Source organism: Armigeres subalbatus, chromosome 2 (genome assembly GCF_024139115.2).
Source record: "Armigeres subalbatus isolate Guangzhou_Male chromosome 2, GZ_Asu_2, whole genome shotgun sequence".
Classification (NCBI taxonomy): domain Eukaryota; kingdom Metazoa; phylum Arthropoda; class Insecta; order Diptera; family Culicidae; genus Armigeres; species Armigeres subalbatus.
Genome location: NC_085140.1, coordinates 347558333 through 347845396, shown reverse-complemented (window position 1 = coordinate 347845396; position 287064 = coordinate 347558333). Strand labels below are relative to the sequence as shown.

The 287064-nt window shown below is 40.0% G+C and overlaps 2 protein-coding genes and 1 pseudogene across 2 annotated transcripts in view; 2 read left to right on the top strand and 1 right to left on the bottom strand.

Annotated features, from left to right (window-relative positions):
- LOC134212902 (solute carrier organic anion transporter family member 4A1) overlaps window positions 1–39700 on the top strand; it is a 312371-nt gene extending 272671 nt beyond the window's left edge. The window contains exons 5-8 of the mRNA XM_062691220.1: window positions 15704–15806; window positions 34809–35176; window positions 38109–38865; window positions 38927–39700. Of these exons, the coding sequence (XP_062547204.1) occupies window positions 15704–15806; window positions 34809–35176; window positions 38109–38865; window positions 38927–39098 (1400 nt within the window). The 3' untranslated portion in view covers window positions 39099–39700. The remainder of the gene's footprint in view (window positions 1–15703; window positions 15807–34808; window positions 35177–38108; window positions 38866–38926) is intronic.
- Window positions 39701–51193: 11493 nt separating this feature from the next.
- On the top strand, window positions 51194–274308 carry LOC134212901 (solute carrier organic anion transporter family member 4C1). Its single transcript, XM_062691209.1, has 16 exons — window positions 51194–51690; window positions 61249–62042; window positions 118733–118800; window positions 222411–222748; window positions 236062–236570; window positions 236635–236830; window positions 236896–237056; window positions 237156–237263; window positions 247907–248007; window positions 248154–248397; window positions 253114–253659; window positions 253731–253953; window positions 254025–254213; window positions 254280–254428; window positions 254490–254643; window positions 269972–274308. The coding sequence occupies exons 4-16, from the start codon at window positions 222669–222671 to the stop codon at window positions 271110–271112; spliced, it is 3801 nt and encodes a 1266-aa protein (XP_062547193.1). The 5' UTR covers window positions 51194–51690; window positions 61249–62042; window positions 118733–118800; window positions 222411–222668; the 3' UTR covers window positions 271113–274308.
- LOC134210027 (uncharacterized) lies at window positions 168100–168840 on the bottom strand (annotated as a pseudogene).
- Window positions 274309–287064: the final 12756 nt, after the last annotated feature.

Genomic DNA, 287064 nt, shown 5'->3' with positions numbered 1-287064 from the left:
GTTATGAGCATTCGATAAAACCGCATTTATCGCGGCGTCAAACGCTTATAATATAAGTAGCTGGAATCAGCTAAATCTAGTTTCTAAGTCCATATTTCCCGAAAATATCGAGTGTAAATATATATCATACTTTTGGACGACGGCTTTGCATAGTTAAGCACGACTAACCGGTTGAAAAAGCTAAGCTAAGCATCATAGATCGACAATAACCTTTTTCCATGAGACATATAAAATAAAACCCTTTTCACTGTAAACACTGATAAAAATTATGCATTCTGAAATGTTGTTTACATTCCATAAACTGTGCTCTATTGTACTTCTACACATGCTGGAGGTAAAGTGAAACCAACCCAAATATCCTCGATGAAAAATTCTTATGAACCTCGTCAAATCACCGTGTACTAAAAGGAGCAATTCAAACAATAACAAACTGCTAGCACCTTTCCTGTACACCCAAACAAAGCGACAATCTCTCTAATCCACGTTTTCCCAGTCACCAAGCCAAATAAGTCCGTTTTAGCACCCTCATCATCTTGTTTTATCGCCTGTTCTTTTATTAGTTCCATGCTTTTTCCCACACCCTTTGGATCCAGATATTTCCTTCCGTGGAATTCATTGACTCACCTAAATAAAGAGTGACATCTTCTTGGAGACGTTCTCGTCGATAGGTGACTCGAGGGTGTACAGAGGCGATGCGCCGGCACCCAACAGTAGCTGGGCGGTGAAGAAAACCAAACATTCCAGGAGAGATTTTCCGTGCCGTCCGGTGCCAAGGACAAGTTGACAGCATGCAGCTCTGAAACAGATAGTGTTGGAAAATGTGAGGAAAAGTTGAGTAAAATGTGGGAAAAGATTTGGTGGGAAAGAGATCGAATAAAAAGGAAGACCTAATTAAATAAAAATAGAAAAAGTCGTTGATGAATCCAGAACAGTAAGGTACTCATTCGCGATTCGCACCGTTTATAGGTTTTAATCTTTATTAGAGATTTGTTCCCAAGGCTGGCTCGTCTCTGATCCTAGGTTAATAATAACCGTCATGCAACCGTTAAAATGGCTCATTCAGTGTGGCGAAATGAAATGCAACTCAATGTTATCTAACTCAGCGTACGTTGACAAACACATACTATTTTGTACGCTGAATGAATTATTATCAATCAACATGAAGGAATCCAAAAACAAAACTTTTACGTCACGTCCCACAAAGCTCATCTTCCTTACAGTCTAATATGCCGAAAACATATTTCATTCCATTTCTCTTCTGCATATTATGAACTTTGGCGATCAGATACAATGTTCCAACCGATTTGACAGCACTTAATCTTATTAATTAGCAGCAACCAATAAATTTGGCGACGACAAGCCAAATACGTACTCCTACCAAACGAGAAGCGGCGGCGGCGGCACTGCTATCGTGACCAAAGAATCTCCCTCGACGAGGCAAACATTCTGCTCCGAGTTGTGCCCGTAGTCCGACCAGAAAGTGTGGCAGCGCAAACACAAGCGCACGAGACCATCACCACAACGCCCCATCCGATCCAGCGTGTTTAGAGGCACCGAGCGTCCGCCGAAGTACGAGCATCGGTACCAGGCACAAAATGAGGCGATGTCATTCCACTGGCCACTAGGCCGGTCTGCGTTGATCTTAGTCCGAATCGTTGCTCGATCGTTGTGATGACCACGTTGATGAAACCGTTCACCACCAGGCCTGAAAGGAGGAGTAATAGATAGTGATATCAATTAATAAATGAATCTAATACATATTACAAGTAAATATTATATATATCAGGTTTACAGGAAATTCCCGTAAACAAACATTTAAACCAGATCAAAAGTCTTGTACTAACAGGCCATCGTTTTAATAAAGCACCAATTACCAATTTAAAAGATATATCACGTCTTCGAGCAAGACCGCACAAACTGAATACTTGACACTTCATTCATTGACAACAGATTGGACATCTTCACGCTTTACGAAAAGTTTTTGACGTAGCATTACGTCCTTCGGAAGATAGATGGGTCATTCCAAAGTTCTAGATTTGGGACCGTCACGAAAAGAGGTCAGGAAGTACGAGCCAAAATTCAGCGTTGTACAACGGATTTCGAGATTTTGGTATGAGTCGACAAGTAAACTCTAAGATTCTTTACAACTATTGTGAACAATTGATCATAGATTTAACTATTGTTAATTTGCCAGCCAATGTTTAAATTGCATTTAACAGTAAATTGCCTACATTTCGCTATTAGCAGGGAATCTATTCGAGCAACGCTCATCAATATACTCTTTGTCATCAACAAAGTGTGTTACTGACAAACGCAATAGCGACAAACCTTTATCAGAACCGAAAACAATATGACAAGAATCATTTGCCTTGCATGCTCTGATATTTCCGAAAATACGTTGCTAATTTAGTAATCATTGTTCGATTCTCGAATATTTTACAAAAGCAGAAACTATGATATCAAAAACCGAAATTTCTACTAGAAATAATGCAATATAACGGATGAAAAGTTAGCAACAAGATTGTCTTCTTTTTGTTGCTGACAAAATTTTCGGATTATTATCTCCAACAAAAACAAAGCTTTGTCGTTGGTTCTCTTTTGTCGCTTGTTTCTCAGGCGCATTCCAAACTAATTGATTCCCTGGCTATTAGCCATCCGGCATGAAGAGCATAAAATGTTGATGATGATCAAATTTTGCATCCACCATCGCACTATACGTAATTCTACGATCAGTTTGCGGTCGTATATTTGATACAACAAAGTTGAACCGAAAGGCATTATGATTGCTCAGAAAAAGAACTTTTGATAGAAGGCCCGAGACCCATAATGTTATATACCGATCAACTCAGCGAACTGAGGTGATGTCTGTATGCATGTATGTGTGTATGTGTACAAATTTTGTAGACACACTTTTGGAACATAGATTATCCGATTTACTCGCAACAAGTTGGTATCTGACGAGAATGCGGTCCCATTGTTTGTATTGAAAATTGGCTTAATCGACATTGCATTTTGGAATTATTGAAAATCATTGTTTTTCCTCAAGGTCCCCCGGATTTTTTTCAAAACTGAAAAAAAACCTGATTAGTCCACCTATCAGTGTTGGTGCCTTTCTCGTGCAAAACAATATTAAAAAATGTGAATGAGTCTTTTTAAGCGTGTTTTGAGCATTTTTAATCTGGGTTTTTCCTACTGGGGTAAGAGATGAACCCACACTCCAAGCATCGCACTTGCATTCGTCGCCAGTGTCTCCTTAATCCGCACCAAAACGAAGCTCACATTCTCGATGATTTTTTCCACAATAAATTAAAAAAAACATTATGGAAATTCCGAAGAATTTTCTGGGAAAATATCAAACACTCATGAAAAGTCTATGAAATTCTCATCTGGCTTCCCCATAGTTTCCAGTTACATTCCCCAGAAGGCTCTCGGCCACCACTGACATCCGTTCCAGCAACACACGAGGAAACGAGCTTCATCACAGCAGCAGCTGTGCAGGCTAGTGTGCAAACGATGGCACTCCACCCTCCACCGAGGGTTAGTGGAGTCCATGACGAATCACTAGCCTCGAGCTCGGTGATTAGTTGGCTTCTCAGGTCGATGGACGGTGATATCAGAGGAAGCGAGGAAGCGACCACGCACCTTCCTCGTGGAACTCGACAGCACGCAACAGAGATGTTCCAGTGATCCGCTGGTCTTGCGACCATGCCGATTGGAGCAGCTTCCACCCTCAGTCATCGAGGTCCCACCGTGCGCTTAAAAGGACCAAAAAACGCATAGCATCGGACACCACAGATCTCACCATGACATGCACCGAGTACCAGGTGGCAGAAACAACTGCAGCCAAACCATTGGGAGGCCACGGTAAGTCGGGACGTAGTTCCTCGACGATGTTTCCAGCGAGCAGTCGTCAACCATACTGGCAAGAGAGTCAACTGTTTCTCAGGAAAGAGATGCGCGAGGGAAGGAGACTGACCTCATTGTGGATGCGCTGGCGGAACATTTCGGGAGACAAGGGACAAGGAGAAAACTCCAACCAGCCCTTCTCGCTGGTGGAATCAATTCGCGATGAATAAGAGAAGGAGAAAGTCAGCCGTTCTGCAGCCAGGCTATCCTGCTGAAGAACCTGCCCCAAGCGGAAAAAGTCGCCCTCCAGAAGCGATTAATAAGTGAGTTGAATGGCATTTCCGCCAGAATAGAAACCCAGTTTGGTCGTCTCGATCCCCAAAAGCCAGTGCCGCCAACGAAAAGAAGGATACCAACCCGCCTTGGCCAAGTTGGAGAAAAGTAATGGAGCGTCTAGTCAACAGGAGATTAACGGAGCCTGAAAACACCGACCGATTGGACAACCGATACGTGTTCCGGCCAGCCATGAGCAAATACCTTGCCTCCCTCAAATACCTGATGAATCCAAGACAGCGGCTAATACGCCAAAATTATATCATTAGACATCTCCAGAGCGTACAACCGTACTAGATTCCATTGAGCCTGAAGAAACTGGCGCTTCAGGCGATTCTGGAAACATCCTCCGATTAAATAAAACTTCCTGCTTGACCACTCCAACCGGGTCAAACTCGGGAACATGCATCCAAGTTCTTGCAGGAAAAACTGCGTAATCACGGTCACACTTTTTCTGATCGCCACGGAAGAAGTTTTTGCCGACCTCTCGAAGGACATCCATGGAACCACCATTCCCGCCAATAAACCGTGAAACTCTAGGCGTAATGGTGGATCGCCACCTTACACCGTTGTGGGACGTAATTTACGAAGGTCTGCCAAGGTTATTGCTCCCACCAGGAATCAAGCTAGCAGGTTAAACCGACGACGTAACGATGACCGTAGTATGAAGTTCGAAACGTCGCCCATCTTATCAGATGGAGTCTGAGCCCAAATGTTAAGAAAGCTTGACCCAAATATATGTTCAGTTAGTAGAAATAAATTCCTGTCTAATAAAGTGTATATTGTATGTTAAAATGTTATGCAATGGACGCTTATGAATATATTGTGTTGAATGTAAGAAGTTGCATGGATAAACCGACAAAGTAGTCCACCGAATTCCGAATAAAATAAATCGCCGTTCACCTCAGCTACCAGGATGCGTCACCCACCCACCATAAACAGTCCACATCGGGAGGTAGGACCAGCGCCCAAACACTGGGAGAATTTTCGACTGAGCTAAGCTTCAACAGTCTTGTCAGAACCAATGCAAGCGTCCATCAAGGGTGATTACAAAATCTCGAGAATGTTCTCCAGCAAGTTCGATTCCATAATTATGAAAGGAGGTCCAGTCGGGGTGTCTGCATGGAACAACTGGAGCAATCTGTCCGAAATCTTATGACTACCCATAGGCTGATGTCACTGAGATTCTTCAACGCATACCGCACCGTAGCAATGCCGTGTTCGAACGAAGTACATCAGGGTGTTCTGTCTTTTTTTATCGGCTTTTGTTGCGGGAGGAAAGGGATAGCTCTTGCCAGATTTTTTGTAGCAGTTAGTAAACTCCAAGGTTTGGTGCTTATTAATATTTATAAAGAACTTACAATTGTCATTTATGAGCATATTAGATGTGCTCCCTTTTCTACTCTATACGTTTGTGCACAGTGTAAGTAACCTAATTTATAAATTGTAGGTTAGAATTAATTTGACAATGAATTCAATTAGTAGCTACTAACTTTATGTATATTGGAGATTAAGTTTTATGGATATAGTACTGGGTATAACATATATCAACTTGAATATGAATATTTCCTCAGAATCGACTAGTTCACTTATTGAGGCTACACAGAAAAAAATAATGAAAATTAAACAGCACGTAAAGCTTGATATGCGGACATTTACACTTTTTCTCGCTGAAATGGTCCTGTTCCTAACAAGATTGTGTATAACTTGCACGCAATATAGACGATACACGTCAAATATAGTATACATTTAGGCTATATCTAGTCTGGAATTACGCTGATAATGGCGTTCCATCTATGTGCATGATTTTTAGCGTAAATTTAAATGAATTTTTCTATCTGTGCACAGAAAAAAATAATGAAAACTAATCAGAGCGTAAAAAATACAGACGCGGAAAATTAAACTATTCTTAGCTTTAGCTTAGCTTAGCTTAGACTGACTGTACATATCAATGGTTGCTACTCCGTGATTGATCAGAACTGGTGCAAATTGCACTACGATCCAAGTAAATAGTGGTTGGGATTTACCAACTAGTCTCGAAGTGCACGTTTCAGCAGCTCGCAAATATTGATCAATAACGGCGCCGGCCAAGTCCTTAGAGTCAGTTGGGAAAGGGAGGGAATGTGAGTGTGTGGTAATTGTTGCTACTAGAGACCGAGAATACCTCTGCATCTCCACATTTACCACGGGAAGGAAGTAGTGTTAGTTGGGTGGGGTAATCAGTAACATAGATCGGGATTCACCATGGAAAGTGATGTGACCTATGAAACTTCTACACAGCAGTATTAGCATTTCCTTAATTGTTCAATTGTTCATTCTTCGCGAGAATAAACAATCAATCGCTCAAAGTGAGCGATTGTTCATTTGAATTTCGGATTAGGCGCCCGCGTTATCATTTCATTAACGTAAGAAAAGTAAAAAAGAAACGGAATTGAAAATAATTGATAGTAATCGGAAAGCTAATGTTATTCAGCAACCCTTATTTTATCTCTATTTGACGTTAAGTAGAATGTAAATTTACGTTCATTTTACATGTCGTTTATTTTGCATTACTTTTCGCGCGCGCGTGTGTGTCACTTGCCTTGACCAGTATACCGTTATCAGGATCTCACTGGTATTAATCCTGATGTGCCGGTTGGCACTCGTGTTGGGCTTGTGCGCTTTGAGGCGGCACACGGTCGCTTCCCAGTCTACATAAAATCGCACATGGTGCAATACAAAGATGCTAAATTGGAGACGATAGACATACATGTTGTGTGGAAAAGTACCTCTATCGCCTGCACTTCAGCATCCTACACGACACCATATACGTTCATGTGTTGACTGCGTTTGATAGGGCCTGCTTATGGACACATGCAGCTTTTTGTAGAGGTTTATCAGAGCCCACTGTCAAACCCCACCACATCCTAGGCAGGCCCCCTAACTCGCAGTGGCCATGGGGAGGGGTCGTCAAGCCCTTGGACATAGTCCCTGCTGCTATTTTTAGCATACATAAATCTTTTCCATTAATTTCACCCTAAATGTATGCAATTTGTATAGCATTATGTCACTTAATCGAATAAAGAGTGGCATTATGCAATACAAATTGCATACATCCAAGCAAAAATATCGTTTAAAATTACGCTCTTTTTGGCATTCCCTTTATATGCATTACTTTCGTGTAAATTTCAACAACTTTTTCTATCTGTGTAGTTTTAGTGCAGCTTCCCTAGGCCGGCATGCCTCATTTGACCACGGGGAGTTTGATTTGCTTGTACACAGCAAGCATATTTTTATTAAACAAATCATATTTTCATTTTCACCAAGCATTAGGAGGGAACAAATTTTAATATCTTCTTCTGTCGCCACCTCCCTCGAAATTTTGTTGCCAAATTTATTTATTTGAGAGGGATTTCAAAATTCTACCAGAAAAATAATAAAATTTTGAATTTTTTTTTTTTATTGTCTTTATTAATGAGGTTTTCGGCCCTTGACCGGTTCACCTCATAAAATTTTGAACTTTCATGAAAAAAAATCTTTAAGAAAACTGATATTTTTTTCGATTTAATCAATTTATGCCTTTATTTTTTACCAGCCGACCCGGCAGACCTTGTCCTGCATAGTAGGCGAAAATGCGCGTTCTGAATAACCCATGCAAAATGCCCATATGAATCTTAATTTTAGTTTTTCACGATTGACTCAACCTTACTCGTGATTTTTGCATGAGCAAATATCATATAAACCCGTAGGAAAGGATAACAAACATATCTGTGAAGGAATGTAGAAAATCCATCCAGCCGTTTTCTAGTTATGCGGATACGAACACAGACCATTTCATTTTTATTTATATAGATTTCCCATCCCCTCTATTATCGAAAGGTCAGCGGGACAAAAGGAAAAATGATTATTTGCTACGGCATTATTTATAGTAGTTTTAACAGGATAAAACATTTTCCACTGATAGAGCTTTTCCACTGTTTTATCAACCTGCTGCCTGAAAGTAAGCTTGCTGTCTAGGGCCAAGCCAAGTCGGTTGAGATACACAGCAAAAAATAATGAAATTTACATGACGTGTAAATAAGAAATGATTTAAAAATAAATTGATTGAATCAGAAATTTGATTGAAAATTAGGTTGATTTTCTAACTTCTGTAATAATAAAGTGATTGAAACAAAAATTCGATTGAAAATTGAGTGAATTTTAATGCACATAATTAGAGCATCGAAAAACATGTAACTTTACATTTCATTACACTCAATTTTACAGCACAATGTTTTTTTCCACCAAGTACTTTAAAAATAAATGGCATTCGTTGAATTTTAAATCAATATTGCTTTAATTTTCAATCAACGTGTAAATTTACAGCACCACGTGACAAAACACAAATGGCGGATGCTCAAGCCCGCTCCAGTTTTTTTCACTCTGTGAGTTGGTGGTATTTTAGTTTGCTCCGACATGATTAAGTGTAAGTTTAGTGCATCTGGTTTTAAATACATGGAAAAGCTGATCTGCCATTCGTAAGTTTATGAATGTGCGATTCCGGAGTGAGGATTACGGTGCAAATCATGTGAATCCTTTAAAAAACATCTGCGTCCTTGGCACGTCGATGTGAAAAAAAGCGAAATAATAACTAATTATTGTATGATGCTAGCACACGATCTGAAAGTAGGAACTCGGGAACCCCCAGGAAATCGCTTTGACTGATTTGGAATGTGTCTTCTTCTTCTTCTTCTTCATTGGCATTACATCCCCCACTGGTACATTGCCGCCTCGCAGCTTAGTGTTCAATTAGCACTTCCACAGTTATTAACTGCGAGGTTTCTAAGCCAAGTTACCATTTCTGCATTCGTATATCATGAGGCTAACACGATGATACTTTTATGCCCAAGGAAGTCGAGACAATTTCCAATCCGAAAATTGTCTAGACCGGCACCGGGAATCGAACCCAGCCACCCTCAGCATGGTCTTGCTTTGCAGCCGCGAATCTTACCGCACGGCTATGGAGGGAATGTGTATGGAATGGAATGGAAGTTGCGTATAGCATTGACGCTTTTGATACCACGTTTGGATCTACTGGAATGTTCCGTTCATTGTATTATTATTTCTGCTTTGTCAGACTTTGAAATAGAAGGCATTAAGATATGTATTTTTTAATGAAACAAATAAATGAATTTACAAAACTCGACTTTACACTATTTTATTTAAATAACATACTGTCACAATGCTTTATAGTTACCATTCAATTGCTTTGGAATCTGATTGCATTACGGTATTTTTTCAGTTGTTTCCTAACCCAGGAATATTTTCATCTCTAAAGATTGCAGACTTTAACTCCTTCTTCGAATATTGTCCAATATCGTACATTTGAGTCCAATATACAAAAAATACAAAATATAAAAAAAAAACCTGAACGAATTGTAGAATTACACCATCGTTTAAAATTAAACGATCGTGTAAAATTAAACGCTTAAAGATATTCAATAAAAACTTCATGTCATGTAATTTTGCACGACTACTTTTTCAATTCGTTTCAATTTAATACCCGACTCATTTTTGCGTTTATTTTCATGCTCCAAATATGTGCATGAAAATAAACGTAAATTTACATAAAAATTAATACTGTGTAGATTTTACAATCCTCAGTCGGAACAACCGCGTTGATACTGATCGTCCAGCTGGTGAACTGCTCTGTCAGGACATCCAGACCTCGTTGAAGTTTCGCCACGAGCACTCTGGTCGATGGTAGGTTATTTAGCATAAAGTCGTTTGGCATAACGCCACTTGTCATAATGCCGATTGGCATAAAGGTCGTTTGACATAATGGTCATTTGGCAGGATAATTGTGTAGTCATCGATATCGGAACTAATACAAAATATGTTTAATTCTTTATAGTTAGGTTCTTTTCTGTCTTTTGAACAGTATCACTGTTCGGAGGTATATTGGTAGTACCATTGAAATTTGTATTCAATCTGCTCCTTCAACTTATCATCTTTTTGTTTCTTGGTCAGAAACAAGCAGGGTTTCTAGTTTTCATTTTAATGAGACCAAAGCAATCGTTCTTCGAAACAAGGGAGATTCTTTCTTCATTGTGTATGGTGAGGAACATCTTTCATCATCATTCCCGACGTCGGGGGTTGTTCACCAGTTCCGGTGAAGAAAACTTCCGCACTGATGATGCCCCGACTACCGGTGGCTATCGCAGGGGACGCTTTTGCGCATTGCGCCGACTTCGTCTTCGGGTTGCAGAGGTGGTCCAACAGTTCCGGTGGTGGATGACGTCCGCACTGGCGGTGCCCTACATACCAGAAGTACTTCCTTATTCTTTCTTCTTTCTTCAGCAGGTTGGCGGTTCGAGTGCCGAGGTTGGTCTGACGATTCCCGTTGGCAGAAGACTTCCGGTTCGCTGGCGCCCCGACGACCCGAGACCAAACACTACTCACTGTGCTGGATTTCCCTTCAAACCGATGCTTACTTGTTGGTCCCTTCTCCATCGACGCTGCAGCTCTGACAATATTTGCGTCACGACTGTGCTTACCACTTTCCACGTACCTTCATCGCGACGCATTCGCTCTGCGGTGTTGTCCGCCCTTATTGCAGGCATTCTTCTACGTGCCTCCGCAAACCTCGGGCATTCGAATATCACGTGCTCTGGAGTCTCCTCTACGTTGATACACGCCGGGCAGAATGGCGATGACGCATGGCCACACCGGTGCAAATATTGGCGGAAACAGCCGTGTCCGGACAGAAACTGTGTAAGGTAAAAGTTCACCTCACCATGCTCCCTGTTCACCCACGTCGACACTTCTTCTTCTTCTTCTTCTTCTTCTTATTGGCATTACATCCCTACACTGGGACAGAGCCGCCTCGCAGCTTAGAGTTCATTAAGCACTTTCACAGTTATTAACTGCGAGGTTTCTTAGCCAGTTTACCATTTTCGCATTAGTATATCATGAGGCTAACACGATGATACTTTTATGCCCAGGGAAGTCGATACAATTTCCAATGCGAAAATTGCATAGACCGGCACCGGGAATCGAACCCAGCCACCCTCAGCATGGTCTTGCTTTGTAACCGCGCGTCTTACCGCACGGCTAAGGAGGGCCGATGGGTCCACCTTCCATTATTCGCATTGTCCCACTCCTGCCTCAAATTTCTGGTATCTCTCCGTTGGTAGCACTCGAGAGTTCAGTGCGTGATCTCTCATGTTTCGGACAGCAGAACGATCGCGCGGTCGGCCGAATTATTGTGTTCTGCATTGCGCGGCCGGTAATAAAATTAATCAGTTCAGTGCGTGATCTCTCATGTTTCGGACAGCAGAACGATCGCGCGGTGGGCCGAATTATTGTGTTCTGCATTGCGCAGCCGGTAATAAAATTAATCAGTTCAGTGCGTGATCTCTCATGTTTCGGACAGCAGAACGATCGCGCGGTCGGCCGAATTATTGTGTTCTGCACTGCGCGACCGGTAATAAAATTAATCAGTTCAGTGCGTGATCTTTCCGGATGATCATTTCCGGACAGCAGAACGATCGCGCGGTCGGCCGAATTATTCTGTTCTGCATTGCGCGGCCGGTAATAAAATTAATCAGTTCAGTGCGTGTTCTATCATGTTTCGGACAGCAGAACGATCGCGCGGTCGGCCGAATTATTGTGTTCTGCATTGCGCGGCCGGTAATAAAATTAATCAGTTCAGTGCGTGACTTCTCTTGTTTCGAGGCAGGCTTGGTAGTCATATGACTACTGCTTCTGCCTCATACGCAGGAGATCGTGGGTTCAATCCCAGGTCCTTTCCATTCTCCTACTTTGTATCCTTCTCTTTATTTCTCATGTTCTAGCAATCGCTAGAACTGGAAATGGACTTCCATACCGTTTCCATTACTATTCCTATACCTTCAACTTGAGTGTTCTAACAGTAATCTGCTAGAATTGGAAATGAACTATAGAGCTCGTTTCCTACATCCAATTAGAAATTCCATCAGTTACCTTCTCCTATCTATCACATTGGCAGCTCGTTAACCAAGACGGACCTCTGCCTCTCCAACCTAACCCAGAAATTCCAAAAAAATCCGCATGAACTCGTGGCAAGTGCAGAGGTATATTCGGCTTGCAGTGGGCGAGTGATTGCATCATCATTTCCTCCCCCTTCCCTACATTGACTTGCATTCTGACGTGGCAGGCGCCAGTAACAAATAACCTAACAAATGAGATCACCAGTACTTGTACATTGAAGATGTGTGCTAGTCCCAAGCAAACATCTGTTGGTTCCCTGTGCAAGAACAGCTGATCTGGTCATAATGGAGTAGCAACTACGAGCAGTCAATCAAGCTCAAGCTCAAGCTCTCTCCGTTGGTAGCACTCGATATCCTCTGCTAAGGTTATGCAGATTGGAATTATACCTGCGATAACGCAAACTGCCTCCGATGAAATAGTCCGGTACACACTCGCGACACGGATGGCCATTAGACGAAACACGCTATTCAACTTCCAACGAAGTCGTTTTCATCTTGGACGCCCTCTCTGCATCTTCAATGACTGACCTAATTGCATCCACAGTCGATTTGCCTTTACGGAATCCGAGCTGTTTTTCCGATAAGCCAGTCTCACCCTCCGTGAACTGTGTAAGCCTCGGCGGTTTCTGTGGTATCGGAAGTAGCACCGGTTTCTGGATCTTCCACGTAACCGGAAAATTACAATCTACTAAACATTTCTGTAGCACCATCCTGAACAGGTGCGGAAACGCCAAAATCGCGGATTTTAGAGCCACATTTGGAGCTTTCTTCATCTTCAAACCTTTCGCCACTGATAATAAGCTCGTCATTGGAGACTTGCATACCTGCAGCGGTTGCTCGGTCTTCATCTTCGTACGGCGTACATGGCCACGTTGTAGAACCATGCTGCGGGAAAAGGCCGTCCACGATGATCTTCAGCTTGTCCGGACACATTTCGGCTGGCATCGCTGGACCCCTGATCTTCTTTGTTACGACTCGATAAGCGGACCAATAATCAGCGTCAGCTTCTCGGCATAACTCCTTGAAGCAGTTAGACTTGCTGATTTGGATCGCCTGTTTGAAAGCCGCTCTAACTTCACTAAACTATCTTTCGCTCCTATCTGACCATTTCAGACCTTGCCCTCAGCTCAGAGACAGGCAGCGCGAAGATTGACAAGATTTTCGTTCCACCAGTAACATGGCAGCCGGCTGTTCGTTGGCTCTAATTTCCTTGGCATCGTCGCATCGCAAGCCCTCGCTATCTTTTCCGTCAGCTGGTCTGCGTCAAGGTTTGTAGCGTCGCTGTCCGCTCGAAGTGCTTTGATAAAAAGATCCTTCTCGAAGTCCTTCGTCTTCATCTTCGCCAACTACACCTCATCCCCCGTCGTACCGTTGGCGTTCGTGTTCCAACACTATATCGGATCGCCTAGTGATCGCTATGAGTATATTCTTCACAAACTCTCCAGTTCATGTTCCTCGCCATCGACGGACTGCAGAACGTGCCATCGACTATGGACTCCCTGCCATCTCTGCGGAATGTACTTATGGTACCTTCGTTGCCCAGTCTTACTTCCAGCTTAGCCAGCGCCTCCAGCAAACTGTAACCTCTGGCGTTAGTCAGTCTGCTTCCCCAATCCGCTGCCCAAGCATTGAAATCGCCTCCGATGATCACCGGTATTCGGCCGATCAGATTCTCCGTGAGTGAGTCCAGCATCCGGTTATACTGCTCCAAAGTCCACTTTGGGGGTGCGTAACAGCTACACGCAAAGATCCCGTTGATTTTGGCGATTACGAAACCCTCGCTTGAACTGTCTGCCATTTCTTGGATAGGGAATCTGCCCATCACTTGAATGGCCGGAATCCCCGTAGCATCCGCCACCCAGTTGTCGTTGTCAGAAGGGATCCGGTATGGCTTAGCAATAATTGCCACGTCGCACATTGCTTCTGTTGTCGACTGCCACAACAGCTGCTGATTTAACTGGGTGATCTCCATTAATCTCGACCAGCCATCGCCTTCGCATTCTTGTAGGCAGGGCATTGGAAGCCACCCGTCATTTGGTCATTTGCTGCTAATACATCTATTTTTGATCCAGTTTTTTTTCAATTGTAAGTTTTATGCAAAAATTAAATACGTTTTAAGATGAAAATACTACATATTGATCATTTTGTTTAATAAAGAATTCACCACGGACGCTCTTCTATTAAGAGTTTGATGGAAAACAGGCAATTTGTAAAATTGCTGCTTTTGGAAAAAAAAAAATAAATCATGCTTCGGGGCCAAACATCGTTTTTTTTTTCTATCTTTACCAAGCTGTTGTCAGAGTGCTTTCTTCTGTACTTTATCAAATTTCAAGCAAATATTATCATTGTCTGTTCGTCAAAGACTATTTACATCAGATTTCAATCATAATCAAATTTCCACTCACATCAATTGGCAGTAAAGCATGTAAACCGGAATCGATTCCATTTCGTGTACTCCAGCCACACTTCGAGTTCAATTTTAGGGATCACATCACATTACATCGCAGAGAGCAACCTGTGCCTTTCACCCCATGACTGGTGAGGAGCTCCGCGGTATGCCAGTTTCTTCACAACAGCAGCCACAACCTTCTTTTCCACCGAAGTTGATAGCGTAAACGAAAACAATATAAAAATATTTCCATCATAATTTCATTCATCGCCCTTTTTTATTATCTTCCCCGAGTCTATTAGATAAAGGGAAAAATACACTGCCGGATGGCGGTAGTACGTCTTGCTTACCGGAAGTTATCTTTTCTCCCAATAACATTGCCTCTCAAAGGGTACCATCCCACCTCGACTCACGGGAAGTAGGTGAAGTGCGTTTTGGCTTTGTTTGCCCACCACGGACAATCGGGAAGAAGCATTGAATCGTGTTGCAGAAATTTCCGGAGGGCGCAGATGGCTTACGTACGTACAGTACGGTGGACTCAGTTAGAGACTAGGAGATGAAGTGTGATCGATGGGAATGGAGAACAGTAGCAATTTTCCAATTGAGTCCTATTGATTACGGCGTCTACAGGAGGGATAGGGTAATTCGATTCCGATGGGCTAATTCAATTTATTGCACAATAAGTGGTTTTGATTCAGCCTTCTTTCTGGGAGGTTGCACCTAGTTGGTAAAATCGTTGAACCGTTTTACATTACTCAAGTAAAATCTTGCTGATAGCAGTATTGAGAAATAGTTGCACAAATAAGTTATATACTGAGTTAAAGAAACCGAAATAATTGATTTGTAAACGGCTGACATTATTGATTGAGAATACCAGATGCTGAGACGCCCCCACCCCAAATATGTAAGCTATAGCACCTCGAAGGCCTTACGTTGTTTCCACAGGACTGAACAGAATTTAAATTTATGTGTTGAACAACAAGCACTCTATATTTTTTAGTGGATACTCTACCATCGACATATCAAGATTAGTTGCCATATCCCTTCCATCTGCTCTTTGTAGCATACATGTGTTACCCTTACCTCACCTATGACATACTGTAGTCTGTGATTTTAATAAAGTAAAATTTTGCATTTTCATCCACAGGCATCTACTACACGATGGCCGTCGTTGGTCCAGCTGCCGGATACGTTATTGGCGGCCAGCTACTCCTTTTCTACACCGACATGTTCGTAGTGGATTCCTCAACGTAAGTACCATCATCATCTGCGCTTTTCGGAATGCTTGCTTGCTCGCTCGCTTGCTAAAAAGACATTGAATTATTCAAAACCACATTGCAATCCATCTCGTCCCCTTTCTTCCCACCACGTGTGCCAGCCACCGAAAACCGACACTGACTGATCTGTTTATAAACCATTTTCCGCATTGTTGACATTCGTTCACACCTCTCTATTGCCTTTCGACTGAAGCAACGCACCATAACATTGCAAGTATATGATGTTTCGGGCTTGCTATATTTGCATTCTCAGACGCACGAGGAAACACACGGCTCATCTAATATTAATAAATTCAAATTGCGTGAAAATATCTTCAGGATGTAACCATTAATCGAGTGTGACGACAACAACGATGATGTGAGCTACCTTTCTTCTCGGGGATTCCGGGTGATGCCTTCTAGGGGCAATTTGAAGCGAAATTGTTCGTAGAGGTAGCTTTACAACAATAATATGGCGGAGGTGCACGGGGCAACGTGGGAGGATCGCACACTAAATCGCAGTGGTGGATAACGACGTACTTTGCCTGCGGTAACATTGGCAGCATAATATGGAAAATGATTCAATAAGGGTTTCCCTCGCTTCGTTTGTTGCTATTTTATGCCACCATCCTCACGTCTGCGTTACTGAGGGCAGAGATGCTGGTAAATACGATGAGTAATAGCAACAGTGTGAAGAAGAATATTGCTTGCTAGATGACTAACGAAAGGCTTTCGTCTTGGCTTCTGCAAGTAACTTGCTTCCATGACCGTGAGACAATCTCGGCAAGGATCTATTGTTGGAGTAACAACAACTCATACTGTAGAGGAATTTAAATGCAAAGGAGCAACGTGTATCAGATATTTCGTAACGACAAAAAATTCCAATTGAATAACACATGGTGATATGCTATATTTTGAAAAGATTTGTGAGGAATAAGATTAGGAGAGCAGTTATTACAGTGACTCGATGTTTTAGGATTAATGCGCTCGTTAGTAGCTGTACAACTACCTCATAAGCTCTAAAGTATAAAATATCTTTTCTCCATTAATAATTTGAATTTAAAATTTATTCTTGGAATTATGGAAATTAAATCGTATGCGGACAACACTTCCATCAAAATTAATTTTGTTTTCACTTGGATACAATTTATGTACATTATTTTGTTTCAATTTTATGTACATATATTGTTAGATTATAGATGGTGTGTAGTGGCAGAATGTACACGATGTACTCGGTTTTGTTTGGGGTAGTTTTTGCCAAGGTTTCGGATCACCTATTACTGATGCAAGACGATCACTCGTGATGCTAAGAGGGCCTTTTGGGAACAATTGCACAGAATCAACCCGTCTGAAACGTCCGCCCAACACTAGATCTGTTTTCCTAGAAATTCAGGGTAGGCCTTAGCGTAGTTTCATGGTCGCTAGGGAAATGTTTAGTATCGGTAGTTGACCTTGAGAACTACTTTCAGAATAAAATTTCCATTGTGAAGCCAATGCTTATCAACTTCATCGTGGCCCTGACCCTGGACTTTCCCATATCAATCATTTCTTTATCACGGGAAAGCTCACGCTGACTTAGGCTGTGAACCATTCCACCGATTCGTTTAACTTTTAGTTAAAATTTGACACTTCGATGGTTATTTTCCCGTCGTGGTTAAAATTTTTCTCCGAAGCCGACCCATTTGAGTTTTGACAGATTGATAGTTATTCGGAACGAAATGGATTTGGCGCCAATTTTCTCGCGAACAAAGTAGTGCTGTCTAATGAGCAGCTCGAAGTAGCGCGAAGTTGTTCCCGTCCCGCTCGTTCTTTTTTGTCACCAAATGGGCATGAGCAGGACAGGGAGAAACTTCGAGCTACTTCGAGCTCTCATTGGACAGCACTAGTTTAACTATTGAACTGTCAAATCTAACCATGCTCCGGAGCAGGGTTATTTTTAACCACGGCGAAATAACCATCGAACTGTCAAATTTTAACTAAAAGTTAAACGAATCGGTGGAATGGTTCACAGCCTTAGCATGCCTAGAGCTCACGCGAGCTAACGGTAAATCGACAGCAACTGCATCGGCGTGCCGCCGTTTAGAATTTTTCACTCCGCTGATCTATGATTTTTCACGCAGATTAAAATTCAAAGAAGTCTGCAGTCCCGATAGATATCCCCATCTGAAGGGGGTCCCGTACACTCTAACTTTCACCTACTCAGTGACTGAGTAAAATTGTATTGCCATCTCTTTTCTTCCCACGGAAATTTTACTCAGTTTCCGTCAAAAGCAGGATTACTCATAGTTTTGAGTTGTCCTGCTTTTGACGGAAATTGAGTAAAATTTCTGTGGGATAGAAAGAGAGGGCAATACAATTTTACTCAGTCACTGAGTATGTGAAATAACCCGTCTTTAACGTAGTTGGCTACACGTTCGCCTTATAAGCGGACGATCATGGGTTCGATTCCCAGCCCCTCCACCAAGCCCTTGTCAGTCGCCTGAGGTGCAGCCCAAACGGTGGCGTTTTGGGGTGCGTGTCTTACCGACGTACCCGGATAAACGGCAACCGAACAATGCAATGAGCAATTGGATACACGATACGAACAAAATGACACAATGGACTCACGATGAGATGGACCCGGCAATGATAACAATAACGAATGTCTAAAAATAGATTCAGTGTGGATTCTGTACAGCAGAATACCACAGTAGATCACGGCACAGTAGTGGTTAAGAAACACAGAGTGCCTACCAAATAAAGAAATGAATAAAAAAAAGACCACGGCATTTTTAACTAAACTGAAAAAAAAAATGACATTTTCGGCAAAACGGCAGTTTCAGCCTAAAGGCCTGCTAGGGCAAACAACTTTGTTGGCCAAATTACGAGCTCGGCCGAATGTCTCTTTCGGCTGTGTTTTGCTTTCGGGCAAATATGTTTTCGGTCAAACTGTTTTCGACCCAACAACCGTTTCGGGCAAACGTTCAATTCCACCAAATGGAATTCGGCTGACCGTGTTATTAGGCCAAGTGGCATTCGAACAAATGGCTTTTCGCAGAATGACTTTCGACCAAACGACAGGAAGGGCAGTTTGGCCGAAAAGCGTTTAGCCGAATTAATCATTAGACCCTTCTTCTTCTTCTTCTTCTTCATCTTCTTCTTTTTCAATGACTCTACATTCCAACTGGAATTGGATATGCTTTTCAACTTGGCATTTTCTCAGCTATCAATTGAAAGCTTTTCTTCGCTCGTCATTGCATGAGTTGAGTATGTACATATCTGGTGTGGCAATTACAATGGATATTCTATGCCCAGGAAGTCGAGAATGTTTCCAACCCCGAAACAATCTAGACCAGAACTAGAATCAAACTTGCCATCTCCGGATTGACAATCCTACGCCTTTGCTCGCACGACTACTGGAGACCTCAATCCATTAGGCCCATTATTAGACCCAAAATCATTAGATCCATCTGACCGAAAATACCGTTTGCCGAAAAGGTCATTTAGTCGAAATGGCCATCTAGCTGGAAGGCTATTTGGTCATATGATCCAGTCGGCCAAATGGCCCTTTCTGTCAAACGACCATTACGACCGAACGGCATTTTCGGCCAAACGACCTGTTTTTTCGGCTTTTCCGACCGATTGTCGCTTTGGCCAAATGAAATTTTTGATCAAACCGTTCTTCATTTATGACCGTTTTGCCTAAAATTTCTTTCCGTCGAATGATTGTCGGCCAAAGGACCCTTTCCCATTTTTGAGTAATTTTCCGTAAAATTTCAAATTTTCAAAATTCAAAATTCCGAAAAACCAAACCGCTTTCCGTAAAAATTGAAAAGGTTTTGTTTTTTTTCATTGTCTTTATTAATGAGGCTTTTCAGTCTTTCTCATTTCGTGGAAATTTTGAAGAGTTTTACATACAAACAGAATAAACTTGTACGATTGAAACAACTATTTCGTTTGTTGCATTGTTTCAAAACTGATTCACTGCATTTTTTCAAACAAACTCCAAAATTTAGTACTCAAACGATAATAAACACAGAATTATCATTCAAACATGAATCTTCACTAATATCAGCTAATTGTCAACTGTCCCGTTATATCATCTTTTTGCTTCAAATCAAGATACGATTTTCAAACGATTCTTAATCGATGGCGAGTTTTTATCACTTGATGTGTGTGATAAAGCTCGGTAGTCTAATGGCTACCACTTCTGCCTTATGAGCAGGAGGTCGTGGTTTCAATTCCGGGCTCGTCTCTTTCCTACTTTGTATTTCTACCTTAGTTCTTTCTGTGTTTCACGTTCTACCAAAACGATTCCTACTGTTATATCCTTCCACACTAACAAATCCAAAACCTCCCTTGGCACCTATGAGAGGTCGTAGAGTTCTCTGCATCTTTCTTAAGTAGGTGTCCAACTAACCATCCTTCCCTTTCCTCAGCATTCGCAAGGACGTGGCCAGGACAGATCTCGACTATTGGAGAGTGCATTGCTTCCATCTAAGAGATATAGTGATTAGTCCCAAATCAATATCTGTGGTAACGGATGAAAGTGATGCTACTCTCATACAATAGTCCAGGCTTGTACCACCTACGAATTTGTGCGAAATGCTCAATGCTAATGCTAATGGTGTGTGTGTGTCATCCTCTACCCCTTACCCAGCCGAGGGTGTTGGTCAAGTAGTACTAAGAAAAATTTGATCAGATCTGATGCTTCGTAATGGTGCCCTTTTTTGTGAACACTAGTGCTGTAAAAAGGAATTACTGCTGAAGCAAGAGTGGTGTCTTCAGTTAGTGTTTGGGATGGGGATACACTACTGTAATCAATAGCTTTCATGTTATTCTGTTCATTGCGCTATTCAAATTAATTCATGAAAAAAATGTTGCTTAGGTCTTTTTGAAAAGTTAAGCGAACCTTTATTCGTAATAACTACTCAAGGAATAGAAGGTCAAGAAGAGTCATCGTTGTCAACTAGAGCTTGAACCGGATACTTGGGACTCCCACAATATCCGCGGCAATAGCAGCAAACGATGTCCTGTACGTATTTAGTTATTGGTTCAGATCAAATATGTATGAGGCATCTACAAACAAACGTAACTCTTCTTAGTAGGGAAAATATTGTCTTAATTTTACAGAAAATACTAAATAATGCCATCTATAATAAAAATTACGACATTTTTTGTCAGCTTTTTTTGACGCTAGCGTTAAAATCATGCACCTGCAAACATATTCAACAATTTCATCAGAACAAGGAATAATCAGCAATCTGTACACTAATCGAATAAAATCAAATATCAAAGAGCAATTGAGCATTGGCGTATCTTTTGGTATATTCGCGCAGCACAGATGCATTCTAAACCATACTTCAAACACGTGAACGATGTTCAGACAAGAAGTGTTAGGGGAAGATCCCCCAGCGCCGGACACCTCCCAATACCGGACACTTCTGAAAACAGCTCTTGCAGAGATCCCTGCATCACCTTATGTAATACAAAAGAAAGCTATTGAAAAGTCCATAACCTGCATGGAATATCAGATCCTCATGTTGTAAACTTTGTACAAAATTTGAAATTGAGCAAAAATGTCAAAAATTTTCATGTTCCGCCTTATTTTAGAAGGTTTGAATCAACAATATTAAAACCAATGAAATGCATTCTGATTATGTCGAGATGGTCAATATTAGTCATATTTCAAATAGCGATGATGATTTGTTAGATATATAATGTATCTATATCACCCGGGTCCGGACAGTGAGTTTTTTCATGTGATCAAATAGCCATTCTTTGCACCTGTTTTGCTAAACTTACTTCAATTCAATTGTTTCTTCTTGCTGATGTATCAGAAAGCCACAGAAATAAACAGAAACAAAAATTGAAGATGTCATTGAATTGGAGGGAATTTTGAGTAGGATGTAAGAAATAGAACTGGAGAGTCAAATAAGCTCTATTAACGCGTGTTAATATCTACAACTTGAAGCAGGTGAAAAATATTACTATTCTAAATGATGTCTTTACTTATGTAATAGGAAGTTGGTCATATTTTAACATGATGCAAAAGTGTCCGGTACTCGGGGACACTTTTTCGAACCGTGAAAATTTTCACCAAAATTTCGCATCAAAATACATCGTCCAAAAACGTGTTCAAATGAACAAATATAGTTTGTATGAATCATTAATGATCATATTTTGTGTATATACCGCCGGAAATAAGTATAAAGACAAGCTTGAACTTGAACTTTCGCTTGAACTTTCAGCTTGAACTTTCGATCTGTGAGCGAATTGTATACATCTCTATTGATTTTGACCTCCGGATCTGGAAATAATTATAAAGACACCACTTTTTTATATGGGGCCCCATACAACGGAACTGTCTTTATAATTATTTCCAACAGAAACGCGTACAAGCAGAATATATGCATAATTGTTACTATCATGGAATCAAAATTTAAGTCATTTTAGGCCTGCTTGCAAAAAATCTGCCCAATCGAATCGCTGAAAATCGAGATATTAACCTCCCAACATGGCCATTTTGTATGGAAACCGAGCTTGTCTTTATACTTATTTCCACCAGTGTATTGTGTACAAGTAAACATAACCCGTATAATTAGAGAGTTTTTCGTTAAATGGCTTATGTGTCCGGCACTGGGGGATCTCCCCCTTCACCTGTTTATTTGTGTGAAATAAATAAAAAAAATATAGGTAAAGGAAACAACTGGAACTTGCTCACCAGATTTCAAATTCATGTGTCCTTTTTAAGCTTACGCCAACAACGACAAGAAAAACGATTCTTCCACCGATTTCCAGCATACTAGGTACTACTGTTAAGGGTGTTGGCTATCTTGTGCTTCTCGCTTGGCTTCTCGTCGTTTATCGGAAATAAGGGTGCATTGTTGGATGCGTATTTCATCACAGCATTTGGAAGTAAATCTCCGAAATGATCGCGGTTGCAAATTTCCTCTCGTATAGCATCGCCCGATTCAATGGTGGCACAATAAATTAGTTTCATTTCTCCGTATCTGCCAGCTGCTGGTTAACTCCATCCGTCGTCTGGTGTATTTCTCCAGCTTCCGTCGTCAGCGGTCGACATTATTACATTGCCGAAGGATCCTTCTACTGCTTCGATGTATTTTCCAGCAAGCACTAACAATCGAATGATAAAGACAGCGTTTTGCTTGGGAATTGTAATTCATCAAGCTGACAGCGAGAAAAAAATGGGACGAAAACCTGAACGTCCGTTTTTACGCACGGCACACTACGTTTCTGGCGAGTTTTTATCACTTGATAGTTTAAAAGTAAGATCGCGGGTGAGTTTTGATAGTTGATTCAAAAGTATGTTTTGATCATCCTCCATTTTTTGAAAATTTGATTTTTCCCATCCCTGTCATGAGGAACGTTGCAGTACGGTTTCCACCAAAATTAGGAGGATTAATAGAACAGTAAATATCCTCGTTCAAGCATACGGAAGCGAAAAAGTCTAAATTTGGATCACTCTAATGGATAGGGTAAGACGGTATAATGCGCCCCACCTGGCCAAAACGCCCCCCTTTGATTTCTAGAAAACTATAACTAACTAAGGGTCAAATTCAGTTGGTACCTATAAATATTTGTAAATCCATCATCCTATGTGAATATGGGAATATTTTTGTATTACATAATGAAAATATTTGCAAAATACAAAAAGTCACAGTTTTGATGTAACTTTTAATGTTTGTTTGCTGAACATTCTGGAGCGACTCTGGCATACTGTCCGCAAAACTTGCACTGGAACACTCAGTTGGGCAACAAAATTACTTTTCTCAGTGGTTAATATGATATAAAATTGCTTCCATCTTCAAAAATGTAACGATTTTCGAAAACATGTTTCACTGGCCAAAACGCCCCAGTGTAGGCAGGACGATATGCCCTTACCAACTGGACACAAGCGCAGCGAGCCTGCAGCAGTTGCTTCCAAATTGTATGGAAAATATTGAAATGTAATTCATACCTGCTTGAATGGACCTATGTTGTTTTTTTAATGTTAAGCGCGTAAGGATTTGTAGCCTTTTTATTATGGGATTGATAAAATACTAATGAAGGGCTATTAAATGACTTTGGTTGAGGTGGGGCGTATTGCCCAGGCACTTTTTAAAATTCATTTTTTCACGACTTTTAAAAAAAGCTTTATAACGTGTTATCTGTAATATTTTTATAGGACTACTTACGGGCAATGCATTTGCGACTTCCTGGACTATCAAATAACACAAAGTTTGCATAAATTGCGTTGAAAAGTAAAAAGTTATCAAGGAGTTGCCTTAGGGGGGGCATATTATACCGTCTTACCCTAATTCGGACATATGTAGGCAGTATGCTTTCTGGATACAGGACAGACATTCAGAGCCGTAGCGTGGACTCCCAGCGCCCTTGGCGAAACCGTTATTAGGCGCCCCTTACTTTCTTGGCATGTTCAAAACAAAAAGCATGATAAGAGCTGGGATACTTTTAAAATAAATTGGTCTGGGTCCCTTCTCATTGCTCTATCCCGGGAAATGAGAAAGCGGATCCTTTGAATAAAATGGGCACTTTTACGATGAGGTTTACGACCAGAAAATAGCTTTCGATGAATTTTTCTATTAGTTCGTCAGGAAAACCTTGAACTAGCAGCCTCAGGAATCTTGAAACAAAGTCAACAGAAATGAAAAAAAGGGTAGTTGGGTAGTTGTCTGTATTTAATTCGCATGTAGATGTCGAAGCGTTCATGGTTCACAAAATTGAATAAGGGACGAGACTTCATTCGAACCATGTGCACATCTTTTCAGGATATTGTTTACGTCGTGTGGGCGTGCAAGGAACATCGTGGCCCCAGATCTGCGCTAAAGGAATATCTCCGGGTCCGAAGAAAACAACCGAAGCCTCCTAACAAACCTTGAAAGCGAGTGAAGCGCTTATTCAGCTAAAAATAGTCTTGGAAAAATCAGCTAATTCAACTTAAATTGTTAGTTGGGATTAGCAAAGTATTGGTGGGTCTTGATCTCTATTACATGTCCCTTGATAACCAATTTTTGAGTTTCTGGTGTAAGAATGTAATCATAGCCCGCCCATCCTCTTTTCTGCCATTCCCCATCACGAATATCTTCCTCTTGTTTCCCCGTTTAATGTCTGTCGTTTCCCTTTCATATGTCTTCCTCTCGGTATTGTCTCCCAAGAAAATGTTTGTTCGTTCCATTACAGAAGTGAAACATCGTCAAGAATGGCAACTATGTGAACATCCGCATCGTTATTACTTAAGCACCCTAAATTTTCTTCCTTTCCTACTGTATTATTGTATTCCATAACCAAATCGCGAGTCTTTCAGTTCCCCAAAACTAACATTAGTACATAAGAATCGTGAAAAATTGAAATTAAAACATGATTTTAGCTTCGTAACGCTTAACGGTAAATGACCCTTCCAAAAAACGAAAGTTATTTTTTTTAAAATAATTTCTGTTTCGCTTGGTGGATTTAATAAATATTTGCTTAATGAATTCCTTAAGTCTTTAAGTAAACTTTACTTGTTCTTTCACTATCATACAAGTGTCTCACGGTGTCTTTGTCCGAAGGGGCTTATTTAAAAAAAATCAGTAACTCTAAAACACCCACTACACAAAAGTAGTGGTTTTCCCCTTTCAGGTATGTGCATTTTTAAAATGTTCTATCGGGGGTCATTTTTCCATACATTGTTTGGGGGGTTAAATCGGCTATCATTTGAGAAAAATGAGAAATGAGAGCATTGAGCAATGAGCAATGAGAAAACAGAACTGTGCAATAAAAATCCTATTCGACTAAATGCTGATGTCATATTAGAAATTTGGAGACAGTACTCGTCGATAGAAAATCCTTATACACGCGATGGCATATGAGCAAGTCAAACCACCTTTCTTTTGCCAGTGGAGATATATCAGCTTCCACACTGACATTTTTCCCTCCCCTTCATACGGGAGCTTGGCAGAAGGAAGGTCGTGTGATATGTGCCATCACAAATATTGCCATCCGCTCGCTTTCAAATCGACTTTCTATAAAATCATTCTTCATGCCTGCCGTATCCTAACGGAACTATCAATTCTATACTTTCGCCTCTAATTCTATCATGAACATGTACGTCCAAGTTTGGAAGATGATATTAGCATTTCCATATCATTATCATTTGAGATTTCTATGGAGTTTGCACCAAAAATAGTGAAAAAAAAAAATAAAAATTGTTCTAGATCCCCCGATAGAACATTTTAGTTTACCCTCGATATGAAAAAGGAGAGTATATACTTTCACGTGGTGCGTGTCTCAGAGATACTGATTTTTGAAAAATGATATTTCCCCATAGAGGCACCGTGGTCTGGTATAAAGGAATCGAAAATGTCACTAGATAAAATGCGATCGTTATGGTCCGTTTTGAACCTCAAATAGTTTGCCTGCATAAAATGAGAGAATTGGTCTTAAATTCAAAAAAAACTTCCTTCCTACTCACTACTTCCAAGTATCTATTATTCGAAAACGGATTAGATTTCTTAGCCACGAACGAAAATTATACGCGGTTTTTTACAGTCTACTCTGTGTTTCGTCTTTGGCGTATTGAAGTCGTCATCTAGGGCTTCTTCTCCAGAAACTTGTTCCATACTTCTTTTCAATTGTATTTCCTGTTCAATTCAAGTGGTAACCAAACGCGTTAAAAAAACTTGATGAGATATTTCATCATTTCCCACAGTTCTGGATTTCGGCGCCCCCCTAAAGCCTGGCGCCCTTGGCGGGGGCTAACCTGGCCAACCACACGCTACGGCGCTGCAGACATTTATTTCTCACCTTTGAAAGGCCTTCAGCGTAATGTGCACAATGAGGTCCAATCACTAAATTAATGTTTAGCCGGAGCTGGAGCGACTCTGCCTGCTGTTGGACAAGAGGCTTACGAAGAACTTCATAGCTATGTTTTCGTCTACGAATATGTTTTCGGACGACATAATCTTGGTCGCTTTACGGCGGCTTTTAGAGGCCATATTTACAAAGGTTGGCACCAGCCTTGAGACCAGCTCTGCGAACCTGCCATCAAGATTGTAATACCCTTTGTTTTACCTAGGGAACGCAAAGCTCGGGTTTGGAGGATTATCGGCAGCTAACCCCAAAACTGCTGGTCTAGATCCAACGACAGTTTTAAGGCTGGATGCTCATGACCTCTTTTCGGATTCCGAGTTGCAGGGTGTTCGGACTCAGGGTGGCTTCGTTGGTGTCGGCCGGATTCCAAAAGGTGCACCGACTGCGAAGAAAACGGCTTGTATGAACTCACGTCCTGGTGCTCGTCGTAACTAACGGCCTTTATGTTGCTGAGCTGGCAGCAGTTAACTTCCCTTTGGGATTATTACCGATTAGCGCGTAGACCATTATTTCATCTTCTCGGATAGTCTTAGTTCTATTGAGGCACTCTGGTCGATGAAACCAGCTAAGCACTGATCTTGCTTAGTAATAAACATAAGAGAGTAGATGCGTGTTTTGATCGAAAGATCATTCAAGATTCCAATTCCGTTTGGGTCCAATCTCACTGCTCAATTTATGGCAATGCGAAGAGGGAACTTTAGCCCGTCAGAGTATTCTTCAAAGCTGGCAAAGGAATTGGACACAACGAACTTGGACGATCGCTATTTTCCATAATTCCTAAAGTTTCTGGATTAGCGTGGTACAGAGGTGGGGACTTAAGTCGAAGATTCATTCGCGTAATGTCAAGGCTGATGTCCAATTACTATTCACTAAACGCACTCACCAGCACCTCCCTGCTTAAAACCAACAATTGGTTTCTCATTTTTGATCTGGACCTCGGTGGATCTCGTCACCCATTCGGCTCCTCTATCATTAGACTTCAGTGGAAACAGTGGAATCAAAAACAGCAAACAGCTGCCATAAACAGACAGCAACGCGGTTTGGGGCCTTCCTTACCCGTGCGGTAAGATGCGCGGCTACAAAGCAAGACCATGCTGAAGGTGGCTGGGTTCGATTCCCGGTACGGTCTAGGAAATTTTGGGAATTTTCTTGCTTTCCCTGGGCATAAAAGTATCATCGTGTTAGCCTCATGATATACGAATGCAAAAATGGTAACTTGGCTTAGAAACTATTTAGCTAATAACTATGAAAGTGCTTAATGAACACTACACGGAAACAAATGCATACCCACAGGCATGAATAATAAATCATGAAATCATGAATCAGGTCAGTTCATGAAACCATGATTATAATTCATGATTTCAGGAACATTATTCATGGTACTAGGCAATCCTCATCAGTCGACAGTATGCATAACCGGTTATACTACGAAAACTCTATTCCCAAGAAGTAAGAACGGCGAAGAGGTAGCACGCCGGACTCTCGCTCAGTGTACTCGAGTTCAAATCCCCTGTTAAACTTTTTTTTTATTTTGTCGATCTTAACAACCAAATTGTAACGCATTGGTTGCGTTACGCGAAAATAAATCATGAAATCATGATTTATATTCATGGTGTATTTTCATAGCATAAAAACACGAAGGATTCATGGAATCATGAATTATTTTCTCATTTCTGGGAACGGATTTTTACCCGTGTAACCTGCGAGGCGGCAATGTTCCAGCGGGGGATGTAATGCCAATAAGCGAAGTACGGGTTTCAACGCTCTCGACGCATCTACCTCAATTATGAGCACATAATCGATGGCTCCCTATTAATGTTTTGGGGTGGTTCGCCGCGAGACCGAACAAACCGATCCTGATTAATAGCCAGCGCGGTTATGACACTCCATGTGGATGTCTCCAAATGTAAGCTATTTACGCCGGAGTATTGCCCTCCGCAGGGCTACGAAATAATGAGACGACATCTAGACAGAAGCGTCCAATATAGCTCTGGTCATAACTCACAAGTTCCAATACTAACGCTTTCACGGGTTTGTCGATGACAATTGGCCGCCATTTAAGGGGGAACAAAGATTGGCATCAAACCACTACATTAATTCGGATTTTTTTGTATGAGTGTTTGTGGAATGTCTCGGTGTTGCACTACCACAATCACAATTATTCGAAGGACGGAAAGAGACAGACGACAAACCGCCGGTGGTAAATCATTCAGAAAGCTCTTTTCATCGCCCAATTTCTCCTGAGCCTTAAGGGTTGAATGAGGTCTGCCTAGAATGTGGTGGGGTTTGATAGTGGGCTCTGTTGAACTTTTAAAATGCTATTTACCGCACGGAAACAAATGCATACTCATGGACATAAAAAGGCATTTTTTTTTGCTTGTCATTTAATGTGACGTTTATTTTAATCATGTTTTTGCTTCCCCAGAAACTAAAACTAATTGGTCGACCAATGCGGAAAATCTCCGATATGCGTGAACCAATGTAAAATAAATAGAAATAACTAGAAGAGTTTCTGCGCTCGATGACCCCAGTTTCATCAATAGAGTGTTTTGTATTTTGTGACGTTTTTCGAAAATTTGCTTTTCAGCTAAAAGTTTGTGAGAAGGTTTTGTATCCAATGGCCACTGACAGAAGAAAAATGGATACCTTTGGATTAAGAGGAGATAAAAAGATAGGAGCTCGCACGTCCGATGGGATAATTGACGACGTAATCTCGTGTTAGTGAATGTGGTCTGGTCGGAATGTGCAATAGGCCTCCAGGTGGTTGGTGATGTCATAGTTTCGGTAAAAAGTGGCTGCTCAATTCCCGCTTTTCCGTACTTATTTACAGTTCCAGCAATTTGGTGAGACCAATCCGATATTCTGCATTTAAAGCTTTTTATTCTAACTATATAGGGGGAAGGACAGCTTTGGCAGGTTTTGTTCTGTTGTTGGCAGGGGGTTTTTGTCGACCAAATTTTATGAAACTTGGCCAAAATATTCTTTGATATGCAAAGAATGTTTAGGCCAAATTTGAGCCTAGTCAGTCATAAAAAACCCCCCTGCCAGTGGTGGAGCGGAGCCTGCCGGGGCCGTCATTCCCCCTAGCTCTAAAATTGTTTTCTCATATATGTGGATGCCACTCATACATTTTCCTTCATATTGTTATGATAATCAACGTTTAGATAAAGTGTTGTGCTCAATATTTGTTTTGCCCCTTTCGTGTTTTGTATCTATTATAAATGTTGGTATTATATTCTTTTTTTTCATAAAGTCCAACCGTGTCGTTTTTTATGTGGTTTGTTTTCTGTTGTTTCTGGTCAGTAAATAGATTAATAAATCATTCAGTTAACAACATGGAAGGATCCACATAAAAATTTAGTATAAAACAGGTGGTATTTAAAGAGTTATAAACATTGTGGAATATAGATCAAGAAATTTATATAATACAAATGCATAAGAAGAGACCCTCGTGTATGCAAGTATTCCATATACACTGAAAATTTACATTTCGTATGGTGTTGATCATATAGCCCCGAACGAAATTTTCTACTCAGTAAAGGTAGATAACTGTTTGACAAGACGTAATTTACTTTTAGTTTGCCAATGAGAACCCATGACGATCGGGGATCATGCGTTTTGACATTCGTACCATACAATATCAAGCAGTGTTTGTGCAGTTTGTCTGGTCGAGGCTCTGTCAAATAGCACCAGGCTATTTGATTGAGTTATTGATCACAAATCGCATCGGATATCCCTCAACTTAATAGCCGACGATATCCTACAACAAATGTACTATAAATTTGTATGAAATGATTTTCTTTTTTCTTTTGCAAAGTCAGTCAAAAAGCCACTTGGTGCTATTTGACAGAACCCTGACCATATATTCCTCTAACGTAACGCACATTTATTAATCGCATTAAATAAATAATGAAAGCATCTGCGCTTTAGTCGAAATACAAATAAACAATCGCTCACTTTGAGCGATTTATTGTTTATCCTCGCAATGGATGAACAATTAAACACTTATTCAAAAAGATCAGATGCGGAAATGCCATTACTGTTATATACAAAAACATCCGTACTAACTAGTAAAATAAAAGTTGCATAGGTCACATCGCTTTCCATGGTGAATCCCGATCTATGTTTCTGATTACCCCTCCCAACTAATGAACTTCCTATTCGTGGTTATTGTGGAGATGCAGAGGTATTCTCGGTCTCTAGTAGCAACAATAACCACACACTAACATTCCCTTCCTTTCCCAGCTGACTGTAAGGACTTGGCCGGCGCCGCTATTGATTAACATTTGGGAGCTGCTGAAACGTGCACTTCGAGAATAGATGGTAAATCCCAATCACTATTCACTTGGATCGAAGTGCAATTTGCACCAGTTCTGATCAATCACGGAGTAGCAACCATTGATATGTACAGTCAGTCTAAGCTAAGCTAAGCTAAGCTAAGCTAAGCTAAGCTAAGCGATGACCCCAGTTTTATCAATATTGGATTGTTTTAAGGAAAGTTTTGCGGCAAGTAGGGTAAAACGTCCTATCGTTGTGGTATGTCCTAATATTGCGGTAGTGTTAAAATAGTCCATTCTGGATATAATAGGATTAAAAACAAATGTGGATACGCTAAAACTCATCGAATTAACGACTAGAACGACTTTTGTTTGACAAAATTCCGTTCAAAATAATGAAAAATCAACATTTTCATTAAAAATTTGAATCTTTTGAGCCTATTATTGTAGAAAGTGCAAGGTCCTATTGTTGTGGTATCGATTTCCATAAGAATTACATGCAATACCGCAACAATAGGACTGACCTTGAAAAATGTCGCAACGATAGGCAACTGCGTCCTATTATTGCGGTAGTTTGTTTTTATTGTGATAAAAATAAAACAACATAAGTTAAGCACAATTGACGTAATATTTACAAAACTATAGTTAACGAGCAACCTATTCGACTACTGCAATGTGAAAAAAGACTAACAGGTAATTTTTAAAGAATTTTTGAAATCATTTTTGTTTTGACACGGTGCTTAACCCCTCCATAATAGGTCGTTTTACCCTACTGATTAGAACTTTGACTGAATTTTGCCTATTGCCTAAGTAACAATACCTGTCCCGACAGTAGTTTTTGTTCTCCAAAGTTTGGCCAACAGTCCTCACTCAGCCCCAGTCTCAGGATTCCGAGCTCGATGCGCCAATCCACACTGGCGAATTGTGCCAGCTTAGGGGCCGTACACATATTACGTAAGCACTTATGGGGGGAGAGGGGGTCTATCAATTACTTACGCTCCATATAAATAAATTAATGCTTGACGACTGTGGGTATATAACGGAACGTGTAGTTTTCCGGCTGTAGCTGTCTTGTAACGCAGCAAAAACAAGTTTACTTCTGCATCCGACGGTTTTGGTAATTTATTTTACCTTTATTTTACCAATCCTTGAAAAAGGTAAAAAAATACCGAAACCGTCGGATGCAGAAGTAAATTTGTTTTTCTGCGTTACAAGACTGCTATAGCCGGAAAACTACACGTTCCATATAAATAAAAAATCATTTGTATGAAAACAACCCTAGTAGCACACATGTTCCATATAGGTTACTGCAACTCATATGTTCCCTGAATTAGTCACAATCAAGTTGCTGCAATCATTTTTGTCTGACTTGTGTTGCTCGGGAATTTTACATGGGGGGAGGGGGGTCGAAAAATCCAGAAAAATTGCTTACGTAATAAGTGTACGACCCCTTACCTAGCTGAGCTAACGCTAAAACATTCCATGTTCCAATTCGTGTCATGCTTTTCACCGGGATGGGGCTACCATCTTAGATATAGCTTCCACACGGGTATAAATCCGTTCCACGAAATGAGAAAATGATTCATGATTTCGTGAATCCATCGTGTTTTCATGTTGCGAAAATACACCATGAATATAACTCATGATTTATTGATTTATTTTCAAGTAACGTATCCAATGCGCTACGATTTTGTTGTTGGGACTGTAAAATTAAAAAAAAGTTCAACACAGGGCTCGAACTCGAGTCCACTGGGTGAGAGTCCGGCGTGCTAATTCTCAGTCGTTCGTGCTTCTTGTGAACGAAGTGTTCGAAGTATGTATAATTGGTTATGCATTTTGTCGACTGATGGTTTTGCACAGTACCATGAATAATATTCCTGGAATCATGAATTATAATCATTTTGCAATTTCTTGATTTTATGTTCATGACCATCTTTTAACATACCAGAACATCTTCGATACCCGTGGACCTATTCGAGATCTACATTAAGGACAGAAAACTAGAAGAGTTTCTGCGTCCGATGATACGGTTTTTTTTTAAATCAAAATCGGATTGTTTAATGCAAAGCTCTGCTGATTAGAATTTTGACTGATTTTTGCCTATCTCAACGTTTTTGTCCAACCTCTGTATATTCCGGTATTCGAGGGAACAACGCTCCCGGCATTGATTCGTTTCCTGTTTAGCGCCCATAGGCATAAGCAGCGCCCACAATAATCCAATCTTATGCGCCGAGCGATGCTGCCGAGTAGACTGGCCCAGGAAACAAAAAGTTGTGTAATTCCACGGGGCACCCCCCAGGATTGTGTCTTTGGGTGAGAAAATCAATCTCTGTAAATTTCAGCTCAATCGCTTGTTCCATAAGCTGGCGCATTTGATTTGAAGTTTGTATGGGGATTTCAGCCAAAATGTATAGGAAAATACACCTCCGTCACTCATTCGATCTGAAAATTGGTTCTGATTGCTCGATTGACCTCAGAATGGCAAAAACGGCAGTTGGTATGCTACAGAACAATTTCACAGAACATTGTATGATGATTAAATGAACTTTTATATAGGTTTTGGCTGATGCGATTCGATCAAAAAATCCAAAAATACACAAATCAGCTCCTAATAAATCTGCCGAAAACTATATAAAAGTTCATTTAATCATCATGCAATGTTCTGTGAAATTGTTCTGTAGCATACCAACTGCCGTTTTTGCAATTCTGAGGTCAATCGAGCAATCCGAACCAATTTCCAGATCGAATGAGTGACGGAGGTGTATTTTTCTATACATTTTGGCTGAAATCCCCATACAAACTTCAATTCAAATGCGCCAGCTTATGCAACAAGCGATTGAGCTGAAATTTTCAGAGATTGATTTTCTCACCCAAAGACACAATTCTGGCGGGTGCCCCGTGGAATTCGATAACATTTTTTTCTCCCCATACTAATCTGGGCCAGTCTACTGCCGAGTTACAGGACAAGCAGAATTTTCAAAGTGTACTGACATCAAGATCCACATGGGTGCTCTCAAAACAAAGATTGGCTCCAACAATACGGGCTATGAGCGTGTCATGGGACGTCATGGTCTTGGAGAAAGCACATTGCATAATATCACTCATACTTGGGTAGCTGTTCAATTTTCTTTGCCATTATGAAGCAAAATAAGAATATTTTTAGCAAATTGATTTATTCTCAACATGGCTCTGTATCGTGGTCCGTTCTTGTGTTTTCAGTGAGGTGTAGGCACTCGTATGTATCGTTTACTATCCTTTTACACTTATTTTATAGTCCACTATTTATGACGCATGATGATCCTCTATTCAACTTCTGGCCGAACAGTGTAAAGGCGCAGTTTTTTTTACGATGCCAAAGCAAAAGCGAACATTTTCAAATCAGTAATCCGTTTGTAATCCTGTATGGGAAAGTGGATTTCGATGAATGGGCTTCATTGTGGGGCGCACTCGTTTGGCCTGTGTGGTGTGCTCAATACGGTAGGTCAGCATCAACCTCCAGAGAATCCGCGGTGTGAATTGGTCAATTGTCGTTCGGACGGATTTCGGTTGCAAGCAAATACCACCAGAAGTATGATTATACAGTTTTTACGCCACTACGAAATAAAAAAGCTGTGGAATCCTCGCAATGTTCAATCCAGACTGAGCTCAACGAAACAAACAAACAACTCGCTAGGAATTCCATCAAAACAGCTTTTGTCCTCGAAGGTAGTTGGGGTCGTTGCTACTAGTGACGCAGTGATTCTGTATCCACAACCCTTAAATTGCCATTTACAAGGATTCATCCCGTCTACATACACAATGCTTGCACACCTGTTCAACTATTCCATTTATTAACTGTTCGTTCTTGCTCGTTCTTTTTTTTTTCCAGGCTGGGACTGACGCCGCACAGCAAGGTATGGGTCGGTGCCTGGTGGATAGGATTCGTTTTTATGGCTGCCTTCTGTTTGGTGCTAGCGATACCGATACTGGCCTACCCCCGTGCCCTGCCCGGGTCGGAAAAGTTGGAAAAAGTTTCCGAAGCGCACCGGGGTGACACCGACAAGCAGAAGCAGCCATTTACCAAAATCAAGGAAATCCCCAAAGCGCTGGCGGCGCTACTCAAGAATCCAACGTTCTTCTTTCTGAACCTGGCCGGCGCTTCGGAGGGGCTGGTCATATCGGGCTTTGCGGTGTTTCTGCCGAAGCTAATCGAGAACCAATTTAGTGTGACCGCCGTGTGGTCGGCGTTGCTGATGGGTGAGTAGAAAGTATAAATAAATAAATATGAGTATTTAATTTTTCTCCTTTCTTGAGGTACAGATTTCATTGAAAGTATTTTTATAGCTTGACCCTATTATAATTATGTTACTATCGGTTACTGATTTCGATAGTGCAATAGTTCAATATTCGACAGAAGATTGTGAAAAGTTTATCACTATTGAATTTCATCTAGCAGGTTCATATCAGGCAAGTAGTATAATCATAATTTGACAACAATTTGCAAAAGGATGATGTCAAATACTACAAGTGCTGGAAAAATCAAGTTTTGCAACGAGTTGTACATACTATTTTTTGCGAGAATGAAAAAAATGGTCTCTATATGATTAATCGGGAGATCCACATAAGGCTGAACAAGGAAGGGTCAAAAATTAAAAATCATACATAAGGCTGAAATAACAAAAGGCTCGAAAGGCTGAAAATCCGTAAGAAACAGATTTGAATGGAAAAAAATAACATTTGACGTAAATGGAGGCACAAAGGGAAATAAACCGAACTCTTCATGCCACTTCTAGCTTTCTTTTCTTTTTTTCCCATCTTCCATCTTCCTTCTTTGTTTACCCTTATTTATTCTTTTTTCTTTTTTCTTCTTTATTCCTACTTCCTTTTTCTTTCTTCTTTCTTCCATCTCGCTTCTTTCGTCTTCTTCTTACCTATCTTCTTCTTTTTTCCTTCTTCTTTCTTTGTTCATTCTTCTTCCCTCTTCATTTTTTATTTCTCTTTCTTTCTTGTTTTTAATTAATCTTTCTTCTTCCTTGTTTCTTCTATTGCTTCTTTGTACCTTCTCTCATCTTCCTTCCCCCTTTTTAAGCTTTATTTATGTGTTTTTTAATCTACAGATTAAGTTCATTGCCGCTCTTCTTTATTTTACCTTCTTCCTTCTTCTTTCTTCCTTCTATCTTCTTCTTCTTTCTCTTACATCTTATTTCTTTCTTCTTACTCCTTTTTCCTTCTTTCCACCTTCTTCTTTCTTCATTCCTTCATCCTTCTAACTTCTTCTCTCTTTCTTTTTCCTTCTTCCTTTTTATTTGTTCCATGTTCCTTCATAGGTCTTTCTTCTTCCCTCTTTCTTCCTGTTTTTTCTTCCTTCATCCTTTTTCTTTCTTCTTTTTTCCTTCTTCCTTGTTCGTACTTTCTTTTTTCTTTTTCCTTCTTCCATCTTCCAACTACCGTCTTCATTTTTCTTTGTTACTTCTTCCTTCTTTCTTCCGATTTCGTTTCGATTTCCGCCCCGGCAGTGGCGTAGCCAGAAAATTGCTTCCGGGGAGGGGGGGGTTTTCGGAACATTTTATTTTCGAAAAAAAAATCTTCTGGAAATTTTGTCTCTAGGGGGGGGGGGGTGGTTATGTCCAAATCCACCTCCGTGGCTACACCACTGCGCCCCGGTAAGAAGACAACTTTTCGTAAAGCGAAAAGTTCTCCACTGGGTGTTGTGTGAATGTCATGTCCGTTATCTCTGTGCGACCTCTGGTCGAAGACGGTGATTCTGTCTTTTTGTTTTTTCTTCCTAATTACTTTTTCCAACTTCTTTTCTTCCTTCTTCCATCTTACTTCTTTCTTTCTTCCCTGTTCCTCCTTCCTTTTTCTAGCTTACTTATTCTTTCCTTCAACTTTTTTCGTCCGTTTTTCTTTCTTCCTTTTTGTACCATTCTTCTTTCTTTCTAATTTCTGCCTACTTCTAACTTTTTCCTTCTTCCTTATTTCTCCTTCCCTTTTCCTTCTTCCCTGTTTTCATCCTTCTTCTTCCATATTCCTTCTTCATTTTTCCTCCTTCGTCCGTCTTTCTTCTCCATTCTTTCTTCCAGCTATTTCTATCTTCCTTTTTTCTACTTTATTCTTTTTTTTATTCCTCAATCTTATTTTTTATTTTTTTATTAGTTCTTTATGTTTTAGCCTTTTCAGATCAGCCTTATGCATATTTAGCCTTAAGTGTTTCAGTCTTCCGTAGAACACCCGATAAATCTGGATCAAAATGGTCTAGTCTGATCTACTTCTCATCATCGGTTTTGTCAACAAATCAAATGATTGCAGAAAACGATATATTTTCTTGTAATCAAGCTGCATTACACAGTTCCACAACCTATGGGCTAATTTAGCCAAATGTACTCATGTAACTGATGTTACATTGATGGTTTTCCATTATACCAGCCTAATGAGTGTTATTTTATGAATTTTATGCAACATTTTTGAGTACTATAATGGACATTAGGGCCCTCCTTAGCCGTGCGATAAGACGCGCGGCTACAAAGCAAGACCATGCTGAGGGTGGCTGGGTTCGATTCCCGGTGCCGGTCTAGGCAATTTTCGGATTGGCAATTGTCTCGACTTCTCTGGGCATAAAAGTATCATCGTGCTAGCCTCATGATATACGAATGCAAAAATGGTAACCTGGCTTAGAAACCTCGCAGTTAATAACTGTGGAAGTGCATAATGAACACTAAGCTGCGAGGCGGCTCTGTCGCAGCGTGGAGATGCAATGTCAATAAGAAGAAGAAGAAGAAGAAAAATAATGGACATTAAAGCACTCATTTCTGTAATACAATCAAAATCAGGTATGATGAATCCAAGTCTCGTCTCCTACGACTCGACCCCACCTATCAGTTTTGCAGATAAAGCTGTGCAAAGTGTAATGAACGATTCAGTAATGGGGACGCATGATCGTTTATCACTTTTCAGAACATACCATAGAGAACAACATAGTACCTAATCAATGCTTTGATTCTTGATGATGAACATTTTCGAACAAGCTCGAACGCCAATTAGTTCAATTTGATAATTAAGATTGTATCTTATTATATGGATTGTAGTGAAAGTCGATTGTATCGATAAAGAATTCTGTATTATTTTTAGAAAATTATTGTATCTACAGAAAATATCTTCTAATGAATTCTTACTCAATTTTATTTTTCAGGTATCATAACGGTCCCCGCCGGTGGAGGAGGAACCTTTCTTGGCGGATACCTTGTCAAAAAACTGAATCTGTCCTGCTCGGGAATCATTCGGTTTTGCCTGTTTGCCACCGTGTTTGCTGCCCTCTTCACCGTCTGCTTCTTCCTTTCTTGCCCGAATCTCACCTTTGCCGGTGTGACCGCTTCGTATTTTCCGCGGGACAATCTTCTCACACCGAATGCCCGCTCAACGGAATTGGTTTCTCTACCGAGAACACTCGTTAACGCATGCAACAGCAAGTGCACCTGTAGCAAAATGAACTACGAACCCATATGCGGTGCCGACGGAGTCATGTACTATTCCCCTTGCTATGCGGGATGTTCCGAAGAGACGAACCTGGAGAACGCCAAAGTGTATAAAGATTGTACGTGTATCAACGCCACATTCGGCTCCAATGAACCGTACCGAAATCACGAAGCGGTGAACACCATGTGCGAATCGGAATGCAACCACCTGTGGATTTTCGTGGTGCTGTGCTTCCTGGTGATGTTCTTCACTTTCCTGGCAACGATGCCGGCCCTCTCAGCCACGCTGCGCTGCGTTCACGATGACCAACGTTCTTTTGCATTGGGAATTCAATGGATAAAAGTGCGAATATTGGGTACCATTCCAGCGCCGATGATATTCGGGCGACTAATTGACGAAACATGCATCTTGTGGCAGGAATCGTGCGATGACCATGGGGCTTGCCTGGTGTACGATAATGCTTTCATGAGCAAGTGAGTTAATTATTGGTTATAATTCCTAACATTTTGCCTAACATTCATTTTACTTTCCTAGGTACATGTTACTACTTGCACTGATAGGAAAGGCTTGTTCTATTCTGTTCTTCTTTGGTGCTTGGTTCTACTATATCCCACCGAAGGCGATGGCGAACGGTGAAGAGGACTTCAGCAGTGACAAGAAGCAACAGGTTAACGGAGATGCTGCGCACCACGTGGAAAAATACTGAACGACAGAAATGAACCGACGTTATTTGCTCTTGCCTCCCCTCATGACCAACAGGAGGGGAGGTAATAATAAAGACTATTAGCCAAAAAGATGAAAAGATGAAAACCCAGCTCAGATACCAATCATTCCAAACATACACTAGCCATTGTAGGGAAACAACGATTTCTTGAAAGCATTTTACAATTTTATACCGAACAAACGCCAAACTATAACGAACAAGTCATTTTAGAATGTGTAAAGCATGTTAGAGCGAACAGTAAGTATTACAACAGCTAGATTTTAGGTGAGCTTTATGGAATTTTTGTTGACATTATTGTTTTTTGCTTGTAAATTTCTGCCGTGTTATTTAACATAGACTGAGAGCTCTAATTAGTTTATAATGCGTCACTCAAAAAACTTAAGACTCAATTTAGTGTGGTAATAAATGTGTTGTGTACTGTAGAAATATTTTCTTTTATTTAAGTTTTATTGGTCATAAACACATTCTGGTTTAAACAGGTATTACTAAACTATGAATCTTCATTAAAAATACTATGTATGTGTACTCATGATAATAAAATTGGAACAATAAATTCGATGTCAGTAGAGTTACCAGTGATTGTACATTATAAGACATTTTTTTCTGATGTATAGAAAGAAAGAAAATTGGGAAACCTCGTCCGGTCCAGGATGTTTTCGGGTGGGAAACATTCTTGACTCCATTGGCATAGTGTATCTATTGTACTTGCTGCGCAGGATACATACTCCAGCATTGGCGGGCATAGAAAGCAATCAGTTTATAACTGTGGAAATGGTAATAGAACAATAAGTTGAAAAGCAGGCCAAGTTTCATTTGGAATCTTCCACCTGATCGATCCAGCTTGCCCGCTGCGCACCTCGCCTTCTTGTGCCCGTCGGATCGTTGTCGAGAACCATTTTCACCGGGTTACTGTCCGACATTCTGGCTGCGTGCCCGGCCCACAGCAGCCTTCCAATTTTCGCGGTGTGAACTGGACGGACTTATTGAAAATTGTACCACTCGTGTTAATCCTTGCTCTTCGTATTACCCCTTCCAAAGCGATGATGAATAGCAGACACGAAAAACCATCACCTTGCCATAACCCTCTGCGCATTTCAAAGGGACTCGAGGCTGCCCCTGCAAATCGAACTACGCACACCACCTGATCCATCGTCGCTTTGATCAACCGTGTCAGTTTATCCGGAAATCCGTGTTTGTGCATTAGCTGCCATAGCTGGTCCCGATCGATTGTATCCTATGCGGCTTTGAAGTTGATGAATAGATGATGTATTGGCACGTTGTATTTGCGGCATTTCTGCAGTACTTGGCAAATGGCGAACACCTGGTCCGTGGCTCGCCCATAAAACCCGCCTGGTACGGCCCCACGAGCTCTCTTGCAATTGGTGCTAGTCGACGGCATAAAATTTGGGAGTGTACATTGTGGGCGGCGTTCAGCAATGTGATTGCGCGGTAGTTGCTACAATCAAGCTTATCTCCCTTTTTTATAAATGGGATACACGACACCTTCCATCCATGAGTTTTGACTGTTCCGCGTCCGTTTGTATCGTGCCTCGTTCGCACTCGTGCAGCAATCTCGCCCATGGTGCATTCTTCTCCTCTACTAACTGCTCACATTCGCCGTCATACCAGTCGTTTCTCTGATCCGGGTTGCGGTGCTACCAATGGCGGATCGAATATCTCTCCAGCCATCTTCAAGAGACACTGCGCTCTTCCGTTAGGAGTGCCACTTCCAGCTGCTGCTCGTAGTCTTAGGCTAGTCTACCGTGTTGCAGCCGCCCAATGTTTAGCCGCGGCGGACGACTCCGAATCCGGTCGGATTCAATATTCGCACTGCGGTAAGTGCGTGCGGACGTTCGTGATGTCGGAGAAGAATTTACAGTCGATTAAAACATGGTTGATTTGGTTTTCCGTTTCTTGATTAGGTGATTTCCATGTGGCCTTGTGGATATTCTTGCCGGGAAAGAAAGTGCTTCTGACTACTATTCTGCGAGAAACTGCAAAGTTTATGAATCGTTGGCCGTTGTCGTTCGGTGCGGTATGCAGATTATCTGGTCCGATGATCGGTCTATACTTTTTCTTCCTTCCTACCTGAGTGTTCATGTCGCCGATGACGATTTTGACGTGTGGGAAGTGCACGTTGATAATTGAAGAATCGGCCTTATTCTCAGCTTGCACATCCTTGGGTTGATTGGCTGCCACCCATCTTGCTCAGCAGTATGATTTCGGTTCCCAGCTCGTTGGTGGTGCCACAGCTTTGGTAGAAGTTAGCCGATCAGTGCCCACTTTTCCACACTTTCTGTCCTGTCCAGCAGATTTCCTGCAGCGCTACGACGAAGAAGTTGCGGGGATGTAATTCATCTTAGATTATCCTGTCGCAACCTGCGCCTAGCGACTTTCAGTTCCATGTTTCAAGCTTCCAATCGTGATCCTTTATTCGTCGCCTAGATCGTTGCCGATTGTATCGAGTCGTATTATCTTCTATGTCGTTCGTAATGGTTGTTTTAAAAGGCGGCTTATTGGGCCTGCGCAAACCTCCTGTCTCGTCGGAGGGCCGTCGTGTCAGGGCTGTTTAGCGTCCCACCTAACACCAGGAATTGGGCTTGTGCGCTTTAAACGGCACACGATCGAAGAGAAGTTTAACAGAGCCCACTTTCAAACCCCACCACATCCAAGGCAGGAACCATACTTAACTCGCAGATGGCCTGGGGAGGGATCGTCAAGCCCTTGGACATAGTCCCTGCTGCCCATGAAAATATTCAACAACTTTAAATCCATCCCCATCAAGCACTATCTCTGCATTAGCACTAAATAGTCATCTACCTTTACCTACCACCATGTACTTTGTCATGGTAGAGTTAATGGTTAAGCCTATACTCGCCGTATCCCTCCTCAGTGGGACAAAAGCCTCCACTACTGCTCTGCGATAGATTCCAATGAGGTCGATGTCGTCCGCAAATCCCAGGAGCATATGCGACCGTGCACCGTGAACAATAATTTCGAAAGTGTATCATCTTGCTTCAGTCCGTCAAAGGCCACAAAGGTTGACACTTCGTCTGCAATCCGAATACTTGATCTCGAACCATCTAGCGTTGCACGTATCAGTCTAATCAGTTTAGCCGGAAAACCATGAAAGCCGGACATTATCTGCCACAGCTTACTTCTTTTCACTGAATCGTACGCTACTTTGAAATCAATGATCAAATGGTGAGCCTGAAAGTTGTACTTCCGGAAATGATCAAGGATCATCCGCAGGCTAAACATGCCCTTTCTTATAGATTGGGCATATGAGACCATCCAACCAGCCGGCAGGCAGTTCTTCATCCTCCCATATTTTGTGGATGATATGGTGATCTCGTCCTTCCCAGCAGTTTTACTGTTTTTCAGTTCGTTTAGAGCTTTCTTACCTCGTCTAGCGTTGGTGGTTCTACAGCTTGACCGTCGCCGAAGTGCTCCTTCCACCTGGCTGCTACCAAAGTCTTGTCTGTCGGCAAATTCCCCTCTCGGTCATTGCACATGGCGGGCACTGGCGCAGTCTTATGCCACGCGCCATTGAAAGTTGCGCAAAACCTCCGCATATCGTTACTACCCATGTTCTCCTGCATTTCAGCTAACAAACTCTCTTCGTGTTGCCTTTTTTCTGCGTTGGATTCGTTTCTCTTCTGCCCGTGTTACACTGCACCGCTCTCTGTTGGAACGGGTGCGACAGCATTCGACTCCTAGCAGCATTTTTTTTGTCCGTCGCTCGCGGGCGCTTCTCATCAAACCAACCATTTTGTTGGCGTTGCTGTGCAATGCATAACACTTCCTGGCCTGTAGCAGTCACAACTTCGTGGATATTTTTCCACAATCTGTTCTTTTGTTTCATAAATTCGTGATGCTGGAAAGATTTTGGCAACCAGATTTTTGGCAACTACAAGGTAGTGATCCGAGTCATTGTTCGGGCCTCTGAAGAAACTTACATCTATACTGCTCATGATCGCATATTTGTACCATTTGCATTTTGGTTGATTTTGTAAAACGTTCGTCGATCCTCACCACATACTCCATCATTTCCAGCTTACCACAAATAAGCAAGATAGTAAAGCCTCTTTTACTGCTGTGGGATTAGATCAGGCATTGCAAACCGGATCATCATCAAACGCTCAAGTGATAATATCTTTCCAGAGTGCTCTTTGATTAGAGATAATATCTTTGCAGAAGCAAAGATAATATCTTGTGCTCAGATGATATTGCAATGCCTGGATTCTTCTTCTTCTTCTTCTTCTTATTGGCATTACATCCCCACACTGGGACAGAGCCGCCTCGCAGCTTAGTGTTCATTAAGCATTACCACAGTTATTAACTGCGAGGTTTCTAAGCCGGGTTACCATTTTTGCATTCGTATATCATGAGGCTAACACGATGATACTTTTATGCCCACTGCCCAGGGAAGTCGAGCCCAGCCACCCTCAGCATGGTCTTGCTTTGTAGCCGCGCGTCTTACCACATGGCTAAGGAGGGCCCTGGATTAGATGCAGTAAATTAAGCTTCCTGAACGATTCACAGGCCTTGTACAAAAGGAACAAAAATGCAAGTGTTACAAATATGCGATCATGGGCAGTATATCATCCGTGAAATGCCGTCCGTCGATCAGCACGTGGTCTTTCTGTGAGTGTCTCCAATCTGATGTTGCCAGGTGTGTTTGCGGGTATTTTTTCATGCAAATTTGGTACTGCTGATTGACATCCCTCTAGCAGCAGCAAAGGTCACAAGTCGCAGACCATTATCGTTAGTAGCGGAATGAAGACATTCCGTACCAACGACAGGGCGGAAGATACTTTCTCTTATGATCTGCACGTTTGTTCTCCCGATGACAATCTTTACATTGTGTGTTGGGCACTCTCACACTTATAGAACTCATCCTTCACACCATCTGGCTTATCGTTCGTTGGGGCATAGATGCTGATCAGGTTACAGTTGAAGAATTTGCCCTTCATTCTCAACACGCAAATGCTGTTGCTTATCGGCTACCACCGAATAACACGCTTCATCTGCTTTCCGATCACCATGAAGCCAACTCTGCGTTCTGCTCAGTCACCGCCGCTATAGTAGAGTGGTACTGGAATGAAGTGTTAACTAATGGGTCCACCGCTCAGAATTCACTTTCTTCAGTTCTGGGCCACCGTATTTCCTGGATTGCTGCCAAACTCACGCTGACCTTCTGCAGCTCACGAGCCAGGAGCCCAACACGTGCGGGTTCACTGCTGTAAAACATTACGGTTCCAGATGTATTTTGGTGGCAAGAGGAGCGGACAACAACTAAATTAACACAAACCACGCACAATGAGTATCAAACTGAATGTTTTTATAATACATATGTTTTCGGGTACGAGTGGTCCAAGCTGCGAACATTAGTAAAGGTTTAAGAAAAACGATATTTACAGATTTTTGCTCTAAATCAACTATGATCCTTTATAGCCGGTTACAGATGTTGTTGGGAAAAAGAAATATCGATCCAAAATAAAACCAATCAACTTGACATATTGATGAGGAAATTTGGTTAGCTACCCTAGATTACCCTACCTTAGATCTTACGTCTTTCTAGTCAGATTGTTATTAATTTGTTTAATTTATAATTAACTAATCAAATTCCACTATTTCTCAAAACGCAATTCTTGATTTCAGCGCCTTCTAAAGACTGTCATCGTTGGCGGGGGCAAACTCGTCTAACCACAGGCTACGGAATCACTATTGTCAATGTAATGGGAAAGCGTTTGTTTTGAGTGATTAGGAGCTGCATATATAACAGATATATTTAACTGTAGGCTACGAGTTACGACCTTTAATTTGGAATATGTGTTTGATCTCATTGGTGTATAAAGGGCTGGATATTATTAAGCTTTTACAACACGGCAGACTACGGTGGGCTGGACACGTTGTTCGTATGCCGGAAGAACGTCAAGCGAAGATAATATTTAGTAGAGAACCCGGAAGAGGCCGCAGGCTTCGTGGAAGGCCGCGTACACGATGGCTTTTTGCAGTTGAAGAGGACCTGAGGGCGCTCAATGTTCAGGGCGACTGGAAGCGATTGGCCCAGGATCGAGTCCAGTGGAGAAGGATACTCCATTCGGCGTAGGTTCATCGAAGAGCTGTAGCCCATCAAGTATCAAGTAAGTTTGATCTCATTATACGCCGAGTGTAGAGAGTTGTAAGAATCAGTCATGTCGTTATCGTCATGCTACTAGGATGTGAGCAATTAATTCAACTTCTTTCTCGTGCTCTTTTTGGATCGGCCTCGCAGACGATTTTCGGTCATTATTCCAATAATTGATTCATACACCATGTTTCTCGAAGGTTTCTTTAGAATACCTTTCGATTCCTACCATAATGTAATCCAATCACCTCGAGAGAAACTGCCAGTGTATTTTGCGCTGGCTTTTTCTAAGGATTTGCTCGGAATATATTTACTAAAACAAGCCTAAAAGCTACTGCATTGTTAAGTTGATGAAAGAAAAGGTATTCATCAAGATGTCAAACTTAAGTACTGTGGGACCAAATGCAGTGCTAGAAGTGGTTCCTCGAATGAGCTGTACAATTATAACTAAATTAATCTTTGCTTTGATACAACTGCCTATTTTTTTGCGCTTGTGAAGTACTAGAATGGACAATTTACATAATCATGGTTAAAACCACATTGCTCTGCGAAAAAGAACCTGTGCAACTAATACTTCATCTTAGTTGCTAAAGCGACTTGAATCATCCATGGAACGTTTAAAAAATGATTTATTCTGAAAAATCACTTTTATACTTTATTCTGAATCATTTATTTTATATTCAGGTTTGCAGTAAAAAAAGGCTAAAGTTTCCTTTCCGATTCAGTATATCAGTATTAAGTTGAACGATAGGAATAAACTCGTTGGTTTTAGTGTACGGAGTTTCTTATTATTTTAAACAAGAATTCTGTTCCATTAGGTTTTCTGAAATCGTTGATTATTCTTCCAGAACTTCCGGTAAAGACTCTGTTGATTCAATCCGAGAAAAAAGAACGACTCGAATTCACTCGCTTTATAATAAATTCGCGGGTTTGGGTTGACTCACAAAATTTTGGGAAGTTAGAAGAGCCAGAGCTGGAAGTCCTAACTTAGTTGTTGGCCTGTTCATCATTTGCGTATTGAGTTTAGTTTCACTCGTGTCGGTTAATTTTTCTGATCTCGATCGCCAATTTCGTTGCATTTCCATTCCATTCAAGCACACTGGGGAGTAATATGCATCGAATGCTTTATTCAAATCGATCGAATCTCTCGATAATTTGTACTGTGGGGTTAGTCGTTCTACCTTCCGTCGCTGATTTCCCTCGTAGAATGGTCAATTTCTTCTTGTGCAGTCTTCTCTTCCTGTCCGCTTCACAGGAATAAGTCGAAAGAGTCTGGGTTCTCCTTTGCCAGCTTGAGGTGCAGGTTGTAGCACTCCAAGTTCAACCTCTCTAGCTTGGTTTAGTGCCCCTTGATTGACAACTTTAACAAATCCGATTCCGCCCTCTTACTGATAGATTTCGGGATGTGAGCTCCCATCTTAATCCTATGGCTAACAGGAGTCAGCCTCTCAGTTAAACGTTCGACACAGCAGTTTACGGAGGAACAATTAGCACACCTCAACAAGGGGTTAGGGTATGCGACAACTCAGAAAGCGGACCTAGAACAGATAATCGTGGATACTGAGACAGCGATTTCACGAAATGTTGATCAGCGGGACCAGAATAGTGTGAGAAACATCGTAGCAGACGCCATCAAAGCAGGACTGCATGGGACATCGAACAAAGACGAGAGGAGGATATTAAAGTAGTTGAAGGAGAAACCAGTTTACTACATGAAGTCGGACAAAGGAAACGCAGTGATGATGATGGACACAGAGGACTACGATGAACAGATCACGACAAAAATCAACGGAGGACCATACAGGCATTTGAGAGTGGACCCACTACCTGGACTAATCAGACTTACGGATAAAACGATAAAGGAATGCAAGACGATTATCGGAGAAGCCCGGGTCAAAATGACGAACCCTGTGTCACCAAGGATCAAAGGACTACCAAAGATACATAAATCAGGTACAGAGATGCGAGAAATAGTTTCATCAGTATGCCGAAGCCGTTTCCCAACAGATCAGTTGTAAACACCCAGTAGTTCACCAAGAGGATATTGGAATCAGGAAACATCGGAGAAGAGGACATCATGGTATCATTCAACGTAGCAGCATTGTTCCCAAGCGTTCCAGTGAAGGACGCTCTGAACCTTTTGGAGGATTGACTACTAGTACAAAAGACGGATACAGCATGGCGAGGAAAAGTAAAGATGTATCTCAAGTTTGCAAGATTATGAACGAATAAGAACTACTTTACATTCCATGGTAGCTTCTACAAACAAACAAAGGGTGCACCGATGGGAAATCCGCTATCACCGAGGCGAATTATTCGTGGCGAATTTGGAGGACAACCTAGAGGAACAAGGAGTACTACCCGAGAAATGGTGGAGATACGTGGACGACATTTTCAGCATTATCAACCGGAAAGCTCTACCCAGGATTTTGGAAGCAATAAACAACGTACCGGAAGCCCGCCAACACCATGAGAGTCATCCCATACACATCGAATCATTCGTATCAGCATAAAATGGTAGCTTTTCATCACATGATCCACAGGATGCAGACGATCCCCCTGAGCGAAGAAGGAAAAACGAAGGAACTACAACACATCATGGAAACAGCGAAGATCAACGGATACAAGGAAAGAACAATACAAGCAATCATCAACAAGAAGCAGTGGAACCTACGGAAAAACGAACTGACACCACTGACACCGATCGATGAACAGCTGAAGAGGGTATCGGTTCCCTATGATCAACACATCACCCACCAGCTACGCCATCGACTGAGGAAATTCGGCATCGATTTAGTATTTTCCAGCAGAAGCAATCAACTGAAGACACTGTTGGGCTCCACAAAGGATAGAGTAGAAATGTTAAATAAGGCAGGGGTTTATCAAATTAATTGTTCACATTGTGATAAAGTATATGTAGGTCAAACAAAAAGATCGTTAGATGTAAGGTTCAAAGAATATATTGCAGAAGTAAGTAAGGCTAAGAGGGATACTGGAAAAAGGGATTAAATTATGAGTTTAGGTCTAAAGTAGCTGAACATGTATATCAGGAAAATCATTTGATTACGACATCAAACATAAAAAATTTAAGAAATGTCTCTTCTCCGTGGAAACTTGATGTTGCTGAGAGCTTGGAAATCTACCGAAAGGTACAAACGCGGTTGTTGAATAAAGATCAAGGAAATGGTAGCTCCTGGCTCTTAAAGTTTATACCTAAGCATTAAGCGCAACAAGCGAGTAGAAGTAAGCACCGTAGTAAATTGTACCTAGATAAGTACCTAGATAAATTATTATGCCTACGCATAGTATAAATAGTGTAAGCTGCGATCATTTTCTTCAGGTCGAGTCAAGTACGAGACACTGAGGACGACCTTACTGTTGAGGTCGAAATACGTATCTGTCAAGGTACAATTAAGTGGTGGAATTAAATGGAATAGTACAAACTCGTCTTATGACAAGTGAAATTTTCAGAGTCAATTTTTCATTTTTCGTATAACGAGTTGGATAAATATTTTAGAGTGTAACATTCATCAGTATACCCTTTTATAGAATAAGGTTGGTTGTAGAAAAATACTAAACTACAAATATTTCACTCTTCAGGTATACGAGCGAAAACACGGAAGAACAAAATATTACTCAATTATAAATATTCAACTTTGAAAATTTACTTTAAACCACATTTAAACATGCATTGAAGTTTATATTATTGATCAACATCAAAAACTTTTCGAAATCTGATCAATTGAAAATTACAAAAAAAAAAAATCAAATAATAAAGGCGGTCTTGGGCATTAGAGGGTTAATTTACATTTTCCAGAACGATACGGAGCTTGACAATATGCGGCACGCGATCCGACCTGCTGCCGCCGGAGAGTCGCATCGATCTTGCGAGCTAGGATAACTTTGTATAGGATTTGGCGAAAGCACACAGCATCATAATACCTCGCCAGTTATCGCACACAGTCCGGCCACTAATTTTGAAGACAGTTGGGTCGATTAGTAGCTAATCAGTCGTGTCTTTCATAGGCATCGTAGCATTCATCTTCGCTATGCTTAAGCGTCGGGCGATATCGTAGAAGAGGCAAATGTCCTCGGTTACTGCGGCTCTCTCTCCTTCGTCGGCTATAGAGTCCGCCCACCCCCGCTCAATGCCCCCCCCCCCGTCGACATGAGCGTATCACTTCCTTCTCCAGAGCTGAGTATCGTTGACAGGCTAAGACTCTCCCTGGTGTTGTTTATCCCGGCCTGAGCTTTTCTTCCCTCCTCTATTTTCCTCCAGGTCTCATCGGTGATCCATTGTTATCTCTGGATGCGCAGTTCACCCAGATTTTTTTATTGGTGGTGATGGAGGACTTCTTGATCGCGGTATATTGGTCTTTAACGCTGCCACATTCCGGAATATGTAACTCTCTCCTCCTGTCGACGAATCCGCGCAATGCGCAGGCGTATTTCACTGATGAGGAGGTGATTATCAGACGCGATATCGACACTACGACAATGGTGAAGATTTTTATTTACTGCAGGTCAATTTGAATTTATGTAAACCCGGCACGGGAGACCCATGCAACCGTGTGAAACGATCGATAGGGGAAGAGCGATCTCCGATTATTTATTTCCGCAAGGCACAACAGAAGTTCCATTTTCTTTACATTGTGGGCAATACCAGCGTAAAGAAAACTACTCTACTTGTCGGCTGCATACTGTCGTAGAATTAGGCAGCGGAATTATTTTTAGACCGTTACTTGCCCTATCTATTTGCACAGACTCCATATCACTCATTAGCTAATAGTTTACACAACTAGAAGTGCTCGATGATTAGTTAAGTGTGAGTAAAAGGGAGTAGAACAATTCTTGCAATTAGTGAGTGGAAATGCACAACGTCATTTCAATATTTCTTATTTGTTTAAATTGCGATGCAGAATATAAAAAAGGGCAATATTGATGATCACAAAAAATGTGGTCATTATTAAGTCAACCACGTTCCTAAAGAAAATAAATAATTTATTTTTTATTATCTGGGAGCTGACGACTGAAGTTTTGCTATTAAGATTGATTTTTTTCGGCGATAGCAGTCTTAATAAGTAGCAAATACTTTGTTGCTCCGAAACGTCGCGTCGGAGCTATCGCCGAAAAAAATCAATTTTATTTTTTTATCTATTCAATATCTTTATATCTAAAAGCTGCAAAAATATTTTTTAGAATTTAAAAAAAATCTAAAAACATCTGAATAAAGTTTAAGTTCTCTGAGTTGAACACTCTCCAACTTAGCCGATTTTCGAAGGCCAATAACTGTTAGCTGCTTATAGATAATAAAAACATGTTACTGACATCGGTGAGTAAGAGAAGACAGTCATATGTTTTAAAAGATTTCATATTATTTTTAAAACGATCGATTCGAATCACTTTTCGCTAGTAGTCGCAAGATGACAGGCTTTATGTTCTAAAACATCTCCCTGCTGTAATATGCTTCTTTTTTATGCTACATTACCACCCACCGTGCATGTCAGCTTTTTGTGACGCAAGGCGATCGCCATTGCACGCACACCCCTTTGCAAGGATTATGCTCTCGGCTTCATTCTCTCATACAAAACAAAACAGCTGACTTGGGAGAGAGAGAACACCCACTGATGCTGCTGTAGCAAGTGAAGGCATAAACCCGTTCTTTCGCCCGTCTGCCTTCATACTTTCCACCTTTCCGCTCCCCAACATATTCAAGTTTATGTTGTTGATGCTCTCTCCCTCTCGGCGGCGGTCGGGTGCTCGCGTTCTCGCGCAGCACAACACATAACATATTGAATGATGTTGTTTTCAATCCCCATCCCATCTGCGATGGGACGACAGTGCACCGCAGTGTTGGTGAACTCGACCAGATGGACGAAGACGACGATGTCGTCGTCGAAAAAAGCAGCCATGATCGTCATTCGTTGTTCGACTGACTGTCAGTAGTTAGTGAGAGCAGTTCGAAGAAAGTGGAAAAAAATATCGCGGCTTTAGTTGAGCGCAAGTGAGCCTCCTTCATGGAGTGCGGTTCGATAACATTACAAGCTGTGGAGACGATTGATTGTGATTTTTTTCATCCCTGCTAGAAGAGAATTAGAATTCGATTAGATTGTGAATTCAATAACCCAGTGGATTGAATAAGGCGTCTGTCTTATTTAAATTAGATCGAATAGTGAAATTTCCCTCTTCAATGATGGCAAAAGTTAGGAAAAAGTCAGCAAGGTGTTACGAAAGTGCGTGAAAGATGGAAACTGCATGATGAAAAAGGGAAGTTGTGAAGTGAATATCCAAATATCAATGGTAGGAAAATTGAAGTTGTTCCAGTTATGAGTTGGTGTTATTTCTTCGCCTAGTTATCACTATCAATGCCTCAGTGCAATTTGACTTGTCCTTAGACGATACAAGAAGCAAACCCCAAAAAAACGACAGCGCAGCGGATAGGTAAGAGTCGGTGGAAAATCAGTGTGTGTGGGGGGAAGGCATTTTCTTTGTGTTGTCACCCGTCTTCGTTGCAGGATCTATAGCAATATGCTTGATGTGAGTGGGATTGGTCGGTTTGGTCGGAAGGTAGTGGAAAGAACAAGGCGCACATAGCACTTGTATCGAGTTTTTGTTTCCGGATATGATGTTCTTATAACAATGTTATTGATCGTATATGAAGGATAGTGCGCGGCTGCCATCGGTCGTAAACTGTCTACATATTGGGAATATTGGGTGCTACAAACAGGCTGGCAAAGCTTATGAAATATTTACGATGGTAAAATTGCGAGGCGTAAGATGTTCTAAACGAATGTATTTTTTAGAATTTGCAGCTTGGCCGATAACGTCGTAGATGAAAATTCGACTTCCAGCTTCGAAGTTTCAGTTTTTTCTAAACCTTATGTGCCCGATTCTTATGGGTTCATAACGTTACCACACTCTTTTCAACACAGATGATCATTTTAGAAGCCATCTTCCAAGTTATGTTATTAGTAATATATTATCTGGAAATAGTTGAGTAGATGGGAGCAACATGCCACAGTCAAGCAAATGCTCAAATCCCAACGATTTCCATAGACAATGTCATCCAAAAATCTTTTCATCAGAATACACTCCGATACAAGACAGCAATTTTATGTTAGAAGTTATAAGCTAATTCAGAATAAGTCCAACGAACTGTATTTCACGATAAAAGAGTAACTTGATGATAAAGTTCATAATGAGGGGGGCTAAAAGTAGTAGGATATAAGTGACATATTGGTCTAATTAAAGTAAAGTATTATAAAAAACGCTTAATAGCTTTGCGGCAATAAGTTGCTATCAGTTGTATGTTATTCATAATAAAACGATTAAGTTTTTTTTACGATTTATTCAGCTTTACTCGTGATTTTCACATGAGGAAATATCATATAAGCCCATCGGATTTTTTTCTTTATTAGAGAGATTTGCAGCCATAGGCTGGCTCGTCTTTTTGTCGGAAACTATAACGAACATATCTGCTGTAGGAATGGTGAATATCCATAGGGGAAGGTGGGTAGACTTGATTCCCCGGGAGACTTGATCACCTTTATCGAGAACTAAAGTAGTTTTGTTCTAGCGTATTTTTTTAGTATATATCCTCTAGACAAATGACCTTTATGTGGTGAGTTATTTTTTGGATTGACAACTTTATTTATTCTGCAGGGCGGTTTGTATGTTTTGACCTTCCTAAAGATTTTTTTATTGGCCACGACCAAATGCTTTCGTTTTTTCACAGCACAAAGCCATAAATGTGCTTAATGATTTGAACTGGTGGAAATGTCAACATTCCATCAAAGTTTGAGGATATTTGGATTTGAAGTTATAACCTCAATATGGGAACATTTGATCCCCCATTATTCACCCATACAAAAATTTGGCGAAAAAATTCAAAAAAATATAAATCTGTTCTCAGGCTTCTGATTTTTTGTAGATTTGACAGATTTGATGAAGGGTTGGCAGGAAACATTATGTATTGCGTAGATATCATAGAAGAGGGATCTAGTCTCCACAAATTTAAAAAATTGCATGTGCTGTCGAATTCGATAACAAAAATCGTTCATGTAAACGCACAGCAATTCGTAAATTCCGCGTAAGGAAAAAATATTTAAAAAAATCTGAAGGCACCTTTCTAATTGTATCAAAACAGCTTAAAGTTCTTGGAGAGGGATCAATTTCCCCGATTATCTTAAAAGTTGATTTTTGACAGCACTCCAGAAAATCGATTGTGTATCAATAACAACAATCATTTAAGGACTGTCATACATCAGTAAAGTTAAATACTATATTTCTTAGAGAGTCTGTGTGGAAATCGCGCATGTTTATTTATTTTTGGCTGTGATACATCGGAAATCAGAAAAGGGGATCAAGTCTACCCAGTCTCCCCTACAGCCGTTTTCGATTTATGCGGATACGAACACAGATCATTTCATTTTTATATATACAGATAATGTGCATGTTATTTTTTTAGGTTTCCAGGTTAACTTTGTCTTGATTAAAATGTAGGAATATATACTGAATTTCTATTGCACGACATCAAGTACGGGTTTTTTAGTACTATTCGACGACTGAAAACTTTCTTCACTAAATATTACTTCACAGCGTTCATAATATCCAAGGGATAATTGTTATTTGTTACATTTGTACGACCCAAATCATATTCTTCACAGACAATGGAATTCAAATCTCTAAAGGTTGACCGAATTGTTTAGTTATTGTTAGTTAATTAAAAATATTAACTGCAGTAGATTAAGTGTGTATTTGTTCTTTAATCCTTCCGGTTTGCTTTTCAAGCGACTGTTTTGCTGCGAATAATATAGCCAGACAAGTAGATTTTTTATGTATTGCGGATCAATTCTGAGAAATGTTTTTGATTGTTGAACTAAAAAGTAGGCTTGGGAATTACAACAACAAAAAACAAAAATAAATCGCCATCCGGCAAATACCGAGTGTTTGTGTTTTCAGCATTCAGCTTGAACAACGGGATACAAATCATAAGGTTTGTTTTTTAAGGTGCGTATTTAACTATTTACAGTGGTAGTTTTGTTCTTTGTCTGGTTTAATTTACATACTTAGTCAACGCATAGCTGTGCAGATTTTGATTTCTTGATTGACATTTGATTTATTACTTTATCAAACTTTTTATGGCTTTCAATGCGTAAAAGTAGAACACCTGAGAAATAGAGGCTATAATCTACAAGCATCAATGACAAACAGTTTATTTATTTTTCAAATTTTATACCCAAAATTTGTATGGAAATTGAGCGTATAGGAAAAAGATAGATTGAGCTGTAACAGATAACTGTTACAGTTCAAGTGTCCTTCACACAAGCTCGAAGCCCCCATGCCGAATATCGAATAGGTAGGGGCAAACAGTTTGCTATCAGAGTAGCATAATTGAGACCAGTGATCCCCAGCATGCTTACTATCGAGAGCCGCATTGCAATTTTGTACTGTTGAAACGGGCCGCAGTATATTTTCAATATTTGTTTTTTTTATCTCAAGCAGAATTTTAAAGCATAGTACAAAATTTTGAGTATAAATAAAATTTCAACAACATTCCTGTGAATCATTAAGTGATTTTTTTTTCAAATGACAAACTTGTAAGGACACTTAATTATGCTGGTTTTATCTCTGTAGCTAACTATGAGTCGATATTAATGTTTCTGCTCTTTTAGACTTGACAAGAAAACATTTTTTCTTTGCAACGCCATCTTTTCGGTTCTGTTGACAGAAAGTATAAGTTGTCGCGGAAATAACGACAGCATATTTCAAATGTGTTTTTGATGCCAGGTGAACATGCCAGCAGTGTTGAATAGAAATCGAGTATATCTGCATTCTGAACCTTGCATTCATGTTTTTCTATCAATTGAATTTTCTGAAAACTTTTCTTCATCAATATCTGAGCTTATAGGTTCCCCCAAACACACGCGATGCGACAGTCGTGACGCAATTCTATCGCTTGGCGACTGCGATCCTGTGTTGGTATGGAAGCATAAATGGAACATCGCCTGCAGCGACTCAATGATAGAATCGCGGCGCCTAGTTGTCGCTGTCGCAGCGATAGAATCGCTCAGGTCAGGGGGAGCCATGAAAAAACCTTGATTTCGTTCAATATTTTCCGTAGCGTAAAATACGTTCACATGATAGTTGATAGTCAACGGGTTTTTCCTGGAGTTAAAAATCTAGCAATTTTTAAATTTCGCCGAGCCCTAACTTGTTTTTAGGAATAAAACGAAACAGTGTATGGCAACATTATTCTTACATTAGGCTCGTTCAAATCTGCGAAAAAGCAAACATTCGCTATTTTCATAGCCCGGGACAATAACATCGAAGTATGTTTGGTCTACATAATATTTACGAAGTGATGATTTTCATTAATCATGATAACACGATTCAAGCTTTATATATGGTGCTTCAACAACATAGAGCTTGTTGACGTCTAATTTTTGTTTTGGTTCAAGCGCATATGAAGAATACGATTTGTTTTCATCGGGAAACCTTTTCCGTTTATATGCTCGAAGAGAAAGATGATTAGACGTCAGCAAGCTCATTAATGGTGTAAACTTACAGAATCCTCAAATGCAACGACAAAATGGGCACAATGAAAAGCTTCGACTTTTTTGTCATGTAATGCTCAACAATGGACCACATGTAGTGTGTTCTCTAAAATACTTCGCGGGCCGATCTGGTTACAGAAACTCATATCTGATTGAATTGAGTCGTACTTAGATCACAGTAACACGTTTTATGACAAGTGTGTTGCTTTGAGTAGCTGGACTTTTGTTTTCTAAGAATTTGACTTTTAAATTTTAGTGTGAGCAGAGCGTGGAGGCGCATGGTACAAAGGACGGCTTAGACAAAGGACGGAAGGAGAGATGTGCCGCGCAGCTCCACGAACATTTTTCGGGGTTCGTTTTTCTGTTTTCTCTGCGAGTAGTATGTAGGCAAGAAAATAGCAAAACAACATTTAATGTTTGCGAGTATTGTGCATTGCCTACTTCTCGTTTTGTGAGTAAGGTTCACAGATTTCCACAACTGCCCTTCTCCTGTTTACAATCCTGGTACCCATGTACGATATACCGACGTCCTCTTCCAAGTTCTCTGCTAAACATCACTTTTGCTGGTCTTGCTTCCGGCATACATGTCCAGCCCACTGTAATCTGCCGTTTTCCATCAGCCTGCCGATGTCTTCATTTTTGTGCACTTGGCACGACTAGTGATTTATGCGTCTGCGCCATTCACCGTTTTCTACCACGCCGCCAAGAATTGAACGCTCAAACATTCCGAGAGTTCGATAGTCTGTATCTTTTAACGTCCATGCTTCATGGCCGTACGACTGGAGAAATCAACGATGTGTACAGAGCTAGTTTTGTCCATGTATGACTTTAGCTGGCTACGCAAACCGTAGAAAGACCTACTTGCTGCCGCAACACGTCTTTTCACCTCGCGGCTAACGCCATTATCACATGTAACGAGAGTTCCAAGATATATGAATTTGTCGACAACCGATCGCATCCCATCCATTCCCACCTCGGGACCAACACCGTTTGGACTGCCACGTTTTCTGCCAGCCATCAGGTACTTAGTTTTAATCAGGCATTGAAAAAAATCAGATCATGAATAAAAATCGGCTAAATTCATGCCAACTAGATGCTCTACTGCGGCCTAATCGCTGATGCTTTCTAGGTCGTTGAAATTTGGCGTTCGTTGATTCAATGTTTAAAGATCTTCATCGCTCACCAATGGGAGACAACTGAGCGAGGCAAATCACTTGGTAACCTAACAATGAGTGTTGTTACCACACGCTGTTAGAAAAATCTTTTCAGACATTAGAAAAATTAAGTCCGCTATGAGAATGGAATTGATACTTTCTCTCCTCCATCCCAGCAACTTGAAAGCAGCATGAGCATGAGCATGATTGACCGCCCACGGTTGCTACTCCGTTATTGCCAGGTCAGCTGTAATTACACAGAGAACCAACAGATGAAGTTTGGGACTAACAACATCTTCAATGTGTAAGAACTAGTGACCCAAAAATAAGCAATACCAGCGCTGGCCGTGTCCGAATGCAGGTCAATTAAGGAATGGGTAGAAAAATGTTGACATGATACTCGCTTTGATAGAAGCCGACGAGTCATCTGCACTTCCACGAGAAATCACTGGGATGTTGGATATATGGGATAGGTATTGTGGCAGGGTTCGTTTTGGTAAACGGTATGCCGTGTATAGCGTATAGTTTGCTCAATTTAAAACATAATCGAATGAACAATATTTGCAGCATATCATAAATATGACACAAGTATTAAAACGGCCAGGCCCACCGTGCAGTCTTGCCGTACCAACCGTTTCACATTCATCCCAGCAACTTGAAAGCAGAGTGAATAAACAGAACACTTCTAGACCAACATTTGAAAAGGGCGTAACAGCCAAAATTTAGTCCTTATGATTCCTCGGCTACATATGTAGCTATACATGTAGACAAAGAATCAGAAGGAATAATTTTTGGCTGTTACGCCCTTTTCAAATGTTGGTCTAGACTTGATGTGTTTTGGTTTTATTCTAGTAGAGCAAGCGTAACACAAATGCTCCAGTCGTAGCTTCCCTGGATACCATACCAAGTTTGGCTTGGCGAACTCTGTTGCTCGTTGTTTACGCAGCAACGATCGCTGATAATCGTTGTTTGGTACCCATCTGAGTAAGGCTGTTCATTCACTGGCATAGGATGCTATGATTGAATTAGATCAATGCTCATCCGCTTCACTCACGCTTTCAATGCCTGATTTTGACAGAGTTTATGATTAGTCCTCTTCTTTCAGTTTCCCGTTTAAAAGGCACGAAAACCTCTTCCGCTGCTCCTCGATCTATATCATTTATGTCGTTGTTTTCCGCAAAACCAAGGACCAGAGGCTTGTTGATAATGGTTCCGTTTGTTTACACACCAGATCTTCGAAATGCACTTGCCTGAGCTATGTTGAAAAGCGGATTAGAGAGCGCACCGCCCTTATTTAATCCATCTAACATCACCATCTAACGAATTAACCTAATATTTTTTGCTGGAAAGCCATTTTCAGCAAGTTGTATTCTCGGAATTTATGAAGGATTTGTCGTAGAGTTAACATCTGGTCCGTTGTTGATCGTCCTTTTCGAAAAACGCTTTGATATTCACCAAACAATTTCAATCACTTGGTGGATTTTTTCGGTTTTTTCGGTCACTCCCAGCTTTAAGAAGCTCGGCCGGGATTCCGTCACAGCGGCCTTGTCGGTCTTTAGCTCTCGAGCAGCTGCACTTCACTTTACTTCGTCTATCGGTGGCTCCCCAATCGTGAATCTGTTTAAGCCCGCTCTGCTTGATTGTCCATCCAAATAACTCAAAATGCTCCTTCCACCTAGCAGCCATTGATCAGGACTGGCGAAAAATTGTAATGTTTTTCAATACGGTGGAAAATAGTGTTGTGGATATGAAGTTTAATAACTCTTTGCAATGAGGAACCATTGTCAGTTTTAGGAATCTCGTGCCCACCCTGGCGCAAAACACGATTTTAATTTTCTTGCACTTGTGAGGGTGTCGCTCAAAATAGGTCTCATTTTCCTATCGGCTAATTTTTTTTATCCTAATTTATGTTTGTTTTAGCACGCGTTTTAGATTTCAAACCACCTCTTAAGCAATACTTTGAGGCCAATAAAGTCGCCAACATGTATTTCAATTTTTATTGCTATTGCTATTACCACAAGACCATTTCTACGATAAGCTGCTTCTCTCTATCCTCGGATGTACCACGCGGCTGACAAATTCCCACTGCATCTGTTCCGCCCTTCATGTCCACTTTGTTTTGTTTATGGAATAAAAACGAAAACATCTTTGCATAGTAGGTAGCTGTTCGATATTCTTACAACATGCTCTTTACTATAGATAGTAGAATCTATAGATGAGCGAAAGCATGGCTGAATCGATTTTTTTGCCCGTGCACACGCGCATATGACGTCACAGCCCTTAACGTTTCCATTGAAATCGTGACGTCATGCTCGTTTATCTTCGCTCATCTATATATTCCACTATCTATACTCTTTACCAATTTTATGGATAACTCAGCCATCTGTATGGTAGCTTTTAAGGCAAAGCTGATCAAAACGAACTAAATCTACCTTGCCTTAGTCCCCAGTAGAATTCAAATACTCTGAAAAATTATTCACCTAAAACCGCAAACAGTTTTGCACATTTGCTTAAATTAGTCTTGTGATTTGTACCAGGAAAGCAGTCATCGTTCCACTACTCACCAATCATTGTTGTGGCACTAATTTCCCGTTATTTTTATGGGGAATGTTTTTGAAGCTTGTAACCGTCTTACACCAGAGCATTATTTCTTATAAGGCACAACTTTGTCGTCAGTGAATGAATGAATTTGGTACACAAACTTAACTTAGTTGATCCTTGTTCCAAAAATTAGCTCGGACTGCTGTCTAAGCTAAGTCAAAAAAAGTGGTCCATTGATTTGAAACACGCGCATATATCAATCACTTTGATGAACAGAGTTCCATACTCTTGATTCGTTATCATGGGTGAATAATAAATCCTAAGGCAATCATCTGTTTGGAGTAGGATTATAATGGCTAAATAAGCTGTATACTCGCCGAACAGTAAGAACCCGATAAGGAAACTAGTACAGGTTTCACTGATGTGGGTGTTATCACATTGTATTGTAGGAGGAACTCAGCTTTGAAAGGAATTAATAGATGCACATTTCTGAACAGTAACGTCTAGAACTCCATTGTGTTCTGATTGGTTTTACTTATTGAACGGTAACGGTAAAGATATTAAAAAGAGAAAATAATTATGAGAAAAGTTTCATGTATTTAAATACCTTTAGCTGTCTGAATAAGTAATTGTTATTATTGTACAAAGGCCAAAGTTCAGATGCTTTGAAAAAAAAAATGTTATAGGTTCCTAAATAGTTAACAATACTATGAGTAATTTGTAATAATATCTAATGTAGACATATTCAATAATCTCTGAATAGTCATAGTATTTAACCACTAACATTGACTGTTCGAAATTTGAGACACAATTGTATTTCATGGGATTACTTCCATGGTCTGGTCAGCGTTCGTGGAACGGATTTATTCCGACGCTTTATATTACGACCACAGGATCGTGCGGTTGGTGTTGGTGGCCTTTGCAATCCAATCCGATCCATGATCCCATTGCAGTGGTGTGAATTTCGGAGCGGTAGCAACATTAACAATCCATAATAAATGAGAAAGGTATCTGGAACTATGGTCCTAATACTAAGAAATAGTAATACCTAACAAGGCTGCATTAATAACAAAGAGACGCAGTGTCAAAATTGGAACAGCGTGTTTGCTGTCAAATCGATTGTTCCAATCGAGCACAAGGTTCTTAATGGTAGGAGTATTGCGTCACTTGTATATTGCAGGCACTTTAGTATTGCCTAATTCAATCTTTCTTCTGAAATAAAATGTTAACAATTTTCATTAATGGAAATTTGGCACTGAAAAAAAAACTAGCAAATTTTATATTGATTTTGATTTTTTTAAAGCAATTTTTGAATGAAAGTTTAATTTGCCGAATTACCTTTGTCATAGATTCCTTGATTTGAATCTTTTATTCTAACTTTTAGTTTTCTTTGAATTCAAATATATTTCAAATATATGTTCCACTACTTTTCGAGTGAATTACTAAAAAATAAATATTGTGATAGATATGATAGAACAATTCATCGCATTGTTGCATTTTTGTTTTGTTTTTTGAGAAACCGTGAAACTTTTAATATTGATACCGGTCCAATTTGCCTTTGCTGGCGGTATCAATGGAAATTTTATCACTATATTATTTAACGATTATATTTTTTCACGAGCATACCTACACAATCTTAAAACAATGTATTAAATAGTATTATTATCCCCAGACGGTGTATTTCGGTTCAGCTGTTTTTTGACTTGTCTTGTTTTTCTGCTTCTCTCTGTTCGATTTTTATTTCACAGAATAATAGCTGACGACGCGACGACGTTGCGGTGCTGCAATATAGCTTCTGATTCTCGTTTGAGCAACGCTCCACCACAAGTACGGCTCACTATAGTGTGGACCAGTCAGTGCGACGAAACCAAACCCCAGTGCAGCCACAATCTAAGCGTGTCTACCCTACTAGCAGCCGTGGACTGTTTCGACGATCGTGGCAAGCAAGATCGTGGTGGTGCAGCAGTGTGGTTAATGCACCGCGTGCGTTCGTAATAATCTCACGCGGCATTTAGCGGCGATCGCTGTGGCCGAGCTCGAACAAATGGCTTGGAAGTGCGGTCTCTCGATCGATTCGTGATAGAAAAGTAAGTTGTTGGATGCTGGAGATTGTATGCCCGACGTGCGGCGGTGTGAGGCAAGAAGAAACGAAATAACGAAATATCGCAACGTCTTGGAGCTTTTGACTTTGATTTGTCGCTTATTCGACAATCTTGCAAAGTGCCCCAATAGTTTCGGAATAGGTCGTGGATAATGTGTTGAAAGAAGAATAAAATATGAAAATGGAAGCAAAATAAGTGAAACAACAAAGTGCTGGTGATTGGGAGCATAGTTTCGATAAAGTTTTTCTCGCTGCGGGAGAATAAGTGAGTTGGAAGGGTGCACTAAAGGCGAAAGAAGAGAAAAACTTCTGTGAAAGATTGTGCAAGCTTGATTTTTTAATTAGTGCTCTGATTGAATGAATGTATAGTGTGAGGAGGAAGGAAACGGACCATTACTTGAAGAAACTACTCAGCTGGGTCCGCTAAAGGCGAATTGAAAGGTAAGATAGAGTTTACTATAGGATCTTAATAGCTTATATGTAGTCCATTTTATGGTTTGTTGAATGTTAGGAATTAATTTAAAAAAATTGGAAACGTATAGCCATTTCAATTATATTCAAAAAGAATAAGAGAAACTCTATTGTTGTATAAATGTCGGTTACTTTTAACTTATGACCAAAACATAACATTTTGTTTATATAGGAACAAACACTAATTATCTTCTCGATTTCCACCTGAGATTATTCCGAGTTTTCAAAGGAAATTCTTCCATATTCCACAGGGACACTATAACGAATTGCGCCTGAGAGTTCTTTTTAATTCTTTCTGGATATTATTTCAATTTTTACGGAAAATTCTTTTAAATTTTCACGGAATATTCATCTGAATTCTCGCGATATATTCTTCCAAACGTCGAGACATATTCTTTAAATCTTTTTTTCTAGAAATTGGAAATTTTAATCGAATTCCATCGGGAATTCATCGAAGTTTTCATGGAAAATTCTATGCACGGGAAATTCATTCGAATTTCCACGGGAAATTCATTCAAATTTCCACGGGAAATTCATTCAAATTTCCACGGGAAATTCATTCGAACTTCCACGGGAAATTCATAAAAATTTCCACGGAAAATTTATTCGAATTTCCACGGGAAATTCATTCGAATTTCTACGGGAAATTCATTCGAATTTCCACGGGAAATTCATTCGAATTTCCACGGAAAATTCATTCGAATTTCCACGGGAAATTTATTCGAATTTCCACGGGAAATTCATTCGAATTTCCACGGGAAATTCATTCGAATTTCCACGGGAAATTCATTCGAATTTCCACGGGAAATTCATTATTATTATGATTATCAATTGATTACAGTTCGACTGGGGTGTTTATTGAAATATTTTGGCTTTTTCAGTCTGATATATTCAAACGGGTTTATATTTGCATTGCCCGACGTTTCGGCCCGTTTATTGGGTCTTTTTCAAGGGAAAAGCTGTCTGCCGTTCTTCGTACACTTAACAACTATAAACATATATGCTAGGAAAATACCAGAAGCTCCAATCCTAGCATATATGTTTATAGTTGTTAAGTGTACGAAGAACGGCAGACAGCTTTTCCCTTGAAAAAGACCCAATAAATGGGCCGAAACGTCGAGCAATGCAAATATAAACCCGTTTGAATATATCAGACTGAAAAAGCCAAAATATTTCATTATTTCATTTCATTTCTTTAGTTAACATCTAAACAGATAACACTGAATCAACAATTTGACGCCACAATGCACGGTTCGAGGCCGCATCTCTCCATCCTCGGATACGCCCCACGCTCGCCAAGTCGTTCTGCACCTGGTCTGCCCATCTCGCTCGCTGCGCTCCACGCCGTCTCGTACCTGCCGGATCGGAAGCGAACACCATCTTTGCAGGGTTGCTGTCCGGCATTCTTGCAACATGTCCTGCATATCGTACCCTTCCGGCTTTAGCTACCTTCTGGATACTGGGTTCGCCGTAGAGTTGGGCGAGCTCGTGGTTCATTCTTCGTATTCATTCTTCTTCATGCGCCTTCGTATTTCACGACTAACGTTGTTGTCAGCCGTTAGCAAGGATCCGAGGTAGACGAATTCCTCGACCACCTCGAAGCTATCCCCGTCTATCGTAACACTGCTTCCCAGGCGGGCCCTGTCACGCTCGGTTCCGCCCACAAGCATGTACTTTGTTTTTGACGCATTCACCACCAGTCCAACTTTTGTTGCTTCACGTTTCAGGCGGGTGTACAGTTCTGCCACCTTTGCAAATGTTCGGCCGACAATGTCCATGTCATCCGCGAAGCAAATAAATTGACTGGATCTGTTGAAAATCGTACCCCGGCTTTTACACCCGGCTCTCCGCATGACACCTTCTAGCGCAATGTTGAACAATAGGCACAAAAGTCCATCACCTTGTCTTAGTCCCCGGCGCGATTCGAACGAACTGGAGTGTTCGCCCGAGATCTTCGCTACAGTTTGCACACCATCCACCGTTGCTTTGACCAGTCTGGTAAGCTTCCCAGGAAGCTGTTCTCGTCCATAATTTTCCATAGCTCTACGCGGTCTATACTGTCGTATGCCGCCTTGAAATCAACGAACAGATGGTGCGTTGGGACCTGGTATTCACGGCATTTTTGAAGGATTTGCCGTACAGTAAAGATCTGGTCCGTTGTCGAGCGGCCGTCAATGAAGCCGGCTTGATAACTTCCCACGAACTCGTTCACTAATGGTGACAGACGACGGAAGATGATCTGGGATATCACTTTGTAGGCGGCATTAAGGATGGTGATCGCTCGAAAGTTCTCACACTCCAGTTTGTCGCCTTTCTTGTACATGGGGCATATAACCCCTTCCTTCCACTCCTCCGGTAGCTGTTCGGTTTCCCAGATTCTGACTATCAGTATGTGCAGGCAAGTGGCCAGCTTTTCCGGGCCCATCTTGATGAGCTCAGCTCCGATACCATCCTTACCAGCTGCTTTATTGGTCTTCAGCTGTTGAATGGCATCCTTAACTTCCCTCAAGGTGGGGGCTGGTTGGCTTCCATCGTCCGCTGAACTGACGTAGTCATCTCCTCCGCTGCCTTGACTTTCACTGCCTGTATTCTCAGCGCCATTCAGATGTTCCTCGTAGTGCTGCTTCCACCTTTCGATCACCACACGTTCGTCCGTCGAGATGCTCCCATCCTTATCCCGGCACATTTCGGCTCGCGGCACGAAGCCTTTGCGGGATGCGTTGAGCTTCTGATAGAACTTGCGTGTATCTTGAGAACGGCACAGCTGTTCCATCTCCTCGCACTCCGCTTCTTCCAGGCGGCGTTTCTTCTCCTGAAAAAGGCGGGTCTGCTGTCTCCGCTTCCGTCTATAGCGTTCCACGTTCTGCCGGGTACCTAGCTGCAGCGCGACCGCCCGCGCTGCGTCCTTCTCCTGCAGAATCTGTCTGCACTCTTCGTCGAACCAATCGTTCCGTCGACTTCGACCCATATACCCGACGTTGTTCTCCGCTGCGTCATTAATGGCTGCTTTAACTGTACTCCAGCAGTCCTCAAGAGGGGCCCCATCGAGCTCACCCTCTTCCGGCAACGCTGCCTCGAGATGCTGCGCGTATGCAGTGGCGACATCAGGTTTCTTCAGTCGCTCTAGGTCGTACCGCGGCGGTCGTCGGTACCGAACATTGTTGATGACGGATAGTTTTGGGCGCAGTTTAACCATCACCAGATAGTGGTCCGAGTCGATGTTAGCGCCACGATATGTCCTGACGTCGATAATGTCGGAGAAGTGCCGTCCATCAATCAGAACGTGGTCGATTTGTGATTCTGTCTGCAGTGGTGATCTCCAGGTGTACCGATACGGGAGGCTGTGCTGGAAGTAGGTGCTACGAATGGCCATATTCTTGGAGGCGGCGAAATCAATTAGTCGTAGGCCGTTTTCGTTCGTCAGCCGGTGAGCGCTGAACTTTCCAATAGTCGGTCTAAACTCCTCCTCTTGGCCAACCTGAGTGTTCAAATCTCCTATGATGATTTTGACGTCGTGGCTTGGGCAGCTGACGTACTCACGTTCCAGCTGCGCGTAGAATGCGTCCTTATCATCATCACTTCCAGAGTGGGCTATGGACGTTGATTATGCTGAAGTTGAAGAACCGGCCTTTGATCCTCAACCTGCACATTCTTTCATTGATCGGCCACCACCCGATCACGCGCCTTTGCATATCGCCCATCACTATGAAAGCTGTTCCCAGCTCGTGTGTGTTGCCGCAGCTCTGGTAGATGGTATGATTACCTCTAAACGTTCGCACCATTGATCCCTTCCAACAAACCTCCTGCAGCGCTACGATGCCGAATCCACGGTCCTTGAGCACATCGGCGAGTATGCGTGTGAGAGATTTGCAGTTCCACGAACCGAGTTTCCAATCGCTAGTCCGTTTTCGTCGCAGTGGTCTTCGCCGATGGTTCCGGTCCGTACTCTCTTGTTGATTGTTCGTTGCTTATGATTTTTAAAGGCTGGCTTGCAGGGCTGACACCAAACCCCCTAAATTTCCGGAGGACCATTCCTCCTTATTTCCGGTGGACCATGGTGCACAGTTTCACTTTAGAGTCCCTCGCTGGCACTCGGACGATGATCAGCCGCCCCTAACATGGAGAACAGACGCTGTTGTGAGCCGATCCTGACATGGAGAACAGACGCTCAATAAGATTTGCACCTCCGAAGAGGAGTAAACCCCTGTCAGCATACGACCATAGTTCCCACCGGGGTTGGTTACCCGATCTTCCCTAAGGTTGCTCGTATCCCGGCCAGCACCGCGGGAGGTAGGGATAGGAGTTGCTGGGTAAGAGGCTAAGGACCGCGAGATGGGGTCTATTTTATTCCTTCAGGTACGCGAAGTACCAATGGTACGCTTTACCCAGCATTTGCCGTGCCAAATTTCCACTGGAAATTCATTCGAATTTCCACGGGAAATTCATTCGAATTTCCACGGGAAATTCATTCGAATTTCCACGGGAAATTCATTCGAATTTCCACGGGAAATTCATTTCATTATGATTATCTTTATTAATGAGGTTTTCGGCCCTGGACCGGTTCGCCTCGTGGGAAATTCATTCGAATTTCAACGAGAAATTCATTCGAATTTCAACGAGAAATTCATTTGAATTTCAACGAGAAATTCATTCGAATTTCAACGAGAAATTCATTCGAATTTCCACGGGAAATTCATTCGAATTTCCACGGGAAATTCATTCGAATTTCCACGGGAAATTTATTCGAATTTCCACGGGAAATTTATTCGAATTTCCACGGAAAATTCATTCGAATTTCCACGAGAAATTCATTCCAATTTTTAAGGGAAAATCATTCCAATTTTTACGGGAATTCATTCGAATTTCCACGAGAAATTCCTTCAATTTCCACGGGAAATTCATTCAATTTCCACGGGAAATTCATTCAATTTCCACGGAAATTCATTCAATTTCCACGGGAAATTCATTCGAATTTCCACGGAAATTCATTCGAATTTCCACGGAAATTCATTCGAATTTCCACGGGAAATTCATTCAATTTCCACGGAAATTCATTCGAATTTCCACGGAAATTCATTCAATTTCCACGGAAATTCATTCAATTTCACGGAAATTCATTCGAATTTCCACAGGAAATTCATTCGAATTTCCACGGAAATTCATTCAATTTCCACGGAAATTCATCTCAATTTCACAGGAAATTCATTCCAATTTCCACGGAAATTCATTCAATTTCCACGGAAATTCATTCGAATTTCCACAGGAAATTCATTCAATTTCCACGGAAATTCATTCAATTTCACAGGAAATTCATTCCAATTTCCACAGGAAATTCATTCCAATTTCCACAAGAAATTCATTCGAATTTCCACAGGAAATTCATTCAATTTCCACGGGAAATTCATTCAATTTCCACAGGAAATTCATTCGAATTTGCACGGAAAATTTATTTGAATTTTCACGGGAAATTCATTCTAGTTTCCACAGGAAATTAATTCAAGTCTACACGAGAAATTCATTCGAATTTCCACGGGAAGTTCATTCGAATTTCCACTGGAAATTCATTCGAATTTCCACAGGAAATTCATTCGAATTTCCACAGGAAATTCATTCGAATTTCCACCGGAAATTCATTCGAATTTCCACGGGATATTCATTCGAATTTCCACGTGAAATTCATTCCAATTTCCACGGGAAATTCATTTCCAATTTCCACGGGAAATTCATTCGAATTTCACAGGAAATTCATTCGAATTTCAACAGGACGTTCATTCAAATTTCCACGACAAATTCAATTGAATTTCCACGGGTAATTCATTCAAATTTCCACGGGAAATTCATTCGACTTTCCACAAGGAATTCATTCGATTTTCTCGAGAAACTCATTCGACTTTCCACATAAATTTCATTCGACTTTCCACGGGATCATTCGAATTTCCAGGGGAAATTCATTCGAATTTCCACGGGAATTTCATTTCAATTTCCACGGGAAATTCATTTCAATTTCCACGGAAATTTCATTTCAAATTCCACAGGAAATTCATTCCAATTTCCACATGAAATTTATTCCAATTTCTACAGGAAATTCATTACAATTTCCACGGGAAACTCATTTCGAATTCTTCACGGAAATTCATTCGAATTTCCACAGGAAATTCATTCAAATTTTCACGGAAAGTTCATTCCATTTTCCATAAAAAATTCATCCGAATTTCCACGGGAAATTCATTCAAATTTCCACGGGAAATTCATTCGAATTTCCACGGGAAATTCATTCAATTTCCACGGGAAATTCATTCAATTTCACGGAAATTCATTCAATTTCCACGGAAATTCATTCCAATTTCACAGGAAAATTCATTCCAATTTCACACGGAAATTCATTCAATTCCACAGGAAATTCATTCCAATTTCCACAGGAAATTCATTCAATTTCCACGGAAATTCATTCAATTTCCACGGAAATTCATTCGAATTTCCACGGGAAATTCATTCAATTTCCACGGAAATTCATTCGAATTTCACAGGAAATTCATTTCAATTTCCACGAGAAATTCATTCGAATTTCCACAGGAAATTCATTAGATTTTTCACGGGAAATTCATTCGAATTTCCACGGGAAATTCATTTGATTTTCCACGGGAAATTCATTTGATTTTCCACGGAAAATTAATTCGAATTTCGATGGAAAATTCATTCAATTTTCCACAGAAATTCATTCGAATTTCCACGGAAATTCATCTGAATTTCCACGGAAATTCATTTCGAATTTCCACGAAATTCATTCGAATTTCCACAGGAAATTCATTCCAATTTCCACGGAAATTCATTCGAATTTCCACAGGAAATTCATTCGAATTTCACGGAATTTCAAATTCAATTCAGAAATTCATTCGAAATTCATTTAATTCACGGAAATTCATTCGAATTTCACGGAAATTTCATTCAGGAAATTCATTCAATTTCACGGAAATTCATTCAATTTCACGGAAATTCATTCGAATTTCCACGGAAATTCATTCGAATTTCCACAGGAAATTCATTCGAATTTCCACGGAAATTCATTCGAATTTCCACGGAAATTCATTCGAATTTCCACGGAAATTCATTTGAATTTCACGGAAATTCATTTCAATTCACGAAATTCATTTGAATTTCCACGGGAAATTCATTCGAATTTCCACGGGTAATTCATTCGAATTTCCACGGGAAATTCACTCGAATTTCCACGGGAAATTCACTCGAATTTCCACGGGAAATTCATTCGAATTTCCACGGGAAATTCATTCGAATTTCCACGGGAAATTCATTCGAATTTCCACGGGAAATTCGTTCGAATTTCCACGGGAAATTCATTCGAATTTCCACGGGAAATTCATTCGAATTTCCACGGGAAATTCATTCGAATGTTCAAGGGCAATTCATCCGAATATTCAAGGGCAGTTCATCCGAATTTCCAAGGGAAATTCATCCGAATTTCCAAGGGAAATTCATCCGAATTTCCAAGGGAAATTCATCCGAATTTCCAAGGGAAATTCATCCGAATTTCCAAGGGAAATTCATCCGAATTTCCAAGGGAAATTCATCCGAATTTCCAAGGGAAATTCATCCGAATTTCAAGGGAAATTCATCTGAATTTCCAAGGAAAATTCACCGGAATTTTCCAAGGAAATTCTTGGAATTTCCAAGAAATTCACTGAATTTCAAGGAAATTCATCCGATTTCTAAGGAAATTCATCCGAATTTCCAAGGAAATTCATCCGAATTTCCAAGGAAATTCATCCGATTTTCCAAGGAAATTCATCCGAATTTCCAAGGAAATTCATCCGATTCAAGGAAATTCATCCGATTTCCAAGGAAATTCATCCGAATTTCCAAGGAAATTCATCCGATTTCAAGGAAATTCATCCAATTCAAGGAAATTCATCCGACTTCCAAGGGAAATTCATCCGAATTTCCAAGGAAATTCATCCGATTTCCAAGGAAATTCATCCGCATTTCCAAGGAAATTCATCCGATTTCCAAGGAAATTCATCCGATTTCAGGAAATTCATCCGATTTCAAGGGAAATTCATCCGATTTCCAAGGAAATTCATCCGATTTCCAAGGGAAATTCATCCGATTTCCAAGGAAATTCATCCGATTTCCAAGGAAATTCATCCGATTTCAAGGGAAATTCATCCGAATTTCCAAGGGAATTCATCCGAATTCAAGGGAATTCATCCGAATTTCGAGGAAATTCATCCGAATTTCCAAGGGAAATTCATCCGAATTTCCAAGGGAAATTCATCCGAATTTCCAAGGGAAATTCATCCGAATTTCCAAGGGAAATTCATCCGAATTTCCAAGGGAAATTCATCCGAATTTCCAAGAGAAATTCATCCGAACTTCCAATGGAAATTTATCCGAAGGGATATTCATCCGAATTACCAAGGGTAATTCATCCGAATTTCCAAGGGAAATTCATCCGAATTTTCATGGGAAATTCATCCGAATTTCCAAAGGAAATTCATCCGAATTTCCAAGGGAAATTCATCCGAATTTCCAAGGGAAATTCATCCGAATTTCCAAGGGAAATTCAGCCGAATTTCCAAGGGAAATTCATCCGAATTTCCAAGGGAAATCCATCTAAATTGCCAAGGGAAATTCATCCGAAAATCCAAGGGAAATTCATCCGAATTTCCAAGGAAAATTCATCCGAATTTCCAAGGGAAATTCATCCGAACTTCCAAGGGAAATTCATCTAAATTGCCAAGGGAAATTCATCCGAAAATCCAAGGGAAATTCATCCGAATTTCCAAGGGAAATTCATCCGAATTTCCAAGGGAAATTCATCCGAATTTCCAAGGGAAATTCATCTCAAATTCTAAGAAAAATTCATCCATTTCCAATGCATTCAGATGAATTTTCCTTGGAATTTCCTAGTTCTATGGGAAGCTCATTCGATTTTTCTGGAAATTCATTTGAATTTTCTTGGAAACTTCATTCGTATTTCCACGGGAAAAATACATGCGAATTTCTACGGAAAATCAAATCGATTTACTACAGGCTATTCCAATTCCTCCAGAAATTCATTCAAATTTTCCCGAGAAATTCATTCTAATTTGTATGGAGAATTCATCCGAATTTCCACAGGAAATCAATCCGAATTCTCACGAAAAATTCATCTGAATTTCCAAGGGTTATTCATCCGAAATTTCTTGGGTTATTTACCCAAATGTCCATGAGAAATTCATAGGATTTTTCACGGGAAAATCATTCGAACTTCCACGAGAAATTTATTCAAATTTCCACGGGATTTTTTTTTCAGATTTTCACAAAGTCCACAGAATTTCATCAAAATTTCTCGGAAAATTTATCCCATTTTTAAGGTAAACTACTCCAAATTTGAATGGATTTTTTTTTCAAATTCTTCCTAAATTCCACGTTATTTTTCCGCATTTCCATGTTAACTTGTTCCGATTTTCTTTGGAATTTAAGTGCAATGATTAATACAGTTTTCAATGGATATTTTTTAGAATTTTCCAGAGAAATTCATCAAACATTTTATGGGAAATTGTTTTTAATTTTCATAGGACAATTTCTACGGATTTTTTTTATAATATCGGCAAAATTTCCTTTCTAATTTGCATTGCAAATTTTTCCGTATCTCGACGAGAAATTCTTTTGAATTTCAACGAAAAATTGGAAAGCTTGATAAAATAAATAAGACGAAATCGTAGCATAGATTTGGCCTCATAGTTGGATAACTACTGCAAGTGATCTATCAAGCTCAAGTTCAAGCCATACTGGACTCATTGCAAGCTTATTTTTCAGTGTTTATTTGCCTTAAAATCTTGCATATGAAGGCAAATGAAGAAAAACAAGCCCATCGAGTATTTGTTCCTTTAATGGCTACGATGCCTGCTCATAACTCAAAAACAAAAGTCTAATGCTCTCAGTGGGAACCAGCTTGTTTACCCACTGGAAAGTCTCTTCTCGGTTTATTCAATTAGAATAAAGGACAAATTCAAGATGACGACGTCACCCGAAAGAACCTTGCCCTAAACTCTGTGCTAAGGCAAGGACATGAGCTTTACTCTTTCTTTGTTCTTGAGTGCATGTGGCTCGTGAAATGCACCGAACAGTGAGTATATGTAAATGTATAGCAACAGAGCGATTCCACGCGAGAAAGCAGCTGAGACTTTTCTTCTGAGCTAGAAACGAACGACCAAAACACATCGTAAAAGGGGACACATTTTATGTAGCGTCGCTTATGGGGCTCTCGGTTTTGCGTTGTTGCTTTTGGTGGTGTTACATAACCAACCGACCGACAGACCGACCGACCAACATCAGAAAGCTCCATTTCAAAACAGCGAGACCCGACGGACGAATGAATGGCACACAAAAAGCAAATAGTGAACGGATAAAATGCGCAAAACAAAAGAAAAGATTTTGTGCTCAATGTAATGACGATCAAAAAGGGGGTCCCAAGTACACGCGCAATAACTCGAGGTGAAACTCGTTCGCGTCCGTGCTCAATTTCACCTTCTTCTCGTACCTATTTTGCTATGCAGGCAGCAGCGGCGAGCAGCTTAGGGAGATTTATTGTCGCCCAACGAATCGCGGGTGGAATGGTCTTTGGTTGGTATGAACATCACAAAATCATCTCGAATGCCACTTTATTTACTTCAAAGACAAATCGATTATGAAAATATTGCCGTTTTTGCGGATTAGAATGTGTTTTTGAACTTTGGTTTGTTCATATTTCCTGACTAGACAGGGGTCCATGCCCCATTGTTTTAGATTCTAATGAGTTTTGATTCACTATGATTGAAATTTAATGAAAGTACATTGGCTTCAGCTACAGCTTAGAATAACATTGAAAATGTTCGAGATGTGATTACTTCACTTTAAAATGTTGAAGAAGTATTATATAGTTGAACAAACTTTAGACAGCTTAATTTTTTGCATGAACACATTGATTGCAAATCAAAGCTTCAATTAGGTATGTCGGCTAAGTAAATTTATAAACGTACATTACTGTTGCGTTGTGCATTTTAAACGATGATAGAAACATTAGTAGGAAAAGTACAAAAACTTTAAATTATTTTTTCATTTTCACTTTCCCCTTGGAAAAAAGCTCTATCCCATCCTTAACACTAAGCTCTGATGATAAATTGCACACACGTTACCCTTCGAAAATGACTATCGTCGTTATCTTCGAACCTTCATTAGATGGCAGTTTGTGTTTGAGAAGAAAGTGCGACGCTATAATGATAACTGCCCTTGGTAGCTTCCTGCTTATTTTTCAAGCCATATCAAGAATGTAGTCGCGTACGAGCGAGTAGAAGGAGATAAGCGGAGCAAACAAGGTTTGATGTAAATAATCGTTTAAGGGAAAACGGAATTGTTTGTTTTTGGTCCATCCAAAGTGTCGACACAGTGTGGTCGAATACAAAGTCAGAGAATTCTGCTTGCAGTGCTGTTGATTTATGGTATGAACGTGTATCATTCACGGTAAAATTTTGATTATGGTGCAGTCAAATATTGTACCCTCAAACAATGAAATTTTCCGCAGAACAACATACCGATGCTGACATTTTTCTTATCATATTCAGATGTTCATTCCATTTCATTTTAAAGTATAAGACATCATTTTCTCAGACTGAGAGTCTTAGTTCGAGATGTATTGTATATTGACTTCATTTTCTAATGGCAAATATATAGGAGTAAATAAAAGTCCGTTCAATTAAACAGATCTTTAGATTACATAACTTTAGTGGAAGTGCCTATTTCACACAAAGTCAAATTGAGAGTGCAAAGCCGACGTATAATTTGGTCAGGATTGTTTGGCACCATTCTTGGATCCGAGTGATGAATCATTGCCAATCTACCAGACATTTTTTTCAGCATTCCATTTTACCTTGCGGCATTCGTTGTGCTAACCTGCCAACAACAACCCAAATGCAGGCCAAGCTCAATATTCGTTCACACGCACCTTTCACTAACTTCAACAATCGGTGGTGGTCACCCGATTCTGTGCTCTAGTTGCTTGAGACTCTGGTGAGCTCGTTATGCGCAGCTAGCCATCCGTCGAGCCAGCACTTAGTGTCTCACGATCAGACGATGGCTCGAGCTTTTGTTGCTGTTGCTCACTGAATAGGCGAAATTCAATTCAATTGAATGGGTTACAAAACTAGTGCTCCTCATCATCATCATCGTCGTCGCCGTCGTCTTGGTGGCTGATTATGTGCAACTATCTGCTTTTCTTTACATTTTTCATGAGCTCTTTTGGCGGTGGTGATTTCGCCACTCTATGACGTCACTGAAATAGCAACCAGCCAGCAAGATTTGGCCCCTCGTGAAGAAATATCATCAAATTGTCGAAAGGCGGAAATTGTAATTGTAACTTCGCAAATTCATCGAGCGTAAGATTGCTCAAACTGCTAACTACTACTTTCTGAGTTTTTCTGGTACCCCAAGAGGTCCATATCGACTTTCGGTTGGTTCGCAAATAATGGCATGATTTGGGTCATTTAGTAACGTATGTAGCGTTTTAATAGCTTCGTAGCCTCTGAATTGGGAACTGTGCGAATAAGTTTCCAGGAAATTGTTTATCAGCACCTTCTCGTCATTACAACCCTTATACGGTGGAGTTAGTATCCTACTGGGAGCCAGCAATTTGCTCGTGCTTAAGTAGTTTGTTTACATATTCCAGATAGTGGATATTTATTGTGTCCCTTAATCTCCCAACAGCAGCCGCAGTGCACACGCTCTCTCATCATCCTCGTCATTATTAGACAGTGTATGTGTGCGGACTATAAACAAATGATACAGTGTTGTTGACTTAATGGGAGCAAATTGCTCGGTGGCGTAGGACCGGTACAAAATAGATAAATTTGCAACATACTCCGATGCCGGATCTGCTACCGTCGTCATCTTAGTCGCATAATAGTCAGACCAGGTCTGTAATGAGCCCATCCTACCGGCGCGCATAGGCTCTTGTTCGGTATGGTCTCAAATTATAGATGTTGTTGCCTGAAGTAGTTAGAGACACCCGACTACTGGTAAAGCAAAACGGACGAGTGAAATGTAGGTCTCTAGGCAGCGCTAGTATGATATTCGTCGGTTGTTGGTTCACGAACAATGCTCACACCAGCAGCAACGTCCGCGACGACGTCTGTGGCAACAGCTGTTACAACATATTTATTATTATCGCATGCAAGCAAACACAATATGTTTTGGCGCAGTTGTTTTTCGGCTCCTTGTTCCACTGGGAAAATTAGATAGTCTACTAAAGTCGTTATTTATTTGAATATTTAATCTTTCCGATCATAGACACAATGTGTAATAGCATGCCAATGGATAATCACCATTTGCAATATATTAAACGCTCGTGAATATTTCAGATTTTTTTTGCTTGTTTGTCAAATTGAAAATTTTATCATTGCTTGATTGTTTTGATGTTTACTCAGATGCCAGGTGGTGCAATATTTATGAAATATAATTCTTTCCGGGATAGCTATCTATGATATATTAATTAAATTAAGATTCAGTTTTCATAGTATTGAAGTTTTCAATATTTCTATGTTTTAAATGGCTTCTTCAAAGTAAGTCCGCATTAGGGTGGTCTAACCGGTAGTACCGAAACCGGTAATACCGGTATTACCGGCCAATTTTGAGTACCGAAAATACCGGTATTAAAGACGAAAAATACCGGTATTTTCGGTATTTAAAATTTTGCTGTCAATATGAAAAATCTTGAATAGTTTTCACCTACATTCACGCATATCAGCTTAAGACTCATAGTGCAACAAACACAACAAATGCGCACAGCATAAATAAATTTATGCACAAATAAGCACCATTAACGACCTTACACCTTACATCAAAAATCGATCAACAACGTCATTAATCATACGTGTTGCTTAATTCTCTTAGCCATCTGTCTAATTGTCAATCACTTTATTCTTCAATGAACATTGTTTACATCGCCCAGAACTTTCCTGTAATATATGAAATTATGAAGAAGATACGTGCCGTAGTAATTCTTTTCCGGAGATCACCTGTGATAAATAATTTGCTGTAAATCGTCTGAATTCGGTAAAGAATATTAAATATAAATTAATTTTTAATTATAATAAATTTTATTGATGGCTGATACCAAGCTTCGTTGGAATAGAATGTTATCCATGCTCAAACGGTTCTATGAGTTAAAGGGATCTGTTCAAAAAACTCTAAGCGATTTGAAGCTACAATCCAAATTCAACTTCAGTGAATATGATTTTTTGGCGATAGGTGGAATAAATCAAGCCCTCGAACCTGTTCAAGCTGCTGTCGTACTACTCTGACGTGTGCAGTTTTGCTCAGCTATATGAAATCGACGAGGCCCTCTATTTTATGTTGGAGAAATTATCAAATCAAGCCACAGAAATTGCCGCCAACTTATTCGATGCTCTCAAAGAACGAATCCAAGAGCAACGATCAAAATATGCCGATCTTTTTGCTTTTTTGAATAATCCTGCAGTGAAGCAATTGATTAGAAACGATTTTGACATTTTCTTAAAGATATCCAGACGAGATCTTGAAACGTCTAATCATTACAGATGCGATCGTTGAAGAGACTGCAGCTCGTGAAGATACTGCAGCAGAGCAAAATACTTGCGTTGCCGGTGGAAACTACGTTGACATTAGGATTCTTGCAAGCGATCCGTAAAGAATTCTTCTAAAATTAATCGGGAGGGATTAAGCGCATGTACTTGACACTGATCTTCGACGCTCTTGGCATCATTCGTCCAACTTCCGTTGAACCAGAGAGAGCATTTTCAGTAGCTCGCAACATTTCCAACAAAATCCGAGGCAGATTGGGAGATGCATCACTCATCTCATCACATTAGGTGATTATGTCCACGTGAGTTTCACTTTGCCCACTTCAGCAAGCAATGATTTTAACATTTAAAGTTTATCAATAAATATTGTTTAAAACACAAAATTCCAAATCAACAGTTTTTTTTTCATATTTCTGAAATTTTCATAAATACCGGTATTTTACCGGTATTACCGGTATTGACTCCACCAAATACCGAATACCGGTATTTGTCAAAAATGGCCAATACCGACCACCCTAGTCCGCATAAAATGATTATTATTACCAAATCACTGTTAGATAAAGCAAACAATTTTAGGTACTTTGTGACAATATTTTTGTATCGTTTTTGCGCAGAAAAAGCCATTTGGCTGTCATGGAGATACCACTGGAAACGTCGTTTGGTCAAACTGGTCCTTTTGTCGAAAAAAGTCGTTTCCTAACTGATTAGATTAGATAAGGCAGATTAGAAAATCTACGAAGAAACGCTCGGAAATTGTTCAACCGAGCAAAACAAACAAAAGATTGGTCAAATTACAGAAAGGCTTTGACTGAATATAATAGAGAAATAAGAAAGTCAAAACGGCTTAACTGGAGACATATATGTGAAAACATAGAAAGCACTTCTGAAACGGCTAGACTTCAAAAAGTTCTCTCAAAAGATCACAGTAATGGACTTGGAACTTTGAAAATAAAAAATGATTCTTATACTACTACATCAGAAGAGACTCTTAAGATTATGATGCAAACTCATTTTCCAGGATCACTTCCTGTTGGTAATCGAACACAAAATAATAACTGTGAATAATCTTCACTTACCTACTTTACGCATAACAACCTTCCTAGATTACAATGCTCGAATGATGGAATGGAAACGTCCAATAAAGAGACGAAACATATGGCAATTTTGAAATTTACTAGCTCCAAAATTGAATGGGCAATAGATTCTTTTGAACCTTTCAAATCTCCTGGATTGGATGGCGTTTTTCCAGCACTTATACAAAAGAGTAAAATTTTATTAGTACCAATTCTTGAAAATCTTTAGAAATATAGCTTTTTACTAAGTTACATTCCTCACGCGTGGAGGCAAGTTTTCACCGGATTACTGTCCGACATTCTGGCTACGTGCCCGGCCCACCGCAGTCGTCCGATTTTCGCGGTGTGAACGATGGATGGTTCTCCCAACAGCTGATGCAACTCGTGGTTCATTCGCCTCCTCCACATACCGTCCGCCATCTGCACCCCACCATAGATGGTACGCAACACTTTCCTTTCAAAAACTCCCAGTGCGCGTTGGTCCTCCACGAGCATCGTCCAGGTCTCGTGCCCGTAGAGAACTACCGGTCTTATAAGCGTTTTGTAGATAGTCAGTTTGGTACTGCGGCGAACTCTATTCGATCGGAGCGTCTTACGGAGTCCAAAGTACGTACGATTTCCAGCCACTATGCGTCTCCGAATTTCTCCGCTGGTATCGTTATCGGCGGTCACGTGGTGGGTGGCTTACATTGACGTCTCTTGAGCCTCTTCCTATCATGTACTTCGTCTTCGACGTATTGATGACTAGTCCAATCCGTTTAGCTTCGCTTTTCAGTCTGATGTAGGCTTCCTCCATATCCTCTCAAAGTTACGTGCCATGATATCAATGTCGTCGGCGAAACCAAATAACTGGACGGACTTCGTAAAAATCGTACCACTCGTGTCAATCTCTGCCCTTCGTATTACTCCCTCCAAAGCGATGTTGAATAGCAAACACGAAAGACCATCACCTTGCCGTAACCCTCTACGCGTTTCGAAGGGACTCGAGAATGCCCCTGAAACTCGAACTACGCACATCACCCGATCCATCGTCGCCTTGATCAACCGTATCAGTTTATCCGGAAATCCGTTTTCACGCATTAGCTGCCATAGCTGGTCCCGATCGATTGTATCATATGCGGCTTTGAAGTCGATAAATAGATGATGTGTGGGCACGTTGTATTCGCGGCATTTCTGCAATACCTGACGTATGGCGAATACCTGGTCTGTGGTAGAGCGTTCACCCATAAATCCCGCCTGGTACTGCCCCACGAACTCTCTTGCAATTGGTGTTAGTCGGCGGCATAAAATTTGGGAGAGTACCTTGTAGGCGGCGTTCACACTGCGGTAAGTGCGTACGTTCGTGATGTCGGAGAAGAATTTACCGTCGATTAGAACGTGGTCGATTTGGTTTTCCGTTACTTGATTAGGTGATTTCCATGTGGCCTTGTGGATATTCTTGCTGGGGAAGAAAGTGCTTCGGACTACCATTCCGCGGAGGCTGCAAAGTTTATGCATCGTTGGCCGTTATCGTTTGATACGGTATGCAGACTATCCGGTCCGATGACCGGTCTATACATTTCCTCCCTTCCTACCTGAGCGTTCATGTCACCGATGACGATTTTGACGTCCCGCAGTGGGCATCCATCGTATGTCTGCTCCAGCTGCGCATAGAACGCTTCTTTCTCGTCGTCGGATCTCCCTTCGTGTGGGCAGTGCACGTTGATGATGCTATAGTTGAAGAAACGGCCTTTTATCCTCAGCGTTGGCGCATCTTTCCCAGCACTATGAAGCCGGTTCCCAGCTCGTTGGTGGTGCCACAGCTTTGGTAGAAGGTAGCCGCTCGATGCCCGCTTTTACACACTTTCTTTCCTATCCAGCAGATTTCATGCAGCGCTACGACATCGAAGTTGCGGGGATGTAGTTCATCGTAGATTATCCTGTCGCAACCTGCGAAGCCTGGCGACTTGCAGTTCCATGTTCCAAGCTTCCAATCGTGAGCCTTTATTCGTCGCCTAGGTGGTTGCCGTTGGTATCGAGTCGTATTATCTTCTATGTCGTTCGTAATAGTTGTTTTAAAGGCGGCTTATTGGGCCTGCGCAAACCTCCTGTCTCGTCGGAGGGCCGTCGTGTCAGGGCTGTTTAGCGTCCCACCTAACACCAGGACTTGGGCTTGTGCGCTTTGAGCGGCACACGGTCGCTTTGGCGGAGCCTACTTGCGGATTCATGCAGCTTTTTATAGAGTTTTAACAGGGCCCATTGTCAAACCCCACCACATCCTAGGCAGGCGCCACAACTCGCAGATGGCCTGGGGAGGGATCGTCAAGCCCTTGGACATAGTCCATGCTGCCTACGCAATGCGGTCGGGTCTGTGCTTGACGACCGACTGGCAAATAGCTTACACAACCTCACTTGATCAGTACAGTTGCTGATGAAGAATGTGTATAGCTGCCAGACATTCTAAATACTCACTCTCCTCTAATGTGGACGTGTACGATACACATGTGGAAGTATTGGCTTGGGAAATGGATTGCGAGTGATTTGACTATGCGTCCAATTTGGGAGTCTCGAGCTCGTTCAGTAGCCGCTAGGTTGAGAAGGCCGACGGAGGTCCTTCGTTGCTTAGTTGGTTAAAGCACCAGTCTAGCGTACTGTAGGGTTATGGATTCGAGTCCCATCTAAGGGAAAGTGGTTACCTCAATACATTTTCCAAATCTATATCATCTACGTAACGTACATATTCACATATGAGTTTTCATAACTGTGTAAAATAAGTTGAAATGCATCATGCACAGGCGTAGTCCCACGTCGAAAAATCTACCGAGCCTTTTGATGCGACGAGCTGCGACCCTAAACCAAAAATAAAGTGAATAAAAAAAACAACTATGAGCATTGGAGTAGCCTTTTATGCGGCGTGTTGTTGGTTGATTATGGCTTTCAAACTTAAAAAAGCTTTTGGTAGTATTAATTGGAAAAAATCAGGCGGAATTTGAAAAGTTTTGGAAACTTATGTTGATCGAAAAATTCATTAATTCAGGCATTGAAAAAAATCAGATCATGAGTAAAAATCAGCTAAATTCGTGCCAACTTGATGTTCTCCTGCGGTCTAATCGCTGATGCTTTCTAGATCGTTGAAATTTGGCTTTCGTTGATTCAATGTTTAAAGATCTTCATCGCTCACCAATGGAAGACAACTGAGCGAGGCAAATCACTTGGTAACCTAACAATGAGTGTTGTTACCACACGCTGTTAGAAAAATCTTTTCAGACTTTAGGAAAATTAAGTCCGCTATGAGAATGGAACTCGGTTACGCTGCATGGGAGGCTTCGATACTTTCTCTCCTCCATCCCAGCAACTTGAAAACAGAGTGAATGAAGCAGAACACTTGATGTGTTTTGGTTTTATTCTAGTAGAGCAAGCGTTATACAAATGCTCCAGTCGTAGCTTCCCTGGATACCATACCAAGTTTGGCTTGGCGAACCCTGTTGCTCGTTGTTTACGCAGCAACGATCGCTCATTATCGTTGTTTGGTATCCATCTGAGCAAGGCTGTTCACTCACTGGCATTGGATGCTATGATTGAATCAGATCAATGCTCGTCCGCTTCACTCACGCTTTCAATGCCTGGTTACGACCGACAGTATTTTTTTTTTTATAATTATCGAATTGTTTCTCGATCTTTAGAATTCGCTTATATTCAAAAAAAAAAATTATTTCAGTCATATTTTTGCAGCGATGGCCTTGACCTTTTGATTGTACACATTCTTATGGAAATCTGTTGTGGCTGCGCGAAACAGCTATTCACTACATTTGATAGCGTAACGAAATGCGGTCATGTTTTGAGAGATGATAACTCGTTCTTATAAATAAATTGCAACATTTTTTTACGTTTTGACCTTGGCACTGATGTTTTGTGACCCAGACCTAACCTCATTCCTGTGGGGTACGAGTAAATTACATTCGGCGTGTTTTTGAAGGTATACCCCTAGTATGTAAGCAGATGAATTAACATGGATTCATTTACCCGTTCAATGATTGCCTTATGCACGATTCATCGACGGTTGTCGATCAGCGCATAGCAAGCCATGACTCTTCCTCTTTCTAAAACTGACGGTGGCACGCGACGGACGTATACAGCGACGGCTACAGAAGATTTCGGATCCTGCTGGCATCGGCGGATTCCACATTTGGCGATCCTGGCCAGGATTCATTGGCAATTCGTTAAAAAAGGAAAATGCCAATGAAAAACAATATTGGCTGCAGATTGGTAAGTTAAAAATTAATGGGTGCAGCATTCGAAAAAAAAAAGAATTTTCGTATTTTTCGAAATGTGAGTTTTTTTTTATGGAGTGACACAGTGCGGGACGCCTGTGAGTATGTCTGCATTGAGGCGGGACGCTCATTGTAAAGATAATTTTGAAACCAAACGGGATGTTTGGTAGGGACACAGTGCGGGACGCCTGTGAGTATGACTGCATTGAGACGGGACGCTCATTGTGAAGAGAAGATTAACAAACGGGATGTTTGGTAGGAACACAGTGCGGGATGCCTGTGAGCATTTCTGAATTGAGGCGGGACGCTCATTGTGAAAAGAAAAAAAGAAACCAAACGGGATGTTTGGTAGAAACATTTACTTACAACAATGGAATGTCTGTGAGTATTCTTGCAATGAGACGGGTAGTTCTTGCAATCCCGGAAGGGGACTAGCCTAGACCCCAAGCTGGTGGTCTGACCAACGGCAGCTTTCGGGGTGGGCGCAGAAGGCCTCTTTTCTCCAGGGTCGCAGGACGTGTGAGCGTGGGGAATTTTTGAATGGTGGTTATCCTACCTAAAACACGGTACTTTACCTTATAAATTTATTGCGCTATGAAGGCGAGCGAGGGTGTTCACTGTTGGTCGGTGGAGACGTCGTTTAACACACCGAAAGCATCGCATTAGCTGCGCTGGTTATCGACAGGAAGATGGACTTGACGGTTACGGACACTGCAAGTTCGAAGACGCTCTTGGTTTTTCTTGACGAGTATGGCAGGACCGTAGGTTCGGAACAACCCATTTGGGTTTGGTTTGGGTGATGGAGGTAGTAGCTCACACGAGGTAGCAGGATGACGATGATAAGATGGCGGTCGGGTCACCTCAGTTGGCGGGAACCGGTAACGACGTCGCTCGATAAAGCGTCGGGCAGGAGCGAGTAGATTTCGATGCACTCTAGGTAGTAGGTTGGGCACGGAGATGCTTGAACAAAATTTCACCTGCCGGAACTTGGATCTGATAACAGAACGCCGACAACGGTCGGGTTTCGGGTAAAAACGTGCCGGTGCCCAAGGGAGGTTGGGCGCGTAGATATTTCCACTTACTTTCATCGGCTGGAAACTGAGGACGCCAAACGTTCGTTGGTTTGGGAAAGGCGCGTAGATCCCGGAGTTTTCCAATTTGGAGATAAGGTACGTTATTGTGGTTGCAAAATTCCACTCACTCGCGATGACTTCCAATTCTTGGTTTCTTAGCGCGACGTTCGTACCAAATAATGTATGTGGTTGGTAGCAACCGATTTTGTCCCAAGCAAGATTGGGAAACTTGCAAACTTTTTTGCTGCAAAACTTTCGGGTTAATCACTTCCAAACTGGTTGTGTGTCTTCTACCGAATTATCGTCGTTTTTGCCCTTCTTTTGGCTTTCTCAAAATCTCCTATAGCCAGGATAACCCAGTGTGGGTTAACGGCGAACATTTCTGCATCGCCGTGATAGCTTACATTTGGTAGCCAAATCCAGCTGCCAACTACAGTGCAGAGATACACCGTTGATGTATCGCACACCGGTTTGAAATGGCGGTTGCTAAATTTACAATAGTCTCCCTACATTAACACACTAGTCGTGCATTGAGTAAATGTTACCATTCGGTAACAATGGGAAAGTTTGTGTGAGAGAAAAAGAAAAACTAAATTCGACATCCAGTAGGAACTTGTATACCACACTGTAGGACGTCTGGGAAGAATTTCTGAAATAAAAAGGGATCCTACTGGGGTCGTGGGATCAAAGCCCACCGAAGGGGCGGTTACTCTCCAATACCTTTTCCGAACTCATGTTTTCCGAACACATGTTGTACATATGCATAATCGAGTTTCAGACATAGTAACTAATTAAGTGGTTTGAGAAGGAGAGATCTGACGTGACGTTCAGTAGAAATATTAAGTGTGACTGTACGTTCGTCAAACAGTTGAGAAGAAAAGAAATTAAACGATTCAACAAATAAGAATGGACATTAGAGTGGGGCGCAGTTGTATGGAAAAACGCAAACTTCGTCCGATCAAGTGAAATCAAGGTTTTCCTGAACCGTTTTGGGACCCCAATCAACTGTGTAAAATATGGGCTCGATTGGTTTGCAACCTCGCATGCCGCATCGCGTTTTAAATTTACATGGATATTAGTATGGGAAAACGTACTTTTTTACATGTTTGCTCTTAGCGGCTTCAATTTATCATCAATCACGTGACTCAATACGATAGCATATAGTCTGGAAGGTGTGGAAAGACTTTGCCGAAGAAGGTACGTAGCTGGAAGGTCTACAAAAACTGTTATTACGTTTCGAAAATTGATTGTTTAAACTATATGCAAGAAATCAATGTTTCTATCAGCACTACCGGACAACCTATGGTCATCGAAGAGCAAAACCCATCTTGCATCTTGTCGAATTTTTTTCTTAGTGAAATAATTCCGGATAGCTCCCAATTAGCTCTAAAGCCCTATAAGATCAATTATTTTGAAATAAGACTCAGTTAAATTATTGGTCTACGTAGTATGGCAGTGCTGGCAGAATAAACGATTTTTTGCATATGGTTTGAACACTCAAGGTACGAAGCGTTATAACTTTTTTCGTGGACGTTCCAGCAACGTGCCTTCTTCAGCAAAGTTTTTTGGCATCCTTTGGTTTATACTTTAACGCAATGTGCCACTTGGTTTACCATGACCTGAAACCTCTAGTAGTAGAAATGCAAAAATATACGTTCTCCCATACTAATTTCCATACAAACTTCAAACGCGATGCGGAAAGCGAGGAAGCAACCAATCGGTCCCAAATTCTGCACAGTTGTTCAGGACCCAGAATGGCTTCGAAAAACCATTGATTTGAAAAAATGACCATGACGCCCCACTCTAATGGACATATACCAACACTGTATAAACAAGTAAAGTACCCTTTGCGATAAGACGAGATGTATTCAGAGAGAGGTGTAAGAGATTGAATCTTCACCATGAGACCAAGTTTCGAATCCTGTATGAAGTTATGCTCATTCTGGATTATTTACATGCACAAATGGAAGGTTACAAGTGCGTGAACATGCTACCGCTGATGGTTGATAAGATTAAACCGCAGACAAACAAATGTAACCCTCGTGGAATTTTCATCGTACACTGATTTACGGACTAATTCAAGTAATCATTAGTTGGTCAAGATATCACTTGTGGCACGCGTATCTGTATTGCTCGATTTTGGCGTTTGTCACTGCCGATATCTGGCTCATGATTTGTCCAAGCTAGTGAAAACAACGGGTATCGTTAGTGTTTGTACGACGATGAATTCGATAAGTGAATGTTATGTTTTATATCTGGGATTGAACTATGCGTTTGTATTTCAAATAAAATGGCCATGATAAATTTATATCGAATGATGAATGTGGCGCGAAGATCAAAAAATCGATAGTTTTGGAATTATTTGATCGCAATTTACATTTTAAAATGCTTCAGCCAACATGAGGTGTTTTACATGACATTAAATCTGCTGAATATTGAGGAGGCGATTACTGAACTTCTGTAATTGATGCAAGTGAGGACTAAATACGATGAGTCCTTAGGCTATAGCTTGGTTTGGTATATCAAACTACGTAATTCAATACGCAATCTTTTTGTTCTGACTTTTTCTCTGGAGAAGAAGGGGAATGTGGGGTACGAGTAAATTACATTCGGCGTGTATTTGAAGGTATACCCCTAGTATGTAAGCAGATGAATTAACATGGATTCATTTACCCGTTCAATGATTGCCTTATGCACGATTCATCGACGGTTGTCGATCAGCGCATAGCAAGCCATGACTCTTCCTCTTTCTAAAACTGACGGTGGCACGCGACGGACGTATACAGCGACGGCTACAGAAGATTTCGGATCCTGCTGGCATCGGCGGATTCCACAATTCCGTCAAATCTTGAATGATGAGACTTGATTCTTGACGAGTTTCTTTACTGGTCGCTTGGCTGCGAAATCGGCATCTCACTGTGAAGTATTTATCACTTGGCTATAAACTGTGATGATTGAAGTCAAGTATTCTTCTTCTCCTTCTTCATTGCTATTACATCCCCCACTGGGACATTACCGCCTCCCAGCTTAGTGTTTATTAGGCGCTTTCGCAGTTATTAACTGCGAGGTTTCTTAACCAAGCTACCATTTTTGTATTTGTATATCATGAGGCTAACACGATGATACTTTTATGCTCAGGGAAGTCGAGAAAATTTTCAACCCAAAAATTTCCATAGACCAGCACCGGGAATCGAACCCTGACACCATCAGCATGGTCTTGCTTTGTAGGCGCGTATCTTACCGCAATGCTAAGGAGGGCCTTACATCAAGTATTACGTATTTGTAAATCATCAGGATAACATAAAACATACTATGTGAGGATAGCACAGATGAGATAACGGAAGTTAAGAACTTTTCCTGCCCAAAAAATCTAGACTTGTTGCGCGGATGTGACATATGCATATTACGGGGACAGGGTATAATAAGCTGGTGCCGTGGGGGACCGAAATCCACCCATTTCGTGAGATATCAATAAATAAAAGGGTGTTTATGGAAATTAATTTATATATCATTTCTAGACCAACATTTGAAAAGGGCATAACAGCCAAAATTTATTCCCTCTGATTCTTTGTCTACATATGAATAGGAAACTCAGCAAAGATGGGACAGATATGCGATTCACGGCAGTATAGCTATATATGTGGAAGAAGAATCAGAAGGAATAAATTTTGGCTGTTACGCCCTTTTCAAATGTTGGTCTAGATTTATCTCATCCTAATCTTATACCTGACAGTAAGATGTCTGGCCATTGTAATGAAAAGTAGGCTCTGAAATTAAAATAGCACAAGTAAAAAAACAAATCGCCACCAGCAAATGCAAAGTTTCCAAGTGCCATTTGTTCACGTGTTCGACATAATTTTATCGAAAATAACTGTGTTTAAATTGCAAATCGCAAATAATAGAGTATGATTAGAAAAATAAAAATCAAAGGGATCGCTTCTTAAGGTGCGTATTGACCTATTTACAATGATGCTTAGGATGCAATGACGGATTACGCTCCTATGATTCGAAATTTGTCCACGGTGGATTTTGTTCTTAATTTTATCATATTTTTCATTGTTTGCAATACAAAACGTGGAGCCATTGAAAAATAGACGCCCTAGCGCACATGTATCAATGACAAACATTTCATTTGCATTCGTATTTTCTTGAGACATTTTCATATACTGAAGTGTTTAGGTGTACGGATTTCGATGCACCAGTTATGAGCGCGATGTTTTTCGTTTTTTTGCATCAATTGAAAACATCTTAAATCCTTAGTTTTAATTTTTTTTTCGTTTAATGGACTTTATCAAAATGTCGCTGATTGGGTTTGGTAAGCAGCAAACGCGCTATCACGCTAGAATGATACTCAGATGTGGCTAGTTGATTGCATCACTCCCTTTTCCCAAACCGAAAATTAGAGCTTATTGTTACGCCACATGCAACAACCTTGATCTCTTCGTCCCCAAACGTAGCACTTGCTGCGCTAAGTGGTCCCCCGTTGGCCATTTCCTTCAATTGTTCACTATTTTGACACTGTCCGTTTACAAACGCGTCTGTATGAAGATGTACCAAATGTCCAAAGTGATAGGCAGTAGGTCAACGTTTACTCTTCAACTGTCGATACACCCGACATACTTTTACAGTGACAACAAAATGCGTAAAATTTTTACGTTATGTCATTGTCGCGTCGCCGAAAAAGTTATGCTCATTGCCGAGTTGAAATTCAATTTGTGCGAAACGCAGTGCGATGTTGGAATTGATGTTCAATGCTCCATGTATATCATTTTTATATTTTAAAATTGAAAAATTATTACGTTTGGTATCAACTACTGTTTGCTGACTGTTGTTTTCAACAGAATCATAATTCAACATAACCCTTAAATGTCTAGAAATAGATTTATTTCGAACATTTTTTTTATGTTTTAGAAATCAGGCAATAACTTTTATTCCACATGACATTGCTACCATTTTACATATTCGAATTACAAACAGGCTGCAGGTCTATTTCAAGCAGATTTTCGGGCATGAAACTGCATTCGCTAACGACCGATAGGCAGTCCGAAATAGCGCGGTAGTGTTGATTTTGAGGTATTGTTGAACTGCGTTAGGAAAAAGGTGACCAGCTGACCTACATTGCCGCCTCTTGTATGTTGGATCACCATCGCCCATATGCAGCTCGCTGCGCCACATATGGGTGGGTGGGTTGGTCAGTAGCAACAACTATGGCAATGGATTGGTCTATTTTGTTTAATCGCTTCACTTGCAAAGCATTGCTGTCCATGACCATATGCAGTCCATCGTAAATCCCTTACAGTGTGTGGCACTGCTTACTCGACTGACTGAGGCTGTTTATTGTTGTACGCCATTTACGCACAAACAAATAAACATATCAAACCAGAAGCAAATGGAGGAACTGGATTAGATGCGTTCGAGGTTTCTTCACTAGCTGGCTAAAACAACGCGTTGCAACGACTCGAGATTATGGCATACCTAATGGCTAATAAAATTAACATAAATCTCGATCACGTGCTGATGGTCAAACAAGTCTAACCACTTGTTTAACTTTGCTCGCTCGGTAGTTATCATTGACTTTCCGTGAAGCAGCTACCCACTTGCCGTCCATCGGACTCTCATATGTATGCTCAAGGCGTCGATTAGGACCATCCGATTCATGCCAATCGGGTGCTGGCCGACTAGGACTATCAAGTTAAGGACTATCGAATGGCAACCATCTAACCGAAATGCTCTTATATCAACGCATAAATATTACACGCCGGCACTCCCCACGCGCGGTAATGGACTAAGGGAATTCAGGTGGCCATAAACTATGAAGACTATAAACAACATTCAATACTTAATTGTTTTCAGATTCTCAGATAAGTACAAGATATATTAGGGGAAGTGCACCGGTTTTGGCCACTTTAGTGCCCAATTTGGCCAACCCTGAAAATAATTTATCCAAAATAATCGATCAGTTAAAAGCAGCGTAGAAGCGTGAGAGATATATCTTTTGTTGGAACTAATAAAACCCTCGTGAATTGCTTCATTTTTGGAGTTATTCGCAAAATTGGCCAAATTAGAAACATGGCCAAAACCGGTACAGTTCCCCTACTCTAAAATGTGATATTACTCTACAATTCCTTCGGATAATGTCGGAATTGCCGTGGGAAATTCTTGTGATTTTTTGCGGGGATTTCTTCAGAATTGCCTCGGAAAATTCTTCAAAATTTCACCGGAATTTTTTGTTTTTTTTTTTGAAATTTCAACAGGAACATTTTTTTGGGAAAGTTCTTCAAGATTTTAAGCGGACAATTCTTTGGAACTGCCCTGAGAGATTTGGAACATGGAAACATTTTTAAATTATTTTGATTATTTAAATTATTTGTCAAGGAATATTTAAAAACATAGGGATCCAACAAGGAATAATATTTTTTCAATATTTTCTTAGTTGATAATTAATTCAAATTTCGTTTTAAACTATGAGGTCAAGTTCGTACATTTAAAAAAAAAACTTGCTGACCTAATTGCTTTTTTTCATTCAATACTAGAGAAAAAATTACAATTAAAAACTACCAACAAAACTATAGTTAATTCTCCCTTAATGGATGTTGAGGGGATCATTGAGGCAGGTACACATAAGGTTCAAATAAACCGAGCAGATGCCAACTCTACTGTTTACTCTAAAATTTATTATTAAAATTTCGAAATCAAACTTTCTGTTGATTAATGCACTTTTTCCAATATTCTTTCATATTTGACCATAGGTTCCAATAAAAGTACCTCACTGTACAACAGCCGCCGATCAAAACGCAACAAAAACCACCCGAATGAATGTTAGACAAAATTGGTCTAATCAAATGAAAACACCAGCAAATGTTCCTCCATAGTTTACACACTCGTACCGACCTCATCAATTCGGTGTATTTGTTCGGCATGTTCTCCAGCATAGTTATATCCTCGAGCCGAGCCCTGTTTGAGCAATTGTTCGTTCAAACTGATATTTATTTACTCGGTGGACGTAAATTTTTGATCCACTTATTAGGGCCTGTCGGTATTCATTCGGTGGCAGCTGCTGGTAAATTATGGAAAGGATTAGCTGCTTGCTGGTTCGAAAAAGGTCACGGGGAGCAATATATAATTCATCATACGCAGTGTAGTGCGTATGAATGTAAATGTTGTATGAACTTGCCCACGCATTTGATTCAATGAAATTGTATGCTCGTTGCCGCCATTCAACTTCCAGCTCCAACGAGCACGGATGGCGCCCTTATCAACTGATCTCTGTTCACAGATTGGCTTCTGTGTGTGCAGCTTTATTGGGCCGCAATAGTGTCATTGTCAGGGGAGGAGAGTGTTTTTGAAATGAAAGTGTAATCTGTTTTCCGCGTTAACTGGGAAAAAAGTTTTCGTCTAGTTATGACTTTAACCTTGTCGAGGCGGACGTTATTTTATATGTTCTCGGGTTAAGTTGCAAATTTGTACTAATGGGATTTTTTAGTATTATCGGCCATTATTCCAATTATTGATGTTATTCTCGTATCATCACTGTTACGGGGAAATAATAGATGAATTCGTATCTTACAAATAAGTAACCGACAGGCAAAAGCTTTGACTTGTCTTAGCACATGCACAGACAGTATTGAAAAACATCCTGGAAATATCGATTATATTTCCTAGCATTTTCTTGTCAGCATTATTATTTGCGGCATTTCATAAATATGAGACAAATATTAAAACGGCCAGGCCCACCGTGCAGACTTGAATTGGGAGATAATTCATAACTCACCGGCAATCTGACAGGCGAAAGTTAGACTAAAATCAAAATGGTGATTCATTGATGCAAAATGTCTTTTTGAATCATATAGAAATAATAATCTTTCCAGTGAAACCGCTTATGGCTGTTTTCTTAGTCATTAAGAATAAACAAAATTAAGAAAGCAGTCAGGTTGATAATCATAATTTTACCTCCCAAATGATGTCGTGCTCGAAGTACGTACTTTACCGTAACTAACTACCCAACAATCGTCATATAATTCACCACAGCTGGGGCGTCGCGTCGCCCCAACTGTGATGAGCCCATTGTGCACGTGGTAATTATGCGTAACAGCACAGTCCCATCAGCACCGACGCTGCCGCTCCGCCACTTGGGACTATCAGCCTAATCTCTCCAGCATGTAGAAATAAGAGAGCTCGTGTTGCGAGATGCGAGATTGTTGGTTGGATGAACATGAACTTGTGAAACTCATCCAGCAGCTGTCCCGCGCTCAGTACTTCCTTTGAAGGGGTGCTTGACCTTTCCCACTTGGTCGGGTCGGGCTCGTTCAGAATCGACCCGTTCACCAGCGTGGTTTAGCAACACCACCGGGAGGGATGCAGGGAAATGGAAAGTACAGTGCGGAAATATGTCTAAGCAACGTGAAGATAAACGACTTTTCCGGGCTTGTGTCATCTCTGCCCAAAAGACGACTTGCAAATTCTATTTTCAGGCAGATGGAATGATTCATTCTTCTCGTCGTAACGGTTGAAGAGAACGGGCTCCGCGTCCCGCTAAGTGGTTTTGGAGGAGTTGTGGAGGGGGTCAGGCCATTGTTGTCACGCAGAATAAGAATCTTATTCAATTTTGTGGGCTTCGTTTCGTTGTCATTGATGGGTTATGACGACCTTCATCAGTGTCATTACCGGACCCGCATTGTTTAGAGGAAGAATAAAAGAAGGAACCACAAACGTAAATCTTGTTTCTTACACTCCTTTCCAGCTTTCATTAATTTGCATGGTCATAAAACGGAGAGGAGTATTAAAGAATAAGTGATTACATGATTAGTCAAATCATATTCAAATTACATCATCTCTCATTTAATTGAGATGAAATTGACCTTCCTTTCAAATCATCCAAGCGAGTTGAACAACCTTTATTTGGATATTTTGGTTCAAAATTCAAATCAAATCAATTCAATACAAGATGGTATGCAGCAACTGGAAAGTATCGAAAAAATGACATGCGTTGACAATATTCTAATCCGTTTTATTTATCATTTAAATACTCTGTCACGTCAACACAAAACTTTTGATGTTCTCCGGCTTCTCACTGGCGGCCATAACCGGAACAATCTGATTATACTGGGTGATTGCGGAACGGTCGGCAATTTATTTTAGTTCAGTTACCATGTGGTCAGAATTAGCAGAATCTCTCATCCTTCGTTCAACAGATGTTCTTTTGAGTCCGATGAATGATTTTATGAAATAAGACTGATGGCAAGTGCAACGCGCCACTGAACGGAAGTGAATTAGGTACGTCCGACGGAATTTAAAAAGAAATCGGTAGGTTTGTGTACAAGACACGTCCGCCCGACGTAAACTACGAAAAACCTTTTGGTGCGATGATAATTGTAGCGTCTTGTTAATATTAGGTTGTTAAACTCTACAGGCTCTACAGTCGGCAAGCGAATAAGTTCTGTACTTTGAAGAAAATTCGGCTTGGATTAACTTTGATGTATGAAATCCTGTTACACCCAACCAGTGCATGGCAGATTTTAAAACAGTTCTGTATAAGAACCTTACAGAAACTATATAAGAATTTGGCATTTACAATTTTGGCAGATTTAAATACTGTATACGATGGCAAGATTGACAGATTTAAATACTGTATAATTGTTGTATTGAAATCTTACAGAATTGTATTATTTTAATACAATAAATATTTGTATAGAATGCTTACAGAATTGTATATGCCAAGATTGTATACAATAATTGTCAGATTTGTTTTTTGGGTGTACCAATTAATTATTTTCAATAGGCCAACTTATTTTCAATAATACACATTTCTAATCACTAATAGCAACAAAACCAAAGTCAGTCTATTGTGAGCAAATTTCACTGTTTGACGCAATCTTTTTCAATTCTTGTCAACCACTTGCCGACGGACGCCGTTCGGACTGATACTGATGCTTTCAAATTTCAGTCTCAGAGTCTTGCAAGAAAATTTCACTTGTTGCGATGAATTTGCCACAGTCACATTGCAGCCCTTTTACTTTCTTCTGAATACAATAGTGGTCCTGACAAGAACCGATTCATTTTCAATAATGTGCTTCTTTATTATTATCAGCAACCACTCAATAGTTTGAATCTTGCGATAAAAAATTGTCTTGAGAGCTGCTTCTTCCTGCAGATGGAACCGATATCGTACGCCGTCGACCGACCTCCTTGAAATCGGCTCTTTTCATGCAAAAAGAAAATGAAGCGGTGGGTCTTTTGCCCCGCCTTAACAGTGAATGTGAAAACGCATAGTCAAAGTTTGTACTAAAGGGGCGGGGCTTATGGTGTTCCTTCATTTGGTACAAGAAAACTGCTATTTCGCGCACACGTGTCATTTGTACGAAATTTCACGGAGAGCGGTTCTACTCTAGTGGCGTCTTCATCGGTTTGGTTGGTGTCGGTGAAAAGTAAAAATTTCTTGCAAGATTCTGATTTGAATTGACGAGTGCAGTTCATAAAGACTAGTTCGACCGAGCGACATTTTGGCCTTATGTCCATTTTGGCTAAACGACGTTTTCGGCAAGATGGGTTTGGGCCATAGTATAAATTCGGCCAAACACCTCCGCCCAAAAGTAATTCGGCAGAAAGCCATTCGTTCGATTGCCACTTAGCCGAATAACACGTTAAGCCAAGAGACATCTAGCTGAATTTCATTTGGCTAAATAATACATTTCGGCACCCACCAACATTTCGAAAGGGCGAAAATGCGTTTGTAAACAAGAGCTGATGGGTCAATTTGAGCACACTGATGGGAGCAACAAAACCTTTTATTTCATTAAATGGCGCTGGAATGCGTGGGTGAGCACAAATTGGCAGACCAGCGACGTGCCGATTTGTCCGAAACGATTATTAAATCATTTGGCCAAAAATCCAGTTTAGTTGAATTGGTCTTTTGGCAGAAAGAGCCATTTGACCCGAAAATGTTTTTAGCGTAATTAGCGCAAGATTGGATGCGTTCGAAATAGGAAGCCAAAATTGTTTTGGAGATGTGTGTATTAGAGTGGGGCGCAGTTGTATGGAAAAACGCAAACTTCGTCCGATCATGTGAGATCAAGGCTTTGCTGAATCGTTTTGGGACCCCAATCAACTGTGCAAAATATGGGCTCGATTGGTTGCAACCTCGCATGCCGCATCGCGTTTTAAATTTACATGGAGATTAGTATGGGAAAACGTACTTTTTTACATTTTTGCTCTTAGCGGTTTCAATTTATCATCAATCACGTGACTCAATACGTTAGCATCTAGTCTGGAAGATGCCGAAAGACTTTGCCGAAGAAGGTACGTAGCTGGAAGGTCTACAAAAAATGTTATTACGTTTCGAAAATTGATTGTGTAAACCATATGCAAGAAATCAATGTTTCTGCCAGCACTACCGGACGACCTATAGATATCGAAAGGCAAAACCCATCTTTCTTCTTGTCGGATTTTTTTCTTTGTGAAATGATTCCGGATAGCTCACATTAGCTCTAAAGCCCTATAAGATCAATTATTTTGAAATAACACTCAGTTAAATTATTGGTCTACGTAGTACGGCAGTGTTGGCAGAATAAACGATTTTTTGCATATGGTTTGAACACTCAATGTTCTAAGCGTTATAACTTTTTTCGTGGACGTTCCACCAACGTGCCTTCTTCAGCAAAGTTTTTCGGCATCCTTTGGGTTATACTTTAACGCCATGTGCCACTTGGTTTACGATGAACTGAAGCCTCTAGTAGTAGAAATGCAAAAATATACGTTCTCCCATACTAATTTCCATACAAACTTCAAAGGCGATGCGGAAAGCGAGGAAGCAACCAATTAGTCTCAAATTCTGCACAGTTGTTCAGGACCCAGAATGGCTTCGAAAAACCATTGATTTGAAAAAATGACCATGACGCCCCACTCTAGTGGGTATGTGCATTGTGCGGTCGGAGAGTAAATAAATTAGTGTGAGATTGAACGCGTTCTTCGACAGTTCGCCACCAGGCGTGCATAGTGTAACTTTTTTCTCATCGAGGGCAGGGATAGTCATTGATTAGTATTTGGAAGATCGTGTATTAGTGTTACACGTCGCTTCGGTCAAATTACCACCTGGCATACATGGTTTGATTTTTTCCTCGTCGAAGGACAGTGAAGTCAATTGATTTGTGTTTGGAGGATCGTGCGTTAGTGTATCGCGTCGTTTCGGTCGTTCATAGCACGATCCCTCACAGTTTGCATATGCCACTGGGCATGCATAGTGTGGAGTACGCGTTTGATCGTGTTCATGTTCGGTTCTTAGACACTGCATACGATCCGGTATTCTTGTGCTTTGTGCGGTCAAAAAGTAAATCAATTGGTGCGCGTTTGATCGTGTTCCTCCACGGTATGCAGGGAGTTAGTTCGTTCTGCTTTGTGCGGACGAATAATAGTTTGTTAAAATCATTGTGTAAACAAACTGGCACTGTCGCATCACTTATCAGAGTGAATCCAGATTCAACGATGCCTTCCTACTAACTGATAATCCTTCCTGTGATTCTTGTGGAGACTCAGAGGTAAACACGGTCTTCAAATAGCAAAAATCACCTACTAATATTCCTTCCCTCTTCCTAAAAGACTACATGGACGTGGCCGGCGCCATTATTGATCATTTTAAATTAGAGCCACTGAAACTTGCAAACTGAGAAAACTTGAACAATCCCGGTCAATAATTCAGTTGATTCTTTGTGCAATTTCACTGATTCTGGTCAATCACGGAGTAGAAACCCTAGATATAGGTAGTCAGTCAAAACTAAAGATAAGCTAAGCTAGCAAAGGGTTGGGCCGAACGACATTTTCAGCCAAAAAGATTCAGGCAAGATAGTCCTTCTACATTCAAATTTTTTATTATAATGAGAAATTCTTTGGATTTCCACGGACTTTTCCAAACTTGCTGTGGACTTCTGCAATTCTGTAAACTTCTTCAAATTTGAATCGACGTGAAAAATTATAGATCAGCGAAGTGGCAAAATTTGAACGGCGGCGCGCCGAAGCAACAATGTCGGCGGCAGCGTACCAAAAACCGTCGGCGGTGGCGGCGTGGCGCAGCGGTGCACACCTCTCTTTGACCGTGCAAAGGACGCGAGTGATGTGCCGTAGGCGGCGTATTATCTCAGGTGCAAGAAAGGTCCGAGAGAGTCCTAAGCACTTTTTACCAGAAGCTAAATTCGGCTTAGCAAAACTACACTGTCACCGAAAAGGAGGTATTAGCGGCGCTCCTGGTAATTGACAAATTCCGAGGTTATATTCAAGATCGCACGCGCTAATCACTGACGCGTAGGTACTGCAATATATGCGCAACAATGAGTAGCGTTCCACTTCGAGACTCAGCCACTGGAGTCTTGATTTACAACATCTGGACATGACAACAGTGCATCGGATCTCATTCGTCGAGCGTATAATAAAAGTTTAAAAAGGACCCAGAGCAATATTCGAAAAGATATGATGTCTTAGAACCTAACCATGGTTGATTTTTCAACGGATTTTCATTTTTTTCACCAACCGATTAAAAATCTTCTCAAAAGACACCATCCACAAAATCTATAGATTTTCAAGAATCAATTATGCATATGTCCATTCTTTGTCAGGATAGTCAGTTTTGCTGCACCCAGAGGAATGGCTACACGCAAAAAAAAGCGTTCATGAATTCGTGAACTAACGAGTTCACGGTGTATTTTTTCGGGAACAACAGTCACGGATTCGGGAATACAGTCACGTTTTCTGGAACGTTCTGGAAAGCGTGACTGGTGTTCCCGAATCCATGAGTTAAATCACGGTGTATTTTTGCTGGTTCACGAATTCGGGAACGATTTTTTGGCGTGCATCTGTTGAATTTGTTGGATCTATTCTGCACACAAGAATTATCGGAAGCACATCTGGAGACACCAATATGGCAATAATCATTTCATATTTTCAGCATTTCTCAGATAGCATTGCTGTGTGGACCTTCCGAGACCCAAATATCGACTGTGTCTGGTAGTATGTAAGATTCACGCAAAGCTGTCCAGCATCACAGGTTCTAAGTGTGAGATAATTATGCGTCTGTACATGCAGCGATGTCTGGTCAAGGCCTTGCGGGGCAATTCGATCCAAACCTGGACAAAGGACACCCAATTGGAGAAAATTTATGTCATAGAGGTGATGGGTACTACACCGCGGAAAGGCTAGTATGATGTGAAGTGCCACAAAGCGATGGAAAAAAATCAGACCAGGAGCCGCATGCTCGTAGCGGCTCCAATCCAATACAGAGAACGATACAAAGAACTATTTGAGGTTATGGCTCCCAGTCTTCTTATGCTCAAAAACGAATTTTTCGTTTTTATCCGACGTTTCGGTTACATATATTGTGCCTTAATCAAGGAGTTAACTAAGTCTTGTTTACACTTGTTCTTAGCAGGCTTGTCATAAACTCCTCGCAGAGTAGAAAATGAGCAAGAGCAAGAGTTTTTCTGAGGAGCAGAAGTAATCATCAAAACTCACAACATTGTGCATCATTAAACTCGAGCTTGTGCATCGCAAAACAAGAGCGAGTCTATCCTCACTCACATGTGTTTTTATTTTGCTTTTCCTCAATTTTGTTTTGTACCTTTGCTTTTTTACGCTTCCACTCAATTGTGAGGATGCGAAGGCAGCATTTTGCTGATGATGATTTTATTTGACTCTAGCGAGTGTGAGGAGTTTTGTCAAGCCTGTTTCTTAGCATAGAACGTTGCTAAGAATTAATGTAAACAATAAAACGGGACTTAGTTAACTCCTTGATAAAGGTACAATATATGTAACCGAAACGTCGGATAAAAACGTAGAACCCGTTTTTGAGCATAAGAAGACTGAAAGCCATAACATCAAATAGCTCCTCTAGAAGGATACAAAGAACTATGGGCAGCTGAGAAAAAACTCCCCAGTGTAAGAATCTGGGGGATGACGAAAAAGTGCTCATGGAAGCAGAGGAAAGCTTTACTACGAACGACGCGTGAAAGTTCTATAAAATGATCCACAACATGCGCAAGAAAAGCGCACAAGCGCCAGTTATAATCAATGACAGTTCCGGAAATCTGTTGTCTGACTGTGTAGGGGTGACTGCTAAGTGGGAGGAGCACTCTGAGTTCTCGTTGAACGGACAATTGCACTAACGGAATTAGGATTGAGGATAATGGACAAGTAGTGGAGCCACCTACGCTAGACGAGAGATAAAGAACGGTGAGACCGTTGGGAAGGATGGAATTCCTGTCGGATCCTTGAAAAGTTGGGAGTGACTGGCTAAGCGAAAAAATCCAACAATTAATTAAATCGATCTGGGAGGGAGAAGAAATGCTTTTGAGCTGTACTAACAGTGGGGTTTGAGTAAAATACCTTCAGCGTGTTAATCGGCGAGCAGCAAGCCATGACTTTGCCTCTTGTCAGATCTCCGTGGTGTGCACACGCATCCACGAAGTAACGCTGCCATATCATTTCGTTCCGGCCATTTGGGGTCGCACACTAACTATCCAGGTATAACACTCCGACATAGAGGCTAAAAGGTTTACCTAATACCGAATTCTAAGGCAGGCTGTGGCGGTCAGCGGATACATATGTCGATGAATTTATGAACTGCTTTATTGACTAACTCTGTGATTAAGTTTTTATAAATTCGGAATTTTGGAATTGCGGTAAGACGCGCGGCTACAAAGCAAGGCCATGCTGAGGGTGGCTGGGTTCGATTCCCGGTGCCGATCTAGACAATTTTCGGATTGGAAATTGTCTCGACTTCCCTGGGCATAAAAGTATCATCGTGTTAGCCTCATGATATACAAATGCACAAATGGTAACGTGGCTTAGAAACCTCGCAGTTAATAACTGTGGAAGTGCTTAATGAACACTAAGCTGCGAGGTGGCAATGTCCCAGTGGGGGATGTAATGCCAATGAAGAAGAAATTCGGAAAATACAATTTGAGGACCCATTCTCTGTTTGTGGAATTTAAGGCAGCGTGCAGTGCAGATAATGCTAGAACTATCTGATGAGACATCCAATTTGATTGCGACATTAGATGGATTGAAGCAGGGCGAAGTGCTATCTAATTTGCCATTAAACATAGCTCTGGACGGTGCAATTCGAAGATCTCATGTTCAAAGAAACCATCGTTAACAAGTCTAACACGCTTCGTGATTTTGCGGAGGGCATCGACCAATGATGGTGTAGATCACAGAGCAGTGGAGGCCTTTTAAATGGGAGACTGAAGAATAGGGCTGATCATAAGCTCTGTCAGATCCAAGCATCTGGTAACTGGCGAAGAACGGGGTAGTTCAAACGGTGTTGGTCCTGATGTTGAAATGGATGGGATGTGGTTTGAATTTTCCGACGAATTCATATACCTTGGAGCACTTGTTACATGTGATAATGATGTTAGCCAATAGGTAAAAGATGTGTTGCTGCTGCAAGTAACATATTATACAGTTTGCGTAGTCAGTTCAAGGGTCGCAACATGCAGACACGGAAAAACTAGCTCTGTACACGTCTTTGCCTATACGGCCATGATACGGCATGGACGTTGTGAGAAAAAGACTATGGAATTCTGGGACTACTTCTCGTGGAAAACTGTAAGGATTTCTGAAGAAGTTCTAAAGAAGTTTCTAAATAATCCCATTAAAAATACTATCTTTCTTAGCAAAATCAATAGATTTTTTTTGAAAAAAAAAAAAAAATGGTTTTGATATCCTGAAAAACTCCTGAAAAACTGAAAAACCTGAAGAACTTCAGAAAAGTGTCCCGCAGAAATTCTGAATATATTCTCTTTGAAATTCATTATAATTTCCCAGTCTATTCCAGATGCTAATTTTTTTAAGACTCGTGCTTTTGAACTACTGAATTAATTTCGAATTACGAAGACGAGCCAGCCTAGGGCTGGCAGTCTCCCTAATAAGGACAATAAAAAATCGAATTTGTATCCAGGCTAACTGTTTTTATTGTTCTCTAATCTCTATAAAGATCTCCGTCGGAGTAAAAAATATCCAAAAAAGCAATATTATTATTAAAAAGAAGCATACGTTAAAAGTAAACTCGTATGCATCCGTTCAACCAAGTTGCAGAATTTAGTCGCTTGCCATACTGGTTTTACGATCACAACTGCTAAATTAATGTTACTGTCTGTGCGAAACTAGTTTTAAACTGGATCGGGCCAAAGAACTGTCGAGCCGGGTTTCTTTTCTTTGGTCGATTCGGATCCAGTCGGACTTTTCATTCAATTTGCACAAGTCGAGATTAATTAATTCGATTTTGTTTTATTGAGAGACAATCTGAGTTCATCAGTATATTTCGATGCTATAAAATTTGCATTTTACTTTTCGGTCCTGAAATTATTATACTAACATATTACTATGAAGTGCTGTTTGTTTTACTATTATAGGGCACTGCACGGAAAAATCTCTTTCTCTTTCGTTCTTCATACACTTTTACATTTAGTGGCCTTGTTGTTTTCTAATTTCTTTATACCGAGAAAGAGACAAAGTAGTCCGTGCAGTTAATAGTGCTCGAGATGAGCTCGGTGTGGTCCAATGACTACTGCCTCTAAGAAATGACTGACCAGGAGGTCATGGGTTTAATTCTGGGCTCGTCAAAAATGTTGCTAGGCCACATCGCATTCCATGTTGAATTTCGAACAATTACCCCACAGCTGTAGAAAAAACGTAACACGAAGTCCACCGTATAACTTTTTTTTTAATTTCAGCCTCTGTAATGAGTCATTGACTACTAAAAGATATAATCCATCCTTAATAGGGTTGGAGCGGAATGTCAACGCAAAAATCATACGATTCGATAGTAATTATATTATAATTATATATGATTATAATTATATCTATAATAATATGTAGGTACCCCGTATGTTTAGGAAAAAGAACAATGATAACGACAATCTTTGTTGGATTTGAGTTAGTCCTATTTACTCATTCTCGAACAATCTGTTTACAAAAAAAAAGTTGAAAAGTTAAAGAGTAAAGACTGTTCTCTCTTCGTTCCACAATGAACATATAGGACTAACTCAAATCCAACTTGATGACAATAAGAAAGATCCAATAAGTCTATCGAAAATACACTAGTTGCATCGTATTTGTGTTCACCGCACTAATGAGAAGGACCCGCTGAAATTGTGAATGTTTCGCCAGTTGAACTATAAATTTGCTCAGAAATTGCTCTGTTGTATTAAAAAACGGACTCCAAACAGCTGCTCGTTCTTTGCGAGAAGAAAGCTCGCGAACCGGTTTTCAATCTTGGGTAGGAACGGTGACCGGTGAGTCAGTCAAGTTTTGCGTTTATCGCAAACTGGTTTCTGCCTGAGAAAGCTCCATACTGCTTCGTTGCCTTGGCGAATGCATCGTATTTGAGCATTTTCGCTGAACCAGGATACGGATGAATCGAGTTTTATGGACCGGCGAATAGGTGGCTATCGAACAGAATAGCTAACTCGCATTGCGTTTTGGTTCACATTTAGGATATCAAATGGTTTTGTACCGTTGCGGGTCTGAATTTTACCGAAGGTTTGTGCTAAAGTAGATTTCAAGTTATCAAAAACATGTTTATTTGCTAATGGACCAAATCGCCTTGATGGGTGGTGATCGCTCAATGGCATATTTCACCACCTTTTGGAATAATCAATAATATTTGGCGAAAAGCTCGTCGATGATCAAGATGAATAAGATATTCTTTTCATGGACGACATTGACATTAACCTACAGTTATGACGCAAGCAAATTTTCTGTTTTATGGTGGGTAAAAAATCATGATGGAGCCACGCATTTTATTGGCTTTGCCTCCAAAATGCAAATGATTTCAAGATAAATGTTTTGTGTTTATAGACATTTCAACCTGTGAGCTTTTTCTAGCTTTTGCAGAATAATATCAGTGCGATTTGTACGAAACAACATTAAATTTAGGAGATTTTGGTGTGTATGTTGTTCTCCTTGTAGAGTCCTCTCAATTCGGGGGCGCCTCCACCCTCCCTATTATATGAAGTGCGAGAGGTGGGCGTTTCGTTAAATTAAAACATTTTGGCGCTGACGTCAAAAGTCATAAATAATCTAGAAGGTAGCACCATTTCAGTACTTGCCCACAATGGCACATTAAATCGAGTTTTAATGATCACAGTCACAGTCACAATAATTGACATCACTTCAGTAGTGGGTATTCAAAACGGTGTTGAACTTGTGAACTTGACATTTGCATGTCGTCGGTTGTGTGAATACCTTCATTTGGCAACGGCTGGCACACTGTTCGTTGGTTCCGCATCTAGCGACGGGGATACAGACAGCACTCCATAGTCAGCAGTGCGGTTTTATGTTATTTTATGCTATGTTCTTTTGATTACAGGTGTCGTCGGGGTAAGTATCAGGAATATGGATAGCCCAATTCTCTGATGTCAGAATATTGCCTCCAGACACGCAGTTATGCGTGTTTACAGCTTGAGCCCAAACAAGCGAACTTAACATTCGCGAATATTTTATTGCGCACTGATTCATCGGTCTTTGTTGGTTGATTAAAATATTTGTTAGTTGGTCAAGCAAACACCTCGAACGTGGGTATTGGTTTTGTTTTATTTTGACTTTTGCTCATTACTAAGTCTCCCAGACTAGGACTATTGCGATTTGCCCAACACAGGAAAGAGGCGAATGATTATAACCTAATATGAATCTGTTTGTCTGTGACTTATATTTCCTCTTTAATAACATCTGCTTTTTCACTCCGATAACGTATATCTTGGCAACCTTCTTCACGCATTTGGAAACAATCTAAAATAAATAATTATTGCTCGATTCATTGAAAAGCAAGTTACATATTTTATTCACATCATTTGCCCAACGAATGGTTACAACGAATGGTAAATTCTGCAGGTTGCCTTGAAATCTATGCGTGAGGAATATTTTTCACAAACTAGTCGCGTTGTCATTCATCTATCATGCTCTTTTTCTTCAAGGTGTCATAGTTGTTGAACAACATTTTCTGTCCGCGAAGCTTTTCACGATCTACTCTGAGCTTATCGCGAGCCGGTAGCCTTTCATTGGCCAACTGCAATTCCACGGCTTTTGTTGTTTTTCTTTGCTCTTTTGTCACATAACTTTGCTTCCCCTTCACGTGGTTGAAACCGAGTTCTAAACAATATATTATAATAATACGAATCTGGTACGATACATATTCCGGAACGTCATGATGGACCACTCTTATATGAAAAAAATTAAAAATCATTTTTTCGAGACCTATACCACGATAAAATCATTCGCGGTTTTCGGGGTACACTTCGCAATAATGTAAAGATTGTAAATGTCACTAATAAGCGGGATTGAATGACTACAGCGCCACCTAGAGAGAAAAAAGTGGAAAGTATGCATTTTCCCATAAATTTAGTCGATTTTCCCCATATAAACTTCACGCTCGTTGAGCATCCACTTAGACTTGACGGAGCTGGCTAAAATTTTCACAGTAGCTTCTGGGATTTTATTTTCAAGGGGTATACGCCTCGAAAAAATGATTTTGATTTTTTTCATATAAGCGTGGTCCACCCTAGTGTGCATGGTATGATTGTGATAAAAGGATTGTAAGGGTCTGTCTCATTTGGAGAATAAAACTTAAAAGTGACAGTTCAAAAATTAAAAAATCACCCGTTCATAAAAATGGCTGGTGCTACCCTGCAATTCCAATAAGACATCGATGAAAAATGATTCGATATGTGTCCAAAGTAATCTTGCTCTGCGAGCAGGGTTATTCGATAATTATTGAAACGTCACTTTTAAGTTTAATTTCAGTTTAATTCTTCAAATGAGACAGACCCTAAGTCACGAATATTTTGCTTTAAATATATTATTTCTGAAAAATGGATGATCGTGTAAACGGATAGATAAGAGGATAGCAGATTTTCTATCAATGTAATGCCAATGAAGAGAAGAGAAGAGAATGCAAATATTGTATACTAGCTGTATGCACCCGGCCTTGCCCGGAGTTGCCAGCTTGAATCCGAAAGTTGAATTTGGAGTTTGATTCCGTTTAAACGAGTTAGCCAATGGGTTATTGCTTTTTGTTATTGATACTTATTCGATGAGAAAAGTAAAAGATTGATCAAAAGAAAATAAATTCTTTTTATATTCTAGGAAATGATAAAATGTCACTTTAAAAAAAGTTACGTTATTTAAAAAGAAATGTTATTTTCGGTAAAATTTCATATTCGGAGAAATGTCTTATTTAGGGAAATGGCTTTTTCAAGAAGATGTCATTTTCGGAGAAATTTCGTTTTTCTAAATGTCATTCTTTAGGGAACTTTTCAATTTGGGGAATTTGGTTTCCAGGCAATTGTAATATCTCAAAGAATCTTATAAGAACTAAAGAATGTGGAATTCAAATTGCATAACACTCTCAACCCAACTGTAATCGTCTTGACAGAGGATACGTATTCAAAATTTTATTGAAATCGACCTATGCATATTTCTCATATGACTGTCCCACCTATTCTTTAATAATCTTTTTAGGACAGAGAATATGTATTTCATATTTTGTTTACATCGGTGAGGAATAGCTGGTTTTGATTACTTAGGGTGACATCCTTCTGGTCGCTTTAACGGGCAGAATAACAAAATCTACTGCAGAAAAATCTATGTGTGACATCATATTGAAAACTATTTCTGCTTTCGAAGAAAGCAAATTGAAACTGGGATCAAAATAAGTAATCAAAAAATATGATAACGATTTATGATTTCAATTTAATGTCGATATCAAAATATGTTTTCTAATTGCCCTCATTATGACGTCAGGCTTTGCTCGGTTTGTGAGCACTTTTTGGTGCAAGATTGAAAATTGTTACTTGTCACAGTCCTATGCCGCGGTCACAGTCTTATGCCGCGGTACTCCCGAATGGGTGTGCCGACAGCGTATCGGCGAGAAGCTTTGGTGATGCTTTTCCGTGTTGTCCAAGCACTTGACGTAATGGCTTACAATAATGTGAAAGGGCTAAACGCACTTTAACAACCTCACTTGTTCTTGATATAATGTTTTTAAGATGGTTTTGTTGTAATTCGAATTTTCTTATAATTTTGTAGTTACATAATTCAAGGTTTGAAGCCAAAAATTATCAATTTTTCAGCCCAAATTGATATTTATCAAGGCTTTCATATAACTAGAGATATAACTTATATAGAGATTCATAGTAATTATGATCTTTAGGATATAAATCTTTGGATATACATCGATATAAAGTTTGAAAATATAATGAGAGCATATAGGAAACATATTTTGATTACAACATCACATTGAAATCATAATTTGTATTCAAATATGAATCATTATGATTCATTACATATTTTGATTTCATTTTGCCGTAGATTTCTAAATTGCATGATATAACATTAATCTGTGAACTTATTTTGTTATCGGAAACCTATATCAAAATTAATTTTCGATTTACTCTCATAGATTGCAGGAATAATTTTCGATTTGATGTCAAAGTAAGATTTTTCTTCTATACGTTTTGTTATTTTAACCGTTAAAACGATCAGAAAGATATTAAGTAATCATAATCGGCGATTTCATAACATCAAAATAAGTTTTCGATTTGTTCTCAGGCTTTGTTCGGGTATCGCCCCATATGATAAATAAATACTGAAACGTCATTAATCGGTGTTTACGGATACTTATGTCAAAGACAGGTCATCATAAAAGGTGTTTCATCTACAAATCAACAGAATTCAAAGGAGTTTCACTATTCTACAAGAATTCCCACCATCTTGCCCCACTTTCCCCTACTTGAGAGGCTTGGTTGTAGGTTTGTCTGATGCTGATTCATCGATACTCGACCACATGGATCACTTGGTTGATACTTGTGGTTAGCCAGCGATGTACACACATTTGTTGCAGGTTTGGTTCGCTCGGAGGAGTATTCAAGAGAAGGTGTGAAGACTTTTCTTTCTCAATCCTTTTTTCGAGTGAATCATGCAGGAATAAAATTTATTTTTGTATGGAAGAGCGTGCGTCGAACCCACTCTTCATCACACAAATCCGCACGTGTAAAGAGTTGCAAATGTTGTGAGCGCCTAACCATAAACCTTTTTCATACACAACAGAAAATCACACGCAACCTTTTTCTTAATCTATCATGTTACTCCCGGCTTGCACTACAAGCACCTGTGAACGCTTTCGCTTTAATCAATACCCTCCTTCTTTACTGGTAAGACACTACACATTTTGAGAGCAAGCGTGTGAAATGACGAGAAAATCATTTTGGTTATCGCTGTTTCCGAGTTTTTACGGGATTTGATTTTATTTCATAAGGATTATTGATACGAAACCTTCAGACTAGTACACGATATTTAGACTTGTCAATTGTAAATAAAAATGCCACAGATAAACATGAACCAGAAAAAGTTATGTAATGAAGTTTTTACCACTATACAGTGTTGCCAAAACATGCACAATCTCAGAATAATCATCGTCTGTTTAGGTTGCACCTCGGACAAACAGCATTTTTCGATTTTTTTTTTATAAATTTGTAAGAAAATCAGGAGCAAATATATAAACAAGATTTTACACCCAATGTTATCAAAGCTGTGAAGGTTTTGCGGAAACAAAAAATATATAGGTTTTAGGTCAGACGGGAAGGATCTATTAGTGCGCGATGGATCGTGTTCCGATGGGACTTAATTAGTGTGCAATTGATCGTGTTTTGAATGGGACGTAGAACTTTCGGGTGATCCGGGTGTTTAGTTCTGCTTTGTGTGCTCGGGAAGTAAATCAATTAGCGCGTGATTGATCGTGTTCCAATCGAACGTGAAACTTTTGTGATCCAGGTGTTCAACATTGTTTTGTATAGAGAGGTGTGCGCCGCAGCGCCACGTCGTCGCCACCGACAGTTTTTGGCACGCCGCCAATTCCAACCCGAAAATTTCCTGGACCTGATCGGGAATCGAACCCAGCCACTTTCTGCATGCTTATGGCCCTGACTCGTAAATTACTTAAATAACTCTTCAGGAAATGCCTCCAAGAATTCTTTCGCAAAGTTCACCCATCGAAAATTCCTTCAGGTATTCCTTCGAAAATTCCTTCAGGAAATGAAATAGGAAATTCCTTCAAAGAGGGCATTCTAAGAATTGCTTAACTATTTTTCCATAGAACTTTTTTTTCCTTCGGAACTTCCTCCAGATTTTCATACAGAAGTACCTTTAGGGTCTCCATTCTTTTGGAATTTTTTTTTTCGAAAATTCGATCGATTTAAATTAGGTAATTTCTTCAGGGGAACTTAAGTAAACTTCTTAAAGAATTGTTCCGGAAATTTGGTTGGGACTTTTTTCTGGAATTCTTTCAAACTTCATACGGATATTCCTTTAGAAAATCATTTGACGATTCCTTTGTAAATTCTTTTACGAGTTCCTTTAGCACATTCCTCGGAAATGATTTAAGGAATTCCTTTAGAAATTCGTTCGGAAATACAGTTGATGAAAAAGTATAAAACTGTTAATGTCGCTCCAGTTCATGTGACCAACATCCATTATGCTCAAACATAGTAGCCAAAAAACCGATACTATAAGTGTCAAACCGATGTTGTTGATGCAACCAATCATACACTACAACATGATAGACAACATATTATGCCAAGTTAAGCCACTAGCGTTTCAGTGCTTATGCTCTACTGGAAATACATCTGGAAAATGCTTCGGTTTTCTTTGAAATCCTTGTGGATTTTTTAGGAATTCATTTGGAAATTTATATACGAAAACTTTAGAAAACACCTTAAGTGCAATTTGACAGCCTGTTTATAATGATTGTTATTCTTTTACGTGAGTCGCGTCGCGTCCCATCGCTCGTCGCGTTTACTCTGGCTTGCCCCTAAGAAATTGTTGTGGATATTCCTAGAGGAGATTATTTTCGGTATTTGTTTTGACAATTCCTCCAGTAACTTCTCCGAATGTTATGTCGGTAATTTCTAGAGAGTTTCTCTTATTTAAACATTTATTTGAACATTCGGAAATTCTTTTAAAATTTCCATAGTAATTGATTTTGAAATTCCTTCGGGAATCTATTCATAATTTTATTTTGGAATCCTTCTGAGGAAATGTTTGAAATTACCTTTAAAGAATTCCTTCGAGAATTAATTTTGAAATTCCTTTCTTCGAGGAAATCCTTTGGAAAATCCATTAGGAATTCAATAGGAAATTCTTTTAGCGAAAATCTTTCACAATTTCCTTTAGATTTTATTTTGAAAATCTCGGCGGGAATTCTTTAAAGAATCCTTTCGGAAATTTCTCCTGAACTAGCTTTAGAAATTCCTCCAGAAATTCATTCGTGGACTCATCTTGGAAATTCCCACAGGAATAATTTAGAAAATTACGCTAATAATTCTCTCAAGGCACGCCTTGAGTGATTCCTTTGGAAAACCATCCGAAAATTCCTTTGAAAATTGATCCAGAAATATCTCCGAAAGTTCTTCCATAAACTGCCTTAAAATCCTTAATTATTTTGTATTTTTTAATACATTCCTGAAGAATTTCCGAGGGAATTCTCAAAAGAGTTTACAAGCAAAACCTAATTGATTTCCCGAATAAATTCTTAGCTTTCTTTAGTATTGCTTCGGGAATTATCCAGGAATTTCTTTGAAGCTGGACAAACTTTTTTTTCATATATCGGAACAACGATTCATACGTGTTCAATTATTAAATTGTTTGATATTCCCTGTCCATGGATGATGGAATCGACGGTGGTTCCTCAAGTATCTCGGTATAACATGAATTAATGGAGTTAAACTAAATTCACTCTCAATAAATTTTGTTCTTTGTATTGCGTTCGCATTATTTAATATTTTTTAGATCCATAACAATTTTCCAATTACATGCATATTTTTATATTGTGAAACATACATACAATTGTTGACTAATTAACAATTCCTTACTACCTAAACAAAATCGTTTGAAACTTGATGCTCCACGCTTCTAATATGCGCATTGAACACTGGCACATCCTTTATCGTCAGCAGACTATGCGTAAGATTGGAGGAGCCGGCAGGGCCCAGTACGAGTCTTTACTAACCTTATACACAAATAAGAAAGACTTCGGAAGCTAACGATCATCCGCTGTAGCTCTTAGGAGTAGTAATAGTTGTCTTAATGGTTAATATATTTTTCGTAGTAATAGCAGTAGCTGTAGTAGTATTACCAGTAACTTGTAGCAAAAACTAAGTAGATTCGCTGCCTTTATTAGCGTAATGATCTCAGGCCGATTTACTTTTTGTAGAGTGTATTATCGTTGAGATTTTTAAATTCATTCTACAAACGCTTTAAAACTAATAAAAAATTTAAACCCTAGGTAACTTGAAACAGCATTGTTTATATTTATATTATCATTGAATTATTTATTAGGCCAAAAATGTGTTTATGTATTGTGTTGTGTATGAAAAGCAAAGTTGGACTTTTAGTTCCGAAGGCAAGGTACAGCGTAGGTAACCCTTCAGAGATTGGTATAATACCAATGGTATTAGATAGGAAGAATGGAAATCTAGTGATTTGCAAATATTATAGACTTAAACTGAATAACGTGAGGTACAGAAAATGACTGAGACAGATAGGTGATGGGTGAATTGAACAGGGTGAGATGAAGTGACATCGTGTGAAACGTTTGATTTATTGGGAAATGAACTTTTCAAACTTACTAACACTTGTATCCCCTGGCTTTGCTACAATAGGTTGAACTCATATGGCTCGACGACACAATTCTCAAAATTGCTTTTTTATATTATGATACGTTCTCCAACAACAGATTATATTGAAAAAATACTGACTATTTAACTCATATAACTTTAGCATCGAACGTTACTTAGAACTCAGATATTAGGATGACTTAACGAAATACACAATTATTCAAAACCTTTTTTCTATGGGTGAAATATGAAGACAACTTTTAAGCGAATATATCTTATTACCATAACAAAAATTGCAGAATTTCGCTGATTTGATTACAATCTGAAAAATTTCATTACATTTTTATTCAAGATTGGTTACTTGGAGGTGACAATATTACCACCCGTTGTCAACATAGACTGCTTTTAGGTATCTAATGTCATATCCAAGAAACCCTATGTTCTACTTCACGTTAAACTAATTCACTTTCGTTGTAACTATTTATTGATCCGGATTAACAATTGATAGAAAGACTGTAAAATTACTACGAAATATAAATTATAAACAATAACAGAAATTTTGACAATATGCTACTACGCGATACTCAATACAAACAGTGTTCACCGCATGAAGATAAACTAATTGTGCTAAATATTGGTACCTACTAGTAACGGTAACACTTATGTTAAGGTCTAGACTTGTGTTTCGCCATTTAAATAATGTTAGTATAATCAATAACATAACATCTAATTATATCCCTATTTCAAGAAGTATTACTTGGAGGTGGCAACGGTATCACCCGTTGTCAACATAGACTGCCTTTAGGTACTGATTGACGGCTCCAAGAAACTATAAACTAAACTTTACATTTAAATTCTGCTCAAATTTTACATTTCAAATCGCCAGCTAACCTTCGTTGTGTGTTTAAAACGTTTTAAATTAGAACTTCCATTATTTGCTTGACAGACTGACGGGAAAACGACAATGGAAAAGGGTAAAAGGGAAATCTACACTACAACAGAAATTTTGAGATTTTGCTAGCTTTCACAATACTAAAACAAATAGTGTTCAAGTGGTCAACATAGACTAGTTCTTCTAAGCATTGGCCCTAGTAGAAGCAAAACTTCTGATCGGGTCCAATCTTGACAATTTAAGCTACCAGGTAGCTCCAGCTGGACACCCAAAAAAAAAAAATATTAAATTGTTTGATATTTTTTCATGTTTGAAATTTTCCTGATTGTGTCAAAAATTCTCTAATAATTCCAGCATTTTTCCTGTGACCATTCTGGAAAATCTCGAAGAACTATCCATGGAAATTTTCAAAAAACCTGGTGCCATTTAGAATGAATTTCCTATACTATACTCCAAACAACTTCCATTGAAATCCATTTTTTTTTCTCATTTCGAAAAATATCCCGCGGAAAATTTCTGGTGTAAACTCCAGCGAGGTTCCCGTAAACACTCCTCAGAGTCTTCCGCGAATATTCCGAAAAATGTTCAGTGTAAATTTGACAAAATATTTTGTTAAGTAATCTGGAGTACTCAACAGAAACTTTCCGAGAATTTTCCAAACAATTTCGTGTACAAAATTTGGAACAATTTCTCATGAAAATTCTGATAAGTTTCCAATGTCAATTTCGAATAATATTCCACTGAAGTTCCAAATAATTTTCCTTGGAAATTGCAAAGACCTGCAAAGTAGTTCCTGTGGAAAATTCGAAAATAATTTCCATTTAATGAATATTTTGGAAACAAATTTCTGGAAAAGATGCTCCCGTTGATGTCTGAAAAATATCCCGAAAAAATAAAAATAAAATCTACCAGAACGTCATAAAAAAAATGACCAAGCCGATTCACACCGCCACCGCCGACCAAAATTCTGACAAACGCCGCCGCCGCAGATTTTCGGACCGGCGCACACCTCTAGTTTTGTACGGTCGCAAGGTACATCAAATAGTGAGCGATTGATCGTGTTTCGTATCGGATGCAGATCTATTGCGGGATTCGGGTGTTTATCTCTGTTCGTGCGGCTGAACATTAAATTAATTAGTGCGGAATGACCATGCTTCGTATTGGAATTAGATCTTTCGCGAAACCCGAGAATTTAGTTTTTTTAGTTAGTGACTGAACTTGTTTTGGCTAGCATGCAAAACGGTCGCGGATAACGGATAATGAAAAAATATTTTGTTCTGATTTGTGCGGCCCGGAAAGTAAATCAATTAGTGCGCGTTTTCAATTCGCATTTAATGTAATCCTCTCCGATAGTTCGCATCACATACCAAAGTAAATCGATCTCTAGTAGTAACGAGAATAACTAACAATCCTTCCTTCCCTACATGGCCGTATGTACATGGCCGCCATCGTTATTGAATGATAATACGTGAGCTTCCGAAACATGTACATTAAGAACAGAACGCTAATCACAAGCCCCATTCACATGGTTTTGTGTACAATCTCGCGAATTCTACTCAATTACGGAGTAGCAACTACTAATTATACGGTCATAATGCTCATGCACACCAATTCTTAATATACACAAAATAAAATTCTTGTAATTTGTCGTAAGGCAAGTAAGTGCTATTCCATTTAATTATACCACTTTGTCATCTCCACAGATATGTATTTCGACCTCAACAGTAAGGCCGCCTAAAAATAAATACAAAATACCTTCCCCACTTCCTCTATTCATAAGTCATGCCTTATAGTTCGTTTTCTAAGCAATACCCCTTTCCCCGGACAATTTTCCATGATCCTCGCACTCCCTTTATGATTGTGTACTCTGGGAAGAGATTATGTAGATCACATTCAATTGTTGTTTTTTTTTAACAATACGTTGCAATGCGTTGTTTGAATTCCAACATCGAAATAAACATCGCATAGTACACATTTTTATCACTGCCTCTCTAACTAGTTAGTCTTGGAAATGAGTCAAACTCTGACTGAATGATTAGTCAGATCTTTGGACTACAGTGACATGTGTCTTCGAAGTGCTGCCTGTCCTCCCTGTGGTCTCCTTAAGGTGAGACGCATACTTTCACTGTGCGCTGCCGATTTTAGATAAATAGAAAATAGTACAAGAATACCAATTTATTTATCAAAAGACATCAACCCTCTAAGCTCGCCGGTACAACAAGCTTTGGATCATCACGACGGCCTGAACTCGTAAATACATAAGGAAAATAAGCTAGCTCTGAGCCCGTAACACGGTAGATCACTTTGCGTAGTGTGTTGCGGTGTAAGATCTACCAAACAGAGCCCTAGCTTAATCCATTTTTCTAGCTAGGGCAATAAGTTGTGGTAATTAAGGATTCATCGTATTTAGTCCCCGCTACCAACAGCAGTCTCAGAAATAAAACATAATTAATGTTACCTTGCAGACATTTGAAAGACTCTAATTCCTCTTGTTTGAGGCTAAAATGTATGCAACGGAAACAACTTTTCAAGCAATTAGTTAAAAAAAACCTCGGTACCCGGTCCTAGGATGAACTGACTGCTGGAAAAATCGAGTTAGGGGTGTAAATACGTACTAACTCTTCATGAACTGGTGAAAAATGGTAGTGAGAGGAACACACGGAAGTTCTTATTACTGAACAAATACTCTTGCTTGAAATGGTCTTGTAGACAGATCAAAATCCCGGGTTTTAAGAGTTTCACTGGTGATATTCTAGAAGCAAGACAATGATGTGGCTAGGGCTCCGATGCATGGCCAAAAACAGTATTACTGTTCTGTTTTCTCAAGAAAGGATTGATTTCCTATTGATAAGGGGCGCGCCTTCAATGGGATTGCTCTCTATGAAGGGTCTAAATAGTGGGACCTTGTCATGGTGGTCTTGAGAAAACAAAACAACAACTGTATCGAAACCGATACTGCATTGCTTCTCAATAGCACTGGAGTAATTCGACATGCACTTAAACACTAAGGATACGGGTAACGCTACAATAGATCTAATAATTGGTCGCAGTGGCACACCCGAACAGGAAAAAAAAGCTAGCTCTGAAGAAACAGTGGATTCAAATATCCATAAGATGTTGGTCCCACCATTCTCCAAAACTTCATGAGTGGAAAGATTCGGACTCTCGGTTATAGATATCTAATAAAGCAATGTATGAAGTATGAACCTATCCATAAGTTTGTTGTTTATTATCTGAAAATTTAAAGAAAAAATGTCCTAAAATAATATTTTTCGACCATTGTCGTGTGTCCCACCGTTTTATAGAGACTCATAAAAAGGGTAGAGTTTATATTTATGACCGAAATGCCTAAACTGATAAAACCAATGATTACTGCTGAGATATTAGCGTATAACGGCTTTCGCTGCGATCAATACAAGTCTGAATAACAAGCTAGTACTAATCCATTTAATTACTCCAAAATAGTGCAAGTAGAAAACGGCTTGCTTAAAATTCGAATGCGATGAGTTTTATTTCAAACATTAGTGCAAGAGGTATCACAAGTTTTGCATTTTAGTATAAACTCGAAGTATCACTACTGATGCTTATGAGAATCTGTAGATGAAAACGACAGTTTTTTTTTTAATTTACCTTTTTGCTGGATAGTAATGGAAAATTATGTAATTCATATCTGTTATGGTAATCAGATCGTTTTTGTTTTTTGCAAATCTGATTAAATTGTTATTATATCTAATTAATTTATTATCTTAAAGATAAATCGTCTAGCTCAAACCTTTGTGGGGGTATGTGGCGGGACCATCATCATCAATTGATCAACAAATGATTTGCGTTGACACGCATTCGTTCCTGCTGCCAATAACCAATTTGTACAATCGTCATAATGAAGCGTTCATTTACATAGTATCGTACAAAAAAAGTTCAAATACTAAAAACAAGCAAATGGTCAAACAACTGCCCACGTTTTCCGGCAGGCTTCATTCCAAACGTTGAGAATGCGATTCGGTTGTATTGTTTAAAATTGTTTCGTGAATTTTCAAAATGATCAAAGTAATCATTACAGGAAAATAGAATAATATAAATGATAAATATAACTGAGGGGGTACGTCTACGTCGCTTACACCCCTTCGCTTCTGAAGCTCTCAACTTATTATAATTTTTACATACAACATGCAAATTAACTGAGTGCGAGCGCGTGTCGATTCACCGTGACTCCGTTTCCTGAGTCTTGAAAACGATTATTTAACTTGGCAATCGTCGATGTTTGTTTTGATGTTCTCGGGTGTTAAGTTTTTTGTTGATTTGTTGTGAGAAGGAGAAATCATGTCAAAATTAACTTTTGCGGTGGACAATGTACAGTAATATACACATTAGAAGAAAAATGGATTCCTCTATTGAATTACCATCGGAATAGAGCGATGAAGCGTTGCCTTATTCTAATAATACTTTCAGGGAGTAGAACTAAATATTCATACAAATAAGTGGATTAGCCCATAACCATGAGTGCTTGAAATACCGATCTCCCTTTTAGGGAGATCGGTATTTCAAGCACTCATGGTTATGGGCTAATCCACTTATGCGTCCCAGATAAAAAAAATACGCACATCATCCATCAACAACTTTTTTCTTCATGAAGAACCAAGAGAGGATGGATCTATACATACCCTCGGAAACTGTTTTGATGGTTTCTAATAATTTTTTTTTGTTTTTTTTTTATTGCTTTGAATGGCTGCGGAAAATATTCTCGGCGACATAGAAAAAGGTATCTAAGAGGAAGCAAGCGTTGAAAATTGTTCTTTTTCTAAGACTAGTTTACATGAGTTACATTTGTACCTCATAGGGTGAGATAACTTGTTAATAATCATGCTCCTCCATAATTTTACTTCGTTCTACGAGCATATGTAAACGAGTAGTTGATCAGTAAGAGCCTTCCATAATAGTCAATTTCCATTTTTTTTAAATTTTTGTTTTCATATCAAAGCTCTGAAATTAATATTAATAGATTGGCAAAAATAAAAAAAATGCAGGAAGCTATAACCTTTAAAATGTCCCACCATAAACTTCTTTTTTAAAATGTCAAATAAGCATGTCACAATCAAGTTAAAGCAAAATATTCACTGATCTTCCATTATTTGACTCGCGCGATAAGACTTAATCTGGGAGCGATTAGAATCATGGTTCGGTGGAACATACCCCCTGATTAGTGCGTTTTGCCACTTTCTCCTGCTCGTCGATATCAAATCTCAGATGGAATGATTCGCCACTCGAAAAAAACCTATTCAATGACTCATGTATGAACTAAGTAAATAATACCTTCTACATCTCTTTTTCGTTTTCCTTTTTTCATCTTGTGTATGAAAGGTTGAACGAAACAGGTCAATGTACTTTTTCCGGTTGCCGAAAAAAATGTGCAAAGATGATTGCGTGAATGTGCGAACCTCTGCTGTACGATGAGATCACAAAACGGAACCCGCAGTGGGATGTCATGCCGATGATATCCATTAGGAAGAAGTATAGGAATATGAATGGATGATGGAGCGGGAAAACAACTTTTCTTTTCCATCGATGATGGATTCAATGGCTATATTAAAACGAAACTTTCCGTAGCATACAATTCACCAATGTAAAATTTCCTTAGTCATGAAATAATATAAATATACTCTTTAACAAAAAATAAATGGAAAATCTGCATGCAGAAACTTGGCGCAAATATCACTCTTTCAAGGTATCGCAGTACACTGGTAGGGGAACAGACGGCTTTGGCAGGTTTTGTTCTATTATTGGCAGGGGGGTTTTTGTCGACCGAATTTTATGAAATTTGGCCACAATATTCTTTGATATGCAAAGAATGTTTGGGCCAAATTTGAGCATAATCCGTCATAAAAAACCCCCCTGCCAATAATAGAACAAAACCTGCCAAAGCCGTCATTACCCCTACCTAATTAAAGATTTTTTCTACGAAAAATTATTTAAGCTCTTTTAGTCGAATGTCTTCAACTGTCAAACACGACCTCAACTGTGAGGCCATCTTCAGTGTCTCGTACTTGACTCGACTTCAAGTCCAAGACCTTTCTAACAAAAACGTATCTGTAAAGATAACAAAACGTAGTGGAATTAAATGGAAAGTACTAAACTCGTCTTAGACAGGTGATTTTTTTATCGCATATCTCCAATAAGCGACGTAAAAATAAATGGCTGATACACTCAAGAGATGAGAAAAAAATCCGATGGTAACATTTTCAGATCATAGACCCAGGTTTGTTTTTCAGATGACTCCCACACGCCTGGATCCTATCAACACGTGCGCCGGGTGCTATACGGCTTTGCTTTCTATCCGAGAAAATGCCAATGGCGCCAACTGGGATCGAACCTAGACCTACAGCGAAAAAAGGCAAGATCGCTTAGCTCTCAAAACGAAAAGAAAAAAAATAGAAAATTGTCGTATATTTTATCAAGGAATATTTATTTATAAGATATCACTTAAAAGCTTTGTTTTATTTTGTAATTCCTGAAATCGACTGAATAACAGAATCTTTTTTCTCGTCAGTTAAGCATTTTCCATTTTATGCTTGAGTTATCCGAAGACATTTCTATTAAAGTAGGGTTTTCATAGTCCAAGTTTGACTATTGGTGGTGCCTATCCGTCATGGCTCTAAGCTAAACGAAAACCAAGAAAACCCATAATCGAATTGATACGAATCCTTTTGATGTGGGCCGGATTGGAGGTACACGTGTACCCTTTTTCTCGCTATCATCAACATTCTCATCATCATCGTCTTCATCGCTATCAACCTTTCTAACGAATTACTTGGAAGCCGGTCAAGTTCACCGCAATTATTCGAACGAAAGCAGACGAAGCAGCTCCTAATTAGCTTCCTTAAAATACTGCGGTTCCTAAGAATATGGCAGATTTCGCCTAAATAAATACGCTCGCCGCCAGCCAGCTCACAATACAGATTGAACATTGCTGCGAAAGGAAAACTTTTAATTTGATTAAAGTTGTAAATCATGGAAACGCACATTACGTTACTCGGATCATGGCCACCCCACGGCCATGGTGGGAAATCGGAACGGAAAAACCTACCCCCAGATTGCTGGTGCTGGTGGAAACGCATTAACGACCGTTTGGCTCCCTCGGGTGCCATTTATGACACGTCCGCCGCCGACCTGTGCTTTGGTTCGAAGCGAGGTTTGTTTGGAAGAAATTTACTCCTCGGTGTGGTGCATCTTTTATGGTTCATTGTTCATCGGCAGCCGCTCCGCCCCGTGGAAAAGAGGTTAAGTCGCTGCTTTCCTACTCACAGCAAAATTGACTTGTATGGCTGTTGGTTGCAGGACAGAGGGGGTTTAATGAAAATACAATCGGCTATTCTTGGGTGCTGCCCTCTGCTACAGCAGCACGCTGGAGAAGTTTTGCTACCAGGTTAGGTTGGTTACTTCATGTTTAAGATATATTACGAGCTCGTGAGCGAATGATTATAATTTTAATTAAGATTTCTTGATCCCTTGACACGAGAACTCCTGGTTTGGCGACCATGAAATTTGTTGGATGCAGGGAGCTTATTAAAGAAAATTTAATTCACTTCAGTGGGTAGATTCTTCTTATTTCAAGCGGTTGTTCATAGCTTTTTACAATGTAATAAGTGTGGCCTTTCAAATAGCCATTCTAACCGAGCAATAATCACGTCTCGGATCCATTTCCGTCTCAATCGATCGTATTTTCTTTCGTTCTACTATCGACCTTTCGCCACATTGCATAAATGTTTATTATTTGGATTACAAACGGATGCCCCAGCTGGTGGTGGCAGTGGGCAACACAGCAGCTCGGAAAAGCCAGATTGGCGACGACAGAGCCTGTGGTTTGATTAGAGTTTACAAACACTGGACTCGATGTAAACGGACATACAACACCGGGCCAGGAACGTGCCCAGCAAGTGCTAATTGCATCTCTCAGTAGGACATCGTCAAATTGGTTTGATACCGTCGTTGTCAATGTCGATGATCAGATGGTGATTGATCTTTTGAATCTCTATTTCATTCATCAGGGTTCGGATTGTTTTTCATCCATTTCAGATAGTGTTTACGCAAATAAGTTTAAAAATAGCTAACGCTTTGCTTACTTTTTCTCAATTCTAGGTGTTTTGGAATCGATTGATGGGAGTCACGCGAACACAGCCAAACCATCGTTCGCAACACATTTGAAGGTAAGGTCGTCCATTGGGCACGGATAAAAACTTTCCTTTCCATTAGACTGTCTAATTAATAGGTTTGGAATGAATTGAAATCGACATGAATTGGTTCGTTGTTTATTCTCTATAGGCATCTAGCAGGAGTAGCACCTAGTGCCATTTTCGACACACGAAATCCTACGCTCCCTCGCGTTGTAGTGGTTAGGCCAGTTAGCTTAAGATAACGACTGAGAAGGTGGATTTTTACACAGTTTAATGTTATTTCAATCCAGTTAGTCAAAATTAAATGATGCAAAACAAGTTTGACAAATATGATTCAATGATATTTTTTTGGATGTTGGAAAGATAACAAATCATTAGTCGAAGTTTTGTTTTTAAATGTAAAAATATCAATTCAGGCTTTGGGTACTGTTTAAGAGTATGCGATATGACACTTTTTCATGTAAACGATTTTTTAACTTCAAACAAAACGATACTTTTTTCAACTGACAACACAACTAATGTGTGTTGTCTATGTTCAAACATTTATGCTTTGTCGTATGAAGGTCATATTAATTTGATTTCATGACTTTATTGAATCGATATGACGAAATACTCAACTGTGCATCAGTCAAGCAGTTGCTGAGACGATGACGGCGATTGGTTGTGGTGGGCTGGGTCAACCATTAGTTACCGACGGATATGGAAGCTAGAAGGTTGGTCGCGTTGGGTATGTAGGCTGGAGTGACTATCGTCCATCGTCATCGAAGGCAGGCACATCGGCCGAAGTCAAGTACCTGTCCAAGTCCAATATTGCTCCCTCACGGAATGAAATGGAGTCAAGTTGACGACGTCGTTGGTGCAATTCGATCCAAGCCAAGCCGTACGTTCCATCGAGCGTTAGTAGCGGTGACTGAGTGCGGCTGGGCGGTTCTCTTACGAGATGGTAAAACGACACTACTGGGTTGGTTGGAAGGTCCTTGAAATCACTAGACAGACCATGACTTATTCTTCGAGGCAGTGTTGTTTATGCTTGATTTGGAGAGGTTAGTGTTTCAAAGTTCATCTCCAATAGATTTAGTATAGAAAGTCTATAACTGCTGACAGTTTGATACAGACAAACTCTGTGAGGAGATTTCATTCAATGTTCTGGTTTTTAATTTTTATGCAACTCAAATAGTTTCGATTGATTTAAATTCAAATGTACTCACGATCTCAACATTACAGCCTTGCATACCAATCAAATTTTCTACACAGTTGCAACTCATAGCTGCATAGCTTCAAAAACCTGGTTCCGAATTGCGTGAGTTTAGTCAACCGAATTCCGTGACTTTTGGTCCCATTTGCGAGGAGGGCGGCGCCACTTAGACTGCAACACCTGGTCGTTCCCCACCCCATGCCTAAGAGCTACTTCCAAAGCATTAAGTTCGGCTCGATGGTTTCTGCAGTGTGTAGTGCAATAGTTGGAAACCGCACACGACATCTTTGTTCTCATGCTGGCTACTTAGCAGCAACCCTCCAGCTTGATAGCCGTGCTATGGCGATGTGGAAGGAACGGTTTCTAAGTGCCGCCCCTTCCTTCTTTATGACTCATGAAAGGCAAGCTTTTACGCCAAGTTTTATTTATGCAGTGCTAAATTACTTTTACTTCCTTCACCTTATTGGCATGGCGGCGGCGGCGGGCGTGCACAGCTGGGTCTCCACATACCTACTTGACACCAACACCGTGGACTTGAACTGCAGTTCAGCCGTTGGATATGTGGACTTTTTTTGCTCTTTATTTCATGCAATTCATATTCTGAGTGATGAATCATGAGATGAGATTTTTTTTTTGTTCCGTGTTGCTTCCAGAGTAAAAATTTAAAAGCATATACTTTATGTTTATTATAGTACTGGTGATTCACAACATAATGTAAAATTATCATTTAATACCTTTATTTCTTTACATTTTGATACCTGAAGTATTTAACAGCCAAAAAATTCATTTTTTTAGCCGAACTCCTTTAATCGAGCAAATATTATTTGCAAGTAATTATGTGCAACGTATAGGGGAAGGTGCGTAGACATGATCCCCGGGGAGACTTGATCACCCCCTGTTTTATCGAGAACTAAAGTAGTTTTGTTCTAGCGTATTTTTTAGTATAGATCCTCTAGGCAAATGACCTTTATGTGGTGAGTTATTTTTTGGATTGACAACCTTATTTATTCTGCAGTTTGTATGTTTTGACCTTCCTAAATATGTTTTTATTGGCCATGCAAAATTTCAGTGACAACACAACGGTTAATTTCAGGACCGATACAAGTAATTTAAATGCAGTGTATACAGGTTTTCTGCACTCAATCGGCGTCGGATAAAGACAGCGAAGCATCGTCTCGCTCGATGCATCATTTCGCTGCTCTTTTCTCATCTGTCCCATTCTAATGTTTTTGGCATCTCTTTTTCTGTTTCGTACCTCCATCTTCAAACTGTTATCTATGTGCGCAGGTGAAAGCTGTGTAAGTTTGTGCTCCGTTTTTAAGTTGTACCAATTAAATGTAAAACGAATTAAGTCACTATAATCCGAATTCTAATGTAATTACAGTGTAATGTTGTTAGCCGTCCAATTAATGTTTCAACCACACTTGACCTGAAAATAACTGTTCAGTGTAGTAAAATGTTGGTACTGTTCAACTTAGTTAGTGACTAAATATGTGGAATTTTGTAGTTTGCCCTGAGGATGAATGAATAAACATTCGAAACGTCGGCTTTGACTAAAACGGTTGTTTTATTAGTAACCCGTGGACCGATATAACGCCATAAAACCCAAAAAATCACAAACAACGGTCGTAAATTCATCAATCGCAAAATTTGATTAACTTTTCATAACAATGACCAAATGCTTTCGTTTTTTTTTCACAGCACAAAGCCATAAATGTGCTTAATGATTTGTACTGATGAAAATGTCAACATTCCATCAAAGTTTTAGGATATTTGGATTTGAAGTTATTTCCTCAATATGGGGACATTTGATTCCCCATTAGTCACCCATACAAAAATTTGGAGAAAAATTCAAAAAAATATAAATCTGTTCTCAGGCTTCTAATTTTTTGTAGATTTGACAGATTTGATAAAGGGTTGGCAGGAAAAAATATTTATTGCGTAGATATCATAGAAAGGGGATCAAGTCTCCCCAAATTTTAAAATTGCATGTGCTGTCGAATTCAATAGCAAAAATCTTTCATGTATACGCACAGTAATTTAAAAGTTGCGCGTATTTTGAAGGAAAAAATATTTAAAAAATCTGAGGGCACCTTCTAATTGTATCATAGCAAGTTCTTGGAGAGGGCTGTCATACATCAGTAAAGTTAAAAACTATATTTCTTAGAGAGTCTGTGTGAAAATCGCGTATGTTTATTTATTTTTGGCTGTGATACATCGGAAATCAGAAAAGGGGATCAAGTCTACCCAGTCTCCCCTACGCTTTACCGATGACTGAACTGCTGCTTACGCTGTTAAGTGAATATCCCTATTATGACTGTCATATGTGATCTCTTGGGTAAATGTGACAAAACATCTTGATAGTTAATTAGAGTTTTTGAACCAGTTTTGCTTATTCCACCAAGTCAGCTGATGGAACTAAACATTTAGATGTGTATTATAGACTTAACTAAGCTTCTTTTTGTCTTCTAAATGGTCGGGGTTCAGCCAAATCACACCAAGCGCCAACGAAAAATTTCCGATTTTTCTGCTCAAACTTTCATTTATCATATTTAATTCATCGCAAATCGTATCGGATATCCCTCAACCCCATAACTGAGGATATTCTACTGCAAATGTATGCTTAAGGTCACTCCTGACAGAATCCAAGTTCCAAAGTGCTCGCGTTTTCGGGGGCACACCACTCGATACGGAGGCGGCGGACAACTGTCATTTTTGTTGATTCAGCTTTGCTGCGTCGCAGCATGCGTGAAAAAATAAAAATGACAGTTCTGCGTTGCTTCCGTATCGAGTGGTGTGCCCCCGAAAACGCGAGCACTTTGAAACTTGGATTCTGTCAGGAGTGACCTTAAATTGATGTGAAACTATTTCTGTTGTCCTTGCACGAACAAAATATCACAAGTCAGTCAAAAAGCTGCTTCGTGAGGTTTGGCTGAACCCCGACCAAATATTAAAATGAGTTTACATTTCCTTTGAGGCAATATAATTCACGAACGGATGGACCGGTTGGCAAGATTTACTCACTGATCGATTCGTTTCGAGTTTGTCCATACCCATGGTTGATTGATTTAACGAGGAAAGTAAGTAAATTATAAAAAATACAACGGTTTCATGAGTTCTGAAGAAAACCGTCAAGCTGGATCTAGAGTGCGACGCTGCAATCAACTAAATGGTTGACAGATCGAAAATAAAATCCAAGGGAGGTCGGGAAGGTTCGCATAGTATTTCATTCATTTATTTAGTCAAGTGAATCAACAATTTGACGCTACAATCAGGGTTGTAAATTTTCGGCAGCACTGGATGAAGGTGATGTTTTTTTATATCATGTTTTTATTTTCTTCCTGCTTTGAAATCAACCTCACATTCCCGGAGAGGCAGAAAAGTAAACAGCAGAACTCACATCACCCACTGCGCCGCGAAGTTGAAATTTACCACAGCAAAATGTACACACTCACCCAGCAAATTGAAAAAACTCACCACGCGTTGCGAACTGAGCAGCCTGTCAGAGCGACTTGTGAGTGGCTGAATGCAAATATACTCTATTACCTGGTCTGCCCACCTTGCTCGTTGTGCTCCACGCCGTCTCCTACATGCCGGTTCGGAAGCGATCACCATCTTCGCAGGGTTGCTGTCCGGCATTCTTGCAACATGTCCTGCCCATCGTACCCTTCCGGGTTTAGCTACCTTCTGGATACTGGGTTCGCCGTAGAGTTGGGCGAGCTCGTGGTTCATTCTTCGCCGCCATACACCGTCTTTTTGCACGCCGCCAAAGATGGTCCTAAGTACCCATCTCTAGAATACTCCGAGTGCTTACAAATCCTCCGCCAGCATTGACCATGTTTCATGTCCGTAGAGGACTACCGGTCTTATAAGCGTCTTGTACATGACACCGCAGTTTCTTCTGGAGCCCGTAGTAGGCCCGACTTCCACAGATGATGCGCCTTCGTATTTCACGACTAACATTGTTATCAGCCATTAGCAAGGATCCGAGGTAGACGAATTCCTCGACCACCTCGAAGGTATCCCCGTCTATCGTAACACTGCTTCCCAGGCGATTCCGCCCACAAGCATGTACTTTGTCTTCGATGCATTCACCACCAGTCCAACTTTTGTTGCTTCACGTTTCAGGCGGGTGTATAGTTCTGCCACCTTTGCAAATGTTCGGCCAACAATGTCCATGTCATCCGCGAAACAAATAAATTGACTGGATTTGTTGAAAATCGTACCCCGGCTGTTACACCTGGTTCTCCGGCTGTTAAACCTGAACGACAGGCACGAAAGTCCATCACCTTGTTTCAGTCCCCGGCGCGATTCGAACGAACTGGAGTGTTCGCCCGAAATCTTCACACAGTTTTGCACACCATCCACCGTTGCTTTGATCAGTCTGGTAAGCATCCCAGGGAAGCTGTTCTCGTCCATAATTTTCCATAGCTCTACTCGGTCTATACTGTCGTATGCCGCCTTGAAATCAATGAACAGATGGTGCGTTGGAACCTGGTATTCACGGCATGTTTGAAGGATTTGCCGTACAGTAAAGATCTGGTCCGTTGTCGAGCGGCCGTCAACAAGGCTGGCTTGATAACTTCCCACGAACTCGTTCACTAATCGTGACAGACGACGGAAGATGATCTGGGATATCACTTTGTAGGCGGCATTAAGGATGATGATCTCTCGAAAGTTCTCATACTCCAGCTTGTCGCCTTTCTTGTAGATGGGGCATATAACCCTTTCCTTCCACTCCTCCGGTAGCTGTTTAGTTTCCCAGATGCGCTCAGCTCCGATACCATCCTGATGAGCTCAGCTCCTTTATTGGTCTTTAGCTGTTGGATCGCATACTTAATTTCCCTTAACTAAAGGTGGGAGCTGGTTGGCTTCCATCGTCCACTGAACTGACGTGGTCATCTCCTCCACTGCCTTGACTTTCACTGCCTGTACTCTCAGTGCCATTCAAATGTTCATCGTAGTGCTGCTTCCACCTTTCGATCACCACACGTTCGTCCATCAAGATGCTCCCATCCTTATCCCTGCACATTTCGGCTCGCGGCGCGAAGCCTTTGCGGGATGCGTTGAGCTTCTGATAGAACGTGTTTCTTGAGAACGGCACAGCTGTTCCATCTCCTCGCACTCCGCTTCTTCCAGGCGACGTTTCTTCTCCTGAAAAAGGCGGGTCTGCTGTCTCCGCTTCCGTCTATAACGTTCCACGTTCTGCCGGGTTCCTTGCTGCAGCGCAACCGCCCGCGCTGCGTCCTTCTCCTCCAGAATCTGTCTGCACTCCTCGTCGAACCAATCGTTCCGTTAACTTCGTCCCATATACCCGACGTTGTTCTCCGCAGCGTCGTTAATGGCTGCTTTGACTGTATTCCAGCAGTCCTCAAGAGGGGCCCCATCGAGCTCACCCTCTTCCAGCAACGCTGCCTCGAGATGCTGCGTGTATGAAGTGGCGACATCAGGTTGCTTCAGTCGCTCTAGGTCGTACCGCGGCGGTCGTCGATACCGAACATTGTTGATGAAGGATAGTTTTGGGCGCAGTTTATCCATCACCAGATAGTGGTCAGAGTCGATGTTAGCGCCACGATATGTCCTGACGTCGATAATGTCGGAGAAGTGCCGTCCATCAATCAGAACGTGGTCGATTTGCGATTCTGTCTGCAGTGGTGATCTTCAGGTGTACCGATACGGGAGGCTGTGTTGGAAGTAGGTGCTGTGAATGGCAATATTCTTGGAGGCGGCGAAATCAATAAGTCGTAGGCCGTTTTCGTTCGTTAGCTGGTGCGAGCGCTGAACTTCCCAACAGTCGGTCTAAACTCCTCCTCTTGGCCAACCTGAGCGTTCAAATCTCCTATGATGATTTTGACGTCGTGGTTTGGGCAGCTTTCGTACTCACGTTCCAGCTGCGCGTAGAATGCGTCTTTATCATCATCAGTGCTTCCGGAGTGTGGGCTATGGATGGACGTTGAATATGCTGAAGTTGAAAAACCGGCCTTTGATCCTCAACCTGCACATTCTTTCATTGATCGGCCACCACCCGATCACGTGCCTTTGCATATCGCCCATCACTATGAAAGCTGTTCCCAGCTCGTGCGTGTTGCCCCAGCTTTGGTTCTTCTTCTTCTTCTTCTTATTGGCATTACATCCCCACACTGGGACAGAGCCGCCTCGCAGCTTAGTGTTCGCTAAGCACTTCCACAGTTATTAACTGCGAGGTTTCTAAGCCAGGTTACCATTTTTGCATTCGTATATCATGAGGCTAGCACGATGATACTTTTATGCCCAGGGAAGTCGAGACAATTTCCAATCGAAGGAAGTCGGGAAGTCGAGAAAATTGCCTAGACTGGCACCGGGAATCGAACCCAGCCACCCTCAGCATGGTCTTGCTTTGTAGCCGCGCGTCTTACCGCACGGGCTAAGGAGGGCCTTCTTCTGGTAGATGGTATGATTACTAAGGGTATGCGATAACACACTTTTTCCTAACGAAACGAAACGAAACGAAATTTAAAATGTCTATGTTGATTCGGATCGAAACGAAACGAAATAAAGATTTCTTTCGAGACTTCGAAACGATACGAAATCAAGGTTCATTTAATTCGAAATTTTTCGAAACGAAACGAAATTTTAATTTTTTTTTCCGCGGAATTTTTATTAAATTGGTTTTATATTATGTAGGGGGAATGACGGCTTTGGCAGATTTTGTTCTATTATTGTCAGGGGGTTTTTATGACTGATTATGCTCAAATTTGGCCTAAACCTTCTTTGCATATCAAAAATGTCATATCACATGTCATAAAATTTGGTCGACAAAAACCCCCCTGACAATAATAGAACAAAACCTGCCGAAGCCGTCTTTTCCCCTATGCAATTCTGATTTCACTTTTTCGAAATCGAATAACTGTTTTGCGACCCAAAAGAGTTACAATATCAGAAAAGGCAATCTGTGATAAATCGCCACATTTTCGCCGCATATACTATTGGCGATAAGACAATACCCAAGCATTTGTGCCACTTTCAAAGGAATTCATCGTGGAGCGTGTGCTCCCGAATCTGATCAATTTTATATCAGTTTTATATCAGTAAGAAATTGTGGGATTTTTTATATACGGATTCAAATTTCGTTTAAAACCTTAGTTCACTTAAGAATTATGTAATTATGCTGAAGCATACTTCATATTGTCTTGTGAGCGTGGACTAAGAACTAACTTAGTCAAAATTAGAAAATGAATGCTTAGATTTATTTTTTATTTAGTGGAATACTCAATTATGTATCCACATCTGCCAGGCGTATACGCAGATAGAGAATTGATATTACTAGACCAACATTTGAAAAGAGCGTATCAGCCAAAATGTATTCCTTCTTATTCTTCGTCTACATATATAGCATACATTTGCTCACTAGAAGAATACTGTGCACCTTTCTAAAATGCACGAAGATATGTATTTCCGATTGAATTTCACAGACCCATAGTCTTATATACAATCAGCTCGACAAACTGAGCTATTATCTGTGTGTCCTTGGCATATGAGCTGAAAGCAATCTTAAGTAAAGAACTTTCAGCAATTTTAATGATCTTTCAACCCGTTCTGGATTTTTTTTTGCAAATTCCATGCGAAGATCTAGAAATGCCCACAAATCTGCAATGTTCCTTACATATTGTGCAAATAGTCAAAGAAGAGCTTATTAGCTTGATTAACTGTACATATCGTAGTTACTAATCATGATTGGCCGAGAAACAGAAAATATGCACAGCTCACCAATTAAATAATATACTTGGGATACAAAAAAGTTATTCTTATTGTATACTTGCTTCGGAGTTTCCAATTCATGACCAATAATGATGCTGGTCACGTGCTTATAGTCAATTTAGGAATAGGAGAGGAGAATTAGTTTAACACTCATTGCTATAAGAGACCGATGAATGCTCTGCATCTCCGTGAGCGCTACGGAAAAGGAATCGTTAATTAGTTGAGAAGATAATTCATGTGAAACCCCTTGGTAAGCGATAAAATATTGATTGTAAACGAAGTTATTTTGAAAACAAGAAGATGAAAACTGTGTTCCAAATCAAACCAAGGCAAGATCAATGTGTTTCGTTTAATAATCTTCTACAACATGATCGATTCCGCACTAAATAATTTTGTGCTCTTCGATGCAGACATTAGTTTTATCACTTCACGTTCTGCACACTGGTTAAACATATTTCTGCTACGCGAGGTAAATTTTTTTTTACTTCGCTTTCTCGCGGACTAGCTGCCGTCCCATGACCAGCATACACACAATCGTTTCCGCATTCATATAGAAGAAAACAATATATACGAATTTTATGTAGTAAGCGTTTATAGGAATATTGTATAACATAAAGTTTTGAAAACAATTTTACGATGTTTTTCAGCAGCGCAGCCAAAATTTTTGATAATATAAAGTATGGTTTAAGTTTAAATTTGTTTCGAAATTCCGCGGAATTTCGTTAAATTTCGTTAGAAGCTAGTTTTTTGTAGCGAAATTTTTGTTATTTTACGAAACGAAACGAAATCAATAAATCAGATTTCGCCATGCTCGAATTCCGCGAAATTCCGCGGAATTTCGTTTCGAACCACCTGAAACGAAATTTTTCGAAATACCGCATATGCTTAATGATTACCTCTAAACGTTCGCACCATTGATCCCTTCCAACAAACCTCCTGCAGCGCTACGATGCCGAATCCACGGTCCTTGAGCACATCGGCGAGTATGCGTGTGCTCCCGATGAAGTTGAGAGATTTGCAGTTCCATGAACCGAGTTTCCAATCACTAATCCCTTTTCGTCGCAGTGGTCTTCACCCCCTAAATTTCCGGAGGACCATTCCTTCTTATTCCCGGTGGACCATGGTGCACAGTTTCACTTAGAGTCCCTCGCTGGCACTCGGACGATGATCAGCCGCCCCTAACATGGAGAACAGACGCTGTTGTGAGCCGATCCTGACATGGAGAACAGACGATCAGTAAGATTTGCACCTCCGGAGAGGAGCAAACCCACCCCACTTCCCTGTCAGCATACGACCATAGTTCCCACCGGGGTTGATTACCCGATCTTCCCTAAGGTTGCTCGTATCCCGGCCAACACCATGGGTGTAGGGATTGAGACGGGTATTGATAATATAAATATAAACAGAATAAGAGGGCATATACATTGGACACGAGTGCCAGATGTGTGAGTGACAGATGAGCGGAGTCAGCTTCAGTTTTGTGATGTATTTCGCGGGAAGAAGTAATGCTTCCGAGCTGCTGCGGATCGAGCAGCAGCTGGAGACGGCTGATTCGGGTGAGGCCGTCTCCTCCGAACACGATAACGGGGAGATAGGGATAGAAGTTGCTGGATAAGAGGCTAAGGACTGCGAGATGGGGTCTATTTTATTCCTTCAGGTACGCGAAGTACCAATGGTACGCTTTACACAGCATCTGCCGAGCCACATTGGCAATTATACTACTCAAATATCCACGGAAAAAAGAGGAATAATAATATAATAAATTAGCAATCATTTGTAATCAATTCAAGAATTTTGTACAATAACGACTTTTAGGGGAAACAGTGCTTTTATGCACTTAAAAGCACAAAAATAACTTTGACATGGTCAAAAAGTGGGTGGAATGAATCGCAATCGAATGAATGAATCGTGGAATTGTTGCAATGGTTTTCGGCGTTTATATCTCTTGTTAGATTTTTTTCAAAATTTAAAATAGCCCAAAAACACTAAATCGACTTGAGCCACTTCGAAATTTTATCCGAATTAGCTGAAAATTTGAAAGGAGGCTTATTTTAGCATAAGAATTGTGATTCTGGGCAGACCGATTGAATTTTTGATACTTTTTGAAAACATGAAGAGGTCCACTATATATGTAGACCAAAAATCAGAAAGAATAAATTTTGGCTGTTACGCCCTTTTTAAATGTTGGTCTAGTGTTAGTGTCAAACTTTCTATAGCATCCGCTATTATGGTGTGCGTGGAAAGCTGGAATTTGACGTGTGGAATTTCATATCTGTGAGTGAATTAATTACCATAAAAAACAACAACGCCCTTGCACCAATTGCAAGAATCAGTGACGCGGTATGAACGTTCCATTTTTGTCTTGATTATAGACTCGTCTATTATTTTAAACTAGTTTATTTGAGGACGCAGTAGCGCCCGTAGCGGTTCATTAATTAATGCATTAAAAAAATCAAAATTTTCAACGTCTGTTGTCTGTGATTTATTTCATCAAATGCTGTGTCATACATTTCTATTGTAAACAAGCTTTCGAAGGAATTTAAAAACAGCTATAGTCTCAGATGCACTATATGGATTGCTGCTTTGTGTATGCACTACTCTAAACAACCTGATACTGAATGTTTTAATTTCAAAATGATCAATAAGACCTATCGATTATTCTGAATAAAACAACTATTACCTTTTTTTTCGTTACTGAACTACAGACTGTGAAGACAGCTATCATCCTTTGCTATTGCAAACGTCCACGGTTTTTCATGTTTTTCACACCTATTAAGTCAACGAACGAACAGCAAACCACAATACAATAACAATACGAGTCAATACCTACATGACTGGGTGCGATGCAAATTGGTCTCGGAATATTTACAATTTCATTCACCAGCTCCTCGTTGAGGTTAGTGACTGATTGACTCACTAACTCGGTTCAAGTGGTACAATAAATATGAACGGGCTCGGCTATCTATCCACGTTCACCGTCATGGAACCACTTACCGGATGCTGTGCTTGCAGGATAGACATCAGTTGCTTAATGGTCGAATAGTTAATCTCGTCGTCGTATGATGAGAAATTCGATTGGAACAATATGTCGGCCACTTCAGAGAGTCAGCGGGAAGCGAATCTATCGGACATGGCAGTTGGCAATATTGGTCCTATTCATTTTCGATTCTCTTCCAGTAGAGACGGTAGCTATCAGCGCGAACAGTACGACAGAAATCTGGAACGGCGAGCCGTGTCGTGGCAAAGGTGGTTCAACGTGCTCTCGCTCCTCATTGAAGATGATGGGAAAAATATTGTACCTCCATGTAGTGAACGCGAAATTCATACGAGATTGAAGAATCCGCCCGTCTCACTCGTCCAAATAAAGCGTGGTGGGGCAAAATTTATGGCAGCATGGACTGTTAACCTTTTGCGCAATTTATTTTTAGCGATACCGAACGCCATTTGGAAGTGGATGCTGCGCTGTGCTCCGGGCCGGGCGTTGCACCTCATCCATAAATCATGTCCAATAATCTCTCCAGAGGGAACTTTTGAAAATATTGGATTGTGAATTAACAGAAGTATCGATGAGCGTTCATCGATATACGCGCTTTATTACACTACAAAGCGAAACGGGGAAATATATATTTCAACACGAGTTGTACTTGTAATCAATAAGGCTTAACGAGTTGAATGGAAACTGTTTCTTCCCTATCTTTCTTATGTTTTACATTCAGATATTTACAAGCGTATTGCAAATTATATTTCGTTATACTTTCAATGCGCAACCGTCTAAGACGAGTTTAGTACTCTCCATTTAATTCCACTTCGTTTTGTTATCTTTGCAGATACGTATTTCGACCACAACTGTGTGGTCGTCTTCAGTGTCACGTACTTGACTCGATTTTCAATGTTATTAGTTTTCGATGAAAATGTGAACACAAATACAAAAATTTCCATAGTAGTGTTTGACCATTACTACGATATTGTATCGATAAGAAAGCTTAATTTACTGCATCTAATCCCACAACAGTAGAATAGGCTTTACTATCTTGCTTATCCATAGTAAGCTGGAAATGATTGAGGTTGGGGAGGATTGACAAACGATTTACAAAATCAACCAAAATGCAAATGTTACAATAATGCGATCATGGGCAGTGTAGTGTGAAATCATCAATATTGGGCACCTTGGCAATTGATATTACTCGAGATATTTTTTTTCTTCATAAAATTTTCAGTCCAAAACTGGATCATCTCGTCTCGAGGATGTTTTTCTAGAAACATTAGAAACATTGATAAGAGTTACATAGATAAAGCAATGTTTATATTGTGAAAACGTCTTATTTAAAAATTGGCCAAACTTCAACTATGTAATCAGAGAATGTCTATGGTCAGTTAACGAACCACGACATATTTTTCGTCAGCAAGTACTGAGCGTTCATTGACATTTTTCTTTTTTACATTTTAATTAAATCAGTAGGTACGCGTTATCAGCGCATATTAATTAGATCCGAATCTCATCAACATCGCTTCATCGTTGTCGATGCAAAAAAGTCAATATTCCACAATCTGCTCTCAGCTACCACGACTGAGTGTACGAGAGAAGCAGTGCGACATATAGCTTACTACGGATTTTGCATTATGTAATATCTGATGCCATGCAAGTTTGCTAGATGGGTTTTTAGTACAATGGCAAAGGCAGCCTTCCACTTATTACCATGACAATGAAATTTTTAATGAAAAATTAGCAAAATCCACCAAGTGGTGAAAACGGTTTTTTAGTTTAAAAAAAAGTTGATTTAAAAAACAAAAATGCTTTCAATCATTTTTCAAATTATGTTTTCTATCAGATGCAGCTTGTTGTGAGTGAATTGGTCAAACATGGAGGGAATATTATATATTTCCGGAAAATTTAGTATTATATTTAGGCATGCTTCAATTTATGTAAGTAGAATTGATTTTGGATGGAAAAAAAACAAAATGTGCGAGGTGTCAAATTTGTGATAGCTGCTGTTTTATTCTTTATTTTGAATTGATCTCTCAAGTAGTCATCCAATGACGAACATATGGGTCACTGTTTTGATAGTTTGCAAATAGGATACTAAGAATCTGAAATATATTTGCACAGCACAGAGCTTTTCCTGTGTTAACCACCTTCATTTAACTGATGTCATAACCCTGGTTGCGCTAAGCGAAGTCAAAGCTGGTAACACAAACTGTCCGCATTTAAAATTATTCGTCTCCTGAAACGGTCTTCTGAAGCTCTTCCTAGTAGACCTGTGCGCCGCCGCCGCCGTCAAAAATAAATCGGCGCGCTGTCGCATGCCAATTGTCTACGCCGCCGAATATTTTTTACCACGCCAATAGTTTTGGAAAGACTATTGCAGCAGTAGGTTTCAAATGCTTTTTATAGTTGAGATCTGTTTTAGTTATTATTTAGCCATTCTTAAAAAAGGGCACCCTGATGTAAAAACGTATATTTACATAAAGCAACATAAATATTGAAATTCTAATCCAACCATTATTTTAGAAATGCTTAGATTTACTTTTCCAACGGTCGAAATCTAATAAGCACTTTGCAAAATTGAGTTTTCGTTAGAAATTTGCGGAGTATATGCTTTTCCCGTGACTCGTATAACGTTTTCTCCAGACTGTATTTTGAAATAGATTTAGATAAGATCTGAAGAAAAAGACAGCCCAGGCCTGGAAAACTTAATAATTAAGAAAAAATAATAAAATCCCTCAGATGGAAATTTCTGCTATAATCCAATGGAAATCTGGAATTTCCTTCGTCGGGATGTAACATTAAACTTTTGCGATATTTCACGCGCATTTTCGTGCAGCTTCTCAAGGCAGTCTTGAGAATTTTGTCCTCTACGTAAATATGTCCCTCTTGATGTACGAAGTATATAAAATCTTGAAATGTTTAAAATATAACATTACCAAATTCCGGCGCAAAGTTTTTCAGAATTTTTTTGTTAGTTTAATTTAGTTAGTTAGTGACAGCCGCTCCTTCCAAATATCAGCACGATTTGATAGCGTTTGTAATGATCACTGATTGTTGCGATAAAAGATGACCGTGTTTCTAACATAGCTATTGATGTCACAGAAATGCCTGTAGTGATGGTGATACTAAGTAACTCTGCTCTTTAAAAAATTACTGGAGGAACTCCTTGGATAATCTCTGGAATGATTCTGGGGAATTTTCGAAAGAACTTCAGGCGAAACTCCAGAAAAACTGCTGGGGTAATTTCCGGAGGAATTCTTGGGTGGCTTCTGGAGAAACTTCCGGGGGTATTTCCAGAGAAATAGTTGGAGTTATTTTGGGAGACACTCCTGGGGAAATCTCCAGAAAAATATCTGGGTGAGCTTTTGAAGAAACTTTCCAGGGAGCCTCCAAAGAAATTTCGAGGATGGGGGTGGTGGTGATCTTCGGGATCCCCGGAGAACTTCCTTGGAAAATTTCTAGAGGATTTCGTTGGGAAATTTCCAGAGAAGTCCCTGGGAGATTTCAGATGATATTCATGAGCATATTCTTCTACATATTCCCGAAGGATTTTCTAGAGCAAAAAAAAATTTTTTAAAGAAATTGTGAAAGAACTTCTTGAAGGATTAGTTCCTTAATAAAATCTCTGAGGACTCCTGACAGAATATCCCGAAAGGTTGTAAGGGGGAATGTTCATAAAATCCCTGGTCTTATTTCTGGGAGAATTCCTTGATGAACTTTAAAAGAGAATTTTAAATGATTGTCTTTTGTAATTTACTAATATCATTACTATTATAGTGAACGTTCGCTAATTGGGGTTTTCATTTGTTAGGGTGCTTTTTAGTTGTCGAAATTCACTCCGTTTGATTTTTTTTATAAAACTGAAAGCATCGGACGCAGAAACTCTTCAAGTTTTCTGCCCTCGTCCTGAACCTTGGTCCATGGACACCGAGGATGTTACAGTTTTTAGGAACTGTTGACTTGAATTTCTATCATTTTCAAGCTTTCTTCAGAAACTGGTACTAACCTTCCGAGCAAAACTGACTGTAGAACGAGAAACCATCAAAAATATACAGAGACATGGCAATTTCCATGAAAATTGCATCGGGAAATTGGTCATACAGCTAGAACTGAGGACATGTTATCGGTAAGCCAATGAATGTTGGTTGAGTACAATTGAGGAAGATACGCGTGTGATCGGCATGCAGAACTGCGATGGGATTAATTTGGATTTTCCTCTATCTGCCCGAAGTTGTATTTTTGTTCTTTCGATTTATTCATGCAAAAAAATCTATATTTGTGAAACACAATTATGAGGGGGTTAGAAGCAGAGAGATGTAAGTGACATTTTGGTCAAAATTGAGTTGACTATTGCAAAAAATGCTTTGGTTCTAGAGCTTTTCGAAAATATGCTGATATAGTTTGTACGTTGTTTAAAAAAATGCGAAAATTCACAGAAAATTAGTAATTTTTTAACTTTCATACAAATTGTATGAAATGGAAATATATTTCAAAACTTTGCACTTTTTGTCACTTACACCCCTTTGTGTTAGACACCCTCAATTAAACAAATGTAATCGTCTTAGACGAATTACGAACTCTCCATTTAATTCCACCAATCGTTTTCGATATCTTTGCAGATCTCGTACGAGACATTGAAGACGACCACACAGTTGTGGTCGAAATACGTATCTGCAAAGATATCGAAAATAATTAGTGGAATTAAATGGAGAGTACTTAATTCGTCTTAGACGGTTGAATACATTCCACTAAAAGAGCTTAATATATTTTTCGGAGTGTCCGATTGATAACATCTATTTTTGAGTCAACCTCATTAAATCAAAAACGTGAGTCACTCTTCCTAATATGTATTGTCATATTTATCAGTATAGGAAAGTTCATCGCACGCAAACCACATATGTTTTCCATCTAACGAAGTCACCATGAGTGATAATCTCGTTACGAACGGTACATACGTCGTCACGAGCATTAATTAGTTAGGTTCGTCTCGCTGAGCTCGACGAATATACAATTCGTCTGTTGAAACAATGCAATGCTTAGTGATGCATTTTGTCTGACTGTGCCGTGATAGATTGCTGTATCGGTCTTGTTCTGTTGGTGCATACAAGTAATGCTCATTTGAATAACTGACCCGAAACAGAAACGAAGCTGCAGCTGTTCATAATACAGTGGGTGCTTTGGTACTATAATATGGGAATACTATTACAAGAATCGGGCTTACGGGACAGCTGCGTTCAAACAAAAGAAAGGAAGGATTCAGATTTTACAATTCAGAAAGTGATTGGTGCCTTGATATTGATATTGATCATCAGAATACCGCAAATGTGAACTGTGATAATGAAGATTAATTGTGTAGAAACTACTTGGTTTGGTAAGGAACTTGTTAAGAAATTGCGCTCTCTAGATTGGGTGGTATAAATGATTTGGTCCTTTAAAATCTATTTTAAAGTCTTTTTAGTAACATAATCTTATAATTAGCAATAATTCTTATTAACTATTCTGGCTAATTATAAATGTTTCTTTTTCTATCCACAGGTATATTGAGCTGTTTTAAGATTCAGGGTAGGAAAATGTTATATATGTAAGTATGTATGTAAGGCGATTTTGGGTGAATGTATTGATAAATGATAAATTACAAGATGAGGGTAGGAACGGAGTGGTTCAACGATGGTGTAAATTCAACCTCAACGATGGCGATAGGGGATATCAGTACCACTTAAGCTTTTTCGATGTTTTCGCCAATATAAATAAGAATACCAAAACATTCAAACGCCCAGATGCAAAATTTACAAAATCAGCTACATTTCACATCGATCTCCGGAAAAAAAACATCTAAGTTTTGTGATTTTCTAACACATTTAAAACATGTTTTAAAAATAGGCCTCGGGCAAAACGCCCGAATGGTGATGTAAAATGTCTCTATTGCATGAGAAATAATGGTGAACGCATGGTTGTTTATCCATCTTGGCGAAACAAACACAAATCTTATGGGTGAGGTAAAAGAATCGCAAATCTTTTCAATTAGGGAAAATGAATGGATTTTGCTTAATCCTTTCATTGTGGCTCGATAATGAATAACTAATACTGAATTTCTATGGTAATATTCGATCAACAATGTATTACAAATCGGAAATATCTTTAAAGAATCATGCAATGTAATGAAGGCGTCTGTTGTTATTTTGTAGCAAATTATCAAGTGGTGATTTTTGGCAGCAGCACTCAAGTGAAATTCCGTATCATACTGTTAGTGATTGCAAAGATTGCTTAAAACAATAAATCGGCTTTCGCATTATTAAAAATAAATAAATGGTTTTTTACAGGACCACCATGTTATTCAGAAGAAGGTATTATTTGCCATATTCGAAGTGATTTTTTCTTTCTCTAGTGAAAACCATTACTGCAAATAATCGGTCCTTATCAGAACTACTATTTTATGCAAGAGAAAGTTAAATTGAGAGGAGTTTTTTAAATTTTACCAAATGTAATATGTGTTGTGCATCACGAAATAATATGGAGATCAATCACGTGTTAAGTACCTCAGTTATTCAATTCCATTTTACTGTAAAAGTTTGACAAAAATATCAAGAAGAACGAAATCCAATAAAACATAAAAATAATTTAAAACAAAATCAAACTTATTTCGAGATCAATTAATGATATTTTCTGTCACCTTGTAGAAAATTCGTTTCAAATCAACATTCTTTCGTTAAAAATTATGGGACTTAAACCGTGTCGGTCTGATTAAGGAAGAACATAAAATTGCTGCCATTTCGTCATTGTATGTCGTATTGGCTTTGTTCTATCACTTTTCTGCTCGTTCGGATCCCAGAATTCAAAATATATGTTGAGACGTGTGATGTGGTCCTCATATCCGGAGTTATTTCGGTGGGTCAGTGGGTCAGATGTTCAACAAAATGTTGCTTTAATCGTCTCTATTCATACCATTTCGGTAGATTTGTATATAGGGATTATATCAGAACCAAAAATAATGGTGACACCTGTTCCAGAAATGGCCAACAATAGGTTTCTTTGGAGTGACCCTTTGGGAACCGGCCCCAAAATGGTCAGTTCAATGTTTTAGCTCCATATTAGCAAGATTGTGGGCTCCTCCTTAGGCGTGCGGTAAGATGCACGGCTAAAAAGCAAGATCATACTGAGGTCGGCTGGGTTCTATTCCCGGTGCTGGGCTAGGAGATTTTCGTTTTGGAAATTGTCTCGACTTTCCTGGGCATAAAAGTATCATCATGTTGGCCTCATGATATACGAATGCAGAAATGGTAACTTGGCTGGAAAACCTCGCAGTTAATAACTGTGGAAGTGCATAACGAACACTTAGCTGCGAGGCGGCAATGTCCCAGTGTGGGGATGTAATGCCAATGAAGAAGAAGAAGAAGAAGAAGAAGAAGAAGAAGAAGAAGAAGAAGAAGAAGAAGAAGAAGAAGAAGAAGAAGAAGAAGAAGAAGAAGAAGAAGAAGGGCCCTAGGGTCAGTTCCGAGGCCCTTGAGGAAGCCTCAAAATTGGCCATCAACAAAATGTTACAATCTATAGTAATATGGGTATCAAATTTCAGCATATTCCAAGACAAGTAAGGTGACGACATCCGGATTCTGGTGACATTTGCTACCCTGGACTCAGTTCCGAGGCACTTGAGGAAGCCTCCAGAAGCATCAAAATCGGCAATTTTCGAAATATCACGAACTATGACAAAATGGGTATCAAACTTCAACATTTTGCGAGACAAGTGGATTTTTAACATCCGGATATATTTGTGGGGCCATTGGACACCCTGGGGTCAGTTCCAAGGTCCTTGAGGAAGCCTCCAGAAGCATCAGAATCAGTTTGCTGAGTATTGTTGCGACGAACGGTCGAGACAAAAAAAATTCAATCAGGTCACGACACTGGGAATGAGTCAAATAGTTGTTTCATTACTGCTTAAAGTATGACTCACCAAGGTGAGTTCAAACATATGTAACTTTTATAATATATATTTTATTTTTTATTGCTAAGTACTGCGGTAAGCGAAAATACTCATAGTATTGACCTACACAGTATTTTTTTTAATTACACGCTATGGAAATATTTGTCTCATATATTTGTGTTCAATGACCTTTAATTTTACATCTAACTTTTTCTTGTACACACTAGGGTAACGGTACCAATAGTGGAGGTATTAGTAGATCCACAAAAGAAAATATTTTTTAAAAATTGATAATTATGGGAAATTTACAGCTTTAATATTTCAGTCAATAGATAAACTAATAAATTGCTAACAAAAATGAGATAGATGTCCTTTAACATCGGCAATTACCAAATAAAGCTTGCACCACTATGGGTACACTGTTCCTTTAGTGGCGGTAAAAATTAATTTTGGTTCCCATAGTGGTGCTATCCTTTGGTTTCTTATGAGATTCGCCACTATTGGTACAGTTGCACCACTATAGGTGCAAGGGAGTCAATTTTGTTAAGGAAAATCATTGTTCAATAGCGAAATCTAAAGACAAGTTGCATTTAACAGGATATTTAAAGCACGACGCATCAACTGAAACCATCTTATGATATGATAAATCTCATTAAAACCCCACTACTTCCACTATTGGTGCTACCTCCACTAAGGGTACGGTTACCCTATTGTTCGCAAGCTCCATAGTAATAGCAATGTAATTATTAAATGTTCCGAAAAGTGAGTCGATTCGAATGAAGCCCTTTTTTACATCATACATGATGTAACTTTTTTAAACTGTGTAGAATTTCTAAGTCAATTCAATTCCTCATAAAATGATCAACGCAGGCACAATTTCAGGGTTATTTCACTGAAAAAGTGCTGCACACACTCAGAGATCCCATCAAAGAATGCAAACGGGATTATTTATCTGGGCCAACCAAAAATTTATTCTCAATTTGGATGAATCGGGGATTTTATTCCCAGAATATATATCCAGCGCGTTTTTGGTCTTTTCGAGAGAAAAATACATCCCGCAGCTTTCCAGTTATCCAGCCAATTCGTTAATCCATTCAAACGTAAAACCGCTTGGTGTGATACAAAGCTGCAAATATATTTCAAATGCATAACTAATTCATTACGACGTCGACGACCTGGCCGTGTGTCGTAGTCGTCGCTACCAACATTGGAAATCGGCAAGCGCTCGTTAGACAACAGAGCAGAGCAAGTTCACATGAAATTTCACAGCGGGTTAGTTGGTTATCGAAACCGAATGTACATACGTTTGCCATAAACTACGTGATCATGTTTTTTGGAATTCAAAGACCTTTTCTAACGTATTCTTCTCCATTAAGTTTATTAAATTACAATTGATTTTTACTGCTCTGAACAAACCTCTTTTCCCAGAATGGCATGTCGTTTATTCGTTGAAATAAAAAGCTGATATAGTACGTTACTTGTGAATAAAATAAATTTTGTTAAGAAATTCCTGACATCCGACATGCATCTTCTTATCTTTCATGTCTACTTATAACCGACAATTCGAGAAGTAATTCATGGTCGCTTCCATGTTCCATGGCAGTAAATTCTTAACGATACCTACCGACGGCTGACGGCTGCCAGCGGGTTGGAGGATTATTTTCGGCTTCCCGTTTCCCGGAACTCTCTGGCATTGTGTCGGTGTGGTGTACTGGACTGCAGGACCTACTGGAAATCAATACGGAGCGGGCATGCATGCTTGCCGCTCTGCGCTTGCGAAGCTTAAGGGTTTAATTTATCGCACATCAGGGTGCCTGATATCAATGAGTTCGGAGAATCGTTAGGATTCGATGGGAAGGAAAATTAATTTCCTGGTGAATTTGTTTTCAATTTAGTTCAAATCTGTCTAAATCACTTATGCTTGTGGTATGTGATATACGTAGTCCTGCTTTAAGTAAATTTTTATGCCTTCGTTTCGCTTCTTTTTCCACAAACAATACCATAATGATAAAGAACCTATCATTCCTAGGAAATTAATTCGTAGTTGCAATGTTCTATTGAAAAAGTTTTTGTTTTTGTTCGACTGATAGTAAAAGTTAGAAATATGATAAAAGAAGAATACTATATTATTATGTCTGAAACTCGATTTGTACAATTGCCCAACATGTGAAAATTTGAAAATGTATTGGATTGAATTACTTCATTCGGTGTGGTTTAGTTCCAAGAAACCAGTACGCTAGACGAAGAACCTCCATCGTCCTCGGTCCTTTGTAGCTTAGCACCTGTCTAGCGTACTGGTCTCTTGGGATCAAACCCCAACGAAGGATGTGATTTCCATCCAATACATTTTTCAAACTAAATCATTCACATGTTGTGCAATTGAGCAATTCGAGTTTCAGGCATAGTAACTAATTTCCAATCCGGGTAGCTAATACCCGGAATATTAACTTTGATTGTAAATAATATTATATAGTTGAACATTTGAAACCGGTACCATCTCGATTCTGTTTAATACGTAAATCCTAAACATTATTAGAACAAAATGATTCAATTTCCCACAACCTATGATTTTATATATGGGCAGATTTAGATGTGATTTCCGAGTGTCCGATTAAAGCAGAATAATATCTACGTTTAAAATCGGATCAATTGGCCCATGGAGTTTTTGTGGGATCTTCTCGAATCTGCTTTCAAATTTCACTGAAAAAAAAACAAGGGTGAGAAGCAGAGACAACCTAAAATGTCAATGCTCTTTACGGTCAACTGAACTCTCCTTAATAGCTACGAACACAATCCAAACGTCACACGCTGTTGCTGAGCTAAGGTTGATGACGTCTATTAATAGTAGTGGTTCATCTGAACTACTCGGAGAAGAGCACGAATCCGTCGGACTATAAATTAAATCTGATTCCTAACTAGAAATAAGTTGCTTCTGTGTGAACCGTTGTGAGGATTGTTCTAGACAGTAGAGTGTGAGGAAGTGCTGTCTCCTCTATATGCGACAAGCGCGAATAAAAAAATGACAAAATCAGACAAAGCGTCTCGACGTGATTCGTTTACGAAATTTGGTTTTGCTACTGTTGCTACTTCTTATGCTACCTATTGCAATTCGGTTTGTTGAATTCGGATATGTTGACGTAGGACTACGCAAACTTAATGAAGAAAAAAACATTAATTGTGCCGTGACGATGTGGGATTAAATGGAATTGTACGAACTCGTCTTATAACAAGTAAAGGCATTCCACTAAAAGTTCAAAATAATTTTCGCATTTTAATTTCGGCATCAAAATGATTTCGAAAGTCGCGATTCGTCGAGAATATGTTCGGATCTTGGTAAAACCATGGTTTGTCAGATGGTTTTTACTAACTCAACTAAAACAACGAACAACAAAAGTATCCACCATGAACTTGTTATTTAATTGCATGACTTCGGATCAAGAACAGACGTAAATGAACAATGCTTCATTCGTAAGATTTGACAAACTGTGGAAAGTAATCGACGTTACATAGTGAATGTTGAAATATTTACCTTTTTTCATGAAGTAAGAATGTTGAGCTACTTAGCAAGAACATATCAATAAGACTAATGTTGATGGAAAATATAGAATGGGAGAGATATTGATAGTTTTTTTTATCAATCTAATCGACATAATTTTATTGAAGGTGCTTTATTTCGAATTGATACATAATCTCTGATTTTACACTAGATATCTTTTCTATCACTAACACGGCATCAACATTTGAATACAAATACTAAATTATAGAGATCTTATAGGGTCGTAATAACTCATATGTGTTCTCAACATAAGGCGTTCACATCCATCTAGCACATGATTGAATTAAAGAAATAAATCTGCAGTCAAAACTACAGCAAACCAATTTACTAAGGCAAATAATTACTCATAAATATGCAACAGTGGAAAATTGACCGTGAAATAAATTCCGCCGCAACCAAACTTAGCGCACCTAATTGGACGAGTGGGTTAATTTCCCGAAGCCGGATGCTAATCAGCCAACTTTCCTACTTCCATACATGCACCGTGACACTGGCTGAAAGCAAATAATTATTCCAACAAATTTGCATAAAAATCCGAATCTTCTCCGAGGTACTGCCGGTAACAATAACAGCAACGTCAAACACAACCGCATATGCATAATTACAAGCGCACACATTTCGTCATCATTTCGGCACGGCCGAGGAAGTGCAACTCCAAATGAAATGAGCTCACTCAGTCTCCGTGCCACTTGAGGAATGCCGCCGGTTGTCTCTTCGCACCTAGTGCTCACAGCTCAGTGCTCATATGTTAATGAGCAACTTTATGGAGCAAATCGAAATTCGTACCATGGCCAACAGCAGCCACCGCCGGGTTGTTTGTCGGACCCAACACGAAACCGCCGTATCTTGTGCTGAAAGATTCACTTTTGATTGCCATTTGGTGCGACACCAAAGGCGATACTGCACTACGAGTAGTTTCCACAGAAGCCGGCGGTCAAAAATATTGATCCACATCGTGCCCACCAGCATTCTTATTACACAAACACGTATGTTTGAATGCATTGGTAAAAAAGAAATTTAAAAAAACCTAACAAATGCATTTAAATGTTGTTAATATAATTTACAGATAAATTATTTTTAATGCAAACTACTTTTGTTGTTCTACCAACTTATAACTGAAAAATGCCTTTTCTTCAATTGTTCACCCATGCCATACTGCGACGGTGGCGACAGCTTTGCACGTTTTCCAGGTGCAACTTTAATTAGCTTCTCGTAGACGGCACACTTCTGGCAGACCAAGTGGAGTTGACGTAAAATTGGAGTGCAGTTTTGGGTACCCGTACGCACGCGAAACTAGGGCATGTTGCAATAACGTAAAATAGCCATTTACACTGGATGTGTTTTCCCGGTAGCAAACGTGGCATTGCGTCACAGTCGAGCAAACTCTTCGGGAGTACAGAGCCCTTTGGAAGCACCTTGAGGATTATGCGCTTATTGTGTAAGGTCGTTTGATGGTTAATGTAGAAGAAGCAAACGCTTTTTAGTTTTGAAAAACCTGGAAAAAATGTCTCTTACGCATTTAGTGCTTGACCCTTTGGAAGGTTTAAAGCTTCACATAAAAAAAGATCTGAAGCCAAATGATCCCAAAGCCCCAAATACGTCCAAGACGATTTCTCTCTCATACAATCTACCCTGGCATGAAGCTCAGAAGAAAACAAACGAATTAGAGAACAAGAAAAGCTGCTTTCATGCGATTGACTCCACAGCAATGGCGCCAGATGTTGGGAAAGGTAAAGGTCAAAGTAATGTGACTGTTATTTGGCGTGGTGTTTTGAAAGCAGGAATTTGGCAGAAAGCGATGCTTCTTTTTCATTATTTCCAGCCTTCCGTTGTATGAAGCATTAAAAGAAAATTATAATCGTTAGACAATGGAAACATTTAGATGTTTCCGTTTTATCGCACCAAATAAGAACGGATGGTTTTCATACTTACTGTATAGTGTATTGACTAATTTTGTTTCTGCAGCTTAGCTTTAAATTTCGAGATAGGAAGTTACAAAATTTATACATACCTCAGGTTCATGGAGACGCATTGTTGCGAGCCTTTTGAAAGGAGCCTTCCGAGTCTTTTTGAAAGAGCTTTCTGAACCTTTTATAAGAAGAAAAGGAAAAGAAAGTTAAAAAAGGCCTCTTTAAAGTAGGCTTCCGAGGCTCTTGAAAGAAGGTTTCCGAGCCTCTTAAAAGGAAGCTTCCATGCCTCTCGAAAGGAGGCTTCTTAACCTCTTGAAAGGATTACTCTGAGACTCCTAAAGTAGTCCGAGGAGTCCTTCGAGCCTCTTGAAAAGAGTCCTCCGAACATTATAAAGGAGGCTTCAAAGAAGCGTAGGAGGATGCTTCCAATTCACTTGCAGCGAAGCAACAGAGATTTTCGGAATAAAAGCTTTCATGTTTTTCAAATAACGGCTTCCGAATCTTTAGATTCTAGATTTTAGTTACGAAGCATATTCTTAACATATTATTCAACATTCTGTTTTGATCAGAAAGATTGCATAGAAGATTTTCAAAATTTGTTCATCTGAGGTTTTGTCCTTTTGATCTTTTGTCCTACAACCCTTTATCCATTGTGCTGGTTGTGGAGGGCAGGATTTAATCTTCTTCTATATAATAAAAATTAGTTGAGATTTCCTTCCTGACGATTTAACTCGCGAACGGGTTGACCGATTTGTAAGATTTTTTCCCTGATCGATTCATTTTGGGATCCGGAATGTTTGTATATACAAAAAGTTGGTAAATTTAACGGGGAAATGTATAAAATTCTTTACAATACAATTTTGGGTCAGCTGTTGAGGAAAACAAAACAAACCCACGGAAATTGATCTAGAGTGCGGTGCTGGAAATAGTTCATTGTGACATTTCCAACACCCGGGCTAAGCTGGGTATTTTCCGCTAGTAGGTTATAATTTACAGATCGCCGTGCATATTTTGTAGGTACAAGACAAAGTTTTGAAATAAAAAAAAACGAAATTAATCAATAAGTTTTTATTAAAATTGTAATTCATCCGCTATTACGCATTTTTGTTCGAGGTACCCCCTGGGTTGAGAACCGCTGGTACAGCAGTTTCAACAACACAGGTGACTTTTAGAGCTAAAAAAAATGTAACTTTTGATGGGTAAATATGCTCAATATCTTTTTCCAATCGAAAGTTATAATCGTTTTTCTTTCATAATTACATTTTTTTCATAAATTGATGTCTCCAGTTAGGGCAGACCAAAAAAATACGTTTACAGGGCATTTGAAAGAGAAATTCATATTCCTTATTATGTCAAAAAAATTGAGATACGTTATTTTTTTATCTCAAGTTTTACCAATTTTACTAAAATCATGTTTTTTTAAATAAATTGATAGAACTCGGCAACGGAAGAAGATACAGATGATATTCTTATAGAAAAACACGCGTTTTGAAAAGCTCCAAAAGTCTTCAGAAGAAAACATTCGTGAAAAATAAAAAAATGATATGAATGGTTAAGGGTGGGTCTAATAAGAACCTAACCGCAAACGGAGCCTATGAAGCACAGGACCCCCTTCACAGTACTTTATGTTTGTCAACTTTTTTTCACAGTGTACTCGTCTTTTTTTCACAGTGTACTCTGTGTTTCGTCTTTGACGTTCGGCCTCGGCTACTCTTGTTTAATCTCAACTTGAGGTTAAATAAGGGTGGGTTTATGAATATGTTTTTACTTAGTTTTTCAACCAATTGTCCCTTATATGGATTTGCATTATGCGTTTTTACAGTGTACTCTGTGTCTCGTCTTTGACGTTCGGCTTTGGTTACTCTTGTTTGATCTCAACGTGAGTGTGGGGTTATGAATATGTATTTTACTTAGTTTTTCAACAAGCTGTCACCTATATGGATTCACATTATGCGTTTTTCACAGTGCACTCTGTGTTTCGTCTTTGACGTTCGTCCATTGGTACGGCCTCAATGTTTTTGTGACACCTCTCTTTAGTCCCTAGCTTAATGCGTGTGAGTCTACATAATTGGCTTTCCTATAAATGGTATATCATATGCATTTGCATTGTGTGACTTATCCAGTATATTTTATGCTTCGCGTTTCATTGCTTTTTACAAAATGCATCGTATGTATGTATGTATTATTGATTGTATCCTCCTTCTCCAGAAACCTGTTCCGTTCTCCTTGCCAATTTCACTTCCTCTTCCTTTCCCTTTTTCACTTCCTTTTCCGTCAGGTAAATAATGAGAAAGGCCAGTGAAGCCGATGACACAAATCTCCAAAATTGAGGGGAACGTGCCTCCTGAGCCGACGTTCTTATACCTGATAATAAGGACCAAAGTATCCAGAACAACTTTTTAGTTTTTTTTACTTTCTTTTTCTTAAATGTATACTTTTGGCCGAAAACGCATCTTTTCTCGTTAATCTTGCAATACGGTGATAATGATAAAACTGTTAATAAAAAGTGTTAAAGCTGTAGATTTTTTTCAAAACGCGTGTTTTACTATAAGAATATCGTCTGTATTTTCTTCCATTGTAGAGTTATATCAATTTATTTGAAAAAGCATGATTTTCTGACATAATAAGGAATATGAATTTCTTTTTCAAATGCCGTGTAAACATATTTTTTTGGTCTGCCCTAACCAGAGATATTAACTTATGAAAAAATGTTATTTTGACAGAAAAACGATTATAACTTTAGATCGGAAAAAGATATTGGAGCATATTTACCCATCAAAAGTTGCATTTTTTTGAGCTCTAAAAGTCACCTAAGGACGACTTTTTCGAGAAATCTAAAACAAAAAAAGTAGATCAAAAATACTGTTTTTTAAGGTACACAATAATTCAATTAGGTAAAATTGCTCTAAATCAGTCAACTTAAGGGCTACAGAAATTTTTTTTAACAAAATTTATTGAAATAAGCTGTGCTACAGTTTTGTAGAACATAACGTGTCAATATAATAATAATAGAAATAAAAAAATATTTTTCTTTTTTTTATATGATGGGCCACCCTAATTTTTGATAGCACCATAATGATGGCCTTACTGTTTCGAACAATTTTGTAGAACAACATTTTTTTTCTAAAAAATATAGTTTTGGCGTAAAATGCATCTTTCCGTGTAAATCTGTATCCTGGGCCATAGTGCATTGGAACTCGCTTCGCTCATTGACACCCGGAATGTCTCAGCCGACAGATAGTTGTGGATGATTTTCACCAGGTAGTTGGGAAGATTGTAGCGATATAGTTTGTAGTTTGTACACCACACCATCATGCCATACATTGTCGAATGTCTTCTTGACATCGAGTAAGGCCATGGCGGATGTGTTAGAGACATGCTTGTTCCGCCTGAGGACGTTGGTTACTCGGGTCAGTTGGTGTACGGTTAATCGACTACGTCGGAAACCAAACTGCTTCTCGCGCAGGATGTCATGTTGTTCGGCAGATTCGTGTAGACGGTGGTAAATTGCTTTTTCAAACAGTTTGGATAACACGATACATGGTACGATAGCTTTTTGGAGAGGAACGATCCTTCCCAGGCTTCCGGATGGGAATGACTTTCGCAGACTTCCAGGACGATGGGAAGTAGCTGAGTCGCAGGCACTGATTAAAGATCAGCGAAATGTGCTCAAAGAATAGAGCACTCATGTGTTTGAGCTCGAGACTTAAGATGCTGTCAAAGCCTGAGGCCTTCATGTTTTTTGATGATTCGATTTCGGCCGTCAATTCTGTAGCTGTGATCTCCAACTCCTCTGAGAAGTCATTTGGAGTCAGATGGATGTTGTTAGTAAGCTCGCTGACGGTTGCTTCATGTGGACTGATGATGTTCTGTCCAAGATTGTGAGCTGATGAAATGGCGACCTATGTTGGCTGCTTTCTTTATACGCGTATACGCCATTTCCAAAAATGGTGTTAACGAGTACTACTCATCGAGCTCTTTAACAGAAAAATGGAAGACATGCATGTTGTAAAATGGCTGTTACGTCACTTTTCCAGATTACGGCAGGATGGGCCGTGGCTTGGATTTTGCTTCCAGAACACCTTAGCACAGTCTGGGAGAGCGCAGATCAAAATCACCATTCTGGCTTGGATAGTTTTGTTCATGCGATTGCACCGGGTCTTAAGCGCAGGCATCCCACCCGAGCAGCACACATGTTTCAAATAGATCACTGCAACTTCTGTATGACCAGATTGAGTCACAATTAAGTCGCAGCAACCAAATTTGCTTTGATTGTGCTGCTTAGGCAGTACGTTGGTACTGCCTGCGAATGAAATTTTGCAGATGGATCAAATCTTTGGTGAGTATATCAATGGTTGGGAGTTGCTTCCCTGCGGGCCTTTGGTACATTCTGCTCGCGGGCTAGGGAGAGTGCTTCCTGGATGGCGTACAGCTGCTCGTCGATGACTTCGAATAACACCGGATGCCGCTGATAGTCTATGTTCTCGTCCACGCACCGTTGAAACCGACCCCAGTCGACTTGGTGATAGTTACGGATTAGCTCGTGTTGATTCACCGAAGTTCCAACTTCCGCCACCACCGGATAGTGGTCCGAGCTGAGGTCCTGGAAGACGACCGGCTGGGAGACGTGACCGTTCATGGTCGTGATGCAGGTGTAGAGTGTTGCATGGGCCCCGAGCTGTGTCAACCAGGTAGAGCTGTCAGTGCTCAGGATGGTGTAGCGACCGTCCAGCTCGTCGTTGGACCAGACGACTCCGTTCCGGTTTGAGACGGTGCTTCCCCACGATTGATGCTTTGCGTTCAGGTCTCCAGCGATGATGAACTTGACTATATCCCTTTGTAGTTCGGCCGACGTGCCATCGTCGACTTTGACTTGTTTGGGACAGTAAGTCACGATGAGCGTGACGACTTCGAGGTGGTGACTTCCACTCCAACGGCTTCGATGATTTTGAGCTGGTAGTCCGGCAGCAGGCGGCAGGCGATGTTGCTCCGCAAGGCGATTGTCACTACTCTCCCTCTGGAGCTTTTTCTATCGAACCTCACCAGCCTAAAAACCGAAATATTTGCACTTACCTCGGGCTTCAGGTGGGTTTCGGTGTCTAGAGTGTAGATCTTGTCGAACCAAGATTTGCAGCTTAGAAGCCTAGCCGCAAGTTGACTGAATATTTAAGCTAGTTGCTCCAGGGTGTACTGCCCATGATTGCATATTTGTAACACTCGCATTTTTTGTTCATTTTGTAAAAACCCTGTGAATCGTCCAGAAAGCTCAATTTACTGTATCTAATATCACAACAGTAAAATAGGCTTTACTATCTTGCTTATCTGTGGTAAATGAGTTTGTGTGGAGGATTGTCAAACGATTTACAAAATCAACCAATATGCAAATGTTGCAAATATGCGATCATGGGCACTGTAGAGCAGAGCGTAATTACCCGGGGGAAGAGGATGCTCATCTTGCTGCCGGCGGAATCCAGGAGGAGGGAGCCGGGCCCATTTGCTGGAGGATGGGACCGGTGGTGCTGTAGCTTGAACTGCCGCAGCTGCTGCTAGTCGCTTGTTTGGTTGTAATGGTGGGAGGATTGGAATCACTCGGCGGGTGGTCGGGATGGCCGGATAGTTCACCTCGTTGAGCGCTGGAACACAGTTCTTCTTCGGCAGGGTCCTGGTGGAAGCCTAGTGGCCCGTGGTTTCTCGCCACAGTTGTCGCACTTGGGATCGGCCACCTCCTTAATTTTGCACTGGTCGTTAGCATGCGGGTCGCCACACCTGTTGTAGCGCGGCTTCATTCAGCATTTCCGGGTGATATGCCCAGAATTGAAGCAGTTTGTGCACTGCGTGGCATCGCGGTGCACTGACCTTTAACGCTCCCAGTAGACGACAGTATAGTTGATAGCGTCGACCAGTTTCAGATCCTTAAACGTGGTGGGGCCGTGCTCCAGATGGACCAGATAAAGCTGGCCTCGATACTTTTTCGTCTGGCTTGAGTCCACTGCTTTTCAGCTCCTCGATGAGTTCTTGTTCTTCCATGTCGTGGGGCCCTCGCAGCAGAGCCTTTGGCGGCTTCGTGTCGGAGACATCATGAGTGTAGAACTCATATATGTGGACCTCGAGGAACTCCACGACCGATTTGTGATGGTCCGGCATGAGCTTAACGCCTTCACTGCAGAGCCGGACTGTGCAGTTAAGGCCTTTCACGATCAATTCCCGGAGCTTTGGTCGCAGTTCCGGCGGGTCGGCTCTTATGAAAACCGGCGGGCACTTCTCTCTCAGCATTGGTTCAGTTTGTGGCACCTGCGACTGCTGCTTCTTGCGCTTCTTCGGCGGATCGCCGGTGTCGTCAAGTGGCAGCGACCAATACACGTAATAGTTGTGCGACCGAGTCGATCACCCAGTCTCCCATGGTCCGGGAGAAAACAACGCCAACGCGACGAGGCGAAAACGAGAAACGAACGAACGGGCAAAAAACACTTGGAATGTATGCGTGAGCAAAAAGCACGTCCGTACGCGCTGCTGTCACGGACAGGAATGCGAATCAGCTTCACGCAATGTGAATTTCTTTATTGGTCATGATTGAGATGGAGCCAATAAGCGCTATAGAATGGTAAAATTTATCAAAAGGGCGGAGCTATTGCTTTGCCAGTCTCAACGATCACCCTTTCCAAAAGAGTGCGTTTGACGAACTTTTTCATTACCTCTTGCGGTGTTTTTTTGGCTCAGTATCTTAGGGAATAAGTTTCTCAAAAACGTGGGGCTCTAAATGACGAAAAATTTGAATTCCAATTTTACCACAGAGGGTGCTGGGTAACGTTGGAGAAGTTGTAGTACATTTCAATATATTTTTTCGAAGATGCAGATTGTCTATCTATTATTGTTTTAAAAACTGGGTTCGATACCAGTCGGCGCCGTTGACATTTTTAAGACAAAAAATGTTTGATCATGTCTTTCAGTGGTTAGAAAGCAAAGCCGTAGACTCCGGTCCGAGTGTTACAAAGTCCAGTTGTGGAAATCAACTTCCTGGCGCCGGTAGTTGTCACTCGTGAAAAAATAAACGCAATTAAAAAAGCGGTTTGGACACATGATGTTACTTAAAGGACATAACTATTTTCAAATCATTCGTCCACTTTGTGGTTACGTCTCAGGTCAATAGCCATAGCCTTTTTTCCATATTCTAATCGCGAAAAATCCTTTTTCTTTTATGGCGTGTATGTTTAAATTTTATGACCGTTATGCACCGTGATAAATTTTTCTTTGAAAAAATCACGTAATAAATATGAAATAAATCTAAAAACTACTATACCTGAAGCTCATAGAGTTACAAGAACTGAAAACCGAAAGATGTGTTACATGCCTGACCCTCAATATTTTGACACACTGTCCAAAAAATATATTTAAAAAAATCTATTTTCGATCCAATATTGAGGTTTTCCTCAATTGTAGAATAGACGTTTTTTCACTAATTTGGTCATGAGTTTTTGTGCATTCATGGCTTTCGATAACTATCTGATGCCATAAGCAATAATCTTGAAGGAAAACAGCCAAAGATAAACTAAAAAGTAGAATATTGTCTTCCATTGTTGTGAAAACGACGTCACCAGTTCATCAACTCATGATCATATGATACTCAGTTGCATGCGAACTCATTTCGACAGATTTATTGCGACACTTCTATTACTATTTATACGAATGGCCACATCCATGTTTTATCTTGTATTTACTATGAATTAAGCTCCATTTACTTAAAGAACCATCAAGTCAATTATTAAAATATGAATAGCTCCACAGATCAAGTCACGTGACATGTCGTGACATCAAAGCGGGCCGTCAATCATTTCAGTGTTCTGCAAATGCGAACGATACAATCACATCTTGCTCTTGAATGGACTGCTTCCAGGAAAATGCTTATGCTGAAAATGTATTTCATTCATTCGCTCGCTCCATAAAGCACTCGCTACCCACCCACGCGACAATGGTTCGACCAAGTGTGTTATATCATCGCACAAAGTAAGGCGCCTGAATTCCTATGCTCTCATGTTGAGTTATTTTCAGATTACGACCAACATTTCTCCCGAAATTCACTTTTATGTTTCCCTTTACGTTGCCAAAAACATTCAATGCTTCTAGCACGTTCGTAACACCCAATGCGTATTCGCCACAAAATTTAATATTAATTACCGCGCCATCAGTTCTCCTCCTTAAACCTCACGCGAGACTATATCCTCATCAACATATTATTTACAATCACTCATAAGGTGAAAGGTTATTTTTGGACATTGTTTTCAATATTGATTATAATCATACCCATTGGTTTCTCTTTTCGATTAAATATTTACATCTCATCAAAATAGTCATTGTAATATTAGAATGTATGGACTAAATTAGGACCACTTACTTTATATGCCAATTTGTTACATGGTTTGTGATAAGCGAGCTTAATTCTTCCTATCGGATGTGGCACATACTGGTGCTCAATTAAAAATATCTTCTCTATCACGACAGTGTGTTTGAACAAGTGTACAAAAAGGGGCGCTTTTTGATAAACACTCTGCCGAAAACAATTATTTTACGGGTTTACTGAGTCTGGAACAGGAAATTTACAGCAAGTCATAAATCTTGCATTCTCTACAAGGCAGTGGTATTTTGGTAACAACGTTGTCAAGAATGGGACAAGACATGGAATTCTCGTCTCGTATCTTCTCTTGGAGACAAGCTTTTTGCTGGAGGGTGGACCATGGGATAGATTAATCCGTATAATATGTCACCTAAAGAGCTTGAGCGATCACTACGACACGAACTAGCCCCAATAATGTGTGTTTTCTCTTAGCTTTCGGTGCGGTGGTAATCACCGGCGTACCTGTGATTTCGATTGCGGGATATTTTAATGGGTGACAACATAGACCATGCGAAATGTACCGAATATATCTAGCTCAAAACCTAGTTAGAAATTAGATTAATTTAAATCCAACTGGCATGGTCTTGAAATGTCACAAACACGCTGATGAAATCATTACAATTTTTAATCCTTTTCTTCGTTGACCAATTGATATTCTCGAAGAAAATGTCTATAGAGTTTCGATTATATAGCTTTTATTTATCCTTCCCTATTGCCAGTAACGCCGTTGGTAAATCTCGAATTCCTCAGCTCCAACCTACTTCCCAAGCAATGAATTGGTCTCACGCATGAATTCATTCATAAAACTAACCCAACAAACGATTTGACTTTTCCTCCAAATGGGTGGGTGAAGCCACCCGTACACCTCACGAATCAAAATACTCGCAAAGGTTTCCGCCCAAAAGTAAGAACGAATGTGGCCACACTGTCTAAGGTTTTTCAGGGCTGCAACCCTTTCCCCAGCCTTGCACTTAATTACTCAGCTCTTATTTGAAAATTATTTAATTTTTTCAAGTATAGTATGCATTCATCGGTATACATGATGTACAAAAATTAAATACACTTCGTAAGATAGAACATGCTTTAACTATGGAGGATGAGCCCCCGGAATAGGGGGACTGCCAAGCTGGGACTGTACCCTAGTCGATGAATACAGTCGAAGCTAGAAGTCGAAAGAGGCCGACACAGACCAAACCCCATTGTCTGTCGGTGTTTATGATGTGAGAAAAAATTCCAACAACCCGAACCATTGTTTGTTGCTCTGAACTTCATGCTAAGGCACCTAAATCTCACTGAAGGCAAAGGAGAATCGGTGTGGCGAAAACTTTGCCTCCCACCGGGTTGCATAGAAGAATGCCCCCGGTTGGATATGGCGTATCCGTTTTCCGGCCGAATTATGAGAAACTGCTTTTTGGGCTCAGTCCATCGTCGACGACGACGATGGCGACGGCCGGCGGGTAACATCAACAACACGCGCTGCGAGTTTCCACTGGGCCGTACTCATCCGATGAATGTTTAGTGAGCGTGTAATTTTCGTTTGCCGGTCGTCGCTTCCAGAGTTTTGCACCCAGAAGTTTTTAAGCCGGCCGACCGCCATTATCGTCGAGACGAATGATGGTGCCGATGGCCCACTTGATGATGGTAATGGAGTGTAGTAAAAATGTAGAAGAATTCAGAAGTAAGTACTGCTGAGACAGAGATCAATCTCATGAAAAGGTTTTGTTCGCTGATAAAGTAAAAAACAAACCTTTTTCGGTACTGATGAATCTATAGAGCATGGTATACACACCCAACCAGCGACTGTTGGATTTTCTAATTATTCTGTATAAGAACCTACCAAAACCTGCACATGCACGCTCCAACACTACTCATTTTCAGGATCTTTGATATTTGTGTACCAGCAAAACCTAACGATGGCTTGTTGTAAATGATGTAGATCAGAGGTTCCCAAACTGTGGGTCGCGACCCCCAGGGGGGTCGTGGGCTGTTCAGTGGTGGGTCGCGAAAGACAAATCACGATTTTGTTACTATTTTGTCCTACAAATCTATTCTATATTTTTAATTAGTTTTCAAGTAATGATTTGATTATTAAAGAACAACAAACCTGACGAGGTCAACGGCCTTTTTTTATTATACGATATTTGGGCAAGTAGAAAGAAGTCCTATACAATATAAATCTAAAACCCGAACCCAATCCAAAGCCAATCCTAATCCAATTCTAATCCAATCTAAATCGAATCCAAATCTTTTTAAAATCCAATCCAAATCTAATTCAAATCCAACCCAAATCCAATCATAATCAAATCGAAATCCAATTGAAATCCAATCTGAATAAATTTCAAATCCAATCCAAAAAATTGACGAAATTTGTGACAAATACAATGATGGAATATAAACCAATTTATTATGATTTGTCGAATCTAACGCATATAAGCGTTAATCTTGCGCATATAAGCGTCGAAAACCCGTCTATGCCGCAATATGACATAGTAAAAGCAACCGGAAGTCTTCGTTCGACAGTAAGTAGTATTTTGAAACGATTCCGGGTGTGGGGTTTGAGTCAGTTACCATCAGCGTGTGATTATAAATTAACACCTCAGCGTGGGGCCCTCCGCGCGGCTACAAAGCAAGACCATGCTGAGGGTGGCTGGGTTCGATTCCCGTTGCCGGTCTAGGCAATTTGTGGATTGGAAATTGTCTCGACTTCCCTGGGCATAAAAGTATCACCGTGTTAGCCTCATGATATACGAATGCAAAAATGGTGACTTGGCTTAGAAACCTCGCAGTTAATAACTGTGGAAGTGCTTAATGAACACTAAGCTGCGAGGCGGCTCTGTCCCAGTGTGGGGATGTAATGCCAATAAGAAGAAGAAGAAGAAGAAGCGTGTCAATCGGTGAGCAGCAAGCCATTAATCGGCCTCTTCTTGTTAGATCTCCGTGGCGATCACGCACCCACGGAGAGCTGCTGTTATCGCATTTCGCTCCCGCCATTTGGAGTCACACACCGGGAACGGTTAACTGTAGATCGGTAACCCGGATCTGGTGGCAAGCACAACGACAACTTCAAATCGTAGCGGAGTGCTTAGGATGATTAAGCAAAACCCGTAATTTTCTATTCGAGCTGTGGCTAAAAAGGCTAAAATGTGGTATTCTTTCGTTCAAGAAGCTAAAAAGGCGGCAGGATATAAGTCGTTCAAGGTTATCAAAGCCCCAAACAGGAACGAGAAGCAGGAAACCAGTTCGAAAACACGAGCACGTAAGCTGTACGACAAATTGTTGACAAAATTTGACTGCATGGTTATGCAACGAATGTCAAAGCAGAGTTCAATCAGCATCCTGGTCTTGCGGTTTATACCACATTGCAACGTGGGAAGGTTGACGGTCATCTCAAGACAAAAAAGTTGTCAAAATTCTCAAATAACATCAACATTGTTCCAAAAGACTGCAATCCTCCGAACACCACAGAACTCCGTCCAACAAAGAGATATTAGGACATTGTGAAGCGAAACCTTGGGAAATCGGAAGGACAAACAAATTATGAGAAATATTTGGCTAAAAAGTCGGAAACGAGACTGGTGACTTAGCACATTATGCAAAACCTAACGGGTGGGATCAAATGCAAGGTGCGAGCTTATGCAAGTCAGAATAATAATATTTTGATGGAAATGAGTTGTTAACAACCCCTTTGTAATGATAAATTTTATTTTATTTAGAAATAATTGAACAAAATATTTTATTGCGAGCTTTTCTTTGGCGAGATTTTGCTGTGCGCATCCTTTACTAGTTAAATAGCTTGTTAAATAAAGGTAATTAGTTAATTAGTTTTCATTAGCTCCTTTGATTTCAACCAGTATAGGACATGTGTTTCGTTTACTCTCAAGAGGCTCCGGATTCAGAGCTGGTCAAAGTTGGAAGGAAAATTAAGAATCATGCGCATAATTTTAAGGAATCTATGACAAAAGGCCGAAAGACAAAAGGTCGAAAGGACAAAAGGTCGAAAGACAAAAGGTCGAAAAGACAAAAGGTCGAAAGGACAAAAGGTCGAAAAGACAAAACGTCGAACGGGACAAAAGGTCGAAAGGACAAAAGGTCGAAAGGCACAAAAGGTCGAAAAGGACAAAAGGTCGAAAATGACTAAGGTCCAAAAAGGACAAAAGGTCGAAAGGGACAAAAGGTAGATCAAGAACAAGTTGATAACAAGTTGGGTGTATTCCGAAAGAATTTATGAAATGCATTTAACTTCAAGTAGAAATAACACACTCATCACATCAATCCAAGTTGAAGAATGAGCAATTTTCAAAGAAGGAGTAATTACTATGAAACAATATTATGAATATCTAGATAGTTCTGTTAGAGATAAAAAGATGGTTGATTTAGGAAACGAATAAAACTTGTATTGCACGAGACAAAGTTGTCCTATACAATTGGCAAAAAAAGTTGCTCTTTTATTTTAAACTATTTTTAGCAAAAAAATGAAATTCATTCAATGAGTGCAAATAATAGATGAAAATCTAGGTTTTCTGAATGTCGCTTCAATCTGTCAAAAAAGTGTACTCCGTAGCCACCCAGGCGCACGCATTGAAAATACACCGGCGTGTAATATACGCCGGTGTATTTGATGTGTGGCGTGTACCATTTTGACAGATCGAAGTGACATTTATAAAACTCAACATCCATCTATTAGTTGTACTCACTGAATGAATTTTATTCATTTATTAAATATTGTGAAAAATAAAAGATCAGAGTTTTTTATAACTGTGGTGCTAGATTGACTCTCTCCGTTTCAGTTCCTTGTCCATTTCGACCTTTTGATCTTATTGATCTTTAGTTTCTTTCGACCTTTGGTCCCGTTCGACATTCTGTCCGTTTCGACCTTTTGTCCCGTTCGACGTTTTGTCCTTTCGACCTTTTGTCCCTTTCGACCTTTTGTCCTTTTCGACCATTTGTCCCTTCGACCTTTTGTCTTTCGGCGTTTTGTCTTTCGACCTTTTGTCCTTTCGACCTTTTGTCTTTCGACCTTTTGTCCCTAACCCAATTTTAAGAGGTTTATTCCAAATCAGATGTCCAATTCAGAACTATGCGTCTTACGTAGAGGTACGTGACGTGTAGTCAAACAATCTGCAGATGTGGCGGTTGATACGGATCGAGCACTTGCAACTATATGTTCAAGATTAGAGAAGCACAGCCAGTGCTGCAAAGTGTCACCGTACAAGTCACGCAAAGCGTGACAATAACAAAATCCAGGTCATGTGTCAAGTACTCAATTGTGATGCTCAATGTGGATCTCACATGCTTGGTGTAACGATCACCATGAAAGTGACATTTTAGCAACTAGCGCTTGGTCACTCACCATGTCTTCACTTCTTCTGCCTGTGATCACCAGCATGAATGATAGGAAAACTTTCCTGATGTTGTGGTAGCCATAGCCATGTCATCTTGACTATCGTGAAGAGCACTTGACCTATGCGGTGGGTGGTGTGAAATCAACGCTCGACAGCAATGGAATAATCCACTTAGCGGCATTAAGGGATTGTGATAAAAATGCATGAAGCCAAAATAGAATTTTTGGGAACATTTAAGTGTTCTTATTGTTTATATTGACTTTTGTGCAATATTTTAAGAGGTGCTATTAAAAAGAAAAAGTACATACATAGTTTTTCCAAATTTGATCCAGACTATCTTTTTGAAAAGGCCAAATTTTTTTATTGATTTTTCAAATGGATACAATTAAAAACAGACGCATCCTACAAAAAAATGTTGTATGGGTGACTATCGCAAAATCAGTCAAAGTTTCTAATAAAGATATCGGAAACAATTCAAATTGAGCCCTACACTGAAAAAAAATCAGTTTCAACAGTTTCAAAAATTAAAACTCGATTTGCGAAAAAACGCTTTTTTTGATTTGTGTGAAATTGTGTCTCAAGATAGGTGATTATGTTCCTTACCAACCGTACATACATCGCAAGCTTGACACTTTTAAGGGAAAAAAGTTTTTCTAACAAAAAATTTTTCTTGTCGGAATTGATTTTTTTTCTCAGTGTCAAGGAGTGCCAGTGGATTTAACATATACATACATATATTAAAATATTCCTGTACAGTCAAGCAGAGTACAATATTTAGGTCGTAACTAATCGCAACGGATAAAAATACACTGAAAATAATTTCGACAAGAAAAAGTTTTTGTTAGGAAAACTTTTTTTCCTTCAAAGTGCCCAGCTTGCGATGTATGGACGGTTTGTAGGGAACATAATCACCTATCTTGAGACACAATTTCATACAAATCAAAAACAGCGTTTTTTCGCAAATCGAGTTTTAATTTTTGAAACTGTTGAAACTGATTTTTTTTCAGTGTAGGGCTCAATTTGAATTGTTTCCGATATCTTTATTAGAAACTTTGACTGATTTTGCGATAGTCACCCATATTACATTTTTTTTTGTAGGATGCGTCGTTTTTGATTGTATCCATTTGAAAAATCAATAAAAAAATTTAGCCTTTTTCAAAAGATAGTCTGGATCAAATTGGTAAAAACTTAGTTAGAGCCATTCACAAATACGGCCCATACAAATTTCAGAACCCTCCCATACAAAATACGTTACGAGAGGGTGGGTGGGGGCTTTCAGCCCCCAGGTCCATTTTAGCGTTATGTAATTTGTGAATGAACCCTTAATTTAACTATTGATTTATCCAATTTATCAATTAAAAACGACGTCAGTCCAATCAAACGACAACAAAATCAATCAATAACGGTGCTCACCTGCACTTTTGACAGCTGACCGACCTGATGCTCTTTATGGCTCTCAGCTTGTGGTTGTCAATCTGGGTGTCACGCTTACCGAAGGTACTCACGTGTCAGCTTCTACATGTCACGATGCGCTTGCAGTGATTGTCAGTAAAGAACATCGTTTAAAAGCGTGGTGGTTTTTGTTTTCATATCTGATCATCTGGTGATGGTCACGACATTTTGCAAGACTGAGCACAGCTTTGGTTCAGTCAAGAATAATGGTTCCGCAGTAGAAGTATAGGAAAACTGCAGCAAGGACGATGGACTCATCGAAAGGTACGGTCTCCTGACAAACCTACAACTGACAAGTTAGATATTTGTGATACCGGTGAAAACTATGTGGACCAGTTGGTTATGGCGGCAAATTAGTTGGCAAAGATTAGATTTCAAGACAACGATCAGTGGTTGGCGTCAGTGTTCCTGAAAGCATTACCCGAATAATATAATCCGATGGTAATGGGTCTTCAAGCCTCAGGAATTATATTGACTGCTGATGTTGTGAAGACAAGTTTTAAACAATATGTCAAAGGGATGCTAAAAAGTTTCAGCAGTGACGGAGCTGTGGGCTTCGTGGTCTTACGGTTAACGACATCAGTCGTATAGATGCATGTGTTATGGATTGTGGGTCCCATTCCCGCCTTAGTAAGGAGCAGGGAATCAATATTCGAGTAACGCCTAACAATATACCCTTTGTCGTCAATTATTACATTCGACAAAAACAAAGCTTTGTCGTTGGTTATGTTTTGTCGCTTGTTTCGCATACGAATTCAAGAAAAAATTGATTCCCTGATATTAAGGAGAAAACTTTTCGTGATACGAAAAACTCTCCACTGGTCCATTGGGTGTTGTGTGTTCTGTCCGTTATCTCATGCTACATAGGTGTTAAGTGTTCAGTCTGTATGGACTCTGGTCGAAGACGGTGATTATGTCTTTTAAAAGTTTTCCGGCTTCAAATATTTTAGTTCAATCATTAGTCCAGATAATTTCACAAAACCAACCCAGATGACTACCGATATTACAGATGGTCCAATTAGTTGCACCGTGACTGTTAAACAAACTGATCGAAAGTGATAAATGGAGAGATTTAGGCGTTGCATTGGCTGAGAATGGAACCTTGGATTTAACTGACCTGCTTGAAGAACGTATGGCGATTAAAACAAACAGATCTTCAAAACGAAAAGAGATCCCGATGGAAAGGTGGAACCAGCGATGCCAGATTGCTTCAACATCAATTCCGTATATTAACTCAAAAATTTTGGCTAGCCCTATTTCGGCGCTCATCCAAAATACTAGATAACAATAAGACCACTAACCGTCAACATTTATAGTTACTGGTCTTGATTATCTTAACTTTCATGAAAAACTAAAAACGAAAAGAGATTCTTGGGCACGGTGTCCTATACAGAATTCCACACTCGTCAAAAAGGCAATTAGCAGTTGCTATTCATATTTTTGACAGTAACTGTTTCCAACACTGAGATTACCATTTCTGCATTTTATTTATTGAACTTTTATTGATTTAACATAGAATCAGTTTGATATTATGGACTTCTCAATTTTTAGAACAACTCCAATTATAAAGCTGATTACTTGGTTCTTTAGTGCTAATAGGTTTGAGCATTCTTGAATATCGACCCTACATGGGAACAATCCCGAGAAAAGTTTTCCTATTTTAAAGACGGAAATGCTCCGATGACAATCCGTCACTACGAAATAAGCAAGGATAGCGCTGGACGAAGCCCAAGACAACACCTAAATTGGATTGCTTCGCAAAGCTATATAAAAGTAAGACTGTACAGACAAAAACATTTGGATCCTTTCTACTGACACACCTGTTGGAGTGAATCCAGTTGGGCTATGTAACTGGTAGTTTAGTTTTCTCGAATTTCTGCAGATCTATCTTCAGGTGATGAAATTTTCATCGCTTAGGAGATCATCTGGATCATTGTAAATTAGTACTGGCGGTGCCAGAGTTGTGGTAATGTTCGTTCACCAGCAATTTTGACGTAATTAGTTCATTCATAATTTGGCCAGTACAGAAGTTAAACAAAACCCTATTTTGACGCTGAAATTAAATTAGCAACCAAGAAAATCCCCTAAAATATCGTTATTATAATCCATATTTGGTTCAAAAAATCTTGGAATATTCATCCTGGTGTTATTTCATAAATTTATCCAGAAATGCTTCGGAAAGTCTTCCACGAAATATATATAATTTTATAGAAAATACCCCCAGGAATTATTTCGATAAGGTCATACACAAATTTCTACCTTCAATTTTTTTAGGAATTCCTTCGAAAATCCTCTAGGTATTTCATTAAAAATTATTCCAGGAATTCATTTTTAAATTCCAACAGGACTTCTTTTAAAAAATTCTCCGCAAATGATTTCAGAAATTGTTATCGAAAACTCGCTAACTTCCGAAAAATTCCTTCGGAAATTTCTATAGGAAAACCAAGTTCCGCAAGGAATTCTTCTAGAAATTCGTTCCGAAATTCTAAGGATTTTTAACGAAAATCTTCCAAAAAGTCCTTTTGTAATATTTTCAGAAATTCCTACAGGAATTCCTTCAGAAATAATTTCATTTAATTCCCAGAGCAATCGCTACAGCGAAAATTATATTTCTTCTAAAATTTATCCAGCTGATTTTGCTCCAAATAGAAGTGAATGTTTTTTAGGAATGGATGAAAAAGGTTTAAGACGAAACTCTTTGAATATCCGAACAAAATTACAAAAAGAATTTCTAAGGGATATTTGTCAAAGAATTTTCGAAATTCTCAACCTTCAGGGACTCGCATGGTCCTGGATCGGTCACGCAGTTCCGTTTCTGTTGTAAGCGACAAGAGAGCTTTTTTCGGAGATGTTGTACTTTTTACAACGGTGCGAGTCCTGGAAGAATAAATTTCTTCGAGAATTCTTTGGATATTCAGCTAAGAATTCTTTCGGAATCTCCTCCAGAGATTTCTTTGGAGAATCCTCACGAAATTACTCCAAAAATAAATCCTGAGAATTCATGGGAAAAAGTCCTCCAGATATTCATTTGAAAGTTCAATAATTTGGAAATTCTCTTAGAACTTTCTTCAGAACTGCCTCCAGCATATTTTTATTAGAAAACCTAAGGGAGTTTTATATGGATTTTTAGAATTTTCAGAGGATTTTCCGTAAAAACTTTCAGAAGGAACTTCTGGAGAAACTCACAAAGGATTTTCCGGAAGTATTCCTGGAAGAATGTTCAAAGGAAAATATTTGGAATTCCTGGTGGAGGCCCCGAAAGTATTTCTGAAGGAATTTACCAATGATTTTTAGAAAGATTTTCTAAAGGAAAACCCGAACGGATTTTCAAAAAGTATTCCTAAAACAATTTCTGAGAAAATTTCTAAAGAAATTTTGGATGAAGTTTCTAAAAGAATTCCTTGTGGAACTTCCGGATGAATTCCTGAAGGAATTTTTGAAAGAATTTACGATGGAAGGTCTAATGGAATTTCCTAGAGAAATGCCTAGTGTAATGCAAAAGACGAGCCAATTCTAGAACCGCGAAAAACGTGCGATCGTTTACATCGCATCGCTTACGTTCGCAAATCGATTGCAACGATTTAAAGCTTTCGTCTCGAATTACGAATCGATCCATGCGACCAATAACTAGCATATGCTAGTCTAAGCAAAAGTCACCCCAGGAACCTTCCATTAGGTTCTATACTAATACTTTGTATGCTTAGCATTTATGAGGTCTGATTCGTCCTATAAATAAGGTCCTTCCAGACAGAATAAACCTGTTCAGTTTTGGTCTCCGGACCAAGTGCTAAACCGATCTTTAAATATGATTAGTGATTATCACACTATACTTCGTCCTCGTGGTGCCAAGAAGATCAACCCAACAAGTAGAACAGCAGGGCCATTACACTAGTTTCTCCAGATATTTCTTTGAGAATTACGTCTGAATTTCCTCCAGGAAAATTTCATTTTCTCATCTGTGTGTTCTATATTTATAGGTAGTTAAAAATAAATTAAGGAAAAATTATTAATACATTAAAAATCACAGATACTCCAATTGAAATTAAAAGTGCACTCTTAAAGAAATCCGTGGATTTCCGCAGAAATTTCCAAATTTCCGTAGTTTCTACCTACGGATCCGTAGATCCGTAGAAAGCACTCAATTCCGTGAATCTACGGAAATTTCCGTAGATCTGGCATCGCTGGGTGGAACGATTCAAAGAAAGATTGGTCGTGGAAGGATTCGATATCTGATAGTGATATCGGGAAGTGGCGGTTCAATACAACTTAGACATATACCAGTTGGATGCATTTACATATTATCCAACAAAGTAATTTTCATGGAGAAGCCCGATGGTTTGCCGTTTGAAGAAAGCTCTGTATGGCTTATTGGAACGATCCAGCCTTGTATAGAATCTCAAACGTGTGTTTGATTTGAAGCGCTCAGCGTAGGACCCATGTTTTTTTTTGTGTCTTTATTAAGGAGACTTTCAAAGGACCCATGTCTATATTTCAAGATTGATTTCCTTTTTTTAATTACTTCATTAATGTATTTTCTTTAATGAAACATTAAATTCAACATAAATTTAAAGATTGAAAAAAAATTCTTACGTGACAATGAACTTTGATAATTTACTCCTGTTTACGAATTCTGAAGAAACGGCTGAAAACTTTTCTCAATACCCGCTTCAAGATAAAAAATTTGGGAGAAGCGTGTGTTTATGCGTTTGTGTTGGATTGAGAATTACACGTGAATGGAGGGCAGGAATATGCTTGACTAACAGCAATATATTCAAGATGTGATGATGATGATGATGCTGTTCCCATCATATTCTCCTTAAAAGGTTTAAGGTGCTGTAATTATGTTTCTACTCCGGTTGATGCGGATATTAAGTTCGACAAGACAATGTTTCAATCTCATCAAGCAGAACTCTGAAACAAATGAGGCCATAGATTATGCGTTTTATTTCCCATGTGTTGCTTCGAGTTCATTTGCAATATTTGTAATAAAAACAGCTGCAAATCGCTGGAAAAATCGAAAAAAAAAATTTTCTGGAATACTGATCAAAACTTATAAATCGAATTCATATATGCTAGGAACATCCATATGGATCCCTCGCCAAATTGAACATTAACCAACGGTAACATCAGTGTACAAATTTAATATTCTTCTCTTGCTCTTCATTTGTCACAACCTTTTCAAATCCCAAACTATCGTAACAATGTGTTTATCAATGAAGCTTCCTGTAATTACAGCTACTTAAGTAGCTCTCCATCTGTACCTTATAGTTACCGTATAATTTAAGATCCTATTATATCATTCCAAAATGGCTTCGATGATTTCATTAACGTAAAATTTTCTACCAAAGCGACGTTCTCGCTGCAGGTCAAAAGGTAGCTTAGTATCTGGTTTGAGTACTGGAGGGTTATGGTTTCGAGTTGAGTTATTTATTTTTTTATTGCTTTTATTGCCTTTATTCTCTTTATTGTCTCTTTTGTCTTTATTGTCTTTATTGTCTTTATTGTCTTTATTGTCTTTATTGTCTCTTTTGTCTTTATTGTCTTTATTGTCTTTATTGTCTTTATTGTCTTTATTGTCTTTATTGTCTTTATTGTCCTAATTGTCCTAATTGTCTTGATTGTCTTATTGTCTCCTATTTGTCCTAATTGTCTTTATTGTCTTTATTGTAGCTTATTATCATTATTGTCTTTATTGAATTTATTGTCTTTACTTGCTTTTGTTATTTAGATCGAAGTAGGTCGCAATGTAAAGTGGACGTGTTATTTTTTCCATCCTTAATTGTTTGGTGTTTTGCAGTGAAAATATGTTTCAAGAAATATTGGATTTTTTTACGTTGGAAGAAGTCCGACACATTTGTCCGAATAATTGAGCAAAGCGTAGCTGAAACAAATGTTTAATAATGGATTTCCTACAGCAAAAGAGCAGCTACCGCACAAGGGTACCAGGGACAAGACGCGATGTGCGCTGACTGAAGATAAATATTAATAAAATAGTGGTACGATGGCACTGTTGAGTCTTATGATAAATTTAGTGAGATTGATCCAATGCTATTGTATGTTGTGTTTATGTACGAAAATTATTTGTTTGTGTTTTCATCAAATTTATATTGCATTGTAAAAGCGAATTTGATAGTATAATAACTCGCACATTCCCACAAACAAAATCAACTCCTGAGGCCACGAAGGATATTTAAGAATATTTTGTGCTCAAATAGCAACTGATGGCAACATATGGTCGAAAGGTAGCCGAGTCAGACAAAATAACCATTTTGTTCAAAGTAGAAGTACCTTAACCCAGTTTGATGGCAAAGACGGTTGCCGAGAAGACGCTGTAGTAGCATGAAGGAAAATAATCTACCTACCTAAAGATTTCATAATTTTCAATGTTAGGGTAACGGTACCAATAGTGGAGGTATTAGTAGATCCAAAATATTTTTTGGAAATTGATAATTAATGAAGATGTACAGCTTTAATATCTTAGCCAATAGATAAACTAATAAATTTGCTAAAAATAATGAGATTGATGTCATTTAACATCAACAACAACAAAATATTGCTTGCACCACTAATGTGTACACTGTTCCTTCAGTGGCGGTAAAAATTAATTTTGGTTCCCATAGTGGTGCTGTCCATTGATTTCTTATGAAACTCGCCACTATTGGTACAGTTGCATCACTATATATGCAAGGGAGTCAATTTTATTAAGGAAAATCATTGTTTTCAATAGTTTTTCAAGTGAAATCTTAAGATAAGTTGCATTTAACACGATATTTAATAAGAAAATTATGTTGAGCTTTTTAGTGGAATGTTTTCACCTGTCATAAGACGAGTTTAAACAATCCCATTGAATTCCACCACTTAATTGTATCTTGACAGCTACGTATTTCGACCTCAAAAGTAAGGCCGTCTTCAGTGTCTCGTACTTGACTCGACTTGAAGAAAATGATCGCAGCTTACACTATTTATACTATGCGTAGGTATAATAATTTATCTAGGTAGTTATCTTACTACGGTGCTTATTTCTACTCGCTTGATGCGCTTAATGCTTAGGTATAAACTTGAAAAGCCAGGAGCTACCATTTCCTTGATCTTTATTCAACAACCGCGTTTGTACCTGTCGGTAGATTTCAAGCTCTCAGCAACATCAAGTTTCCACGGAGAAGAGACATTTCTTAAAATTTTAATGTTTGATGTCGTAATTGAATGATTTTCCTGATATACATGTTCAGCTACCTTAGACCTAAACTCATAATTTAATCCCTTATCAGTTTCCCTCTTAGCCTTACTTACTTCTGCAATATGTTCTTTGAACCTTACATCTAACGATCTTTTTGTTTGACCTACATATACTTTATCACACTGTGAACAATTAATTTGATAAACCCCGGCCTTATTTAACATGTCTACTCTATTTCTACTTCTTCAAGATAGAGCATGCACTAGCTGCGTCCGTCAATATTACAACTCTGGAGTATGACATCTGTAGTGCCCATTGTAGTATATAATAGTATATTGTAGTATGTAGTGCTGCTTCTATAGCCAACAGTTCCACGTTAGTAATGGTGGAATTTGAGTTCACCTTTTTCGTTTTTACAGTGTCAGTATTCCCATCGTAGAACGCACACGCTGCTCCTGCCTTCGTTTTGCTTCCATCTGTGAACATTCTCATGTGTTCCTGGTAGTCCGTATTAACCTTCTGAAGGAATAGCTGGTGCCATTGTTGTCTGAATGAACTTATTTAGTTGGTTTTGGTTTCAAGATCTCTTTTTTTGCCAGGTATTCAGTTCTTGTTTTCATTGGGGTCTGACCTGTCTCTGAAAGAATCACATGGATGGGCGTGGTTTTTAAGTACTGCATTGAAGTCCGTAGATAAGTGTTTTGTACAACTTGGATTTTTCTGAGGATTAATGCGTTCCCAATCTTTACGAGCGTGGCTGGATTTGAATAGCTTTGCCTACTAGCTAGTATTTTTAATAGAGGAAGTTTCTTACTAGTCTTTTCACACACTTCTTCTATGTGCTTCCGATGACGCAGTTCTCTGTTCTGTAGTTATGAGTATTTTAAAAAGGGATGGTATGCCCGTTCATCTTTATTGTGTTCCGTGTTTTTTTCTAGTGAAGGGTATTACAGCGCTTTTTTGCGGGTTCACTCCAAGATCCATCGATTCCAGTTTTGATGCTAAGGTCGCTAGTTTACTGTTTGCCTAACATCCTGCCATTTCTAGGGTGTTAGCTTTAATAATCATTGCAAAATCACCAGAAAACTGGACCAAGACTTCCTCCTCTGTACTGTCCTCATGTAGGCTTGCTGTGTAGAGATTGAATAGTACAGGTGACAGCGGGCATCCTTGTGGCAAACCTTGGTTTACCATGGTTGTTATTTCTCCTTGTTTCGTCTTCAAGATAAGCGTCCTCTCCTTCAAGTATGTGTAGATCCATGATATTAGCTTTCCTGGAATGTTCTGCTTCGCCATGGTGTTCAACAGCATATCCGTCTTGACCGAGTCGAATGCCTTGGACACATCGATGAATATTACCAGACATTCGAGATTTCGTTTTTTGGCTTCAGCGATTTCGTTCAGAACGAAATTTACACATGTCGGGGCTGAGCAGTTGTTTCTGAAACCGAAAGAGTTCTTGGGAATTAATTCGTTGATTTCCACTACTGCCACTTCTTTCACTGCCGAGTTGATTAGCTTCAAGTGGACATTCATTAGCGAAATCGGTCTTTTTGAGCTCGGTTGTGTAGCACGTACTTCTGGTTTTAGAATTGGTTTTATTTCCGTTTTCCTCCACCTCTTTGGAATTCTTTCCGATCAAAATATCTCCGAAAGCATTTCGACTACTTTTAGTTGAAGACAAGTCCTTTGAGGACGTAGAACGTCATTTTACCTTCTCCAGCCGAGTGATTTTTCTTCTTCTTCATGTTGTTCAGGATCTCCACGTCCTTCAATGAAACTTCAAAACCTTGAAAGTCGTTATGCGTTACAACTTCAGGACAGCTCTATTAACCGGCTGCCTGTTGTTTTTTAGGTGTATTTTCGTCGATTTTTTCGCCTAGGTCCTTGATATATGCTCTTTTGGTTTTTCTAAACTCCTTCTTGAAGTTGCTCGACATTTATGCAGTTCCAGATAGTTTTACGCTGTTTTATCCCTGTTTTAGTTCCTTAACGTCACCCTTTTGATGTCGTGCAGCCTTGAGATGTTTTTCGTCCACCACTTCTTCAGGTAGTTTCCTTTTTTGTTCTTGACAACGTATGAAGCTTCTTCTTTTGCTTGCTCGAAGATTTACTGCATCTCGTCCGGGTCGTATATGAATTGCGGTCGGACTGCGTTTAGTATTTTTATCGCTTTGTCTTGATTGACTTTAGTGGTACTTCCTTCGATCTTTGGGATTTCCTCGCCAATCGTTATTCTAATTGAGAGATGCGCGCTGCCAAATTCTTCATCTAAAACTTCCCATTTCGCTTTTCGCGCAATTCCTGCCGTTACCAAGTCGATTGCCGATTTCCTGTTCCTAGGCGCCATAATAATCACCACTCATAATGGCGGTTCTGTCATTCATCAGTACCAGCTTTGAATCCATCATCGTTGTGTTGCAGTATTGAAATTCTACTGGCCATTTTGGATTTCCTGGTCTGTTCTTTGTTCTCCTTGTGGAGGTCCATGGTAACTCTCAATTATTTCGTTGATTTTTCCGAAGGGGTACACAATCATTTGATCCGTTTCCAAATCATTTACCGTTCCCTGCATTCGTCCGGCAATCTCATCTCTCAGCACTATGATCGGTTTCAGCCAGGTTCTCAATCTTAACAACTTGATTAGTTCCTGCCGCACCCTTTCCAACATCGATTCCATTGCAATCACGTCATACTGCTGTGGCTCCTCCTGTCTGACAACATGCGACAAACTTTCCCACTCGTTCCTGAACTCAGGATGAAGCCTGCTTCCTTTCCGTTTCCTCTATTCATTCATTTATTTAGTTAACATCTAAACAGATAACACTGAATCAACAATTTGACGCCACAATACACGGTTCGAGGCCGCATCTCTCCATCCTCGGATACGCCCCACGCTCGCCAAGTCGTTCTGCACCTGGTCTGGTCCGTTTCCTCTGTAGGCACTTATTTGTTCTTATCTGCGTACTACTCGATGTGTCGGTGTTGTCAAGCTCCGGAAATTACTCCTCTGATTCGATGTTCAGCAATTCGTACCTGTTGCTCGTCTTAAGGAGATGAGACTCCGCTTCGGCATAGTTTACTTTCTCTGTCCTCATTGTAGAAAGTATTTTTTCCCTACGCTTTCTTTCTTTGCACGCTTTCTTTCTTTGTCCTCCTCCGCAGTTGCTGCATTTGATGTTTTTTGTGCATTGGGTATCCGGTGTGTGTGTTCTTCTGCGCACCTTCCGCATCTGAATTTTGCTTTGCAGAACTTTTGCGAGTGGCCGAAGCCGAACCTCCAGCACACTGCTTCATCGGAAACACATACAGCTCAGCTTTCACGGGACAATCGTATAATTGAAATGATGGTCGAAACATACCTTTGACTGTTACCTTGTTGTTTATTGTTGGTACCAACTCTCCTGTTCCTCCCGGAGCTCTTCTTTTTATTCTCTCCACCTTGATGATTGGAACACTGGAAGTTAGGTTTTTCCGTATCTCCTCTTCGTCGTACTCTTTCGGTATCCCTTTCACAAAGCAGATGGTTTGCAGCAAAGACATCGGTGCGTATATCTTCAGGTTGTACTTGTGAAACTGAATTCTTTCCAGTTGTGGATATGCCTCCTCCTGCTCCAGAATAACTTCGAACCTCAGTCGTCCAAGCTTTACGATATCTTTCTGCTTTGTGAATCCTTCCTGGGCTAGTGTTTTGCCGATAGCGATTGGATGGCTCGGCGATTCCTTCTCCAAATCAATGGGTACAAGGAATGCCACTTCGGATAGGATCTGCAAGTTCGTGTCCCGTGTACGATTTGTTATAGCGGTCGTTTTTGGCTGCCTCCACTTCGGTTGCCCATCTGGGACCCCGGTACCGTCAAGGACTGCGTGGCACTGTTTGATCTTTAATTTTTTTCACTTTGTTATTTGGTTATTTGTAGATAAATGTTCTTCACTTGGAATGTCAACTTGTCTGATTTTCACCAGTGTTTTTGCACCAAATTTCAATCCTGCGTCGGTTTATTCCACTCGGAACTTTTTTCACACGCGCACGCATCTCGAATCGTTGCATTTATAAATTATGCTGATTTAGGTTTTATTGTCTCCAGGCTATGGTCAATCATGCTCTACCTCTCTAGCAGTCAATAAATCATCACCACTAAATTGGGTAGTTTGCCACTTTGGGGCCGATGTCCACGTACCGTTTTTTTAAAGCTGCGTCCACGCAAGGTACCCAGCATAAAATGGAGTAATGCACACGTAGACGTGCACTGAGGAAAATGGACGTATGATTTTCAATCAAACGCCTTATGAAAATTTGCCACAATGAATCGGTATGAATTTCAAAATGTTGCCTTATGAATGATGGTTTTCGTTTAAAAAAAGTGAATGTAGACCACACGCCCATCGACGCTTGAATACTCGGAAAGGTAACTGCGTATAAGAAGCACTGCTGGTGGAATAATCGGTCGAAGATTCATAAGGCGCCAGTTATGAATTTCGATAGTCCAGTTCGCTGAGTGTGTGCACGACTACATTTGATGCTGGGTACCTTGCGTGGACGTGGCGTGCACGCAGCTGAAAAAAACAATACGTGGACATCGGCCCTTTACACGACTAATGTAATCCTTTCTCAAAATATGAGATGTTAAAGAGATTTGCCATTCCTACTAAATTAGGTAGAATCAAATTAGGCTTTTATTATAATCAGATATAGTGAAATCTAACTTCTATAATCAAACTAAACAAGTATATTTCTGTTCTTTGCCAATTTAGAGTGAGTTATTTATTTCACTGTTCAGGTTAAATTTCGTCCTACATTACTGAATGACCCAGAGAACCAGTTAAGTGATAGATTACAAAAGAAAAACAAAACTTTGTCTACCTTGCTTCACGTTTACTGCATTGTCCCATATATCTGGCAACCGCCGCCCGCCCGTTGGTCGGTCTCAGTGCGGTGTTGGTGGCTTCAGCACATGCACGATCGCTCCCATTATTTTCCACACAATTTTTCATTTTCTACTGCCTCGCATTGCAAGCAACCGCCACTATAAGCGGTTTTACTGAAAGGCGGTTGGCATTCCACCCCCGGTGGCTCTTACCCCCCAAAATGGTAAACGTTTCTCACAAAAATGTCTCTCGGTCTCGTGCGGAGCTTCACTATCTTCAATCTTGGTGGTGCTGTAGCAGAAAACTGGAGCCGATGAATTTTGTACTGCGAATGGGGAATATGTAACCGGGGTGAAAAGGAAGATGAGCGAAGAGACACGTAGAATGCGGAGTAGAATAAAGCCCGGATGTGCAGTTGGCTAACCTTGAGGGACTCCGCTTCTGTTACCGACGACACACTGCCGGATGCCCCGGTTTAGTCACAGGATGGTAAGCGTAGTACCGGCTATGATATCTGTTCGTGTGTCCGCATTAACAACGAACCAGTGCAGTATAGGATGTAGAGCAATAGGATTATTCAAGCCGAAACTAGTACAGCTAGTGCCTCGAAAACTGCTGCAGGATTTATTCAGTTGTATCCGACGTTTGACAAATCTGAAAAAAAAAACGACGTGCATTGGATAGTTTTCAATCAGAGGCACAAATTGAGCAGGATGCCGCATAAACTGGCTGATGGTACCCGCAGAGGCGAACCTATGGAAAGGCCTCGCCAAGGTCATGTTTACTATACTTTTTACTTCCTCCATTCGATACACATTCAATAGCATTTCTGCCTGACGATGTTCTTTCCAATACACTAACCTATGTATGTGTTGTAAGCAACGTTCAAAACTGGTCTAGAAACGTGACAGCACTTCCTGCCGAGTGCAAGTAGATGATGCACCACGCTCACTACAGGGTTAGTAGTCCAGGGAGTGCTTTCTTCCACGTGCAGCGCCTGCCAATTCGTTGTGTGATGGTTACTGTTTTCTTTTTCTGTGGAAACAGGAAGCGGGTACTGCATGCCCCCAAGAGTATCACTGCACTCGCACAAGCATTCATGTAGCCGGCAGCTGGGCAAAAAGGAAATTGCTTTCTTCCCTCTATTGCTTATCCGGATGGTTGTGGATGACGGATGGGGGGCGGGTGACGAAGGTTGTGACAATAGGAGGTCAATAATTCATCGGCACTGCTGGAAGAAAAATGTGCTTCCGCTGTCAGGCGAATGATGGCTATGATTGATCGAATGCATTTTCAAGTTCAGACAACCATTAGGATGAGAAACGATGTACCAACCCAACAGTATCACTCACTGTGACTGGTAAATGCGGTGCATCTGAAAGCTTACTGCACACTGATTGGCAAGAAAAACGTAAAGATGAAGATGTTTGAAAGGTTGCATAATAGATATCGTTACATTGTTGGGAAAAATCTAGTTTAAATATTTATATATCCACTTTTCATTACACGCTCATATGGAAAGATCCATTAATTACGCAACGCAAAATATGGCCATTTTCAAAACACCCCCTCCCCCCTATGTCACATTTTTTGTATGAAGTCTCCAAAATTTGTGTATGGATTGTCAACCCCCCTTCTCTCTTTCTAAGCATTACGTAATTTATGGATGCTCCCTATGTTCATCTCATCTGAAAACTTATGAATAAAGCAAAAAATTTCGTGGAATCTTTTGTTAACTGTTCCAAACAATGCATAAGAAATGCATCAGCTTTTCATTCCTTTGTTAGATAGGATCTATAAAATGAGGATTTGGAGCACTAACATTATTTATAGGGTCCGCGGCGTTAGGCATATGGACGTTAGGCATAACGGACGTTAGGCATAATGTACGATAGGCATAATGGACGTTTGGCATAATTCTGCCTTCTTTATATCATAGACTGTTCTTTGGGTCATTTTATGCCTAACGTCCATTATGCCTAACGTACATTATGCCTAACATCCGTTATGCCTAACGTCCATTATGCCTATCGTCTTTATGCCTAACGTCCTTATGCCTAACGTACTTATGCCTAACGGGGTATACCCTTATTTATAGTGGACTTACTGGATCGATTCGGTTCACTGCCGCTAACCGCAAGTCGAGCACATTTGTATATGGAGGCCCATATACAGATGTGCTCGACTTGCGGTTAGCGGCGCAGTTTAGATGTTATATATCAATTTGTTTTCGTTTCACAATCTGGATTAAATCAGTTTAGGATTTTGATTTGGATTTATAAGAGTATCGTTTAGGTATAAAAAAAAATTGAGTAAATGAAAAAAAAAGTTCTCATTTCGAAGACATAATCGTAATAAAAATAATTTGAATAAAAGGATTCTACCCACAGTAGTGTAGTATACACTTTGAAACACACTCGCTGTTACAGCTGCAATTCACTTTTTCATAATCTTTGCTTCAACGTTTGTTGTTAATACTCACTATTTTTACTCCAATTTGTTTTTGTTTGCTGATTTCCAAGACAATCGTTCCTTAGACTAGGTGTTATCATTACCATCAATTTTATTTGCTGGGAAATATTTTTTTATATTTTGATTATTATATTTCAGGAATAAGCTGACCTTGTTTTTACATTCCTGTGCCACTGTCGTACTCATTAACTAAAAGCACAATTCGATGGATTTCTGCAAACGAATCTCATTATAACCCTTCTACTGATGGCACCAACTACCCCACCCCATCAAGTACAGCAAGGGGACGACGTTCAATCACGGAAAACATGTTACGGATCATAAATCAAAGTTTTAGGTTGACTGTTGTCACGCTGCTGCGGGTTGAAAATGTGCAAAGTACAACTGCATTCAACGGAATGCAGCACTAGGGGGTCTAGGATTTTCGGAATCCGCAACAACCGAAGCAATGCACACCAAATCGATCAACGTGTTTCAGCTGTTACTAAGCTATCTGTCAAACGTTTTGTATGGGGTTGGGGAAGCTCAATGGCGTGACCTCTCTGTGACAGAATGTACCACTGCCACGAGTTATTGTAATCCGAACGGAACGAAATACGGAAATTTATTGCTACAGTATGCAGTGAATAGCAATTCCAATCTATGATATTTTCATTATGATGTACCTACATTGCTTGTTTGCTGATTGATACGAGCAATAACTGATAGAAAATGTATAGTTCTTCAGTTTTAAACAAGATGAGTGAGAATATTTTCGGAAACGTGCCTTGCATTGTATGAAATTTCCTTTTGTGATGAACTCTGAACTCTGATACCAATTGAATACCTACAATAAATGAAATGAAACAACCGGTTTACATCATCCTCGTATTGAAAGTGAGAGCGACGTTGTATATTGCGACCGTAGGAGATATCGAGCAAGAAACAGCTGGTTATTTTCCCATGAATTGGCATAAAAATACAAATAAAATCAATACCATCGCATTAAAATTTTCATAGCTCAACACGTTGCTGCTTTTTAAATAAATTAGTGCCATTGCCATGTACTTTTAGTATGAACGTATAAAACATAAAACATTTACTGATGTTTCTAATGCAAATTTTATTTTCTTCCATTTCAGGTATTTTTCAGATAATCATTGATTTTACGGGCTACAAGAGATTCCGATTGTAAGTTTTTTTTTCTTTGATCATAAAATCTCATTTCAATAGTTTTTATTTTGCATTTGACATACGGAGGCTTGTCTATTCAATATGTATGTGTTTTCAATAGGGAACTTGATTACAATAACTAATAACCAAATAAAAAATGATTTATGTTGAAGTGTATTTCATTTTCAGGTAGTTCTTTGGATGCTTTCAATGAATTATTGGCAGTGGCTGATTTTCTACCCGCCGCAGCCACATCCAGGCGCTATAGTATATGCACAAAATAGCCAGCAAGAGTTAACCGCCAGAAATGTGTATGGCGAAAGACATCTAACGCTGGTTTTCTCAAAATTAGGAACTTTTCATGAAAAACTATTTGGTACCGGTTATGAGGGATGGTGTCCGCTACTACGCCTACCAAATATTTTTTCGATTAAAGTGCTTAATTTTGAGAAATCGAACCTTAGATGCCTTTCGCCATACTGATTTCAGAAAGTTAACTCCTAGTGTGCCGCTGTAAGCACGCTCAAAGCAGTCGATTCATTGTGAACTTTCAAATCTTGAGATTAAGAGGATCGAAGTAGTCAGCGCGTGTGAATGGCAGCAAATCAATTTCGCTGCCATAAAATTTCTTTAGCTACCATTAACCAGACATTAGCTAAAAGTTTTTCTAACTTGTGTTTATGCCTGCGAATTCCTTAGATAAAGTATTTTATATTGTACAAATGTGCAGTTTTAGGAAGAAACAAAAAAAGATTCGAAGTCTAGTTCCGATGGCAAATATTGCGTTATGGCGTGGTGGTATCCTGCAGTCCGTTGAGTATATTTTTCACTAATGAATCGCCTGCTTTGAGCGTGCTTACAGCGGCACACTAGGAGTTAACTTTCTGAAATCAGTATGGCGAAAAGCATCTAAGGTTCGATTTCCCAAAATTAAGCACTTTCATCAAAAAAATATTTGGTAGGCATGGTAGCGGACACCTTCCTACATAATCGGTACCAAATAGTTTTTCATGAAAAGTTTCTTATTTTGAGAAAACCCGCGTTAGATGACTTTCGCCATACAAATTTCTGGCGGTTAACTCTTGCTGGCTATTTTGCGCATATACTAAAGCGCCTGGATGTGACAGCGGCGGGTAGAAAATCAGCCACTGCCAATAATTCATTTAAATTAAATTGCTGTATTACCTAGTATAGTGGCCTCAAGTCGTTTTATTTTTGCTATGCCCTGTTGACAGTACTAGCGGTCATCAAATTGACATAAGGGAGGACGGGGCAAGAAGAGGACCCCTTAATTTTACCGCTATTGTGCTTTTTCTCTCTGAATAACCTCGCACAGTGTTAAACTATAGGGCACTGCACGGACTGCTTTGTCTCTTTCTCGCTGCAAAGAAATTTGAAAACAACAAGGCCAGTAAACGTCAAAATTTATGAAGAACGAAAGAGAAAGAGATGTTTCCGTGCAGTCCCCTATAGATATGTATAGTGCTTGACAGTTGGGTGCCAGCGGGTAGATATTTTGTGATTTTGTTCCGAAGTGTTTGAAGGGGTCACGAAACCCCATAAACCATAATGTTTTTTTTAATTTATTTTAAGGATTAATAGTTTTTCCGATAAATATATCATTAACATAATTGGGTCAAGTTTGATAAGGAAATTCTGGAGTGGACTGGTGGTGGTTTGAGTGCACCATATTGGGCATAGTTGAATTTAAAAAATCAGTTCTGTTGTCCAGCGGTGAATCGACCATGGACTTGAAAACTAAGTAATCACTTGTCATAAGACGAGTTTGTACAATCCCATTGAAATTCCTCCACTTAATTGTATCTTGACAGATACGTATTTCGACCTCAACAGTAAGGCCGTCTTCAGTGTCTCGTACTTGACTCGACTTATCGACTAAGTCGAGTCAAGTACGAGACACTGAAGGCGGCCTTACTGTTGAGGTCGAAATACGTGTCTGTCAAGATACAATTAAGTGGTGGAATTTCAATGGGATAGTATAAACTAGTCTTATGACAAGTGAAGACATTCCACTAAAAAGCTAAAAATAATTTTCTTAACTAAGTAATGTTAAATCAAATAAATGAATACAGTTCTGTCGAATTGGTTAATGATTTCAAAGCACTACTTGTCCTAGTTCTGATAATTGAAATGCAGCTCTAGAGTAGGAATTTCGATAATTAGTATAAATCCAGTAGTGGTATGATTAATGCAATGGAAAAAAATGATTAAATTAAAATATTTTCTGTTTGTTTTCTCTGATTTCTACCATTGATGCGAAAGTTGAACTAAGAGTTGACCTGGCACGCAATGATATACTGACTCCTTAGTTGAAGAAGATACATGCCAGCCATAGGGAGCAGATGAATTCAAACGTTAGTGGCTCTCAGCCTAGATTTTCGCATTTTCTGTCTATTGTTCGAAATGGCAATCAGCAAACTAAAACTTTCATTCGCTGCCTTTGACGTTCCAGAATGCAAGCTTTTGCACGTTGAGGACGAATGTGATAAAAGATCTTCTGAGAATAGGCGCACATTGTTGGAAGCTTGTTGTTACACATGAGAAAATGGAATTGAGTTTTCTGCCTTTCCCATTACAAAGTATACGTTATTTCTAATTGGTTGGTTGAACCTCGTAACTCTGAGTAGATCACTTTTACGTAGTGTGTTACGGAGTAAGATCTACCAAACAAAGCCCTAGTTTTGTTTAGATTTTGAGTTTCATAACAGAGGTGGTTTTCGTCGGCGAAGCAATGGTACAACCTAAGCAAAACCGTGTTGATGTTATTTGACAAGATACACTGTCCGACGATGGATGAGAATTGCCGAAATTTCCTTTGAAAGGGACACAAAGACCACAAAAACGCAAATCTGCGGTCGAAGTAGAGAAAAACTAAGTAGGACCAGCAAAAAAGGTCATCATTCACTGCTCTACAACTAAGCGATCATTTTACTCTCTGAAATAAAACATTCGTTAGTTAAACTGTATTCAAATCAACATAATTGTAGAAAAAAGTGAATTTTGAAACACGAGTGGATTTCTTTGTTGATGGAAAAATAACATATTTTGGGTTGTCGTTGGACACGAGGAACTTCAATGGATGCTTGGACGAAAATTTCAGTTCAGTGTCGGGAAGCAGTCAACGTCAAATTTCCGCCATTATGGCGAGCGTGGAAAGCTGGAACGACTCTTCATATTACTACAGTATTTTAGTTAGAATTTTACCGAACAAGTTCTTCAGTCCTTCTTTCGGTTGCTAGTGCTTCAGCGTTTCAGCAATTCAGTCTTTCGTTTTTTCAGTCTTGAAGTATTTAAGTCTTCCACATATTCACTTCTTTCTTTTAGTCTTTCAGTTTTTCTATTTTCCCGTTTCTAAGTTTTACAGTCAGTACATGCTAACTTTCACCTACTCAGTGATTGAGTAAAATTGTATTGTTCTCTCTTTCTATCCCACGGAAATTTTACTCAATAGTAGTAAATCAATCGATATGCGTTTGATCGTGCTACTGCTCGGCGTGCAGATAATTAGTTTGTTCTACTTTTTGCGTCTGAATCATGGTTAGTTAAAATCATCGTGTTAAAAGAATGGCAGGGTTGTATCGCTTATCAGAGTGAATCCAGATCCAACGATGCCTACCGACTAACTGTTAATCTTTCCTTTGTTTTTTTGTGGAGACGCAGAGGTAAACACGGTCTTCAAATAACAAACACCACCTACTAATATTCCTTCCCTCTTCCTAGCTGACTACAAGGACGTGGCCGGCGCCGTCATTGATCATTTGAACATTTGAGTCACTGAAACTTGCACACTGAGAATGATTAAACAATCCTATGATTCTTTGTACAATTTCTCTGATTCTGGTCAATCTTCTTATTCTTCTTATTGGCATTACATCCTCACACTGGGACAGAGCCGCCTCGCAGCTTAGTCTTCACTAAGCACTTCCACAGTTATTAACTGCGAGGTTTTCTAAGCCAAGTCACCATTTTTGCATTCGTATATCATGAGGCTAGCACGATGATACTTTTATGTCCAGGGAAGTCGAGACAATTTCCAATCCGAAAATTGCCTAGACCGGCACCGGGAATCGAACTCAGCCACCCTCATCATGGTTTTGCGTGTCTTACCGCACGGCTAAGGAGTGCCCCTTCTGGTCAATTACGGAGTAGTAATCATAGCTATGTGTAATCAGTCAATGCTAAAGCTAAGCTAGGCTTTCCCGTTTCTCAGTTTTACAGTTTTTCGATCTTTTGATCTTTCAGTCTCTCAATCTCTCAATCTTTCAGAATTTCAGTCCTTCAGTCTTTCAGGTTTTCAGTCTTTCAATCTTTCAGATTTTCAGTCGTTCAGTTTTTCAGTCTTTTCTTTTCATTTTATATTTTTATTTTTAAATCTTTCAGTCTTTCAATCCTTCAGTTTCTTTCAGCTTTCCAATCTATCAGTCAGTCAGTCTTTCGTACTTTCAGTTTTCCAGTATTTATTTTTTCAGCCTTTTTAGTCTTATAATTAATTTTTCTTTTTTATTCTTTTTGAAAAGTCTTTTATTCTTTAGGTCTTCAGTGTTTCAAATTTTCAGCCTTTTAGATTTTCAGCTTTCCAGTCTCTCACTCCTTCAATCTTCCGGTATCTAAGTCCTTCAGTCTTTCAGTCGTTGAGTAATTGAGCTATTCAAACTTTTAATTTTTTTTAGTCTATCTTTTAGTCTCTCAGCCTTTCAATATTTAAGTTTTACAGTCTTCCAATCTATTAGTTTTTCAGTCGTTCATTCTTTCAGTCTTACAGTTTTTTAGTCTTTCCGTTTTTATTCTTTTCGAAAACTCTTTCAGTGTTCCAGTCTTTCACTCTTTCAGACTTTCAGCGTGCAGTCTTGCAATATTCCAATCTTCTAGTTTCTCACAGTCTTCAAGTCTTTCAGTCTTTAAAATCTTTCAGTACTCCAATTCTTCAGTCTAGCAGTCGATCATAGTTTTAGTCTTTCATTCTTTCAGTCTTCCAATCAGCCTTTCAGTCCCTCAGTCTTTCAGTCTCTCAGTTTTTCAATCATTCAGACTCACAGTCTTTTGATATTGCAGCTTTTCAGTCTATAAGTCTTTAAATCTTTTAATCTTCTAGTCTTTCAACCTAAAGGTGTTTCAATCTTTCAGACTTTCAGGCTTTCTGTTTTTTAGTCTTTCAGTTTTTCAGTCGTTCAATGAACAAGTTAAATAACAATAAGTGTAACAGTTTATTTTAGTTTTTGCTACACATTCAGCGATTAAAAAACTTTCTGTTGCTGTAGTTATGTTTTTGCTTCAAACACTTCTACTTTTATGTGAACGGTAATAAATCTTGCTCATTCTTTTTAAACAATGCATTTCAATTGAAATAATGAAGTCCATAAGAGTTAACAGTAGTTTAAAAACTAAATGAAAACATACTCATAACTCACACAAAAGAAAGTGATGAAAAATAAATGTAAATTAAAAACTCCCTTTAAAAAATTAGAAATTTCCCAAAAAAATTTAGAAAATTGCCAATAAAGAAATCAGGGTATGGGCAATAAATCAATATAAAATTTCTACAAATAAAACAACATTTCCATAAACAATTTAGAATTTTCCACAAAACAAAATAAATAAGCACTTTAAAAAGCAAAAATTGCAATTATTAAAGGGGAATTTTCCATACAAAAATTAAAATGTCCCACGAAACAATACAAAATTTCCATAAATAAATCAGTATCAGCAGTAAATACAAAATTGTTTCCACAAAATAAATATATTTTTCCAAAACAAATTAAAAAATTTCCGCAAAATGGTCAATTAAGAACAATAAAAAATAAGAAAATTTCCATAAAGAAAGTGCAAATCATAATCGTTAGGTGAGGGTAAATAATTCCCATCTGTAGCAGAATCACAAACACGTGTAAGAGTGGAATGCTGCAAAATTATTAGCATGAATGGCATCAGTAACATTCAAGTGAAATTTTTGTTAATTGCGTGCGCTTCTGATTCTGCTGCCAACAGCAACAAAACTAAAACCAGAATCTCAAGATAAAATCCCGCTTGAGTGCTACAGACGCCAACTAACCACTAACTTCAACAAGACCAGGGCCCGTACCATATACCGTGCAAACTCAAACTTCGGACGCTTAAGCACTTTCTGATATGCAATCATCCTGTTTACTCAAATTTCAAATCACACCGTTTAAGTTAGCATTGTAATCATTAAATATAGTATTCATCTTTGACCTATGTATTTAATATGTGCAAAATATTGCGAAGAATGTTTGCAATTTATGAAAATGTCCGGCTTCTGTTTGATTCAAATCTCGGACATCGGCGGGGTTGGATTCATATTTCGGACACAAGGATTCAAACTTCGGACTCCTGATTACACAGTATAGGGAAGAATAATTAAAAACAATTCTCACTGCACCGCTCAGACTGTCTTTTAATCATTTCGTCGTATTGTTTTAACATGTTTAATTAGAATGGAACTATACTAAAACAAGCAAAAATTATTAGTCCTTCCTATTCAGCTTGACGAAACATTTCGATGAAATATTTCAGAAAATTTCCCATACGAATTGAAGCGTCCGAAGTTTGAGTGTGTCCGAAATTTGATTATCCACGGTAAGAGGAAATTGAACTGGGGTGCTGCTGACGCTGACGACAGCCACTCGATAGTTATCCGCTGAAACGCACAGATGCAGGAATCACAGTTAGGTAGCTGGAAACGCTACCGACGCCATCGTTCTGTCCGTTCTCCGTTCCCATTATTCGTGTCCACTCGCCATGGATTCTCCAACAGCATTGATGCTGTGCGCTCGAAACAAGGATCTTTTTATACTCAGAGAAAGTGAAGCAGTGGGCCGAAAGGCCCGTAACCTACATCATTCTGTGTTGAAAATGCATGAACGAGATTGGTTATTTTTGAAATTTTTACAGGGTTTGACAAGACATTATCAATAGTTTATCGTAAACAATCGAAATTGAAAAAATGCTGGAGAGTTTCCTAGACAATTGATATATAAATCTACAAAATCCGCAAGATAGAGCCGTTATTAACGTTCAAAACCTTCGTGAAGTTTCCCAATTGGCACCCATCGGGTAAGACGAAAGGGCTCCCGACGTAATATGAGAACCGCGGTTTTCCGGTTCTAAGACGGGAGACGATTTGCTACTCCTTCAGGTTGGGTAATTATGTTCATGCCTATATGACCCGCTTAATTTGCCGAAGGTTTCGGCAATTGGTCGCTATTCAGGAACTTCCCAGTTATCTCGTCCAGATTTGACGTAACCCAAACGGGACAGATAACGTGAAACGCTCGCCCTGATGTCCGACTCCGGCAGGAAGTCGTGATTTTGCCAAGCAGTCCACAGAGCTCCGGAATCCAAGCGAAGGTTGTGTTCTATAGCATGTTCGCTAAAATGCTTTGAATCCAGTGGTACTCAGAGTGTTGACAAAGTTAGACAGGACAAAGATGGGTTCCCTTGACTAGTAGGTGATGCCGATAAATGCCGTGGCTGCTTTGGCCGAGAAGATGCTTTACATATCAAGGAGGCTGTCTGGAACAGTGAAACCGGTCGCAATTACCACAAGGCCTGTTCCACTACCCGAAAGCGACCCATCTGTAAACTTATGTTCGTGGTTTTGTAAGTCTCTGTTAAGGAGCTCGGCCACCTACCTTCTAAGAGCCATGGAATTGTCACCCCTGTGGAAGATGTAAGCTATGGGGCTATTCATAATGGATGGTGAGAAGTACCAGCTCCATGCCTCTGCTGGGAGGAAACCGACACTGACCATAGTGTATAGAATCCGGTTCCCTTCAAAAAGAAGAGACAAATCTCGCACAGTATCTTCCAAAAAGGCAAAATAACTTCCTCGGCACAAGCAGACTCGGTTGGTATTGAGGATAACAATCCTGATGCGGCTCGAACCTAGGAATTCAATGTCGGCTACAGAGTTTCAACGAGGTTACGGTTGGCGATTCAGATCCGTTTCAAGCCATAAACATGTAGAATATGCTACTAACTATGATAGCCTTTCCGATCCTTTTACCGAAGTGCTCTGTTGTTGGTGTAATGGTGCTTAGACAAGATCCGAACCAGATTAACTTCGAGGTAGTGCGGAAGGAATGAGTGGCTCCGGTCAATGGAGACTTCCGAGAATTTTCATAATCTTTTTGTCGGGCTGGTCACCCAACTTGATGCTCGGTCCAGATAGTGGATGCCTTCTCTACCTGCAGACTTGTCCTCGTAGGCTTTTGGTGGCTGTTATGGTAAATTTTATCGATTTGGCCCAACGGAGGATGGTGTAGGGGAAGCTGAGGTAATATGCACTCCCGGGGCAAAACGACCCTTTGTCATTTTTTAGTACATTTTCGGCAGTTTTTCGAGAATATTTACTACAGCGCATGTAGTTTGCCTTTCGAACTACCAATCCACACGGGTAAAAACCTGTTGCCTGATTCATGACCAAAAAGTCATGAAATCATAAAACTGGTTGATTAATGTTATCATGACTACAATTCATGGTATCATGACCTAAACAACAATTATTATAAATATTATTAGCCTTTTTCATGGACCATGGTCATGATCGCCATGGCGTTTTTACAAAACTGATAGCATTTTCATAAATAAAATCTCATACCGCTGAGTTGTAGAAACATGAATGAGTTCATGAAAACATGACTCAGAGTCATGAAAACATGGCTTAGAGTCATGAAAACATGACTTAAAGTTATTAAAACGCGAATAAAATATCTGAGCGTTACGCCAACTTGACAGCCGTATATTTTTTTCATTTCTGTCAAGGCGTTCCTTGCAGATGTCTACGGCGGTGTTTTCCAAGTTAATTTTTCAAAATATTTTAGCTTTTGATATAATCACATCGGAATCGCAAGTGTTAAATGTAATTTTGATAAGTTTTTTTTTCTTGTGGTGCTATATTTTGGCTAAGAAGAAAAAAATGAAATCCGTAATTTGGCACTCATTCATCGACAAAGTTGCCGTACTCGTTCTTTGGACATTCAGTGTTACACAGCAAATAATTTTGAAAATTCAACGACGTGTAAATTTGCAGCTTATCCCATCAAACGAATTAACACTCGGTATTCAGTAAAATTTGATTGAATTTTACAAGCAAGCACCGATTAAATTTATTTCGATTTAAAAGAATAGTGAGATCGATTGAATGTTACGTTTATTTGCATGCTCCAAATATGTGCATGAAAATACATTTAAAATCACAACATGTTTTTATCTGTGTTATTTTGTCCAATTCCCACACAACGCTTTGCCAATTGGTAAGTCTGATTGATATTTCATATAAATAATTAACATATTTCATACAAAGTGCTAACGAAAAAAAGGGAGGATGGTGTATGATTAAGATGTTTTAAGTATTTGTCCCCAAACATTATTGTGCAAGGGATATAATAAGAATTTCTGATGGTTTACTGGTTACTATGCCAGGAAGGTTATATGCTGGACCTGGTGGATGTTCATATTGTGGATACAACACGATACACGGACAGTATAGAATGACTGGAATCTGAAATGCGGGACGGATTTCGGTGTTATTTTTTCTGTTTATTTTTTTTTTTCATCCTGGAACCATAAATGACAGCTACCAGAATCATGAATTATGATTCTGTTTTCATGACTATAGTTCATGATTTCAGCATGCATTCGTCATGATATCATGACTCAGTTTGCCACTTTTTGTCAACAAATATCGAAAACGTAACGCCATGCTTGTGATACGACAAAATAAGTCATGATTTCATGACCTTTTTTTATGGTGTATTTTCATAACATAAAAACACACACTTTTCCTAAAATCATGACTCATTTTGCCACTTTTGAGTTCTGGATTTTTACCCGTGCAGTAGTAAACATTTTTGAAAATACTCCTGTAACACCTCTGTAGGAGCGCTAGCCCGGCTCCTGGGGGAATTCACTGGTTTCCAATCCCTGCACTACGTCGCATAAACTCAATGCTCTTTCCAGAGCGGATGGTAGCTATCTTGTGGGACTGTTAAATGTAAATCCCACTCAAACTAGACACTTGGTGCAACCCAGTACAAAGGTGGAAATATTCTCGAAGTGGACTGTATTAGATGGGTCTCCGTTTGTGGACTTCTCTGTAGCACTTTGCAGCAATCAAAACTCGGTTTTGTTGGTTTGGAAAAATATTCTAATCAACTCTTGTATACACACTTTCAGTCTGACGACTGGCAAAAATCCTTAATCCTACACCTTATTTATTTACAGAAGTTTGGGGTTACGCATTTTATTTACATTACTTACTCTCTAGAAGGCGGTGCCAATTTCGGCTTTACGCTTGGATGTTTGCTGTTATATACATACATGTACCTGGATCTATAATACATAGGGAAATTCCTAGCTGCGCAAACAAACCAACAGAGCTTGGGTTTTTACGAATTGCGGGAGAGACAGAAAGTGGAGACACTTACTTTGGCGGTGGCGCCAACAACCTCTAAAAATGCCAAAAGGTCGTTTTGCTCCGGGGTGCATATTACCCCAGTCGATCCTATAAGCGGGCCAGAGAGGAATTTCTTCTGTAAATTCAGAAGGAATTTTCAAGGGAGATTTATCTGCATTTCAAAAATCATTCGAAATTCCAAGAAAAAAATTCTTCTGAATTTCAAAGAAAAATCTTTTAACTTGACAAGGAAGCTCCTCGTTATTTAAAAAAAATCCTTTACATTCCCAAGAGAAATTCTTGTACATTTTAGAAAGAATTTCCTCTGAACATGAAAAGAAAATTCAACATTCGACAAAACGTATTCTGAACTCTTTTGACAGAAATCGTTTATTTATTTATTCTCAATAAAACAGTCATTCTATCTCTTAGTTCGGTTGAGTTTTGTGCCTTTGTACCTTGCAATCAGTTCCCCTCACCATACTCAAACCTAGAACAGAACAAACAAATAATCGTACTAGTACGATCAAATGCACTGATGCAAGGAAAGCTAATCAATATGTCGCATAATGGGACATACAATTCAAGAAAGGGGACATTTTTTATGATTTATTATGGTGATTTTTCAATATTATATTTAAGTTCAACACCATTAATACATATTATAGAACGGATCTAAAGGGGGATTCTTATAGTCATATTAAAAGAAAAGACCTTTGCCGTAGAACCAGTTAATTGAAATCGTAGGCGCAATGTGTTTAGCCGTAGACGTAGGACCAAATAGTGCAAAATGCATCTGTGAAGCAAAATTGCCAAACACACAAAATCGCTTGTAAAATTGTTCATTCTACATTTTTGAGCGAGCATTTTCATTACAATTGGGGTTTTTTAAATTTTGAAACACATGTTGATTTTATTTATTCATTCGATAGAACACCTTTTCCTGAGTTATAACATATTTTGGAAATTTGACTATTTGACAGTTAGCTCACAGGTTGACAGCTCGGCCCACAGTAAAATCCAAGTAGGGTTATCAATACGTGAAATCGTTAAGTTTTTCGAACTGTATTTGAAATAGTTCCCGTGCACCAAAACTCATGAAATTTTGGATTTAGGCTCAGTTTTTATCCTAGATTCAAGATATGTAATACTAGCGGGCTTGGTAGTCATATGGCTACTGCTTCTGCCTCATACGCAGGAGGTCGTGGGTTCAATCCCAGGTCCGTTCCATTCTCCTACTTTGTATCTTTCTCTTTATTTCTCATGTTCTAGCAATCGCTAGAACTGGAAATGGACTTCCATACCGTTTCCATTACTATTCCTATACCTTCAACTTGAGTATTCTAACAGTAATCTGCTAGAATTGGAAATGAACTATAGAGCTCGTTTCCTACATCCAACTAGAAATTCCATTGGCAGCTCGTTAACCAAGACGGACCTCTGCCTCTCCAACCTAACCCAGAAACTCCAATAAATTCCGCATGAACTCGTGGCAAGTGCAGAGGTATATTCGGCTTGCAGTGGGCGAGTGATTGCATCATCATTTCCTCCCCCTTCCCAACATTGACTTGCATTCTGACGTGGCAGGCGCCAGTATGACCTAACAAATGAGATCACCAGTACTTGTACATTGAAGATGTGTGCTAGTCCCAAGCAAACATCTGTTGGTTCCCTAATGCAAGAACAGCTGATCTGGTCATAATGGAGTAGCAACTACGAGCAGTCAATCAAGCTCAAGCTCAAGCTCAAGCTCAAGCTCAAGCTCAAGCTCAAGATTCAAGATATGTAATAATCTCAATACCTCTAAAAAACCTAATTCAAAGACATTCGTTATCGAATTGTAACGCGAAGATTAGGAATCTTGTTTTCCGCAAATTCAACGATATGCGGACTTTTCTTCGAAAGCTTTGTTCAATCAACCATGCGTTCACCTTTTATTACTAATGCATGTATGGTAAAGCTTTAGCAGGGCATGTTGGATCATCCTCCCCTGTACCCAGAAGTGCTAGAACATTTACATGTACTGTGGCTAATACGAAGGTGTGGGGGTGTTCAATACAAGTACTTAGAATTCTTATTAAACACTAGTGAAAGAAACCCAGCTTTGCCCGGGTGTTGCAAATGTCACAATGTGCCATTTGCAGCACCGCACTCTAGATCAATTTCCATGCGTTTGTTTTGTTTTTCTCAACAGCTGACTAGCAAAAGAAACCCAGCTTTGCCCGGGTTGCAAATGTCACAATGAACTTTTTCGGCACCGCACTCTAGATCAATTTCCGTGCGTTTGTTTTGATATCCTCAACAGCTGATCCAAAATTGTATTCTAATGATTTTTTATATTTCTCTGTTAAATTCATCAACTTTTTGTAGATACAAACCTTGCGGATCCCAAAAGGAATCAATTAGGGAAAATCGGTCAACCCGTTCGCGAGTTAGATCGTCAGGAAGGATTATATAGATTTCAGCTATTGCATTTTAAATAGAAAGATTCCCCCTTCCCATCGCACGAGCCAAATATAAATGTAATACTTCTTTGCTGGGGCCCTCCTTAGCCGTGCGGTAAGACACGCGGCTACAAAGCAAGACCATGCTAAGGGTGGCTGACTGGCTGGGTTCGATTCCCAGCGGTCTGGGAAATTTTTGGATTGGAAATTGTCTCGATTTCCCTGGGCATAAAAAAGTGTCATCGTGTTAGCCTCATGATATACGAATGCAAAAATGGTAACCTGGCTTAGAAACCTCGCAGTTAATAACTATGGAAGAACTTGATGAACACTAAGCTGCGAGGTGGCTCTGTCCCAGTGTGGGGATGTAATAAATTATGTATTTGTTTGTTTTGCTATTAAGACAATAATATTGTAGCCACATAGCAACACCACGCTCGTAGCGAATATCAGCGCTTATAGATGAGCTTCCGATGACCAAACAATCATCCTCCCATGGTAGCCGAATGACCATCGTCCCGTGCGTAACCCCTTTATGACCCTTTGCTGACTCTATCAGACGAGTTGACCCAGATCCCAGGCAATCCACATCAGAATCACATCGTAAAAGCTCCGATAGTTCTGATGCCATGCGAAAACAAGCGATGGAAAAGGAATTGGAATTTTATCGCTTTCGAAGGTCGTCTCGTGATGTGCGAGTTTCGTTCTGATTTGATATGATGCGGGCTCTTTCTCTTTGTTTGACGCCGGAGATGGAGAAGATGGTTTGTGTTCATTCCAGCTGAAACCACTCCAAGCGAAATGGAGTGAGTTATTGTTACTGCGAAATTGCGTCTTGGTGAGAATATTTTTACTTGGGGATGCTAATTTTGTCGAAGATTGAAAACGATGTAGGTGACCTGTATTGCTCCGAATTGGAACAATAAACTCGTATACATAGAATACATACTTCGATGGATCGTTTTATTTTAGTGTCCTATTATTTCAAATGTATTTCATCTTATCGTAGGTTTCTTGTTTTTTAGTACGTACAGCAACGAGATGAAGCCGCGTTGCTTTTGAAATGATGATGTTCTATTATATATTTTTTTAAATTAATAGACAAAAAGAAACAAATTTCAGCGCAATCCCAAATTAAATTTTCATCAAAAATTCATTTTTTTTGTTTAGTAACATTTGAGTTTTCAGATTTGATCGGATAAAAAATAGAATAGAATAAAATAGCACCAAAGATAAATGGCGTATTTTCAAGGGTTTCACTAAACTTTCTTTCAGCTCTTCACATACAAAAAGCCAAAGTGTAAACAACAATAACAATCATGGCGAATGAGTCGACGGCATCTTGTGGAATGGAAATTTAATTAAACTTTTCTCCAGCTTTGATCACACTCGGCCGCCAAACACTCCACACGAACAGACATTGCTGGGTGTGTAGCGAGCAACGAACAATGCACGTCTCCCAAACAAAAACGCTAAATACGATTGTCAACGTTAGAGCAGCAGTGGGAAGATGAGGGAATCTTTGGTCCACAATCCCACATCTGCAGCAGACAGGGGGGAAGAGCAGAGCGCGAGAAACTCTTTTCTGAAAGCTCCATTCTCAGCTAATTAGCTTCATTATTGTTTCAACCAACTTGCTTTCTTGCAGGTACTCTTCGGACTGGATTGAAAGGTGATGGTTTCCGTTAGATTTTAGGTGTGAATTCGTGTTTCGATTGATGTGTCAAAAGAAGAATTTAGTAGGTATTCAAAACTTTCTCTCACTATGCTGAAAACAAGATAATAAAGAAACTGTACTGCGGAGATTTACCACTTGGGTTGGGCAATTTGCTTTATTTTTTGGTGGTCGAATGGATAGTTTTATTTTCAAGCATAAATACTTTTATTCCACAAAAAACAATCAAAATGTTGCGATCTTCCCCTATATGGAGAATAGACGGATTTGTTCGTGACAGTTTGAAATGTGTTCTCACGTTTTAACTCAAAAGCGATAACAGAGAAAGCTTTGAAAGGGCTGGAGCTTTGTTTTATGTTTTGTACCTACCATAAAGGGAAGATAGGCACACTGATCGGTGTTTTTTTTTTTAATCTTTCGTTTATTTGGAAGGCTTATTTGCGTGAAGTGCTACGGAGCCGAAATCAAGTTTAACAATACATTTCTTGATTCTTATACATAGTGTTAGTTTTGGGGAACCGAAAGACTCGCGGTTTAGTCGGGTTTAGGGAATACAATAATACAGTAGGAAGGAAAAGTTTTTAAGGGTGCTTAAGTAATTACGATGCTGATGTTCACAAAGTTGACATTCCTCGCATTTTTACATCTGTAACAGGACAAACAAACTTTTTTTGGGAGACAACGACAAGAGGAGGACATACGGAAGGGATTAACGACAGCCATGGAAATGTACAACAAGAGGAAGACAATCGATATGGGGTACGACAGACAAGGGAATGGGTAGATAATGATTACAGTCTTACATCAGCAATTTTCGAAAATTGGTGGACCAGGGACATGTACTCGAGATCAAGGCCCGACAACACTTTCCTAATAGCCTTGGGTTGTTTTCCTCGGACCCGGAGATGTTCAATTAGCTCAGATCTGGGGCCACGATGCTCCTCGCACGCCCACATGAAATGATCGATGTCCTGATAATCCTCGCCGCAAACACAGAGATTTCCTTCCGAGAGCCCCACTCTGAAAAGATGTGCATTTAGAGTGTAGTGATTGGACATTAGACGACACATGGTTCGAATGAAGTCTCGTCCCATATTCAATTTTTTGAACCATGGACGCTTCGACACCTGCGGGCGAATTGAATACAGCCATCTACCCAACTCCCCATTTGTCCATTTCTGTTGCCAGCTGTTCAAGGTTTCCTGACGAACTAATGTGAAAAATTCATCGAAGGTGATTTTCCGATCGTAAACATCACCTTCCATAGCGCCCACCTTAGCCAAAGAGTCCGCTTTCTCATTTCCCGGGATCGAGCAATGAGAAGGGACCCAAGCCATGGTGATTGTGTAAGACCGTTGTGATAAGGCACTCAAAGCTTTCCGTATCCCATTCAGTAGATACGCTGAGTGCTTAACCGAGTGCTTCATTGACCGAACAGCCTCCAAGGAACTTAGACTGTCGGTGAAGATGAAAAAGTGGTCAGGAGGTAGGGATGCGATTTGCTCGAGTGAATAGTGTATAGCTGCTAGCTCAGCAGTATACACGGAACAAAGGCTCTTTGAGCTTAAAATAGGCGCTATGAAAACGTTGAAAACACCGAAACCAGTGGAGTCATCCATTTTGACCCGTCTGTAAAAGCTTCTCTCCTCACTGGCGTGCCCGTATTTGCTTGCAAGTAATGGAGGTATGACCTCCGCACACAGAAAGTCTGGTATTCCATGAACCTCCTGCTTCATGGACAGATCAAAAGTAACAGAGGAACTGTAAGAGTCTAAGAAGTTAGCACGATTGGTGTCAACCAAAGATGGGCTTACCTCCAGCGTTATGTACCAGTGGTAAATACTCATGAATCGAGATTGAGGGTTTTGTTCGAGCAGCTTCTCGAAGTTGTCAATGACCAATGGATTGAGAACCTCACAGCGGATGAGGAACCGGAGCGATAATTCCGCGAAACGATCTGTTAGTGGCAGTACTCCCGCAAGTACTTCCAAGCTCATCGTATGTGTCGAATTCATACATCCTAACGCGATACGAAGACAGCGGTACTGAATCCGTTGAAGCTTCAGCATGTGTGTTTTAGCCGCGGACTGGAAGCAGAAACTACCGTATTCGAGGACCGACAAAATGGTTGTTCTATACAACGTCATAAGATCTTCGGGATGCGCTCCCCACCATGTTCCGGTTATTGATCGCATGAAGTTGATCCGTTTCTGGCATTTTTGTGTCAGATACACAATGTGCTTCCCGAAGGTACATTTCGAGTCGAACCAGACCCCGAGGTATTTAGAAGACATGCTATGAGTGATTGTCTTACCCATCAGTTGGAGCGGGAGCTTTGCCGGCTTATGTTTTTTTGAAAAGACAACCATCTCAGTTTTCTCCGGAGAGAATTCGATACCCAGCTTCGTAGCCCAAGTAGACAAATTGTCCAGAGTATCTTGCAACGGTCCTTGCAGATCAACTGCGGTTGGCTCCAAAACGGATTCAACACAACCATCTGCAAGCTGTAACGGGCAATTTGGCATGAGACATTCATCAATGTCTCTGACGTAAAAATTGTAAAGAAGGGGGCTTAAACATGAGCCCTGGGGGAGACCCATGTAGCTAATTCGTGAAGTTGCCGAGTCACCATGAGAAAAACTCATACGCTTCTCTGACAACAAATTGTACAAATAATTGTTTAAAATTGGTGAAAGTCCACACGAGTGGAGTTTGTCGGATAAGACATCGACGCAAACTGAATCAAAAGCCCCCTTAATGTCCAAAAAAACTGAGCCCATTTGCTCTTTTTTAGCGAAAGTAAGCTTAATTTCTGAAGAAAGCAACGCAAGACAGTCGTTCGTTCCCTTGCCCCTGCGGAAACCAAATTGTGTATCTGACAAAAAACTATTCGATTCAACCCATTTGTCTAGCCGGAAGAGAATCATCTTCTCCAACAACTTCCGAAGACATGACAGCATCGCGATGGGGCGATACGAGTTATAATCCGACGCGGGTTTTCCGGGCTTCTGGATGGCTATCACCTTCACTTGCCTCCAATCATCCGGAACAATGTTGCACTCCAGTAACTGGTTGAACAGGCTCAATAAGCGCCTCTTCGCGACGTCTGGGAGGGTTTTAAGCAAATTGAACCTGATTCTATCCATCCCTGGAGCGGAATTGTTACATGAAAGGAGAGCAAGCGAGAATTCAATCATCGAAAAGGGGCGATCCATGTCATCCGTGTCAGCAAAAGCATCACGTAGCTCTCGTTTCACCGGCACCGAATCCGGACAAACTTTCTTTGCGAAGTCAAGTATCCACCGCGACGAGCTTTCACGATCTTCGTTTACGGACGACGCGTTGCGCATTCTTCTCCCGACGGTCCACAGAGTTTTCATTGAAGTCTCGCGCGATAAACCTTCAACGAAAGTGCGCCAATATCCACGTTTCTTCACTTTGACCAGTTTCTTGAACTGGATCTCGAGCGCGATGTACCGTCTGTGAAGAACGATCGAACCGTGTTTCCGAAATCCTTTGAAAGCGGCGGATTTCTTGCTATAAAGTTGTGAACACTCAACATCCCACCACGGACTGGGTGGTTTCCTACGAACCGAAGCTCCTGGCACTGGCCGGCTTTGTGCCTGAAGAGCACTGTCAAGGATCAACTGGGATAGAAACTCGTACTCTTCTCGCGGTGGAAGTGCTTCTATCGACATTACGCCATCAATGATGGCCTCCGCATATGTGCCCCAATCGATGTGCTTCGTGAGGTCATATGAGAGGTCGATAGAAACAGATTGATTACGTCCATTGGAAATCGAGACTTCGATCGGCAAATGATCACTACCATGGGGATCTTGGACCACCTTCCAAGTACAGTCCAACGATAATGAGCTCGAACAAATGGAAAGATCTAGACGGCTATCTCTTGCTGGAGGAGCCACTCGTGTAACTTCTCCTGTATTCAAAATTGACATATTAAAGTCGTCGCAGAGGTCGTATATCATTGTTGAACGGTTGTCGTCGTACAGTTCCCCCCAGCCTGTTCCGTGGGAGTTAAAATCTCCCAAAAGCAACCGTGGCTCGGGCATAACCGAGCAGATGTGCGAGAGATCTCTACGAGATATCGCGGTGTTTGGAGGAAGATATATCGAGGCGATACTGAGGTCTTTTCCTCGAATAGTCACCTGACATGCGACAGCTTCGGTGCCAGACATCGGCGCAAGATCGACTATATAGAAGGAGTGCTGTTTTGATCCCTAAAGCACCCCTCCATATCGATTTGCCCGATCGCGGCGAATTATATTGAAATCAGGAAATTGAAGGTTCACATCTGGTGTTAGCCATGTTTCACATAAAGCAAAAGCATCGCATTGTAATTTGTTAACTAAAATTTAAAAATATCTAATTTTGGAAGAATACTTCGACAGTTCCACTGGAGAATCGAAATCGTGTTACCCTTATTGACTAAGTTAGCCATCGAAGGATACAAATGACTCGAGGAGGGGCATTTTTGAAGCCAGCTGCTTCAGGAGAGGAGTCAGAATAGGAAGAACAGTTTTGACCATGTTCTTCACGGGGTCGGAAGCATCAAAGAAGTTAAGGATGAGCTCCACGATGCCAGAAAGAGTGAACATTGGAGCGCTCGGGGGCTCTTCTGCTCGCTCTCTATGCTCTCTTTCTGGCTGAGAAATCGCAAAAATTGGGGCATCTGGGATTTTAGATGTTCCCGGAAGCGGTGGAAACTCTCGATCATCCCGATGTGAAACCACAAAAGTTGAACGTTTTTGAGTATTTCCATCCGCTTTGAATTTGACCATGTTGGATTGGGGCTCCCTTTGAGGCTGTTTTCTAGGCTTTTTCGAGGGTCGCTGGCTCTGTTTTATTCTCTTCCTCGTTGAGCCATTGAAAACAAAGGGAACCCCATTTCCAACCTCGGAGTCAGACCTACCTTGATCGTCCAAAGAAAGAGACGAGTAGATGGTGTCAGAAACGACTGGAGAAGCGGCCTTCCTCAACATTTCGGCGTAACTTCGCCGAGAACGCTGCTGAAGAGACCGTTTCTGGTGGATTCGCTGCTGTATGTACGTTGGGCAAGCTTCAAGAGCATATGGAGGGCTTTCGTTACAATAAACACATTTCGGTGCCGTCTTGCATGCCACCTCCACATGCTTCTCTCCGCATGATGCACAGCGAGGTTTATTGCAGCAGTACTGAGCGGTGTGGCCCAGCTGCTTGCAATTAACACAGTTCATCACCTTCGGTACATACAGCCGAAGAGGTAGACGAAGTTTGCCAATCACTACGTAGTGCGGACCCGGAGAAGGTGACGCAGAAAGTGTCAGACGGGGAATAAATCCGCTTCTCTCCCTCCTGCGACACCGAATACATTTGTTTGCAATCCAGTATCGCAACAGGAGGCAAAGAAACGTTCTTGAAACGACCGAAACCTTGTTTCAAATCGTCGCATGTCATACTTCCCTCCGTCACCACCCCGCGATCTCACACACTGCTGACGGTAAATACACCTTATATTCGAGAGTGAAAAGCTCACAGGTGGCAATCTCGTTGGCCTGTTTGCGATCACTGACCGTGACACGGAGTTTACTGGACCCAACCATGTCAATGGTCGCGACAGACGAAAATCGCTTTTCCAGATCTTTGCTAATCTGGCTGATATTCAAACGTTTGCCTTTGGGTCGAAAGAAAACAACATACGGCCCACTAGAGTCGTGAGGGTAGACCTTGGGACGAGGGCTCGTAGAAGAAATTTTAGCGTTGCTGGTGTCCATTGCGTTTTGGTTTGGAACACACGAATGTAATGAACATCTGACATAGAATACGGAGTATCCCGCCATCTCCGCCTTCGCGCATTGCGGATACGAAATGCACCGCTACAGCGGAGCACAATCTATTTTAAATCCAAACAATTATCACAAGGACAGAAAAAAAACACACACACACACATACAAAATGAGAGGGGAAGACGAGTAAAAAAAAGAAAAAAAAACTATTCCAATAAGATGAAAAAGAGAGGGGAACAAAGAGAGGGAGCTCAAGCAAATACTTGCGTTCACACTGCTGTGTCGCCGGCTAACGGTTCTGGCAGCACACACTGGCTGGATGGACAATCGCCGGGGCGGTGTTCTTGCCGCAGACAACACTGCAACTGGGTGGATGGATGGTGGCAGGACGGCAGCGTCTGTGTTGGTGGAGACGCACGATGGATGATGACTGTCGGCGTGGGGCGATGATGCCTGCGCCTGCGATGGACGCCGAAGAAACTGCAAAACTTTGCGTTGTCTTGCAAAAGCAACGAAATGGCTACTTAACTGCTTCAGCTAAGCACCACTTCCACTCAAGCACTATGCTTCAAAACACTTTCGAAAAAAAACCTCTACCTGTACTTCAGGAAAAAAACCAAAAGAGAAGCAGACCGTACGCGGACTTACAACCGTCTCGCTCGGATGCTCGACGTGGAATGAACTGATCGGTGTTCTGATTATAAATTATTCTTCATCTATAATTTTGGAATTCCGATGAATTTCCAATATTATCCACAGCCACTCTATTTTCAATTTCAGATGTCCAAAATGGTATTCAGTTATTTCCCTTGAGTGCCATGCTCCAAAGACTCGCATAAATCGCAGTCGCAGCACTGAAACAATCTTCGCAAGGGACCCTGCTTCGATAAGCTATTTTGCGGTAGGTAAAGCCACCTTGCGTTACGTTTCCATTCCAATCAACGTCAGCACAGACGGGTGGCACAAAGTTTACACGAACTTCACTTAGTGGAAGCTTCCCGCAATCCCCCGGGCAAACAATGAGAACAAAAGTTTACTTTGTTGTTGCCATTGTCGCAATTTCTCGTTCAGGATGATTGTTCCAATGTTGCAAAGTGCTACTGAGTGGAAGCGGATCAAAACCGCACAAATGCAGTTTGTCACCGTCAATGATGGTGACGATTGTCGTCCTCGTTCGTCACTGCCGGCCGCCATCCATTGAGTGATGGTGGTGACGAGAGGAAAAAAATGCATCGTAACGGTAAGGATTCGGAAACAAAGAAACTATTGTGTTTGCATAAAACAATTGTAAATCAAAAACGTGCTGAAGGAAACGGAAATTCTGATGGTGGACGTGAGCCTTTAGTAAGCTTGTTTAGGGCAAACAACTATGTATAGAAGTTTAAAAATTTGTGAATGTCTCAATTAGAACTCGAAATGCATCCGAATTGCCCATCGTATGAACATCAGTCCATAATCATCGATTGTGTTTGGGATAACATAAGCGTTAGTAAATCTAATAACATTTTTGAATAGAACTGGAAAATTTTCAAATGCTCAAAAAATAGAAAAGGAAAACATTTTTGTATGTTCTAGCTGCGATAGCATCCCAGCTGATTATGATGAATTTATCGCATATGCCTAGTTCAGAACACGTTTTCATTCGTCCTTTACAAGGTAGCTAGATACACTACGGGATGCTTGCTAAAACATCTACCATTATTCATTGAGGATGTATGGAAATCGAGCATATCGTAAAGGGAGTAATCTGTCGTCTTCCAGTGTGTTTCAAGCTTTACATCTATCTCATGTAAATACACTCCGAAGCGATTGCTTTGCTAGATAGGGCGGAAGGCGCCTGTTGTTATGAAAAGAGTGCTTACATTGGAGAATGATTATGCCCTGTTTATCTTCCTTGGAAATGAAGTCAGTTGGATAAACCCAGGAGGTCAACAATCTATTAAACGATTTTGTCCCACTCGCCCTGGCGATAATCCTTCTTTGAATTTACTTCATCCAATGCCGTGTTTGTTTTTCCCCGGCGGATCCATCTGATAAGTTTCTCGAAGAAGTTCAGAATCTGACTAAATCCTATCGGTTTACTGTGGGATCCAATTTAAATTATTGTTCGCAATTAATATTTTCTATTTTTACTGACGGTATTTTTCCATCTCGTTAGCTTGTAATCTGTGAGCGATCTCAACAGCGATAGAAGAACAACGTAGGGCAAGAAAAATCATTTGGATTACTTAGGGCTGAATAATAGGGTGCAACGTTTACCTCCGGCCAAAGTGTATTACTCGGTATAGACTAGAAATCCTTTGAAATGTTGTTATGCTCCATTGCTTACCACAAATGCCCTCTTGATGTTTTTCGTCAGGGAAAATATCTCAAACTAAAACTCGAACGAAAGTACCTTACATTAAGCATATGCGGTATTTCGAAAAATTTCGTTTCAGGTGGTTCGAAACGAAATTCCGCGGAATTTGAGCATGGCGAAATCTGATTTCTTGATTTCGTTTCGTTTCGTAAAAATACAAAAATTTCGCTAGAAAAAACTAGCTTCTAACGAAATTTAACGGAATTCCGCGGAATTTCGAAACAAAACTTAAACCATACTTTATGATATCAAAAATTTTGGCTGCGCCGCTGAACAAAATCGTTAAGTTGTTTTCAAAATTTTAGGTTATACAATTTTTTCTATTAACGCTTACTTCATAACCCCATTCTTAGTGGACAAATAAGTATATAGTTTTTTTTTCTATAAAACGTCTTCGGTTTTTCCAAGATTCAAACTTATATTTTGTTATATTTTTTACTATTTGTACAATATGAATCGATCGTGTTGCTGTTGGTCATGGGATGGCAGCTAGTCCGGGAGAACGCGAAGTGAAAAAAATCTACCTCGCGTAGCAGTAATTTTTTTAACCAGTGTACAATCGACCTTGATGATGTTGATTACGCCAGCTAGTGTGGGAGAACGCGAAGTGATAAAACTAATGTCTGCATCGAAGAGCACAAAATTATTTAGTGTGGAATCGATCATATTGTAGAAGCTTATTAAACGAAGCACATTGATCTTGCGTTGGATTGATTTGAAACACAGTCTTCTTGTTTTCAAAATATCTTCGTTTGCAATAAATATTCAGTCCCTTACCAAGGGGCTTCACATGAATTACCTTTTCTACTAACCAACGATTCCTTTTCCGTAGCGCTCACGGAGATGCAGAGCATTCCTCGGTCTTTTATAACAATGAGTATCAAACTAATTTTTCTCTCCTAATTCAAAATTGACTGTAAGGACGTGACCACCATCGTTATTGACCATGAATTGGAAACTCCGATTCAAGTATACAATAAGAATAACTTTTTTTGTAACCCGAGAATATTATTTAATTGATGAGCTGTGCATATTTACTGTTTCTCGGCCAATCAAAATTAGCAACTACGATGTGTACAGTTAATCCAGCTAAGCTCTTCTTTGCCTATTTGCACAATATGTAAGAAACATTGAAGATTTGTGAGCATTTCTAGATCTTCGCATGGAAATTGCAGAAAAAAACCAGAATGGGTTGAAAGATCATTAAAATTGCTTAAAATACAACACTTGGAAAAAACATCACTGCCTGCACGAGCGGTCCAGGACAGCACGCTTGTAGATTGTCAGCTAATGGAGGATAATGTCAAACTATGAATCAAAATCTACAAATAAAAAATAGTGGTTATACAGCATCTACAATCAAACTAAAAACCACCAACTCCTTGGCTCGACATCAAATCTAGCATGATTTTGAAAACGTCGTATGTCCAAATGAGAGAATCTTTTTCATTACGCTCTCTTTCGCTAATATCGAAGCTATGAATTCCTCTCTCTCCTCTTCCATGAAGACTTGCACGCCCACCACCTCGTATGGTATTGTTTAAGGGCTGATCCTCGCAGCGTTGCCCATCTTAAAGTTTTCAAAGAATGACGACCTGGCAATTCTTCTTCTGCGGATATTCAGTTACTTTCGGGAGCCACCACTACCCCATCTGCTCAGTACTCAGTCTTTGAGATTGAAGATCTTGCCGTTCGTAATGATACGTTCTTAAACGGACGTTTTGCTACTTCCAACAATGCCCCCGCTGCCGCCATAGGAACCTTCAATTTTAAAATGGGTAAAAATTATTATTTATTTATTCAGTCTATGCGGAGTGGCCTGTGCAGTACATAAGAGTCGCCAGTCACGCAGTCTGTGGAAGATTCGAACGATGTGAATGATCGTTGGCTCTACTATTATAGCTGTTGCAACTCGAGGTTCATTCGCGTCCTCCATGTACACTTTCCTCTCGAAAAGTCCAAGTGCACGTTGGTCCTCCACAAGAATTGTCCAGGTTTTACCGGTCCAGGAGCATTACCGTTGAAAGGAGCGTCTCGTGCATAGCCAGCGAACTCTATTCTGTCGGAGCGTTTTGCGGAGTCCAAAGTACGTACGATTCCCTGCCATGATGTGACTCCCGGCTGGTAACGTTATCGGAGGTCACCTGTGAGTCCAAGTACATGAATTCTTCAATCACCTCGATTTCATCACCACCGATACAAACTCGTGGTGGGTGACTTACATTGTCCTCTCTTCAGTCTCTTCTTATCATGTACTTCGTCGTCGACGTGTTAAAGACTACCTTAGCAGCACAATGTAGACTGATTTGGTTGTAGTCAGTGTTTGCAGAAATCGCTCTCAACAGATAACGAACAACGATAAAAGAGAGGCAAAAACTGTTCCGAATCATAACAAGCCATGATAACAAATTTATCAAACTTGTATACAAGCATAGCACAGCATAACATATGTGATTGTACAAATCGTGGGTGGCTATACAATGCTCAATTCAAGCTCCATCCGGAATAAGGGCGAATGTCGCAAGAGAAGACTCTCCCCGTCGACCCCCCCTCCCTTAAGGTGAAGGTGGGTTGAGTACCAAAACAAAGCTTTGAAAGTGTTGGTACAATAAAATCTTTCATATACTGTAGTAGTATTGGTGTCGTATTTATAAAAAACAAAGAATATTAGTAGGGTGGTTCAAAAAACGACCCAGCACCATCACGCTCACTCAATTCCGTCCCATGCTCCGAGTGTCCTAAAAAAAACCGATTTGAACAAAAACTGGTTGAGCGCAAGCCGGTTCAAGTTTGTATGAAAACTAGAATGGGAAACTAAACCTTTTATTACACTGATTACGGCGCTTTCCCTCCAAACGCTGGCGAAAAGAGAACCCACATTGCTGAAAGCAACATATCAGAGACTTCAGTGAACGAAAACCGCACCGCAGGAAAGATCCATTGATTACGTAACGCAAATATAGCATTTTATACTCACCCTTATGTCACACTTTTGAATGAAGTATCTGCCCCTGGTACGATAGTGTAGACTAGACTAGACTAGAAGTATCTGCCCCTGATGCGATAGATATCACAGACAAATTCTGGGTATTTTGTTGAATTGCACGTTTCACTGATGCCTTCTGAGAAGCCTAATTATCATGCGAAAGAATCGCAACCTCGATTAAAATCGACTCCCAACTATTGGAATGACCATTCAATATGGATTGTCTATGGAGTTGAAGCTCTTAAATATTTCATCCCGTCATATGGTCTCCCCCCTCGCCATCGCCCAATGACGGAGTGCCAGAATCAGAATAATGTTAAATTCAACCTCGCCATATCAACTGTCATACAAACCTGAAACGACCTGCGCACGGTAAGCCTATTCAAACCAGCCCAAACCATTGGATGACACCCAAATTATAAATCATAATCAACTGAGCGTTGCGAAGCAAAATTATTTTTGAGCCACCCTACTTATTAGTTTGCTGCTGCCGGTGCCGGTGCACCGCAGTGTTTACATTTCGCTCCGCGATCAATTTTTAATCGTTTTTTCGGGCAAATCTAGCAGTTTATACTACGTTTTCGGTTCAAATAATTGACTGATTTCAAAAGTGGTGTTTAATTTGCATTCTATCAACATTTCGGGCTGCTCATGTGCGGAGAAGTGAGACTTGATTTTTCCAATGCCCTTTGAGAAGAAGTGAAGTGCAGTGATGAACCCAACAAATCGCGGACGGCTATTAAATTGGCACGAAACTGCTAATTTATGCTACAATTCGAGCCGGAATACATAGGATTCATTGAAGAAACATGTTCATTATCACGGGAAGTAAGGAAATATGCTGTGAACAGGTTAGTAATTTGAATAATTAACTTTTGTTCGATGCCGTTCGATGCATTCGAATGTTGGTGGGAGAGGAGTGCGGGAGGTGTGGGGTTGGCCCGTGGAAGGTCCGGTGCCATATTGGCTGCCATCTTGGTACTCTTCCAACTATGTCCTTAAACAAAAGTGACAAGCAGCAGATCTCTCTGTGGTTTATCACTTCAGAACGAAAGAAAACAATGTGAACTTGCATTCTGAGGTGATAAACTGCAAAGAAACTCCCTGCCTGTCACTTTCAAATGAGGGGAAGTCGACGAAGAGCCCGCGACACCCGCCCCCTACCAGACAGAGCTGGAATTGAGCAATCTACTGTATATTGTCGCAAATTGGTACTTGGGATTAGTACCTTTTCCTATACAGTAGCAGTTGTATACCTGGCCACGTCCTTACAATCACGGAAGGTAGGGAAGGAATGTTAGTTCAACATCTACTAGTGAAGATGCAGGGAACCCATACTACCTTCATAGATGTCTCGGGAAGGAAAATTTGTGTTAGTGGGAAAGGTGAATAATAGGGAGCTCTATTCGACAATATAGAGCGTTTGTCAATAACAGTATATGCTGTAAAAGTAATAAAATATATTCATCAATTTACTTACAAACCGTCTTAAGGGAAAAACAAAACAAAACACAAAATTTCGGCAAATCGCGCGATCGTTCTGCCGTCCGAAACAAGAGCCAACACGCACTGAACTAATTAACTTTATTACCGGCCGCGCAATGCAAAACACAAAATTTCGGCAAATCGCGCGGTCGTTCTGCCGTCCGAAACAAGAGCCAACACGCACTGAACTCAAAATTTATCATACTTGTATACAAGTGCGAAAAATCAGAATCGGATAGGCAGCCCCCACAGAAAAATTATGATTCTCGCTTTGTTTTCGCTCCTATCGTGTTGGTTAGTGCACAGCTGTGTATAACAAGTTGAAATGCATCATCAGAGCCACTGCTGTGTGTGTGTGTGTGTGTGCTTCATCCTCTATCCCTCACCCAGCTGGGGGTGTTGATCAAGTAGTACTACGAATAATTTGATCAGATCTCATGCTCCATAATGGTGCCCTTTTTGTTACGAAGACTAGTACTGCAAAAAGGATTCACTTCTGAAGCAAGAGAGATTTCTTCAGAATGTGTAGGGAATGGGATGTACTAGTTATTCATAACAGGTACAGCAAAACTTCACAAGGACGCCCTTATTCGCACTAACTACTCAGGGAATAGAAGGTCGAGAAGAGCCACCATTGCTAACTAAAGCGTGAACCGGATACCTGGGACTCCCACAGTATCCGCGGCAATAGCAGCAAACCATGCCCTGTACGTATTTAGTGTTGAGTTTTATAAATTTATATATTGGTGAAGCAATTAGAGAAGGAAAAGTAGAGAACTGGAACGTGCTCACCAATTTAGTTCGTCCAGAGTTTTCCATCCATGATCCTCCTCTGCATTCATTAAAAACGTGGTCGCAAAGCCCAACAGTTAGTCTTTGTTCCAACTGTGGCTGATTTGGCGGTTGTGAAAGTTAGTACCCGTGGAAGTTCCGGTTGCTGTTACTGTCATGGCTGCTGCTGCATTGATATTGGTTCTAGTCGTTTTCACGATTGAGTCAATATCTTCGAACATTTGAAAATAGGAGCGTTCAAATATTGAAAATTAGAATTCTTGAATCCTGAAAAGATTAAACGAAAAGAAGACGGCAGTATCAAACATTACAATATGAGTGCTTTTGTTTGAAAATCAATATGCTCTATGGTTTTCTTCATTATCGCCGGGTGATTATGATTAAGTTGAACTAATTTATCGTTTATTTCATCTAAACTTGAAATTTAACCATTTTTGGAAAGATGCAATGCCAATTGAAATAATGGTAGAATATTTAAATTATCCTTATTGAACTCTTTATAAAGTAAATAGAAAACTAATGATGGTTCAAATCCTTCAATTTTTTATAGAATAGTAGCCAAAAAATTAGACATTTTTCAATTAAATTTTACAGAAAATATTCCAAAATATTATAATTGGAACTATCACATTTTTAAGAATTATCGTTACGTATATCATTAAGAATGATATACGCTTTACCACTCAGAATGAGTTAGAATTTTTATTATACATTCCATATCCGTGCAGTGGTCTATATCATAACGACTGACCAGTGGGCCTCGTGGGAAATAAATCGAATTTAATCTGAAGTTTGAATCAATGATTTCCTCCTCCTCCATATCCTCACCTGGAAGATCCGTTTTTTTATGATTATTAAATAAAGAAAACAGCAAAAAGTATAAAAGAATATTTCCCTTATGTGAGCCTGCCAATTGAACGATTATTCTCATTTTGAATCGAACAATTGAATCAAATATAATCCAATTTAGGCCATACAATTACTGAAAGAGAATTCGTTAAGCATTCAAGATAGAAGATATTGACAGCTAATTGGTGTCTTCTCTGAGTTTTACAAATTTTTCATGTGAAATGATTTTGAATTATACATTCTTTAAATTTAAGAAGTACCGTTTGTGGCAATAGTGGGAATTGTGTAAATAGGGGTGATTATGCGCCACTGTTTCAATAACATAAAGTGTCTGTAGAGCAGGAATAATATATCTTAGAACAAGAAAACTAAAGATCTTTTTTAATGACCATTCGAATGGTCCAAAATCCATTCACACACCATAATCCACAGGGATCCATCCTTCTTTAGATCCTGGCAGAGCCGCATTGTGGAAATGGGGAAGGGGTTGTTAAGATTAAAATCTGCATACAAAATAATCAAGCGCTCCCCAAAATTAAATCATAGGTTTGTAAGTCAGATTCCCGGAGAGACTGTATTGTTTTCCTACACGTAATACAATTCTGAGCATTTCGGGAGCAGTCTAAAAACAAGCTATTGATTAGATCCCTTAGTTTACAGAGGGATATGTTTTAAATTTAAATGTTCCAACATAATTTTTGGAATTTGTTTTTATAGGGTTTCGAAGACTATAAGTTTACAAAATTGAGAACTCCTATCAGTCACTACCATAAATTAGGATAAGTCAAAATTCTACATAATAATACTAAAATAGAATAGAATAGTAGAAAATTAACTAAATCAAATTTAAATTATACTTAATGATTCCAGACCAGACTCAATCTGGATGAATTAGGCACCGTAAGTTTTCTTCGTTCACAAAAGATATATTCTTCTTTCTTCGTTCTGGATATTGATCTGTCCAGCTTATGATTTTCAGCACCACGTGGGAATGATCATAATATACAATTCATTTCCATCCTCTCGAAGACAGATTCCAAGACTTCCGAAAAATACTGGATCGTCGGAATATCATCCGAATTTATGAAGGGAGAAGCTTAACAATTTTTTCCGCACCGGAAAAACACGTCAACCACGCGCCGCTTACTCCGATCAATTCTCTAGAAGAATCTTGCTTCTAATCAAATGCATCATCAGAGCCACTGCTCCCCGCATTTAGAGCTTTCTAAAAGAAATTTATCATGGTGTATAGCATCCCGAATCAGTTCTCTATCATGACAGCTTACGAAAAAAGTCTCTCGCGGTATGCCACATATCTTATATGTATACAGAGATGATAAGTGAGAGACTTGTTCTTTCTCTTTAGGATTCCATCCTTGTATATGACTTAATTTGGTTACATATAAGTAATAGAAATTAATTTACGACATGTGTGCTGCTTTGGTAGTCCAACCCGTTTAGCTTTACTTTCAGACTGATGAAGGCTCCTCCCCCTCCTTAACGGTGCAAAAAGACACGCGGCTACAAAGCAAGATACACACAAAGCAACCATGCTGAGGGTGGCTGGGTTCGATACCCGGAGCCGGTCTAGACAATTTTTGGTTTGGAAATTGTCTCAACTTCCCTGGGCATAAAAGTATCATCGTGTTAGCCTCATGATATACGAATGCAAAAATGGTAACTTGGCTTAGAAACCTCGCAGTTAATAACTGTGGAAGTGCTTAATGAACACTAAGCTGCGAGGCGGCAATGTTCCAGTGTGGGGATGTAATGCCAATAAGAAGAAGAAGTAGTAGTAGAAGAAGAAGAAGGCTTCTCCACCTTTTTAAAGTTACGTGTCATTATATTAATATCGCTGGCTAAAACAAACAGCTGAACGGGCTTCGTGAAAATCGTACCACTCGTGTCAATCCCTGCCCTTCATGTTACTCCCTTCAAAGTGATGTTGAATAGCAGACACGACAGACATTGTCGTAACCCTCTGCGCGTTTCAAAAGGACTCGAGAATGCTCCTGGAACTTGAACTACGCACACAGTCCGATCCATTGGCGCCTTGGCCGTATCAGTTTACCCGGAAATGGGAAACAAGTACGGACCTTTTCGAAAGCAACCGATGCGCTCTCTGCTCATGCGTCTACTTCCTCCAAACGGCCTCGAAGACGCTACAATGACGTAGCCTGGGAGACATACCAACTTCTCCCACGTAACTCGGTTGAAACTCACAATCCGGCCTCTTTTTCCGAGTTCACTCCTGTCATCCTGCATGCTGGCCAAGTTTCCATCCCGCAAACAACTGTCGTCCTAGGTGCCAAGCTCTCAGATGGTGATCGAAAAAAGAAAACTCGCAGAGCAGTAAAAGCATGAAGAAAGGCTCTCCGTGTGCTAAGGAGGCTGCCATCCAACCATCTCAAGGTAAGTGCCCTGGAAACCTATAAGGAGGAGCACCGTTAGTATTAGTTTCAACATACGAGACGCCAATAAAAGACAGTAGGAAGAGTTCTTAGACAAAGTCAATCGCTTACAAACAACCTCGGAACTATGGGACAAAGTTAATGCGGGGCAACGAAGGTCTTCCCCATCCTTCTCCCTTGGGAAATATGTTGCAATGCTAGTCCCCCAGACATCAAAAGATCGATTGCTTTCGGAAACCTAACACTGGAGCACTTTCGGATACCACTGGATTGTCAGAAAATCAACATTTTTGTACTCAGAGCTTGCGTTTGCTATCTTAAGCAGTAATGGTAAATCCTCAAGGTCTGACAAGGTATGTTATCCTTCCATTTACTTCCACTATTAACTTTTTTATGTATCAACAAGCAGATACGTATTTCGTTTCCTACTTGGAAACTTCTTCAGTGTTTGTTATTGTTATGTTATATATAACAAACACTGAAGAAGTTTCCAAGTAGGAAACGAAATACGTATCTGCTTGTTGATACATAAAAAAGTTAATAGTGGAAGTAAATGGAAGAATAATAGTCTTTTAACCTTGTAGCATTTCCCCTAAGACGCTCTAAAATAATTAATCAATATGTTATCCTTCTCCTAGCCGGTAGAACATCAAATCTTAGCCTTATCAACAAAATATGGAGTAACCAGAAGACTAGAGAAAGAACATAATAACCCCGATCATATTCGGAAGTTGGAGAATGACAAAAGATTCGGGTTTAAACAACATACATTTCGTCCTGGCTGCGGAACCAGCACTTAGTTTTAGACGTACTCCAGAACGTTTTCGACAAAGGAATTCTACCAACCTACTCTCGTTGGATTTTTCGAATGTGTTTGACCGGTCTTAGATCTCCCTGGAGCTGAATCCTTTGATGGGCTTCTCCGGGAATATTCTAGCATTCATCCACAACTTTCTCTCCTGCCGGTCTTTTCAAGTTGTAATCGGCAAACTCTGCATTCTGAAAGCGTCCGTTTTGGGGTGACACTATTCGTAGTCGTTGTCTTTAATGCTCTCCCCAAAGATATTTTTATTTTTATATGCGCTGACGACATTCTGCTTGTGATCGTCAGAGATACTCTGACCAGAACGCGAATCCGAACCCAAGCAGCAGTTAGTGTCGCCCATCGCTGGGCCCATGATTGGACCTCACTATGTCGGTCTGTGAACACGTGTAAAATGCGCGACGTTGTCTTTCTGGTCATAGCCTCAAGTCAAATGCTCAACTCATTCTCAATCGAGAACTTACCTTCATCTCTCATTTTAGAGCGGTCAAAATTAGCTGCAGGTCACCATAAACCTGCTAAAACTCTTTAAAATATTATAGAACCAACACCCGATACCGAATAATAATGCGCTGATCGAGAGCAGACTGCTATATGGGCTAGAACTGACATGTCCAGCACGCTGGGAACTTATCAACGTCCTTTACTGCGCAGTATCTGCGCATAGCATCCGGACTTCTGCCCTCTCCACCCGCCGAAAACGTTTGTATTGAAGCAGACGACCATCCATTTCTCCGCCATGTGCTGGCGATCATATGCCACGTACGCTTCCGTCATATACAGAGATTGCAGGATCCTTCTTCTTGTGCCAGGAGGTTGGAATCTACGCATGGAAGCTGATGCCGGTGTCTACTGGCGTAGAGCGAGGAGCTGGCACTCTTCCATTGCCAACGTAAATTGCTTCAAATCGCTGCGTTTTCAAAGCAGGAGATTTCCGAGGTTCTTCTAAGATTTGTTGCGGAATTGCTGAATACCGTCTTCGCCTGATTCGAGCACCGGTAAACCGAAGGCTATCTCACTGAAGTGTCAGGATAGGTGTACCCGACAACGGCATGGCCGTTTCCAAAAACCTGGGGCCTCATTGCGCATCTCCTTTCTACAGCTCCTTCGTATGACAGTTTGCATGCTTTGCTCGTTTTGAGTCGAGATGCGCTATGCCACCCCTGCTCTCCCAGTGCAGTGCATTTTCCGCTGAGACTCATTGTCGACACCACCCCTTCCGATTAGCCTATACTCATGATAAGGGACTCAGCCGGTATAATTACGGTCCTGCCACGCGACCACCCCAAACACCCCTGGATCCAAAGGGAGCGGGCCATTTGGCATAAAGTCATTTGGCATAACGCCATTTGGCATAAGGTCATTTGGCATAAAGGCCATTTGGCATAACGGTCATTTGGCATAACGGACATTTGGCATAATTGTAACCAACGTCAAAAGTGAGGGTCTTTTGGCATAACGGACATTTGGCATAATTTTTCTTTGCGTTCGCTAAATGGTGACTAAGTGGTGCAGGAAGGGAGCGGGCCATTTGGCATAAAGTCATTTGGCATAACGCCATTTGGCATAAGGTCATTTGGCATAAAGGCCATTTGGCATAACGGTCATTTGGCATAACGGACATTTGGCATAATTGTGACCAGCGTCAAAAATGAGGGTCTTTTGGCATAACGGACATTTGGCATAATTTTTCTTTGCGTTCGCTAAATGGTGACTAAGTGGTGCGGGAAACGGTGGAATAGTAAATATAACACCCGTCGATAACAAAATTTAAAAAAATTTATCCTCTTGTGGAAAGAATGCTTTTGCAATGCAATTCAAAAGAAGGCGCATGCCCGGATTAGAGCAATGATGGATGTAATCGCTTGTTTAAAAGTAGGCGTGTGGCCGTATTATAGCAATGAAGGATGTGATCCCTTCTCTAAAAGTAGGTGCTTCCCCGGATTATGCCAATGGAGGATATGATCTCTTCTTTAAAAGTAAGCGCTTGCCCGTATTGAGGTCATGGCGGATGCGATCCCTTCTTTAAAAGTAGGCGCTTGCCCGGATTATGACAATGGTGGATGTGATTCCTTCTTTAAAAAAGTCGCTTGCCCGGATTGAGGCATTGGAGGATGTGATCTTACTTACTTACTTACGGATCCTGTACACCTCCGGTGGTGCAAAGGGCCGACTTGAAAGATCTCCATCCTGAGCGTTGCCCGGCTATCGCTTTAACCTGTTGCCAGGTTAGATTTCGGTCGACTTCTTTATTTCTTTATTGAGGCTTCGCCGCCATGAGCCTCTGGGTCTGCCTCTGCTGCGATGTCCCGCTGGGTACCAGTCTAATGCTTGTTTAAAGGTTTCGTTTCCGCCCCTACGTAGAGTGTTGCTGACCCAGCCCCACTTCCGATCCCGAATTTCTGTTGCTATCGGCCTCTGGTGACAACGACGATGGAGCTCATTGTTTGAGATCCAGTTGTGAGGCCACCAGGCCCGAATTATATACCGCAGGCATCTGTTAATGAACACCTGCAGCCGTTGAGTGTTCTCCACTGATACACACCATGTTTCGCTAGCGTATAACAACACAGATTTCACGTTAGAGTTGAAAATTCGTATTTTGGTGCGTTCACTTATCTGCCTGTTTTTCCAGATATTTCTTAAACTCGCAAAGGCAGCCCTTGCTTTCTTGATCCGTGCGCCTATGTCGATCTTGGTACCGCCGTCTGACGCCATTTGGCTACCAAGATATTGGAAGCTTTCAACATTCTCCAGGATGTGATCCCTTCTTTAAAAGTAGGCGCTTGCATGGATTATGGCAATGTATGATGTGATCCCTTCTTTAAAAGTAGGCGCTTGCCCGGATTATGACAATGGTGGATGTGATTCCTTCTTTAAAAAAAGGCGCTTGCCCGGATTGAGGCATTGGAGGATGTGATTCCTTCTTTAAAAGTAGGCGCATGCCCGCATTAAGGCCATGGTTGATGCGATCCCTTCTTTAAAAGTAGGCGCTTACATGGATTATGACAATGGTGGATATGATTCCTTCTTTAAAAGAAGGCGCTTGCCCGGATTGAGGCAATGGTGGATGTGATGGAATGATGGTCATGGTGGAAGCGATCCCTTCTTTAAAAGTAGGCGCTTGCATGGATTATGGCAATGGATGATGTGATCCCTTCTTTAAAAGTAGGCGCTTGTCCGGATTATGACAATGGTGGATGTGATTCCTTCTTTAAGGCATTGGAGGAAGTGATCCCTCCTTCAAAAGTAGGCGCATGCCCGGATTAAGGCCATGGTGGATGCGATCCCTTCTTTATAAATAGGCGCTTGCATGGATTATGACAATGGCGGATGTGATTCCTTCTTTAAAAGAAGGCGCTTGCCCGGATTGATTCATCCACCATTGCCGTTCTTTAAAAGTAGATATGTTACCTGAATTATTGCAATAGTGAATGTGATCCCTTCCTTAAAAGTAGGCGCTTCCTGGATTATGGCAATGGCGGATGTGACTCTTTTTTTATAAGTAGGCGCTTGCCGGGAATAAATCAAAGGTAATCACGTCTACCATCTTCCCCGAGTAGCACAATTCAGATTTATTTGGTTGCAGTAGCTCATATGTGACTTGGATGGTTTAGGTAACTCGTCTACGACAAGTGTATTACTTGAGTTTTTAAAGTTGGGCGCTTGCCCGGATTAAGGCAATGGTGGATTTGATCCGGTTCTAAGGCGCATGCCCGGATTGAAGCAATGGTGGATGTAATCCCTATTTTAAAAGTAGGCATGTGGCCGGAATAAGTCAATGATGGATGTGATCCCTCCCTCGCTGCCGTTTTGAAGCAATGGTGGATGTAATCCCTACTTTAAAAGTAGGCATGTGGCCAGAATAAGTCAATGATGGATGTGATCCCTCCCTTCTGCCGTTTTGTTATTTCGTTCTTCCGGAAAATGTCTACCATCAGTCTAAATTTATCAGAAAACAGCTTCGACCTACTTTATCTACGCTAATCAATACATGAAATATCCCTTTCGCTTTCACAGTTCGAAATTATGCCAAATGTCCGTTATGCCAAATGTCCGTTATGCCAAATGACCCACTCTTTTCTTGCAGTTCAAAATTATGCCAAATGTCCGTTATGCCAAATGACCATTATGCCAAATGACCATTATGCCAAATGGCCTTTATGCCAAATGACCTTATGCCAAATGGCGTTATGCCAAATGACTTTATGCCAAATGACCCAGACCCGGATCCAAAGTAGCGTCATAAACATGCCCAGCATCCCTACCTTTGCTAGTATCCCGCGGCGTTGCGGAGTTTCGGGGAAACAGCCACCGATTCTGCAGGCTGGAACAGTATGGACCAAGCATCCAACTAAATTGAGGTTTCCCAATGATCTAGTTCGTACTCTACTCAGCTTGGGAAGATACGGGCACCACCGGCCCCTGGGCCTGGAACAACAAGTGATTTTGTTCCAGAGGTTTCGGAACAGGCATAAAAAACTCTCGCTTAACTGTGGAGGCGGGCCGTTCCGGTTCTCTTGGAAAACTTTTGACGTCCATACTGCCCATGATCGCATATTTGTAACACTCGCATTTTTGTTCATTTCGTAAAAAGCCTGTGAATCGTTCAGAAAGCTGCATCTTATCCCAGAACAGTAAAATAAGATTACTATTTTGCGTATCGGTGGTAACCCGAACTGCACAAGTTAGACAAAAACGTTTGCAGCAGCTTGATTGCGACTGAATCCGGTCACGTATGAGTTGCAGAAACCTATGTGGAATATTTGTGCTGCTAGGGAGGCTAGATATGATTGAGTTTGTGGTTGATAAACGATTAACAAAATCAACCAAAATGCAAATGGTACAAATATGCGATCATGGGCAGCATAATAGTGTGGAGCACTTCACATGCTTGTGCCCCAAATTCGAAGTCCCTTCCATCAACTACAACATTTGCGCCGCCATAGAAAACGATGAAGCCACCATAGGGACGTTTTTCTGCTGCTCAAAAGACAGTGGCTTATTTTATGTAATTAGAAGAGGTTTTTACCATGATCCACTAGGACTAACTACGCCTACTGAAGAAAAGTGTCTTCAATAAAAGTACTGCCAGGCAGTAGTGGAAGATAAAATGAAAAACACACACACAGGTCAAAAGGCGGCCATCAGATTGTTTTAATGCCATCAATTCGGTGATTTTAATCAATGAAAAAATTATCACTCGACCACTAGATTTGATTGACTGCGGGAGCCAAAATTGGAAAAGCAGGTGTGCCTCAAGTAATGTTATTTAAAAAATATGAAAGGTAAGAAGGGAAACGTGAGAAAAGACAAGTGAAAGATCATAAGTGAGAAGCTTTGAGTGATGCAAAGTTAGAAAAGACAAATCAGTTAGCAAGAATGTAAACTGGGAATCAGAACATGAACATTGAGAAGTTAGATGGGAGAAGCAAAAACTAGGAATGGGAATTGAGAAATAAGAAGTTCTTCAGCATTAAGTAATAAAAAATTGGGAAGAAAACAGGGAGATGCAAGAAGTTAAAAGTGAGGATTGAGAATGTTGCATTGAAAAGCTAGAAGCGAGAAATAAGAATTTAGAGAATTGAGAAACTGTAACCGTTCGTAGCTTCAGCTCGAGGTTTAATTATAACTGGTGGCTTAAGCGCCACTTCCGAGATACGGAAGGCCACAGGTCGAGTTGTTTTGCCCGACTACGTAATATTCATCTTCTCTCCTCAGGGTTCACTCGAACGGTCGCTGCCTGAAACTTAAAATAATGCTTTGCGCCAAGTGCTTTCTCCAATTTGGCCACCTCCCAAGTTACGTTACTCAAACTCTCAAACTCTCCAAAGCTGCTAACAAATCCCGGCAGAAATTATGCAAGGTGAAGAACTGAAGTAGATGACGGAACGGAACGGAAAGCAAACGGAGCGATCTTTCAGCGATTGATTCAACTAAAAGGAACTAAAACGGAACTACTCGATCTTCTTACTTAAAAATTCATGGGGTTTATTTGTTTGGAACGATGGCATCGAACCTGTTCGTGGCGATGGCGGCGACAGAAGAATCGCCTAGCTGCAGGATGGTACACAGCTGATGAGCCCGTGCAAGTATGGCCGAACTAAAGTTGCGAAGTGGGTGGCGGCTGGACGGAAGGCCGCCAATTTTCTCGGGAGGCTGCGTCGACGGATATCGCCCTTCCCGGGTTGATTCTCCCTTCCGGACTAGGGCCAACGTACCTCCGCACGGCTTCGTTTTTTACGGCTATTACCGCCCGTGATGAAATGAACCCTCGCCTTCGGTTCCAATCCGGCACTGTGGTACGCAATTGGCGACATATTTCACGCGCCGAGCTCTATGAACGATCCGTAGGGTATAAAAACGGTTTGGACCGCCGTCGATTAATTGGCGATCGACGGTTCACTTTTCGCTCCACTTTACGACGAAACTTCACCACACTCCACAAAAAACTCCTCCAAACGATAAAACGACGGAAATACCGCAAACTCTTTTCGTCAACTCCGGGTGGACTCCGAAAATTCCAACCCGTACCAAAAAACCGGAAGTGGCGGTGAAGCTACGAGCGGTTACAAATCGAGATGCGAAAAGTGAGAAGCGATACGCAAGAAATTAAAAATCAGATGCAAGAAGTCAGAAGTATAAAATCAAATACCTACAAGAATGAAATGTGTGAAATTGAAAGCCCCCCTTCCCCCATGTAAGATTTTTTTCAAACAACGTAATTAATAGTGTATGACCCCTAAGTGAAATATGAGAATTTAGTTCACTTGTCATAAGACGAGTCCGTACATTCCACTAAAAGCTCAAAATAATTTTCTTATGATAATTTAGTTGTAAGCACTAAGTGGTGAGAAATGAGAAATAAAAAAAAAAAATGAGAGATGATAAGCGAGAAGTGAGAAATGGAATATGCAAAGTGAGAAATGTAAGAAATGAGAATAAATAAGTAAAACGTGAAAAGGGAATATGGAGCATCATTTTTTGTCTTCTGCTTATCGAGTCATCTTCGGTTCTAAAGACGGCACTGATGACGCAATTCGCGTCAACTTGAACAAATATTTACAGCACCCTCTCAAACTCCAATGAAAATTTCTGGATATGTAGAATTTATCACAGCCGCTTTGCAGACTTAGTTTTTTTCAATTGAACTAGAATATCTTTTAAAAAGGTCTGAACTTTTTTTTTTGCCGATTTTTTTTCTAAACGATACAATTGAAATATGACAAAAAAGTGGTTTACGGGTGACTAACAAAAAAATAAATAAAAGTTTCAAATAAAAATAATGAGAAAAATCCAAGTTAAGTCCTACATGAGCACTGTACACGTTTCGGAAGCTCATGTATTTGCAAAACAATCTAAATTGTGTTCGGGAAAAATCTATTTAAAAAAACACCATTGATTATTGATTGAAACACCATTGAAACACCAACACTTGGATTAAATTTTGTTTCAAGATTGATAATTATGTTCCTTACCTATAGGAACTTTTGGGGGAAACAAGTTTTCCTACGAAAAACTTTTTCTTGTCCAAACTGATATTTTATCACTATCTTTTTATCCAAACCCAAACCATGACTTTCAATAATCTCAGAATTTAGAGATTTTGTCTATTTTACTATCGTCGATGTCGATGTCACTCAGTTCATTCGCCACAGCACTGTAAATTCTTTACTAAGGCATTGTCGCATCGTAGCTTGGTGTTTATGAAACACTTTTCCACAGCATTTATTGACAAGATATTTATGAACGGATATTATTATCACAATTCAATATTGGTTATCTATTATTCAGCTGCAATGGAAAAAATGAGCAGACTCCTTGAATTTTCACTCAAATTTAACGATTAGCGAATCTTTCACCTCACCTGTAAGATTGTAGTTCAATCCATTAGGAAAAAACTGAGTCGATTGGTATATAACACTATGGGTCTCCGGGCCTTCTATAAAAAGTTTGTTTTTGGAGCGATCATATAGCCTTTACCGTATACTTAGTATACGAGAAAGGCAAAAAACAAACAACCATGCATGTACATGCAATTGATTGAGTCATTCAACACCACCAGGTCTATTTTTAAAACATTTTTAAATGCGTTGGAAAGTCATAAAAGCCTTGTAGCTGTTTTTGTAAATTTTGCATCTACACGTTGAAATTGTTCAATTTTCTTGTTTATATAGGTGGAAACAGCGAAAAAGCTTAAAGGGTGCATTTTGAACTGATTAACCTACTCTTAACCCCAAGATCTGAACCCACCTTTAGACACCTTTAGAATTAGATGTTAGCTGCACGTCTTACTGGTAGACTAAGGATGAGCCACAAGCGTTAATTTGTTGATAAAATAAAATCTTATGTTGCAATGTGACTTCAACAGTCATTGAGATATGCGAAATTCTTCATTAAATGTAATTTATCTATATATCTATCTATCTATCTATCTATCTTCTATTTTCTACCTATCTTCTATCTTCTATATATCTTCTATATAATAATAATGGATTCTCTTCATTCCTTCAGCAGTTACGTTCGTTATAGTTCCCGACGGATTTACATGATATTTCATCATGTGAAAATCATAAGTAAAATTGAAAAAATCGTGAATACCTAAAATAGTGAACATCCATAAATTACGTAACGCTTAGAGGGGAAAGGGAGTTTGTCTGAAGTGTGACGATCCATACAAAATTTTCAGATCGTTCATACACAAAGTGTGACATAGAAGGGAAGGGGTTGAAAATAGCCAATTTTTGCGTTAATGGATCTTCCCAATAAGGATTTGTATGGCTATGTTGCATGAGCAACTCACAGCGTGCATTTCCGCCTTCTATGCAGGACAACGACTGCCGGGTCGACTAGCTGCAAGTAAATCGTTATCTTTTCCATCCATCAAATTATTTCATCAAGGTCTGGTACTTGGTAATTTAAAATGCTTCATCATCATGGTGTCAGAAGAACAGTCTCCAGTGGTCCATGCTTTCATTTCCATTCCTCCTATTCTATTCATATTTTTTCAATCGCACTCAAATCGATTAATTGCTTTGGTGTTCAACGATGCGTGTCCACATAGCGAATCGCTCTCTCCAAATGGCAATGGTGTTCATCTGATGGTTGGTTCATCACTTTGTCATCCCATCCTGGCCATTGGCATTAGATCTGTGCGCCGGTCATATCATCGGCGGCGGCGGCGTGGTGGTCACTTTTGCCCCGGCGGCGGCGGCGTCACGGCGGCGCGCCGTTGACTTTTATCGGCGGCGGCGGCGGCGGCGTGAACCGGCGTGGATGAAAAAATAAATGGTTGAAAAAATCAATTTTACCGCGGATTTCTGGATTACGCCGTTTTATTTACACGGTATGAATCGCCCGTATAAAAACCGACTTCAGTGGATTAAAATTGCAATATTATGCGTTTGCCGATCATCAAACAGCTCATTCATAATAGTCAATTGCCAGCGATACTAATCAATACCTGATTTCAAAATGTTATTTGAATTACCACTATTTTGTTACTCTTTGATTTTGATTAATCAAATTTTAACAATAAATCCTGCTTCACTTTTTCGTGAAATTTGCCTAAATATGCCTTGGTGGAGTTTCTGAATGAATTTCTGGAGGAAACTAGGATTTTTTTTAAATCCTACAGGCATTTATCAGTAAATTTCATTAGGAATTCCTTCGTAAAATCCTATGACAATGTCTGCAGAATTTTTCTATTTTAGAAAGAATAATCCATTCAGGTTCTCTTTGGGAAATTCCTTTAGTAAAACATAAAATATTCCTGCAGAAATTCATTCGGAAATTTATTAAAGAATGAACTATTTTCTGATGGAATTCCTAAGAGAATTTTCTAAAGGACTTTCCGAGAAAATTCCTGAAGTAGTGATGAAAAGTGTAGTAGGAACCTTCTAAGAAAATGTTGAGCAAATCCCCACAGAAATTTCGAAGGAATACCTAACGGTATTAGAAAAATGCATCAGCGGCTGCTTCCGCATCTTCCTCGATTGCACACCCCAGAGCCAACGTCCTGTTCCAGGTTCTCTGCAAGTTCTTTTGCTGGCATCTCTTCCTGCATACACACTACATGCCCAACCCACTGTAATCTGTCTTATTTTATCAACCTGCCTATGTCTGCATTTTTGTATACTTGATTTAACTCGTGGTTCATTCATTCATCTGCTCCATTTACCATTTTCCACCACGCTGCCAAGTATTGAGCACAGTATTTTCAACTCAAACACTTTGAGAATTTGATAAGTTGCATCTTTTAACGTCCATGATTCATGGCCGTACAGGACGGCTGGACGAATCAACGATGTTTACAGAGCTAGTTTTGTCAGTGGCTGTAGATAGCTTCGTGAAGTTACAAAAGAATTTTCTGGAGGAATTTTCAAAGGATTACCCTGAGAAATTCTCTATTAAATTGCTTAAAGTAGTTTTGGAAGAATTCCTATGGGAATTTCAGGAGCAATTATTGTCAAGGAACTTGCTAAGGAACTCCTAGAGGAATTACTAAAAATAATTTCCGAAGGAATATCAAATTGATTTTTAAAGAAATTCCAAAGCAAAATTCCGAAGCTGACAGAAATTTCCAAAGCAATCCGTTAATAAGTTTCTGAAGGAGTTTTTAGAGATTTGGAATTTTGAAACAATGTCCTAAGAAACTCCTAAAACATTATCTGTGGATATTTCAAAAAGAAGGATTTTCAGAAGGTATATCCGAATTTCTGAACGAAGTCTTGACGGAATGTCCAAAGGAATTTTCGGAGATATCTAAGACTGTCAGAAGACTTTGAAAAAAACCTGCAGGGACTTCTACGGATATTACTTCAGGAACTTGTTCAGGAATTCTTAAGGAAATTTCGTCCTAGAACTTTTCAAGGAATTCCAAAAGAGTTATTAGAAGAATTTCTTGAGGAATTTTCGGGAAAACACCTTAACGATGTTCCCAAGGTTTTTCTTGAACAAATTTCTGAAGGAACTTTTTCCGAACTAATTTCTGCGAGAAATTTCCGAATTTAGCTGAGAGAATTTTCAAAAGACTTTCTGGAATTCGTTTCCGGGGGAAATTCCTGGACGAATCTCCATAGGATTTTTTGGAGAATTACAAAAAAAAATCCTGGAGAAATCTAGGAATTACTTCAGAAATATCAGTAGGCATTTCCTCTCACACTCTATTAGGAATTTCTTCGTTAATCTCTTTGAGAATTCCTCCGAAATTCCTTCAAATATTCCTTAAGAAATTCCTTAAGGGGCTGTCCATAAACCACGTAGACTCTTGAGGGGGAGGGGATTCAAAAAAGTCTACGTCAGTCTACTAAGGGGGCGGGGGTATACAAAAAGTCTACGTAGACTGTTTTTCTTTTTTTTTCGGAAAACATTTAATACAGCAGCTTTGTGCAAAGTTCACTTGTTTGATTTTTTTTTTCGATTTTTCCGTTTTTTTTGCGAGACTTTACCGAAATAATCTCTCGAATCTCTTATGGAGTAATAGTCTGAACTACGGCTTAAAAATATCATGATTTTAACAGCAAATTCATCTGTGTTTAGCACGAAAATTCTCCAAAATATTCTATAAAAAATTTCAAAAAAAATTTCAAATTTCCACTTGGATTACATTGATTACATTGTAGATTCTACTAAAATATCTTTTGATTTTCGGCAAGACCTTCTTTAGAAACTACAAGTGATTCTTTAGAATTTCCACGGGGAATTATATCACACTTCGACGAAAAATTATTTAGAATTTACAAAGGAAGCATTTTGGAATATCCAAGAAGAAGTCTATGCAATTTCCAAAAGACATTCTTTGGAACTTGTAAGGGGAATTCTCCGAAATTTCCGTGAGAAATTCTTCAGAATTTCCACTGAAGATTTTCTGAGAAGTCCTTGAAATTTTTTTCTTAATTTCTGAAATTCTTGGAATTTTCGTGAGGAATTCTTTGGACATACATATTAGCGAAATTCTTCGAAATTTAACGGCAATTTCTTCGGCAGTTCTAATGAAAATTCTTTGGAATTATCTATGGAAATTTTTTGCTGAAAACGTGGTTGATTTCCAATTTTTTTGAAAAAGTCTGCGTGGTCGGCGTTCAGCCAAACCGCACCAAGCGGCTTTTCGACTGACTTGTAATATTTTGCTCGTACAAGGACAACCGAAATAGTTTCATATTAATTGAAGCATTCATTTGCAGTAGTATATCCTCAGTTATGAGGTTGAGGGATATTCGATGCGATTTGCGATCAATTAAATCTGCTAAACGAAAGTTTGAGCAGAAAAATCGGTAATTTTTCGTTGGCGCTTGGTGTGATTTGGCTGAACCCCGACCACGTAGACTTTAGTCTTTGAAAATGTGAAAATTCGGCCTACGCGGTTTGTGGGAAGTTGTTTAGAAATACTTTCAAAATCTCTTAAAGTAGTTCAAACGGGAATTATTTATGAAAATCCATTCCGGCTCTCCTTTAAAATGCCTTCGGAAATTTATTTAGAAATTCCTGCACAAAACCTTCCAGAAATTTCTTCAAAACTTCTCCAAAATTCATTTAAGAGCTCCTCAAAAAATTTCCTTGAATAATTTAAAAAACTCCACCAAGAATTCCTTTGAATATTTCACCAGGGATTTCTTTAAAAGTTTCTTCGAAAAGCCTCCCGGATTCCTTCTTAGATTTATTCCTGGAAATTCATTAAAATTAATTAGATAATGAAATAGTTTTCGGTGGAGTTGCTAATTGAATTTTTGAAAAATTAAAAGCAAATAAATTAAACAACTAACACTGAAAAAATCCGAAGGTATTACTGAAAGAATTTCGTAAAGAACCCATGAAGGAATTTTCGATGGAAGTTCTGGAAGAATTCTCGAAGAATGTTTTAAAGGAATTGCTGGAAGAAGCTCTGAAGAAATTCCTTAGGAAAATTTGGAAGAAATCCCTTATGCAATCTCTGGGAGAATTTATTTGAAGAACTCATAGAATAATTGCCGAAGAAATTCATGAAGAGGTATTCATTTAAAAAATTGAAGAGTTGCTAAATAGTTTTTGAAGAAACTTTAAATGGAATTTCTTGAGAAATTTATTAAAAAATATCCGGAGGAATCGCTAAAGAAATTTCCGAAGGAATTCCTTAACGATTCTCCTAAGGAATTCTTAACAACATTTTCGTAGAAATTACTGAAACAATTTTTTTGTATGCATTCCATAACGAATTTTCGGTGAAATTTTGTAAGACATTTCCGGAAGAACACATAAAGTAATTTTTCAAGGTTTTTTATTGAAACTTTACGGAGGAATATCTAGAGGAATTTACTAGGAAATATACCAAGTGGTTTTGGCGCTTTGGGGATGTATTCAAGCCTTTACAAAAGCTTATGTGCAACAACAAACATAATTTGCGAGTCACCTACAGGCAGTGTTGTCTTACACTCTGTGCAAGATATTCTGCTCTTTGATTTTACTCCATCTAAACGATGGACATTTAGAAAATTCAAATAGCCTTCTATTAGTTGCACTTACTTAGTTAAGATTGTAAAAACGTGTGGATGGAGTAAAATCAAAGAGCAGATTTTTTTGCAACACTGCCTACAGATTTAGGTGCCCGACTGAATGAGGCTTTGGCTTAGACGAATTCCAAAGACCATTTCAACATTTTTTTATATTATTCTACTTAGTAGATTAAATCTACTAGATTCAGCCTAATTCAAATTCACAACTAATCAACCAACCAATCCATTATCCAATGTTTGTCACCACACTGTCTTAGAGGCACCATCACTTGAGGTAGATTTGAAACTGAATTCTGACGAGTTCCACCTCAACAACATTCTAACAACTAACTAACAACAACAATCATAACACGAGTTTAGTACTATTCCAATCAATTGCACCACGTTGTATTGTCTTATAAATACGTATTTCGTCTCTGTAAGGCCATCTTCAGTGTCTCTTATTTTACTCGGCTCGACTCAAGTTAATTGATTTTTTTATTGCGATTAGTCATCGGCGTGGCAAAATTATGATCGGCGGCGCGCCGACCCAAAATCGCCGGCGGCGGCGGCGGCGTGAGTAAAACTACCGGCGGCGGCGGCGCACAGGTCTAATTGGCATCGTCATAGCCGAATAATGTGCTCCTGTCATCTACACAGCAAAGTTCTATTTTTCATTGATTTTCTCGTCTGAGTGGTTTATATCTATACCTACGTAATGATTTAGTTTAAATCAATACGCAATCAGTTAAGCATATTCGATAAACCAAATGAATCAATATAGTGTCGAACTGTTCCTTAAAGCAGACATATTGGCGACAATCGACCTTCAAACGAGACATTGAGCTGAAAACATAAACTTTACTATTTACCTCAGAGCAGCCACCTCTTGGTCGCTATTTCGGAACAAACGTTGCAATTATCTCGATTGGCACTGGTTGCCCAATTTGAGAAAACTTGGGCGTAGAAGTCAATATTAGTCCGCCGTTGAAGTTATCTGCCACGCTTTTGGCACCTTTTGAATTCTTTTCTGTGCAATTTGCCTTTCGCCGATGTTTGTTCATGGAAACCCACGGAGGAGAATATAAGCTTCGCGATAGGTTTCCATTTGTAAGAAAGTTAGATGCCAAATTTCTACTTGCACACGCCACGCCGCCGAGATGTGTTTACCGAAGAAGATCAAAAGCGAAAGGTGTTGGATTATGTATGGTGGGAATGATGATGATGCTTTGACCTGGAAATCGTGGAAAACGGTTTTTTCAACTTTTCTGCAAGGTCATCAGATCATACTACGATGACGCAGGTAGGTTACGTCGTAATGATTTTGGCATTGTGCCACGTTTTTTTATATTTGGATCAAGGTAGCTTTTAGGTTAAGTTCAAATTAGCAAATGACGACACATGACTCCTATTCATTGAATCTGCGGAGCAACTTTTTTACTTTTAAAATCTTGATTCAAATTAGCAATCATACGTGGTTAACCCAAACAGCAACATGAACAACAACCACGCTGAAAATTAATTGCCATCTGATGGCAAAAAGTTCGTGCTTCTTTCACATATAGAACCTTTTTTCCATAATGCCATATTTGCTGGGTTTCATCCTTGAGGCAGAATGAATTGCTTTCGAATTATCCCACAAATTGCAATTTAAAACCAAATCCACATTCCGTTTCCCCATCAAGGGTATGCGATATGGGATTCGCAGAATGATTCAATCAAGTTGAAAGAAATATTTACTGAACAATTTATTGCCAGCTATGCGTTCGGAAGTTGAAAAGTTCACGAATAATTTAGTTAGATTCAATTTATTTGAAAGTTTGAACTCGGTTTACATCTTATTGATTCTCGGAAATTTCAGTTATGCTTTCAAATCATTTTCGAATTCCACAAACAAAAATATTAACAATGTCATATACCCTTTTCTCACCATGTGCTAACACAGTTTTTCTTCTCGGTCGTTCTCTGTTCCAGACCAAACAAACATCCCCCACATCTCTCCCAAAGGCAAAGAATGTTGGAATTGGTGCAGCGACATTTGAAAAACAACTCCAACAAGCAGATACACACGGCACATCCGGACGGTTGTCACCAAGACTGCTGCTGTTGCACCACGGCGGTGTCCATCAAATAGTTGGTGGTTGGTGTTGCTCGGTGGAGCGGTGAGGGAAGAGAAAGAGCCATCAGGGCAGTGAATCAGTGGTAGCGCGTGACAAGCAGCTGGCAGTTCAAATGAAGATGACAACCTCCAGTTCGGCAAACGATGGCGCCGGAGGCACGTCTACCAGCAATGTTCATCGGAAAGGTCATAGGTGAGTCTTGGGGAGGTCCGAAGGGGGCGGGTGGGAAACAATTCTTTGCTGGTATTGTTCAGAACGAAAACTATTTATTGATTGTTTTCAAAACTGCCATCAGCGTTCTAGATTTAAAATGGATTATTTTTTTAGTACATATAATGATATGTTATTGCTCCAATAAATGAAAACTCTTGCAGATTATTTTCCATTCCGTTTTAAGATGTTTACTCGACTAATTATACTCATTCAAGAATATTTTGTAGAACCACTAGGTCAAGTTGTAGAACTTCTAGATTAATTTAATATTGATATTCTTGTAATTGAGACGTCGAAACATTTTCCGTAATCAATGAAAATCAAACTAAGTGACTTTTGAAATTCCTCGAGGATAACAATATCAATATCACATCACATTTTCCGGCAGGAAATCCGTCTGACTCCTGCCGAAGTGTCGCATCATCTTACCTTAAATCTGGGTTAATATCACGTTTAATAGAACAATGCATATGTCATACATCGAACTCTATGGATTATTCGAGTTGCCGTTAGCCTTACTTACACTTGAAAATAGTTGTTCAATATGCTGCTCGATCCAGCATTAAATCTGGTCATTTGAGTCGGTAAGCGATATCTGCAGCACTAGTCTCAGTAGACTGGCCTAGCCTTGTATGGGGAGAAAATAATTTGACGAATTCTATGGGGCACACCCCAGAATTATGCCTTTGGGTGAGAAAACCAATCTCTGAAAATTTCAGCTCAATCGCTTGTTGCATAAGCTGGCGCATTTGATTTGAAGTTTGTATGGGGGTTTCAGCCAAAATGCATAGGAAAATACACCTTCCTCACGCTTTCGTTGTTGAAATTGGTTCGGTATGCCTGATTGAGGTCACTATTGCAACTAAGCCAGTTGAAATGTTAAAGAATAATTTTATAGAACGTTATATGATGATTAAATAAACTTTTATATAGTTTACAGTTGATTTATTGGGAGTTACAATGTGAACTTTGAAATTCATTGTTGGCATGAAAAACGTAAACATGCAATCAAAGGTACCTGCAAGGCAAGGGTACCTGTGATGTGTGATTTGGCGCGGGCTCAAACATATGTGCGTGCCAATAAATGCATGCGTGCCAATACACATACCTCAGCCGCCTTTGAAGTACACAACTCAACGCTCAATAAATCAACCGAAAACTATATAAAAGTTTATTTAATCATCCTATAATGTTCTGTGAAATTGATCTTTAACATATCAACTGACTTAGTTACAATAGTGACTTCAATCGGGCATACCGAACCAATTTCAACAACGAAAAAGTGAGGAAGGTGTATTTTCCTATGCATTTTTTATAAATTTATAAGTTCACGAATCGATCCGCGTAAGTTTTTTAGCGAATGTATCCTAGTATTGAAAAAACTCTCTGTGGGCTCGCTTTTCCACGAGTGTACCAGGGCAGATGCTGTTTTAATTGTTTCCATCCATCTAGTCGAATTCCATTTCGCCGAATCGAACGTTTAGCTGGATCATATATGGATATTATGCCGAAAACTATAATTGACCGATATTTCGACCAGCCAAATAAGAGATTTGTCCGTTGAGGACATTTGACCGACAGCCGAACAAGTCTTTTGGCCGAAATGAAGGCTCTCAAGAAAATGTTGGTTTGCTAAAAATTACTTCAGGCCGAACGTGTCGTATGCAAAAAAAAGTTTCGTCGAACAGATTATTTGGTCGAAAATATAATATGGCAGTAAATGTCTTTTCGTCCAACGAATTCTACAGCCGAAAAAGTCGTTTGGCCGGACAGGTCATACAGTCGAAAATAGAATTGACCTAACAGGTCATACGACTAAACATGTGTTTTGCCATATGGGTCATATCGCCCAAAAGGTTGTTGGTCTGAACGGTTCATATGACCGATAATATAAGTTTGCTTAACAGCTAAAATATATCAAAAACATAATTAAATTTATGCTTAGATTCTTGTTTTACAAAAAAAGGAATATTTTATGCATTGACCCAGATTTATAAGATGAGTGTATTACTTCTGCTTGAAGTTAAATGCATTTCACAAATTCCTTTGGAATACGCCCAATCTGTTATCAACTTGTTCTTGATCGACCTTTTGTCCCTTTGGATCTTTTGCTTTTTCAACCTTTTGTCCCTTTCGACCTTTTGTCTCTTTGGACCATCTATCCTTTCGACCTTTCTGTCCCTTTCAACGTGTTGTCTTTTCGACCTTTTGTCATTTCTACCTTTTGTCATAGATTCGTCAAAATGTGTTTCGACTGACAAACTATGACACGATCCATTGTCTACTCCTCGCAATGCAAGCCCGGTGTCTTCTGCACACTGAAGGATGCGCATCTTTTGACCGAAGGGACCGTATTATTTATTTTTTTCAGATTAAGGCCGGAGTGACTTGTGTAGTGCATTAAAGTCCGCAAATCATCTTCCACCTGATCGATCCACTTTGCTCGCTGCGCACTCCGCCTTCTTGTTCTCGTCGGATCATTGTCGTAAACTACAGCACTTTCCTTTCAAAATCTTCAAGTGCCTCGTTGGGTGCAGCAGGGACTATTTATGAAAGCATGGATAAAATATACAAATATACCAAAACAGTAAAATAAAACTTTACAATCTACGGTTTTTATGTCAATTGGTATCACGGAAGTGCGCTGCTAAAGCTCGTAAGAGATGGAACAATGTGTTGAAGTTGGACGACATATATCGAACCGGATCATGCTGACCATAACGGCTTTTTCGAGCACCGAACTGAAAGGAATTTCATAGTTGTCGGTCTGCCTTAGAAATTACGTTATCGTAATGGAACCGGAAAGTAAGTGTGTCGTCAAGTATAAGCATAGCATAGCATAGCATAGCATATGTGATTGTACAAATCGTGGGTGGCTATACAATGCTCAATTCACGCTCCATCTGGAATAAGGGCGAATGTCGCAAGAGAAGACTCTCCCCGTCGACCCCCCCTCCCTTAAACAAAAGTGACAAGCAGCAGATCTCTCTGTGGTTTATCACTTCAGAACGAAAGAAAACAATGCGAACTTGCATTCTGAGGTGATAAACTGCAAAGAAACTCCCTGCTTGTCACTTTCATTCAAAAGGGGGGAAGTCGACGAAGAGAACCCTCTCCCGCGACACCCGCCCCCCCCACCAGATAGAGCTTGAATTGAGCAATCTACGGTATATTGTCGCAAACTGGTACTTGGGATGAGTATCGTTTCCTATACAGTAGCAGTTGTATACCTGGCCACGTCCTTACAATCACGGAAGGAAGGGAAGGAATGTTAGTTCAACATCTACTAGTGAAGATGCAGGGAACCCATACTACCTTCCCTTCATAGATGTCTCAGGAAGGTTAGTGGGTAAGGTGAATAATAGGAAACTCTATTCGACAATATAGAGCGTTTGTCAATAACAGTATATGCTGTAAAAATAATAAAATATATTCATCAATTTACTTACGAACCGTCCTAAGGGAAAAACAAAACAAAACACAAAATTTCGGCAAATCGCGCGATCGTTCTGCCATCCGAAACAAGAGCCAACACGCACTGAACTAATTAACTTTATTACCGGCCGCGCAATGCAAAACACAAAATTTCGGCAAATCGCGCGATCGTCCTGCCGTCCGAAACAAGAGCCAACACGCACTGAACTAATTAACTTTATTACCGGCCGCGCAATGCAAAACACAAAATTTCGGCAAATCGCGCGATCGTTCTGCCGTCCGAAACAAGAGCCAACACGCACTCGTAAGTGTGTCGTCAAGTATAACTCCCAAATCTTTGATACGCTGCACTCACTCAGGAACTATTCAAGACAGCGTGAAATTGAATATTATCAAAGGTTTTCGTTTTCTGCTGAACGTTATTGTTTGACATTTGTGGATACTGAGTGACAGGCAGTTTCGCGTGCACCACTCCTCAAAACGGGTTAGAAGCATTTGTAGTTGACTGCAGTCATAAAGGCTATTAACAACAATGTAGATCTTAGCATCATCAACATACAAAAGTCTTATTCCAGGCGGTAGCACCAGTGTCACGTCGGTGACGAATATCGAAAACAATAATGGTCCTTGATTACTGCCTTGTAGTACACCAGATGAAGTAACGAAAGAGATGAACCAACCTTTACACGCAATGTTCTATCCGTCAGGTAAGCTCTAAATCAATCAACACATGCCATTCACGTCGCATTTATTCCCTTTCTTATGTACCGGGAAAAGCTATGACGATTTCCAGCGTAAAGGAAACGCTTTGGTTCAAAGAGAGAGATTGAAGATTATTTCTAACGGTTCAATTAGAGTAGTTGAACACCAGCGAAGCAATTGCATCAGCGATTGCGATATCCCGTCCGACCCAGCACAAATTTTTTTGTTTCTGAATCGCTCGGCACACATCCTCATCCCTAATGGGGAAAAAGGTCTAAATCTAGAACACCACGAGGGGTGTCACAAGAAGCTTCAATGGCACGATGGAGCGGAGCTGTGAAGTCGTTGAAGGATGTCTTGAGCTGTGTAGCAAATAGTTCGCATTTGCTAGGGGTTGACATCAACAGGTATCAACGGTTCAACAGCATGGTATATTGCGCAATTTGGCAGCACTGCATTGTTTGCCAGTACGAAATCAAGTACACGACCATTTGAGTTGGCAATAGAGTTGATAAGTCAATCCATGGAAATTGATTCCATCCAACAGTGCACAGCTGGCGCCAGATACTCGAGATCAACGGATCAACAGACGGATAAGAGTTATCAGCCGAAAACCATCGAATCGCAGATGGATTGTAGTCACCGAGCAGCAGGGTCTTGTCGTTAGCTTTGAGAGTAGAAATAACCGTTTCGATTGATTCTAGACGGCGTTGAATATCATCAAGATTATTCATGCGATCAGGTGACAAGTATACTACCCCAATGCTGATAATGTATCCAGGCATAATGACTCGAACCCACAACTGTGCTGAGCTGAGTGTAAAGCGTCGTCGAGTCAAGTTTCGGTTTATCCAACGACATCGTAATCTCCTTCGCTTACCGCCAAAAAGAAGTAATCGATTTTGGTACGAAGTCCGCGAACATTTTGATAACTAATGCACAAGCCACGATTTGTGAATTGATGTGTGAATTCGATGTGTGTATTCAGTGTACTGCGATATTGGAGTGCATCAGTGTGGTAGGAGAGGGGAAAACCACGTCATTGTTTGCGACCACAGGATCTGCACAGCAAGGTGTTGAAGAAGCATCCGAATTAGTGGGATCAGCAACAGCAGCAGGAATCTGTAACTCAACTCAACTCAACTCAACTCAACTCAACTCAACTCATTCTTTGTTGCTCACTACACACCACTTAGCTTCAATCAAAATGATGATGTTGGAACACATCCGAATTTCTCATTTAGGTGTGTTACAAATAATGAAATACTCTCTGAGTTCGTTACTGCTTCGTGTGATGCTGTTGGTAACGATTTAATTCCGCTCAATGTTTTAAAAATGTCCTTAAGTGTTACTCTCAAATACATTGAAAACATCTTTAATTATTGTATTACTTCCTCAGATTTCCCTCTTGATTGGAAAATCGCAAAAGTAATTCCAATAGGTAAGACTGATCACCCTGTTACTGAAAAAGACTATCGTCCAATAAGTATTCTTTGCGCACTATCAAAATATTCGAATCATTACTCTCTAAGCAACTAAATGAGTATTTGACACACAACGAACTTTTATGTACTCTCCAGTCTGGATATCGGAAATCGTGCAGCACTGTGACTGCTCTTATTAAAATTGAAAACGACATTAGAGAAGCATTAGACAACAAAATGGTCACTTTATTGGCTCTTCTGGATTTCAGTAAAGCATTCGATTCTATTGATCATAGACAGTTGTGTAACAAGTTGAAGTATAATTTCTACATAGATCAATTTTCCATAAAATTGATTAAGTCGTATCTATCCGACCAAATGCAATACGTTGATTTCAACAACCAACAATCCGAACTGATTCCTGTCCTACGTGGGGTGCCACAAGGTTCAATTCTTGGACCGTTACTTTTCTCGATGTACATCAATGATCTACCTTTAAATCTGTCATATTGTAGATTTCATCTTTATGCAGACGACTGTCAATTATACATATCAGGAGTGCCTGATACAATATCTGAAATGGTAAATCGAATTAATTCTGACATTCAGAGTATCTTGCTATGGTGCGAGAATAACGGACTGATACTCAACGGAGGAAAAACTCAAACGATTATTTTTCACACTAAACGTGCCGTTCTTGTTAATGTACCATCAATAAGAGTAGGTAACGATATCATTGAATATTCTAATGTAGTCAGAAATCTTGGGTTAATGATGGATTCTAACTTAAACTGGACATCCCAGGTTAATGCCGTTTGCAGTAAAATTTATAATGCCTTACATTCGCTTGTCTTACTGAGACATTGTACTCCCCAACATATCCGGGTTCAATTGGTTAGGTCGCTCTTAGTTCCATTGTTTGATTATGGAGATATTTTGTTTGGCCTTGTAACTAAGAAAAATTCAAGAAAACTTAACCAGGTGTTCAATGCAGTCACCAGATATGCATTTAATCTGAAAAGTTCGACCATATATCTAATTATAAAAAGGCAATACTTGGATGTGATTTTACAAGTCATTTAAAGCTTAGAATCTGTATCCAAACATTCAAAATTATAAACGACCCTCCAATTTACCTTCGAGATTTCTTCAGACATGCGCGCTCTTCAAGAAGTACTCATCGTTCCTAGATGCCTTTCAAATAGTTTAAAACAATCTTATCGTTTACGAGCCATACAAATTTGGAATGATCTACCTCGAAATCAAAGGAGTGAAAGAAGTTTTTCTACTTTTAAAAGAAATTTGAATAATTTATTTAGTGTATAGTCATTGGTATTAGATGTTGCATAGTAGTATAAGCTTTGAGAATCAGTAGGTGATTATTTGTGTTAGTATATGGAGTTTGTTAATAATAATAAATAATTTGAGGGAGCATCAAGGGAAGCAACATCACGACTTGCCTGACAACACAGGTTGAAGGCCTTTTTCGCCAGTCTCATCCGCAGGATGGCAGGATGCAACATCAAGCCCGACTGGGTCGGGTGGCTCCAGGGCTTCCAAAGCACGTCCTCGGGTTTTCAAAATTCTCTGCATGAGTGGAGACAGAGATACCGACAACTTCTGTGATGATGTCAGCGGATTGCGTAGCTGAAATAGGCCAATCTGATGTTCCAGTGGTTCGAGCGAAATTAACGATTGGGTGCTCGTCGTGTAGTACTCTGCAAGACGAGGCAATAATGGTATTTCCGAAAAAAAAATATTACGGGGAATTGTACTTTCCTAAAGAATTTGGTGTGAAATAATGAATTGGAATCATGCCTAAGGTCCGTTATGCCTAACGTACAAATACCTATCGCCGCTCATCCATCACCATTCCAGCCAAACGGCATTTTCGGCCACATGATCGGTTCGGTCGAATGACAGTTTTAGCTATAGGACCAGTTCGGTTTAACGAAATTTTTGGCTGTATGTTATTTTTGGCTATATCACATTTTCGGTCCTATGATATTTACGGCCATATGATCCGTTCGGATAATTTTTATTTTCTGCCGTTTGACCTGTGCAGCAACATTTTCGGCCATATGGAATGAAGCCTTTTTGGCATTTCTGACATATGGCTTTCGGCGAAATGATTTGTGAAAAAATGGCCTTTCCCACAATACTTCATTAGTGAACAGATGTTCGTGCAGCAGTTGCTCAATCATTCTGCTGGTTGTCAGAAGGACAACATTGATGAGGACGCATGGTCTGTTACCTACATATTTTCTTCAGGTAATCAATGTGCGATGTTAACCTGCCGGGACTCGTAATGTCCTGGATTACTCATGCAGTCCCTCCCGCCTTATGCACGACAATCTAGCTTTTTCGAAGAAGTTATACATTCTACAACGGTGCGAGTCCCGGAAGGTTGAAATAGGTTCGGGGAACGTGAGGCTAGCTTTCTGTTATAATTCAAAGTTACATTAGAACTGTTTCGATTTGTTTTCTAAACAATCGTGTGTATGATTGTTGCGTACTTCTACCCGGCGCGCTTTGTTACACCTTAATAATATTAAATTTAAAAACTCAACATGTTTCATTCGAATATTTCTTTGTTTCATTATTTGATATGTGGATTTGTTATTTAATATGTGGTTCAAGTGCTTGAAAGTTACACTGAATTGTTCGTATTCTAAACTATACCAAACGATATGTCTACAATCAACCAGCGGATGGCTGATTTTAATCTTCCTCTTCTTATTGGCATTACATCCCCACACTGCCGCCTCGCAGCTTAGTGTTCATTAAGCACTTCCACAGTTATTAACTGCGAGGTTTCTAAGCCAGGTTACCATTTTTACATTCGCATAGCATGAGGCTAGCACGATGATACTTTTATGCCTAGGGAAGTCGAAACAATTTCCAATCCGAAAATTGCCTAGACCGGAACCGGGAACATGGTCTTGCTTTGTAGCCGCGCGTCTTACCGCACGGCTAAGGAGTGCCCCTGATTTTAATACAGTTCTGTTTTAAAACATTGAAAAATCTGTGTACAATTTTGGCATGTACTGATTCGGGTGATTATAAAACAATCATTGTTTCAAAATCTGACAATTTTGTATAACTTTAATACAACGTCTATGTTCTTGTACAAAAACCTTACAGAATTTTATGTGCCAACATTTTATACAACAATTGTTAGATTTGTTTATTGGTGTGGTCATCGTAGAAGACTATCAGTCTAACGAGTGTTCTGTAGATACTCAGTTTGGTACGACACCGAACTTTATTCGATTGGAGCGCGGTTCAAAGTACGTACGAAGGGTTTCCTGGTTTTTTCGGCAGTCACCTCAAATGCTTTTATCAGGACCAGACAAAAGTTTTTGTCAATACTGACGCAAAAGTTGATATAATTCAATAATATATATAACACAAAAGAAACTCAATTCTCAACCACTTAACCAACCTTAACCCGTCTCGGTCTGAAACAGAAATCAGAATAGAAATAACCTCTGTGGGCTCATTTTATGTCCGAAACAATTGATAAATGAGCGAAAATGCCCAGAGTGTTAATGCAAACGTGCTCAATTATTATTGACCAGTATCAGAAGTCAGTTCTGGTAAAATTGGATCACCGGAAGATGGTTCCGGATGTTCCGGTAACCTGGTCCCCTAATGTACACTTTTCAATTGTTTTAAAACCCAGTCCATAATGGAACCCGAAACCCGAACAAAACCTCAAAAAAAATCGTTCGTTTCGCGAAGCTCGTTTTATTTAATTTCAAACATATTTTAAATGATCGAAATCAATTTATTGCCTTTTTCGGTGATAATTATATTACTCAAAGCGAAGGGAGTAGACGAAAGTAATGAAGATAAAGATTTGATTGACACTGCAAGCAGCAAGTGTGAAATGATTAGAAACTGAAGATTAGCAGAGGCCATATGAGAGAACAAGCATTGTTGAAACCGCTGTTATTCTGCCTAACGTTCACCCAGGAACGGCTTGGATAGTGACGTGGTGATCACTGTACCAAGACAGCCAATGCTTGTTCTCTCATATAGCCCTCTACAAATCTTCAGTTTCTAATCATTTCACACATGTCGCTTGCGGTGTCAATCGAATCTTTATCTTCATTACTTTCATCTACTCCCTTTCGTTTTGAGTAGTATAATTATCACCGAAAAAAGCCAATAAATTAATTTCGATAAAGTCACGCGGTGATCAAAGCTTTCCTAATTACTTAATTACTTAATCATGACAGCTTGCGAAAAAAAATCACGGTATGCTACATATCGTAAATGTATAGAGAGATGATAAGAGAGAGATTTTTATTAATGTTAATAATTTATGAATGTTACACTCTAAAATATTTATCCAACTCATTATACGGAAAATAAAAAATAGCTCTGAGACATAACAATTACAATATTAAGTCAGCGTTGGATAGGAATTTTCAAACTCTAAATATGTTCAGTTCTATCAAAGTTAATTGCCTATTTCCGGGGATTAAACCACCCGACTTGGACATTAATTTACAATGTTGTGAAAACTCATATGTGAATAGGGGAACAGACGGCTTTGGCAGGTTTTGTTCTATTATTGTCAGGGGGGTTTTTGTCGACCAAATTTTATGAAATTTGGCCACAATATTCTTTGATAGGCAAAGAATGTTTAGGCCAAATTTGAGCATAATCAGTCATAAAAAAACCCCTGAAAATAATAGAACAAAACCTGCCAAAGTCGTCATTACCCCTATGTATGTTTTGTGGAAGATATTGATTTGGAAAATTTGTTGGAGGTAACCACTTTCCCTTCGATGGGACTTGAACCCATGACCCTATAGTACGCTAGACTGGTGCTTTAACCAACTAAGCTACGAAGGACCTCCGTCGGCCTTCGCAACCTAGCGGCTACTGAACAAGCTCGAGATTTCCCAAATTGAACGCATAGTCAAATCACTCACAATCCATTTCTCTAGTGTACTATACACATGTGAAAGTGTTGGCTCCCTGGAACACTTCCGGACGTAACCAATGGTCCAAAAACTCTCAAAAAATCATCTGTTGAGCTCGTCTTTCAAAATCCTTAAGTTTGATATGTCGCAAGACTGGATTTTACATAAATTGAAAAGTGTCCACTACCCTAGGGGACCAGGCTCCTGGAACATCCGGAACCATGTTCTGGTGATCCAATTGCGCCAAAAACAACGTATGATACTGGTTTGAGCTCGTTTGTATTAACATTCTGGGCATTATCGCTCATTTATCAATAGATTAGAAAAATAACACGTTTTTGACTGCACCTGATCCAGGACACCTCCCTGATAAATCCGTCTAGATTGCCACCATGCTTAAATCAAGTTATGTACCAGAAAATAGACATGGTAACGCTTCTTCTCTGAAAATTTCATTCATTTCATTAATTCGGACATAATATAAGCCGGGTAATTTCAATTATGATTTCTAGGTTAGACTGAAACGGGTTAGACTGAAAAATCATAAATCGAATTATTATGTTTGAAAATTGATTTGTTATGTTTGAGAAATTGGGTTGGCGAAAGTTTGATTGATAAATTGACCATTAGATACGGTCAAATGGGGAACTTGCAACATTTTGACTTGATTCTATTCAGATGCATGTTTCAAGGCGTTGTTTTTTTTAATCTGGTCATCAATGATATGTCAAACATTAACATACGATAGCAAGTTATGACGTTTATATCCGAATTGCATTCTGTATTGTTTGCACGACACATGCTAACAAAATATCGTAATTGTTTAAAAACTATTGCAGGAAATCTTTGAATTGTTTGCAAATTATCCCACATTTGTGACAAGCAAAAACCATGTTTTTCGTTCTTCCGAATCAATCCAATCGCTATTTCAATGAAATAAGATTCATGACGTAGTGCAAAAACTTCGAAAATGTAAAGTGTTGCAACCCCATTTGACAATATGCAAAGGAATGAAAAAATGATACGAAGAAAGATAGAGGAAAATATGTGAAAAAGTAAGAAGTATTAGGATTGGACGGAATGAGATGAAGAAAGAATAGTAGAAAGCGAAGAATTAAAAATAATAAATATATAGTGTAGAATCAGTGTTGTAAAATCTTCAAAAATTATGAAGTTATTCTGGCTTTCGAACATATTCGAACATATTTTTAGATTGACATGCAGGCGTTTTATGACACTGGTGTGGAATACGAAAAATAAAATAGAAGAAATGATGTAGTATAAGTGAAAGGTTAAACATAAAAAAATCCTTTTTTAAAAAAATTGTCGTTAATTCGGCCAACAAACTTGTTCAGTCAAACATTATTTCGCGTAACATTTTGGTAAAAATTAATTGTTGAATGTTGTTTCAGAATTATCGCAAAAAGATAGTTATGCAATATTTAAATTTAGTTAAATGATGTAGAATTGCTCCTGATTTCACGATTTACGTATGAAGCATGGCACATCCGGATGTATTGTGGATAATTAAAATACAAACATCGTGCCAGCTGCAAACATTCCATGTTAACAAATGGAAAACACAAATGAAGATTGAAACATGCAACGAAACGAAGTTAGAATGGTCAAATTACCCTCGTGAGTTGAAAATCCCTAGTTTTATGAAATCATAAGAGTTAAAATAATCAAATAAAAATAAAGTGGTGTAGAATGCAAAATTCTCATTTATTTATGAATGTCCAATGAACAACTCCAACATTCATTCCTATAGGATATTAGCACAATTTTATTTTAAATAATGCATTCCGCCCGCATCTACAACAGTGAAGTTCAAGCTGCTATGCTAGAATTGCAAACCAAATTTCCCTAAAGGTTATCTACGTATCGTTTAAAAATTGTTCAATTTAAATTAGGTTGCGGTTGGCATTAAGATAGCAATTACTTTTAGAAATGACTTTTGCTGTGCTGCAACCGCTAGGCAATCATGTCGCTGATTATTCTACATGTGGTTCCAGTTGTGAACCTTGAACCGTGTGGTCAAACGCTATGAAATCGATTTCCGGAGCATCACTGCATTTGAACAAATTGTTCAACTCTGGTCCAGCTTAAACCATGAAGCATTACTCTGAATTTCACACCACCGAGCCATTACTCTTTGAAAACCAATCTCATTAACTCCCATCAGTTTGACGGTAGCTCGTTAGAAGCAGAACGATTCATTCCAAAACACCCAACCGAGAGGGACGATGACACACGGTTTTAGATTGCCATCGCTCTTCACCGGAAACGAATGGGAATCGGGCACGCACACGTACCTACACTGATCGTTGCTGGTTGGGCAACCTTCGTGCGCGGTGGAATTTCATTTCGAAAATGCCACCATAAACTATCGAGACATGTTCTATCGAGACCATCTCGCATTGGTGGTGTGTGTCTCGATCCCCAGGTAATTAATTGACTCGACACGACTGATTTCCAACCAGGCAGCTTAATTACAGCGCAATTGACCGGGCGGTGGATGCGATGGATGCTTCAGATCAGCTGTTCTATGGCGAATAATTGCTCGGGGATTCGAAAGTTAGATCAATGCCTGAAAAATGACATTCAACCATCTAGGGTGACATTGAATCATGTAAACAAATCCTGCCAGATTTAAATAAAATTGTGTAATCCACTTTGCTAGCTCTAAATAAAACAACATTTTGGAAAAATGCGACCAGATTTTTTTAAAGGGTTTTATATAACCTGACTAAAGACATTAACGCTTTACTTATTGCATCGGTTCCTCTTTCAGGCGGAACGAGTCCATGTATGCGATGACGGGTCTGTACGCCGAGGCCCAAACCGATGACAGCAGTGCGGACATCCCTCAGGACACCGAGCCGGAATCGCTGCCGAACTCGATCAATACGGCCACCACGGACACGGTCATCAAGTGCCACAGCCGACAGCCCTCGAACAGTGTCATGATGATGGAACGGGAGAAGCCGCTTCCGAGCGTGCTGCTGGCCAACGAGGACTACTCCCGGGACTGCGGAATTCTGACCTGCCGACCGTCGGCGATACAGAAGTTCGCCAGAATCAAGGTGTTTGTGCTGTTGCTATCGATTCTGGTAACGCTGCAGCAGGCTCTGAGCTCTGGGTACATTAACTCGGTGATTACAACCATCGAGAAACGGTTTGAGATTCCGTCGAGTTTGTCCGGATTGGTGGCGTCCAGTTACGAGATCGGGAACGTTATTACTGTGATTTTCGTTAGCTATTTGGGTAGTCGGAGGCATATTCCCGTGTGGATTGGAATCGGTGAGATATTCTACAGATTGACTGATTGTTCAGATTTTTCAAATGAAGATTCTTTCCAATTCAGGTGCCGTAATAATGGGCATTGGTTCGCTGGTGTTTATGGTGCCGCACTTCACCGGGGAGCCAAATCCGGGCATTATGATTGACAATAAGACAGCCGACAACATTTGCCGGCTGGTGTCGGTACGGGAGCAGGACATGGGACTGGGTCGGTTATCAAATAGTCTCTCGAATCCTCCGTTGACGACGCATAACTTGAGGTGAGATTCCATCCTTGGGATTGTGCTTTGTTAGTTTTTCTAATCTATTTATTACACTTTGGCAGAGGTGACAACTGTATCAAAAGTAAAGCATCGACGTTCGGGCCAGTGATACTGTTTGTCATTGCTCAGATTTTGCTGGGTGGAGGCGGTAGTCCTTTGTTCACGCTTGGTACCACGTACGTTGATGATCACGTGCGGAAGGAAAGCTCGTCAATGTATATAGGTAAGAACTGTTTTATATGTTACATAACTATTATAAGCATTACATGACTTGAACACAATAAAATCATTTCTATTTTTATCTACATTCTAAATTCCTCAGGTGCAATGTATAGTATGGCTGCCTTTGGACCGGTGTTAGGTTTCCTGCTGGGAGCGTATCTTTTGTCGTTCCATATGGATTCATTTTCCGGCACTGATATCAACATAGGTAAGTGTTTACGTATATTTCGACTGGTGGAATCAAAGGGATAGCACTAACCAGTGGCGTAGCCACGGGGGTGGTTTTGGGTATAAACCCCCCCCAGAGACAAATTTTTTGGAAGAAATTTTTTTTTTCGAAAAAAAAATGTTCGGAAAACCCCCCCCAGACCAATTTTCTGGCTACGCCACTGGCACTAACTCTTTTGACAAGGGAAACAGTATTTTTCCAAGAGTCCTACTTATCGAGAATTGAAATTGCACTTAAAGCTAATGCGGCTCCAGAAAGGTATGCTGAAGCGCAATAGCTTGCCGGAAATACCTGTCGAATACCTACCTGTTCTATGAATTAAATGAATATCTGTCTGTCTATGTGTATGCTTTTGTGTGTGAACAGACACAAATAGGAAACAATATTGTTTTATAAGTAGTTTACCACTCAATACTTAATTTTAATACAATCAGCCAGAGCTTGAAATAATCGAATATTTTTGGTGAAGCCCTGGGAGGGAGAAACAGACACGAAAAATGTGTATGTCAAGCCGAGCCGAAATCTAGCTGTCAGTGTGAGCCGAAAACAAAACTTCGTCAAGCAAATTTTTGGAGGCAATATAACAACAATAACACGCAAAAATTAATTTAGTCTTTTCAGGTGGCGCCTACGTTGATTGTTCTTTCTTGTTGAAAATTTACTTGTTGCATGACGACAGTATATAATTAATTTGATGTGTAGTATCGAGAGCTCCCTCCCAGGTGAAGCCCATCGGCCTTCTTTGTCACCCTCACTTCGTACATATTCATATTCGACTGAACATTGACAATTTTCGATATACATCGCATTAGTCACATACATTCGGAAACTTATACTTTTCATTAACTTATGAATGTTATTACCTTTTTGATATTGAATAATTCATTAGGTGGCATAATGAAGAGTATAAGTATTTTCGAATGGTTTTTTTTGCCATAACATATAAGGTTATTTTTTTACGTGTATTTATTTAGATTTCGTTAACCAATAAATTACTGTAAAACTAAACACTTGAATGATGATTTCAACAATTACTCACATAGTTCTGACGCCGACGTTAAACTGAGGGACAATTTTAGTGCCGAAAGTCAACACAATCAAGGCCAATTATGTTTTCTTTAAACGCAGTGACCATTCTCAGTACCAATCAAATGAATGAATATGTGAAGAAGAAAACTGAGTAAGTCATTCTATGTTTTGAAAAGTCATGCGACTTTTGTCAATATTCGGCCCGAAGTTGCCTCGTGAAGGTGATTATTTTATGCTCTGCAATCAGCTATTGCATTTGAAAGCTATGACAAATATTATTGAAGAAGGATTTCAAAAAACTACCACGGTATACAGAAAACAAGGTAGGCTCGTTAGAAAAATTACACTTCGAATGTGACGCATGTTTTATCGCCACTTGTTAGAGTACAAAAGTAAGCATGCTGCGACCATAGAGCATCGTCTCAGTCCAGCTTGTGCGAAGATAGCAGTGACGTCACATGTTTACATTCAAACTGAATGTTTACATACGTGATGAGCCTGCCTTATTTTTTGTATGCCGTGAAAACCACCCATCATAGCTTTTGACGCTAAAAGTATGACGAAGAAGGAGGGAGGATGGAAATTGTTGGATGTCGTCCAGATTATAGGCAAAGCTTGCTGAGCCTTCACAATAACTGTCCTTTTTATAGGACGCAGTCATAATATGGTTTAAGCAACAGATCATTCAGTGGTGCATTTGCCCATTGCTGCCCATCGCAAAGAACAAAGAACAAAGAACAAAGAACAAAGAACAAAGAACAAAGAACAAAGAACAAAGAACAAAGAACAAAGAACAAAGAACAAAGAACAAAGAACAAAGAACAAAGAACAAAGAACAAAGAACAAAGAACAAAGAACAAAGAACAAAGAACAAAGAACAAAGAACAAAGAACAAAGAACAAAGAACAAAGAACAAAGAACAAAGAACAAAGAACAAAGAACAAAGAACAAAGAACAAAGAACAAAGAACAAAGAACAAAGAACAAAGAACAAAGAACAAAGAACAAAGAACAAAGAACAAAGAACAAAGAACACAAAGAACACAAAGAACACAAAGAACACAAAGAACACAAAGAACAAAGAACAAAGAACAAAGAACAAAGAACAAAGAACAAAGAACAAAGAACAAAGAACAAAGAACAAAGAACAAAGAACAAAGAACACAACGAACAAAGAACAGAGAACAATGAACAAAGAACAAAGAACAAAAGAACAAAGAACAAAGAACAAAGAACAAAGAACAAAAGAACAAAGAACAAAAGAACAAAAGAACAAAGAACAAAGAACAAAGAACAAAAGAACAAAGAACAAAGAACAAAGAACAAAGAACAAAGAACAAAAGAACAAAGAACAAAGAACAAAAGAACAAAGAACAAAGAACAAAGAACAAAGAACAAAGAACAAAGAACAAAGAACAAAGAACAAAGAACAAAGAACAAAAGAACAAAGAACAAAGAACAAAGAACAAAGAACAAAGAAAAAAGAACAAGAACAAGAACAAAGAATCAAAGAACAAAGAACAAAGAACAAAGAACAAAGAACAAAGAACAAAGAACAAAGAACAAAGAACAAAGAACAAAGAACAAAGAACAAAGAACAAAGAACAAAGAACAAAGAACAAAGAACAAAGAACAAAGAACAAAGAACAAAGAACAAAGAACAAAGAACAAAGAACAAAGAACAAAGAACAAAGAACAAAGAACAAAGAACAAAGAACAAAAGAACAAAGAATAAAGCACAAAGAACAGAGAACAAAGAACAAAAAACAAAAAACAAAGAACAAAGAACAAAGAACAAAAAACAAAGAACAAAGAACAAAGAACAAAGAACAAAGAACAAAGAACAAAGAACAAAGAACAAAGAACAAAGAACAAAGAACAAAGAACAAAGAACAAAGAACAAAGAACAAAGAACAAAGAACAAAGAACAAAGAACAAAGAACAAAGAACAAAGAACAAAGAACAAAGAACAAAGTATCACGAAAAGTTAGAGAGGTCAAATCAGCATTTAATGGGGATAGATTGTGGGGCCCTCCTTAGCCGTGCGGTAAGACGCGCGGCTACAAAGCAAGACCATGCTGAGGGTGGCTGGGTTCGATTCCTGATGCCGGTTTAGGAAATTTTCAGATTAGAAATTGTCTCGACTTCCCTGGTTATAAAAGTATCATCGTGCTAGCCTCATGATATACGAATGCAAAAATGGTAACCTGGCTTAGAAACCTCGCAGATAATAACTGTGGAAGTGCTTAATGAACACTAAGCTGCGAGGCGGCTCTGTCCCCCAGTGTGGGGATGTAATGCCAATAAGAAGAAGAAGATCCCATTATTTTCATCATATTTTTTTTTCATGCTTTTATTTCACAAATATAAATCATTAAGGCTTGGCGCTGTCAAAGGTCACATATTATATTATCGTTTTATATTATATCTAGTTATAAAGCACGTAATCTGAACAGATTATTTGCATCATTATTACCATCCTCGCCTTTTGGAAAACCAAGAATGTTTAAACGAAAAGAGACAAAAATACAAAATTTTCTGCCAAAAGACCCTCGTTTTAAAGCATTAGCGTTCCATGTAAAACATATTTCTTAACAAACTACATCTTATTCAAATTTTCATTTGTGCCTTCAGCTAAAAGAGTGGAAAATTTGAGTTAATTTATGTGACGATAATTCGAACTACGGACAAACTAGCTCAAAACCCTATGCACGGTTAGGCATGAGGTGCTATTATTAGATAGAAGTGGATTAAACCGGAATTTAACCGGGCTCTAGTTACACAATTCGGATCAAATCACCTCAATTTGTCAAACTGGGTCGAATGGTATACAGACCGGTCTCGATTATCCGGAGGCTCGATTATCCGGGGCTCGATTAACCGGAGTAATATTTTTACCCATCATACAAAAATAGAAATATTATCTTTGTGTATCCGTAACGTATCCAATAAGTTCATGACACCTATATATATCATTACTATAGTAATGATAGTGACTTTCTGGCTTTCCTAAAGGACTGTTCACAAATTACGTAACGCTTTATGGGAAATATGGAAGTCAGACCAAGCGTTACGATATGTACCAAAAAATAAACCTACCATAAAATACGAGAGGGAGGGTGGGGTATCAAAATTATCAAATTCAGGGTTACGGATTTTGTGAAAGAACCCCAATGGAACGGAAATCAAGAACATTCATAATTGGCCATTTTATGAATTTCAATCCAAAGCACCGAAATTTTTTTAAGCATTCGTATGAGCACAGCATTGACATTGTGATTCATGCCACCAAATGCATGGTCCATGGTCCTTCGGAATATCCGGATTCATTCACAAATAGCATCCGTCCCCTCGTAGCGCTTTTTATATGGAAGGTTTATTAACGCATTTGCCCAAAAGTACACGCGGTGCTCCCTAAAGGAAACGACGCACCGTGTTTTTTGCTGCCCGTATACTCGATTCTTATGGGGAGATAACATTGCGGCGTTTCCTAGGGTGCGGTTGCTCCTTTCGAATGTGAAACGCCGCGTGTAATCTTGTGCAAATGCGCTTTTGGAAACATTACATGGTTTGTATGAATCGTAACGCACGGCCTGACCCTCTTTAAATTGTATGTATTGCAGAGGCCTTAGTTTGAATAAATCAAATGAAATAAATTCCGATGTTAGAATGTCAAATGGTGCTATGCGATGAAATTCATTATTTTTTGTTTTATTTCACAGATGTTCCGGAATTTTCGGAAGGCCACGACATGTATAAGCCACAACATCAAGTGCATCTGAAAAATTTTAGTGCTATACGATAAAATTTAGAAGTTTTCATTCTTTTGGGATCCTCCAGATATTCCGGAGGACCACACGGTGGTTGAAGGTGTGCACCGTCGCCGAAGACAGTTTATGGCAATCTTGTTGAAATTCCAGAGGATTTCTCGTGAAAAAAGTTTTTCGTTGAAAAATCGAAAAAGCTTTTCGTAAAACTAAGAACTTTCATTGTAAATTCTGAAGAATTTTCTTCGATATCTCGGAAATACTACCGTTGAAATTCTAAATTCGCACTGACTGAATACCTAGCATTAGACAACAGACAGGACATTCACACAGCACCCAGCGAACCAGCGGAGTGTTTTCCGCCTCACGAAATGTTTTATCCTTACTAAGGCGGGAATCAAACTCACACTCCATGGCTTGCAAATACGCTTAGACGACTGACGCCACTAACCACACGGCCACGAAGCCCACCAGGTGCAAATTACAGAAATTTCCCGGATAAATTATAAAGATTTTCCTTTGGGAATCTCAATGAATTACCTGCGGAAATTTCTAAGGATTTCCTGTTGAAATCCACTGAATTTCTCGTTGAAATCAAATGTTTTGATGTGGAAGGGCCGTTTGTTGTTTGGCCGCATATATTAATTTGAAACTCGACTGCCATTTGGCAGAAATAGACATATGGCTGATCAGGTCATCTGGCATAAAAGTTGTCTAATCGAATAGGTAATTTAGCCAAAAAGGCCTAGATGGTCGTTTGGCATAAAAGGGACATTTAGCCGAAAGTGTGGTTTGCCCGAGCAGCCGAAAAAAATCGTTTGGCCGAAAATGTTGCTTGGCTGGACGACGTGACATAAGGTCGAAAACGGTTTGGCCAAAAATGGCCAAATGACTAGTTTGGTCGTAACGTCAAACCGTTTTCCACATAATAACCGTATCGAACAAATGGAATTCGGCTTAACGTATTATTCGGCCATATGGTATTCGGTGGAATGGCTTTCCACCGTATGATTTTCAACCAAACTACCCTTCGTCTTTTGAAAATTTTTTTGCATGCCCGATAACAATAGGCAAACTTCTAAACAATTATCCGTGATTACCCCACTGGTGGGGTAAGAGTGCGCATCGGTGTATATTAACAAAAATATGAGTAAATAACATTTAATTGATGTATATTGAAAGTATATTATAAAATGTTTAAAGATTACGTAACTCTGAAAGGGGGAAGGGGCCTAGCAATATGAACTGTCACACGAAAAAACATTGTTATTTTTACATACAAATAAAACTACAGAGGTAAAAACATACGGTTTCGCGTGGCTTGAACAAAGGAATTTTCTTTAAAGAAAGATCACTAATTACGTAACGGAAAATTTGACCATTTCATCATCCCTCGCCCTATCTTACATTTTTATATGAATCCTATAGAAATTCTATGAATCTTTATATATCTCGCAACCCTACCCAGCTAAGCGTTGCGTAATTTATGAATGTTTCTTTTGATTAAAGGATTATCACTTAGATGAAATTGTGTTTTCATGTTGAGGTGTAAAATAATACCAAATACAATTTTATTATTTCGCTTCAGTGCTTTGTTCGCCAAGTCTTCTCTAACACCAAATTACTTATCTTCAAAAGGAGAACTTGTGATAATTTTCGATTTCTGTCATTTTTTTCTTTGTTGCGGATCTTTACGCTTTGGAAGTAGTCTTATTTCGGCCGGAGATACGGGTTTGACAACAGAACTTAAAGGTTCACATGCGTACTCTTGCCCCACCCGTTTCTGCGTACTTTTACCCCACAGCCCCAAAATTTATTCAGTTTATGGTTTTGACCTCTTGAAAAATCAAACGAATTAATGTTCTGCATCATAAAGTACTGTATACAATAGGTTATCGAAATGGTAAAATGTTCACCTTATTGAACGTATATATGGTAATGCAATACTAGTAGCGAAAACACAATTATTTTTAGCAAAATGACCAGAAAATTAACTATCTTTATATACCTATTTATATACCTTTATATACCTATCAAACTGATGCAGTGCTGCTAGTTTATCTTCTTTTATAACTTCAAAAAATCGAAAATGTACTCTTACCCCACGCGAACTCTTGCCCCACTCTACTGTAGTCAATTTTTTTTTCAACACTCCGGATAATCGAGTCCGGCCTGTATAACGCTATGGGTCTCCGGGCCTTCTATAAAAAGCCTTGTTTTTAAAGCCTTTTGGACAAAACTATAAGACCAGAGAACGTTTTTTATTCAAATGACAAACTTCGGAGGTCTATATCCCGGACCAATGGAGCTCAAATTATGGCTGAACATTTTTCGGATCACGGACTTTAAACTTATAGACCTTTGAAAGAACAAAAAATTGGACCACCTCCAGGATCTCTAAAACTAAGAAACTCAACAATAAACTTATTCACTATGTCAAAAGATATTGGTAAATAATTATCATTGGGCCGGTGGTCATGGCTCAATCCCACGTTATAACCCTGAAAAATTAACCCAAAGTGGCGGTTCTATTTTTTGTCCCTTCAAAGGTCTGTAAGTTTGAAGTCCGTGGTCCAAAAAATATGAACCCTCGCTTGAGGAGAATTCAGGTATATTCCCCTGGGCAGCCAAAACTTTAGCTCGATTAGCCAAGTACAAGCTGAAATACAGTCCTCCAAAGTTGGTCATCTTATATATAAAAATGAAATGGTCTGTGTTCGTATCCGCATAACTCGAAAACGGCTGGATGGATTTTTTTCATTTCTTCAGCAGAAACATTCGTTATAGTTTCCGACGGGTTTATATGATATTTTCTAATGCAAAAATTACGAGTAAAGTTGAGCAAATCGTGAAAAACTAAAATTGTGATTCCTATGCGAACTTTGCATGGGCAGTTGGGAACGCACATTCTCGCCTACTATGCAGGGCAACGTCTGCCGGGTCAACTAGTTTTGTATAAAAATCGGCCTCTGGTCTTATAGTTTTGTCCGACACTATAAACTTTCTAATGAAGAAGGAGGAAGGAAAAAGTAATAAAGAAGGAAGCAGATTGAAAGAAGAAAGAAGGAAGAGGAACATAAAAGATGAAAAAGGGAAGAAGGAAAAACAAAGAAGGTAGAATGAATAAATAAAAAGGAAGAATGGAGAAGAAAGAAGAAATAATAAAGAAAGCAGGAAGAAAAAAATGATTCGGGACAAGGAAGAAGATAGATAGAAGACAGAAGTAATAAACTGCCCATAATCGCATATTTGTCCCATATGAATAGGAAATCCAGCAAAGATGAAACTGATATGCGATCATAGGCAGTAAAGAAGGAAGGCAAAAAAGAAAGATGTAAGAAAGAAGAAAGGAGAAGGAAGAAGGAAGAATAAAGAAGAAAAAAAGAAGAAGTAAGAAGAAACAGAAAAAGAAAGGAGAAAACCCAGATTAATCCACCTAGCGGGGATGGAGCCTTTCTCGTGTGTTATAAAAATAGTATTATAGTATTTTTGTCATAACTTTTGAGCCCATAGTCCGATCCATCCACTCAGAATGAGAAACAAAGAATGAAGCCTTTCGTGTTGAGCCTTATAAGTTTTCAGCTTTATGTGGAAGTCCCGATCATACACAGTAAATGTACTCTAAGTATGTAAATCATGCTGCTTCACCCGCATGTATGTTGATTTTCTTCCCGTTACGCTGGGATATGGATACTCTGAAGTAGTGCGTAACGGAGTAAATCCGGTTATATCGCCAGGCTCGGTACAACACTGAAGCTGACAATATGTCGTCCCTAACCCCAAATCCCAAGGTGTCAGAGTAAATGGCCTGGGAGTGAGACAATTAGCCAGGTAGATAATTGAGCCGGTAGACGCCTTTTTGTGGTGCATTACGGAATAAGATCAATGGAGTAAATTATAAAAAATAACTCAATCTTAGGCTGGTTGCGAAGCCGACGATATGAATCTCCAAACTAATTAATTAGAAGCGGATTCGAATTTGGTGGATCTGCTGAACCCTCTGACTGATTACAGCTCTGTGTAAAGGTGAGATTTCGAAATGCCAAACGTAATGAAATCAGATTTCTCTACAAAACCGAATTCGAAACTCATTAGAAGAAGTAAAATATGTTTGAATTTTAGTAACGATGCATGGTTAAAATCCCACTTATTGATAAAGCCGAAACTGATTCAGGGGTGCGCCTTTGAGAGTTGGTATAAGCCATTTCTCAAAGGATATAAATAGCCGATACCTCAGTCTAAAGAGGCCTCACATTAGGTTGAAGAAATATCTAAATAAAAAACGACTACCGCCATCTGGGGTGACAATGGGTCTGGGGGTGAGAATGGGTCATCGCTCTCACCGGCAACCTGGAGGTCGGATAGCAAAATCGTTCAAAAAGATCTCTTATATTTTAGACTTCTTGTCATCAGATACATTCAATCTATTCTACTAGCATTCTAAGTACTTTAAACAGTGACCCATTCTCACCCCCATTTGACCCGTTGTCACCCCCGACGACGGTACTTCATTTGTTCTCAATAGGGGGTCCCGTAGCGTAGTTGGCTACACGTTTGACTTACAAGCGGATGATCATGGGTTCGATTCCCAGCCCCTCCACCAAACCCTCGTCAGTCGCCGGAGCAGCAGCCCATACGGTTACGTTTGGAGTACGTGCCTTACCGTCACGGCTGCCTGATGACGACTATCAACTTGTTCTTATCAGAGGCATTCCTCCAACGTTACCCGGATAAATGGCAATCGAACACTGCTACGTTCATTGGATACACGGCATGGACAAACGGACACAATGGGTTCACAATGAGATGGATTGGCAACGACAACAATAATGAAAATCAAAAAATAGATTCTGTGTGGATTCTGGAGGAGCAGAATACCACAGTAGATCTCGGCACAGTAGCGGTTAAGAAACACAGAAGCCTACTAGATAAAGAAAAGAAAAAAAAAGTTCTCAAAAGAAATGGACCAGAAAGATATGCACTAAATAAATGACACGTGTATACGTGTATACTACAAAAGTTCAATGAAATGGACGAAATCTGAATAATTTAAATAACCAGAAGGGTCTAGAGAATGTCGGAATTGTATGATATACGGAATAAAAAATATCTGAACATAATATAAAAAGTTTAGGTTATGATAATGATCTGAATTGGAAGCATCTGAGTCAGGCCTAGAATCAGAGTCGTTATTGCGCATGTTGAGTATACAGCACTTTCCTACAACAGCTTATATGGGTTTGCTTGTTTCGAGTCGAAATGCGCATTGAGACCCTAGGAAAATAAGATTTCAGTAAATGTTTAAAATCTGGAGCATCACCAGTAGACCAGTGATAATTCTTTTGCTTATTCAATAGTTTATATGACTAAGAATCGAGTCCCCACCTCATATGGCATCCAAAAATATTACAAATACTGCACAAAATGCTAAGACGACCGGCGTCGCTAACCACATAGCCACGAGATGTAGACTGTGAAACGTTTCTTATTTATTTATTTTTTGAAAATCCTAAAATTTAAAGTATTTGTTTCTATGAAATCAAGTGGTTGGCATCATAGTGGGTGCTGTGGGTTGATAGGAGACAAATATTTTTGTAATCATTTAATACGCTTTGAATCACGGTACCAGAAAGGCAGAGAAGTTCATATTTAATTATGCATTATCACACCACAATACCTTTTTGATTAAATGTTGATGAGAAAAAATAAAACCATTCATAAATCGTAGAAGTAGTACATGATTAGACAAATTAGTGTTATCTTCACCCAACCTACGACGAAATAATCCTCTCATTTCTCATCGAAAACCTTTGCTCCTATTCTACAGATCAAGACGACCGCCGATGGGTAGGCATGTGGTGGGGAGGATTCCTCGTATGCGGTATCCTTTTAATACTGGTGGCCATACCTTTTTTCTCCTTTCCCAAGGTAAGCTCTCGCCATTTATTGTCACAAATCAAACAACGACCCGTCACCGAAACGAACCCAATACATTCAACCCTCACAATAGCTTGCAATAACTCAATCCAAATTAATGACCATTCGTTTCGATTTCGGTTCCACTCTTCTCGCAGGTTCTCACACGGGAAAAGAAGAAAATTCGGATCGCCGAACAAAAGCTTCCCCAATTGCAGCAATTATCGGCAAACAATTCCAGCAGCCTGCCACGGCCACCCCCACCACCACCGCCGAACCAATCTCAGCTGCAGCAGCAACAGCCAGGCCAGCAACAACAGCAGCAAACGGTGGGCGGAAGCGGTCAATCGGGATCCGGCGGTAAACCACACGAGGATACCGGATATGGAAAGGATATCAAAGGTATGTGTGTGCTCGTGTGCATTCAGGCGGAATGGAAGCGTGTTCCCGAAGCCGGATGGCACCAGCAATAATTTGTGACTGCCTTCTAGAATGCATTGATAGAGTGGTTCTGAGTATTACGAAATTTTCAAGGCAGTAATTGTTGTTTAACAGAGTTCAATATCAATCGCATTGCATCTTTCGGGTAATCCATTTTAAATTGTTCCTTTTCGTTCCAAAGGTTGTATACTATTTCGCCGAAAACCATTTCGCGGAATTTTTTTTCGCGGTGCCGTCAACTGGGGGGAAGATGATCATTTTTAAGACAAAACATGCAATAACAATGTGTGTTTACATTTTAAATCGAAACAAATATTTTCAAAACATGTACTGCTATACGTTGCAATAATCAACAACTTTAGTTTTCTGAAATGCATTCGCATTTATTAAAATAAATTAAATTATCACACATTTTTTGAGTAATCTGGTTTGGGGTGAAGTTGATCAAGACAGCTCTACTAAAATAATTATGACCTAGTAGTCAAAATACACTAGGTTATTTGTATGAATGTTGAATTTACTACGTAAAGAAGTTTTCGAAGTCAATATTTGAAACGAAAATAGCGTCATTTATGACTATCTCTCTCTTTCTTCCACAAAATACATTTTCATGATTATAATCGAAAAACTCGGATTTCTACCTAGCGGTAACATAACTTTAACGGAGAATATTGTTGACTACCGTTTCATAAAAAAAATTGGCACTTATGACTGACAAATCAAATGATCATCTTCACCTCAATGATCATCTTCCCCCCAGTTGACGGTACAACATTTCGCGGAATGTATCAACTCTCCGAAACACATTTCGCGGAATGCACCTTTTTTCCGAAAGACATTTTCACCGAAAGTCATTTCGCGGAATGCCATTTGGCGGAATTCAGTTAGAATAATTATCATTGAAATATTTACAGATTTCTGCTTAATTACATGCAATTCTTTTGAATTGTGATTTAAATAATGAAAGATGATAATTCTTTCTTTGAATGACCGCATCCGGTCGATATAACACAAAGTGAGAAAACAATGCCTTCTTGAAATGGACACGTTTGCTCGGTATAAAGAAACGAAAGAAGGTAGTCCCTTTTATGGATTAACGCATCTGTCCAGTATAAAGCAAATGGAAAGGTTATGCCTACTTTGAATAGATGCGTCTGCCCTAGAGATAGTCGGGTTTCACATTTTGCAAACCCGAACCCGATTTGTAAATATCCTTCAAACCCGGACCCGACCCGAACCCGGAATAGTTTTCACTCGAGTACCCGAGAATTTTGGTATTCGTAAACTTGTACTTACCCCGAACCCGACATAATTTTATTATTTAAACCCGCACTAAAGTTTTGCCCGGAAAATTCCAACTAGATATTTACTGGTTCTTTTTAAATCGAAAAAAAATGTAAGCCCAAACAACGAACAAGCTTAACAATTAACAAAACTGAATAAAATAATATTCAGTATTTTATTTCTTAAACCCGTACCCGACCCGGACCCGATATTGTACTAACTTTTCAAACCCGAATCCAACTCAAACTCGTCGGGTTTGGGTTCGATTCGGGATCTCTAGTCTGCCCGTATAAGGCGAAAGGAGTTGATAATGTCTTCTTTAAAAGCACGCGTCTGCCCGGTATAAGGCGAAGGGAAGAGTAACATCTTCTTTAAATGAATGCATCTGCTTGGTATAAGGCGAAGGGAGGGGTAATGCTTTCTTTAAGTGGATGCATCTGCCCGGTATAAGGCGAAGGGAGGGGTGACGCCTTCTTTAAATGGATGCATCTGCCCGGTATAAGGCGAAAAAAGTTGATAATGCCTTCTTTGAATAGATAGGTCTGTCCGGTATAAGGCGAAAGGATGGGTAATGCTCTTTTCAAGTAGATGCATCTGCCCGGTATAAAGCAAAGGTAGGAGTAACGCCTTCTTTAAGTGGGCGCATCTGCTCAGTATAAGGCGAAAGGAGTTGATAATGTCTTCTTTAAAAGAACTCGTCTGTCCGGTATAAGGCGATGGGAAGAGTAACGTCTACTTCAAATGAATGCATCTGCTTGGTATAAGGCGAAGGGAGCGGTAATGCTTTCTTTAAGTGGATGCATCTGCCCGGTATAAGGCGAAAAGAGGGGTAGCGCCTTCTTTAAATAGGTGCATCTGCCCGGTATAAGGGGAAAGTAGTTTATAATGCTTTCTTCAAAAGAATGCGTCTACCCGATATAAGGCAAAGGGAGGGGTAATGCCTTCTTTAAAAGAACGCGTCTGTCCAGTGTCAGGCGAAGGGAGGGGTAACGTCTTATTTAAATGGATGCATCTGCCAAGTATAAGGTGAAAAGAGTTGATAATGCTTTCTTTGAATAGATGCGTCTGCCCACTACAAGGCGAAAGAAGGGGTAATGCTTTCTTTAAGTGAATGCATCTGTCCGGTATAAGGCAAAAGGAGTTGATAATGCTTTCTTCAAAAGAACGCGTCTGCCGGTATAATGCAAAGGGAGGGGTAACGCCTTCTTTAAATGGGTGAATCTGCTCAGTATAAGGCGAAAGGAGTTGAAAAAACCTTCTTTAAAAGAACAAATGTACCCGGTATAAGGGGAAGGAATAAGTAATGCCTTCTTTAAATGGTAGCGTCTGCCCAGTTCAAAGCTGGCAGACGCTACCATTTTTCGGTATTAAGTGAAAGGAAGAAATAAATGAATATTCATAAAAACGTCTATCCATAACAAAGTAAAGATAGGAGAAAATCCCTTCATTATATCTGGCCCGTCTACCAGATGTAACAAAGGATTTGTAAGGCAATTGAAGTTTTGAAAACTACTTCTACATATTCTGGGAGGACTTCCTTATGCATGTAACTCGGCTTAGTAGGTAAGCAGGTAATAATTGTGGACGTACTGAATGAACACTAAGCTATTATTATCAATATTCCGCGAAATGGTGCATTCCGCAAAATGGTACATTCCGCCAAAAGTCATTCGGCGAAAAGGTACAAACCGCCAAATGTCGTACCGCGAAAAGTTACAAACCGCCAAATGTTATTCCGCGAAATGTTCAACCGCGAAAATGAATTCTGCGAAATAGTTTTCGGTGAAATGTTATACAATCCGTTCCAAATGATGCATTTTATAACGAATTCAGGCTAATATTCTTGGGATTTTAGGTCCATAAAGCCAGTCTGAAGAACAGAGATTTTTTTTATTCTATTCCATCTGTTCCATTCCATTTTAAGGTCCCATAGAATTACTAAAGGGAGAAGGGCCGTTTGGCCGAAGGCCAGTATGCCGAAGGTTGTTTCGCTGAATATATCATTTAGCCGAACAGACCATTAGGCGGAAAGTTATTTGGCAGGAAGGGTTATACAGCCGAATTGTAAATTTGGTCATTTGGCCGAACAAACCTTTATGCCGAATGGGTCATACAGCCGAATAGGTCATTTGGTCGACCAAGTCATTCGGCCGAATATATTATTTGGTCGAATAGGTCATTTGACGTCTCACTTCTCAATCATCATTTCAAAATTCTCACTGCGAAAAGTGAGAAATGAGAAGTTAGAAATGACGAGTGAGAAGATAGGCGTCTCTCTTCTTACTTCACTTTACCCTCTTTACACAGTGAGAGGTGGTAATTGAAAAATTAGGAGTGAGAAGTGGGACGTCTCAGTTCTCACTCTTCATTTTTTACCTATCACTTCTCACTGTAAAAAGTGAGTAGTGCGAAGTAAAAAGTTCTCACTTCGCACTACTCAATTCTCACTTGTTACTGTGAAATGTGAGAAGTGCGAAGTGAGTAGTGAGACGTCTCACTTCGCGCTAGTTATTTTTACAGCGAGAAGTGAGACGTCTCACCTTACACTACTCACTTTTCACAGTGAGAAGTAAGAAATGACCAGTGAGATCTGAGACGTCTCACTTCTCACTTCTCACTCATTATTTTTCACTTCTCACTTCCCACTGTAAAAAGTGAGTAGTTTGAAGTGAGGATTAAGCCGTGTCACTTCTCATTAATTATTTCTCACTTCTCACTTTGAAAAGATAGAAGCGCGAAGTGAGTAGTGAGACATCTCACTTCGCACTACTTACTTTTCACAAGTGAGAAGTGACAAATGGGGAGTGATAAGACGTTACACTTCACACTTATCACTCCTCATTTCTCACTTATTACTTCTCACTGTGAAAAGTGGGAAGAGCAAAATAGGATGGTAGACGCCTATCTCTCATTCGTCATTTCGAACTTCTCATTTCTTACTTTTCGCAGTGAGAATTGAGAAATGATGATTGAGCAGTGAGAAGGAGTCGTTAAATGACCCATTCGACCAAATGATCTATTCCTATTCCAAATGACTTTCGCCCAGGTGGGTTTCGGCTTAATGGTTTGTTCGGCCAGACAGCTTTCGGCCTAATGAGTCCGAATGAAATAATAAAAACAGATTCAGGCTTGTTGAAACATTTCATCAAAATATCAAACCAATTTTTTTCTTTTTTGATTACTTATTGGAAAGCGAAGATTTTTGGTTATGCGTGTAGACCTTGAGAACTATGCTACTGGAACTTCTTGAGGTTTCCAGTTAGTCTGTTTCAAAACAAACAATGCTTGATAAAATAACTTCTTTATTCATCCTGGAATGATCATCATGTTTTCAATTTTATCATTCACTCTGGAATGTTCATATTAACGATTATCTCTCTCTTCCATTCGCAGATATTCCACTGTCCATGTGGCGACTTGTGACCAATCCGGTGTACATCGTTACCTGTCTGGGAGCTTGCATGGAACTGATGATCGTTTCAGGATTCGTCGTATTCCTCCCAAAGTATCTGGAAACGCAGTTCAGTCTCGGTAAAAGCCAAGCCAGTGTCTACACTGGATCCATTGCCGTTCCTGGAGCGTGTATCGGCATCTTCATCGGAGGGTGTATTCTGAAACGGTTCCAGCTGAAACCGAAGGGAGCGGTACAGTTCGTTTTGGTTTCGAATCTGGTGTGTCTTTCCTGCTATGGACTGTTGTTCTTCCTGGGCTGTGAAAATCTAAAAATGGCTGGGACAACCATTCCATACTACAACAGTTCACCGGCCCATAACGTGGAACCCTTCCAGGTCAACTTGACCGCGGCATGCAACTTCGGGTGCGAGTGCCACATGTACGATGTAGAACCAGTTTGCGGTAATAACGGGCTGACTTACTTCAGCCCTTGTCACGCCGGTTGTACGGCGTTTTCTTCCAGTTCAAATTACACCAACTGTGCTTGTGAGTATTTATCGCTCAGTGGAATTAAATAAAGATTTGTGATCTTAACGGTACCAATTTTGTGATCCTAGGTGTTCAAGCAAATGTAACCAAAGTATACACGGGCGCCGAGGGAGCTCAAGCGCAAGCTCTGAACGCCCATGAAAACTTTGCCGAAGTAACCGTAGTTCCTGTGGCCACTGCCGGTGTCTGCAACAAGCCCTGTCGGACGATCTACCCGTTCCTGATATTGTTATTCTTCATGACGTTCGTCGTGGCCTCTACGCAGATGCCTCTGTTGATGATAGTTTTAAGGTTTGACTTACACAAACCTTAACTCGGTCTGTAAAGTTTTCTAACGCTTTAAATTTAATTAAATTCAACAGGTCGGTTTCGGAAGAGGAACGATCGTTCGCCCTCGGGATGCAGTTTGTGATATTCCGTCTGTTCGGATACATTCCGGCGCCAATCGTGTTTGGCAATCTGATCGATTCGTCATGTTTGCTGTGGAAGTCCACTTGTGGTGAGAAGGGTGGTCGCTGTCTAATCTACGATATAGAGAAGTTCCGCTACAAGTAAGAATAGCTTGCATGATACTGAATTGAACTCTAGACAAATGAAATACTTTTCTTCCATGTTAGGTACGTGGGAGTTTGTGCAAGCATTAAGATCATTGCTTTGGCCATATTTCTAATCGATTGGTGGTTGGTTCGACGACGGAAGAACTTGGACAAATTGAACCCAATGTCGGCGAATGAGCTCGTGGGGTCGATCATAAGCTTGGATAAACGTAAATTTTATAAATCATTGCATAAGTATGGTGATAATGATCGATGTAACTTTTCTTTTAGTTTTTGAAGAAAAGGGCAATCTGGAAGGACAAACTGTTCCTTTCAACGGAGAGTGTATTTCGGGCGATTCGATTGGAGATAACAATAGTAAACGGGTACTGATTGCCAGTCGACATCTACGGAACGATTCCAAATCGATTCAACTGGAATACAGGTGAGTACTTTTGAATCTAATATCGACAGTGTGAAGACAATGGTTTGAATGGCTGAAAGCAGAACGCAGTCCGCACTGACGGTGCATGCCTCTGTAACCAGGCCGGTATTATATGACACGTATTTTGCGGCACAATTGCGAAATACTTATCATTCATAAGAACCCGAAAAAGGCAAAAAGAGTCCAAATTTTAGGAGTACCTAATACTTTATTATGTTAAGAAAAGACACAATTAAAAGAAGTAATGGAATCTGACTTATTCTGCCGTAACTAGGGTGGCTCAAATTAGTATGGGAAAAACTTTTTTCAATTTTTTTGATGGGCCGCCCTCTTATTCGGTTCTATTTGATGCCCTGATGCTCTGGACAAAATTTCAGGCAAGTCGGTCAACGTTTTGGCGGTGCTAAACTCGTTTGAAGTTTATATGCAAAAATGTATGCAGAAACATCTAAAAACAATGAATTGCAGTTGGACGGCACAACTTACGATGAAGAACTATAATACTCATTCAGATCTTGAAGAATTTAATTAGAGTTTGCGCGGCTAAGTTATTAGCATTTCTCTGATGTGGGGTTTGAGCAAATTTCGTTTCTTTTACCTTTGAAAAGAAATAAATTCACCCCTACAACAGTAAAATGCTAATATCTTTGCGTAATAAACTCTAATCTTCTCGCAGTTTTCAGGATAACATTCTGTATTTAATTCTACAAGAACTGAATGAGTATCATGGCTCTTGATCGTAAATTGTGCCGTTCAACTGCAAATCACTGGTTTTGGATGTTGCTGCATACATTTTTCCATATAAACTTCCAACGAGTTTAGCACCGCCCAAACGTTAACCGATTTGCCTGAAATTTTGTACAGAGCATTAGGGCATCAAATAGAACCGAATAAAAGGGCGGCCCATCAAAAAATATAAAAAGTGTTTTTTGAGCCACCCTAGCCGTAACTTATCGCTATCGCCTTAACCTGTTACCAAGTTAGATTTCGACCGAGTACTTTCATTTATTTATGGAGGTTGCGCTGCCATGAGCTTTTGGGTCTGCCTCTGCTGCTATGTCTCGCTGGGTTTCAGGTTCCCAAGTCAACACAAAATCGTAAATGATGCAACATTAGACCTCTTCATGTTTTCAAAAAGTATCAAAAATTCAACCGGTCAGCCCAGAACTACAATTCTTATGCTAAAATAAGTTTCCTGTCAAATTTTCAGCTAATTCGGATAAAATTTCGAGGTGGCTTAAATCGATTTAGTGTTTTTGGGCTATTTTCAATTATGGAAAAAATCTAACAAGAGATATAAACGTCGAAAACTATCGCAACAAACTCTATACGGAAGCTTTGGGTGTGCTCTACAAGTCTTGTGAACATTGCGATTCGTTTCGTTCACGTTTTATCGTCATTTTCAAAGTGATTTTCAAGCTTTTAAGTGCATAAAAATACTGTTTCCTCAAAAAGTCGTTGTTCTACAAAAATCTTGAATCTACGACAAATTATTGCTAGTTTATTATATTATTATTACCCTTTTTTCCCTGGAAATTTAAGTAATAAAATTGTCTCTATGCGATTTATCGTTAAATTCTTAAAAATCAGAAGCTGAACATTTGTCATAAATTTGCACGTTAGGATTTCTTCAAACAAGTTGTTCGTACAAAACATAAATCAAATCATATGATATTTGATGCTTACAACAAACGACTTCCAAATTTTGTTAATTTCACCATATGTCTGCATGCTTTTAACATTGAGTGCATCATAGTAACAAGTGAAATCGAAGCTTCTTTGTTTGAACAACTTGCTTAAAGAAATCTCAGCGTGCAAATTTATGACAAATGTTTAGCTTCTGATTTTTAAGAATTTAACGATAAATCGCACATTGACAATTATATTACTCAAATTTCCAGAGAAAAAAGAGGAATATTAATATAATAAATTAGCAGTCATTTGTCATAAATTCAAGAATTTTGTAGAATAACGACTTTTGGGGGAAACAGTATTTTTATGCATTTAAAAGCTTGATAATCACTTTAACATGGACAAAACGTGAACGGAACGAATCGCAATGTTCACAAGACTTGTAGAGCACACCCAAAGCTTCCGTATAGAGTTTGATGCGATAGTTTTCGACGTTTATATTTCTTGTTATATTTTTTCCAAAATTGAACATAGCCCAAAAACACTAAATCGACTTGAGCCACCTCGAAATTTTATCCGAATTAGCTGAAAATTTGACAGGAGACTTATTTTAGCATAAAAATTGTGATTCTGGGCTGACCGGTTGAATTTTTGATACTTTTTGAAAACATGAAGAGGTCTATGCAACATGAGATGCAAAAGTCGAGGCGATATACGCACATATTGTATGGGGAAGTACCTATATAGCCTCCACTTTAGCATCTTATGTGACATCATACATGATCTTATGTTGACTGAGTCGTTTCCGCCCCTAGGTAAGATGTTGCCGACCCAGCCCCACTTCCGTTCCCGAATTTCAGTTTCTATTGTCATCTGGTAACAACAAAGATGGACCTCGTTGTTTGAAATCCAGTTTTGAGGCCACCAGACTTGAATTATGTACCACAGGCATCTGTTGATGAACACCAGCACTGGACTGCGTCCCACATATTCTCGTGATTGAAACGGTCGAAAGCTTTTTTTTAGTCTTGGTTTTGAAAAAGGGACTCTTGGAATTCGTTGACCTACCTCAGAATGATACGGAGCCTGAAAATGTGGTCCACATAGGATCCTCGGGCACAGAATCCGCCCTGCGGTCACCACAGAGTCGCATCGATCTTCTCCTGAAGCCGGGCTAGTTGTCAGGTCAGGTCACTCGTTTTGGGCACCTTTACTAAGACACCCTGCATCTAGTTGACTGGGAAAGTTGTAGTATCCCAGAAATTACGAAATAAACGATGCAATAGTTGAGCGTCATGGGGTCAGCTTTTAGCATCTCGGCTGATATGTGATGGTGGAACTTCGGTATTGACGCGTGTTAAAGCTATGTCCATTAAGAATCCGGAATAATAAAACATCTGTATCTAGGTAACGGATGAACATACAAATAAGGTTAATACATCGAAACAAAGGAAATTTACTGTACTTTAAGGAAGTAATATAAATGCAAATCATTTCTAGTTTTCTAGTGACAATTCGCACTTTCTTCTTCATTCCTCTTATAAAACGCTGCACACATCCGGAGACAACTTCCTTGGCACATTTGTTCCACATTTTGGTCATCTGAGTCGCGTCCCGAGCTGTTTATCCACTTTTATTAGGCTTCCGCTTCATTATTGCCCAAAATGTCTCGATGGGCCGGAACTGCGGGCAGTTGGGTGGATTATGTTTTTATTGTTGAAATCTATGTTATTACCGCGGTACAACTGGATGAGTTCCCGGCTGTAGTGGTAACTCGCCAAATCTGGCCAAGATTTCACGGGACCTTCTTGGGCTTTCATGAAACTTAGTATGCGGTTTTTGAGACATTCTTCTTTGTACAACTTAGAGTCTATCATCTTATTCGTCACGAACACTTTGGTCTTTGCTCTGAAGCTGCATATCTCTCGCCAAATCATCAGTTTTTTGGTAAATTTGTCCATAGAAACAAACCTAATCTCGCAGGAACAACTCCTCCTGCCGTCGCCATGCTGATTTTTTGGCCAGGAAGCTGTCCTAAATCCATTTTGACGTAGGTTCCACCGTCTATGAGCAGGATTATCAACGGGGGTGAGCAGATTTTTTTTCTTTCCTCTCGGCTTCCATCTGGAATAATTTTTGACTCGCTGCACGAAACACCATGAAATTTATACCACAGAAAGTGGGCGTCTATGTAGACATACCGCTGTTAAAAAAATCCTTGCAGCGGTCACTTTCCGTGCCGTTGCAATACAATAAATGATTCCGGATTCTAACTGGACATAGCTTTATATGTTGAATCCTGCCGAAGTGGAGGTGGCCTGGCTGGCACTTGAAAAAGTTGTTTGAAGTGTTTTAGCTGGTCAGTTGGGACCAGTCGCGTCTTTTACGGGCATTGTGGCATTCAGCTTAGCCTGGAAAGGAAAAAATGTAACGTCAACTGCAGACAGTGTGCGCGCCCTCCTTAGCCGTGCGGTAAGACGCGCGGCTACAAAGTAAGACCATGCTGAGGGTGGCTGGGTTCGATTCCCGGTGCCGGTCTAGGTAATTTTCGGATTGGAAATTGTCTTGACTTCCCTGGGCATAAAAGCATCATCGGGCTAGCCTCATGACACACGAATGCAAAAATGGTAACCTGATTTAGAAACCTCGCGGTTAATAAATGTGGAAGTGCTTAATGAACACTAAGCTGCGAGGCGGCTATGTCCCAGTGTGGGGATGAAATGCCAAGAAGAAGAAGAACTGCAGACAGTCAGCCACTGTCACGAACTGTAATATGCTACCAGCAGCTTTTTGTGTGACAGTATTGTTATCTTGAGCTTAAGATTGACTGCCGCTAGTTGCTACTCCATTATGACCAGATCAGCTGTTCTTGCACAGAGAATCAACAGATGCTTGCTTGGGACTAGCATTTGAGCTGGTAGGATATCACTTAATTCTTTTACAAGCTACAGTGGACCCTCCATAAGTTGATGTTCTAAGACTCGAAATCGAATCGTTGATACAAATGATGTCATACTCAATTATTTTCACGGTCCTTCCGAATAATTTTCCAAGAATTTGTGAACATTTCGATGTTGAGGACGTTGCAAAAATTCTTGGTTGTCAAGTAGATACTTTGGGTTGAACTTGCGAACATTTTTGGAGTACCTTGAAAATCACGTATTTGATAAAATTGGATTTACGTGATGCGCATGTGCCGATGATGAAGACATTGCATAAGTCCTCATTGATATGGTAGATACCGTGGGCTGAAATCGAGAACGTTCTGAAAAACCTTGAGCACGATCAAGATGATTGAACTTGATTGAGTGTTAATTTTTTCTAGGGGTGTTTTAGAATAGTGTAACTTGTTCCGGCGCAAAATGGCGCACACAACTGAAACTGCTGTATGTCTACTCTTATCTGGCGGTTGAAGCTTGTGTTTTCACGAAATTACACGTGAGTTATATAGATTTCAATGTCCCAGAGCAAAACTCTACTTGTACACTAAGTTTATGTAAATGCTATTGGATCACAATAAAAACTAACCTTTGATAGGTGGCCAATAGGCCCATAGTATATTGCAACACTATGAATTGAGCTGATGTCTGTATGTGTGTATATTCGTGTGTAAGTGTATAAGTATAGTCATTTTATAGACCCATTTTTTGGAATTTAGCAATTAACAATTTTTCACAGAAAACTGCATATGGAAGTATGATTCCATTATTTATTCTCGAAGAAAGGCGGGGTGTCTTCTAGAAGAAAACATAGTTTTCCAGATTAATCGCGATATTCGAAATATTTACTTCGTTTGTCAATAGAAAAATACTTGATATGTCAATTGAAAACTTATTTTCACAAAATACTGCAACAAGGTGATGGAAAAGTTAAAAAAAACCAGAATACTACACACATCGGTGAAGATTCCTTTTTCGTTGACCATAATCCAAGTTGGCCAAGTCCAACTATCCGCCACCGTTCTTTATTCACAAATTTTCAATATGGGGATTCACTTAACGGCGTAGGTTGCTGAGTATCTGTTTATGGAAATGTTTCATAGTCGATTTGAAATATGTCCCTTATGATTGAGTGTGAAACATTTCTATAATCAGATACGCAGCAACCTACGCCGTTAAGTGAATCCCCCTAATAATAAATAATAAACTCAAATTTATAATGTAGCTTTCTGTGAAAATTGGTTATTTTCTAATTTCCAAACAGTGTGTCTATAAAAGCTTCGCAATGTTCTACAAAAACGTGTATTTTTGTTAGCCAAACTATTTGAAACTATTTGAGGAACTATCAAAGTAAAATAAGTCTTAAAAACTGAAAATATATTGAGGAAACATTAGATATTGGTAGCAAGCAATGAAAAACATAAAGGTTATTATTATTATCTTGATTTAGGAGACTTGCAGCCCTATAGTTATAGCAGTTATAGGCACATATTTGAAATATGAAGGTGTGAGAGAAGATGGATGCTAAAATATTGGCAGAAGCAAAAATGTTTATTCGCTCAATGGATTCTTCAATCTATTTAAGGTTTACTCTAGACCAACAATTGAAAAGGGCGGAACAGCCTACATTATTTTTTCTCGGTCCTCGTCTACATACATAGACAAAGAACTGAAAAGAATACATTTTGGTTGTTACACCCATTTCAAATATTTGTCTCAAACTATCGATTTTTGAAATAGTAGGAGGAAAATCAGCAATGATATTAATTATTCGGGGCTGTTATTTTGAATTTGAAACATCAATTTTCCTAGAAGCTATTATAGATTCATTTTTTATAACAGTTAAGCTACAAAAGCTTAACACTGTTTTACCTGTCAGTTCTATTTTTGCGTATTTGAACTACGAATGAATCATGAGATTCAAATATTTTACAATTGTTTTGATGTATGGATGCGTCATTATATTGACGGATCAATCCACTTTGCAATTTCGGCGCATTTTTAGCAGCAACATAATTTAATCATGAAATGAAGAACTTTCAAACTTAAATAAAAAATAAAAATAAAACAGTACTTTCATCTACTCCCTTTTGCTTTGAGAAGTATAGTGATGAAAAGGCGAAAAAATGAATTTCGATGAATAAGATACAGCTGGGGAAACCAACGAGTTTGTTCAATTCTTCTCAAGATTCAAACTAGAATAAGGTTCGAAGATTTGCAATGAATCTGAATCATTGTTGATTTCACTCTAAGAAGCCTAAACAATAATCTTAAATTAGTCAAAGAACTGACTGAGACACCCTGACGTGGTCACCCTGCAATTTGTTTAGTAGGTCATCTTCGCTCGGTATAAAATCTATAGCGACTCCTTCTTATACATCAGGCCCCTGATTATTATCTGCATGGTTTATGGTTTAGAAATTACCGAATACGACGTTCTAAGTTCTCCAAATATGTGTAGGTAAGACCAATTATCAGAAAATATATTAGCTCTTTTAGTGGAATGTATTCAACCGTCTAAGACGAATTAAGTACTCTCCATTTAATTCCACCAGTTAATTTTCATTATCTTTGCAGATACGTTGCAGACTTCGACGAGTCAAGTACGAGACACTGAAGACGACCACACAGTTGTGGTCGAAATACGTATCTGCAAAGATAACGAAAATTAACTGGTGGAATTAAATGGAGAGTACTTAATTCGTCTTAGACGGATGAAGACCAATTAGTCCACCATACCAATAACGCCTAAAGACCATTCATATGAACAAAAATATAGATATGTTCTCATAAGATAACCTGAGAGCTCAAAACATCATATTTGGACGAACATAAATTACAACATCAATATAGACAGATAGAAATCGTAAACCTTGCACATTGTTTCAGAGCGCCAATAACCAAACACAATGGATTGCCGACATGAAAGATCTCCATCCTGAGCGATGTCCAGCTATCGCTTTAACCTGTTTCTAGTTTAGATTTCGGTCGACTTCTTTTATTTATTTTTTGAGGCTACGCCGACATGAGACTCTGGGTCTGCCTCTGCTGCTGTTTACAGATTTCGTTTCCACCCCTACGTAGAGTATGGCCGACCCAGCCCCAATTCCGATCCCGAATTTATGTTGCTATCGGCCTCTGGTGACAACGACGATGGAGCTCGTTGTTTGAGATCCTGTTGTGAGGTCACCAGGCCCGAATTATATACCGCAGGTGCTCCATGGTTATAGACTGCTATAGCAGCCCACGGTTTGGTTCACGGTCAATCGCACCTACCAGAATTTCGTCGATTGCGATGAAGAACAGTAACGGTGCACATAGGGGTATTTTCGCAATCTAGCCGGAATAAATTATTTTATCTCTCAAACTGCTATATTTCACCTTATTTTATGATACTGTGATGATGATTTAGCTGAAATATCAGTTTTCTTAATTTTCACTTTTTGACCCATGTGAAAACCCCTTTGAAACCCTGAAAAACATTGATAATTTCAATTAATTCGTTCTCGTCATCGCTTCTACCGAAATCAGTTCAACTCTATGTGTTTGCAAGGGGAAACATAGAGCTAAAAGATGGTGTCATGGAAATTGCTCTATGACTCTTCCTCTTTTTATAGGGATGTTGAATGTATGATATAGGTCATAAATGCCTTAAATACAGTACCAAACTAAAAACATCCGCTTTCAAAATGGCGCAAATTTGCGCAAGATTTTTCTTCGGGATCCTAAAATATAGACATAAATGCGTCCTCTCTATACTGAAATATTACCGAATATCATCGAATAAGTGTTTTATGCTTATTGCAAATATGAGGAACATTAACTAGTTTTAGCTCAAAAATGGACTTCGAATTACTCTTTTGTATTTCTGTTCAGAATCATTTATTCTTGTCAAAAACACGTTTACAAGATACTATTTTGTCTACTTTTTCATGGTATGTACTGATCTGTGGATTACTGTGACAAATAATTGACCAAAATAAAACATACCGAACGTAATCAAATTCAACAGAGAAAGCCGGTAATTTCCTCAATGAAAAACCTCTAACTTTCTAGAAGTGTAGTGGTAAATTTTTTTATCTAAATAGAAAACCTAGTACTAGGAGTTGCTCGTCTACTATTCAGAGAAGTTTGAGACATATTTAGACTGCTCTAGGACAATTTTGAAAATTTAACTTTATTCCGGCTAGAATGACGAAATACCCCTATGTGCGGTGGTAGAATACATCCTTGCCTCACACCAGCTACGACCCGGATAGGGTCGGACAAGACCCCATTGTGCAGCACTCTACACAAAAAGGTCTCCTACTGTGTCTCGATGAGGGTGATGATTTTCTCAGGAACCCCCTTGCGTCTCAGGGCGCCCTACATATTCTCGTGATTTAGACGGTCGAAAGCTTTTTCGTCAATGAATACCAAGTAAAGGGACTCTTGGAATTCGTTGACCTGCTCCAGAATGATACGGATCGTGACAATATGGTCCACACAGGATCTTTCGGCACAGAATCCAGCCTGCTTCTGCGGGAGAGTCGCATCGATCTTCTCCTGAATCCGGGCTAGGATAACTTTGCATAGAGCTTTGAGAACGGTACACAGCAACACAATGCCTCGCCAGTTATCGCATACAGTCAGGTCACCCTTTAGGCTCCTTCACTAAGATACCTTGCATCCAGTCGACCGGGAAAGTTGCGGTGTCCCAGATATTACGAAATAAACGATGCAGTAGTTGAGCGGATGTCATGGGGACACCTTAGAGCATATCGGCTGATATGCGATCGACCCCTGGGGCTTTATTCGATTTCATGCTTTGGATGGCTGTTTGAATCTTAAGCAGTGATGGTGCTTTGGTATTGACGCGTGCTATACGTCGGATCCTAGGCAGGTTATCTGGTTTGAACCTATCTAAATCACAAATCATGCGCATGACCTCTAAAGGCCTGTATGGACACCATGGGTTACTATTGTCTTCGTATTGAGCCCATTTGACTTGGTAGACCAATTCGTCTGTACTCCCGAATGGTTTAGAGAACTTTGAACATCCGGTTTAACCATATCCAAATCGTTAATTATGTACATGGTCTCTAAACTGCCGTAATCTGGAAAAGTGACGTAACAGCCATTTTACAACATACATGTTTTCCATTTTTCTGTTAAAGAGCTCGATGAGTAGTACTCGTTAATACCATTTTTGGAAAATGGCGTATACGTCACTTTTTCAGATTACGGCAGTAAAGTCCTGTGTGAGTTGTTATTGGCTTGATATCAAGCCCAGTTGTCTTGGTAGACCTACTCGTCTGGACTTCAGAATGGTTTGGAAAACTTCTAAGGGGCCTCAGGCCTAAGGCTCTGAAATCCAGAATGGTTTGGTTTGGAATAGTATTATGTACATTTCTGAGAAAAAACAGCAATAAAATCGTTCATGCGCGATATTCTTGTGCAATTTTCGTCCATATAAAAGTGGCCAATTGACAATACTTCCTCCGACGATTACAGGATGTAGGTGTGGCCGATCAACAATCTTAGATCAGTTTCGGAAAATTTAGGAACTGTCGATTATTTTGGGTATATGAACATGTGAATTTGAGCATGAACATGATTGACCGCCCACGGTTGCTACTCCGTAATTGCCAGGTCAGCTGTAATTACAGAGAACCAACAGATGAAGTTTGGGACTAACATCATCTTCAATGTGTAAGAACTGAAGACCCAAAAATAAGCAATACCAGCGCCGGCCGTGTCCGAATGCAGGTCAATTGAGGAATAGGTAGGAAATTGTTGACGTGATACTCGCTTTGATAGAAGCCGACGATCTGCACTTCCACGAGAAATCACTGGGATGTTGGATATATGGGGTACGAAGTGTGGCAAGGTTCGTTTTGGTAAACGGTCTGCCGTGTATAGCGTGTAGTTTGAATTTAAACAAACACAATCGATTGAATTATTTTAAATATAAATTAAATATGCGAACTAAATTTTCACTTTCTGATCAACTTACTTACCCGCACAAGGCAGAACAAAATTTCGGTGACCGGCCGATCGTTTTGATTTCCGCACAAAGCAAAACTAAATTTCAACGACCGGCCGATCGCTCTGCTTACTGGAGAATCACGACTGGGTATATGAACATGTGAATTTGGCTGAAAAATTGCTGGGCTATTGCTAAGTCAAAACCGGGTCGATATGAACCGAACACCGTGAGTTTTTTAGCACTACGTTTATTCCAGATATGGTCAATTTGATTTTCTGTAAAGCCGTCACGAGAGACCCACGTGACCTTGTTAACCGATCACTATGTCGTTGATAAGGAAATTGTTCAGAGATTTTTTAGTGGAATGTCTTCTTATTTGTCATAATACAATGGACTTTTAAGAGTAAATATTTGAAAAAGATGTACACCAGAGACAGGGACACTTATTCATGAAGTATCTTCATTCATGATGCTCCATCTCGGAATCGATGTCGATTTGGTATCCAGAGGGTTGGAATCTTTTGCTTTTGCTAAACTCAGCCCGACTTCAAAAACCAGCTAAAATATTTTTCTTTGAGATTAAAAAAAATAGTGTTGATTATATAATAGTTGAAATAGTTGACACTTTATTAAAACGCAAAAGTTATTCAAATAAAGACGTAGACGATCTACAGCGGAATAATGAATTCTACTACTTGGTCTAAAGCGCCACGTTTTCGCTCCAAGTTACCACTAGTGTTTTATTGAATACATGTTGACTGATGTGCAAACATTAGGTTGGGTTTAATCAGAGAAAAACGTGACGCTGGTGGTTTTATTAATGAGATATTATTCTACTCGTATCAGATAATAAGCCTTGCTCTATGAGAGCTCGAAATAAATGGCAATCTTCGTTTGAAGCACGGCAAATGCTGGGTAAAGCGTACCATTGGTACTTCGCGTACCTGAAGGAATAAAATAGACCCCATCTCGCGGTCCTTAGCCTCTTACCCAGCAACTCCTATCCCTACCTCCCGCGGTGCTGACCGATACGAGCAACCTTAGGGAAGATCGGGTAACCAACCCCGGTGGGAACTATGGTCGTATGCTGACAGGGAAGGGGGTTTGCTCCTCTCCGGAGGTGCAAATCTTATTGAGCGTCTGTGCTCCATGTCAGGATCGGCTCACAACAGCGTTTGTTCTCCATGTTAGGGCGGCTGATCATCGTCCGAGTGCCAGCGAGGGACTCTAAGTGAAACTGTGCACCATGGTCCACCAGAAATAAGGAGGAATGGTCCTCCGGAAATTTAGGGGGTTTGGTGTCAGGCCCTGCAAGCCAGCCTTTAAAAAATCATAAGCAACGAACAATCAACAAGAGAGTACGGACCGGAACCATCGGCGAAGACCACTGCGACGAAAAGGGACTAGCGATTGGAAACTCGGTTCGTGGAACTGCAAATCTCTCAACTTCATCGGGAGCACACGCATACTCGCCGATGTGCTCAAGCGACCGTGGATTCGGCATCGTAGCGCTGCAGGAGGTTTGTTGGAAGGGATCAATGGTGCGAACGTTTAGAGGTAATCATACCATCTACCAGAGCTGCGGCAACACACACGAGCTGGGAACAGCTTTCATAGTGATGGGCGATATGCCAAGGCGCGTGATCGGGTGGTGGCCGATCAATGAAAGAATGTGCAGGTTGAGGATCAAAGGCCGGTTCTTCAACTTCAGCATAATCAACGTCCATAGCCCACACTCCGGAAGCACTGATGATGATAAGGACGCATTCTACGCGCAGCTGGAACGTGAGTACGACAGCTGCCCAAGACACGACGTCAAAATCATCATAGGAGATTTGAACGCTCAGGTTGGACAAGAGGAGGAGTTTAGACCGACTATTGGAAAGTTCAGCGCTCACCGGCTGACGAACGAAAACGGCCTACGACTAATTGATTTCGCCGCCTCCAAGAATATGGCCATTCGTAGCACCTACTTCCAACACAGCCTCCCGTATCGGTACACCTGGAGATCACCACTGCAGACAGAATCACAAATCGACCACGTTCTGATTGATGGACGGCACTTCTCCGACATTATCGACGTCAGACGACGTCGACGACATCGACTCTGACCACTATCTGGTGATGGTTAAACTGCGCCCAAAACTATCCGTCATCAACAATGTTCGGTACCGACGACCGCCGCGGTACGACCTAGAGCGACTGAAGCAACCTGATGTCGCCACTGCATACGTGCAGCATCTCGAGGCAGCGTTGCCGGAAGAGGGTGAGCTCGATGGGGCCCCTCTTGAGGACTGCTGGAGTACAGTTAAAGCAGCCATTAACGACGCAGCGGAGAACAACGTCGGGTATATGGGTCGAAGTCGACGGAACGATTGGTTCGACGAAGAGTGCAGACAGATTCTGGAGGAGAAGGACGCAGCGCGGGCGGTTGCGCTGCAGCAAGGTACCCGGCAGAACGTGGAACGTTATAGACGGAAGCGGAGACAGCAGACCCGCCTTTTTCAGGAGAAGAAACGCCGCCTGGAAGAAGCGGAGTGCGAGGAGATGGAACAGCTGTGCCGTTCTCAAGATACACGCAAGTTCTATCAGAAGCTCAACGCATCCCGCAAAGGCTTCGGGGAGCATCTTGACGGACGAACGTGTGGTGATCGAAAGGTGGAAGCAGCACTACGAGGAACATCTGAATGGCGCTGAGAGTACAGGCAGTGAAAGTCAAGGCAGCGGAGGAGATGACTACGTCAGTTCAGCGGACGATGGAAGCCAACCAGCCCCCAACTTGAGGGAAGTTAAGGATGCCATTCAACAGCTAAAGACCAATAAAGCAGCTGGTAAGGATGGTATCGGAGCTGAGCTCATCAAGATGGGCCCGGAAAAGCTGGCCACTTGCCTGCACAAACTGATAGTCAGAATCTGGGAAACCGAACAGCTACCGGAGGAGTGGAAGGAAGGGGTTATATGCCCCATCTACAAGAAAGGCGACAAACTGGAGTGTGAGAACTTTCGAGCGATCACCATCCTTAATGCCGCCTACAAAGTGATATCCCAGATCATCTTCCGTCGTCTGTCACCATTAGTGAACGAGTTCGTGGGAAGTTATCAAGCCGGCTTCGTTGACGGCCGCTCGACAACGGACCAGATCTTTACTGTACGGCAAATCCTTCAAAAATGCCGTGAATACCAGGTCCCAACGCACCATCTGTTCGTTGATTTCAAGGCGGCAGTATAGACCGCTTAGAGCTATGGAAAATTATGGACGAGAACAGCTTTTCTGGGAAGCTTACTAGACTGATCAAAGCAACGGTGGATGGTGTGCAAAACTGTGTGAAGATTTCGGGCGAACACTCCAGTTCGTTCGAATCGCGCCGGGGACTAAGACAAGGTGATGGACTTTCGTGCCTGTTGTTCAACATTGCGCTAGAAGGTGTCATGCGGAGAGCCGGGTGTAACAGCCGGGGTACGATTTTCAACAGATCCAGTCAATTTATTTGCTTCGCGGATGACATGGACATTGTCGGCCGAACATTTGCAAAGGTGGCAGAACTGTACACCCGCCTGAAACGTGAAGCAACAAAAGTTGGACTGGTGGTGAATGCGTCAAAGACAAAGTACATGCTTGTGGGCGGAACCGAGCGCGACAGGGCCCGCCTGGGAAGCAGTGTTACGATAGACGGGGATACCTTCGAGGTGGTCGAGGAATTCGTCTACCTCGGATCCTTGCTAACGGCTGACAACAACGTTAGTCGTGAAATACGAAGACGCATCATCTGTAGAAGTCGACCCTACTACGGGCTCCAGAAGAAACTGCGGTCGAAAAAGATTCGCCACCGCACCAAATGTGTCATGTACAAGACGTTAATAAGACCGGTAGTCCTCTACGGACATGAAACATGGACAATGCTCGAGGAGGACTTGCAAGCACTCGGAGTATTCGAGAGACGGGTGCTTAGGACCATCTTTGGCGGTGTGCAAGAAGACGGTGTGTGGCGGCGAAGAATGAACCATGAGCTCGCCCAGCTCTACGGCGAACCCAGTATCCAGAAGGTAGCTAAAGCCGGAAGGGTACGATGGGCAGGACATGTTGCAAGAATGCCGGACGGCAACCCTGCAAAGATGGTGTTCGCTGCCGATCCGGCAGGTACGAGACGGCGTGGAGCGCAGCGAGCGAGATGGGCAGACCAGATGCAGAACGACTTGGCGAGCGTGGGGCGTATCCGAGGATGGAGAGATGCGGCCTCGAACCGTGCATTGTGGCGTCAAATTGTTGATTCAGTGTTATCTGTTTAGATGTTAACTAAATAAATGAAATGAATCGTATGAAGCTCGGTCTTATCTTTTCAACAACTTTACTACACTTTTTGGGCCCTCCTTAGCCATGCGGTAAGCCGCGCGGCTACAAAGCAAAACCATGCTGAGGGTGGTTGGGTTCGATTCCTGGTACCGGTCTAGACAATTTTAGGTTTGGAAATTGTCTCGACTTCCCTGGGCATAAAAGTATCATCGTGTTAGCCTCATGATATACCAATGCAAAAATGGTAAACTTGGCTTAGAAACCTCGCAGTTAATAACTGTGGAAGTGCTTAATGAACACTAAGCTGCGAGGCGGCTCTGTCCCAGTGTGGGGATGTAATGCCAAGAAGAAGAAGAAGAAGAAGAAGAAGAAGAAGAAGAAGAACTACACTTTAAGTTGAGGTTGCAGTGTTAATTCAACCTTCTCCTTATTCTCAAATCAAATTTTTCAAGTGTAAATAATAAATAATGGTTACTTTTAAATTATTCTCCCCTCCAGGTACGACGAAGGTCCAACGCAGCACTACCACAGGCCTAGGAAGCACATCCGCAGTAACTCATGTGACATCAAGATCCAGCGATCGAATTCCGCCACCAATCGGGAAACAGACTTCCACGACTGGAAGCTGAAGCGTTTCATGCGGCATCACACACGAAACAACTCGCGAGATCTGGATCAGGAGCACTGCTGCCGACAACAGCCGCAGCAGCAACAGCAAGCAACCTCACACCTGGGTCGATGGATTGCTCTACACAACAGCAGCAACGAACAGCCCACGTCCAACATACGCTACATTCTGAACCACCTCAAGAACAACAACGTGGATGGCCACAGCAAGCTAAACTATAGCAACAGTTGTAGCGGTGCCGCGCCGTGCAACGTACCGAAGAAGAAACGACACACGAGGAACTACTCGTACGGACAGGAGTTCTCGTTCCTTCCGAACAATGTCATCATCCGGTTGGACAACGACATTGCCAACAAGTTCCTAACGAACAACGGTGGGGCGAGCAGTTCCAGAAAGAGTTCATTTTCGCATGACGCCAACCTGTTGAAGAATGTAAACAAGCTGAACAATTGTGCCGGTGCTGCAGGCGGAGTTGGCGGCCCGGTGAGTGAGCTTACCGAGGAGTTGGAATCGAAATACGCAAAGGGATCGCCCCAAAGCTACGGGCATTCGAGAAACAATTCCAAGGACTTGAATCTGCTGAATGTGGGAGTGGGAGAAAGTGCGGGAGGGACGGGTATTTTAGGAGGCATCAAAGCGCTAATAGAAGACTCGAACAGTATCCTAAGGCATCGTCGAACAAATTCGAAGGATCTGAAGTACAGCGCCTATCAGCCGTGCGAGCCAATCAGCAGTGCCAGCAGTAGTTGTGTAAGTAGTAGTAATATTAGGAAATTTTCTGGAGCCGGAGATGACCGTCAGGGGCATCACCAATATCTCCAACATCAGTTGGGTCAGCACCAGCCTCCTGTTGGATCATCGTCAGCAGTGGCAGTACCGGCAGTCATTGGTCAACCGTCGATTAGTGGTGCAGAAGGGCAGACGGAGGCAATGCAACTACTGCTGGACAAGTCCTCCGGTGTGATGGAGGAAAGCTGCAATGAATCCGGTTCGACGTCGACGAACGTTTAGCCGGCGGTTGGTTTTAGAAGGAAGCGACACCGGAAGACGGGCAGAGGTGCCATCACGACGCCATACGCACTATCCGATTTTTCCTCAATTATTTTGTTTGTTTTTGGAACGAGCTTTCGAGAAATCACATAGCTCATCATGAACAGTTGCACAACGTCAACTGGTAGATATTTTAGATTGTTTTGTGTTGGAAATGAGTTTAATATATTTGACAAAAATGGCAATAAAAAGGTTTCAGAAGTGTAATGGTAGGACGAACTATTTTGTGATTAGATCCCGTAGACATCCCATAGACTGCATTTTTAATTTAGGACTTTTAAGCTCACCACAGATTGGCAAATTTTCATTGTTGTGATGTTTGTGGAGTAATTGACTCTGAATTGTTGGAAAATATTGAGTTGCGCATCATATAAAAAATGAAAAGAAAGGCTCCAACAAAACACTATTTTCGAAAACGAAAGAAATCAAAAATGATTCCAGGCAGTATTCACCTAAAAAGAACGAAAATAATTCTTTTAGTCGATGGCATTTCAACTCCACTTCATAATTGAAAGTACCGTTTTGACTCAAATCCAGAACGTGACTCATACTCCAAACACTGGAGTTTTAGCGCCATAAAACTAAAATTTTCATCAGTTTCCTATGCGGAGCACCAATATTGTAAACGAATTCAAGATACAATGGAAAGATCTACGTGAATAAGGCTGAAATAATCACCTCAATGCGAGTGTTCGGAATATGAGTTATTTTCTGGATTTGAGTAAAAACGGTACTAATTTGCCGTCAAAATCTGGTTTAGTAATCTTGAAAAAAAAAATCTGTTTATTTTATGACCTAATAATGAATGACAGTCATAAAAAAGATAGGCTCGAAATAACGGAAAATTTACAATTTTTACAAAGATTTTCTTGCGCTTTGAAATTTCCAAGTTTTATTCTGGTTTGTGTAGTTTGAATTCATCGATGAACAGCACATTTTAACACGAAATAGGTCGATGCTATGTTTTCAGATTATTTACACAATTGTTCTTGTTTATTATTTCTTTTGAATAATTTTTCAAAAATGTTTCCAGCATTTTTTATCAAGTGACGTTGTAATCCAGATCAATCTCCACAAATATTAATAAAACTAATTAATGTGTTCTTTATGTTCATTAGTGAGTAATTCATAATTTAGTAAAAAGGTTTGCCTCAAATACACCAAGAAACCATACAGTATCGAAATGCTAGAAGGGAATCTCATAACGAGACATTTAAACACAGCCGCAGTGAAGAACTGAATATATGAAAATCTAAAAATACCTTCCAAATATTCCTAATAAACTTTAGAAAGCAAAAATAAAAATAAAACAAACCCTCTAGCACTTTAAAAGGATTTTATAAATAAACGTTAAAAAAAACTGGAGAAGGAAAAAGCCGAAATAGTGATAAATGATGCTAGTTGTTGAATCAATAGAATAAACCCAGAGAACAAACCACACACAGCTCGTTATAAATCTAAAAAAAAACTGAAAGCAAAAAACAAGGAAAATGCCTAATTTATCGAGCACTATAGAAATAGGAACAAATAATATTTTTATACAAACAAGAAGCCTATTCACATAAACCGGTTAGCGCCGATCCGGATGCGACTTATTATTGTTAATACTTTATTAAAAGAACAATAATACCAAAAAACGCGCTGTTGCTTCAAAACATCAATCGAGAAACAAAGAGAAAGTCAATTCTACCGCTGCAAATCGATTATGGATTGAAACATCCTGATCGAACTGGCTGCCATTCGCATCCGCGACAAAGCAGTAAGCGTTACGAACAAAAGCAAAACGAGCATGAACCAAGAGCTGTGAATTAACTAGGTACAGAAACGATCGTTAGTGGATATGAATGACTATTGTAGAGCGAAAGTTAGGGAATGGTGGAAACAAGAGCAGGGACGAAATTTTAGCCGAATTGGAAGCATGTGTTCAAACTTGTTGTGACCCGCGAGTCAAACAAATGTTAGGCATGGGAGGAATGTAGTGGACGACTGTTTCCGTTTGCATGGATTTTAAACGTACATAGATGCAAATTTAATAGTGGCCCGTAGGTTAGCGATAAGTGTGTTTCGCGAGTGAGAATCTAAGTAGTGATTGATTTTCCGATAGTTAAAAAGTTAATGGAAGCGCTTTGTTCATTGTCGCTGGGTTAGAGCTGAATAGTGCTGTAGAAGGATTAGCCGAGCCAGAAATAGGATCTATTCGCGCCGAAGCCTACCAGTTTTGTGTGAGTTGTTTTGCTCGATAATATTATTGTCTATATTAGAAGGTAAGTCGACTAGTACTCATTTTCACACTGTACTGTTGTAGCTGTATAAATATACAGTTGATAATTAGTGATTCAATTGCGCAAGTAGAGAAAAGAAAAACTTGTTAGCTTAGTTTCCTGTTCCAGCAGTAGAAAGAATTTTACTTAGTTCGTATCAATCCGAACTTGTGCTGTTCTGGTGTACGTTTGAACAAATTTAAATCCTAATTAAAATATCAAGTAGAAATAATGACTAATTTGGCAACACTGTACTTTAACAGAACGTTACGCTATATACAATTTTTAATGGCAAATTCAAAACTTTTCGCATGATGAAAAACTGGTTGCAGCAAAGTGCTAAAATGGGAAGAAAAGCAGACATATCGTGCAATATAACGCAATAGTACACAGCACCAATTATGAATAGTTGAATTTTCGTTTCTGATACAAATCTCCAAATTATTTACTCACAAAAAAGTATACACTGGATGGAGCAAATGAATGCTTCAGTACCGCTATATTCTTCGTTTTCTCTTTGCGAATGAGTGTTCTAAGAATTTTATTGCAGAAAGCACCATTTTGCACACTCAACAGAATCTCACTCGAACTCGTTCAAAAAGAATATAACAACTAATACGGAAATGAGAATAATTGTCAATTGAACTATGAGCTATTCTAAAAAACAGTAAAAATGCTGTGTGTACTGCACTGAGTAGACGCAATGATCACTCACAAATACAATCCAAAAGGCTGTACATACACATACACACAAGATTGGTGATTCTTTCCTTGAAAAAGAATCTAAAACAGCTAGGAAAGATTGTGTACTACGAAACAAAAAGAGAAGTGGAGCATGAAGCGAAGCTAGAACATAATTAGTAGGCAGAATAATAAAGAAATTTATATAAAACGAATTGAAGAGAAAATAATTCAATAGAATAAAAAGAACGAATCCATTGTCCATCTAATAAACAGGAGCATAAGGCCATTTGACATAATCGCTGGAAAGATATGTCTAATACAGTGGGCCGTTTGGCATAATACGCATAACAAAAAAAAAGATAAGCACATAAATACATGATTCCATTTTTAGACGTATGTATTTGTCCGGAGGTCCTCCTTTGTCGTGTGGTAAAATGCGCAGCTACAAAGCAAGAGCATGCGGGACCTAAGCTGGTTACGTAATCCGTAAAAGACCCTATTCGCAGCAGCAATACGTCTTTTTACTTCACAAACACATCCCCATCAAGCATCACCTCTGCACCAACACCACTAGGTCTTCCCCTATCGCTACCTGCCATTATGTACTTTGTCTTGGTAGAGTTAATGGTTAAGCCTATCCTCGCCGTCTCCCTCTTCAGTGGGACAAAAGCCTCCACTACTGCTCTGCGATCGATTCCAATAAGGTCGATGACGTCCGCAAAGCCCAGGAGCATATGCGACCGTGTGATGACAGTGCCGTTCCTCTGCACGCCAGATCTCCTAATAGCGCCTTCGAGTGCAATGTTGAAAAATAAATTCGAAAGTGCATCACCCTGCTTCAATCCGTCTAAGGTCACAAACGAGGTTGACACTTCGTCGGCAATCCGAATACTTGATTTCGAGCCATCCAGCGTTGCACGTATCAGTTTAATCAGTTTCGCCGGAAACCATGTTCGGACATTATCTGCCACAGCTCATTTCTTTTCACTGAATCGTACGCTGCTTTGAAATCAATGAACAGATGGTGAGTCTGCAAGTTGTACTCCCGGAATTTATCAAAGATCATTCGCAGGCTAAACATCTGATCCGTCGTTGATCGGCCCTCCCGAAAACCTGCCTGGTATTCACCGACGAAGGACTTCTCAAGCGCTCTCAGTCTGTTAAACAGGATACGTGACAGGATTTTGTATGCCGAGTTCAGAAGGGTGATCCCTCTGTAATTGGCACACTCTAGTCTGTGCCCTTTCTTATAGATTGGGCATATGAGGCCATCCAACCAGCCGGCAGGCAGCTCTTCATCCTCCTATATTTTTTAGATAATGTGGTGGATTGATTGATGCGGCTGCTCACTTCCGTGTTTAAGAAGCTCGACCGGGATCTCGTCCTTCCCAGCAGCTTTACTGTTTTTCAGCTCGTCCAGCGTTGGTGGTTCCACAGTTTGACCGTCGCCGACTATGTCCATCCTGCTCCTTAATACACCTTCATTTTCACCGTTCAACAAATCTTCGAAGTGCTCCTTCCACCTGGCTGCCACCATAGCCTTGTCTGTCAGCAAATTCTTCTTTCGGTCATTGCACATGGCGGGCACTGGCGCAGTCTTATGCCGCACGCCATTGACAGTTGCGTAAAATCTCCGCACATCGTTTCTATCCATGTTCTCCTGCGCTTCAGCTATCACACTCTTTTCGTGTTGCCTTTTTTTCTGCCGTGGATTCGTTTCTTTTCTGCCCTTGCTACACTGTACCGCTCTCTGTTGGAACGGGTACGAGTCACTAGCATTCGACTCTCAGCAACATTTGTCCCGTCCGCCGTTCGCTGGCACTCCTTATCAAACCAAACATTTCGTTGGCGTCGCTGTGCAGTGCCTAACACTTCCTGCGCTCTTGTAGTCACAGCTTCGTGGATATTTTCCCAAAATCTGTTGACGTCGCCAGATCCGGTGGCATCTCTTATCCGCTCGTCCAGCTTCTGGTGGTACTGTTCAGCAAATCCTTCAATTGACAAGCGTTGGATATTGAAACGCATTGTTCTATTGTTTCATGAATTCGTGACGCTGGAAAGTAGCGTTCGAATTTTTGCAACTACAAGATAGTGATCCTAGTCGATGTTCGGACCTCTGTAGGACCTTACATCTATAACATCCGAGACATGTCGTCCGTTGATCAGCACGTGGTCTATCTGTGAGCAAGTGTCTCCACTCGGATGTTGCCAGGTGTGTTTGCGGATATTCTTACGTGCGAAGTAGATACTGCTTATTGCCATCCCTCTAGCAGCAGCAAAGGTTACAAAGGTTGCATCCCCGATGACAATCTCTACATCCGTAGGCCTTATCAAGGCTCTCATAGAACTCATCCTTCACGTCATCAGGCTTATCGTTCGTTGGGGCATAGATGCTGATCAGGCTATAGTTGAAGAATTTGCCCTTCATTCTCAACACGCAAATGCGGTCGCTTATCGGCTTCCACCGGATTACACACTTCATCTGCATCCCGATCACCATGAATCCAACTCCTATAACGTGCAAATCTGATGATAAATCTTTATATCAGATTTGCTTGTACCATTACGGGTATGGGTGGAGAACACTCAACGGCTGCAGGTGCTCATTAACAGATGCCTGCGGTATATAATTCGGGCCTGGTGGCCTCACAACTGGATCTCAAACAACGAGCTCCATCGTCGTTATCACCAGAGGCCGATAGCAACAGAAATTCGAGATCGGAAGTGGGGCTGGGTCGGCCACACTCTACGTAGGGGCGGAAACGACATCTGTAAACAAGCATTAGACTGGAACCCAGCGGGACATCGCAGCAGAGGCAGACCCAGAGGCTCATGGCGGCGAAGCCTCAATAAAGAAATAAAAGAAGTCGACCGAAATCTAACCTGGCAACAGGTTAAAGCGATAGTTGGGCAACGCTCAGGATGGAGATCTTTCAAGTCGGCCCTTTGCACCACCGGAGGTGTACAGGATCCGTAAGTAAGTAAAGTATTACGGGTATTGATTGACCTAAAATTATGTTTATAAACTATATTACAGTCCTTCGGAAAACGCCAATTTCTTCAAATTAGCGGTATTTATCTAGCTATATCTCAAAATTTGGACGTGATAGAGTATATCTGAGGACAGATTCGGATTCCGCGAGTTAAAATCTACTGGAGACACATCAATTGGTTCTGGGACCTCACATAAGGTTAAATTTTGTTCCCCTGTGTAATCTTTAAATGGTATGTAAAAATTACGCTAATTTGTGTAATATTTAATTAATTTAAATCACGTTTTATGCTTATGTGTATTAAATTACTTGCTCCAATTATGGACATTATATTTAAAAGAATTTCACACGTTTGATTTCAAACTGTGCAACATTTTTACAATTTGCGTAATCACGGCACTGATTGCACCTATAATCCAGATCCACTGTGAACCGTCCGGGATGCGAATCATGCTTCTATTTCAGCGTTCTTTCCCCATCGTTCTTCGAATAGCAATAACACGTAAATGCAATTTTTCCCTTCATCATCGCCATTCAACGGCTATAAACGAATTATTCCGCACTCGCTATAGTTATACGATGGCGATGGGATGATATCAGCTTATTTCGTAACGATACGCAACGGCAATGCACACCGTGTTACATGTTACATTTCGTCCTTTTTTTTCGCTATGACGTCGTTTGAATTGTGTAAGTGCGTTCGAGAAAACCCTGATGTCCTTTCCACTTTCTTTAGTGTCGTATGTTTGAGATATTGCGTCATTGAGAAAATTTCATGACGGATGACAAACTAATGGTTGTGGTATGCCAGAAAGGTGACTTTATTTTTATTTAATTTTGGAAAAATGTATAACGCACCATTTTTAGCGGACACAGCTCATGTTTCAATGATTGCACACACTAAGAGTTAAACTTATTCAAATTGAGCGGGGGCAATCAATTTGAATCTGAATCAAGAAAAACAAAAAAATCACAAAGTTGTACTGAAAGGCTTTATATTTATATAGCCTATAATTTCACTCTAAAAATCGAACTCTATATTGAGGCTAATGATGTTATATACCAATCGACTCATCTCGTCGAGCTGAACAAATTTCTGTCTGTATGTGTGTATGTGTGTGCACACGAAAACCTATAAACAACATTCAATTTTTCATATTGTAATTCTCAACCGATTTTCTCGGTTTTTCGGCAACTTCTATATTACAAATTGAAACTGATCGTTTATATACAACAGTATTAGCATTTTCTTTTCTGATCTTATAGAATAGGTTTATGAAAGGTTATTATAGATTAACTCAATACCAAATTTCCAAAACGACTTATCTACTTTTGTAAACAAAGTTCCAAACGTCGATTTGACGAATCTGAGAGCACTCGCACACAAACCAACACCATTATTACATGGGTGAAGGCTTCTGCTATCTGATGATGGTGTCCGTTTGTGTGGGAGTGCCCTCAGATTCGGCAAATCGACGTTTGAATCTTTGTTTACAAAGGCAGATAAGTCGATTTGAAATTTTGGTTTTGAACTGAACTTTTGTCTCTTTATTACAGGGAGAGTCGCTGTCATATAATAAATCGTAACGACATCGATATAATAGTAGTTTGTGCAACTAGTTGCAAAAGGATGATTTTTTCAGCACGAGTTGTACGATTATCCAACGAGGCTTGCCGATTTGGATAAATACTACGAGTGCTGAAAAAATCGAGTTTTGCAACGAGTTGCACACGCTATTTTTTGCATTGACGAAAAATGGTCTTTAATATGATAAATCTGTACCAAAATTGTACAGTCTAATTTAATCTACATGATTCTTGCCAATAAATTGTGTTGCGGCAGTGAACAATCAGAATTCATGTTATCGTGCCAAATTGCGTAGCTCGACAAGCTATTAGGTGATAGATGAACATGATTTTGGAAAATTTTGATGTCATGTTCATCAAACTATTTCATTAATTACGGGACGCAGAGTATACTTTATTTGAGCACTTACCCAAGCTAATTCAGCAAAATGTAGTTATGCAACTACTGTTCTGATGTTGGTTTTCCATCATAGCACTCAAATGAGCGCTGTAATGGATTTTATGCAACTCATTTGGGTTGCATAATGTTCATTAAAGCACCCATTTAATTGGTATGGAAAAGTAGGCCGTTTTATCACTCAAAGACGAACTGTAAACCAGTATTATGATCAGGAATTGCAAAAAAGATATTTAATAACCTGACAATAAGCCTCATTAAACCATTTCCCACCCGTTAAGTAAGATCAACACTTCCAGGGTCATTACAATCAAACCGACATCAGGTTTATTTTTTACCAATATCTTTTCAAAATGTGGCCTTATTTCAGCATAGAATGATAATAATTACAATCCTGACATCCGTGATTATAACTTAACATATTTTCGTCACTAATAAACATATTATCATTGTATTTCAAGTTGTACTTCAACTGTTACTGTTGAATTTGATTAAGACCTCTCCTACCCTGTACCCTTTAAAGGCTAGTGCGCTGCTGAAAAGTACTATGCAAGGAAAGGAAAGAATGGTCACGGAATGACACCGCTACTAAAATTTCGTAACGCTAATATTGCCTGCTGGGTAAAGTAAACGGAGCTGTCACTTTTCCTTACGGAAAAATTTTCCGTACCATTATTGATGACATATGATCAAATTTTCCGTAAACACATTCCGTATCAGCAGCGTACTAGGCTTTAGGAAGTCGGAGGTTAGTTTCGGGATAGTTTTCCGGGATTATAAAAAAGAGACTAAAATATGCATCAAAACTTGTTGTTCATGACTCACCAATGATAAGCGAGCTATAGTTTGGAAACCCATGGTCTATGGAGTTGGGATTTCAAATGCGAAAAACTATTAGGGTACTTTTCAGGTCTGACATAGTTCTGTTTCATTTAATGTTCAAAAATCTCTAAAAATCAGGACTCATTTCGGAATTTTAGCAAACTTTTCGATATTTGTGAAAATAAAAATCTTTTAGAATCTAAGATACATCATTGTAAGCAGGGACAGAAAAAGTCAGTTCAACTATACTAAAACAGTTGACATCCAACACACAATAAAATCGTCAATCCTTTACAAATTTGAATGAATAGGACGGCATGAGCAGCAGGAAGCGCCGACTCTCAGTGTCAGCATTGTTATGTGCGGTGTCACAATGGATCTTCAGCTTACTTACTTACTTATGGATCCTTTGCACCTCCGGTGGTGTAAAGGGCCGACTTGAAAGATCTCCATCCTGAGCGTTGCCCGGCTATCGCTTTAACCTGTTGCCAGGTTAGATTTCGGTCGACTTCTTCTATTTCTTTATTGAGGCTTCGCCGCCATGAGTCTCTGGGTCTGCCTTTGCTGCGATGTCCCGCTGGGTTCCAGTCTAATGCTTGTTTACAGATTTCGTTTCCGCCCCTACGTAGAGTGTGGCCGACCCAGCCCCACTTCCGATCCCGAATTTCTGTTGCTATCGGCCTCTGGTGACAACGACGATGGAGCTCGTTGTTTGTGATCCAGTTGTGAGGCCACCAGGCCCGAATTATATACCGCAGGCATCTGTTAATGAACACCTGCAGCCGTTGAGTGTTCTCCACTGATACACACCATGTTTCGCTAGCGTATAACAGCACAGATTTCACGTTAGAGTTGAAAATTCGTATTTTTTTTAAATAAAAGACAGGAACACCGTCTTCGACCAGATGTCGTACAGACTAAACAATTAACACCTAGACAACGGACAGGACCAGGCATTGAAAAAAATCAGATCATGAGTAAAAATCGACTAAATTCATGCCAACTTGATGCACTAATCGCTGATGCTTTCTAGATCGTTGAAATTTGGCGTTTGTTGATTCAATGTTTAAAGATCTTCATCGCTCACCAATGGAAGACAACTGAGTGAGGCAAATCACTTGGTAACCTAACAATGAGTGTTGTTACCACACGCTGTCAGAAAAATCTTTTCAGACATTAGGAAAATTAAGTCCGCTATAAGAATGGAACTCTGATACACTGCATGGGAGGCTTTGATACTTTCTCTCCTCCATTCCAGCTACTTGAAAGCAGAGTGAATAAAGCAGAACACCATAGGCATAGGATGCTATGATTCAATTAGATCAATGCTCGTCCACTTCACTCACGCTTTCAATGCCTGGACAGGACACATAACACCCAGTGGACCGGTAGAGAATTTTTCTATCACGAAAAGCTTTCTCCTTACCGGGGCGGGAATCGAACCCACGCTCCATAACCCATGCGTCTAAACGATTGACATCGCTAACTGCACGGCCACGAAGCCCGTTCACTTATCTGCCTGTTTCTACAGATATTTCTTAAACTCGCAAAGGCAGCCCTTGCTTTCTTGATCCTTGCGCCTTGTCAATCTCGGTATCGCCGTCTGACGCCATCTGGCTACCAAGGTATTGGAAGCTTTCAACATTCTCCACTGATTGCCCGGCTACTGTGAAACTGGAAGGGATCACCGTGTTTACATCCAACGATTTGGTATTGTTGACGTTGATGACTAAATTTGCCTAAGAGGAGCGCTCGGCAAGGTCGTTGAGCTTACTCTGCATATCAGAGCGCCGTTGAGCGAGGAGTGCAACGTCATCAGTCAAATTCGTTTAGGTGCTCCATGGTTATAGGCTGCCATAACAGTCCGCGGTTTGGTTCATGGTCAATCGCACCTACCAGAATATCGTCCATTACGATGAAGAACAGTAACGGTGATAGAATACAACCATGCCTCACACCAGCTACGACCCGGATAGGGTCGGACAAGACCCCATTGTGCAGCACTCTACACGAGGTGCTCTCGTACTGTGCCTCGATGAGGCCGATAATTTTCTCAGGAGCTCCATTGCGTCTCAGGGCGCCTCGCATATTCTCGTGAGTGAGACGATCGAAAGCTTTTTCGTAGTCATGTTCAAGTAGATGAACTCTTGGAATTCGTTGACCTGCTCCAGAATAATGCGGAGCGTGAAAATATGGTCCACATAGGATCTTCCGGCATGGAATCCGGCCTGCTGCCGCCGGAGAGTCGTATCAATCTTCTCCTAAGTCCAGGCTTGGATAACTTTGCATAGAACTTTGAGAACGGCACATGGCAACATAATGCCTCGTCAGTTATCGCATACAGTATGGTCACCCTTTTTGGAAACCTTCGCTAAGATACCTTGCATCCAGTTGACCGAGAAAGTTGCGGTGTCCCAGATATTACGAAATAAACGATGCAGTAGTTGAGCGGATGCCATGGGGTCATCTTTGAGCATCTCGGCTGATATGCATCGACCCCTGGGTCTTTACTCGATTTCATGCATTGTATGGCTGTTTGAATCTCTAGCAGTAATTCAGGTTCGGTATTGACGCGTGTTATACGTCGGATCCTAGGCAGATCATGCCCAGATGGTGATAGCCTGGCTGGCACTTGAAAAACTTGAGAAAGTTTTTTGATCACCGTACATGATTCAATCATTATTGATTTATTGGTATTTATCGGTGAGTACAACATCTAAAGCTCAAAGTAAAGAGGGAGCGCAACAATGTTCCTATTCGTGTCCGTTGTTTCGCGCTAGGAGTCGTCGCCGTAAAATCAGGCCGTATGCCTTCATTATCGGATTCTCGAAAAAATTATGTTTCGGGAACAGTAGGTTGTTGACCCAGGGTTCTCTATCCACCGGAATGGGGCTGCCATCTTAGGTATAGCTTCCGGGGAATAGCATTTCACACTCAGCCACTGGATGTTGGAGCCGCTCCTTCTTGGTGAACAGACGCTCGATCAGTCGAGTCAAATTTGTTTAAAGTCCCACCCAACACCATGACTAGGCTAGTTCGCTTTGAGCGGCACACGGTCGTTTTGATAGGGCCTGCTTGCGGACACATGCAGCTTTTCATAGAAGTTAAACATAGCCCAATGTCAAACCCCACCACATCCTAGGTAGACCCCTAAGATTTGTTGGATGGAAAATGAAGGAGTATTAAGGAGCAGGTTGGACATAATTGGCGACGGTCATGCTGTGGAACCACCAACGCTGGACGAGGTAAAGAAGGCTCTAAACGAGCTGAAAAACAGTAAAGCTGCTGGGAAGGACGAGATCCCGGTCGAGCTTCTCAAACACGAAAGTGAGAAGCTGCATAAATCAATCCACCACATTATTCAGAAAATATGGATAGCCTCATATGCCCTTCTATAAGAAAGGGCACAGACTAGAGTGTGCCAATTACAGAAAGATCACTGTTCTGAACTCGGCGTACACAACCCTGTCGCGTATCCTGTTCAGAGTGTAAAATAATCGAATTTTTTTAGTGAAGTCCATTTTTCTTCATTTGTCAGTTCACTTCCGACACATTCATAGTCGGCTCTGGACAGTCAATATTCAGTTGAATATTAGTCATTGAATATTTATGCACATTTTACAAATTGATAAATTATCTGAAATCTGAACACATTTCAAATTAGTAAAGTGATTTATCACACAGGACTGAATCCGATTTTCATCCGCGAGGCACTTTCAGCGGTAAACATCAACATAAACAATGCTAATTATGTTTTTCTGCACATAGTAAACACATTCAGTGACAGCCGAATGAATGAGTTCGTGGAGTAGTCGTCTGACTACGTCATTCTATGTTTTGAATATTCATGCGATGTTTGTCAAAATTCGGACCGAAGTTGCTTCATGAAGATGAATATTTTAAGCTCTGATCCTGTTTAACAGACTGAGAGCGCTTGAGAAGTCCTTCGTCGGCGAATACCAGGCAGGTTTTCGTGAGGGCCGATCAATGACGGATCAGATGTTTAGCCTGCGGATGAAGCTTGATAAATTCCAGGAGTACAACTTGCAGACTCACCATCTGTTCATTGATCCCAAAGCAGCTGTGACAGATAATGTCCGAACATGGCTTCCGGCGAAACTGATTAGACTGATACGTGCAACGCTGGATGGCTCGAAATCAAATATTCAGATTGGAGACGAAGTGTCAACCTCGTTTGTGACTTGAGACGCATTGAAGCAGGGTGATGCACGAATTTATTGTTCAACATTGCTGTCGAGGACGCTATTAGAAGATCTGGCGTGCAGAGGAACGGCACTATCATCACACGATCGCATATGCTCCTGGGCTTTGCGGACGACATCGACCTCATTGGAATCGATCGCAGAGCAGTACTGGAGGCGTTTGTCCCCCTGAAGAGGGAGACGGCGATAATAGGCATAACCATTAATGAAATAACTATTGGCGACTGTGGAAAACTTAATTGAAAATCAAGTCGTTTTCGGCCATTGCAGTCTTGTAAAGAAGCAAAAACAAGTTTACTTCTGCATCCGACGGTTTCGTTGATTAAAATTACCGAAATCGTCGGATGCAGAAGTAAACTTGTTTTTGCTGCTTTACAAGACTGCAACGGCAGAAAACGACTTGATTTTCACATAACCATTAACTCTACCAAGCCAAAGTACATGGTGGCAGGTAGAGATAGAGGAAGACCTAGTGGTGTTGGAGCTGAAGTAGTGCTTGATGGGCATGTGTTTGAAGTTGTTGAAGAATTTGTTTACCTTGAAACGCTTGTGACATATGACAATGACGTTTCCCGCGAAGTGAAAAGACGTATTGCTGCTGCGCATAGGGCCTTTTACGGATTACGTAACCAGCTTAGGTCCCGCAACATGCAGATGGAAACCGAATTTGCTCTATACAAAACTCTGATTCTACCAGTGGCCCTTTATGCACATTAAGCATGGACGTTAAAATAGGCGGACCGGAGAGCTTTCGGGGTTTTCGAGCGAAAAGTGCTACGTACAATACTGGGAGGGAAACTAAAAAAGGGTGTGTGACGAGACGCATGAATCATGAGCTGTATCAAGTATACAAACAAGACAATATTGTGAATCGTATAAAATACGGCAGACTCCAGCGGGCTGGTCACTTAGTGCAAATGTCGGAAGAAAGAATAGTGAAAACAATATTCAACAGAAAACCAGATAGGGGCCGGCGACTTCGTGGAAGGCCACGAACACGTTGGCTGCATGTGGTGGAATCGGACCTGGGGACCCTGAACGTTCGGGGAAACTGGAGGAACATCGCCGAAGATCGACGATTATGGAGCTCTACAATACGCCAGGCATAGGTGTATCGACGCTGTAGCTAACCAGGTATCCAGGTAGGAATATCAAAACAGATTTTCATAATCTACGGTTCGGTTGCAATTGGAATCACGAAAGAGCACTACGAAAACTCGTTGTTGAGCAGCTTACGATAGATCAGAATTAATGAAATGGAACACTGCGTTGAAGCTGGACGACATATATCGAACCAGATCATGCTGACCATAACGACTGTTTCCAGCACCGAGCTGAATTAAATTTCTTCTCCTCAGCGGCCGCTTAGGAGCATAAACTTTCATATTGTTGAGCATTGCGAGAGAATCGACAGCACCATTGGGGATTTTCGCTAAGAACATGGCCTGTGCCACACGGCGTCTACCATCTAAAGTATCCAGCCCAAAGTAGATTGGGCAAGGCAAAGCGCACAAACTTCTTTTGCACAGATACAATCCTCGAGATCCAAGTCGTTTGATAAGGGCACCAGACAAATTCCATACCGGGCAAGGGCACAGTAGAGCGATCAGGCAGCATGGTTCACGATATCCATTGGCAATTTTCATTATAGAACCCAGTTGTCGGTTTCCCTTAGAAATTACGTTATCGAGATGGAATCAAGAAGTATAAGTGTGTCATCAAGTCTTCGTCTTCTTCTTCTTCGTCTTCTTCTTCAATGACTCTACATTCCAACTGGAACATGGCCTGCTACGAGACGAGCCAGTCTCGGGCTGAATGTCTCGATAATAAAGACAAAAAAAAGACATGGCCTGCTTTTCAACTTAGTATTCTATCAGCATTTCCTCAATTTTTAATTGAAAACTTTTCTAGGCCCGCCATTGCATGAGTATGTATCTTGTGTGGCAAGAACAATGGAAACACTATGCCCAGGGAGTCGACAATGTTTCCAACCCGAAAACATCCTAGACCGGACCGAGAATCGAGCTCACCATCTCCGGATTGGCAATCCTACACCTTTGCTCGCAAGGCTACTGGAGACCCTATCACCAAGTACAACTCCTAAATCTTTGATACGCTGCACTCGCTCAAGAATTATTCAGGACAGCATAATATTAAAGATAATAGGTTTTCATTTTCTGCTGAACGTTATTTCCTTTGTTTGTGTCTTTATAAATTATTATTTATTATTAATTATTTAAATGCAGTCATCAAGGGTATTAACAGCAGTGTAGATCTCGGCATCGTCACCATGTAAAAAACATTCTTCAGTCGGTAGCACCAGTGTCACGTCGTTGACGAATATCGAAAACAATAATGGTCCTAGCCTACTGCCTTGTAGTACCCCCGATGAAGTAACGAAAGGACCCGAAAGAGATAATCCGACAATGTTCTATCCGTCAGGTAAGATCTAAACCAATCAACGCATCCAATGAAAACGCCCATCCTCTCAAGTTTACTAAGTAGAATTCTATGATCCACCCGGTAAGTCTGAGAATTTTTTCTGGTTCCTCGAACGATTTGTTGAAGTTCGAAGTTCTGTGAACTGTAGGTTGTTGGTCTAAGCTTCCTATCTACCGTGGGGCTGTTATCTTAATGTAGACATAGATTTAAGGAAAGAGCATTTCATATTCAGCCGCCGCATGCCAGTGAAAAAGCGGTTAGAACCGTACCTCCTTGGCGAACAGACACTCGTAATCTTGCAATTTATTCTTGTATTCCAAAACGAAGCATAAACCATTGGCGCCCGGTTCCGATGGGATCCCAAACAACAACGCTGCATCTTCGTTCGATTCGAACCATTCAAAAGCGTCGCTTCGATTCTGTTTCCCGTCGTCTTTTCGATCCGCGCCGTCGATGTATGCTTTTCCCATTTCTCGGAAAATACACGCATGCAAGCATATGATT

Bases quoted from the DNA above. Each gene is read 5' to 3' on its own strand.
- LOC134212901 (XM_062691209.1), top strand. From the start codon at position 222,669: ATGAAGATGACAACCTCCAGTTCGGCAAACGATGGCGCCGGAGGCACG. The intron at 248,008-248,153 runs GTAAGCTCTCGC...CTCTTCTCGCAG, and splicing joins CTTTTTTCTCCTTTCCCAAG to GTTCTCACACGGGAAAAGAA. The intron at 254,214-254,279 runs GTAAGAATAGCT...CTTCCATGTTAG, and splicing joins ATAGAGAAGTTCCGCTACAA to GTACGTGGGAGTTTGTGCAA.